Source organism: Muscardinus avellanarius (genome assembly GCF_963383645.1).
Source record: "Muscardinus avellanarius genome assembly, chromosome: 12".
In the NCBI taxonomy this organism is placed as follows: domain Eukaryota; kingdom Metazoa; phylum Chordata; class Mammalia; order Rodentia; family Gliridae; genus Muscardinus; species Muscardinus avellanarius.
The window spans coordinates 81,512,152-81,785,755 of NC_137798.1; the positions used below are offsets into that span (position 1 = coordinate 81,512,152).

At 46.5% G+C, this 273,604-nt stretch overlaps 10 protein-coding genes across 22 annotated transcripts; 4 read left to right on the forward strand and 6 right to left on the reverse strand.

Annotated features, from left to right (window-relative positions):
• Positions 1-5,222: 5,222 nt before the first annotated feature.
• On the forward strand, positions 5,223-34,821 carry TMEM63C (transmembrane protein 63C; the record flags this gene model as incomplete). The annotated part of the gene is made up of 22 exons (XM_080708190.1): positions 5,223-5,369; positions 5,834-5,913; positions 6,284-6,365; positions 9,151-9,188; positions 11,075-11,217; positions 11,688-11,736; positions 13,435-13,543; positions 15,552-15,625; positions 16,219-16,299; positions 16,403-16,526; positions 17,128-17,261; positions 18,826-18,948; positions 19,362-19,515; positions 20,650-20,756; positions 21,856-21,942; positions 22,458-22,523; positions 26,335-26,497; positions 26,730-26,835; positions 27,230-27,397; positions 29,294-29,403; positions 30,650-30,718; positions 34,621-34,821. 22 exons carry the CDS (start codon positions 5,223-5,225, stop codon positions 34,819-34,821), a joined length of 2,415 nt encoding a protein of 804 aa, XP_080564316.1.
• Positions 34,822-41,880: 7,059 nt separating this feature from the next.
• Positions 41,881-45,980, reverse strand: NGB (neuroglobin; the record flags this gene model as incomplete). 2 transcript variants are annotated; one of them, XM_080708319.1, is made up of 4 exons in its annotated part: positions 41,881-42,015; positions 43,278-43,397; positions 43,914-44,025; positions 45,892-45,980. In XM_080708319.1, the coding sequence occupies 4 exons, from the start codon at positions 45,978-45,980 to the stop codon at positions 41,881-41,883; spliced, it is 456 nt and encodes a 151-aa protein (XP_080564445.1). The 2 variants fall into 2 exon arrangements, with proteins under 2 accessions (XP_080564445.1, XP_080564444.1); XM_080708318.1 differs by having other exon boundaries at positions 43,266-43,397.
• Positions 45,981-52,010: 6,030 nt separating this feature from the next.
• Positions 52,011-95,172, reverse strand: POMT2 (protein O-mannosyltransferase 2; the record flags this gene model as incomplete). The annotated part of the gene is made up of 21 exons (XM_080707914.1): positions 52,011-52,116; positions 52,765-52,879; positions 53,063-53,203; positions 54,181-54,286; positions 54,375-54,434; positions 54,722-54,793; positions 60,621-60,697; positions 64,500-64,591; positions 65,930-66,081; positions 67,789-67,867; positions 71,169-71,238; positions 73,684-73,750; positions 75,888-75,997; positions 78,372-78,454; positions 79,130-79,236; positions 80,412-80,571; positions 82,312-82,420; positions 84,061-84,169; positions 86,485-86,589; positions 87,297-87,381; positions 94,730-95,172. The coding sequence occupies 21 exons, from the start codon at positions 95,170-95,172 to the stop codon at positions 52,011-52,013; spliced, it is 2,448 nt and encodes an 815-aa protein (XP_080564040.1).
• Positions 95,173-100,993: 5,821 nt separating this feature from the next.
• On the forward strand, positions 100,994-105,610 carry GSTZ1 (glutathione S-transferase zeta 1; the record flags this gene model as incomplete). The annotated part of the gene is made up of 6 exons (XM_080708191.1): positions 100,994-101,044; positions 101,392-101,517; positions 103,366-103,444; positions 103,982-104,034; positions 104,727-104,776; positions 105,484-105,610. 6 exons carry the CDS (start codon positions 100,994-100,996, stop codon positions 105,608-105,610), a joined length of 486 nt encoding a protein of 161 aa, XP_080564317.1.
• A 15,684-nt stretch (positions 105,611-121,294) lies between these two features.
• TMED8 (transmembrane p24 trafficking protein family member 8) lies at positions 121,295-156,026 on the reverse strand (the record flags this gene model as incomplete). Of its 2 annotated transcripts, none has more annotated exons than XM_080706778.1 (6): positions 121,295-121,512; positions 123,114-123,419; positions 123,642-123,768; positions 126,085-126,214; positions 134,082-134,145; positions 155,909-156,026. In XM_080706778.1, the coding sequence occupies 6 exons, from the start codon at positions 156,024-156,026 to the stop codon at positions 121,295-121,297; spliced, it is 963 nt and encodes a 320-aa protein (XP_080562904.1). The 2 variants fall into 2 exon arrangements, with proteins under 2 accessions (XP_080562904.1, XP_080562903.1); XM_080706777.1 differs by having other exon boundaries at positions 123,642-123,783.
• A 1,103-nt stretch (positions 156,027-157,129) lies between these two features.
• SAMD15 (sterile alpha motif domain containing 15) lies at positions 157,130-166,327 on the forward strand (the record flags this gene model as incomplete). Its single annotated transcript, XM_080707183.1, has 4 exons — positions 157,130-158,855; positions 158,940-159,064; positions 162,546-162,644; positions 166,091-166,327. 4 exons carry the CDS (start codon positions 157,130-157,132, stop codon positions 166,325-166,327), a joined length of 2,187 nt encoding a protein of 728 aa, XP_080563309.1.
• Positions 166,328-171,012: 4,685 nt separating this feature from the next.
• NOXRED1 (NADP dependent oxidoreductase domain containing 1) lies at positions 171,013-196,704 on the reverse strand (the record flags this gene model as incomplete). Its single annotated transcript, XM_080707184.1, has 6 exons — positions 196,520-196,704; positions 192,274-192,473; positions 190,092-190,272; positions 188,134-188,285; positions 185,931-186,153; positions 171,013-171,187 (listed from the first exon to the last, which is right to left on the reverse strand). The coding sequence occupies exons 1-6, from the start codon at positions 196,672-196,674 to the stop codon at positions 171,013-171,015; spliced, it is 1,086 nt and encodes a 361-aa protein (XP_080563310.1). The 5' UTR covers positions 196,675-196,704.
• Positions 196,705-203,677: 6,973 nt separating this feature from the next.
• VIPAS39 (VPS33B interacting protein, apical-basolateral polarity regulator, spe-39 homolog) lies at positions 203,678-239,723 on the reverse strand (the record flags this gene model as incomplete). Of its 11 annotated transcripts, none has more annotated exons than XM_080707534.1 (19): positions 203,678-203,698; positions 204,985-205,089; positions 205,328-205,417; positions 206,430-206,516; positions 211,191-211,280; positions 212,088-212,129; positions 213,540-213,674; positions 214,206-214,281; positions 216,899-216,972; positions 221,713-221,740; positions 223,175-223,277; positions 223,742-223,775; positions 224,243-224,302; positions 232,504-232,560; positions 234,265-234,329; positions 234,656-234,694; positions 235,997-236,143; positions 238,512-238,614; positions 239,631-239,723. In XM_080707534.1, the coding sequence occupies 19 exons, from the start codon at positions 239,721-239,723 to the stop codon at positions 203,678-203,680; spliced, it is 1,449 nt and encodes a 482-aa protein (XP_080563660.1). The 11 variants fall into 11 exon arrangements, with proteins under 11 accessions (XP_080563660.1, XP_080563657.1, XP_080563666.1 ...); XM_080707531.1 differs by having other exon boundaries at positions 224,243-224,335; XM_080707540.1 differs by lacking the exon at positions 235,997-236,143 and having other exon boundaries at positions 224,243-224,335.
• Positions 239,724-247,117: 7,394 nt separating this feature from the next.
• On the forward strand, positions 247,118-256,805 carry AHSA1 (activator of HSP90 ATPase activity 1; the record flags this gene model as incomplete). Its single annotated transcript, XM_080708257.1, has 9 exons — positions 247,118-247,197; positions 248,659-248,849; positions 250,636-250,718; positions 251,105-251,222; positions 252,265-252,353; positions 255,112-255,240; positions 256,096-256,197; positions 256,462-256,513; positions 256,633-256,805. 9 exons carry the CDS (start codon positions 247,118-247,120, stop codon positions 256,803-256,805), a joined length of 1,017 nt encoding a protein of 338 aa, XP_080564383.1.
• Positions 256,806-262,901: 6,096 nt separating this feature from the next.
• ISM2 (isthmin 2) lies at positions 262,902-269,537 on the reverse strand (the record flags this gene model as incomplete). Its single annotated transcript, XM_080707185.1, has 6 exons — positions 262,902-263,419; positions 264,551-264,628; positions 264,869-265,009; positions 266,340-266,709; positions 268,825-269,067; positions 269,466-269,537. 6 exons carry the CDS (start codon positions 269,535-269,537, stop codon positions 262,902-262,904), a joined length of 1,422 nt encoding a protein of 473 aa, XP_080563311.1.
• Positions 269,538-273,604: the final 4,067 nt, after the last annotated feature.

Here is a 273,604-nt window from a genome sequence, read left to right on the forward strand (position 1 = left end):
GCAGGTCTGAGGATGGTGCAGGGCGAGAGAAAGGCTGGGCGCTGCTCTGGGTTTCCACAGCAACAGTTTCCCTGTTACTGTCTCTGCCTGCCAGAGAGAGAGGGAGCCGAGGAGGGTGGGGAGATGGGAGAGGGTGAGGTCCTCCTCTCCCCTTTCCCTCCCTCACCTGCCCGGCAGGCCTGCAGCCAGATTGAGCTGAAAGCCTGCATCCTTCCTACCAGCTGGACAGAACCCCCCCACTCCCAGAGCACAGGCTGGAACTTTATAGCCAAGAGACCTCCCAGGCAGAACAGTAGCCTGGGCCAATAGCAATCCTCTCCCCTAATCTCAAAGGCTGTGAACTCCCAGCAGAGGACCTCACATTTGCGCTTTTAGGGTCTGCACAGGGCATGGCAAGAGCAGATATTCGATGAATTCTTGTTGGATACACGAGTGGGTGGATGAGTGGACAAACCAGTGATCTGTGCGACACTGTAGCCGCAACTGTTGCTTATGCACTTCCCCAAAAAGTTTTGTTCAGTGTCCCCTCTCTGGGTCTTCAGCAGCGTGCTGCCCTCTGCCCGCCCTTCCCTACCGCACGGTGCTAACTCCTGCACTTTCACAACTCAGCTTGGAGACCACTCATCAGAATTCAAAACGTTTGTGCTTCATGGCCGGGCGGGGTGGAGCACACTTGTAATCCCTGCGCTTGGGAGGCTGAGACAGGAGGGTCACACAGGTTTGAAGCCAACCTCAGCTACTCAGTGAGGCTCTCAGCAACTTAGCGAGACCCTGTTTCTAAATAAAAGTATAAAATAGGTCTGGGAGTATAGCCTGGAGGTAGAAAGCCCCTGGGTTCCACCCCCAGTACCACACACACACACACACACACACACACACACACACACACAAAGGGGGTTGTGCTTCAAGAGACACCATCAAGCCAGGCGTGGTGGCACACACCTGCAATCACAGTACCTGAGAGGCTGAGACAGGAAGGTCACGAGTTCCAGGCCAGCCTCTGCAACTTAGTGAGACCCTGCTCTCAAGTAAAAAATAAAAACAGTGCTGAGAGTATAGCTCAGAGGCAGAATACTCATAGGTTCAATCCCCAGTACAAAGACAAACAAACAAACAAACAAACAAACAAAAAAGACACCATCAAGAACATATGCAGCAGCTTGGGAGTAACAGTAACATCCACATCTGCCACAGGGCAGGCATCACCTGAGCTTAAGTTGTGGAAAGGGTCCCCAAAGGAGGAGGCTGCCAGACAGGGGCATCCTGCACTCCCGAGTCTTGTGGTCTGTCCACAGCATTTGTTCTTTTAGAGCAATCCAGCAGCTGAGTGGAGCCTCCAGGCCTGACTTGGTCCTTCCCTGGAGAACTGACTGCATCCTTCGAACACCAGCCGCCTTGGTGTGAGCTCCCTCCAGTGGCCACCAGAAGAACTGCAGCTTCCTGCCGTTGCTCTTAGAGCCGGAGAGAGCTCAGACACTTGCCTCCATCCACCCTGGAAGTGCCATTGTTATGCCCTGACACACTGGCAGAAGGTTCCTGTTAAAGTGTACTGTGCTCAATATAAACAAGAATATTCTTACATTCAACTGAACATGTTGAGTTAATTAGTGACCAAAGATAGAGACAGTCAACCCCTGTGCAGCCTAAGCAGAAAGAGAAAACAGAAAATCAGCAACTTAGAAAGATAGGCAGGAGACTCCCTGTTCTTGCTAGATGCTCACCTGGGGAATAGGGGTGGGAGAAGTTTTGGGGTTCTCTTTCCTTTTCCAGTACTAATCTCCTTACTCCTTTAACCCCTATTTTTGTCAGGGAGCCCAGGCTCCCAAGTCACCTCTCCATTCCCTCTATGTTCATGCCCTTCTCCATCCATCTTCCAGCCTTCCCCAGCAAAAGCCCATCGCACAGTGCCCCTGGACCTCCGCATCATCTTCTCATTTTCTAGGTATTTATGAGCTGCTTCCTGTGTCCTAGGCACTCTGCTACGTGATTGACAAATCTTAGCTCCCTGAACAACCCCGTGAAGTGGGTATCAGTGACTGCCACAGCCCCTGTTTCACAGATGAGTTAAGTGTGGCATGGAGTCTGTAAGACCCTGGCTCTAGGTTTCCTAGTGAGGAAGCATCAGAGCTGGGATTTTTTTTTTTTTTTTCCTGTGGTACTGGGGTGGAACCCAGAGGCTTTCTACCTCCGGGATATACTCCCAGACCTTTTTTATATTTTATTTGGAAACAGGGTCTCACTAAGTTGCTGAGAGCCTCACTAAGTAGCTGAGGCTGGCTTCGAACCTGTGCAATCTTCCTGTCTCAGCCTCCCAAGCGCTGGGATTACAAACGTGAGCCACCATGCCCGGCTCAGAGCTGGAATTTAGTGTAAAACCCATATCCTAAAGAAATGTCCCAGCTCGCCGGGCGTGGTGTCATGCGCTTGTAATTCCAATACTTGGGAGGCTGAGGCAGAAGGATTGCAGGTTTGCGGCCAGCTTCAGGTACTTGTCAGTGAGGCCGTCTGCAATTTAGTGAGACCCTGTTTCAAAATAAAGAATAAAAAATAGGGCTGGGGGCGTAGCTTAGAAGCAGAGGTAGAATACCCCTAGGTTCTCACTCCTCTGCAGTGTCCAGGCTCCTTGCCTATCTTCCCTCTAATGCATCTGTCTTAAACCGGTGGGTGTCAGCTGGACAGCTCACTTCCTTCTCTCTTACAGTCATTCATCACTCCACCTTGAGCCTCCCCCTCCCTCCATCCCTCCTTCATTATCTGCCCTTTGCCTCTGAGAGACATCTCTCCGCTGTGGATGTCCTCCTGCCTGCTCCCCATCTCCCTTGCATGTCCACCTGAACCCCTGACCCCACGCCTCTGTGTCTCCGCCCTGCTCTCCTGTCTTCCCTGTCCCATAGAATCCTTTACACCTCGCCTTCTCTCCTGTCTCCCATCCAGTCTAATCTTGTTGGTTCCATGTGCAAATTATCTCACCCCTTACCACCTCCAGGGCTTCCAGCCCAGTCAGGCTGCCATTGTCTCCTTCCTGGATCTTCCCACCTTCCTTCTGTTTCTCTCTGTTTCTTGGCCCCTCCCCAGGCCCTATTCTCAATCAAAGTGATCTCTTTAAAGCCTAGGTCACATCCGGGTGTGATGGCAAATGCTTGAAATCCCAGCGCTTGAGAGGCTGAGACAGGAGAATTGCACAGGTTCAAAACCAGCCTCAGCTACTTAGTGAGGCTCTCAGCAACTTAGTGAGACCCTGTTTCCAAATAAAATATAAATAAGTCTGGGAGGTTAGCCCTGAGGTAGAAAAGACCCTGGGTTCTACCCCAGTACTACAAAAATAAATAAATAAAACCTAAGTCCCTTCATGTTGAAACGGAGGGTTTTCCGAAGAAGGAACTCGATGTTTCCTTGGGGTTTTCCTAAGAAGGAACTCGACATTTCCTTACTGGGTTCTTGTCTACAATAAGCAAAGAATGACACCTGCAGACCTCAGGAAGGGGAGTAAAAGGTTTATTGGAAGCAGCAGGGAATGGGGGGAGGGTGGTTGAACACTCCCAAAGGGGCTGGAACTCTGTGTCCAGCAGCTGCCTTCAGGACAATACTTGAGAGTAGCCCAAGCCGAATTGCCTTCAGGTGCAGGCTGCTTTCTTCCAGAGTCCGCGTGATCTGCCAGAAGGGAATAGAGAAAAGTGGCCGAACACCCCAAAGGGGCGGTCGGAACTCTGGGGTTCAGTGACCCGAGTGTCGCCTGGGGCCAAATGCCTGTCAGTTGCAAACTACTTTCTCCCAGAGTCCACGCGATCTGCCAGAAAAGAGGTGCAGGTCACCCCTAGGGGCCTAGCCAGCCTTGATGTCCAGCAGAGGCCTTCAAGTCACTACTCGAGAGTTGCCTGAGCCACGTGCCCTCAGATGCACTCTGCCTTCTCTCAGGGCCAACACGAGAGAGAGAGAGAGAGAGAGAGAGAGAGAGAGAGAGAGAGAAGAGGAGAGGAGAGGAGAGGAGAGGAGAGGAGAGGAGAGGAGAGGGAGAGAACAGCTCCCCCAAAGGGGAGGGGTCCCGAGAGGGAAAGCCCTGATTGCTGATCCCCCCCAAGAGTCATTTCCCACTGCTTGCAAGTCCACTTTTGGTTAAGGTGACTTTTGGGAATTCTGGGAAGCAGCTCTCAGGATTTGCATAGGATATTTGCAAGTCCTTTGAAGGGTTTCCTTTCAGGAATTGATTAGTAAACAGATGGCTTTTTGAAGCTCTGGCCTTCTTATCTCTGAGCCTTTGGAATTTCAGGTATTTGTCACTTCTCAGGAAACTCAGGAAATTAACTTTTTTTCTACCGAGGCCTTTTCCCTATCTGCCTATTTCCTTTCTATCTCCTCAATGTCACTCCAGCCCTTCCTCATGGTCCTCTATTCCCCTGTCCAGACACAAGGCCTATTTGCCCCCCGCCCCCTGCCCTTAACACACTGGGCTGGCTCGCACACGGGGCCTTTGTCTCTGCACAGAGCACGCTTCCTCACACTGGAGTGATCACCAGTGAACCCCATCTGTAGGAGCATCCCTCAAATACAGCGGTTCTGTCTTCCAAACTGAACTTCTTCACTCTGGGCTCTGCCCTGCCCTATGCGATTTGTCAACATATATAAAAGAAATGCTTCACTGGGAAACCATAGAAAAACCCATCTGGATGTGCATTTTGTGGCTGTTTTTTAAAGAACGGTTGGAGTGGGTACAATAGAACTCTCCCAGGGAACCTGAGCTATTCTGTTGTCTGAGTTTGAGGAGCTGTTAAAGGCTAAGGCTGGTTCCCCCTTAAGAGGTAACTTTCTTGCCCTTCTGTGTGTATGTGTGTACTGAGGATTGAACCCAGGGACATTCTACCTCCAAGCTACATGCCGAGCCCTATTTTATTTTTTATCTGGACACAGGGTCTTGCTAGGCTGCTGAGCGCCTCGCTAAATTGCCAAGGCTGGCTGTTTGAACCTGCAATTCTCCTGTCTCAGCCTCCCAAGTCCTGGGATTATAGGCATGTGACACCATGCCCATCTACCTTCCTTCCTTTACAGAGCAGTCCCAAGTCTGGTGCTGGCCCCTGGACCTGATGTGCCCCGGGTCTGGCCTGGCCAGGACTCTCAGGGCTCATCCCTGCCCCCCTGCTCCCAGCATGCTCCTATGTCTTACAGAGTGAGGAGCAGACCTTGTGTGTGACCCGGACCACCCTGTGCTCCCCAGGCAGCCTTCCAGGATGTCGCAGCCAGAGGGCTTAAGTGCCGGGGGGAAGATACGCAACATAACCGTGGACGAGTGCTTCCAGTCCCGGAGCACCGTCCTCCAGGGGCAGCCCTTTGGGGGCATCCCCACCGTGCTGCTGCTCAACGTCGTCTTGTGGATAGTAAGTCCTGCTGAGGGGGCACACGGTCAGGTCCCAGGTGGGGTGGGCTGTTGAGCTGTCTCAAAGGACACAGCAGAAGCGCCAGTTGCCCAAATGGCCCCAGCCACAGTGATATGAACTACCCGGGCATCCCTTCTGCTTGGGGTGGCCCAGGTGGGAGGACCTCGGGGAAGGAGGAGTGGAGGACCAGGTAGAACTCGTAGGGTTCTCGTCTGGACGCCCTGGTCTTATTGCTCCCAACGTGCCGCCACCTCCTGCAGTCGACAAACTCTGGGCATCCGCTCTGCTTCAGGAGGCTGCTGGCATTAGGAATGCAGACTTGACAGGGACAGCTCCTCGCCATCTGGCAGAGCAGCGGCCCTGGGGACTTTGGGGACAGCGTCTCCCCATGGGAATGCAGGAGGCTTCCCGGGGAAAGGCACCCATGAATCCTCCCGCCCTGTGTTGCTTTTCCTGGTCTGTAGCTCGTCATCCTGCTGTATTCCTTCCTCCGGAAAGCCGCGTGGGACTACGGACGCCTGGCTCTGCTGATGCACAATGACAGGTGAGAAGGGTGTCAGGATGGGTGTGCCCCTCGCTCTTGGGAAGGAATGTTCTGCCCGCCCGGCCGCACGCTGCAGCAGGTGTCCTGTCCGCAGGTGGCAGCCCAGCCCCAGCTGTGGCCCCCACTCTGCCCCTCCCTGCAAGAAGGGGACTTGGAGGGTAGCCATCTCTGGGCACAAGGCCATGTTCTCCTCTGGTCTCAGAATTTCTGGATCCTGTGGCTGGACTCTCAAGGTGCATTGTGCACCTGGCAACAGAGGGGATGCTGTCTGTGCTCAGAGCTGCGTGTCTAGCAGAGGAGCCCGGGCATGACTGCTACTGAGACTTTTTCTCTCCTCTCCCCTCTCCCTGCCTCTCTTCCTGGCTGGCAGCCTGACCTCGCTGATCTATGGGGAGCAGAGTGAGAAGTCGTCCCCCTCAGAGATTTCCTTGGAGATGGAACGCAAGGATAAGGTAAGTGCTGGGAACGAATGGGCCCCTAGGATCCTGATTCTGGGCAGGTGGTCAGTGTGCGCAGGAGGGAGCCAGGCTGGCAGAGGCTCACAGTCAGCTTAGATCCCCCTCGGCCAGAAATTTGACAAAAGTCTTAGTTAATTACAATATGTTAGTGTGTGTGTATGTGTGGTGTTTTATTGGAGATTGAACCCAGGGACATTCTACCCCCAAGCTACCTCCCCACCCTCCCCTTTTTATTTTTTTGTCTTGACACAGGTTCACACTAAGTTCCTGAGTGCCTTCTATGTTGCTGAGGCTGGCCTCCAACTTATGATATGATCCTACTGTCTCAGCCTACAAGAGTGTGCCACCGCTGGGCGTGGTGGCGCACGCTTGTAATCCCTGCTCTTGGGAGGCAGAGACAGGAGGATCGTGCAGGTTTGAAGCCAGCCATGCTGGCTTAAGAGATCCTGTTTCAAAAAAAAATTTAAAAAGTATAAAATAGGTCTGGGAGTGTAGCCCAGAGGTAGGAGAGCTTCCAGGAAGCCCAGTACCACCAAAAAAAAAAAAAAAAAAAAAAAAAAAGTGTGCCTCTATGCCTGGCATCTTTTATTTATTTATTTATTTATTGGTGGTATTGGGCATGGAATTGGGAACTCAGGGGCTTTCTACCTCTGGGCGATACCTCCAGACCTATTTATATTTTATTTGGGGTCTCACTTAGTTGCTGAGAGCCTCACTAAGTAGCTGAGGCTGGCTTCGAACCTGTGCAATCCTCCCATTTCAGCCTCCCAAGTGCGGGGATTACAAACGTGCACCACCATGCCTGACTTCTGGCGTATTTTTTTTAAGTGAAATTTTCTTCTCAAACCTCTAACCCTTCCCACAATCCCAATCCTGCCTCCCCTACTCCCATACTTGGAGCTAAGGACTCACCTCCTCTTTCACATGGAGGATTCCATCCATCAGGCAGGGACTCCCTCATGGCCCCATGTTCGGCTTCCTTCTCTTTCCTGTGGAATGCCAGTTCTCCACTTGAGCTCCTCCATTCATTCGTTCAGCCAGTTACTGGGCAAGCCTGCTGTGTGCTAGTCCTGGCCTGGGAAGCAGGGACAGGGCTGTGAATGCCACAGGCCAGTTCCCGCCTTGTACCGCTTCCTTCCAGGCTGCAGACAACCAGACAGCTGCACGCAGGGTGACTCATGTGCAGGGAGGATGTGACAGCCATGGGAGGGAGCCGTGCCATGGTGGTGGCCAGGGATGGTCCTGGGCAGGTGACATGACCGTGGATCCGAAGGCAGCCGAGGGTACACCCTATGTCCCCTTGCACCCCTGCACTGCCAGTCTCCCTTGTCCACCACAACTGGCCAGGGCGCCCCGTGCCTTGCTGTCCCCATTTTCCCTCCTGTCCCCACTCCTCGTTCCCCTCACTCCACCAGAGCCCCCGGCCATCAGTGGTCGCCTGCCTCTGAATCCAGTGGCCTTTCCTCAGTTCTCATGGTACCTGATCTCTCAAACGTCTGACCCTGTAGCATGTAGACTGTCCATCCTTCTTCAACCGGCACTTCCAGCTGCCTCTGTGACATCAAACTCTGTGGGGTTTTCTTTGACTTCTCTGTCTCCTTTGCAGGCTCCTCCTCCTCCTAGAATCCCCCCCAGCTCATTCCAACCCCTCCCCCTCACTCTCTCCTGAGCAGTGACATCCGCACTCACAACCTCATTTGCCATCACTAAACCAATACCTCTGAATTTCTATCTCACTAATTCAGTCTCTGAGTTCCAGCCCTGCATCCAATGTCCTTTTGGAGCCATGGGCCCCAACTTGCCTTCATAGGCACCTTCCCATGGACCCTCTAGGATCCCCTCAACCTCTTTATAGCCCAGGCTGACTTTTCCCACCACCAGAAACTCCAGACAGCAAGTTGACAAGAAAAGCATCTTCAGTACGACAGGACTCTTACATGTAAAAGCAGAAACCCGGCTCAAACTTGGACAATTTGTGGCTCAAGTGTGGGGAAATTCAAGACTAGCGGCTTCTGCAGGCACAGCTAGACCAATGAAGCCCTGCACTGCCTGTGGGACTCCTCTCTGGTTTGTCCTCTGAGCTGGATTTATCCTCAGACGAGCTCTCTGCTCACCATCAAAGATGGCACCAAACCTCTGCAGGCTTCATGGAGGAGGAGGAGGAGGAGGAGGAGGGGGAGGAGGAGAACAGCTTCTCTCTCTCCCAACACTCATATCAATCCCAAGAGAAGTGGGGGGGTGGGGAGCAAGGGATTGAACCCAGAAACATTCTAGCTCTGAGCTACATCCCCAACCCTATTTTATTTTTTACCTAGAAAAAGGGTTTCCCTAGATTGATGTGCATTTCTACTTTCTGAGGCTATCCTTCTGTCTCAGCTTCCCAAGTACTGGGATGACAGGCATGCTCCACCACGCCCATCTCCCAGAGAGCTTTAATTTTCCCCATTTGGATCATGTTCCCATTAACGACCTGATCACCAGAGTCAAACCCCTCTTTGATGGACAGCCCACAGGACCACATTTGTCCTGGAGGGGCTTTTTATCAGAAGGAAGAGACCAGGGACAGACAGGAATCGGCAGGCATTCTTTCTGGAGTTCTCTCTGACGGCCAGTCCTGGATGACGGGGTGTCCGCTTACTTCAGGAGACATGTCCCTCAGCAGTCACCCCGATTCCACATGGAGCCTTGGGCTTTTTCCTGGAAGGAGGCCCTTCCCGGACACTGCAGTGGCGGCCTGGGTCCCCAGGGCTGTTTCTCACTTTCTCTTCTTTTTCTCCAGCGCTTCTACTCCTGGTTCTTCAACAGCATAACCATGAAGTAAGTACCTGTGCTCTGAACCCCTGTGACAGTGTTGCCTTGGGGTGGGAGGGTGGAGAGGAGAAGTCGCTCATGAGAATTAGCGGCCCCACTGCCGGGACGACAGGCCCGAGCTCGCCCCATCTCCTACCTCAGCCATTGCAAGGAAAGGGTGGTTTCTGGGGTTACGGCTGGTGAAAGGGAACGGACATGGCCTACGGCTTATGCCACCCCTGTCACAGCCCATGCATATAAAATGACTCTGTGAGCTCCACACCAGGAATAGAAATCCTTTCTGCGTGCTGTTTTCTTGATTTTTCTCTTTCTTTCTTTCTTCCTTTCTTTCTTTCTTCTTTCACAGTACTGGGGATGGAATACAGGGGCATTCTACCTCCGAGTGACACCCCCAGCCCTATTTTTATTCTTTATTGCAACAGGGTCTTCTCACTGAGGTACAAAGGGCCTCACTAAGTAGCTGAGGCTGTCCTCAAATGACAGTCTTGTCTCAGCCTCCCAGATGCTGGGATTACAAGCGTGCACCATCACGCCCGGCTGTTTTCTTGATTTCTGTGCACATCATTCATTGTACTTGTCAAGAAGAACAAACACATAAGGCAGAGGACAGACTTGCTCTCTGTTTCCATGGTGGAGAGGGACAGCCCATGCCCGCTGCAGCTTCCATATTTTTGCTACCTGGCCTTGGGTGCTTCATTACAGTAATCCTAACTTTATAAAGAAAAGAGGTCTATGTGGCCCACAGTTCTGGAGGTTCAAGGGTACAATGCTGGCTTTGATGAGGATGTCATGGTAAATGGTACACACAAAAGCAAAATTACATTGTAAGATAGGAATCCCTGAGTCCAGATCAGCCTCCCCCCCACTTGCTGTTCAATGCAGGGCCTCACACATGCTAAGCAAACACTCTGCCATGAAGCTATACCCCCAGCCCTAGGTTCAGACTTTTCTGAACAACTCACCCTTATAGAAACTAAGCTAGGGGCCCCATGGGAACTACCTTCTGATGGCAGTGCCTCCAAAGATAAGATGACCTCCCCTTAGGTCCCACCTCTTAAAGGTCCACTTAACATGGACCTGTTAACATGGCCACACTGGAGACCAGGTGTCCAACACATGAGCCCTTGGGAGACAAACCACGGCAGTACGTGTAAACATTTGGAGCTTGTCTCTTCAGGGACCAGGATCTGATGCACCCTCCAAGACTGTGCACCTGGCTATAGGTTCCTGGGTTTAGCAAGTTCATGACTGATAGTCAGGGGCACAGTGGCAAATTATCCAGTTCCTTGCATGGAGAACTGGGAAGAATGAGTCCACCCAAGCTGAGCACATCCTCAGGTGTAGGAGGAGAGGAGTTCGCAGAGATAGTCAGATGCTGACTTTCTGGATTTTCTCCACTGCCCACTGGGGTGTGTGTGTGTATTCTTGTGTCCATTTTACTTTTGATAGACATTTAAGGTGTTTCCAGATGTTGGACATGTAACAAATATTGTATCTATGATATTCTTACACATGTCTCTTGATGCACGTCATGAATTCTTGCTGGGTAAAACCTAGGCATGAAATTGCTAGGTCACAGAGTGTGCTATATTTGATTTCAGTAGATAAGGCCAACTGTTCTCCAGTGTGGCTGGCACAGTGTATATATCCAAGAGGGCAAGAGAGCTCCTACACCCTCTCAACACCTGGCACTGTCTACCCTTCTCACTTTGGCCAGCCTGGCACTGTGCAGTATTATCTTGTGGTTCTCAGGTCTTCCCTGAAGAAGAAGAAGGGCAGAGTTTCCAAAACAGTTGGGTTGGTCATCTTCCCTCACTTTCCTCCACCTCCCTCCCACTGAATCTCTGGCTACGTTGGCTCCTGAAGCACATTCTTGTCTGTGTCTCTTCCAGGAACCAGGATCTGATTAACAAATGTGGGGACGATGCGCGCATCTACGTCATGTTCCAGTACCACCTCATCATCTTTGTATTAATCCTCTGCATCCCTTCCTTGGGCATCATTTTGCCCATCAACTATACTGGAAATGTTCTGGGTAGGCAGGGCTCAGCAGGCCTGGAGCCATGAGACCTGAAAGGAAGCTTGGTAGGCTGGACAGGAGTTGGGCATTGGGGATTCAGACCCTCCTCTAGAAGGTAGTTGTCGATTGACCTTCCCAGGCCATATTTCAGTTCTTTCTCATGGAGGCTGGAGATGATCCTGTCTCTGATTGACCGAGGGCTTGGCGCAGAGCAGGCCCAGTTGGGTATGGAACCACGGGTTAACTCATGAGCCCACAGCACAGTGGCCTTGGAGGCCCTTTGGAGACATGTGGCCCACTGCAGAGGTCCCTGAACTCGACTACCTGGGAAGAGGATGTTTGGGTTGGAACCGGAAGGAAGAGCAGGATGTAGGAAGGCATCTCTAAATCCGGAGCTTTGGTTCAGCAACCTTGAGTTCTAGTGCCCCGCCCTCACTATCACAATGCCAGTCTCAAAGCTAATACTTTTTTTTTTTTCCTTTCAGACTGGAATAGCCACTTTGGCCGGACCACCATTGTCAATGTCTCCACAGAGTAGGTACCTGATCTTTTACCTCCTGTCCTACTGGCTGGGCATTGGTGGGCAGAGAAGGTCCAGTGTGTGGGCTTGTAATGTGGGTGTGCTGTGCTAGGGAGAGCGGCCTGGTTTCCCTGGGAAGCCAGGCCCTGAGTGGGATACCAGAAGTTGCATTCTCTTGCTGGGCCAGGGCTCTTGGTGATTCAGTGCCCCCCTCTGTCATGAGTAGAATGCAAATGAGCTGCTGCTGAGGACTGGAGAAAATGCCTCTAGGTACTTATATCCAGCTCCTAGGGGCAGAGACCCTGTGGCTAGGACAGGATTAAGATGTCCCCAGCCCAACCATGAATTCAAATCAGCCCTCCTATAATCAAATGAACCATGGACCTGCCAGTTCTCCCCCTCCAATCCCATAGTGGGACAGAGGAATCGTACAACAGGTACAAGCCCCAGCTCCACCATTCACTAGCTCTGGATCTGGGGTGCTGCGCCCTCCCCTGCTGAGCTCCAGTTCTTGTCCATGGAAGGGGTGTCTATTGGACATTATCTCTAAGACCCTCATCACAGTTTAAGAAACTGTGGGTTTCAACATCAGCCAACCTGATTGGAGGTCAAACTGTACTGAGTTCAGTGTGCCCTGCCAGTCCAGGCTGAGGCCCTCTCGGCATCTTGTCCAGGTTTGGCCGGCCTCCTGACAGCTGCAGAAGCAGTTCCTGCAGCTGTGGGTGGGTACCACACTCCTGCCCTCCCTGCCCTGCCCTTCTGCCCTGAACCCCACCAAATACCTCAGGGCAGCGGGCTTAGTACAAACTCTCCCATCGGCAAAACAGTGCAGCACCCTTTCCCATCCCACTGCAGCAGCCCCTTGCTGGGTGGCCCTGACCCAAGAAGAACCGCCAGCTTCTTCCCTAGGTACCAGCCCGACTCACACAAAGTGAATCCTAAAGAGAGCAGCAAAGAGCCTTGTTGTGCACGATCCATGCTAGTGGAGAGCTGGGGTATTCCCTCCAGCCCGTGGTCCTGGACCTCTGTAGAAACTGAGCAAAGGTGTCTAGCTGGGCGGGAGAGGCAGTCTGCAGGCCAGAGCTTGGGGCCGGGAGCAGAGATGTCTTGACGTGAGGCATCGTTGCTGCCTCCAGCCAGGCCACACAGGTGGGCCCTGCTTCTGGACAGTCATTCTGTCCTTGGGATGCCTTGGGACAGCATCTGGGAGCCACAGCAGAGATGGACAGCTGGCCCAGATGCCCCTGCCCTCCCAGCCCTGGGTGGGGGCTGAGTGAGTCTGCCTGGCCCTCCTGCCCTGTGTTCACATGTGACTTTGGGCCTCCTTCCGTTGGGCTGCGGGGCAGCATGGGGGAAAGCATTTAAGCAGGTCAGCGACTCTGGTTCTCCTCCAGGGTGTCCGGGTAGTCTCTTCCACACTGGCCCATTGCCCTCTGGGTAAAATGCAGGTGACTGCTGAACCACCTACAGGGCTTTGGGAGTCTGGGGGAAATGCTCATCCTGGATCTGGTGATAGTAAGCCCTCAATAAGTGTTTGCCCTCACTAGCCGGAGTCAGGCCCCCCGACCACCACTGCCACCCCCTTCAGGGGGTCTGGGAGTTGAGGCTTCAAGAGGGTAGTCTTGGAGGTCCAGGGACACTGGTGGCAGTGGGGCCTGGGGAGGCCCGGGGGGTGGGCTGCAGGGAGGCCGACCCCTGCTCTGCCTCTGCAGGAGTAGCTTCCTGTGGCTGCACAGCATCTTCGCCTTCCTGTATTTCCTCACCAACTTCCTTTCCATGGCTCACCACTGCTTGGGGTTTGTGCCCAAGAAGAACCAAAAGGTAAGTAGGTGAAGAGCGCCCTCTCCTGCTGGGCCAGCCACCCCCAGACTCAGAGAAGTCCCAGCTTGGCATGCCATGGGCAAGGTCCTTCCTGAGCAGGGGTAAGCTCCTCCTCCTCTTACCTGGTAGGCGGATGCTGCTCCTCTGTGCTCCCACCCCTCCTCCCACCCCTGCACAGCCATCCTGGTTGTGCCATAGAAACTGTTCGCACTGGGTGGTAAACCGCTGCTGCCCGTCCATCCCTCTCTTCTGTCTACTTCCCACCCTGCTCCTCCACTGCCTGGGCCATTTTCCAAGGCCCCTTAGACCTCCCGTCCACAAACTAAAACTACTTGGATCAGCAGGGGCCTCCGTGCCGAGTGCTCAGAGCCCCCGCTGCCCACTCTAGCCATGCCAGGACTCGCCCTCTGCAATCCCTCTGAGGTCATAGGCCCCTGTGCTGCCCCTGTTGTCTCTATTATCTTGGCCCCAGTGACCCCCTTCCCACCTCCCAGGCACCTCCTGAGACCAGGACTTTAGTAGCATTTATATATAAGGTGGTTTCAGGAAGGGCCAGTGGGGAGCAGGGGCCTAAGGGGCATGAGAAGGCAGCCTGTAGAGGTGAGTGTCCAGGAACAGCGCCCCAATGTGGGCACCTTGGCTCCACCCTCAGCCTGTCAAAGGTTCAGTGGTGTGTGGTCTGCGCTTCCCGGGCCATCCATCCTCAACAACTGACTCATTTTAACTTGCCACAGAATGTAGATCCACATCCTCCCAAAAGCTAGCCCAGTGCTTCAGCCTACCAGAAATGGAGGTGTCTGGACTCATGATCTGACTGGACTCGGCTACTTTAGCTTTTCTTATTGTTACCAGACATTTTTGCCAAGACCCTGTCTCTTGCAGTACAGTTTTCCAGACTGTCATCTTGAAGGTGGCAGCTTCGGAAGGCATTTCCCTCCCACACAATAAAGTAGGACGCTTAGGGGAGGCTTCCCCATCCTCTCCCCAGAGTCTTGCTTGTCAGTTTCTCCTTACTGTAACAAAATACCTGAGGTAGTCAGCTTCAAATTCCAGGTGTGGTGGCACACACTGTAATCACAGTACTTGGGAGGCTGAAACAGGAGGACTGCAGTTTGTAGCCAGCCTCAGCAACTTGTCAAGGTTCTCCACAATTTAGTGAGATCTTGTTTTAAAATAAAAGTAAAATAGGGCTGGAGGTGTAGTTCAGATGTAGAATGCTCCTGGGTTCAATCTCCAGTACTAAAACAAAGAACACAAACACACACATAGGGCTGGGAGTGAAGCTCGGAGATAGAATGCCCCTTTATGGTGGGAACAAGAAGCAGAGGAAGCTTCTCACCTTATGGCGGCTCAAACAAAAAGAGAGAAACAGGAGGGTCCAAGGTCCCATATCTACTGTGAGGACACAACCTCAGGAACCTGAGACCTCCACTAGGCCCCACCTCTTAAAAATTTCCACTACCTCTCAAAAGCACCAAGTTAAGGACTAAGCCTTTAACTCATGGGCCTTTGGGGGACGTTCCAGATCCAAACTATAGCACTTGCTCACTCCCCAACCCTCCCGCCCCATCTAATATTAAGGATTTCCCTGGTGACGTAGGGCTGGAATGGTGGGAATTACAGGGAGACCACAATTCCTGGTGGGGATGCACGAGCAGCACGTGGATATGAGCCGCTCTTTCCAATCACAGAGCTCTGGTCCTCTGCCTGGGCCTGTCTGCAGGCTTCTGGCTCCTTACCCCTTGACTTCAGCTGTCTGTGTCAGGGACCCAATAGCCGGGGCACAGAGATTGAGTGAGGCACAGCCTGCTGACCTCAGGGCTGCGTGGTTCAGCTGGGATGCCTAGGCTGGAGGAACCAGCACTTGCCCCCATAGCGGGGAGGCCCTGGGCATCAGGCAGCCTGGTGTGAGCAGAAGGCCTGCTCGCCAGGGGCTCTGGGCCCCCCAGAGACCAGACATCTGGAGTCCCTTTGCAAGCACAGTCCCCTCTCCATTCCCCCCACCCAGGTCACCAGGACACTAATGATCACCTATGTGCCCAAAGACATCCAAGACCCGGAGATCATTATCAAGCATTTCCAGTAAGTGGGGTGAATGGCTGAGGCTGCACCTGCTCCTCAGGTGGAGACGAGTTAGCACGGCATGCTGGGGCAAGGGACACCCCAGGGGCTGACACTCTCAGCGCAGGGTCAGCTTTTCAGAACAGGGTGGGCTGCTGGGGTTGGGGCAGGGTTTCTGAAGCCAGGGACTTCCTGCATGGCATGGGGTGAGGCAGAAGATGCTTTCTTTTATCCTGTGGCTTTAGCTATAGAGCGCAGAAGCCCCTTTACCATCTCTGTCTAGGGCATCTTGAGACCTCTTCCGGGACCCTTAGTTCCTGGTTCTAGGGACACTGTTCACTGTACTCATTCTCTCTCATGAGCAACTCTTTCCTGGGTCCCTGGTCATTGGAGCCCTGCCCCCAGCCATGTCCTGGTCCACCTAGGAAGGATGTGCTACAGGTCATATTCACCAGGGCTCAAACCCTAAAAGGAGTTTGGCGTTAGGGACAAGGATGGATTCTTTCATTCCCAGAGGTGGGAACCCCAGGCAGCTGAGCCACCTAGCCCTGTGGGTCAGCACGCTGGCCAGGGGGCCCCACAGGCCAGCTCAACATCTGTGTTTGTGACTACAGTGAGGCCTATCCGGGGTGCGTGGTGACCAGAGTCCACTTCTGCTATGACGTCAGGAACCTGATCGACTTGGATGACCAGAGGTCAGGCGATAGCCATGCCTGTCCAGACCTGGGGTGGGATGCAAGGGGAGGGTGGGACTCAGCTGGCCCCTGACCTCCTTCCCCCGCTGCTCACCGCTGGCAGGCGCCATGCCATGAGGGGCCGGCTCTACTACACGGCCAAGGCCAAGAAGACTGGAAAGGCGATGATCAGGATCCATCCCTGCTCCCGCCTCTGCTTCTGCAAGTGCTGGACCTGCTTCAAGGAGGTAACTGGCTGGAGCCCTGGGCTCCAGGCTCGTTCTTGGTCCACATCCTCCCGCCCTGGGCTCCCTCAGGTCTGCCCAGGGCTTCAGCATGAGCTCTGCCCTCCCTTTCCACCATGTTCTTCCTCCCTGTTGAGCTTCTAGAGGAGCTAAAATCTTTCTGGGGCCACTCTCAGGGCAACTTAGGGAGTCTTGCTCTGGTTCCCTTCCAACCTTGGACAGAAGGACCAGAGGGGACATGGCAGGCTGCAGTACTCTGCCAACCCTCAGGCTTCCAAAGAGCTATGGAGGGACCCAGTGAAGACAACAGGCTCTGCCTTATCCCCCAACCACAGTGGCTAGGGGCAGGGGTCTCAGGACTTGGACTCCTACTTCAGGCCAGGACTGGCCTCCAACTAGACCAGAAAGGAAGCACCTCTTCCCACGACAAAGCTACATTTCGGTTGCTCTCCGGGGTCTCCTGCCCCACCGTGCCTCACCGTCCCCAGATCTAAGGGCAGGGCGTGAATTGCAGAGCCAGCCTCTGGCCCTCTGAGGTGCTACATGGAGTGAGGCTTCCCGGGGTGCCTGCCTCCCCAGCTCTGAGGGCTGCCTCCTCCCCCAGGTAGACGCAGAGCAGTATTACAGTGAGCTGGAGGAGCAGCTAACGGATGAGTTCAATGCCGAGCTCAACCGTGTTCGGCTGAAGCGTCTCGACCTGATCTTTGTCACGTTCCAGGACTCCAGGATGGTGAACCGGTGAGTGCAGGGCTGCAGCTTGCACCCCCGCCACGCACAGCCCCAGGGTCCACCCATCCTCTCTTGCCCCCATTCCAGACCTCCCACTCCAGACCTTGAGAGGAGAGAGAGCCTCCCCTCAGCCGCATATTCTGACCTTCCCTCCTTCCCGCTCCTCACAGGCAGCCCCCGTCTTGCTTCTCAGAGCCTGGCCACATGCATTCCCCCAACTGCCAGAGTGGGTTCAGCCCATCTCCAGGGCAGTCCAGAGCCTGGGCTCCACCCTCCATGTGTCCTTGCTTCAGTACAGAGGTGGCCAGCCTAGCCTTTGACCTCTCACTTCCTCTTCCGGATCTTGCCAGGCGTGGTAACCACGTTGCCTTTGGCGTAGACACAGCACCCCTATCCTCACAAGTGAGCCTGGGAGGAGCCTGACTTGCCCTTTCTTTCCTACAGCAGACTGCAGGCCTCCCCTGGGTCACAGCCCTCCAGCCCCCTCTCTATTCTGTCTCACTTCCACAGGGAATGGGTTAGGTCTACTCTGGAACTCTCCAGAAGGATCCTCAGGACTGCGCTAAATCGATGGAAGCTTTAGAATCAGTTTCTGAAGAATCGTGGGGGCCCTCCTCCTCTGTCTGATTGGACTTCTTATCTGTCCAGTTTGTTACTGACAGATGCCCTGTCCACCTCCCAGAAGGTTCACAGGGGGATATATATATAATGTATATATATATATAGAGAGAGAGATACATTATATATACATTATATCTATCTCTCTATAGATATACATTATATATAGCTAGCCATACATTATAGATATAGATAGATACAGATATACATTATATCTATCTATATATATATATATACACACACATAATAAATAATATATAACATATAAATGGGGATATAACACACACACACGTAAAACCTCCAAAATGGTTAACAAGGGATATATATGCATATGTATATAATATTAGTTAATATTTATAGTAGATATATAATCGATTTTATGTGTATGTATTATATAAAGCAATACCTCCATAAGATAATACTGTTCATTTCCCAAGACATTACTACTAGTAGCCATATCAGAGGCTTAGCTACAGCAGAATATGAGTTAGATGGGCTCCAGCGCCCGTGCCCGTCCCTTTGGCTCTGTCTTGAAGCACCTTACTTTAGGAGCCTGTGCAATCCATGTTCTATTAGTCACCAGTGAGCACAGTGCCAGGCACACGGGACGAATTCAATAATCAGGAGCTATCGATAGCAAGATGAGGCTAAAATTAGCACCTTCCTAACAACCTCCAAGGAAGCCGGTGCTAGTGTGCTGCCACTGCTGATGAGGGGAAGGCGGGATTTCAGAACTGTGTTCTCCCTTCTCTTTCTGAACATCTAAGTCCTTCAGTGTCCTGCCCCTCCAGATGCTTTTTCTAAGGCCTACCCCTCAGGTCCTGGGGGACATATCCAAGGCCTCAATGTTCCTCAGCAAGTGGAGAGTCCCACAGTGGGACCCCAACATGCGACCCTTCTAAGCTCATTCTCCCACTTCATACCTCTGTCTCTTCCCTCTCTCCTGTCTCTACAGCATCCAGGAAGATTACAAGTATATCCAGTGTGGTGTGTACCCCCAGCAGTCCTCAGTGACCACCATCGTCAAATCCTACTACTGGAGAGTCACTAATGCCCCACACCCCAAGGACATTATCTGGTAAGCCTCCTCTGACCTTCCCATCTCCTCAGAGCTCCTCTGAGACTGAAGAAGGCAGCAGGTCAGGGCCTCCTGTCCCCACCTCATGGCCCAACAGAGACTCCGTGGGGACCAGGCCCAGCGCTGCGCAAATAAAGCTCCCGAGAGACTGTGCCATGCACCTCCTGACACCACAGTCTCTGCCTACCTACCTTCCCCAACCAACCCTTGGAGAAAATGTTTTTCCTGCAGAAAAGACTCATCCATTTTTTGCTCACCTGTGAGACATGCGCCAGGCGGTCACAAATGGCGTTGCCTCAGGGGAAGGCCGAGCAGCCCATTGCACGCAGGGGGCTGGATGAGACCAGGGCAGCCTGGGTCCACAGCTGGCACTCGGGGCCCTAAGTGCGCTTCCCTGCTCCATCCCTCCCCAGGAAGCACCTGTCCATCCGCCGCTTCAATTGGTGGGCCCGCTTTATCGCAATCAACACCTTCCTCTTCTTCCTCTTCTTCTTTCTCACCACGCCTGCCATCATCATCAACACCATCGACATGTACAACGTCACCCGCCCCATCGAGAAGCTGCAGGTGCCTCCTCTGCTCAGGCCAGGCCTGGGGGCCCCAGGGAGATCAAGGAGGAACTCAGGCGAGGATGGGCTGGAGGGCCCCTGGGATGGGGCCACAGAGCCTTTGCACTGCTGACACGGTGGAGTGGTGTCCATGGTGGGGCACTAAGTGGGATGAATGTGGGTGGCTGCCCATCCTGGGGACAGTGGCTGAGAGGAAAGGGCGAGTGGAGGACGGTAGGCAGGTCCTGGGGTGCATTATGGGACAAGTCGATGAGAGTTCCTTTAGATCGGGCTACGCCAGGCCAGTTGCGGCTACAGAGGGCATGGCCATTGTCAACAGCTCTAGCTTCTAGTGGGAAAAGCAGAGCCCTGTTCTCCTCAAGTTGTCTAGGGCTGAAAGTTCCCGGTAGGATTGAGAGTGAGGAAGGGTAAGGTCTGACCCGACACGTCCCTTGGAGAGAAGTAGGGCCTGCAGATCTGTCTCTGCCTCCCTGGCCGCCAGATGCCTGCGCTACCCTGGGAGCCCACAGCCTTGCGGGAGCCACCTGGGACTTGGGGCTTGGGGACACCTCCTGCTGACAGGGCAGATCCAAGGAGGCGTGGGCCCAGCTCCAAATCCCAGGGCTCCATGTTGTTCTAAGGAGCTAGGAAGCTGCTTCTTCCATATTGACCCTCCCACCCCTGCATACACACACACACACACACACACACACACACACACACACACACACAAGTTGTGCTGGGAGCCTCTGCCCTCCCCTCTACTCACAAACATCCCAGTAAAGTCCGTGTTGTCCCCTAAGCCCTGAGACATGAGTGACAACAGCTGATTTGGGCCTTAAGGCAAAGTCACTAGGGAAAGCTCAGGCTGCCCCTCCACTGACCTCATCACAGAAGACCTGGCCTCCTGGAGACTCCCTGGGCCTTGGAGTTCAGCCTCCGCCCGCCCCCTCCCACCAAGGGCTCCTGCCTAGGAAGGCAGCCGAGAAGGGCCAGCCCCACATGGTAGCCGTAAAGAAAGCTGACCTGCCCTGGGACTGAGCCAGATGGACGTGGCGAGGCAGGGGGTGAGGGAGAAGCCAGGGGGCTTGCAAGGGCAAGGGGCTTCTTGCACTGATGTCTCTCCTGCCCTTCTCCCTTCCTGCCCATACAGAGCCCAATTGTGACCCAGTTCTTCCCCTCCTTGCTGCTCTGGGCCTTCACAGTGATACTGCCTCTGATAGTCTACTTCTCTGCCTTTCTCGAGGCCCACTGGACCAGGTGAGCTGGCGTCTCCTCTCCTGCCCCAGCTCCTTTCCCCAGCCTCTTCACTCCACCAGCCTGGGGCTTTCCCTTCCCTTCTGGCCTAAGGATTAGAACTGATATGGGATGGTTTTGATACCTGAAACCATCCCAAAAGAACAATAGGTGTTTTCTTTTTGTCTCTGGGCCTCTGGGCTTGGGGATGCTGATAGGACCACCATCTAAGGGACATGGAGCCAAAAACCAAGCCCTCCTTGGGCTGCTTCCTCAGCTTCCAGGCAGAAAGCACAGGAGTAAGCACCTTGCTCACTGGCCACGAGGGTGAGCAGCTATGGACTTAGCAGAGGGGACTAGGAACAGCAATCTGACTAGGGACACATTTGACCCACACGGCACCAACATTGTAAACTGCCAGGGGATTTTCCATTTATTAGCCCCGTTACTTCTGTGGTGGTAGCTAATTGGGCAGAAAGTATTTGTCATATCCTGGGTGAGTGGCACTGCTTTGGCCCAAAGGCTACAAAGGATCTCAAAAGTTATTTCCTGCACCAAAAATTCACACCATTCTGCCGGGCAGTAGGGATTGTCCTAGCAGAGAGTCTTCCTGGCTTTTCCTCTCACCAAGAATGAGACTAATATTGACTGTTGGAATTCTTCAGGGATTCTGAGTATTACTGGTAATGTCTCTTTGATAAGAGATGTCACAAGCCGGGCATGGTGGGGCACGCTTGTAATCCCAGCATTTGGGAGGCTGAGACGGGAGGATTGCAGTTTGTGGACAGCCTCAGCTACTTAGTGAGGCCCTTTGCAACTCAGTGAGACCTTGTTTCAAAATAAAGAATAAAAAATAGGGCCGGGGAGGATATAGCTTAGAGGTAGAATGCCTCTGGGTTCAACCCCCAGTTCTAAAAAAAAAAAAAAAAAGAGGAGATGTCACATATATAGCATGTGTACCCTCTCTGCCTCCCCCACCCTATGCCCAAGGCAGACATTGGCATGCACTACTGGGCCAGTTTCCCAGCCCAGAGAACACAGGCAGGCACATCTCCTACCTAGACCTTTAGTTGTTCCTATGTCACACACGCACTGATGAACATCTCTCTTTGTCTCCTCCCAGATCCAGTCAGAATCTGATCATAGTGCACAAGTGCTACATCTTCCTGGTGTTCATGGTGGTCATCCTGCCCTCTATGGGACTGACCAGGTACCTCACTCCCAGCTACCCCTCCTTTCTCAGCCAGGCTCACCCTGGAGTTGAAACCTCCTCTTTCAGATCCCCTAGGCCTACCTGTGGTTGCTGCAAATCCATTCCTCAAATGACAGTCCCGTGCCTGTCATGGGCATAGCTTGAGCCAGGTATCATACAAACTCTAATGTGTCAGCCACGAGCTCTGCCCTAGCTGGGGAGACACGGCGTGCCTGCCAGCTGACTGACAGCCGCGGGGGAAGAACACGGCCAACGAGTGGTAGAAATTCACAAGAGCCCTGTGGGAGCGATGCCTGGCGAAGGTTTGCTGGAGCAAACCAAGCTAGAAGGCCAAAGGGTTAGAGGCACAATTGCCCAACCCTAAGAAGGAAGAGGGCAGTGTGACCTGGCCAGCTAGAACCAAGGGGACCGGGCAAGGGGAGATGGAAGGAGGGAAGGCAGACAAGGAGATGAACGCCAGCCTTGCCTTGTAGACTCTCTAACTAAAGGGCCGGCCTTGTTCTTGCTTCTAGTTTGGATGTCTTTTTCCGGTGGCTCTTTGACATCTACTATCTAGAGCAGGCGACCATCAGGTTCCAGTGAGTACTCCCCTGTGTACATGGGGCTTCTGTGTGTTCACACTGGGGTTAGATATATGGACCTTTCCCTGCATCCCGACACCTGCACTGCTCACAGGGCTGTAGGCGGATGCACGGGGACACTCTTATGGGCAGCATCGTGACTTCTGTGTGCTGGCACCCTTTGGCAATCTCGTAAAGTGCAGGGATCCCTTCTTGGAATGATGCTTTTGAAATCGTTGTGGATTTACAGGAAGTTACTAAAAAATAGTGCAGGGGAGGAAGTCCCATGTGCCTGTCATTTTGCCTGACAAAACAAGAAAAAAAACAAGAGATTAGCTTGATAGGATGGTTATATCCCTGTAATCCCAGTATTTGGGTGGCTGAGCAGGAGGATTGAAGGTTCTCAGCCAGCTTCAGCAATTTAGCTCGAATCTAAGCAATCTAGCAAGATCCTACCTCAAAATAAAAAATAAAATAGGGATGGGAAACCAGGCATGGTGCCGCATGCTTGTAATTCCAGCATTCGTGAGGTGGAGACCGGAGGATGGCGGTTCGCAGACAATCTCTGCTACTTAGCGAGACCTTTCACAACTCAGTGAGACCCTCTTTTAAAATAAAAAAGACTAAAAAGTAGGGTTGGGGGTGTAACTCAGAGGATCAATGCCCCTGGGTTCCATCCCCAGTACCGCAAAAAAAAAAAAAAAAAAAAAAAGGGCTGGGAGTGTAGTTCAGAGGTAGAATACCCTAAAAAGTAGGGTTGGGGGTGTAACTCAGAGGATCGATGCCCCTGGGTTCCATCCCCAGTGCCACAAAAAAAAAAAAAAAAAAAAAAAATAGGGCTGGGAGTGTAGTTCAGAGGTAGAATACCCTTGGGTTCAATCTCTAGTACCACCAGAGAAGGGGTAGGGAGAGGGAGAGGGAGGGGGGGAGGGAGGGGGGGTGGGAGGGGGAGAGAGAGAGAGAGAAAGAGAGAGAGAGAGAAAATGGCCAGATGTAGTGGCTCACACCTGTAATCTTCGTGCTTGGGAGGCTGAGATGGGGGGATCGCAGGTTCAAGGCCAGTGTCAGCAACTTAGCAAGATCCTCAATAATTTAGTGAGAATGAATGAAACATTTCAAAATGAAAATATAATATAGGCTGAGGGTATAGCTCAGAGTTAGAATGCCCCTGGGTTCAATCCCCAATATCTAAAACAAACAAACAAACAAAACCCTCAAAAAATAAGAAATTGATATTGGTATAATCCACAGAGCGTATTCATATTTCTCTACTTTTACATGTGCTCTGAAGAATGTCTTTAAGTGCACAAAATACATAGATTATAAAGAAAACCAGTAATACTGAAATACAGGTATCAAAATATTTTAAAAATCAAGTGTCTGGCAGTCTTTATTAAAACATCAGTAACAGGATAATGCGTTTTAAGTATGGGCAAGTTAAAGTTACATTTTATTGTTTTAAGGACATCAGTGTGAAAACCATTATGACTTAAATAAGAACATTAAATTAGCAGGGTGTGGGGCATCTTTGACAGGGCAACATGAAGATCATCCAGCCAGTTTTGGGGTGTGTGTGTGTTTACAAATGTTGAAAAAATCAAATTTTCAAGATATGTTGAAAATGACATGTTACTTCCATAGCTTGCTCTATTAGGCAAGGACTAGAAGTCTCCAAGGTTTCCGCACTTTAATTATCATTGTAATAAAATTTGTCCCCCTAAGATGCATGGTCTCATCTTTGGCTAGGCCCATATCCTCCTCACAATTTACTGTATGAGAAAGAAAAGGTTTGAGAGTTCACGATTCAACACTGATTCCATCAAGAAAGAATAGCTTTGGCCGGGCGTGGTGGCACACGCTTGTAATCCCAGCATTCGGGAGGCTGAGACCAGAGGATCGCGGTTCGCGGACAGCCTCAGCTACTTAGTGAGGCCCTCTGCAACTCAGTGAGACCCAGTTTCAAAATAAAGAATGATAAAATAGGGCAGCGGGTGTAGCTCGGAGGTCGAATGCCCCTGGGTTCCCCCAAGACCTGCAAAAAAAGAAAGAAAGAAAGAAAGAAAGAAAGAAAGAAAGAAAGAAAGAAAGAAAGAAAGAAAGAAAGGAAGAAAGGAAGAAAGAAAGAAAGAAAAGCTTTTGAAGGAGTTCTGAAATGTGTCCAGGAGTTCGCAGTTATCTCTTCAAGGAAGCTGGAAGTTAACACAGTTGTATAAACAGGGGCACTGGGAAGAGACAAGAGTGTGTAGATTACTAAAATTTAAAATATCTTAATGACTATAGTTCAGAACAGTTGGATTTATTTGCAATTCATATATTTTGTGCATTAAAGACATCACTCAAACTGGGCGTGGTGGCACACACTTGTATTCCCAGTACCTGGGAGACTGAGACAGGAGGATTGCAGGTTTTTGTGTTTTTTGTTTGTTTGTTTTTTGTTTTTTGTTTTTTGTTTGGTGGTACTGGGGATGGAAACCAGGGGCCTTCTACCTCGGGCTACACTCCCAGACATATTTTATATTTTATTTGGAAACAGGGTCTCTTAAGCCAGTTGAGGCTGGCTTCGAACCTGCGCGATCCTCCTGTCTCAGCCTCCCGAGTGCGGGGATTACAAGCGTGCGCCACCACACCCGGCTTAGGATCGCAGGTTTGAGGACAGTTTCAGCAAGTACCGAGACTCTCATCAACCTAGTGAAACCTTGTTTCCAAATAAAAATAAAATAGGGCTGGAGGTGTAGCTCAGAGTTAGAATGCCCCTGGGTTCCACCCCTAGTACCACAAAGAAAAAAAAAAAAAAGATATCATTCAGAGAAGGGCAGTTTGACTCCCAGTTGAAGCTGGCTAGCTATACGGAAGAATGTAAAGCATGTATAATTTAGCAGCATGTCTAATAGCTTCCATCATTCCGAAATGGTGATGAGGACCATTAAAATGGTGATGGACACAAATGCTACTGGAAGATGTCAGCCATGACTGCAGAGAGATATCAGCTGGTGGCCAAATCACAGGGACGGTAACATGTCTGTGATTTGTTGCCCATATTCTTTTTTTTTTTTTTTTTTTTGGTACTGAGGATGGAACCCAGGGGCATTCTACCTCCAAGCTACACTCCCAGCCCTATTTTTTATTCTTTATTTTGAAATAGGGTCTCACTGAGTTGCAAAGGGCCTAAGTAGCTGAGGCTGTCTGCGAATCGTGATCCTCTTGTCTCAGTCTCCCGAATGCTGGGATTACAAGTGTGCGCCACCACGCCCGGCTGTTGCCCACATTCTTAATAGGAGGAAATGCTAAATTTCCATCAGATATTAGTGACAATAAAGACATATTTTTGTCTGAGGTCAGGGCTTCCCAGAATTCAGAATCTGTAGGCCCAGGCCAGAACCCCAATCCCTGTTTTAGAACAAGACAGTGCACATACCTCCTAAAACACCCACACTACACCCATACGCTGCTTGTGGACTTACATGGGATTGAGGAGACACACATCTACACAAGCACACACGGTGTCAAGCTTCGCTAGATAACAAGGATACCTTCTGAAGGTCGTTAAGTGATTTCAGGTTGTGCAAACATCATATGTGTACTTGTGCAAACTGAGATGGTGATGCCCTCGCTAGGGGATACAATCTACAGGATGCCCCTACTGTCATCCGTACGGCCCATTATTGACCAAAATGTCATTATGCAGGGCATGATTTATTCTCCTTGTCTGTGTCTGCCCACCCCCTTTGCCGTTTCTCTCTCTCTCCTCTTCTCCTCTTCTCCCTCCCAACATCTCTCCCTTTTTTCTCTCCCCTGGTGTGTGGCCATCTTCTGCCACCTCCCCTCCCAGGTGTGTGTTCCTGCCAGACAACGGTGCCTTCTTCGTCAACTATGTGATCACGGCAGCCCTGCTCGGCACGGGCATGGAGCTGTTGCGCCTGGGCTCGCTCTTCATGTACAGCACCCGCCTCTTCTTTTCCAGATCAGAGCCAGAAAGAGTCCACATCAGAAAGGTGAGGGCTGGCCCATCCTGGAGCCAGCTTCTCTTGGTAGGGGAAGGCAGGGAGGGGGCCTGCTGGGAGCACCAAGGACCAAAGGTGGAGGCCTGAGGCTGCTTCTTGGCCTCCGGGCTTGGAAGGGAGGCTGCCTGCAGGCCTGAGTTACCAGGCAGCTCCCCGGAGGAGCCCCAGAAGCATCTGAGCCCAGAGGGCCAGGCCACCTCAGTGATCTCAGCTTCTGCCCCAGAACCAGGCCGTGGACTTCCAGTACGGGCGGGAGTATGCGTGGATGCTGAACGTCTTCAGCGTGGTGATGGCCTACAGCATCACTTGTCCTATCATTGTCCCTTTCGGTGAGTCATCTCTGAGGCATACGCAGGGCTGCACACCCTCTGACGAGGAGGAGGACTGGCGCACCAGGGGGCCTGGGACTGCCTATGGTGGGGAGGTGTCAGGGAGGGCCAGGACAGGGGCTGATGTCAAATGACTGCTTCGTGACCTAGAATGTTTATTGAATGGGGGCATAAGTAACTTACTCTTAATCAAGTGGGCAGAGTCGGTTGTGGGGCTCAAAGGAAGCTGCTGCCCCCAGAGGTCAGCGCCACGGGGCTCTCACAGCCTGTCCTTGGCTCTTGCTACTGTGACAGCCCCGAATCTGGCTTCTCTGGACTGTGGGGGACCTTGGGGCAGCACGGGTCTTGACTGTCAAAGGAGCCACTGAATGTGCCTCTGTCTCCCGGCCCCCAGGGCTGCTCTACCTGTGCATGAAGCACCTCACTGACCGCTATAACATGTACTACTCCTTTGCACCCACCAAACTCAACGAGCAGATCCACATGGCTGCGGTCTACCAGGCCATCTTCGCGCCGCTCCTATGTCTCTTCTGGATGCTCTTCTTTTCCATTCTGCGAGTAGGTGGGTATCAGGCCTGCCCGGCCACCAAGCCTCCACCTCCCCCACCATTCTGTGAGTCCCTCCACACCAGCTCCATTAGAAAACAGTCAAGGGCGACAAGACTCTGCTCATCTGCCACGGCCGAGTCCACCAACTTCTCTGGGTCACATGTATTAGAGTTGTGTAGAGCTCTGAGATGAAGGGAAGGTCCAAAATGTATGGATTTTTATTAGGGCAAGAAGTATCATGTCCCTTAAGCTAAATGGAGGCTGACAGGGAATAGGATATTAGCTATTGGGGGACTCTGTTCCCATGACATTTCCTCTGGGATCCTATAAGATGCCTGGTTTTATGGGTTGGGCAGAAACCTGGAAGAGGAATCAGATTCGGCAATGATAGCCAGCTACCCTTACCCTTTGGTTACACAAAGCTGCCCTCTGTGCCCAGAGACACTGTCATGGAAGCCCCCACCACTTTCTCCCCTTTGAGTCACATGCCACTAGGCCACCACCATCACCACTGCCCATCCTGCAGGCCACTTGGCTTCAGCCTTCTCAGAGGGATGGAGAAGGGAGAGGCAGTGCTTCCTTCACTCACTGTCACAGTGGCCTCTGTAAGCTGTCGGCATTCAGCCACTTGTGGGATGGCTTGGCCATTTGTTGTCACCCCGGTTTCTATCCTGACAGCCGTTCCTTGCCATGAAGCAGACAATTTTTCATGCCTTTTTCTAAGGACAAGGTCTCCATAGTTATTATCAAAAAATAGAAAAGAATATAAAGACCAAAACTTAAGTTACCCATAATATCATCCAGAGCCTGATGTCTCTTGCCCTAGAACAAAATAAGCAGGAGCGAACTGGGGTACTGTCACATCACAAAACCGTGACTGTCCACATTACAAACTCCATTCCTGTGTCCTGAGTTTCCCCCTGAACATTATTACATTCTGAGCAGTTTCCTACATTATTAAGAGCCTGTTTGAAGCCAGGCATGGTGGTGCACGCCTATAATCCCAGTACTCAGGAGGTTGAAACAGGAGGATCACAGGTTAGAGGCTGGCTTGGACAGCTTAGTAAAACCCTATTTCAAAATAAAAATAAAGCCGGGCGTGGTGGCGCACGCTTGTAATCCCCGCACTTGGGAGGCAGAGACAGGAGGATCGCACTGGTTCGAAGCCAGCATCGCTGGCTTAAGAGACCCTGTTTCCAAAAATAAAAAAATAAAATAGGTCTGGGAGTGTAGCCTGGAGGTAGAAGGGTTTCCAGAAACCCAAGTACCACCAAACACACACACACAAAAATAAATAAATAAATAAATAAATAAATAAATAAATAAATAAATAAAATAAAAATAAAATGGGCTGTGGATGTAGCTCAGAGGGAGAGCACACTTGGGTTCCACCCCAAGTGTCACATCAGACACACACACACACACACACACACACACACACACACACCAAATATTCCCACATATAACCTAAGTGACTTCTGAATTTGGGATTGCTATAACACAAGTAACAGCATGCCCACTTTGCTCATGCAGGGAGAGTTGGGGCAGGAATGGTAACTCAAAGATATTCCCAGGGACTATGGTAAGAGAGGTAACTCTCACATCAAAAAAGACATGTTTAATGGGCAATGCTGTGGATACCCAAGTCAATTGAATTTTTTTTCATGGAATCCAAAGATGCCCAATTCTAATTTGGCCAAATAGAACACAGGAATGATGTCATCATGTCAGGCTCATAGATCCCTGTTGTTCTTGAAGGGGAATTGGAAAAGGATCTGTCTGTCCCAAGCTTGCAGCCCCTATGAAGGTACTGAGCTGGCTCTCAGACATCTGCCAACCATCTCAGCCAGCAGCCCTCTGGCTCCAGTGCTTGGACCCTTCACCCATGGCCTTCTCTTCTTCTTGGCAGGTACCCTCCACAGCATCACCATCTTTTCCATGTCCACCCTTATTCTTTCCTTGATAATTGCCTTTTCTGGCATTTTTCTTGGGAAGATCCGGAAGGTCAATGAGTACGAGGTGAGTTGCCAGCCTGTCCTTCCTCTGGTTCCCCCCGGGCCTGGGGACACAGCTCCGGGACACCCTTCTAGCCCAGACCCCAGAGCACCACAGGACAAGAGGGTCTGGCCTTTCCCTTGGACCGTGGGGTGTCCAGGATGAGAGCATACACCACGCACTAGCTCAGGCTGGCCCCTGCCAGGAGACACTGCCTCTCCTTGCTGCCCTCAGACACCATGCGCAGCCCCTCCTGCCACGAGTCCAGGCCACTGCAAGGCTGGAGGTCCTAGAGAGAATGAAGCAGAGGGAGGGCCATCATCTCTTCACCTTGTAGAATCCCAGGCTAGGGGACTGGAGGCCGTCTGCTTGGAGGTGGCCCCCATGATTCCTTTGGCTCTCTGGTCCAGTGTAATCGTTAGGCCACGTAGGAGAAGGGAGCCAACCCATGCCCTCTCAGAGCCCTGCCGGCAACTGCACCGACGTCAGCATTTCCCAGAATGGATGTCTGCACTGGGGAATTGGAATGATTTCCAGTGGACCAAAGCATAACTTTTTATTTTTTATGGTTACATATCTATTTTTTCTATTTATTTCCTGCTTGGGGTAACAGGGTTTTTTGTTTGTTTGTTTGTTTGTTTAAACAGTGAATTATTTTCTTTTAAAATAAATGTAATATAAAGAAAAGAAAGTTGATTGTAATTGCTGACACCCTGCTGAGTGGGCAAAGGAAGTCTCTCGGGGCATTTCTTGCTTCTGTGTCTGGCGCTGGGGCTCCGGACATGGCCCTCTGCCTGGCCCTCCTGCTCTGTGCCTGGCTGGTGCACCATGCTAGCGAAGGGCCAGAGTGAATGACATTCCCCCACCCCTGCCATCTTCCTAACACAAGGGTGCCCACCCTAATACAAGAATCTCCTTGTCCAAGTGTCACTTGAGAGAAAGAGGGTGGCAGGGAATCCAGACAAAATCAGTTTAGGACTCTCCGAGTCCTGGGAGAAGGGACATCCTGGGACGAAAGAAGACAGGGGTCAAAGCAGGCCCAGCTTTGGACCCCAGTTCCAATTCTGCCTGCTTTCCCCTCCGTGGTCCTTGGGCAGAGAACATCCCAGAAGGGACTCCTAGCATCCCAGCTCTCTGCCTGTCCCTCTGAGCTTCTACATCTGGGCTGAAGGTCTGGCAAGAGGCCTGGGTGTGGGCTCCAGGCTTCTCTGGGTGTGGGGGGAGGGGACTAAAAGAAGCTCCCATCCTGTGTTCTCTCTCCCTGCTGCAGTCCCAGGAGGAGACCCAGACAGTGTTCGACATGGAGCCCAGCAGCACGTCCTCCACGCCCACCTCCCTCGTGAGTCTCTGCCTTTCTCCCTGGGAACAAGCCAGGAGGGTGGGACCTGCAGGGGTGGCCTACTTCCATGATGTTGTTGGGGGCACATGCATTTAGTGCCTACCCCCAGGTAGCGGGGAGGAGCTGGGACCCCCTGGGCTGCCTCCTCTGACACAGCAGGACTCGGCCCAGGTCGAATTGCTGCCGTGGCCCTGGCTAAAGGACAGGCAGAAGAGAAGAACCACTGCTTACTTGGAAACCTCTAGAAGGCACCCAAAGAGGAGGCAGTCAGAGAGGAGGCCCTCAGAGAGGAAGTTGCTCTCAGATACCACTTTCGTGTAGACCCAAAGCATGCTGGGGCTCGCCCGAGGCTGCCTCCAGAGCCAGAGCTGCAGGGAGCTATTGCAGATGCATCAAATGGTAAGGCAGGGGCAGCACACAAAGAGCCCAGGCTAGACTCAGAGTCCGACACCGCGGGCTGGGGGTGAGCTTCCGTGCCCACGTGGCTCTGCTGATGAGCGACTTCGCCCTCATCCCGATGCAAGTGCATGCGCAGAGCCACCAAGCCAGGCGCTGAGCTGGGTACCAGATCTTCTGTGCTCTGAGCCTCAGCGGAGCCTCAGCTGACCTGGGCACTCAGGGGAAGCTCCCGAAAGGAGGCAACATCTCATGTAACTCCAGGAATGGAAGGAGGGGTTGTCAGGTGTCGGTGCGGGAAAAGCATCGGAGGAAGAGGAGCAGCCTGTACAAAGGCCGGAAGTGAAAGTCTGGAGTGTGTAGGGAAATCGGAGACAGTTTTCTGCACGGTGGACAAGCAGAGTGCGCCTGCAGTCAGGGGCCTTGGAAGACAAGGCTATCTTTAGTGGTGGGCAGAGCTGGTTAAAAGGGTGTAGACAGAAGCAAAGATAGACAACTGGCGGAGGCTGCACCCACCCACATGCACCACACAGAGGTATCAGAACCAGACCAAGTGTCACCGGGGGAAAGGGGAGGAGGGCAAAGACTTTAAAGCAGGGAAGTCTCTCACGGAGCGCTTCCACGCTATTAGAAGTGAGTTACCGAAATCCCAGGCACCTCATGCTTTGCAGGTTTGTCTTGATCTTTTGATAAACCCACACAGTAAGAGATACTCAAATGGTCAGTTTTGTGTGTGAGTGTGTGTGGTGTCAGCAATCAAACCCAGGGCCTCCCACATGGTAGGCAAATGTTCTACCAGAGCCCAGCCTCACTTAATTTAGACCCCAGGGCACTAAGCAAGTAAGTCGCAGAACAAAGTTTGAAGCAGGTCAGTCTGACTATAAAGCCTGTGATTAAAAAGAGAGAGAGAGCAGAGCCGGGTGTGGTGGTGGCCACCTGTAATCCCAGTACTTGGGACACTAAAACAGGAGAATCACAGGTTCAAAACCGGCCTTGGACTTAGCGAGGTCCTCTGCAACTTAGAAATAAGAAAAAAAAATTGGGGTGATGATATGACTTGGAGGTAGAATGTTTCTGGGTTACATCCCCAGTACCCCCACAATCCCCCCTAAAAAGTGATCAGGCATGGTGGGGCAAGCCTATAATCCCAGCACATAGGAGGCTGAGACCGGGGCATTGCAGGTTTGAGGCGAGATTGCAGAAACTTCACAAGGCACTGTTTCAAAATAAAAAATGTAAAACTCATGCTGGGAGTGTAACTCAGATTGCCCCTGGGTTCAATATCCAGTACCCCCCTCCCATACACACAGATTTTTAAATTTAATTTTTTTGTGTGGTACTGGGGTTCCTGGAAACTCTTCTACCTCCAGGCTACACTCCCAGACCTATTTTTATATTTTTATTTGGAAATAGGGTCTCTTAAGCCCGTGAGGCTGGCTTCAAACCTGCGCGATCCTCCTGTCTCCACCTCCCAAGCGCGGGGATTACAAGCGTGCGCCACCACGCCCGGCTACATTTAATTTTTAAATAAGTGAGTCAGGGATTCACTTTGATGCCCAGGCTGTTCAATTCCAGGCTCAAGCGAATTTCTGCCTTAGCCTGCCAAGTACCTAGGACTACAGGCCTGCTCCCAGCTTAGACTCTTTCTAATTTTTCGTTAGAACAGTGGGAGTATATGAACATTGTAGATAATTATGGGATTAGAAACAGGTAAACAAAAATAAGGAAATAAAAAGTTCATAATCCCACCATCCAGAGATAATCACTGATACTCTGGTGTATATTCTTCCATATATATATGGAATATATATATATGATGTTTGTATCTCTTCCAGATAATTATGCTTGTGTGTATATATATATATATATATATATATATATATGTATAACTACATAATTTTTGCTAAAATTAACACTCTACATATGGTTTTATAGCCTGCATTTTAACTATTTTGCCACACATAAGTTTTTATCTCTTTGAATACCCGACCCACATTAAAATTGCCCTAGTTATTCCAGAAATATTTCCAGCTTGTCCATACCAACACTCAATCCAGTACCTGTGCTGAAGTCACCCGGCACCTGTGCATCTGTTTGTTGTGTCCCTTTTATTTTAGCACAGTCCCTTTTGTTGGAGAGACTAAGTCAGTAGTCCTGCAGAATGCCCCTCCTCTGGACTTTCTAGCTCTAGCTTCAGGATGTCTTGTGGCAGGTTCCACTCTCTCCTACATTCTCTGAATCAGAAGCTCAATCCGGAGGCTTGACGGCTCGGGTTCAGCATGGGGGCTAGAAAGAGTTCCCGGGAGTGCTGCGCCTCCCGCCAGGGACATCCTGACTGTTCCTGTTGATGATGCTAACGGGACCCCGTGCCTTCAGGGATGATGGCTGGGGTTTCCCTTGACTCCTTTCCCGTTTTCTTCTTTCTGGCCAGCCAAAAGGTCATTATCTATGGGGTCATAGGAAATTTTTCCATCATCAACTGGAGCTGTTTGGTCTCACTGTGGATAGGTTTAATTCTATCCCATAATTACCTATTTTCCAAGTAATGAGCTGCTTGAAGGACGACAAATTGCTCTTTTCCAGTACTTCCTCTGCTTTTCTCTCCTTTCTTTTTTTTCTTCTTTTCCTTTTTTTTTTTTTTTTTTTTTTTTTGGTCCTGGGCATTGAACCTAGGAGTATTCTACCTCCAAGCTCTACCTCCCAGCCCTTTTTATTTTTTATTTTGAAGCAGGGTCTTTCTAGGCTGCTGAGAGGCTGGGTATGTTGCTAAGGATGGCCTCCAACCTGCCACCCAAGTACTGCCTTAGCCTGCCAAGTACCTAGGACTACAGGCCTGCTCCCAGCTTAGACTCTTTCTAATTTTTCGTTAGAACAGTGGGAGTATATGAACATTGTAGATAATTATGGGATTAGAAACAGGTAAACAAAAAATAAGTACTGGGATTACAGACTTGTGCTACCATGCACAGCTCTTCCTGAATTTTTTTAGTCTATTCCCCTCTCAGGCATTCCTGGGACCGGTCCTGGATTTGACAGGTCACGTGACCAAAGTCTCAGCTCACATTTTTAGTTTGAAGTCCTGATGCACAGGCCAACCCAGGACACACCCCCAGGGAGTTCTGCATGTGACTCTGCTGCTTTCTAGAAAGTGCATTGGCCTTGGAAAGGAGATCCCAGCTCCAGAGGGCCCTGTGGCCATCTCCTCCAGTTCAGCCTGGTGGGGACCAAGAGTGAATGGAGCGTGTTCTGAAGAAACAGTGGGCCAGGAGTTAGGGCAACAGCCACTAAACTAGACCTGTGAGCTCGCAGATACTCAGTAAATGATCAGAGAGACTAGGTGGGAGTGAGAGGGGCTGGATGCAGGCTACTGGGGAAGAGGGAAGGACTCATGGCTTGGAGGAGGCAAAAGTGAGGGGGTAGGGCACGAGAAAAGAGGGTGTGTCCCCCCCACCCGGCCTTGCTCCCCATATAACCGCACCCCCATCTCCCCTCTCTGTCCCAAGCAGCTGTACGTGGCCACCGTGCTACAGGAGCCGGAGCTGAGCCTGACCCCAGCCTCCTCCCCAGCCCGGCACACCTATGGCACCATGAACAGCCAGCCAGAAGAGGGAGAAGAAGAGAGTGGCTTGAGGGGCTTTTCGAGGGAGCTGGACTCGGCCCAGTTCCAGGAAGGGCTGGAACTGGAGGGCCAGAGTCAGTACCACTGACCAGGACTCTAGCCAGGGGCCAGGGGAGACCTGGTGGGGGGGAGGCAGGTGGGCGGCCTGGCCTTCCCTGCTTCCTCCCGCAGACTTTGGGACACTCTGGATGGAGACACCTACTGCCCGGCCATGGCCACATGGAGACACTGTCCTAGAACAGAAAGTGTGGGGCAGTGTCCTGGGATCCTGAGAAGGACAGAGGAGGAGAACACTGTGTCTTGGGAGAAAGCAGGACACAGTCAGAATGCTGGGGGACCTTGCTGGAGTCAAGATGGAGAAGGCGTGAGTGAGGAAGGAGGCAGGAAGAAGCCCACTGAAGACTCTCGGGGTCTCCACCCCCGCTCCAGCTGCCCTTCAGGGGGCACCTGCTGCTGCACCCCCCAGGCCTCCTCTGTGTCTGAGGAGGCAAAGGTACAGGCTGCTGTGAGCTGAGCCTTATCACGACAGCACTGACCTGAGAACAGGCGACTGAGCCCCTTCTGCTTCCTCAGCTCCAGGAGCAGCATGGGGCAGGGGGGGTACCTTATTTTTCTCACAGGGGCACCTGGGACAAGGTCACCTGGGCTCATTAAACGAGGCCTATGTGTGTCATAACGAAGGAAACCACGGTTAGTTCTTGCTGGTTGCTGTGTGTTGGAGAGGGGCAGAGGCAGAATTCAAGAAGAGTCCTCTTCCTAAAACTTGGGGAGAAACCAGATGTACCCGCCCAAGCCCTGGGTTGAATGAGAAGGTCCCCAGAGCCAAGGAGGTGGCCATTAAGAGCTTCCCTGGCTTCCACCCATCCAAGTGCTGGGCCGTCCAGCTTGGCCAAGATGGGTAGCAGCTCAGGGTAAGAAACCCAGGCTTCAAAATCCCTGCCCTCCAAGTAGGACCCTTCCTCTCTTCTTAGGGCTGCCCTGCATCCTGCTCTGAAGGCCACACCCAAGTGGCCTCTGAACACTGCAGATGCTTCCAACAGCACTCCAGCCCTGTAGGGGTGGGTGGGGTGAGGGGTACATCCCCCGTGGAGAAGCCCACCCAGGGCTGCCTCCACCTGAGGCCCGGAAGAGCTGAATCATGAACTCTGTGGTGACCCTCAGCATCTCTGCCACAGCCGGGGGCCACCGGCCTCGGCCTGTTGGATCAGGCTGCCATCAGAACCACCTTGTGACCCCGCCAGGGCAGACAAGGAGAGCTGGGGCCTCAGTGAACCACGCAAGCCCAGGTGCATGGGGTCTGTGCACTTGGGGGTCTCTCATGCCCCAACTCCAGAGATCTGGTCCCACCCTGGTGGGGCAAACCTCCCATCACCTCAGCGTCTCAGGCACACTGCTGCCCTGAATGCCAGGCTCATCTCTGGTCCAACTCTGCCCACATCCCCAGCTTCAAGCTTCACCCAAGGTGAGAAACAGTTGCTTGAGGTAGGCAGGCAGTACCGAACTCCCGGGACTTGGCCCAAACTTTGGCATGCAGGATCTTTCCAGAGACTTTAGGTCAGTCGGGGAGGAGGCCATCTCCAAGTCCTTGTCCAGTCTGGAATAAAAGGAAAATTATACCCATCCAGGCCTTCCAGGGCCCCCCTCTGGAATTTCAGCAACCAAGGAGGAGAAGAACCTTTTTGTAGCAAAGGGTCAGGCATAGAGAGAGACTGCCTGAAGAAGGGGTGCCCAGCTCGGGGCTCTGCTCCCCCAGTGGGTCTTTGGCACAGAGAAGTGGCGCTGCCAGAAGCCGGCCCGGCCCCTCCTTCCAGGGCACTGCTCTCTGCACCGCCGCCCTGCTGCACGGTGGCCACTGGTCCTGCCGCTGGCCCTCCCCACCCTCCCCCTGCAGCCCAAGGAAGCTGCATGTGGACAAGGTCCTGCAGAAAGGTAGCGGGGGCATCAGTGGGTTCCCCCTCTGAACTAGGGTCAAGCACAGTCTGGTGTGAATGTTGGGAAAGTGCCAGACTCCCCTGGCTTCTCTGTTCCTCCGGGACAAGGTCTTGCCCGGCCAGCTGGGCCTTAGCCTCCTTCAGGTCCTCACAGGCCACCTCCAGACCCTCCCTCGCCCGTTGGCCTCTGCCTACCACCCTCGCCCTGCCCCACCCCAAATTCATCCCCTTGACTCTTTCTGGAGGAAGCTGCCTCCTGGGGGACCCAGTAGGGCCTAAGCCTCCCAGAGGGGCCCTCCCCAGGGCCTGGAGCTGCCCTACCCCTTCCTGGCTGTCCCTCAGCTGCCTCTGGAAGCAAAGTGCCTATCAGCAGCATTGCATCCTCGGGGGCCCTGGAGGGGCTGTGGGCTAGCCTTGGCCACCACCACTAAAGGAATGTGCCAGAATGCTGAACCTTCTTGTTATCAATGCTATGACTGTGCCTTGAATAAACGAGTCCCCCCAACTTCTGCCAGCCTGCGCCTGTGCATCTGGGCCAGCCCAGCACGTCTTCTCTACCCTTTGGATAACTTCTGAGGTCGCCGGGCCAGGGTGCCACGCCGCCTCACATGAGCGGGGGCTTTTGCTGCTGGGGCCAGAGCTGCCCTTTCTGCTTTCCCGTCACCACTGAGGCCTTGGCTGGCCCTGTCCCCTCACCAGAAGGTCTGGAGAGGCAGAAATGGCCTCTGCCTCCCTCTGTTGTGCAGTAGGAAGAACTTTCTGGCCCTTGAGCCCCCTGGGAAGCCATTAGAGCAGCCTGCCCCGGGCAGCAGAAAGCCCTGGATGAGTGCCAGGCCTGAGGCCTTCAGCAAGAGTGGCGGACGGGGCTCTGATCTGTGTCTCATGAGGAACAGGGAGATGGAGGAGAGGCTGAGCATGGCAGGACAGGAAATGCCTGTGACAAGAAGACTTCTCTACCTGGGGGTACCTGCCTCTCAGTTAGGTGGCTCAGTGCCAGCCCAACTTCTAGCCTGCTGAATGACCCAGGGCTGGTCACCTCACTCAAAGAGGAGTAGGAGCCGGGCGTGGTGACACACACTTGTAATCCCAATACTTGGGAGGCTGATGGGGGATCACCGGTTCACAGCCAGCCTCATCTACTTAGGCCCTCTGAAGCTTAGTGAGACCCTGCTTCAAAATAAATAAAAAGTAGGGCTGGGGGTGTAGCTCGGAGGTAGAATGTCCCTGGGTTCCATCCCCAGTACACACACACACACACACGCGCGCGCGCGCGCGCAAGTAGGAGGACATGAGGTCTGTGCTCTGCCCTATTACTAAAAAAACACACTGGACTGCGGGCAGGGGGCTCCTTCACTGCTCCCTGAGGGAACAGAGGATGACGATGTTGGAGCAGCTGTCTGGGGACGGTTCCCCTCACATGCTGAAGCGCTCGTACCCATCGGTGGGTGCTGGCTCAAAGGCCACCGCAGTGTGAGCCTGGGCTTGGAGCACAGCTCTTCCTCCTGTCCCTCTCCCCTCAGAAGCACTCCTCCAGGTCAAACCAGATGAAACTCACCAGGGCAGCTGAATTCTAGGGACAGAGGGCCTGCGCAGACTCCCTGGGCCAGGTGGGCTGGTGGCTGCTGCAGGAAAAGGACTGTCTTCTGGGGTTCATGCACTCTTGTGATAGCTGCCTCTTGGGGTCCCCTCCCAGGGGCCAGGGACAGGCCCTGAACCATCTCTTGGCTCAGCAGCCCTCTGAGGGGACTCAGCTCAGCAAAGAGAGACATGAAAAGACATAAAGAAGTCAAAGGAGGAGGCCTGGAGCCCATAGGTGGGGCCCTGTGAGGATAGACTTGCCGACTGCTCAGCAGGCCAGGAAGGCCCAGAGGCCCACGTGGTGGGTATTCCTGGCTGTGGGTGGGACAGGGAGCAGAGCAAGGAGGAAGTCTAATTGGAGGGAGGCTCAGGATGCCAGCCACTGTGCTGCGTCCATGAGGGCTTGGAAGCACCAGGAGGCCCACTGTGCTGAGCACTGAACAGGCCTGGGAGGACGCAGGAGTGCCCAGGCTGCCCAGAGTGGCCATGGAGAGCCCTGGCACAGCTCCCAGCCCCCCTCCCAAGGCCCCACACTGGAAGCAGCTCCGGTCTGGCCTAAGGAGCCTCCATACTGGGTCGCCTCCAGGTTTCTAGGTCTGCTCAGTGGAAGGCCCTGGGGGTTCAGGGAGCCTGGTTTATGTAAAGGAAATATAAGCTCCAGGCCTGCCCATCAGAGGCTGTCTTCTGAACATATGATGGTCCCTCGGTCTGGTCAAAGAGCAGCCCAGCATCGCTTAAGCCTCAGTGGCTGGGAGTTGGCTGGGAGTTGGTCCAAAATGGGCGTCTCCTGAGAGACTTCAACCACTCCCACCCCCGGGCCCAGGCCCTATCCTTGGGTAACCCAAAATTTCTGGGGTGGTGACCATCACCTCTGTTTCAGAAAGGTTCTGTGGCTTGTAACCTGTAGGGAGAGGAGAGCGGACAAGGAAAGCAAGGCCAGGCTTGGCGCACCTGCCCGCAGAGATCTCAGCGTCTCACCAACTCAGCTTTAAGTAGTGACCGGTGCCTCCTCGGACACCACCTCTGTCACAATGATCTGTCTTTGCAATAAGCACAACTATGACACACAAGGCCTCAGGGGCCCATCTGACCCACCTGGTCACCTCCAGGGACAGGGTGAAGAAACCCTCCTCTTCCCTCTCCTCCAAATACAAAACCCAAAGCGGCTCTCGACGCAACAGAAGCTCCCAAGAAGCTCCCAATTCAGGCAGGGACAAGGCTTTGAAGGACGAAGCCGGTGAGGACAGGCAGTGACTGGGGCGGGGGGGGGGGTCCATGGGGCGAGACGAGGCTGAGGGTCTGTGGGGACAGCACAGGCCACAAAGGGCAGCGAGGAGGCCAGCAGAGCAAGCACAAGGACGAGAGGAACGAGGGGGCTTGCAGGCCTGGGTTAGGACTCCAGTTTTACTCCAGTGATAGAGGAAGGGGCATGGCACTGGGGATGGAACTCAGGGGCATTCTACCTCTGAGCCACACCCCCAGCCCTTTTCATTTTTAATATTTTAATTACTTATTTTTGTGGTAATGGGGATTGAATCCTGGGGCATTCTACCTCTGAGCCACACCCCCAGCCCTATTTTTTTTTTTTTCTTCACTAAGCTGCTGAGGGCTTAAATTGCTGAGGCTGGCTTCAAACTCACAATCACCTGTCTCAGCCTCCCAAGTACTGGGTTTACAGGCATGTGCCACCATGCCTGGCTCATCTTAACCGTTTTGAAGTGTATAGTTCAGTGATATTAAGTGCATTTATTTATAATTTGCAACCACCATCTCCAGTCATCTCCATGACATTTCATCTAGTGAATCTGAGGCTCTGTACCCATTAAACCATAACTGGCTCAAGACATGGGCCAGAGGAGGGTGTCTGACCCTTACAAGGCCACATCACCCGTCACCTGAGTGGGGCTTACCCACTCGGGGCTTTAGGCCAGTCTGAGCTGTGATTAGTTCCCATGGTGACGAGGCTAATGTGTCCCTGGAGCCTACAAGGGCTGCAGAAAATGATTTCAGTGCTATGGCAGGATCAGTATTTCCAACATGTTGCTGAGCCAAAATCTGTGGTCACGCAGTCCTGCAGGCGACAGCTACAGTTGTGTGGGCTGAAGACCAAAGCCCAGGGCGAGGGCAGCCCCAGCAGCCATTCCTGGCCCAGCTCCAGGCCCACACAGAGACGCCAGAGCCCATGGGGGTTCACTGCAAGCCCCCTTGGGTGGTGGCCACTCAGTGCCCCCCTCCAGCTCCCAAACCCCTGACCACGGATGGCTTTGCACTGAGGCTTTGAGTGTGTGTGTGTGTGTGTGTGTGTGTGTGTGTGTGTGCGCGCGCACACGCACGCTCTGTAACTGACCAACCGAAATGCATAATGGCACAAACACAAAAGTTTATGTTGTAAAATTCCACATGGGTGATCCTGCTGAGCGGTGCCCTCTCCGGGCAGAGGTGCAGGGACTGGGCTGCTCCCACCCTGTGGCTGTCACCTCCAGCGTGTGGGCCCAGCAACACACCCACACATCCCGGGGCCAGCGCCACCCCGCCCTGCAGTGCTGCCCAGATGCGAGACAGGAGGGACAGGGCTGGGAGGCCTGCTGGCCATCCATAGCGCCATCCCCACCACTGCCGTCACCTCCCCGCTCTGATCTTGACCCGCTGGTGGCATCCTCCCTTCCGCCCTAAGCCCCTCTGCCCTGCGCTTCACCCAGCAGGAGTGAGGTGCGAGAAAAGACCAGTCTCTGAGTGGCAGACAGGCACACAGAACAGGTTTATTCCTGGTGAGTTTCTGAACCACAGCACAGAGCAAAGAGAAGGGCAGGTGGCCAGGGGCTGGGCAGGGGGTTCTTCCTGCAGCTCCCCCTTCTACCCACCTGCCCAGGTGAGTGCCCAGGGCAGGCATTCAATGTTAGGGAGCAGAAAGAAGGCGGAGTGGGATGGGGAGGAAGACGGGACTCCCGTCTCTCTGGCGTGGGTCGCCCCTCCACCCTGCCTTCCAAACCCCTCCTCACCCTGCTGGCTGCTGGGTTCCCCGGGAGCAATATCTGGGAGCTCTCACTAAAAGTGCTGAGAGAGGCCCCAAAGTTCTGCCAAGAGAAAATTGTTCTGTCCGGAGGCATCTGAAAGCGGAGCCCTGACACCAACCTCGGGTCCCACTCCCACTCCACTTCCTGGGATGCCCGCCCCTCCCACAAGGCTGAGCTGTGCTTTCTCTTCTACTGTGAAAAGCCCCCCCTCCCCAGGAGAGCATCACAGACCTGGGCAGCCAGCTCCTAATCTGCCTTGACCGGGGCTTACCCAGGAGGGTGGGCAGGCAGAAGATCCCGCGCTCTCAAAGTCCCCCTCCTGTCCCCATGCCGCCTCTGCCATCCAAACTCTGCTCCTCCTCATGAAGCTGGAGGGGGTGCCAGAGGGGTTAAAAGGCAGGCAGAGAAGAGGCTACAGGATGGGGAACCCAGCGCCCTCTCCTTCCTACTGAGGGAATAAACCACTTCTTCTGCACTGGGAGGGGGACTGAGACATAGCCTGATCCATCGCCTCTCCAGGATGGCCAAGGGGACAAGGACCAAGACGCAGGGAGCCTGGGCTACAGCAGACACGGACCAACAGATAGACACAGACAGCTGGGGGCCGCTGAGCGGGGTCGCCTCTTACTCTCCGTCCCAGCCCCGGCTCATGGCCTGCACCACCGCCCCGTAGAGCTGGCTCCAGGCGGCCCGCGTGGCCGGGGTGAAGGCAGCACCCAGACACTTCTCCAGCATGTAGAGCAGGGATTCGCCCACTGTCTGCGGAGGTAAGGGCCAGCTCGTCATCCTCGGGCAGGAACGCACTGGCCCATCCCGCAGGTGAGAAAGGAGGCTGCTGGGCCCTCCTCCTCTGCTGCAAAGGCTCAGGCTTCCTGAGCAGGGTCCTAGCCCAGTCCTTGGGTGCCCCACTGTGCCCTCCCTCCCCCTAAATATGAGACCTTACAGTGAGCACAGCATTTTACCCACTCTTAGCTCTGCAATCACCCCATGAGAGGGGCCAAGTGCTGCCTGGCCGAGTCATTGCCCCCGCGCCTCAGTTTCCTCCCTTGCAAGGCAGTAATCATGGAGAGTTGAGTCGAGGCTCTGGAGTCAGATAGACCTGAATTCAAATTCTGACCACCTACAAGCTGAGTAGCCTTGGGTGAGTTGCATAACCTCTCTGAGCCTCAGCCGCTTCATCCTTAAGGAGAAAAAGTAAAAGCTCCAAGTCCTGGGTTTGCTGGGATATTGTGGGGGGTCTATGAAACGTTCTTAGCATAGCATCTGCATACAGTAAGCTTTCAGTGATAATTATGCTCTCCTTTGTTATTAATCAAATTCAATGAGGTCTGCTCATTCCATAAACATTGCTAACTGTTGTCTAAGGACCAGGCACTGTGCTGGCGCTGGGATGGACCGATACTGCCCCTTCCACAGGGTGTCACTGTCTGGCAAGGTGGTTGTGCTCTGGGGCACAGCTGGAGGCTTCTGGCCCCAGGTAGGATGCTCTGTCATGGATGCCCAGCTGATCCACATGACTGGCTCTGGCCAATGGAACGCCAGCGAATAATGTGCACATGGGGGCTTGTCCTCTTGGATCAGCTGCCCTTCCCTGAAGCTCAGCTAGACTGCTGAATGATGAGAGGTCCCAGGCCACTGGGGACATCCCAGTCCCTGCTGAGCTCCTAGCTAGATACAACACATGGCTGACTCCAACCGCCCCCTTGAGCCCAGCCACGAGAAATCAGAAACCAGAGCTTCAAGCCAGTATGTTTTGGGGTGTTTCATACCCAGCAACTGAAAGCCCAGCAGATGAGCAAGTTTCAGAAGCTCCTGAATGTTTAGGATTCTAAAAGAAGCCAATTCAAGAAAAGAACTCAGAGGCTCAGAGAGGTCAAGCTGGCACCAGAGTCACACAGCAGGCACTAACAGAGGTAGACCCCAGTCCTGGTCATCTGAAGCAAGGGGCATGGGGGAGAGAACAGGAGGATGGGAAGGACCAGGAGAGAATGGCGGGCCCAGGTCAGAGCCCCAATACCCACCGAGAAGGAGCTGAGCTGCACACCCACAGCCCGGTGCTTCCTGCCCAGGCCGGCCAGGTACTCCTCCAGCGCGGACAGGTCCTCCACGTTGGTCACTGCAGTGTCGATCACGAGCATCACCTGCACAGTGGAGACAGCAGTAACAGGGCGACCCACCTGCACGCCACCACGGCCCAGAGCCCAGGGTCCAGCCAGAGGGAGGAGAGGCCCGCCAGACCTCTGTGGTCAGGATCAGGGGAGAACTGGCAGCCTGTGTCTGCATACAGCAGGTGCTCAGTGCATGGTGGTCCAACCCATGAAGGACGTCCTTTACCTCGGCGGGTCCTCAAAGCAGTGTTGTCTTCCTAGCATGAGGGGAAACTGAGGCCCTGTGAGAGCCACAAGCCTCTAAGAAAACCTCAGCCTGGTTGGCCTAGGTAGGTGGCCTCCGATGGCCAGGATTGTGCCAGCACAACTTTTGGGTGCCGGGGGACAGGCCGAGAGCATGGCGGGGGTGTAGGGAGCAGCGACCCCCGCATGGGGGAGCAGTGGGGTGGGGGTTGGAGCAAGCCTGGGCAGAAGTAATTGCCCCTCCTACTCTCCTGGAAGGTGCTTGGCTGGATCCCAGAGGCCACCATGGGCCTGCCTCCCCCTCACCTTCCTGATGTGGTCCAGGAACTCGGGGGAGGAGAGGCAGTCCTCTGGGCTGGAGAACTGGCGGCCATTGTACTGGAAGAGGGGCAGCAGGTTGGGTTCCAGGTCAAACAGTCTGTGGGGGTGAACACAGGTGTGAGCTGGCTGAGCCAGTGGGGAGGGGGGGCTGTCATTCTGGCTATAAACCACAGCAGACCCTCCCGCCAGGCCCTGCCAGCCTTGCAGGCCCCCCTCGGCCCTTCCCAGGCTCTGCGGGCATCCTCAAGGGGGCCACGGACCCTCCAGCCTCTTACAGTGCCTGGATACAGAAGCCCCTCCGTGAGTAGTTGAAGGGTGTGGTTTGGGACAGGAAGGGGTCCTCAGGTAGGAAACCTGGAGTTTCATTAGAGGGAAGAGAAAGCCCTCTTCTCTCTCTCTCCTGCTCTTGGGTCAGAAGCTTCCAGTCTCCACATGTTTGAAAAGGCTCTGATGAGTAGCTGTATTATCAAGAACAACTCACTGAGCCCTGGGTACTTTGCATGGGGTTAACTCAGAATTGTGTAGCCCTCACAATTTTAAGCAATGGAAACAAGCCCAGAGGCTAAGCAACCTGCCTAAGGTGGCACAGTTCGAAAGTAGTGGAGCCACAGTGGGTGCCAGAGGGAAAGTGAGCTTGGGGCAAGCCAGGAGGTACACCCGGCAGCTGTCAGCCTCATGCAGATCAGCTCACGTTTTGGTACAACTCTGCGACTCTGCTTTGTGTAGCTGTGTGAATTTATTCCCTTTTTCTCTTGGTGGGGAGAGAGCTACAAAAGGTCAGGAGTTTTGGAACCGGGTGTGGTGGCACATACTTGTAATCCAAGTACTTGGGAGGCTGAGCCAGGAGGATCACAGGTTCAAGGACAGCCTCAGCAAGTAATGAGGCTCTCATCAACCTAGTGAGACCCTGTTTCAAAATAAAAAATGAAACAGGGCTGAGTGTGTAGCTCAGAGGTAGAAAGTCCCCTGGGTTCAATCCTCAGTACCACAACCTCCCCCACCAAAAAAAAAAAAAAAAAAGAGGACATTTTGAGCCAAGGCATGATGGCACACACTTGTAATCCCAGTACTTGGGAGGCCGAGACAGGAGGATTGCAACTTAGAAGCCAGCCTCAGCAACTTAGCCCTCCGCAACTCAGTGAGACCCTGTTACAAAATAAAGAATAAAAATAGGACTAAGGGTGTAGCTCTGAGTTCGAATACTCAGGGGCTCAATCCCCAGTAAAACACACACACACACACACACACACACACACACACACACACACACTAGTTTGGTCTGGCCTACGGAGCTGAGGATCCTAAAAACCCAAGAGGTAGAAAGCAATGCCCTGTTGCTGACGGTAGAGGAGAGGGGTTGTGGAGACAGCCCCAAGGTGAGGCTGAAAAGTAGCCTTCCCTTCCCTTCCCTGGAGCTCCCATGAGACCCCTTACTCTCTTCCCCTGGTGACACTGGGCCTTTGTTATTCCTCCCCTGGTGGTTCTCAGGTCCTAACCTGGTTCTTTCCTGGGTTTATCTTTCTGTTGATTGTTGGAAGTACACCCTCTCGGGGCCCTGACTCAGTGGCCGCTGTCCACACAGGAGCGTAGGAGCCTGCCCTAGGGGCCAGGCACCTGGCAAGCTGGTCTGCTATGGGCAGCGGTGGGCACCCTGCAGCCCCCACCCAAAGAGCACTCAAGAAGCAGGGGTCGGTACAGCACGGGACCCATGTGGCACAGCGAGGGGCTGGCGTCACTAGATCCACGTGGAGGACTGCACCTGCCCCGGGCGAGCCCAGCCGGGAGCCAGGTGTGCCGCGCGGGTTCGCAAGACGCGCACGAGCAGAAGGGGATGCGCCACCGGTCCTCCTCCTGCGCACCTCCGGCAGGCTCCCCAGCGCCCCCACGCCCCACGCTGGCCGCTTTCCCCCCTCCCAGGAGGTATCCTTCGGTCCGCACCCCCGGGGCGCTCAGCATCCCTCACCTGGCGAACAGGATGGTGCCGTGCTCCAGCGGGCTGCGGCTTACCGCCCGCCAGCTCTGACGGATCAGCTCCGGCTCCGGGCGCTCCATGCTCTCCCCAGGACGCGGGACGCAGAGCTGGGACCCTGGGGCGCGGGTGCATCACCGCACGTGCTGCGCCATTCCCGGGCGGGCGGGGCCCAGCAGCCGCTCCCTGCCTGGCTGGAGCAGAGGGAAGATGCGGGCAGCCTGCGATAGGTGGAGGCACCCTCGCTGGTGCTGGCCCCGCGGGCGCTTCCGGGGACCCCGGCTGGACTGCTGCGCCCGGTGCCCCGCAGCTCGAGAGCCGCCCTTTAAAGCAACCGCGGCTCCCGCCCTCCTCCCGTCCAGCCAGGCGAAGCGCTCCCTCTGCCACCACCTTGGCCAGAGGTGACACGGAGGGATGGGAAATATCCATGTTTCAGAGTTTAACGGACTGTTAATCGCTCAGAAATCAGTGATATTACCATGCCCTCCTTAGGGTCAGGAGTGCCAAGAGGACTGTGTTGCATCTGATCACCTTAGGCAGGTGCTGCATGCCACACTGCCTGGAGGCTTTTAAGCTGATGCCTCTTGGGCACATGGTCTCTGCCCAAATTCTGCCGGATGGCTGTTTCCTGCTGCCCAACTTGGACCGGTTGGCACCAGGCCATCTACCTGCACAAAAGGCTGAGGCTGCGGGGTCCCTCTGCCCAAGCTCTGCGTCTGACGGTCCTGGCACACCTTGGAAGCCACTAGGGCTCTCAGTCTTGTGTCCAGACTACAGACATCTCCAGCCCAGCCTGGGTTTTTCTGAGACCCCATTTCTGGAAATCTGTGAGTTCTAGTTCCAATCTTAGCCTGTGCCACTAGTGTTGCACTACGTAGACACTGCATGATTAAAAATCATGACTTAATTTTTTTAAAAAAATAGAAGTCTAAAGCTGGGTGCAATGGCACACACTTGTAATCCCAGTCCTTGGGAGGCTGAGACAGGAGGATTGCAGGTTTGAGGTCAGCCTCAACTAGTAGTGAGACTGTCTCAAAATAAAAATAAAAAATAGGGCTAAGGGTGTAGCTAGGAGGTAGAATGACTCTGAATTCAATCCCCAGTACAAATAAAGAATAAATAAAATTCTAGGTGATAGTTTTATGCCTACCACCCAGGGTGCATAGAGGGCCACCTGTCAAAACTAGCATGAAAGGTCCTTTGGCCCCAGCCCAGGTCAAGTGGCCCAGGTTTTGGAGAGCAAACCCACTCCCATCCTTATTTTACCTTTCATTACTTTTGAGCCTCTGAGCAGCTCTCCTCAGTCCATCCACGTCTCTCTGGGCCTCAGCTATACCGTCAGGGGATTGAGTGACAAGACCTTAGCAGCTTCTCAGTCCATCTCTTTGGTATTCTTGGGTCATTTGTTATGGACAGGCGACATCTTGGGGTCAGCCCTGTGCTGGACCTAGAGTGCTGAGTTTGTTTGTTTGTTTTGTTGTTTTTTTAGTACTAGAGATTGAACCCAGGGGCATTCTACCTCCAAGCTACATCCCCAACCCTATTTTTTACTCTTTATTTTGAAACAGGGTCTCACTAAATTGCTGAGGGCCTCACTAGTTAGCCGAGGCTGGCTGCCAACCCTGTGATCCTCCTGTCTCAGCCTCCCAAGTACTGGGATTACAAGTGTGCACCACCATGCCCAGCTTGAGTCCTTGCCTTCGAAAACTCCTTCTGGCCCCAAATCAGGACTGGAGTCCTGATCCTAGCCAGGTCCCACGAAGTCATCTAGCTACTCTCCTTCCCAGCGTGGAGTTGGGGTCCTTTATTCCACTGTTCCCCATCTCCCCATACATCTGAGTCCTTGGGCTGGAGCAGAACAAGCCTTTGGTGCAGCCTGGAACAGCCTGTCTTGAAGTCTGAGAGATCTCCAAGCAAGAGCACAAAGAGACAGAGGCCAAAGGAAAAAGGGGACAAATTTCCAGTTAGATCCCATGGCCCCATACCCAGGTGTGGCAGGCTACACGTTTCCCTGGCGATCTCCACCTGCAGTGCTCAGAGGCCAGTGCCGTGCGGCCGCACTCGTAGGTCTAAGGCCCCCACTCTGTGCTACTCGGCTTGCGCTTTGTAGCAACAGAGCACCCTTCTTGTCTCCTTTCTCCTTTGGACATGGTGGTGACCTTAGTAAGTGGCGGGGTTGTCACTAAAACCCATGTTTTCCCTCTGCCTTCCCGAAGCCAGAGGAAGGCAAGAGGGAAGGCCTAAGTGTGCCTCAAAGCCTGCTCCCCTTGGAGGAAGGCCTGAGAGCCAGGCCTGGCCTACACAGTGAGGGTGGAAGACCGCAGCCAGTCCAGGCAGCGTCTGAAAGCACGGAGGGCTGGGGCGGTCTAGAGGCTGAGCTCTCCCACATTCGGCATCTGCCTCAGATGCATGCAGGTGTGGCCTGGATCAGGGAAAGCCTGTGTTCTCATCCACTACCCCTTCTCGGGGCACACCTTGAACCAGGAAGAATGGGTTCCTAACTGAGCTGTGGGTATATTATGCAGAACGTACATCAGGACAGAGACAAAGACATGACTGATTTCACTGGGCCTTTATGAGAATTAAATATCACATGCTGAGGCTTCATACACCAAGCTGTGCAGGCCTTGTCTGGTCTGTTTCTGGCCTGCCTGTCTTAGCATGTTCCGGCTCCTGAGGAGCTGCATGTTCCGGCTCCTGAGGAGCTGCATCTTCCCTCGATCCCAGCTTGCCGCCTGCTACTCTTGGCCCTAAGGGTGGCAGTTAGGCCTCCAACATCACGGTGCAGTGGTCCTCCCCTCTTTCCCCACCACTGCCCAGCACTCAGGTCAGCTCCCACCGTCATTCCTGATAACTGAGGGCCAGGTTGAGGCGAGGCCTCTGTTAAAAGAAAATGGCAAGATGCTACAATGGTGGGCCACTCAGCTGTCTCAGAAGCAGACAAACACTCCATTCTATACTGTCCAGGCAGGCTAGAGAAAAATACCAGGTCAGCTCCATACTTATTTTAGAATATGTAAATTGAAATAACCAATACTCAAGTAATTGTGTATAAGGGAAAGCCCAAATGCTAGGCTCACAGGCCCAGACAGAGCCTCTACTGGAATTAGAATGGCTTCAAACAGGAGACAGTGCAACAGTTCTTGACCTCGAAGAATTTTTTTTTTTTTTTTTTTGGTGGTGGTACTGGGGATGGAACCCAGAAACATTATACCTCATTTAAAAAAAATTTTTTTTATTTTGAAACAGGATCTCACTACTCGCTGAGGCTGTTCTCTAACCTGTGATCCTGTCTCTGCCTCTCAAGTACTGGGATTACAAGCATGTGCAACCACGCCCAGCTTCATTCTTCCTTTTTTTTTTTTGGCGGGTCTGGGGATGGAACCCAGGAGCATTTGACTTCCGAGCTACAGTCTCTGCCCTATTTCTTATTCTTTATTTTGAAACCGGGTCTCACTGAGTTGCAGAGGGCCTCACTAAGTAGCTGAGGCTTCCGAGAACCTCTGGTCTCAGCCTCCAGAATGCTGGGATTACAAGCGTGCACCACCATGCCCGGCAACTATTCTTCCCTTCTTAAGGAAGCCTTTCTAGGAGCCAGAGGGCAAGTTAGATTGAATTAAGTACAAGAACAACATGACATTCAAAACTAGAACTATTTATTAAAAAAGTAAACAGCCTCCAACTTTCTCTGGAAACCTTTATTGTCATCTTAAAATGTGGTTCAAGATGCTGGCTGGTGACAAACATCTTCCTCCACCAGCAGTTGTGAGGAACTGCAGAGCAGCACCATCTTCCAAATAGAACCCGTGAACTCAGAGCTGCACCACCCCCTGTGGCCTTGTCCAGAGGAGTGTCTGCCAGCTCAGGCATGGAGGGAAGAGTGGGCAGGACATCCTTTTTCTCCTATCCTTGGAAAGCAGTGGAAGAGGCCAAGGAAACTTCTCACTGTGGCTGAATTAGTAGGGAGGGGTGATGGGGAGGGGCTGGCCGTGTCCTCTCTCCCCTCACCTGCACTCAGAGGCTGCTTCCTCTGGCTCCTGCAGAGTTCTTCCTTCCCAACGATTCCTCTTGAGAGATGAGAAGACACAAGGGAAAACCAGCCACCCCTAGATGTCATCGGGGACCACTTTCTTTGCAAAAAGCCAACAGATTCCTTTACCCAAACCTCTGGGAGGGCCCACCAGAGATTAGCCACCTCCTGCTCAGGAGAAGCCAACTGCCACTGTGGAGAGGTGGGGCAGGGGGCAGAGCTTCTCCACTCCTGCTCTCCGTCCCTGCCAGAAATGCAATTATCAGCAGCCCAGACTCCTCACACAGGCCGTGCTTCCTGCTGGGGGAAGTCAAAAGGGCTGTAGCAGAGGGAGAGGGAGGTCACCGGGCCTGGGATCTAATTAGCCACCTTTTCATGTGGCCACATTTCCTCTATTAACATTAATGATGCTTGGTCTGAACGTCCAAGGGCCCAGAAGCTTCCTTCCCTGCCACTCAATAGGTAGCACAGCCTGTCCCTGAAACCAATTTCCAGTCTCCGTGGCAACCGCCTCCTGAAGATGCTTTATTGCTCTGACCCTGTCAGAGTTGTTGGAAGCAACTGTGGAAGGAAGATAAAGTGTGGCAGAGATTCATCATTAAACCCTGAAGCTTCAAAACCCTCAGAGACAAAATATTCTGTCCTGTACTGAGAGGAGGGAAGTGGGCCGAAAGGCTGGACTTAGGTTGGTTTGGTTCTTTCTGACCCAAAAGTTTTCTTAATACCTTTGGGGAAGGAAGTAGAAGGAGATGCTCTGAGCTCCTTGTTTGTGCTTCAAAGTGGTAGACAGCAGAAGCTGTCAGGTATTTCTAGAAGTTCTGGGTCTTTGGGGAAAAAGAGACTGGTGAGGCCATAAAAGAAAGGAAAGTCCCAGTGGAGTGAAAAGGGGGATGTCGGCAGGGGAAGGCTGAGAAGTGAAAACAAGATACACAGATAGGCCAGACCCACCCCGCATCCCACTGGGATCCCAGGCCTGTACCACAGGTCCCTGCTCTATCTCTCATCTGCCTCAGCTGTTAGAAGGGCTTTCCAAAGGCTGAGAATCTGGGAATGTATCCATCTAGGTCCTCGGAGGCAGAAGGGATGGTGAGGGAAAGGGTGGACACTAAGAAAAAGCCTCTGCTACACAGGGACTCCTCCTGCAAATCTAGCGTGACATTCAAAAAGAGGAACTGAGAGGTGGGCGTGGTGGCGCACGCTTGTAATCCCAGCGTTTGGGAGGCTGAGATTGGAGGATCGCGGTCCACGGACAGCCTCAGCTACTTAGTGAGGCCCTCTGCAACTTAGTGAGACCCTGTTTCAAAAATAAAGAATAAAAATAGGGCAGGGGTAGAGCTCGGAGGTTGAATGTCCCTGGGTTCCATCCCCAGACCCGCAAAAAAAAAAAAAAAAAAAAAAAGGAACTGAGGGCACTGAGGGCAGAACCGAGGACGAGCCTGGCAACTTCACCACCACCTCGCTCCCTGGAGCCCAGTGGCCTACGCACATGGCAAGCACGAGTCCAGCCACTCGAGGCCACAGAAGATACTTGGGGAAGCAGCGGGGAGCAGGCTCTCCAGCTCCCCTCAGCTGCATTCCTTTCTTTGTGGGTAGGAGGGTTAGGACAACTCTGAGATCCCGTCTTATGTGCACTTGGTGACACTCAAGGTCAGGTCACTCTTAGAGGCCAGAGACTTTCTTATAGATCTTACAGACCAAATCCAACGGGGGCGGGAGGAAAACAGAAAATATGACCGTAGCCCTCAACTATGTCTTAGTTTATGACACCTGGCGGTCCACAGCTGCATGGTCTGTATCCCACAGGGACTTGGATGAACGCTCACGCACACACTGACCCACCCTCCCTGTGGTATCCTCAGGAGCTGGCCCAAGAGATACTGTCCTCTGTAGTGATGCAGACAGGGCTGTGCCTCTCTCTAGGGTCTTGTTAAGTCCAGGATCGTGCCCAGAGTGGAGTCTGGTGGGATGCAGAATTCTCCAGGCTCTTCAGACAGCTCCCTGGCAGCCAGAAGGGTCTAGGAATGGCTCCCAGATGGCGAACCCAGGCAGTTCCTAGACCCAGGCCAGCGTCTTGACAGTGGCCTCAAAAGTCCCATGATTCCAGCCACCTTAGTCCTGCCATTGGGCTTTCAGGGTCCTGGGCTAGAGGACCAACCATCCCGTAAGCCAGAGGGTGGAAGAGGTAGAAGCTGTGAGAGAAGGAAAGAGAGGAAGTGAGCATCACAGGGCTACCCCTGGGAGCTGACTTTAGCCCCTCCTGCTGGAGCTCATCAGTCTCCACCGACAAGCCCCCTTCTCTCTCAGGACCACATCCATGTGGTCTGTGAGCTCAGTGGCAAGGAAAGAAGCTCTTTCCAAGAGGCCTAGGCGAGGAACCTGTCTGGGGGTCTGGCTGCAGGTTATATGCCCCAGGGGATCTGTGTGACTTGCCAGATGGTGGGAAAGGGAGGCCTTCCAAACTCCTGTCTCCTTCCAGCAATTTGGAGCTCCAGTACCCACATCCCCATTCCCACTCTTCCACCCTGTCCCTCACCCTGGCAATAGCTGTTCCAATAGAAAGCCACTGTGATTAAAAACGGGATGTCCTTCTAGCAATGGGGGGACCACTGACAAAGGAGAGAATGTAAAGAGTGAGCCCTGCTTCTCCTACCTGAATGCACATTGGGGGCACCTAGGGGGATGTGAGAACTGTAACCAACTGGGGCTCCTAGGCTCAAGCGAACCTCTGGGGATAGGCCAGCCACTGAAGCATCCTCAAAGCCCTTGGGATTCTCGAAGGTGTCAGAGGCTGATGCCCCAGAGAGCCCATGCTAGAGAGCCACGAAGGGGATGCGCACCTGTAGGCAGTTCCCAGGAGCAGGCTCAGGATTCCCACCGCATGTACACCCCGGGCCAGGAAAGAGGAAGCCAAGCCCCAGGCACAGAGCCGCAGGAGCGTGTCCCACAGAATGCCTGTGGAGAAAAGCCAGTGCCAGCTTCAGAGAGTGACTTCTGGGGACACAGCAGGGAGGAGCCCCCCAGGCCAGGAAGCCGAGATTCCCTCTCAGCACCACTGCCTCATAATAGCCTCTGCTTTCTTCCTCCCCCTCCACCTCCCCCTGACTTATCTCCCAAGGGCAGGTGGGCAGCACTGACCTGTCAACATGCTGGAGAAGAGCATGGCTGGGAAGTAGTGGTGGAAGTAGAGGATCCGACCCATCAAAAAGAATGGGAAGTAGTGGAGTATCCAGCCAAGCAGCATCTGACCACCTCCTCGCAGCAGGATCTTGGTTAGCCCTGGGCCCCAAGCAGCACAGCTCCAGTCAGAAGGCAGGGAAGGGAGAGAGCCTGGGTTCTAGTCTAGCTCTGCCCTTCCTTGCTGTGTGACCTTGAGAGTCACATCATCTCACTGGGCCTCCTTCCCTCATGTGGACCAACACAAGCAACCCAATGGCAGCTGGAAGAGAGGAGCAACTGGGTTTCAAGAGCCCTGGTCAGTACCTGGCCTGGTAAGGCCTTGGCACCCATGGCGGGGACCCATGAGCCAGCAAGGTGCCTGATGCCAGTGTCTGGGCAGGAGGCATCCTACCCCTAAGGAAACCACAGCCCCACACACCTACAGCCAGCTTCCCTCCCAGCCTCCACCTCCCAAATCTTCATTGTCACAGACCTCTGCAGCAGCGGACAAGCAGAGGCTGGGTCAGAGAGGAGGATGGAGGGGTGTGGGGGAGGTGTTTGGCTAAGGAGGTGCACAGGCACAAAGAGCCTGTCGGTGCCTCAGATGCCGCGGTCCATGCCTGGCAGCTAAAGTAACCAGAAATGCATCTGGGTGGGAACCCACTTCCATGCCCAAGAGGCACCTCCCTACTCCAGTGGAGGACAGGGCCATGAACAAGGACGGGCAGACAAGAACAGATGGGCAGCTCTGGCCACAGCACAGGAATAAATACGAGGGCTCTGAAGTGAGGCTGCCTGGGTTTAAAACCTCAGTCCTATCATTTACGAGCTACAAGTCCTGGAGCAAGTTCCTTTATCTTACTGTGCCTTGGTTTCCTGATCCACAGAACCAGAGTATAATACCTTACCCACGGGGTTTGTGGGAGGATGTAAAGTACCGAACATAGCAACAGATGTCTGGTAACTGTGGGCTTTAGAAACCAAAGAAGGGGCAGTGTGGGTGGCAAGGCAAGGGATGTCCATAGCAGGAAGGCCCTCCAGGGCACAGGCACCCCGCCAGCTGCTGGCTCAGGGGAGGGAGGGCCCAGGGCTCTGACCTTCCACCTCCGAGGGCAGCTGGGTGCCTCTCTGCATGGCGATGGCAGCGATGCTCCCTGAGAGGAGGTAGAGGGCAATGCTCACCAGATTCAGCCACCAGACCACCTGCATGGAGATGAAAGAGGATGAGAGGAAGCAGCAGTCTGCACAGGCAAGGGTGGGAGCACCTGAGCGGGGACACCGCAGCACTCACCGGGTTGCCGAGCAGGTAGACTCGGAAGTCCGTGTCGTTGACCCCTGAGAAGCGCAGGCCCTGTGGACCAAGGACATGCTGCTGTTCCAGGCCCCAGCTCACCCTAGCCACCCCCACTTGAGAAACAGGAAGACCCAACATCTTTCACAAACGCGCAGCCTAGACAGGGAGCTCAGAATGGGAAGGTAGACAGGGGGCCCTCTCTGGGAAGGTAGAATCAGCAGCCTGTCCCAGGTGAGGCCTCCCCGTCACCCCACCACATCCCCATCCTCCCAGCCGCCCCCCCCCCATCTCAAGGTCTCTTCTTGGCTTCATTTCCCAGAAGGAACTCCAGCCTGAGGCCCTACCTGATAGTTGATAGGCCAATGCCAGGGTTTGGATGTGAATTCATTGTCTTTGGGTTTTAGGCCATTGTTTCCCTGCAGGGAGGTGGCAAAGAAAAGCTAGTCAAGATGAAGATCTGGAAGTCTGGGAGAAACGGGAGGCTCAGGTGTGTCTGCTCTGCAGGCACATGTCAAGAACAGCCCACCCTCTCCTCTTGCACCCTTACAAGGGAATCAGATATTCACTCCCTGCAATGGTTCACCTGCTACAGTAACTGCCATACTATTCCCCAACAAGCAAGCCTCCACTTCCCATCACAGTTCAATCAAACGCTCTGTGCTTGAGAAAAAGGAGAGAAAGAGGAATACGCAACTTATTTCCGTTGGGCACAAAGTAATACTCCCACCTGCCAAACCAAGGTCTAAGTGTCAAGAGGGTGGGAGCAAAGGACATAAAATCAGAGCATTTCAGCTATTTATTCAATTTCAAAAGGAAAAGCAAAAACCAATAAAAAGTTAAAAAAAAAAAAGAAAAGCAGTCTTCTGAGGAATTGAAAAAGGTTATTTTAACCTAATGTTTCTCAACTTTTTTTTTTTACTGCTGCCCCCACCAGGAGCCTTTTTAGACTTTTTCCCTAAATATCCCCAATGACATTTTAATACCATAGCCATATTGTATATGTTTATGTACTATATAAATAAAAATATCCAATAATTTGTCTCACCATGACAAAATTGGGCCTTTGCTAAAACACAAGGATTAGGGTCAGGTCCCTGGACACTAACCACCAGCACTGGATTAGTCTCGTTATTAGCACAAGCTGGGAAGACATCCCTGGAAGGGGAAGTAGGTGCTGAGAGCAGGTCAGGGCTTCCCAGCCTTGCCAGTACTGTGAGCCAGATAAGAGCGTGTCACGGCGCTGTCCTCGCAGTGTAGGATGTTCTGCATCCCTGGGCTCTACTCACTGGATCCAAGTAGCACCCCTCCCCCACCCTTCAGTTATACCAGCCAAAAATTTCTTGGGACATTGCCAAATATTTACTGGTGGGTTTCTTTTTTTGCCCCCAAAAGATCCAAAAGATCTGTTTCAGTGAACTGCCACCTAGAGCCTTTAAGGGCTTAGAAACAGGCTCCAAGTCTCAAGCCTCCAGGTGGCTGGGTTGCTCCTGTAGGATCACAAGTGCCCCATGAGGTGTTGTACTCAAAGGGACCCTGCCGGTCTCTCTGAATCACTATGGCCAATTGGAAGGACAATGGCCTGAGAAATAAACCATTCTGGAACCCCAGAGCAGTTGCTGAGGGAAATCAATTCCTTTAAACCAGTCCAAACCCAAACTCAGGGACTGTAGCCAGAACTGTAACAAGCCAATGAAATCCAATTAGTACCTCACACATGAAAAAATCCAGCTCCTTTACTAAAGCAAGAGACAGAAGGAGGGGGCAATCTATAACCAACAGACACATACATGTTTATAAGTTGTTCTTTATGCTTAAGATCTGGATAGCTCATTCTGGCTAACCTCACCAGACAAGGAAGCCTTCTCTGCACAGGTTTCAGCTGGCAACAAACATATACACACACACATGCAATTTCTGCAGTCTGAGTTCACTATTTTAGTCTCTTCCCCTCCCTGACTCTACCTTGGATGAATAAGAGAGCTCCCTTATGTCCCTTTTCTTCACTGTCTCTATTTCTTAGAGAATGAAGGAATTACTAAAATTCTTTTTTTTTTTTTTTTTTTTATTTTATTTTATTTTTTTTTATTATTTATTTATTTTTATTGGTGCACTGTATTCATACATCATAGTAGGATACATACTTTTGTAGACATACATGCACACTTTTCCCAGTCAGCCCCCACCCAATCCCCACCCCATTCTCTCCCTATCCCTCCCTCCCATGCTTGGCTTAGTAGTTGACATCTAGTATTATGGCAATTTATCTAAAATTAAAAATGATAATCTCACATAACAGTTTCATTTGTCTGATACCAAGCTTTTGATGACTTAAAGATAACATTTCAATATTTCTTTTTGCTTTCTTTCTTACCAGAGAATATTTTTTTTCTATTTTTTAGGTGAAACTATCATATATTTATATATTTATTTTTCAGAAAAAAATCTATCCTAATATGGAATATGGACTCTAGGTACCCAAAACGATCTTGAAAAAGAACAAAGCTAGGAGATATATATTTTCTGATTTCAAACCATATAAAGCTACAATAATTGAAACAGTGTAGTACTATTCTAAAGGCAGATATATAAACCATGGAAGTTAAATAAAAGCCTAGAGCTAAATTCTTCCCTATATTGTCAAGTTATTTTTGACAAGGTTTCCACAAACATTTGGTGGTGGAAATATTAATCTTTTAACTAAATATTGTTAAAAAATAATAATTACATGGAAAAGAATAAAATTGGACCCTTACCTAATCCCATATACAAATATTAACTCAAAATAGATAATAGACCTAAATATAAATCTTAAGACTATAAACTTTTAGGAGAAAATCTGGGTCATAAAACCTCACAACATTGAAATTGGCAGTGATTTCTTGGTTATGATTTCAAAGGCACAGGCAACAGAGGAGTATACAAACTCCCTAAAAAAAAAAAAATTGTATATCCAAAGACAATGTACACAGAGTTAACAGTTACTAATAGAATGGGATAAAATATTTCCAAATGCTATATCTGAAGGTGTATTAATATTCCAACTAGGAATCCTAAAAATTAACAACAATAAAGGCAAACAATACCCTTTAGAGATAGGTAAAAGACTAACATAAATAATGAATCTCCACAGATAACCAATCTTAGTTGTTTGTTAGATGGAAAATCTTGTTTCTCTAGTTCTGGAGTGTGTTACCTATTTCTTCTTTGTAGTTAATCTCTTTGAGTATTTTCTCTAGTGCTGGTTTTGAAGACATAAATTCCTTCAGTTTCTGTTTGTCATGGAAGCTTCTTATTTCTCCTTCTAATTTGATAGAAAGTTTTGCTGGGTAGGAAATTTTTGGCTGGAAGTTGTTTTCTTTCAGAGTTTGGAATATGTTACTCCAAGCCCTTCTGGCTCTCATAACTTGGTTTGGGAAGTCTGGAGTGATTCTAATTGGTTTGTCTCTGAATGTCACTTGGCCCTTTGCTTTTGTTGCCTTTAAGATTCTCTGCTTGGCTTCCACATTGGTCATTTTGACAATTATGTGGCGTGGGGATCCTCTTCTCCGATCCTGTCTAAAGGGAGTTCTATAAGTTTCCTGGACCTGTGTATCGACCTCTTGCTCTATGTCTGGAAAATTTTCTGCTATTACTTCCTTGAAGAGATTGTTGATCCCTTTGGTTTCACTTTCTTTTCCCTCCTCTATTCCAATTATTCTTAGGTTAGCTCTCTTAAAATGGGCCCATATTTCTTCAATATCAGATTCCTGCTGTCGGATATTTTTTTCTAGATTAGAAACTATGCGTTCATTTTTGGATTGCTCATCTTCTAAGAGCGAGATTCTGTTCTCCATGTGTTCTAACCGGTTGTTTGTGCTTTGAATTGAGGCCTTTACTTCATTAATTGCATCCTTTATCTCTTTTTGGCTCTCTCTGAGTTCTTTTCGAAGCACCTCTATTATTTCTACAGTTATTTTCCTGATTTGATCTTCTAGAAATCTCTGATTTTCAGTTTTATCGGGTTCTGATGTTGTGGGGTTGTGGGCATTTATTGCTCCAGTATTATTCCTCTTTCCCATGATTTCGGATGTTTGTGCCTTCTCTGGGTTCTTCCCTTGGGTCACTATGACTTCACTTAAGGTGCTCTGGATCTCGAGTCAGTAGTATCTCAGACCCCACTACACCTTTACTGGGTTGTATCACAGAGTCTCCGACCCAGAGAGTCGATAGAGGCTGCTTTAGACTGTGGGGGGTGCCAGGTTGCACGTTCTCCTATGGTGTGATATCCCTGCCACCGCCCCTCCCCCACTGGGTCAAGTCCCAGGGAGTACAGTACTGGGATTTCTCCTCTGTGGCCCGCAATTTGACTCACTGTTCTTGAGTACGCAGATGTAGCTGTACTGGCCCCACTGGATTCGGTGCTGCTGCCGCCGGTGGCAATATGGCGCCGCTGCTACGCCCTCGGCTGTGGGGCTGGTGTTTTTCTTCTTGGTTTTGGTTTCCACTCTGAATCCCTGCAGCGTGTGCTGAGCTCGGCCACTGGGAACTTTAGATGCTCTCTGTGCGGAGAAATCCCGCCTGGCTGTTCCGCAGTGGCTCACCTCGGCTTGCTGTAGCCGTCCCGTGAATTCGCCGGCAATATGGCGCTGCTGCCGCCGCGTCTGCCGCGTCCTCGGGCGATAGGCCGGTTATCTCCTCTGTGGCTCTGTTCTCAGTCCGCTTTCTCTCTGGAGCCTGGTGATTTTTTGTTTCACTGGTGATGGTGTTTTCTGGCTATGAAAGGCGCTGATTTTGTTTTAATGGAGGTTTGTTGTTAGCGGGGCTCTTAAGCCCCGCTTTTCCTGGTCGCCATCTTCCCGGAAGTCCTCCTAAAATTCTTTAGATGTACTCATGCACCACTTATTTATTCTTAAGATTTTACCCAGACCCAGACTGATATTTAGACAGTCACGTATTCAAAAAAGGTATGTCACCAGGCCAGTGACAGCTATGAGCAGAGGAAGTGACCCGGAGATTGCTTAATGTCAACGCATCTCCTCCCAATGTGCAAAAATGACAAAATATAAATTTTAAAAGTTTAACTGCGTGAAATAAGTCAACTTTATTTACTGAGTATTGCTTACATATCACTTCCAGGAAAGTCTGCTTAACAGTGGCTTGCAGGAAGAAAATAACAATTACTACAGCTCCCTGCCACCCTGGGGGTAGCTGATGATCACTTATCTGATTTGAGATAGGATTTCTTCAATGTCATTCCTGTAGGACTTAGGTTTCCCATAAGCCAGAGAAAGGGAGTCTCCCACTGAACAGTAGAACTACAGAATTCTCCAATTCTCAAGAGAATTTTTTTTTTTTCCAGGTTTGAGGATGGAACCCAGGGGCATTTGACCTCTGAGATACACCCCCTGCCCTATTTTTTTTTTTTCTTTACTTTGAAACCAGGTCTCACTGAGTTGCAGAGGGCCTCACTAAGTAGCTGAGGCTGTCCGCGAACCATGATCCTCCGGTCTCAAACTCCCGAATGCTGGAATTACAAGCGTGCTCTACTATGCTCAGCTCTCAGGAGAAATTTAAGCTAAGGGATAGAATTTTTTTAATGTAATAGTTCCTCTTTCAAGCTCTCTTAAGCCTTTCACTTATAGCTGCTGTCAGCTACTAATGATAGAGCACAAACAATGAATCTCAGGAAATCTTAAGCAAGAATCAGCCACGCCCCCTAAATAGTTTCTGTTCAGGAATATGGTGGGGTTATAGCTGGAATTTTATGCAGCATATCAACGACACACTCAAATTAGCTCCTCATGCCAACTGATCCTAAGTTCATATGCTAGAATGAATTATCAATGTGTGATGATATTTAATCAAGAGCACTGTGACTTTCAGAGGCTCTGCCACTTTTAAAGATGTGAAAATCACTCTGAGGCAGAGTAAGTAACACTTACTCTGAAGGCCTACTAGCCTAGTTCTGAGGCCTGGATCTACCTTTTACACATAGCTGTGTGACCCTGGACAAGTCCCTAACCTCTCGTGCCTGGCATATAAGAGCTAAACAGGTGTTCCTTGGTATCATCAGCACCATCACCATCATCACCACCGTCATTTTGTGATAAGTGAAATACCTATGAAGCTCAAGTAAACCAGTAAGTGAAGTCTCAAAGTCCTCCACAAGGGGGCAGAGGATCTATTCAAAGACATTTGTGCTCCAAATTTGTGTCTGCCCAAAAGCTGTTAGAGAAGCCATGAAGTGAAAAGGAGTTACAGTACCCGGATCATGACCATGTGAGACTCCAGCAAGATCTCAGAAAAGCTGGGCTGCAGCACTTCTAGGCTGATGTTTGGCACTGGGGGGAAAAAATCCATGAGAAGGCTTTGTTACACATTCTCTCGTCAGACTGTTCATGGTACCCACATTCCCACCAGAGCCCAACAGCAATCTCCCCGACAGGTTGACAAGTAGATGACAATGATGAGGATCATTTACTCCATTAATCTGAGCACTTGTTAGGCTTTCTGAGACATACAAAGGAAATGGACAACAAGGCTTCTCCTGTGGTACTCATTCTTTATGGGGGCACTGGTTCAAATGCAGTCCTCCTGTTAGACACAAACAGTGTGAGGACAGACCAAGTTTGTCTCACACTCTACGCCAACGTATCCACAGGCCTCACGTGGTTCCTGGTGCACTCATGAGTTGTCCATTAAGTTAATTAGTTGATCTGACTACATTAGGTGGTAAAAATGAATGACAAGTATGGAGAAAAGGAGAAATCAAGTATGAGCTTGAAGTGGGGAGTTAAGGGAAACAGATGGTACATCCAAACTTAGTGAGCTAAAGTGACACTAAGGTAAAAGCAGAGTCTGAGAGCAGAGGTGTGAGCTGAGACCAGGGCCGTGGCCACGCCTTTTGTACAGGGGCTACTGGGTGGGGAGAGGCAGCGCCCTGCACAGGCCTGAAAGGAAGACCAGCCTGCTCCAGGCCTGGAGGGCACTGAGGCGACAGCCATGCAAGGACAGAAGAGCCCAAAGGGAGATGAGACACAGACCTGGAGGAGATCACTAGTCACTTCAGGGAGAGGAATTTAGGGAGGAGAGGGAGGAGAAGAAAAAGATGCTAAGAGTGTAGGTACAGACAGGTCTATGAAGATATTAGGTATAAAAAAAGGGCAGAAATAGCAGAAATAAGATGAAATGGTAGCAGACACTATGAAGATTTTCTTTTCTTTTTTAATAGAACTAGGGATTGGACCTAGGGGTATTCTACCTCTGAGCTAAACCCCCAGCCCTATTATTTGTTCTTTCTTTTTATTTTTTTATTGGTGCACTGTATTCATTTATCATAATGGGATAAAAAACTTGTGTAGACATACGTACACACATCGCCCAGTTAGCCCCTACCCCAAACCATTCCCTCCACCTCCCTCCTTCCCATGCTTGGCTTAGTGGTTGACATCTAATTTTATAGCAATTTATCCAAAATTAACAATGATAATCTCACATAACAGATTCAATTGTCTGATATCAAACTTTTGATCACTTAGAGATAACATTTCAGTATTTCTTTTTGCTTTCTTTCTTACCAAAGGAATTTTTTCTTTTTTTTAAGGTGAAACTATCATATATTTTTTTCCAGAAAAAATCTATCGTAACATCAAATATGAACTCTAAATACCCAAAACAATCTTGTAAAAGAACAAAGCTAGAAGATGTACATTTTCTGATTTCAAACCTTATAAAGCTACATTAATTGAAACAGTATAGCACTGCTATAAAGGCAGATATATAAACCAGTGGAGTAAAATAAAAAGCCTAGAAAAAAATTCTTCCATATATGGTCAGGTTATTTTTGACAAGGTTTCCAAGAACATTTGGTGAAGGAAATAATGATCCTTTCACTAAATATTGTTGAAAAATAATAATTACATGAAAAAGAATAAAGTTGGACCCTTACCTAACACCATATACAAATATTAATTCAAAATAGATAAAAGACCTAAATGTAAATCTTAAGACTATAAACTTTTAGAAGAAAACCTGGGTCATAACACTTCACAACATTGAAATTGGCAGTGATTTCTTGGATGTGATTTCAAAGGCACAGGCAACAGAATAAACAAACTTCCTAAAAAAATAAAAAAATATTGTACATCCAAAGACAATGTAAACAGAGTTAAAAGTTACTGATAGAATGGGGTAAAATATTTCCAAATGCTATATCTGAAGGTATATTAATATTCCAAACAGAAATCCTAAAAATCAGCAACAATAAAAGCAAACAATACAATTTAGAAATAGGTAAAAGACTAAAATAAATAATGAATCTCCAAAGATTTTAACCAATAAACACATGAATATATTCTTCTTTGCTTAGTTGTCTGCTGGATGGAAAATCTTGTTTCTCTGGTTCTGGTATGTATTACCTATTTCTTCTTTGTAGTTAATTTCTCTGAGTATTTTCTCTAGCGCTGGTTTTGAAGACATAAATTCCTTCAGTTTCTGTTTGTCATGGAAGCTTCTTACTTCCCCATCTAATTTGATAGATAGTTGTGCTGGGTAGGAAATTTTTGGCTGAAAGTTGTTTTCTTTCAGAGCTTGGAATATGTTACTCCAAGCCCTTCTGGCTTTCATGACTTGGTTTGGGAAGTCTGGAGTGATTCTAATTTGTTTGCCTCTGAATGTCACTTGGCCTTTTGTTTTTGTTGCCTTTAAGATTCTCTGCTTGGCTTCCACATTGGTCATTTTGACAATTATGTGGCATGGGGATCCTCTTCTCTGATCCTGTTTAAAGGGAGTTCTATACGTTTCCTGGACCTGTGTATCCATCTCTTGCTCTATGCTTGGAAAATTTTCTGCTATTATTTCTTTGAAGATTTGATTGATCCCTTTGGTTTCACCTTCTTTTCCCTCCTCTATTCCAATTATTCTTAGGTTAGCTCTCTTAAAATGGGCCCATATTTCTTCAATGTCAGATTCTTGCTGTCTGATTTTTTTTCTAAGTTATAAATTATGCGTTCATTTTTGGAGTAATCCTCTTCTAGGAGCAAGATTCTATTCTCCATGTGGTCTAATCGATTGTTTATACTTTGAATTGAGGCCTTTACCTCAATGATTGCATCCTTTATGTCTTTTAAACTCTCTCTAAATTCTTTTCGAAGGTCCTGTATTATTTCAACAGTTATATTCCTGATTTGATCTTCTGGAGATCTCTGAATTTCTGTGTTATCAGGTTCTGATAATATGGGGTTGTGGGCATTCGTTACTCTATTGTTGTTCCTCTTTCCCATGATTTCAGAAGTTTGTGCCTTCCCTGGATCACTACGATTTCACTTAGTGTGCTTTGTATCTTGAGTCTGTGGTAATCTCTGCCACCGCTACTCCTTCACTGGGTTGGACTGCAAAATCTCAGACCCAGGGAGATTATCAAAGTCCCTGGGCATGCAGTATAGGGATTTCTCCTTTAGGGGCTGCAATTTCACTCACAGTTATCGTGCGTGTTAATCAGGAGCTGTTGAGGGTGCGGTGATCTCGCTGTCACTGCTGGCAATATGGCGCCGCTGCCACACCCTCAGCTGTGAGGCTGGCATATTTCTTTTCTGGTTTTGAGCTCCGCTATGAGTCCCTGGAAGGCGTGATGAGCTTGACCACTGGGAGTTTTAGACGTTCTTTGCACTGAAAGAACTTCCTCTCTGGATCCTGGTGCTGTGAAGGAAGATGGTGCCGGCACGGCCCCGCTGCTGCATTGTGGGCTTGATTTCTGGTCACTGGTTGTTCTTCTAGTCTTTTTATTCTCTGTCCCTTATGTTTACATTTTTTATTTCTCTGCTGATGGCGTTTTCTGGCTATGAAAAGTGCTGATTTTGTGGCAATAGAGATTGAGTTTTAGCAGGGCTCGTAACACTGCTTTTCTCGGTTGTCATCTTCCCGGAAGTCCTTGTTCTTTATTTTGAAACAAGTTCTAAGCTGCAGAGGGCCTCACTAAGTAGCTGAGGCTGGCCATGAACCTGCGATCCTCCTGTTTCACCTTCCTAAATACTGGGATTATAAGCATGTGCCACCACGGCTGGCTTATGAAGATTTATTTTCTAAGGCACAGGTTTCTTACAAATGTTTCCCTTTGGAGCCAGGCTGGGAAGTGACCTTACTCACATTTGGGATTAATATGGTCCTCCACATTCCAGACAGAGTTGAGGGTTTCCTTTAGGTATGGAGTGCAAGTAACTTCCAACTGCTCCCAGCCCCTGTAGGAAAAAAAGTAGTCATAGATATCTCTTAGAAGACCTGAAATCCACCTGAGATTAGCACTGTCTACTGCTCTCAAATCTGCAGAGTCTGTCTGTCTGTCTGTCTCTCTCGGGTGGGTCAGGGGATGGAACCCAGGGGCATTCAACCTCCGAGCTACACCCCCTGCCCTATTTTTTATTCTTTATTTTGAAACACGGTCTCACTAAGTAGCTGAGGCTATCCGTGATCTGCGATCCTCTGGTCTCAGCCTCCCAAATGCTGAGATTATAAGATTATAAGCATGCACCACCACGCCCGGCTTTTTTTTTTTTTTTTTTTTTTTTGCAGTACTGAGGATGGAACCCAGGGGCATTCTATCTCTAAGCTACAACCTCAGCCCTATTTTTAATTTTTTAATTTTATTTTTATTTTTTATTTTTTGCTGGTACTGGGGGTGGAACCCAGAGGCTTTCTACTTCCAGGCTATACTCCCAGACCCATTTTATATTTTATTTGGAAACAGGGTCTCACTAATTTGCTGAGAGCCTCACTAAGTAGCTGAGGCTGGCTTTGAACCTGCGCGATCCTCCTGTCTCAGCCTCCCAAGTGCGGGGATTACAAGCGTGCGCCACCATGCCTGGCTTCAGCCCTATTTTTAGTTATTATTATTATTATTATTATTATTATTATTATTATTATTATTATTTTAGTGGCACTGGGGGTGGAACCCAGAGGCTTTCTACCTCCGGGTTATACTCCCAGACCTATTTTATATTTTATTTGGAAATAGGGTCTCACTAAGTTGCTAAAAGCTTCACTAAGTAGCTGAGGCTGGCTTCGAACCTGTGCAATCCTTCTGTCTCAGCCTCCCAAGCGCGGGGACCACCACGCCCGGCTAGTTCTTTATTTTTAAACAGTCTCAGTCTCACTAAGTAGCTGAGGCTGGCAGCAAACTGCGACCCTCCTGTCTCAGCCTCCCTAGTAATGGGATTACAAGTGTGCACCTCCATGCCTGGCAGTCCCTCCCTTTTTAAGCAAGTGACCACTGACTTCTTAACTTCCCATTTTATATTCTACAACTACCCTAGGAGTAGTCTTGTTGACATATATTCTTCCTACTTTACAAAATGGCACAGATCCAGGGAATTATTACCATAAGCCAGATGTAGAGATTTTCAACTATCAGAGCATATAAAACACCAAGGATACTTTGAAGCTCTGTGCTCCGTAATATACATAAAGGCCTTTTCTCCTTCCATCTACTACCAAGGATGAGCAAACATGGGGTAAACACTGACCACTGCAAAGCTGGAATACTGCAAGCTTGATTAGAATATCAGAAATTTGAGACTCACCATCTGGGCAGAACCTTTCCTGAGGAGCCCAGAACACAGCCTGTGACCAGATGGATGAGGCGAATTCGACTTCTCAGCACTTTGATCCGATTCCCAAATTTTCTGTTTACAACCTCAATCCGCCAGAAATCATTTGAATCCCCTGTCCCATTCTGCCACATAAACCAAGAAAAAAAACGCAAAGTAAGATGACTCTAGAGAAAAGGTGTCAGAAAGGAAAATGGCTTTTTTCTTTTTCTTCTCTGTGTGTGTGTGTGTGTGTGTGTGTGTGTGTGTGTGTGTGTGTTTACATTGAGAATTGAACCCAGGGTTGCTTTACCACTAAACTATATCCCTAGCCCTTTTTAAATCTGAAACAGGATCTTGCTAAGTTACCTTGTACTGGCCTCAAATCTGTGGTCCTCCAGTCTAAGCCTCCCAAGTACTGGAATTACAGGTGTGTACCACCATGCCTGGCACTGGCCACCCTTTCAAATTTTTGACCCTTACAAAGGTTAAAAATGAAATCAGTCTCAGTGGCTAAGGTGGGAAAGAGAAAAAGGAGACCATAAAAAGACCCCAAGTGATTGACACTGTCCCAGCATTCCTTACTATAACCAAAAAAATGAAGTATAACTCCTGGAACTAGAAGTCCAATTCTTCACTTCATAAGACTAGAGTTTAAGTGCTCAACAGATATTTTTGCCCTTAAATCAAATTCAAGTACCCTAAGCCAACAGAAGCAGATCTGGGCCATTTGTATCCATTATCTTGGCCATCTGGACACTGACTTATCTAAGCCAGAAATGTCTGGCCTGGACACTGCACCCTGGAAATTAAGACAGTTGTATCAAATTCTCCTCAAGAGATGCTCACCTCCCCCTCCCCTCCAAAAAAAAAAATATGAGAGTCTTGTGGGACGAGCAAATAGAAAAGAAAGATGGGAAGTCTACTTTAATGAATCCCGAATCTTTACTGAAGCACCAAAGAGCAGAAAAGAGGATGTAACTGAGTCACTCACAGTTGCCATTAGTTGTTTTGTCTTCAAATTACTCTCAGGCAGTGAGTATTCATAAAGCCTTTCCCCCCTAGTACCAGGGACTGGAACTAGGAGTACTTAAGCATTGAGCTATATCCCCAGCCATTTTTTTTTTTTTAATTTTGAAAGCTACCCAGGCTGGCCTCAAACCTATGATCCTCCTGTCTCAATCTCCCAAGTAGCTGAGATTACAGGCATGTGCCACCATACTCAGTACTCATAGAGCTTTTAGTCTATGAGTCCATCTCTCTAGGCAGTAAAATATTAAAGCTATGTAGACAATATCAGGAAAGAAATTATTAAAAATAAAGCCAAGAACCCAGGCATGGTGGTGCATGCTTGTAAACCCAGTACTTGGGAGGCCGAGACAGGAGAATTGCAGGTTTGCTGCCAGCCTCAGCAACTTAGTGAGACCCTGATTGTATATAAAAAATAAAAAATAGGGCTGGGGTTGTAGCGTGGAGGTAGAATGTCCCTGGGTTCAATCTCCAGTACCACTAAATAAATAAATAAATAAATAAATGAATAAAAACCAAGATTAACACCTGGGGCCATACTGCAAGCCTCTGGCTTCTAAGTCCAATGTCATCGTAAAAGACCCAAACAACATTCACAGCTGACATTATTAGGTATTGGAATAGGTCAGTGACGTGGTTACTATGTGAGGAGAGGGATGAAGACAAACTTCATAGGCTGCTTTTCTCATAGCGAACCTAGCCAAAAAGTTTTCAAATACTAATGTATAGCCTGCAATCTTTAGGAACTTTCCAGAATTCTGGGGAGGGCATGTCCTGTTCCCACAACTTTTTACATCCTGCTCACACCATAGCTGCTTACTTACTATGCCGTAGCCGGTGACCTGATAGTGTTTTCGGGTTAGGGGTGCCTCATGATAGTGACTATGCAAGTTCCGAGAAGTCCTAGGAGTTAGAAGAGAGAAGAGCCATTACCTTTAGAGAAGAGATGTGCAATGTTTTTTCCTTTACCAAGAATATTCAGTCATCTGTTAAGGTTAGAAAAATTAGCATCTGAGGCCGGGCGTGGTGGCGCACACTTGTAATCCCTGCGCTTGGGAGGCAGAGACAAGAGGATCGCATGGGTTCAAAGCCAGCCTAGCTAGCTTAAGAGACCCTGTTTCCAAATAAATATATATAAATAGGTCTGGGAGTGGAGCCCGGAGGTAGAAGGGTTTCCAGGAACCCCAGTACCACCAAAAGAAAAAAAAAAAGAAAGATTGATTAACATCTGAACTATTAGTTCCAACATATCAGAAACTGTTGCTTATTCACTCACAAGAAATATCCAGAAATCAGAGGAGAAAGAAGAGTTCGTAGTGAGAAGGACTACATGCCAAAAAAGGGGCTAACTTTCAGGCACATTTGGTAGCTTTCAAGTTAACCGCCCCATTCCCATTTACTCTTTCTATTCTCATCTCCATTTGTGTGTGTGTGTGTGTGTGTGTGTGTGTGTGTGGTTCTGGGGTTCCTGGAACCCCTTCTACCTCCAGGCTACACTCCCAGACCTATTTTATACTTTTTTTTTTAAATTTGGAAACAGGGTCTCTTAAGTCAGCACAGCTGGCTTAGAACCTGCGCAATCCTCCTGTCTCCGCCTCCCAAGCGCGGGGATTACAAGTGTGCGCCACCACACTTGGCCTCATCTCCATTTTTATAAAATAGGGATTTATGGGAAATGGGGGGGTGATTCAGCTTTTATTTATTTAGCTTATCATTACAACTCTTTTTTCATAATAAATGTTCATAAAATTTTTGGATATTTGCAAAATAAAATTTAATTACTATTTTTATAAAATGAAATTAATTTAATATCTAAAATCCAACTGACTAGAGAAAAACCACTGGTAAATGCTTTTGCATGCATATCGTGTGTGTGTGTGTGTGTGTGTGTATACACATATATAATATATATATAGTGATACTGGGGATTGAACCAGGGACATTCTACCTCCGCGCTACACCCCCAGCCCTATTTTTTATTTTTTATATACAAACAGGGTCTCACTAAGTTGCTGAGGCTTGCAACATAGATATATATATTCCTGCCTTTTTTTTTTTTTTTTTTTGGTACTGGGATTGAACCCAGGGACATTCTACCTTTGAGTTATATCCCCATCCTTTTTATTTTGAAACAGGGTCTCACTAAATTCCTGATAGTCTCACTAAATTGTTGAGGCTGACCAATAAATATGATCCTCCTGCCTCAGCCTCCCAACTACTAGGATTACAGGCATGTGCCACCATGCCTAGCTCTTGATTTTTTATTTTTGGCGGGTCTGGGGATGAAACCCATGGACATACGACCTCCGAGCTATACTCCCTGCCCTATTTTTTATTCTTTATTTTGAAACAGGGTCTCACTGAGTTGCAGAGGGCCTCACTAAGTAGCTGAGGCTGTCTGCAAACCGCGATCCTCCGATCTCAGTCTCCCGAATGCTGGGATTACAAGCGTGTGCCACCACACCCGGCTTATCCCTTGATTTTTTTTTTTTTTTTTTTTTTGTGTGTGTGGGGGGTACTGGGAGTGGAACTCAGGGGCTTTTCTACCTCTGGACTATCCTCCCATACCTAATTTATACTTTATTTGGCAACAGTGTCTCAGTAAGTTGCTGAGAGCCTCACTAAGTAGCTAAGGCTGGCTTCAAACCACCACCTGGCTCTTAGCTCTTGATTTTTTAAAAATATATTTATCTGAGCCAGGCATGGTGGTGCACACTTGTAATCCTAGCATTTGGGAGGCTGAGACAGGAGGATCGCAGTTCGTGGACAGCCTCAGCTACTTAGTGAGGCTCTTTGCAACTCAGTGAGACCCTGTTTCCAAATAAAAAAAAAAGGGGGGGGGACTGAGGGTGTAGCTCAGAGGGAGAATACCCCTGGGTTCCATCCCCAATACTTAAAAAAATATATTTATCTAATAATTCTAGTATATGAACTTTTTGGGGGGTGGTACTGGGGGGTAGGGTGCAGGGGCTTTCTACCTCCGAGCTATACTCCCAGACCTATTTTTTTATATTTACTTGGAAACAGGGTCTAAGTTGCTAAGATCCTTACTAAGTAGCCGAGCCTGGCTTCGAACCTGTGCAATCCTCCTGTCTCAATCTCCCAAGCGCAGGGATTACAAGCATGCGCCACCACACCTGGCTAGTATATGAAATTTTATAGGGCTACTTCTGCTGACTACTGTTTTTGCTTAGTCTTATGCATAGTACCCTATTTTACTAAGCAATTTTGTGTGTGTAATATTCATGATTGCTGAAAAACCATTTATGGGAATGGACTGCAATGTCATTTTCAAAGGGGGATTTACATTTGCTCTCAGCCAGGCACCTAGGAGACGTTACCAGTCTAAGAGTGTGTTCATTAATTTAAATTCATAGCTTGAAGATTTTGAGACCACCCAGGTGACATGAATAAGAGCTGTGATCCCATGTGAGGATCAACTGGCAGTTACTTCTCAGAAACTAGCCAACCGCCAACACTCTGCTTGGTACCTAAGTCACTTCCTGCAGGTAAGTGAACAGGGCAGATGCGCCCTTGTCCTATGCCTTTTGGGGTTTTACATTCTGAGAGAGGATCACTTAATAAATTTACCACTTTGGGTGAGCCCAGAACCTTGACTACAAAGCTCCTTCTCTCAAGAAGTAGTCAAAATAAAAGATCAAAACAAAAGACAAAAACATAAGATTGTGGGATCAAGGCAAAAGTAGCTTTAGTACCTCACTTATTTCTCTGGTCTCCCCTTCCCCTTTCACTTAGATTTTAAGTTAGTAATTGTTAATACACTGTTAGCTTTTTATGTTTTAAAAAAGTCTTGATATTCTCCCAGGATGTTTAGCCATTTCAGTGAGAACAATGGTGAAATAAACTAGGTACCATATTTTTAGAGACAGATACTTAAATTTTCTAAAAGCAGCCACTTTTTAAAACAAAAGCAGCTTTGGACAACTCAAACTTTATCTTTTTCTTCTCAGGAAAAGAGAAATTGAAAGGCACCCGTAAAGGTCAAAGCTCCCCACGGTCCAGATGGACAAAGGCTGGCCTGCCTATTTCGTCAACTTCATAACACGCTTCTCTGATTCTAGCACAGCAGCCTCCCAATACTACAGCCTCAGCCCAAACCAACTTCCGTGAGTTTTATTTCTTAAAAGAACTCCCTACCTTTGGTGTCCATCCCATTCACTATCCAAACAGCGAGCTCACTTACTCTTTGTGTTCTAGTCGAACGATGTCTCCATGCCTCACAAACTCCACTGGCAATGAAGGGTCTAGGGGATCTGCTGGGAAGAAACAAGCAGATACAGAAAACATCCACGCACAAGGCTGGAATCCACTGAGCGCCCACTAGGAAGCAGGTACAGCATCCTGCAGTGCATGCTACAGATGTGGAAGGAGTGCTATGGGACCAAAGAGTAAGGGCCCGCGTCACCTCAGAGGATTAGACAAGAGTGTCCTGAGGATAATGCTTTTAAATTTTTCTCCTGAGGAGAATTTTTTCAGTGAGTAAGTTGGAGAAAGGCATAAAGTACAGGGAAACAGACTCATGTGCTCAAGGGCAAATGGTTTCATATGGTTAAGGTGTACAGGCAAGAAAGGAATAGGAGCAGGTAATAATGTATGAACAAGTGGGACCAGACCACATATGTCATGCTAGGCAAAGTGGCCTTTATCTGACAGGCACTGAAGCTTAATCTGGGAGGCTAAATAACATGATTTTCCTTTTATAATAATATAGTCTCCCCAAAATTAATTCCATGCAAATCACCATTTGCCCAGCTCTCCTCAAAAATCAAATCTTGAGCCAGGCGTGGTGGTGCACGCCTTTAATCCCAGTACTTTGGAGGCTGAGACAGGAGGATCACAGGTTTGAGGCCAGTCTCAGCTACTTAATGAGGTCCTCCGCAACTCAGTAAGACCCTGTTTCAGAATTTAAAAAAAAAGGGGGGGGGGCTGGAGGTATAGCTCACGAATGTCCCTGGGTTCAATCCCCAGTACTGCAAAAAAAAAAAAAAAAAAAAAGCTAAATGTGAGATGAAGAAAATGATGAAAGAAAAGGACTGCTCCCGTGCTACCTGGAAGTCAGGACTGATCAGGATCTAGAAAGGCAATGACATGGAAAAGGAGCCGACAGTCATCAGACCAATACAAAATGCACCCTTGAAAATTTCTGTCCCCAACAGTGAGACATCAACATTCTATAAATAGATCAAGGTCAGGAAAGACACATTTGCCAGTGCAAATCAATGGCTCTCCAGAATGAGGGAACTCAACTGCACAGATGCACATTGCTGTGCTGCCTTTTGAGGTCTCTTAAAATTAATCAGCAAGCCGGGCATGGTGGTGCATGCTATAATCCCAGCCTTTGGGAGGCTGAGACAGGAGGACTGCAGCTTACAGACAGCCTCAGCTACTTAGTGAGGCCCTTTGCAATTCAGTGAGACCCCATTTCAAAATAAAGAATAAAAAATAGGGCAAGGCCTGTAGCTCGGAGGTAGAATGCCCCTGGATTCTATCCCCTGTACCACACACACACACACAAAAAGATTAATTAACAAGATGACAAATCAAGGAAGTTAACAAGAAGTTTCATTTTCTAGGGATTTGGGAAAAGGGCATTTACAGCCAGTGAGAACACAAAGTGTCTATAAAGTTTCTAGAAAATCCTTAGTTGCTTAGATGAGACACAACTAACTTAACTTAGAAGCCACAATGGAATAAGACACTTGGGATTTCCAAAGATTTGGTTTAAGCCCATATGACTTAGAAGTCAAAATGGCCTTCCAAACACAACCAATACTAGTATTATAAGGGTGTAAAAACAAACTCTGCTCAATGATCTCATACTATAATATATGCAAATAAACAGGATGTATGTCTTGTTTCTAGCCTAAAATCCTAAGAGGAAGTAGAGAAGAAAAGAGAAAGTAAATTTAGATGAGCAGCTGTCCACTTCCCCATAAAGGCTCTGGAGCATCTGGCTGGGGCAGGCTATAGCAGGTGGTGTTTACTGAGGAGTCACTAGCAACATAGGTTATCTGAGGTGAGAAAGGCCTCAGGAGGTGAGAGGAAGATGCTCTCATTATCAGCTGTAGCACAAGGCAGCCTGCAGTAGCTAGCTAGCTTCTGACTAAGAAAGGAAGACCCAGCTATAGGTCCTGCTCTGGTCCTAAACCCCAGGAAGCCCAACAGATGTATTTCAGAGCTACTTTGCCAAGACTAGTTAGGGGAAGATCATCAGGCTTCAAGTAGCGTCCCAGAACCAGCCTAGACAAGCCCAATCCCAGGGCTTGCAGGCCCTCCTATCTCCAAATGGCTGACATAGCTTAGGGAGGAGCCATGGCAGCACTCTATCTTATGAAGACCACATGCTGGGTTCTGCAAAATAATAGATTCCAGGTATCCTTGCTTAGGGCTACTAACCAGCCTCTGGGAGTATGCTCAGGCAACCTCTTACTAGATGAAGTCTAGTCTTGGCCCTGCTCTCTGGATTCAAAATGACAGTGCTAAAAGTGATATTAACCATCTTTCTCACTGCTTATCCCCTATGTTTATAACTGTGCTTAGAACACAACAGACACTCAAGAAATAACTGCTGAAAGGATAACTGGGATCAGCAAAGATGCTCAGGAAAGCCCTTCTCAGTGTCATTCTTCTAGAGACATGAGAAATGCTGAGCTCAGAGTGAGCAGTAACACAAGAAGCATCAGTTCTGACCACATTACCTGAGTTTGTATTATGTTTCTTGATAATCCACAAGTTGTTGTAGTCCTTGTGCAAATAGGTAGTGACCTGGATGGGTGCGGGGGACAAAGGGAGGGGATGGAGAGAGAATACCATCACTATCAACGCAGCTAGTCATGCACAATCCACAGCAAATCAATGCTACCTGATCCCCTTTGCGGATCCCCAGCCACCAGCCCAAGTGGCAACATTTCTTAGGCTCAAAAGCAGCACGCTCATGGAGATTCTTTCCTTCCTTTTAGATTTAGAATTTTCTGATTTGTCTCTTTATATATTTCACCATAAAGTCCAGCTTTCTAGAGGGAGAAACCATGACACCTTGTGTAACAGTCTCTAGCACAAAGAGTAGACAAAGAACATTTTAAAAAGTAATTAATACAATCCTTCAAATTTTCTTTTCTGTACTGGGGAAAGAACCCAGAGGCTTTCTACCTCTGAGCTAAACCCCCAGCCCTATGTTAGTTGGTTTTTTGTTTTTTAATTTTGAAACTGGGTTTCACTAGGTTGATGAGAGACTCACTACTTGCTGAGGCTATCCTTGAACCTGTGAGTCTCCTGTCTCAGTCTTCCAAGTACCAGGATTACAAACGTGTGCCACCATGCCCAGCCATACCTCAAAATTTTCTAAGTGAAACTTTCATGCTGTTACATTTTCTATAATGTGGCCAAATGAAACAAAAAGGCCTCCATAGACATCTCATCTTAAAGTTGTAACCCATGGCCATTTTATACATGCTGAGTGTGTGTGTGTGTGTGTGTGTGTGTGTGTGTGTGTGTGTGTGTGTCACTGGGGATTAAGCCCAGGGACATTCTACCTCCAAGCTACCTCCCCTGCCCTATTTAATTTTTATTTTGAAGAAGGGTCTCAATAGGTCCAATTAGTCTCTTTATTTGCTGAGGCTGTCCTTGAACCCGGATTGCCTCTTCTCTCAGCCTCCCAAGTACTGAGATTACAAGCGTGTGACACCATGTCCAGCTTACACACTGATTTTTTAAAATAAGTATCTGTGTGAACTCACTTGTATATATCTACAATGAGGAAATGAATCTAACAGCAAAAATCTGGAAACAGTAAGAATGTTTATTAATAGAGGCATAGTTAAGATGGCAAGGTTGGAGGAAATAGGTCACCAAGGTCATGCCCTTGGGGACTACATTTTATCCCCCCTGCTTCCTGAGCCATGTCCACCATGATGCTCTGCCTTGCCTCAGGCCCAAAATGATGGTGCCAGCTGACTCTGGACTGAAACCTTTGAAAGTACGAGCTCAAATAACCTTTTCCTCCTCTAGGCTGTGTCAGGTGTTTTGATCACAATGATGAAAGGCTGATTAACACTCACTCATTCACATGACACTCTTTCCAATTGTACTCATGCCTATCCCTCACGTGTGCTTTACATCTATTACCCCATAAACTGGGTATGGTGGCACACGCTTGTAATCTCAGTACTTGGGAGACTGAGATAGGAGGATTGCAGGTTTGAAGCCAGCCTCAGCAGTTTAGTGAGGCTCTCAATAACTTAGTGAGACACTGTTTCCAAATAAAACATAAAAAAAGGGGTGTGGGGTATAGCCCACAGGTAGAAGGCTCCTGGGTTTTATCCCTAGTACTACAAAAATAAAAATAAATACATTACACCATTTGATCCTCACAACAACCCTATAATAGAGGTACTATTTATTTTCTATAATTTAATGATAAATATACTGAAAGATTAAGAAATGTATCCAAAGTCACACTGTATAAAACCAGGTTCAAACCCAAGTAACCCAGTCTGGCTCACAAGTCTGTGTTCTTAAGAACTACACTTTACTCATTATCAGGCCCATGCTGGCACCTCATCCTTCCAGGATCCAGCAATCAAGTACCAAAGAGACGGGAGGAAGGATGCACTCTCAATTCTCTATAGAACGGGCTACCCCACACACATGCAGAGGGTGCCAGGAAAACTTCTCCCAGGAGGGGCACCTAGCTCAGTACCAGGTAGAGAGGAGTCAAATGAGCAGGGAGGAACACCTAAGCTGAAATATAAAGCTAGAGGAACAAAGAGCAGGGTGCAGGACTAGGAAGAATGTCTCAAGCAGAGGAAACATACAAGCAAAAGGCAAGCAGCAAGAAAGTGAAGGGTGTGCACGCCAGACAGTTCCGCACTGCTGCAGTGAAGCGTGTGAAAGGTTCACTGACCTGCTGCTGGCGGGCGCCAACGCCCTCGGGGTAGAGGTGCCTGTGTGAGTGCAGATAGCCGATGGCCATCCGGAGGTTCTTCACAGTGATCACAGAGCCATAGGCCAGGTCTAGGGGGAGAGAGGAGAGAGATGGTGCGTGGGCACAGGGCTAGAGGCCACCCAATGCCAAGGAGGGGCCTCCTCAGCCAAGGACTCACTCACTCTCTAAGAGACGCTTCTGGGCCCAGGACTGCTGAAGCAGGAGGCACAGCTGGCTTCTCACTCCAAGGAGACCAACTCAAGAACTGCTGGGTCCCCACCAGTATCACTGGTAGGTACCAACCAGTCTCCTCTTCCCCCACCTCATGAGCACTTCAGGAGAAGCTGTGTGTTAACAATGTCATTATCAAAGGCCTATTTGTAGTAGTAAAAGATTAGAAACAGCCCATCCTTCAGTGAAGTCTGAACATGTATTCAATGGAATAAAGAGGGAAGCATTTTATGTCCTTGTCTGGAATGTTCTCCAACATACAAAATTATGACTACTTATAAAATAGACTTTCGCCGGGCGTGGTGGCGCACGCTTGTAATCCCCGCGCTTGGGAGGCAGAGACAGGAGGATCACGCAGGTTCGAAGCCAGCCGCGCTGGCATAAGAGACCCTGTTTCAAAAAATATATATAAAAAATAGGTCTGGGAGTGTAGCCCGGAGGTAGAAGGGCTTCCAGGAACCCCAGTACCACCAAAAAAAAAAAAAATAGACTTTCACTCTCTATCCTTTTGTGCCTTTTGAACCTAGTATTATATGACTAACTGTTCAATAGTGCTTTGGTTTTCTTAATTTGAATTAAACAAAAACACCCAGAGTAAACTGCCTCCCCCAGAGCATCCCCTCCTCCTGCAGGCCTCGGTTACTGGCAAGTCTCTTTTCCTTATTCCTATTCTTCTTCTCAGTCTCTGTAATCTGGCTGCCTGCCACTTACCACTGCACTGAAACATATCACTCACTCTACCAGTGATGCCTTACTCCTATTCACTTAAGCCCACCAATGGCATGTATTAATTATACAGATGATCCAAAGGCAGAGGAGGCCTGACTATATAGGGGAAGATGGCTTCACATGCCAACAAGTACTGAACAATGGGCAAATGACCAGAAAAGGTGTGACAATGTGTGACCCAGAGCAGGCTAGGACAAATTCTTTCCCAGGGAACAAAAAGAGGACCACTTGAAATAAGAGATCATAACTAAGCTAGGCCTTTTAAATGATGGACATGAATTAGCTAAACTCCATAACTCTATTTTTCTAAGTTCTGATGCAGGCCAACATCTATACCCTTGTACATTGCTGACCTCCTTCACTTCCTAAGATGCTCTCTGTTCCCTCTTCTCAACTCAACACTCCACCACACAGACTGCTCCTCCGTAGCCTCCTTCCTTCATTCCTCTTCCTCTTGTATTCCCCAGTGACCTAATCTTGGCCCTGTTCTTTTCCTATTTCTAGTTTTCCTACAGATCACAGCCTCTGCCATAGTATCAACTACCACTGTACTTGGCTAGATTCCTCTTTTGGAAGTATCAGCCCCGAACCCACTTGCCCCACTGCACTGACTTCTGCTTGAAGCCAAGGATCTGTGGAACTAAGCATCTGCCCTTCCAAACCAACTTTTTCTCCTGCTTTCCCACTTTTCATTCTTTCCACAACCTTGGGGGGTCCACTGTGCTCCAGGCACTGTGCAGGGGCTAGAAAGTAAGATGAAGTCCACCCCCGTGGCTGCCACCACCATGTCCAGCTCATGTCCCTGCAAAAGCTTCCCAGAGGATGTCCAACCCTGCCCTTCCCTGGCCATCCCATACTCTCCCAGTGGTGCCACCTCCCTGCTGCAATCCTCTCGACCTTCCACCTGCTTAAAGACCTCCAGCAGGCCCCTGACACTCATCTAAACATTTCACACCTTCATAATCTTCATAATCTAAACTACCTTTTCAAACTTATATTTCAGTATCTTTCTGTAAGTGACCCACTTTATGTACCTCTGACTCCAACCACCCAGCAGCAGTGTCTCTCACCTTTAACCCCCAGCACTCTGTGCTCCCTTATGTACTCAAAACAGTCATACCCTGTGCAGATCCTCTGTTCCAGACTATCTCTGGAGGGAGAATACTTGCTAATGAGTGTGAATGAGGATGGGAGCTCAGAACACTGTGCTGGGAGCCGATGACTGTCCCTGGAGGGCCTTGCTCTGTCACTAGATCCTCTCTGACTGGCCTTCCCACAGCACAAACAAGTGCTCTTTAGGGTCAAAGCGCTTGCTGCTCAGGACATCCTCCTCTGCACTGTCCCACTCCATTCTCTTGAGTATTCTAACCAGAATACTGGGTCTTTCTCCCACTCTGCCATCTATAGGCTAAAATAACTCAAGCTACCAGATCTGTCTTTTCCAGTTCGACTCCCAAAATTACCCTCTGCCTTTCTACCTGCATAAAGGCTCAGAACACTCACGTTCAGGGATGGAAGCATTGTGAAGGTTGTTTCCTGAAAGTCGGGCCTGAAAGGCAGAACTGAAGAAACCATCGCCAGGACCACTGTGGGGGAGAGGAAAAGCACAGAGAGTCAAGTTAATGGAATGAAAACTGTGATTTCCAGGAGCCTTCAGTTGATCTAAAAGAAACAGAATGAGAGTGGGAGTATGGTATCACAAGACAGATGTGGGTGATGGAGTCGGAGAAATTAGGGTCCAAATTCCAACCCAACCACTTACTAGCTGGTGACTTGGGCAATACATCTAACCTTGTTTAGCTTCAGTTTCTCATTTATAAATTGGATATTAAAAAAACAACAAAAGAACTCACAAATAATTAAATGAGCTCATTTATACAAAATGACAAACACAGTTCCTGATACTTAGCAGTTACTCATTACCTGGGAGCTGCTGCTGCTGGTATTAGTTACCATTACCCTCACCTCTACTGCACTCCCTTACAGTGCTCATCCTTGCTAAGAACAAGGGACTCTAATTAGAGATAAGGGGCAGTTTGGCTATTAGGAAATTTTTCTCTTTTTTCAGGTCAGGGGGCTGGCCTTTCTGAGCCCTTCAAATATCCAAATGATAGAACAAAGGGGCAAAGAAACAGGAAAAACCCTGTCCTCTGTCCTTCCTCCACCATCCTAACCAAAGACCTGTGAAATCACATGGCCCTCCCCTGGGCTTAGGAGCCAGAGGAAGACCAGAAGTAAGACACTAGGAAGACTGTCCATACCTTTTATTCAGCACTGTAATATGAACAGCAAAAATGGCCATGTAGAGCCCCAGGGGCAGCACTATGAGGCACAGGATTCGAGCAGTCAGGTGTTTTCCCACAGTCACCTGAAAACAGAGGCCAGAATGGGTGGTGGGCTTTTGGGGCCCCATAATTTCTTATACCTTCTATGGCATTATATAGAAGTTGTTATGTATAAGTCATAATCATAAAGAAAGTCAAAAGAAAGAATATGTGGAAACCTTCCTTTCTATAGCTCCCCGCCCCCTAAACGCTGCAGGGGATAACGTGGGCCAGCTCTCTTCTGCCTCTCCAGGCCTTGCACCTGGAACCTGGGCTGTTACCATGCTACACACAAGTGCAGCCACTGCCCACCACTATCCAGTTATACTGAACTTTCCCAATCCTTCCTGTACTGTGCCAACCTTATCACATGCCCAAACACTCCCTGCCTTAACTCCAGGCCTCAGCTTCTTCCCAGAGGCCTTCCCAGAGCACCTGAGCCTTGGCCAGTGCCCTCTCTATGCTCTCACAGCACTTATTAGCTGAACTATCATGCCTGTTTACTTCTGTGCATGTGTGTGTGTCTGTCTGTCTGCTCCTCTCCCTCTGTCGCTTGCTCCATGGACTCCAGAGGGTGAGAATCATGTTTTATTCCTTTGATATTCCTAGTATCTCATACTTAATGGATGGTCTCTGTATCTTCTGAAGGAATGACTGTGTTGGGAGTTTGGTTCAGAGGTGATGGAGAGGCACTATGGCAAAGTAATATCTTGGACTCAGCCTAACCTAAGTACGAGTCCTAGATTTCTCTATTACTACTCCCTATATGACCCTGGAAAAGTTAACACCTCTCTAGGTATCAACTTCCTTACCTGTAAATCAGGGTAATAACTACCAACCTCATAGTATCACTATGAGGGGTAAATGAGATAATGAAGGTAAAGCATTTCACACTGTGCCTGGTACCAAATCAGCACTAACAAATAATATTATTATAAACCCTAGAAACCCTTACCAGCCTCCAAATATTAAGACCCTGGATGAGGGAAAAGAAATTATGGGTTAAAGCTATCCCACCCATTTTACCTACGGTCTCATGTAGTCAGTGTCTGCCACATATCTGACATGAGCCAAGCTGGACAGAACCCCCTAGCTGGGTGGTTTATGGAACATTTAAAAGACATAACAGAAACAAACAGCAGAGGTAGAGAAAGTCTACTGGTTCCTGATGAACAATACTGGAAAGCAAAGACATTTCTACTAGCACTTGGGTTCTCACCAATGAAAGACTGAGGTCTCCAAACAGGTGCCAAAGGTCTGAAATGGTGTTCAACCCCACTTGCAGGATGATAAAGAGGCCAACAAACTTGACCCCTAAAGCACCAGCAAGACTGATGCCAGTCAGGCTGAGCCAGGACCACCAGGGGGCAGAAAAAGGCCTGGAAACCAACAAGACACAGGGTTCAGTTTGGCAGCTAGAACCGAACTCAGAGAGCAAGAGCAGCAGCGGGACAGGCAGAGGTCCTGACTCAGAGAGGCTGTGGGGGGTCACAGCTCAGTTCTCAGAAGGAGGTGATCTGTGAAAACCCTGACACTTCAGGCAAGACGGTGAGAGAGCAAGCACAGTATTTTTCTGGGAGAGGGTCCATGGTATTCCTGGCTAAGTACAGGGTATAAGGTACATAGCAGGCTCCTTCCCACTAGTAACCAATAGAGGAGAAGTAAAAGGAAACCCAGAGAAGTCCACTAGACTCAGCTCTCTCTCTCCTTTGTATCATTTCTGGACCTGTTAACACCAGCATTTACTGAGTGCTTACTATGTGTCAGGCACATTCTAAGTACTGTACACATATGAACTCTTCTAATCTTCTCCATTATCCCATGAGGCAGTCTCTTATTACCCTTTTTTTATACACAAGGAAATCAAGGTATAGAGAGGTTAATACAACTAACAAGCAATGGAACCCAGGCAGTCAATCCAAGGTTAAAGCTCTTAACCATTTTTGCTATATTACCTAGTACGCTGCAAAATTTTCATATGATCTGGCTGCCTCCTCGGCCCAATACCTCTGTACCTCTGTACTCCAGCTCCTAACATAGTACCTGGCACACAGTATTAATTCAAGAAATGGTAGATGGAAGTGGAAGGGGTAAAAGCGGAAGACAACCCAAAGCCAGAGTGGGCTGCTAGTCACTGGCTTGGGTGTGATTAAGCATAATGCAGTTTAATAAGCTTGGCCACGGGTAAAACCACAATGACTTCTGAAAAGCCTGGGAGGTGCCAGCTTTTTGGTTTGAATAGAATGAGAATGAATGACATATTCTTTTTTTTTTTTTTTTTTTTTTGCGGGTCTGGGGATGGAACCCAGGGGCATTAGACCTCTGACCTACAGCCCCTGCTCTAATTTTTATTATTTATTTTGAAACCGGGTCTCATTGAGTTGCAGAGGGCCTCACTAAGTAGCTGAGGCTGTCCGCGAACCGCGATCCTCCAGTCTCAGCCTCCCGAATGCTGGGATTACAAGCGTGCGCCACCACGCCCAGCTGAATGACATATTCTGCTCCCTCAGAAGCAGAAAGATGATCTAGAAAGACTATTCTGGAAGCAGACCAGACCCTCCAGATCAGCATTAGAATGACCAAGGCCTCAAAGGACCCTCTTGTCTGGTAAAGACCATTCATCATTAGGCCAGAACTGGATGCACCTATTGAGGGAGGGAAACAAATGGTTCCTAGGCAGCATCTACCCTGGTGTCCTCCCTCTAGGATGGAGAATGTGAAGGATATACGGTCCCAGTTCTCTTAGCCAGCATTGATGCCGAGGGGCAGCTTATATGGTGTGCATAAAGTATCCAACTGGGACCTTTCCATAACATCCATAAACTCCTACCCAATTGCATCCCCACTGTAAACCTAATGATAATATTCTTAAGACAACTGACATTGTCCATCTTATATTAAGCAAAAATAAAGACATTTATAGAAAACAATTTGAACCCTATTTTTATTATCTATCTATAATGGATAATAAGTTAAAAAAAACAAACAAATGAAAAGTATGCTTGCCTTAAACTCAGCTTCAAGATAAGTCCTCTGTGCACCCAATCCAGCCCTGGCCATTATCAAACTTCAGGGCTAGCCAGTTTCTGACCCTCCCCTCCCAAGATTGCGTTTCTGACCTGTTGGCGCAGGAGTTGTACTTGACCATGCTCAGCATGGCAGCCATGATGAAGAACATCAGGATAGGGTCAAGGAGGATGTACTGGGACAGAGTGAGGCATCCTGTGTCTGAAAAACATGAGCTCACTAGTCAATGCAGACTTGAAAGAGGGCCTCCTGAAAACCAAACACTCCAGGAATAGGAAACAATTCCCCTTGTTTAATTGCATGTGAGCAATTGTACAGACAAGACTATATAGACACTGAGTCACCATGGGATCATCAGAGGGGTAGAAGGCCACAGCTCTACAGCCCAGTGATGAGAACAGTATTTGATACTGCCTCTGCCCCAAAGAAGGGTAGATAGGCCTTCAACCCCAAAGAAGATCATGCCATTCACTCAGAGCAGCAGCCCTAAGACAAGTGTCTTCCTCATTTCCACCATCAAAAAGAGAGGTCTGGCCAAGCGTGGTGGCACACACTTGTAATCCCCGCGCTTGAGAGGCAGAGACAGGATCGTGCAGGTTTGAAGCCAGCCGCGCTGACTTAAGAGACCCTGTTTCCAAAAACAAAATGTATAAAATAGGTCCGGGAGTATAGCCCGGAGGTAGAAGGGCTTCCAGGAACCCCAGTACCACAAAAAAAATAAAAAATAAAAAAAGAGGTCTGGCTGGGTGTGATGGTGCAGACCTATGATCCCAGTACTTGGAAGGCCGAGGCAGGAGGATCACAGGTTCGACGCCAGCCTCAGCAATTTAGTAAGGCCCTAAGCAGCTTAATGATACCTCATTTTAAAATAAAAAAAAAATAAAAGCTGGGCATGGTGGCACACACTTGTAATCTTAGTACTTGGGAGGCTGAGACAGAAGGATCATGCAGGTTTGAAGTCAGCCTCAGGTACTTAGTGAGGCTCTCAGCAACTTAGTGAGACCCTGTTTCCAAATAAACTATAAAAAAATAGGTCTGGGAGTATAGCCTGGAGGTAGAAAGCCCCTGGGTTCCATCTTCAGTACCACAAAAATATAATAAATAAATAAATTAATTAATTTAATTTAATAGGGCTGGGGGGGTGTATCTTAGAGGTTGAGTGTCCCCAATTCAACCCCTAGTGCCACAAAAAAGAGGGGGGGAGGTCCTGTCACCCTGCTTATGTAAGTACAACATCATACTGTGATTTTGCAATATATCCATCAAAACAAACCAATATATCTGTCAAAGCAATCCCCTAAAATATCCACCTAAATTGATATGGACTTCTTTAAATGTTAAGCTCCATGAGGTCATGAATTTACTTTCAGGAGAACAAGCCTAGCAACAAGATAAACTTCTACAATCAACTTTCATTTGTCCATGTAAGGACCCACAGAAAATACTTAAATTTCCTATTGCTCTCTCCTGCCACCCAGCTACTTCTGGGGCATCTGTCTTTGCATTTAGTTGTAATTAGCTTAGCAATGCAAATGAATCTGAATATTAACCTAAGAGAAGCAAAATTAAAATTGTAAGCCTCCTACAAACATACACAAGTGCAAGTTTATCTTTTTATCTATTCCAAATTCAAATGCAGATAATCTAAAGAGTATATCCCTTAGGATTAGCCATGCCAATTCTCAAAAAGCTTGCTACATAGAAATATTTACATATGTATTATTAGAGAATAAAATGAGACTGGCAATACCTTTTACCTGATCCTAAAGATCATTAAGATCTGAGCCCATAGATGAGATGTGTGATCCTCACAGTGAAACACACGAGATAAGGCGACTCACCAAAGGTGAGAAGAGCGGCAGTGAGCAGCGCTGCTGGGAGGGACCTGGACAGATCCAACACCGTGAGGTAGGCCAAGGGGGCCAGCCAGGAACCAAGGAACGCGCAGAACTGAGGAAGGAACAGAACATCAGGGACCAACTAATGCTTACGATGGAAAGCCCTGATGAAGGCATGACTCTATTGCCCTAAAATCATCTAGAATATCTATAAATAAGAAGGGGGTGGTAGTACAGTGAAAGGTCAAATCAAGCAATATATTTGTTTCCACAGGACAACAACATGTGCACTGGCATGAATCAGCAAAGATCAGCCAGAAGGGTGGGCAGGACTGCCTCATCACTGCTAGTTGTGACCTTGAGAGTCACATCACATCTCTCAAGGTCACATGTCTTGTCTCAGCCTCTCTATCTAATAGGAAAAATTAAGAGTTCCTATTTCACAAGTTTACTTTGAAGATTAAATGAGTTTTAGGTCTATTAACACACAGAAAGTACTAGACAAATGTTAAGAGTCTGCCATAAAACTGTGGGTACAAGCTGAGAAGGACCTCTGTAAAGGTATTTTAATATATATATATATATATATATATATATATATATTTTTTTTTTTTTTTTTTTTTTGGTGGTACTGGGGATAGAACCCTTCTACTTCCAGGCTACACTCCTAGACCTATTTTATATTTTTATTTGGAAACAGGGTCTCTTAAGCCAACAAGGCTGGCTTTGAACCTGCACAATCCTCCTGTCTCCGCCCCCCAAGCACAGGGATTATGCCCGGCTATTTCAGAGAATTCTTTTTTTTTATGACTTTAATCAGTTTGTGATTTTATTGACCCACGTATCTTCACAGTGGAGCAAACATTGATGATACATCTTAGCTGTCGCTTTCCTCTACTTAATAAGCATTCATCACAGATAGTCTTTGGCTTTCTGTAAAGATTCTTTTAAGCTGGATGCTTCTCTATTTCAGAGAATTCTAATGTTACTTCTGTAGTGTCTCTCCTGGTTCTTTTCTTTAATCATGCCAGAAATCACTTTTTGAAATATAGGATATATTTCAATTTTGGAAAAAAAGACTGCTCGACACTTCAGTATCTGGAGGATTGCTTGTTGTTGTTGTTTTTAATCACCAACTCTCTTTTATCCCCCTACCTGCCCATCAACAGAAAACAGACAAATATAGGAAAATGGGAAAATCTTGCATTTGTGTTCTCCCTTTTTATAAACAGCTGTATGGGTCTTATGTGAAGAATAAATGAGGCTGCTATATTCGGGCTTCCCAATATCCATAGCAAGTCCACAGTGAGTCAGGCCTGTATCCAATTATGTCTGCTAGGTGGTGTTCAAGAGTCATCGGGAAAAGAATCACTTAAGAATGAACTTGAGGGAAGGAACACTCCTTGTTTAATATGGCGTGGTATGGCCATGTAAATCCTCCAGCGATTAACCCAAATATGCACTTTTATCTAAAATGCTTTAGAGGGCCTCAAGAAGAGGGGCTTGTAAATGCAAACTGCTCTGAGATGCCAACAGAGTTGAGTGCTTAGGCTCAGCCATGTTCCATCAGGGCTGGGCTGGTGCTGGGAGTCAGGGCACAGAGGGACTGGAACAAACATGTAGCCTTCCTTGAAAGAAAGCTGGAAGGTGTCATGCCCCAAATCTTCATGGGTAAAGAAGGAAGAAGCTGGTGACATGGTGTGTGGATGCCAGAATCTTCTATTGCAGAGCTGTGGCTGCAGAGGAAGGACATGCCCCCTGCCAGCGCAGAGGCCAGGGAAGGGCTGCAGGAGACACCTCACTGCCTGGTCCAGACTGCTAGCCAACCTGAGCTTAGATGCCACATGCGGACAGGGCAACAGGTGACAGTGTGTGCTTGCTTCTATGTAATCACTATATTATTTGTGGCCTCCTGTCCCTTCTTCCCCACCTCAGTTTTGAATCTATCATGGAGAGTGGATCTAATCACTTCCCCTCTCCTCCTGAAAGTAGTAGCCCTGTATCTATACCTGCCACCACTTCAGGACTTCCAACTGTAACATTTCTTTTTTCTTTCTTTCTCTCTTTCTTCTTTCTCTCTTTCTTTCTTTCCTTCTTTCCTTCCTTCTTTCCTTTTTTTTTTTTTTTTTTTTTTTTTTTTTTTTTTTGCAGGTCTGGGAATGGAACCCAGGGGCATTCGACCTCCAAGCTATACCCCCTGCCCTATTTTTTTTTTTTTATTCTTTATTTTGAAACCGGGTCTCACTGAGTTGCAGAGGGCCTCACTAAGTAGCTGAGGCTGCGGTCTGCGAACCGCGGTCCTCCAGTCTCACCCTCCCGAATGCTGGGATTACAAGCTTGCACCCCCAAGCCTGGCTCAACTGTAACATTTCTGACTGAGTGTGGCCCCAGGGTTCAGTCAGTTTATATCAAGTCAGGAAAACTCACTCCTCTCATTCCCATGTAGCTGTGATGTTCATATCTGTCCCCAGGTTTCTGAAATAGAAAGGTGCCATCGTATCCACTCAGGTAGCCAGCAAGACCTATCAGCATCTGAGGAAAGAAGAACAGACAAAAAAAAAAAAAAAAAGAGAGAGAGAGAGAGAGAATGAGAGCTTTGGGAAAAGATTCCTCTGTCCCCTGAAGCTCCCTGCAGCTGCACCCAGACTTTGGCTTCCTTTGATAACTGCCCACAGAAGTAGTAGCTAATGGACATTTTCTCCTGCAGCTGCAGCAGAGTAAAGAACCTTTTGTCTGTATAGCTCATTGCTTGAAACAAATCCTCTCTTGTGTTATGGCAAGTTCTTGGAAATAGTGTGGACTAAACACTTAGGAAGAAAAAAAAAAACTCCCACAGTTTGAAGGGCAGAGCCAGTGAGGGGCTCTCACACTCAGCCTTCTTTCATCTGTTGTGAGATAAAACAGGACAGCTATTGGGGGAGGTTATGGGCAGATGCTGATTCCTGGGAACTTGGCCTATTGAAAGGAAACAAGATTCCAAGTCTCAAGAAGGAGGGAGAAAAGTGGCTAAGTAACTACACACTAGCAATAAGGAGAAGAAAGGAAATAAGACGTAGGCATTTCCCCAGGGAAAAGAGCTGGGACTGGATCTCTCTTCTTTAAAGGTCTTCTATGAAAGTAAATGGTCTGGAATGTCAGGGAATTCCTAAGTCCAAGAATAAAACCCCAAACCAGCACCTGACTCCAATCCTCAGGAGCCATCCTTCCAGATGAGAGATCTATTGTTTACCATGGCTCACCTTTCCCAGAGGTGGGTGCACATCGAAGAAAAAGGTGCGGTTGATATAGTAACTTCCCATTTTTCCGAAGTGAGTCTCATCCCAACTAAAGGAAAAACAGAATGCCTTAAGCATAGTTAAAATTATAGTTAAAACTAAATGCAAGCTGGGCATGGTGGCACACGCTTGTAATCCCAGCACTTGGGAGGCTGAGACAGGAGGATCGCACAGGTTTGAAGCCAGCCTCAGCTACTTAGTGAGGCTCTCAGCAACTTAGTAAGACCCTGTTTCCAAATAAAATATAAAATAGGTCTGAGAGTGTAGCCAGGGGGTAGAAAGGCCCTGGGTTCCACCCCCAGTACACAAAACAAAACAAACAAACAAAACCAAACTAAAGGCAATGAGTTTTAAGCAATTAGCAAGATTAAAAATTTTAAAAAAACTTTTTTTTTGTGGTGGTACTGAGGATGGAACTCTTCTGCCTCTGGGCTACACTCCCAGACGTATTTTTTAATATTTTATTTGGAAACAGGGTCTCTTAAGCCAGCGAGGCTGGCTTCGAACCTGTGTGATCCTCCTTTTCTCCGCCTCCCAAGCACGGAGATTACAAGTGTGTGCCACTATGCCTGGCCAAAAACCTTTGACACAAGTGATTTGAGGAAGCAGGGCATCAAGATGATTCTGAATCTTTGTTTAGATAAATGAGAAAGGTTAGCAAATATTTACCAACCAGTTAACAAAAATTTAAGTTAAATATATATATTTTGTATCTTGAGTTTATATTATTTTAAAAAGAAAAAAGGTTTCCTGTATAGCTTTATAGATAAGAATTTTCTTTTGATTCTGTTAACTAACTCTGAGATGATGTTTACTATTACAATATACATTACATGTACTACACTGTCTGACTATTGCTAGAGAGACATATCCCCCTCGAAAAGGGAAAAAAAAAAAAAAAGATAACCAAATCATTCAGAGTCTTGACATTTCTGTCTTATTTTCTTCCTGCACTCAAAAGGAGAGTTGCTTTCTAGTGACTGCTCATCCTCAGGTGAGCTTCCAAGAACAGTTCTGACCAACCTACCACTGTAAGGGGCAAAATGTGCTTTTCTCCATACTGCTAGGTACTCTGATTGGCCTTAGATAAGGACAGTGACATGGTGATGTCAAAGAGAGAAATAATCTCAGAGTAGGGTGACCAAACATATTTGCAGAAAGAAGAGATCGAGTCCTAGCTCTATCACTTATGAATGATGTGACATAACAAAACCTCTCCCTCTCTCCAGTCCTCTTTTCTCATCTACGCTGTGGAGACATACTGGAATTGCCATGCTTCCTTCCCAGTAGGGTATTAGGGCTCACTCAGGTAACACATGTGAAAAATCTCTATAGATTCTCAAGTGTCATATATGTCCCAAAATTTGTAATTAGTTGTGAAGTCCACTGAAAACATATTAACAAAGGGGCATGAGATTTTTACTTCAAAAGCTTGCCAAGTAAAATCAGCAATAACATTCACATTTCCTTTAGGCTTTTACTTTTTGTGCTAGAAGAGACAGTTTTGCATAATTCTCTTGTGCTCCTACAGGCCTTGCAGGGTATGCCAAGAATGCAAGGTCCTGACCCATCTGTACCAGGCCATTTTCACTGTTATTTTTGCAGCAAGCATCCCTAGGAGGAGTTGGTATCTCCCTGGGGCAGAGATCAGCCTGCTTACTGCTTGTGTAAAATAGCAAACTCCCCAAGCTTGGATGTTCCCCAGCTGCGATGCAGCCCGCTGCACCCTGATGTGCAAGCATTCACACCCACAGTGCCGCATGGAACTCTGGAGGAAAGAGGGGCTGATGCCAACACGCTGATGCTCATCCTGCTTGCTGTGCCAGTATCCATAAAACAATGACAGTTTAACTTCTGCATTTGTAAATAGGCTAAAAAAGAAGATCTCAGACCCCAAAAGTTTAGGGGACAAGCATAGGATGAGGAAAGACATAGTTTTCTGAAAGAAAAAGGATGAGGACCCACATGGGCTGAGTTAGGGATATGAGAAGATTCCCTAAAATGTGGTAGCAAATGTTCTTGCCCAAGTGGTAGTCAATGGGAGTAGTAAAAGTCCCCACTGCTGCACTTACCAAAGAAGCTAAAAGGAAAGAAGTAGGAATGGAATGGTTACCTGGATGCTGCCTGGGTTACTACTCACTCCAGTCTGAATTACAGGAAGAGAGATGTGATCGTGACAGTGAAGCAGCAAGTCTAGCAGCCCTAGTCAAAAATGGACGTGGCTGCTGAATCACAAAGTTTCCAAAGCTTCAATAGATGCAGCAATAAGGATCCTGCTATTCAATACAGAACTTCAACAAAAATGCCAATGCTGAAAATCCTTAGGTGAGCTGAGTACTCATACATACTGGCTTAGAACCACTCTCTCCCTTTATGTGTCCAGGTTCCTCTCTCCTTACCTCGCAGCTTCAAACAGTAAGATGATTAAAGGTGGGGCCAAGTTCTCCACATCTTCAAAAGGGACCAAAGGCCATACATACCAATCCTAGTATGCTGGGGAATTCCTGGGAGAAAAGGGACTCAAACGCAGGACTCTATTGTATTGGGGCCACATCTCCTCCCTATCCAGTCCCACAGGGGGCAGGTAGGATTTGTTAGGCACAGGGGTTACCAAAGGCACTAAGGACACAGAGAGTCATTATTAACAGGGTCTGTAGAGACTGAAAGTAAGAGGGCCTCTAAACCCAGGGGCTCACTAGACCCAAGGAAGGACCCTGGGAGAAAATGGTGCTAAGCCTAGTTAGAGGCTAGAGGAAGAATAACACTTCTTTACACCCCTGCATCCAGCACTCTCCAACTGGGAAATGGCATCATCTCTGGGGAGTGCCTGATGCAGGCCTATTAGATTCATGAGTTCAAGGGAAAAAGTGCTCAAATTCAACTGTCAGGATTTTAGCCAAGTTCCTAGTAGAGAAAGGAAGTCAAAGAGACCTATGGGTAGTATTCTTTGTGATACTTCAGCAACTTGGAATGCTATCAGCAACTTAGTAAGACCCTGTTTCAAAATAAAAAATAAAATAGGGCTTAGGGGTGTAGCTTGGAGGTAGAATGCCCCTGGAAGAGAAAGGGAAATAACAGCTTTAAGGACTTATAAGGTGCTGAAATATTATGACCAGGATAACAGCGCCACTTGCTGGACAAAGATAGCAACTACACCCCCTTTAAAAGGGCAGTTATTAACCTAATACTAACTTATCTTCATGGGTGTCTGAGCAGGACTCCTGGCTCAACATTCCCATCTTGGGGTGGGTTAATGTGGAATTTAAAGCTAATATGAGAAGGGTTCAACAAGTCTTGCTGCCATATGGAAATGATATATCCAAGAGGATAGCCAGCCTGGCCCTTGGAAGCATCTGGGCCTCCACGCCCTAGATAAAGGGACAGCCCCTTCTATGGGAGAAACTATTTCCCATCTACTTCCTGACACAGCCACTGGCTCAGTGGGTTCCTTGATTTACAGAGGCTCCTCAAAATGCTTGTGCCTGGTTTGCAGAGGATTAGGCTAAATTAAAAGCGGAATGATGGAGCCTGATGGAGCCGGGTGTGGTGGTGCACGCTTGTAATCCCCACGCTTGGGAAGCAGAGACAAGAGAATCACACAGGTTCGAAGCCAGCCTTGCTGGCTTAAGAGACCCTGTTTCCAAATAAAAAAGTTATAAAATGGGTCTGGGAGTGTAGCCCAGAGGAACCCCAGTACCACCAAAAAAAAAAAAAAAAAAAAAACGGATGATGTCCACTGGGCACCAAAAGCCATTCAGCTTCAATGGCAAGTCTCTTAGAAGACTCAATGCTGGGAGATTAAAGACACCTCTCCATGCAGTAGAAAACTGGGGAAACAAATCGCAGTTGACTGATGGAACAGTCTGGATCACTCATGTAGGTGCCCACAGTAAAGGCCAGGATACTGATAAAGACTACCTCCAACCAAGCTGCAGATCAAACCTGCACCATCCAGACTGCTGCCCTATTCACTTGGATTTCCCAAGGCATCAGGTGTGGAAACACATCTACCATCATGAACTGGGCAGAGTAAAGAAGCACAGATCTCTGGTGAGAAGCCACCCCACATACCACACTTCTGCCAAAGGTGGGCCTGCTTGCCTTGCAGCAAAGGAAGCCACAATGCATGGGCACTGACCCCGCCTGCTCCTCAAAGTGACTACACTGGGACTTTGTTCCCTTTTTGGAGTTATCACTGATACCTCACTGTTGCTGAAGCTTTTTCAAGTTACAGTGATATGGCCATTCCAGTCCAGTCATCTAACTCTGAATATTCCACTGTGGTCCCTGAAACTAAACTCTGTTATGTTTCCAGCCGGAACACCTTTTTGCAACAATGACCACTCAACAATAGGTGAATGGTGAAGGTATTTCATGGACAATCCACACTTCCTATCTTCCTCAGGCATCTAATATTATCAAATATTTTATAGTCTCCTCAAAAATCAATTCAAAAATATTTCTGACTCTACCTCCATCACCTCCTTCTGGTCTACCCAATATAAAGTAGTCTTATCCTCAGAAAGGTTCATCTCCTCTTGAGATTAGGAAAAGGTGTGGAGAGATATATAAATCTATTTTAAATAAAGTGAGATTTCTCTGGCCATGATTTGTCATCTTTCTCCTTAGAGAAACCCCAATTAAGCTGGGGAAGACAGGAAAGCGTCAAATTTAAATCCAGATAGGATTCAAACAATTCTATAGTTCAATCACCTGGGTTGTCTTATTGGTGAGGCATGGTCCTAGAGCATAAAAATGACCACTTTGTTAAGGACACCACTTTTCAAGTCTCCCTACAGTGGCCCACATATGTCAGGTAGAAAACATACTGGGAAGCCAGGAATGGTGGCACACACTGTAATCCCAGCATTTGGGAGGCTGAGACAGGAGGATTGCAGGCTCATGGCCAGCCTCAGATACTTAGTGAGGCAACTCCGCAACTTAGTGAGACCCTGTTTCAAAATAAAGAATAAAAAATAGGTTTGGGGGTAGGGCTTGGAGGTAGAATGCCCCTGAAAACATAATGGGAATCAAGCCTAGTGGCACATGCCTGTAATCCCACTATTAGGGAGGCTGAGACAGGAGGATCACAGGTTCAAGACCTGCCTCAACAATTAGCAAGGCCCTCAGCAACCCTGTTTCAAAAGAAAAAAGAAAATAGGGCTGGGGTGTATCTCAATGGCAAAATGCTCCTGGAATCAATATCCAGTACCACACACATGCATACACACTCATACACACACACCCACACACCCATAAGAGGACTCTGTCAATTTTCACCATGCTACAAAAATAGAAAAATTCATTTGGTATGGCCAGTGTTGAACTATTCTGATGTGTCTGATGGCATCAGTGCCAATTCCCAAATATGCACTTTCCTCATTCTTCCTCATGTACTAAGGGCCTTGGGCTATGCCTCATGCAATGATTGAGGCAGCAACTATTTGGCGACACTTCCTATGTAACTTAAACAATCAATATAATGAAGATCTAAATCAAATTTGATGGTGATCCGAGTATAATTTTAAAAAGTCCTGAACTGAGTGGCCTGTGCCCCTTCAGTTAATATGGTATGTATGTAAGGAAGAATGAGCTACAAAATGTCTTTCCACTGGGCATGGGAATTACGTCTTTTTTTCTATGGTGCTGGTGGGACACTGTAATTATTGGCAATGACACCAGTAATTAGAGATCAAGCTAAACTATGCACAGATCAGAATGGATAACAGACTAAACTTAGACTACATCCTAGATGTCTGAAATACAACTCAATAATAATAAGAACTTATTTGCAGATAGCTGAATCCAGGACTCTGGGATCATAGTTGAGATAAACACCAAAGTTTGGCCTCATCCTTAAGTAAAGGCTGTATGAGATAAATTGAACAGACTTGGTCCCTTCCTGTTAGCCATATTAGCCAATGGAGTTGTATATTCATGTCAAAATCTTCTAGAAGCCAAGACAGAGCTAGGTCTGACAACAAGGAGTAAGACAAGTCTGTCTTGGAAGAAGCAGTCTTTTATCTATGTCTACAGCATCCACAAGTATCTCAAGAATGCAAGCCCCTGCAGCCAGGTGTAGTGGCGTATGCTTGTAATCCCAGCATTCAGAAGGCTGGGACCAGAGGACCACAGTTTGTGGACAGCCTCAGCTACTTAGCAAGGCCCTTCGAAACTCAGTGAGACCCTGTTTCAAAATAAAAAGACTTAATAAAAATAGGGCTGGGGTGTAGCTCAGAGGTACAATGCCCCTGGGTTTTATCCCCAGTACCACAAAAAAAAAAAAAAAACAAAGAAAAGAAAAAAGAAAAAGAAAAAAAAAAAAGGAAGAATGCAAGGCCCTAAGGCCATTTCTCAGGGTTGTTTGCAGCAAGCAACCTTGAGAGATGATATATTTCCCTCCTGGACAAAGAGTGGGCTTGTTTACAGCTTGTGATAAAACAAGATTCCTCAAGCCTGTCATTCCTTTGCCTGGATGCAACCCACTGTGTGTGCAGCCACTCATTTGCGCCCACAGCATCATCCTGTGGGACTTGGGGAGCAAAGGAAACTAACTTCAACATACCAGCACTCATCCTTTGTCTCTAACCCAAGAGTGTCGCACCTTCTGTCAGCAAGTCATGAAACAATAACTTTTTGTGGTTGATTTATTAATTTCCAAGTAGGGCAACCCTGATAGTTTGCTTACTCCCACTGTGGTCGGTGAGTTCCACTTCTAACATCCTCTACATTAACATTCTCTGTTAATGTCCATACTTGTTAATCAGACAAATTAGCCATTTTCAGATTGTACAAAACTTCTTCAAGCTGGAGACAAGGTTACTTGGGAGAGTTAGCTAATGAAATCGGATCATGCCTGAAACCCAGCATTTCTATCATACAAAATAAAATTTTCAAGAAAACAACTCTCTTATTAACGGACAATCCCAGACCTGCTTCCTGGAATCTTCGTCTTCATCTCTGGACACCCAAAATGTACTGACTCTTTAGAATGAAAGTACCCAGTTGGGAATTTTCTCTCTAGGGATGCCTGAATATCCTGCAGATGAGCACTTGCGAAATTTGTACCAAGAATTTCCAGTATCTTTGGAAACTTCAAAGGACCTTTTAAGAGCCAAAGTTGGAGAACGAGGTCAAACAGTCCTGCATAACCTGGGGAGACGTGAGGACTGCGTCCTTGGATCCTAATAGGACCACTGTCTCCTACCAAGCAAACCCATTCCTCTTAGAAACTGCTCCTTGAGGGAGGTCGATCGCCTGAAACCTCAGTTTCTCCCCCACAGCCGACCCAGGTCCTTCAGTGAATCCCGCCCCCTCTATGTCCCCGGGCCAATCAGAGGGCGGCGTCCCTCCTCCCAGTTGCCATGGTGCCCACCAAGTTCCCTCCAGTCACTCACCAGATGTGCGGCGGCTGGTCCAAGCGGTGGAAGCGGGTGGCGAAGGACAGCAGCGTCACCAGGGCCAGCAGGGCCCACCGGCCGGCCGCCTCCCAGCGCCGCGAGCTCCGAGCAGGCCGTTTGGAGCTTCGCGCTGCAGCCTCGGCGGCCACGTCCCGGCCCGCAGACCTGGCAGCCTGGGGCCCACAGCGGCCCCGGCGGGCGCGCAGCTCGGACCCGGCCAGGCCTCCGCCCACGGCCGGCGGCATCCTCCCCCTCCGGAGAAAGGCCCTGCGGCCGGGAGGCCCGCCAGGTCTCACCAGCCACCCCGCCGCGGAGTCGCAGGGGGGCGGCTCGGGGTGCCCTGGGAAGTGTAGTTCCCGCCGCGGGCCGCGGCCGCGGGGCGGGGCGGGCAGCGTGGAGGCCGCCCTGGCCACCAGGAGGCGGCAGGAGGCGCAGAGCATAACGGGAGGCGGCGAGGACGCGGCGGAGGGGCTCAGGGAACTGCAAGTCCCGGCAGCGCCGGCGGGGGCGGGCCGGCGGGGCGGGGCCAGCCGCCAGCCGCCGAGTCCATGCCCGGCCGAGCTTCGCGTTACCGGCCGACGCCGAGGCCGGCCCCGAGCCTCAGCCGCCGGCGGGTCCCCGGCGCGAACTTTCTGGCCTGGCAGAGGGGTCACCGAAGTGCGAGATGCAAGCCGGGAAGGTCTGTGCCCCGCACAAGGGAAGAGGGTCGCTAGTTGGGAGCTGGGGCGGAGCCGTCGGCGCCCGCTCTGCCCCTCCCCCGTGGCTCCCACAACGACTCCCGGCGTGCTGTGCGCCGCGCCCGCTCCGCGCCTGCGCGTTGCTGCCGCGCCCGCTCCGCGCCTGCGCGCTGCTGCCGCGCCGTGGGTGGAGCGCGCCGAGGTGGAGCGTGCTGGGCAGGGTCAGTTTGCACGCCCCTTCGGTTTCCACTCTCCTGGCTACCTCGACCCCATCCCTCTCTGATTTTCCAAACGTTGGTCCCGGCTTCCTATTTCCGCACTGCCCTACCTGCTCCTCTCTCAACATGTCGGTCTTAACAATCAACGAATGGCTTTTCAAGGGATGTTTGCATTTTAAGAGTGCCTTAAAGGGAACAGTGACACTTCAAGCCATCACCATCACCTGGGGAACTTCCCAGGCTTAAACGTGCCCCACACCCTGTCTACCCTAGAGTCTTTGGCCTCTGGAGCCATGGGCTGAGAATCCACGTTTTATAAGCGGCCCCGATGAGGCTCGTGCACTCAAGAGTTTGACAGCCGTTGTTATAGCTCCTTAAGGTGACACCAAAGTGCTGTGTGCGTGTTATGTCGCTACATTCTGAACTACATTATGTTGTGAGACTACAGTGTACCAGTAAAAGTATATAAAAATGTTTTTAAAAGGTGGCGCCAAAGGTAGGGCATTGCATCATGCTAATTATTCCAAATGGGTTTTAGGAATATTTCCCCTAAAATGTGTTAAGAGACGCGTTAAAAGCTTTGGTTGGGGGCGAGGGTAAAGGCGGGGCGTGGTGGCGCACGTTTGTAATCTCAGCATTCGGGAGGTGAGACAGGAGGATCACAGTTTTCGGACAGCCTCAGCTATTTAGCAAGGCCCTTCGCAACTCAGTGAGACCCTATTTCAAAAAATAAAAAAGACTAAAAAATAGGATCGAGGGAGGTAGAATGCCTCTGGGTTCCATCCCCAGGACCCAAAACAAAACAAAAACAGTGGGGGTAAAGCTGGGTGTGGTAGCACATGCTTGTAATCCCAGTACTTGGGAGGCTGAAACAGGAGAATCATCAGGTTCAAAGCAGCCATACCTACTTAGTGAGGTTCTCGGTAATTCAGTGAGACCCTGTTTCCAAATAAAATATAAAATAGGTCTGGTAATGTAGCTCGGAGGAGAAAGCCCCTTGGTTCCATCCCAAGTACAAGGAAAAAAAAAAAAAAACAGAGTAGCTGGGCTTGGTGGTCCACACTTGTAATCCCAGCCTTTGGGAGGCTGAGACAGGAGAATCTCAGTCTGTGGGCAGCCTCAGCTATTTAGTGAGGCCCTTGACAACTCAGTGAGACCCTGTTTCAAAATAAGAATATAAAATAGGGCTGGGGGTGTGGCTCAGAGGTAGAATGGGGGTATAGCTCTGTAGTAGAGAGCTTGCCTACCATGATATATGGGCCCGGGTTTCAATCTCCAGCACCACAAAATAAATAAAAATAAAATTTGTCATAGTAATCGGAATGCATGTTTGAATTGGAAACAGAATTCCTCCAGATGTGCTGATGAAATGGAAATTCTACTTGGGCTTAAAATGTAGCTTACAAGAGCTATACTACCAGACCTATTTTATCCAGGATCATGCAGAGCTGGTTCTTACACCAGGTCTGGACCCCGGTTATGCCAGCTCCTGGCCCACTCTACCACACAAACTGCTGCCTCAAAGCCAGGCCACACTCTTTGCTCAGGACACCAACTTGGCTCCATCAGGAGTATAGAAACATCCCACAAATTGGAAAGAGATGCCCTTTCTGACCAGAGTCAAAGTCCACTGACGCCTGTCCAGTCCAGCTTCCCCATTGGCTTGTGAGACCCACCCCTCCAGCATTCCTCCCCCCTGACCTGCAGCTCTGTGAGAGGGAACATTCTTTGAACCGCACCATGACCCAGCGTGGCAAGGTAAGACAGGTACTTAAAGGTCCCTGCCCCTTGGGGGCCACTCAGAACTCAGGAACTTGTACCAGCATGAGCAAAAGATCCCAGGGCCTCTGACCCAGAGAGTTCTGAGTTGACCAGACCCAGGCCTAAGGAATGAGACCTAAGTGCTGGGAAGAACAGGTGGCTAGAGCCCATTGCCTGGGGCTGGCACCTCTTCTCCTGAAGCTGGAAGCACCATGCCTGGATTAACGTGCACCTTTCTTTTCTCTCCTCAGCCCATCCTATATTCCTATTTCCGAAGCTCCTGCTCATGGAGAGTTCGAATCGGTAAGAGCTAAGTGCCTGGGTGGATGGTGAGGGGTGGAGACCTGTCAAGTACAAAGCCAGCCTGGGACAGAACTGGTGCTCTCTCAGACAGGACTTCTCTCCCAGCAACAAGCATCCTGGTTTCCTGGATCCCCATCCCTGAAGGGCACTTGTGCCCAGGAAGTCCAACAAGATGACACTGGGGGTTGGAGGAGGGAGGTTGTTTTTCTTCTTGGAACTGCTGCCTCCTCTGTGCTATTCTCCAAAGCCTCTTAGCAACCGTACTTAAAGCAGGTTTATAAAATCCAGAAGTCCCTAGTAACCAGCAGGAAAACAGCTGGCCTCCCTCAGTTCTTATCTCATTTGATCTGGCAAAGTAAACAGAATTGGTCACTATGGACCAGGGAGCCCTTGAGGGAACAGAGCAAGGGCTCTCTGGCCAAGTCCTGATTTCACCCGTTTTGTTTTGCTGTTTTTTGTTTTTTGTTGTTGTTTTGATTTTGTGGTACTGGGGTTCCTGGAAACCCTTCTACCTCCAGACTACGCTCCCAGACCCATTTTTATATTTTTATTTGGAAACAGGGTCTCTTAAGCCAGCAAGGCTGGCTTCAAACCTGCGCGATCCTCCTGTCTCCACCTCCCAAGCGCAGGGATTACAAGTGTGCACCACCACGCCCGGCATTGATTTCACCCTTTTTTCCCTCAGCATAACATGGCCCTTGGTGAGGGCCCTAGTTATAGGGACGCCTCTGAGGAAGGGCCCCTGTGCCAGTGCATTTATGTACATGATTCTCTTCCAACCTCAAAGGCCTCTGGAAAGAAGGACTCTTAGCATCTCCATTGTACAGATGAGGAAACTGAGACACAGGTTAACTAACTTACCAAGCATCATGTAGCAACTAAGAGGCAGAATTAGAATTTGAACTGTGTTGTCTGACTCCACAGTCTGTGTTGTTTTGTGTGTGTTTGGTGCTAGGAATGGAACCCAGGACACTGAGCATGCTAAGCGCATGCTCTACCACTAGCAGCACGTCCAGCCTGTCCATGCTTTTAACTACAACACTATGTTGCCTGTCAGAAGGGAGACGGCTGCACAGAAGCTCATGAAGTTACTTGCCCAGCTGGACGATGTTAGGAATAGATTTTAGGGGAGCTGCAGACAATAATAATAATAAAGTAACTTAGCAAGGCAGTTTATTTCTGTGCAGAAGGGTGCAGCAAACGCACTGGATGGGCAGTCTGCTCAGCCCTTTATTCCCTTCCCACAAAGGCCACTAAGCTGTTTCCCATTGGCTGGAATATGGCTTTACAATATCATCTGGGTATATTTTACAAAAGGAGAAACAGGAAACCAGCACATCTGGGAGTAGAACCTATAGACAGGTGGACAAAGGTTACAAAATGGATGGATGCCTAGGCAGTAGTTACAAGATGGAAATCTTTGTAGCTTTGATGGAAAGATTGCTTTCCTTTCTTACAGTGAGGTGCATACTCCTCTAATCCCAGCGATTTGGGTGCTGAGGCAGAAGGACAACAATTTCAAGGCCAGCCTCAACAATTTAGGGAGACTATGTCTCAAACAGGCTGGAAGTGTAGCTTAGTGGTAGAGCACCTGGGTTCAGTTCCCCGTTCTGAAGGAAGGAAGAAAAAGAGAAAAAGAAAGAGAAGGGAAGGGAAGGAAGAAAAGGTACTTACTTGCCCAAAGCCACACAGCTATCAAATGAATGTGATAAAATTTGAACCCAAGCAGTCTGCCTTCAGAGCCTGGCCCTGACTGCAAAGCCATGGTCTATGACGCCCCCTCCCTGCCCCCTAGTCACTTCATTGGAGTTTGTGGAGTCAGTAAATAGTGTCACTTTTGAAACTTTCCTCCAAGACATGCCCCTCCCCTGGGCCCTAGAGCCTTTGCCCTATTGAGCCAGAAGCCAGAGTGCGCGTGCTCTCCCTGTAGAGCCTGCGTGCTTTGCCTCTCCCGCTTGGCCCCAACCATTTTCACTCCAGAGTGGAGCTGCCAAGAAAGCCTGGCATATCCCAAGCTGTCCTCCCAATGCCATCTTCTTCCCCTTATTCCTTTGCCCTTGCTGGAGACCAGCCATTACCATATTTTGATACCCAAGTGTGCATGTATGTACACACACATGGCATTTTTACCCCTACCTTGCTAGGGGATGAAAAGGAAACCTGGCTCCTGGAGTCGCTGCAAATGCTCCAAGACCAGCACAGAACCCAGTGCTCTCCTGGAATCTATAGTAAATAGCCCTGACAACAGAATGGATTGCAGAGATTCTTAGCTAAACAGAAATTGCGTCATCGGCCTGGGGGTGCTCTGCATGGTCCCCTGAGCATCTTCCCTTGGCCCCTAGATGCCTTACTGAAGGAAGATTGCGTCTCCACCAATATGTCCTGCTTCCCACTGTCTAAGGCCTCAGAGGAACAGAGGTGAATGCTGCTGTCCTCAGCAGCCCACGGTGCCAAAGTACTCGCCTTCATAACACCACTCAGGGGCATGAGGGCCCCGTGGGGGCCAGAGGGGAGGGCTCCAAGAGTTCAGGGGTGAGAGAGGTAGAACATCACATGCCTAGGATAGAATAGTGGGTGGTGACGAGGAAAGCCAGACAGAAGGGGACCGCTGCCATCCCTTGACTCTCCTCTCTGTGGTCTCTCCTAGCTCTGGCCTTGAAAGGCATTGACTATGAGACAGTGCCCATCAACCTCATAAAAGATGGGGGGCAACAGGTAAGGAGGCTGCCCTGGACCACAATGTGGGAATTGGACCTTGGAGAGATACCAGGTAGGGAGGTCTGCTCCCAAGACTTACACCTATGTCCCGTGGTCAGAATGGCTGGAGGATGCTACTGGCTCTCACATGGGACAATGTGGCAGGCTGTGCAGCAGTAGGAGTCATGGGTCTGGTCCAGGCTCCAGGCTCAGTACCGCAGCCCGGGCTCTCCAGTGCCTGACTGCATCAGGGTGTTGGCAAGTGGGTCCTTGCCCCATTCTGGGCCCCCAGGTTGGCTGGCTAAGGTAGGAGCTGCCTTGGTGGCCACAGAGTAAGATGCAGGGAAAATCATATGGCCAGGCCATCTAGTGAAGCCTGTAGCTTAGCAGCTGATGGTTTTGGGATGCTGCATGGATGCCCCAGGGCTTAGGAGCAGCCTGGGCTTAGGTGTTTGGACCTTCCCAGGGAAGGGAGGTATGCCTTGTTGGCAGAACTGCAGGTTCCCTGCTTGCTTCCTTCTGCTCTAGCCAACTTAGGTCAGGCCACCCAGCCAACCAGGGCCTTGTCTCCACAGTTCTCCGAGGAGTTCCAGGCACTGAATCCCATGAAGCAGGTGCCAGCCCTGAAGATTGATGGAGTCACCATTGGCCAGTCAGTGAGTGCAGAGCTTGGGGAGGCCCCCCAAGAGAGCAGTGCCCTGCATGAGAGCACCTGACTCTTCCTCCTCCCCTGTGCACGGCCAAAGAGCCTCACACATAGCAGGGGCTCAGTGAATACCTGTCAGAGGGAGGGAGGTTGTTTGGGAGGTGAGGAGAGAGTCAAGCATATGGGGAACCAAGCTCTGCAGAACAAAGTCCAAAAAGGTTTCACAGGGCGCCAGCTGCAGAGAGTGAAGGAAAGGAGGTGAGGGTGGTGGAACTGGAGGAGGAGGAGTTTGCTGCTGTGTCACCTCTGGTCCAGGGACCCATGCCCTCACCCTGCCTTACTGCCCCCTCTGGACAGCTGGCCATCATTGAGTACCTGGAAGAGACTCGGCCTTCTCCACGGCTCCTGCCTCAGGACCCAAAGAAGAGGGCCGCGGTGCGCATGATTTCTGACCTCATTGCTGCTGGCATCCAGCCCCTGCAGGTGAGGCGCCTGTACCCTGCGGCCTTGCCCACCTCTCACACTCATCCTGCACGTACTGACCGTGGCAAGCCCACAGTGAGGCACGCAGCGTGGCCAGGGTAGCAGGACAGAAAGGGACTCTTAGGGGCTTTGACCTAGACCCTGTGGCAGAAAGGAAAAAGAGGTTCCAGAAATCCTCCACTAACATGGGTCTCCATCTTCATTCCAAGAAGCCCTAGTTTTCCAAGGACATACCTAGAGTTGCTCAAGGTGGGGAAAGGGCCAGGGGAGCAGGGGAACAGCTGAGCAGGCTCTGGTCAGGCCTCTGGACTATGTCCCTCTCATCCATCCTGTATTATATACAGACACTCCTCATTTCATTGTTTGACTTTAATGTGCTGTACAGATACTGCGGGCTTTTACAAGGAGGTTTGTGGCAACCCTTCATTGAGCATTGGTGACATTTTTCCAGTGGCTCAGATGATAGCATCTTTAGCAATAAATTATTTTTAAATGAAGACACTTACATTGTTTTGTATACATAATGCTACTGCACACTTAATAGCTAACTTTATAGTGTGAACAACATTTTTCGAAGTACTGTGAAACAAAAAAATCCATATGACTTGCTTTATTGCCACATCACTTTATTGCAGTGATCTGGAGCCAAACCTGCAGTGTCTCTGAGGTGTGCCTGTATTGAGATTCTCTTAAGGTTTTTTTTTTTTTTTTAAGTTTCCACTGGTAAAACAGAAAAGTAAGTATTACTCATCTGTAAGTTTATCTGCTGAGCATAGTGGCACATGCCTGTAATCCCAGCTGCTCTGGGAGCTAAGGCAGGAAGATGGCAGGTTGGAGGCCAGCCAGGGCAACTTAGTGAAACCTGTCTCAAAAATATTTTTGTGTGTGTGGGTTTGAGGATGGAACCCAGGGGCATTTGACCTCCGAGCTACACTCCCTGCCCTATTTTTTATTCTTTATTTTGAAACCAGGTCTCACTGAGTTGGAAAGGGCCTCACTAAGTAGCTGAGGCTATCCACGAACTGCGATCCTCTGGTCTCAGCCTCCCGAATGCTGGGATTACAAGTGTGCACCATCATGCCTGGCTTCAAAAATCATTTTTTAAAGGTCTGAGGTGTAGTTCAGGGTTGTAGGGAGAGAGCACGTACCTAGCATGTACAAGGCCCTGAGAGTTGCCAGTAACACACACACACACACACACACACACACACACACACACACACACACACTTCATCTACTAACTACTGACTTTGTGAGGAAATACCTGAAATGTGGAGTGACTGCTGAGTGACACACCTAAGCAGAAGCAGAGCAGAGACCAAGCCCAGAACCGTGCCCCTGTGCCCCGCTCCTACCTCAGCCTCCTGTTTTAGCAAAGGAGAGTGCAGTGGCAGGCTTCCCATTTTACAGATGAGCAAACTGAAGCCCAGGGGTGCAAGGATGAAACCAGAGTGAAAATCTGAGGAAGCCAGGCCTACGTCCCTCCCCCAGCCCATTCCACTGTATCACATTCCCGTTCCCTACTTGAGGCCATGTAAGAGAGACACACTGGGCGTGAGGGAGAAGGGCCCCCAGTCACGGCCACACCAGCCTCAGCAATGGCAGTGTCCTGTGTCCCCCCTCTTGTCAGGGCCACGGGGGCAGCCTGAGAAGGTGGCTGCTGGCATGGTTGCCACCCTCCTTAACTTCAGGGCCCTGAGGGAGGAAGGGGCTCATGAGCCTGGGGCGGAGGTGGAATAGGTGAGCAGCCAGGGGCAGACAGGCACTGCGCTTCCCTGAGTGGGGCTGGCCGGGGGCAGACCCAGATGGGCTCCCAAAGCATTCACGGGGTTTTCTTGGGCTGCACAGAACCTGTCTGTCCTGAAGCAAGTGGGAAAGGAGAACCAGCTATCCTGGGCCCAGAATGTCATCGCCTTTGGCTTCAACGGTGAGACCCCTTTCCTGTGAGCTGTAACAAGGCGACCACTCAAAAGAAATGACCCTGGCACACGGGCCCTGGGCGTCTGAATGAGCCTTCAGCCTGCTTTGGTCTTGACCCTAGCATGGTGAGGGGAGGGCTGAGGAGGCCATGGGCTGGGCGGGTACCCAAGCTTGGCCTCAAGCTCCAGCACCTCCAGGTACCTCTTTCCAGAGGCCCGCAGCCCTTCAGAGCTGGATGATGGCCCAACCTCTGCTCCGTTGCCCTGCCTGTACCAGCCGAGTACCAAGACTGGCAGGGCACCACCAGCATGGGAGCTGCTGCCTTGGCCAGCTGCAGGATTTGTCCATTCTGGTGGGATGGAGGTTGGACTCAGTTGAGGAGTGCAGGGAACATCAGCCTGTCCCTGGCCATGCCCTCCTGTCCTGAACCCATGCCCTCGTCTGTCATTCAGCTGCCCATTTGGTAACTAGGGAGACCAGGGCTCCCAAAGGCCAGTGTCCCCTTTCTGTGCCGAGTGAGGTTATTCATGTGGTTTTCCCACAGCTCTGGAGCAGACCCTGCAAAGCACAGCGGGGAAGTACTGTGTAGGAGATGAGGTAAGTGTCCCCAGACCTGCCACAGCGGCCTGCCTCACCCAGACCTTGGGCTGTCACTGTCCCACTTAGAGTCAGCATTGCCTCCCCAGGGCAGGCAGCACTTAGAGCTCCCTGGGAGGTACCTCCTTGGGGCACAGGCCCCTCCTCTGGGCCAAGAGCTCTGTGAGGATCTCCTCTGCTCAGTCCTCCTAAGCTGCCTGCCCTGCACCTCAGAGAGGAGGAGGTGGGCCAGGCATCCATACAGGAGGACTCAATGATGTCTTCCTGCCCTCCCAGGCCTGAGGTGCCAGGATTCAGGTAGGTGCCCTGACTGCCTCCAGGTGAAGGCCCTAGACTTGTGCCCGCCCTGTTCCAGGGATCCTGGGGTGTCTTCTCCCTGCTGGAAGCTCTCACAAAGTGCCTGGCAGTAGCAGTTTAAATAGCACAGTGACATCCCCCAAGGCAATCGGGCCTGCTCTGGCCACCCACAGGGTTGGTTGTCAGGGCAACCGGAGCATGGTCTAGAAGAAGCTGCTGCTCTAGGGGACAAAGCCATGCAGGCCCAGAGAGACAAGCATGGTGGTGGTTAGGGATGGGTGGAAGGGCTGAGGCAGAGGGGAAGGTCAGGGGCCAGCAGCTGTACAATTGCAGTGGACACACCCAGCCTGGCCAGTGAGCCTGGGGTGATGCCAACCCTCCCGACTTTCTTCCAGGTGTCCATGGCTGATCTGTGCCTAGTGCCTCAGGTGGCTAATGCGGAGAGGTAAGAGGGCCCCGCTACTTCTTTCTGGTTCTGCCCAGTTGGGCCTCTCACTTCAGCTCCTGAGGTAGCATCGAACCCAGGCCTTTCCCCAGCTGGTCAGGGAGCCCACTGCTCCAGGCCGCACCTGCCACTTCAGAGAGACAGGGTGGGAGAAATCAATGCAACTACCCTTCCGTACGCACTTGCATGCTCCTCTGCAAGGAGGCAACTCACCTGAGATTCACCTTACCTGTGACCCCACAGGAGCACCTACCTTTCCATTGTCCCCAGACATGGTGTCTGCCTGGCAAGAGCTCTAACTCTGTTTCCCTCCACCCACCCTCAACAGGCAAGAGTGGGTACCTCTCTGCAGAGGGCGTCATGCTGGGCATTAAGGACATGAAGTGTGTGACCCAGTCCCTGCCCTGAGAAACTTGTGATACATAAATGCCTGGCACCAGCATTTACACGTAGTAGGTTTTCAAAGAGCCATTGGATAGGAACAGTAGGTAACAGAGATGCCAAACAGTAGCACACCAGACCCACCCGTCCCCAGAGGTGCTCCCTGCGAGCAAGAGTCCCCGGCACAGATCTGCTTTCTCGTCCTTCCCTGGCCAGCTCCAGTGGCCTCGTCCAGCTCTACCCTTCTGCTGCCCTTGCTGCCCACAGGCCAGTCTCCCTGTTCCCTGAAAGCTCTGGCTTGCTTACAAGGGGTCTCTCTGCCACAGGTTCCAGGTGGATCTCAGGCCCTACCCCACCATCAGCCGCATCAACAAGGCGCTGCTGGCCTTGGAGGCCTTCCAAGTGACTCACCCCTGCCGGCAGCCAGATACACCCGCTGAGCTAAGGGCCTAGATCGCAGACTCTGCCCCAGAGCAGGAAGAGGGGCAGAGGAGTAGCTGCCGGCTGAGCGCAATGGGCTTGGAATGAGCAGGTCTTAACTGGGGAGGCAGGAGATTTGGACCCCAGCCCTTAAACCTGAACTCTCGCCTGGGCTCTGCCTCCCCACTATGTTTCCTTCTACTTCAGCCCTCTCATCTGTCAAATGGCAGGAGGTGGGTGGGCAGAAATTTTACCTGCTATCTTATATCATGGGGCAGCCATGAAGACAAAATGAGAATGTGGATTCAAATGCTAGCAAGTTGCTGGGTGTAGAGGCACAGATTTGAGGCCAGTACCCAGTAGCTTAGCAAAACCCTATGGCAAAAATGAAAAGGGCTGGGTGTGGTGGTGCACCCTTGTAGTCCCAGTACTTGGGAGGCTGAGACAGGAGGATCATGAGTTCGAGGCCAGTCTTAACTACTTAGGCCGTCCTCAACTTAGTGAGACCCTGATCCTAAAGTAAAGAATAAAAAATAGGGCTGGGGGTGCAGCCCAGAGGTAGAATGTCCCTGGGTTCCATCCCTAGTACCACAGAAAAATAAAAATAATGACAAGGGCTGGGGTGTAGCTTGGTGGTTGAATGCCTCTGGGTTCAAGCCCCAGTATCTCTCTCACACAACATCCCCACATATAAACATTCACAAATTGCCAGCAAGTTTACCAAAGCACCATAAAGAAGCCTGGGTACCTCCTCCCATCCCCTTTTGAGCCTGACTCCAGAGAAGGCCAACTCTGGAATTTTGTTAAAACAGTGGGTTTCAGAAGATGAACACCCCCACCCCCCACAGCTGGAATCCCTGTGTCTGAACTCAGTAGGAGGAATCAGGCAGCCACTTGCCCGTGGTATGGCCAGCCTGGCCCTGAAAACCAAGGGCAAGGAAGAAAAATAAGCCCAAAAGCCTGCCTGAGAAAATCAGACTAGAGCCAAGGAGAGAAGAGGTTTAAGAAGCAGGAAAGCGCCTAGCGACTGAGTTCCCAGGGCCAGCAAAGGTGCCGTCATCTCGTGTTCCGCTCCAGCACGAGAAGCAAGTTGGCGCTCTCAGCCCAGGACCTCATTCAGGGGCAGCAGTCTCAGGACCAGTCCCAGGTTAGGCGCTTGAGCAAAGCCAGCCATGAATGGCCCTGGGGAGGGGAAGCAGGCTTTTCCACAGGCAGTGTGGACAGCTACTGACCACCTTGAGCTCAGGAGACCAGCCCAGTGACAGTCCCCTGTGGGCTGGCTGGCCCCCATGTTTGCCAGTGCTCAAGCAGAGTCAGGACAACCCTTGAGCAAGATGTAGGGAGATAGGGAGTGAAGCAAAGCAGCCTTCCATGACCAATGGCCGAGGTTAAACGGAGCTGAGGTCTATGGTGTGAGTCAAATGGGAGCCACCTTCTTGATTGCCTAGCTCCTCCTAATCCTCTCCAGCCCAGTCCCAGGACACAGTCCTCCCTCCCATCCTGGGCTTTGTAGCCTCTCCTCTCTTAGATGTACTTGGTTCCAAGCTCTAGAATAACTAACATGGTGCTCTTTTTTTCCCCCAAGGCAGGGTTGTCCCACGAAGCCAGAGAGAAGCAGAAGGAGGTAGATGAGATGGGGCCACAGTGAGGGAAACTATGGTGCCTCTTGTCCTGCCCTGCTGCCATCCAGACCCTTTTCCTAAGTTACTCCAGACCTGCCCAGTCAAGGCTCGCCTAGCTCCTCCTAATCTCAGCCCCACGCTAGGAACTGTCACCTCCTGACTTGGATGCCCGAAACTGAAGGTAACTAAAACTGGATTTTAAAAGGAAACATGAGGAAGCCGGGTGTGGTCGGGCACGCTTGTAATCCCAGCGTTCAGGAGGCTGAGACAGGAGGATTGCAGTTGGAGGACAGCCTCAGCTACTTAGTGGGGCCCTTTGCAACTCAGTGAGACCCTGCTTCAAAATAAAGAATAAAAAATAGGGCTGAGGAACAGCAGGCCTACCTCAGGCTGGGCTTGGCCAGGTGAGCAGTGCTGCCACGCCCCTAGGACTGAGGAGGCAGCAGGTTGAGCCCTTCACCAACAGGTACCCCTGGGAGCCCAGCTGATCCAAAGGACCTCTGGCACTGCTCAAGCTACCAGGTTCCCCCGCTGCCCTTCTCTTCCCAGGCTCATTTCGAGGCAACAGACGCTCAGGAGCCCTGAGAAACATGAGATCAAATACACATCTACCTAATTCAACCTGGGACCACTCCCCCTGCCCTGGATGATTCCAGAGTCACTGGTCTGAGGAGGGGGTGACCTGGGATTATTCCTAGAAGCAAAGCAATCTGGTGGCTGACCAACTCCACCTAGCAGCGGTCCTACCCTTCCCTCCAGTGTGCAGGGAGCCTCCCAGGTGCCTCCCACAAGTTGGGAGTTGAGATGTGTGCAGGTGTGACCAGCACTATGACAGACACGCCCCTGTTCTTACTTTGTCACCCCACTTACTCCTCAGAGCTTACTGACTGCTCAGTCTGGTGAATCTGTTGCCTGTGTCTTCCAGATGACTCTTAGGGGTCAACATATTTCAACTCGAATCTCCTCCCACATAGTATAAAAATATTAACCTGTTTATCCTGAAATCAGTGGCAAAAACTATGAATTTTAAGGTAATTTTTAAGGAAAATGGGTAAAGAGGTGATGCAGCCTCTATTATCAGCACTATAAAAATTATTCCTCATCTAATGCACAAAACTCATTTTACATATTTCCCCCATAGTCTGGGTCTCATTTCAACAGGAATTTTCTGATATGTGTCAAATGTAATGTGAAAATCAGTCCCAGATGGGAGATGGGTAACGAACAAATGTAGCTTTTCCTCCAAACTCAGCATGAAAGCACCAGAGATCCTTGAATTTCATGACATTTCAGTGAGCTCCCCTTCCCCTGCCCCCATATTAAGAAGTGTTCTCCAGAGAAACCAGGAATATATATGGGGGAGGTGTAAATTACATAGAATTTGTTCATGCGGTTATGGAAGCCAAGAAGTCTCATTCTGCCATCTAAAAGATGGAAACCTATGAAAACTGGGTGCAATTCAGTCCTCAAACCTGATAATCGGGTGAGTCAGTCGTGGGAATCTTAGTTCAAGGGCTGGAGGGGATGAGATGAGACGTCCCAGCTCCAGCAGTAAGGCAGGGGAAAGGAAGAATTCTTCCATCTTTTATTCTATTTAGACCCTCAATGGATTGGATAATTCCCACTGCCACTGGGGAGGGTAATCTCCTGAGTCCCCCCACTCGAATACCTAAGCTGTTCAGAAACATCCTCACAGACACATCCAAGATAATGTTTAATGTGGGTACCCTGTGGCCCAGTCAAACTGATACCTAAAAATAACCACACCCTCCTTTCTCATCTTGTTTTCTCCCAAACCCAGTCCCAGACTAACCTGTCCTTGACCACAAAAACAGAATTGTGTCTGAGCCACAGAAAGTCCAGGCTTCTTTGAGGTGACTTGCCAGGAAAGTGCTGGGTTCTTTGAGGAATCCCACCACCAATTATGTGCCCCACCTGTTGAAAATGACTAAACCTTTCTGGTTCTCAGCTAAACTGGCTTTAGGAGGGTGATAGTCTGCCACTTAATGATGTTTTTGCAAAGGAGATTTTTGCATATGAAAGCTAGAACCGAAGACATGGGAGCTCTGCACGCTGTAGCCAAACAAACTGGTCTAAGGGCCAGGGCTGGGAACCAACTTGCTCTCTCCACTCAGGAGCAAGGAGGGAGCTTTAGCAAGAACTCTTCTGTTAACTCTCCTGGGTTTCAGAGACAGGGGCTGTGAGGAAGTCAGGGAGTATTAGGGATGGAACTGGGAAGGCTACAGAAAGCAAGCCCAGGAAAGACACTGCTCAGGACCCTCTGAGAAGCTGGAGGAGGCAGCTGGTGAGTAGAGGTCCTGGTGTCACTGAATGGCCACAGCTCAAGAGGAACAATCTCTCTGGGTTGGCAGTTCTGAGTTAGAATGAGAATATTGTGTTTCTAGCCCCAAGGCTTCCACAGGAGTCCAGGTTATCATGGTCAGCTGCCCTGCTGTTAGGGAACTTGGAGAACTGAGATTTTGCTGGATTCAGCTCTACATCATAAGATACCCTCCTCCGGAGACCCAGGCCTGGCTGCATGAGAGAGGAACCCTCTTCTCTATTCCCAGAGGAACTGAGGTTTGCTATGAAGTTCCCTCTGTGAGTGCACAGTTCCCTTAAGCTCTTCCAGGACTGGACTCTTGACCCACCTTTTATCCCAAGACTAGCTCCAAAAATACAAGATTGAAAGATGTCCTTTCTGTACAACTGTTTCTGCCTCTCCCCTCCCTGAATGCCCATCTCCTCTCATCCTTCTTTAATTCCTCTTTTGGGGGCCCTACAAGATCATGAAGGAGCAAATATTTTTCTGCATTAGTAGACCTTTCTCTAGTGGTCAGGACAAAGGCTCCAAGGCTTAGCAATAATTAAGCTTCTCAAAAAGGCTTTTAAAAGAACCTTCTCTGTGACTCTTAGAAGTCTGACAGTAAATTCTTATTTTTAGGAGTTAGATGTGTCACCCAACTCAAGACTGTCTTTGGTCTGTTTGTGCCACTGTGACAAAGTATCTCTAACTGACTAATTTATAAAGAACAGAAATTTGTTTTCTCACAGTTTTGGAGGCTGGTAAGTCCAGGATCTAGGCAGCTGGTTCGGTGCCTGGTGAGACCTTGGTGTCTGCTTCCAAGATGGTGCCTTCAATACTGTATCTTCATATGGTGAAAGAGACAGAGGGGCAAGAAAAGACCCAACTAGTTCCATCTAGTTCCCTTTTTTTGTGGTGAGGATTGAAACCAGGGGCATTCTATCTCTGAGCTACACTCCCAGTCCTTTTTATTTTTTGTTTTTGAAACAGGGTCTCTTTCGTTGCTCAGGCTGTCCTCAAACCTGTGATCCTCCTATCTCTGCCTTCCCAATGCTGGGATTACAGGCTTGCACCACTAGCTCCTCTGGTTCCCTTTTATAAGGCACTAATTCCATTCATGAAGGTGGAGTCCTCACAGTCTAACCACCTCCTAAAGGATCCCTTCTCTTCATACTGTTGCATTAGGAATTAAGTTTCTACATGAATTTTGAAAGAGACAAAACCATTAAAACCATACTAATGGCCATCACCTTTTTAGGGATTAGGTCCTTCATTTCCAAATCAGTTGTCAGATCTGAGGGACAATCAGCAGACACCCGGTCCCAATATGCTAGAGGCCCAGGAGACCCCATGTGCCGTCCTTCCTGGGGGGGAATGACCACAGTGGATGAAGAACAGATATTGGAGTGGTCTGCTGTTGGTATGAGATGTGGATTATGGTATTAGTTCCAACCCTGTGAAGTATTAAGTCTAAACAAATACTTCAGAAGAGCCGGGCGTGGTGACGGATGCCTGTAATCCCAGTACTTGGGAGGTTAAGACAGGAGGACCACAGGTTTGTGACCAGGCTCAGCAACTTAGTGAGGCCCTTTGCAGCTTAGTGAGACCCTATTTCAAAGTAAAAGAATAAAATAGGGCTGGGGGGGGGTGTTCATAGCTCAAAAGTAGAATGCCCCTAGGTTCCAATGCCAGTACCACACACACAAAAAAAAAAGTTTCAGAAAGAGTAAAGCAGGAAGGAGGTGCTACCTGGAAATACTGGAGAACAAACCCCAAAGCATAAGATTTCTTCCTTCCTTCCTTCTTTCTTTCTTTCTTTTTCTTTTTTCTTTTCTTTTCTTTTCTTTTCTTTTCTTTCTTTCTGTGTGTTACTAGAGATTGAACCTAGAGATATTCTACCTCATATACGCTCAACCCTATTGTATTTATTTATTTATTTTGGTGGTATTGGGGTTCCTGGAAACCCTTCTACCTCCGGGCTACACTCCCAGACCTATTTCTTTATACTTTTTTATTTGGAAACAGGGTCTCTTAAACCAACACGGCTGGCTTAGAACCTGCACGATCCTCCTGTCTCCGCCTACGAAGCATAGGGATTACAAGCGTGTGCCACCACATCCGGCCCTATTGTATTTTTTCTTAATAGTGTCTCACTAAATTGCAGAAGGCCTCATAAGGTTGCTCAGGCTGACCCCTATCCTGTAATCTTCCTGTCTCAGCCACCCAAGTACTAGGATTACAGGCATGGTGCCACTGACCTACAAGATTTCTTTTTCCAAAAAATTTCGTAAATCCATTATGGGAAATGACAAAACTTATTAGATAAGCAAGTAGATGCACTCATTCTACTGGTTTCTCCCAACTTTTTTTTTTTTTTTTTTTTTTTTTTCTGGGAATGGAGTGCAGTGGCATTTGGGAGCCTGAGACAGGAGGATTACAGTTCACTGCCAGCCTCAGGTACTTAGTGAGGCCCTATGCAACTCAGTGACACCCTGTTTCAAAATAAAGAATAAAAAATAGGGCTGGGGTGTAGCTCAGAGGTAGAATGCCCCTGGGCTCCCTCCCCAGTGCCGCAACAAAACAAAACAAACAAACAACAAAACAAAAAAAACAGTGACACACTAATAGCCAGGCGTGGTGGCGCATACTTGTAATCCCGGCATTCAGGAGGCTGAGACCAGAGGATTGCAGTTCACGGACAGCCTCAGCTACTTAGTGAGGCCCTCCGCAATTTAGTGAGACTCTTGTTTCAAACTAAAGAATAAAAAAATAGGGCAGGGGATGTAGTTTAGAGGTTGAATGCCCTAGACCCACACATACACAAAAAGTAACACATGTCCAGTATACTAAAAAATGACTTATTAAAGATTCCCTAGCTACATGTAATGTTTCTGGGCTTTTTATTGTTTACTGTGGTGTAGTTTGGAGGGCAGATTATATTTACTTGGGCAGATTATATTTACTTAAGGCACAATTATTTCAGATCCCTTCTTATTTTTATTTATTTATTTATTTTTTGTGGTACTGGGTATGGAATCCAGGGGCATTCTATCTCCGAGCTACACCCCCAGCCCTATTTTTTAGTCTTCTTTATTTTGAAACAGGGTCTCACTGAATTGCGAAGGGCCTCGCTAAGTAGCTGAGGCTGTATGCGAACTGCCATCCTCTGGTCTCCACCCCCTGAATGCTGGGATTACAATGGTGCGCCACCACTTCTGGCTCAGATCCCTTCTTTTTACTTCAGCCTCTAAAATAAGTTGCTAGTAAGCCGGGCGTGGTGGCACACGCTTGTAAGCCCCACACTTGGGAGGCTGAGACAGGAGGATCTCGCAGGTTCAAAGCCAGCCTCAGCTACTTAGTGAGGCTCTCAGCAACTTAGTGAGACCCTGTTTCGAAATAAAATATAAAAAAGGTCTGGGAGTATAGCCCAGAGATAGAAAGCCTCTGGGTGCCACCCCCAGTACCACCAAAATAAATAAATAAATAAATAAATAAATAAATAAATAAATAAATATAAAATAAGTTGCTAGTGAAAGCAGAGAATGATCTAATCAGCTCAGGTTCATCTTAGAGTCACAGATAACACTGAACAAAATTACATACTTACATATATATATATATATGTGTGTGTGTGTGTGTGTGTGTGTGTGTGTGTAATTGATATAGGGAATTGACTCAAGGAGCATTCTACCTCTGAGTCACACCCCAACCCTATAAAAAATTATTTTGAAACAGAGTCTCAAGTTATTGAGAGTCCCACTAAGTCGCTAGGGCTGGCTTTGAACCTACAATCCTCCTGTCTCAGCTTCCCAAGTTCTGAGATTACAGGTATGTACCACCACACCTGGCTTTGAACAAAATATTTAAATAACACCCCTCCCTGTTCAGATGTGAGTACTTTTTATTCTTTAATGAACACCCAGAATGTGAAGAGGCAGTATTTTTAAAAAGATATCAAAAGCTGGGCGTGGTGGCAATGCTTGTAATCCTAGTGCTTGGGAGGCTGAGACAGGAGGATCGCACAGGTTCAAAGCCAGCCTCAGCTACTGAGTGAGGCTCTCAGCAACTTAGTGAGACCCTGTTTCCAAATAAAGTATAAAATGGGTCTGGGAATATAGCCCGGAGGTAGAAAAACCCCTGAGTTCTACCCCAGTACCACACACAATATATATATATATATATATATATATATATATATATATATATATATATATATATATGGTATGTATATATGTGTGTATATATATATATATCAAAGATATGTTGTAGTAATTTTTGCAAAATAAAAGTCTAAATATCACTCAAACTAGTTGATGATTGGCCTAGCATCCAAGGAACTAGTTCCAAATTTGAAAAGAACATTCATAGGAAGTGGAGCATCACTAGGTACCAAATACTGACATAAGACTCAGTGCTCTATAACTTTATCATTATTATTATTACTATTATTATTATTATTATTATTATTATTATTATTTTGGTGGTACTGGGGATTGAACCCAGGGGCATTCTACCTCTGAGTTACACCCTCAACTCTATTTTTTATTCTTTATTTTGAAATAGTGTCTCACTGAATTGCAAGGGGCCTCACTAAGTAGCTGAGGCTGTCCGCGAACTGCGATCCTCTGGTCTCAGCCTCCTGCATGCTGGGATCGCGAGCGTGCCCACCATGCCCGGCTCAATGCTCTGTTAATAATCATCATCATAAACCCAATTTTCCAAACTCTAGCTCCCAGTTCATAATGCTCTGCCATAAAGCTAAATGCAGATTAAAGATCTATTGTTGTTATTCTTGTTTTTTCTTAATTTTTGTAATCTTAGTCGATTACAGAAAACTTCACATGGGTTCACAGAACACTTTTCTTCTTAAGCCAAAGGGAGAAAGAAAAGACAGTTCAAAATGTAAATCAGGTTCATAAAGATATAACTCAAATGTTTCAGGTGCACAGTGGAAAAGTTTATTCATGACAGATTTCAAAACTTGAAAGAGAAGACAAAGAATGCACAAAAGCATCACAAAATTGTTACGTGATATAAAAACACAAGAAACGGAGCTAGAACCGTAGCTCAGGATCACCAGTGTATCACAGCAACACGTTCAGTGCCACGGGGTGATAAAATATGGTATTTTAAAAGAAAACCCACTCTGCAGGACGTAAGGATTAAGTAACAATTTAGTACAGAGTTCTTGAGGTGGAAATCACAGGAGATGTGGACAATGTTTCTCATGAGAGGGTGACATGTAAAACAAGTCAACTATAAATAAATGATTTATATTTTAAAGAAAAAAAGACAAAATGTGATATAGATTCCCTTCCAGACCCCCCTTGTAATGTCAGCCTTGGTGAGTGATGTGGAACAGCAAGGAAAGAATGTCTTCATGGTGGCTAAGTGCTTAAGAACTCACCAAGAGAATATGAGTGCTTTTCAATCAACTGACAGGTTCGAGTGCATGGCACCAACACAGGCCCTTCAGAAACAGAAGCTAAATGATGTGAAGTAGCAGTTTATGAAATCTTCAAGCACCTCCTTGTATCCCCATTATCCTCACCCAAAGTCTGCTTTCTTAGAATCCATCCTTTGATTTCTTAGAATCCTAAGAATGCATTTCTTAGAATGCATTTATACAAAGCATGTATAAATGCTTTTTTTTTTAATTACAAAGCACCCCAGAATTTCTTCCAGGAATTTCAAAACACTTCTCAGTATTACTAAGGAAAAAATGAGTACTTCAGAGTTGTGGGCCACAGGATTAATTTCTCTAGACTTTACAGAAGAAAAAAAAAACAGGGCTAAATGAAACTAACTCAGCTCAATTAAGTGAAAGCCAATTCACTTAAGGGACAATAATTTCAGAAAGGGACGTGAGAGGGTGTTTTAAATACAGAATTTCTTAGTGAAATGTACTGTTTAGGACAGAAAAGGAGGAATTGAGATAATGTATTCCAAATTATTCCTGGCCTGAACCTAAGAATCAACAGTGACAATAACGAGGAACACTACAGACTAGGCATTTCGACCCTGAGTGATAAAGAGAGTTCAGAAGAGAGCCCCTTAAACTGACAGAGATTTAAGGACTCTTTGGTAAGACTATATAACATTTTAACCCCAAATCTCAAAGTTGTGAAGAAACACAATTGGTTCTATATCAGAACTTTAGAAAATATATTTTGTCCCTGAAAGTCATTTCATATATATTATTTTATCCTCATATAAGCCAAAATTACCTGGTTAAAAATGATAGAAAACAATGAAATTTCATAAAGTGTGCCTATAACTAGATTTCTAGGGCACCTTTTCCTCGCGGCTTAGAACCATGACATCATTTGCAGTCCACATGCCTGGGGCCGAGAAGAAATCAAGGTACAAGTGATAGAAATCAGAGGATGAGTTCAAACCAGTGACCAGAACCACAGGCAGCTTCAAAGCCAGAGTCTTGTCTTCGGATTTCGTGTGTGAGGAATGACTGTTGAGCCATACTAACGGTTAGTACCTCCAGCTTGAGGCCATTAATTATGTTTATTAGCTTCGGGACAAGGGATTTAAGCAGCAGCTCTGTGTAGCCTTCTTGGTTCAAGCAGGAAGAATGCGACACTTTAGAGGGAACACCCATTCACACAATGCTCAGCGAAGTTTCTCTTTGGGTCACAGACTCTGCCCTAACCTCCTCACCTAAACGGCTGGGAGGTCATGTGGGAATGTCCCCAGATGCTGGGCGAGTGAGACAAAGCAAAGGGCTGCCACTGGCTGTCACCCGGCACACACAGAGCCAAAGCGATTCTTGTCTGCGGATCTCCTCCCATTCTGGAAAAGAGGCCACCAGGAATAAATGGTACTTGGGTCAAGACCTAGCTCGTGATTGTATTCTGATATCTATTCCCTACTTGCTCCCCAAAGAAGCATGAGTAATGGCTCCCTGAGCGCAAACACACATGGATACAATGACCTGCTCTCTCTGTCAAGTCGCCTAAGCAATCTGCCCCTTCCAACAGCAACAAAGCTCCCGACAGAAGCTTACATTCTCTTTTCAACCACCTAGACTTGGCAGGGATGGTTTTCCAACAGATCTGAGTTTCTAGGTATTCTACATTTTTGGCCATGTGGAAAGGAACTAGTCAAAGAGGTTGATATGGATTTTTTAAGGTCTAAAAGGGAGAAAAAATGTGAGTGGCTTGCTCTACTTACTGCTGTGTGTGCGCCCACCACACTCAGATCAAACATGCTGCTGCAGCCGGCCTAATGCATGGGTCATATAGGGGGCCGTGTATTACCCAAAGCTCTTCTGTAATGTTGATCAAAATTAATCTATTTCATTCCCTTCTTGACTATAATCAAAACCAGCTGTGGCTACACTACCACATCTGGAACTGACTCCTCTTGCCCTATTTCTAATTCCACTACCTTTTTCATGCCACTAGACACATGAGATCCCAAAGAATAGAGAAATTAAATCAATCAGGATTTGGACTCAGGTCAGGATTATAGGTAGAGGAGAAGACCTACTGAAAGATATTTCTAGTTGATCCTGTTGGAAAAAGAAGACAGCAAAGTGGGCCTGGGAATTTCACAGCAAGCACAAAAGAGAAGCAGTAAGGCTTCTGGCTTGAAGAACAATTCCAAATGGGCAGAATGCAAACTAAAGCATTCAGTGGAACTGGGACAGGAGCAAAGGTTCAGGATGTATTCAATGGCTGTGCTCACCCATCTCTGTTTTATTCTGTTCTCACCCCTTGTTATCAATTTCAAAAGAGGTTCTCAAAACACAAAATGGTTTAACATGTACCCCCCCACACTTTCCACTAAAACAAGTTTTTAATGTAAATATTAGGATCACTCAATTCTATACCTTAAAACTATAATCTCTGAGGTTAAAAGGCAACTTTTTTTGCAGAGAAATGGTCTTTAAAAATATAGAAACACAGACTTTAGAGTTTGGGTTTCACCTAATTCTCTCAAAGAGAGATGGGGTAACACTCATCAAAAACAGAATTTATATATTATAAATTTATATATTATAAATTTCACAATATCTAATCCCACTGATAAACAGAAGATGACAAGACTTTTTAATTTAGCTCTTCTATATCCATAGTATAATGGGACGATATACACTTTTTAAAGTCTATTTTGTTTTTCTAGATAACAGTTTAAAGTATTTTTAAAGTGCATAAATCAACTTATTAAGAAAAAATAAGAATAGTCTAATTTCAAGTTACTAACTACTTTCATGGTAAAGCTACAATGTTGTCTGAGGATTGAGTTTGGATTTCAGAGTCCTGAGGTGTCATAAAGCAACAGATTAAAGTCGGTAGAGAGCAACTCCACAATTACCTTCACACTAAAATGCCAGCTGGAGGAGAAAATGGCAGAGGCTGTAGCCTGAGGAAAGGGAAAATATAGCACGAGCTTTGAAAGATGGAGGCCAAGAGCCATTTTTGCAAAGAGCACATCCCAGGTAACGCATGTTGAATGAAACAAATATGTTAAAAACCAGGGACTTTCTACACAGAGGAGATGCTGTTGTCTTTGTAGGAAATACACCCTATACTCACAGTTTATAATTTAAAAATCTTTATGGTGTGTGTGTGTGTGTGTGTGTGTGTGTGTGTGTGTGTGTGTGTTTATACTTCTTTTTTCTGTTTGCTAAAAATTTTTCAAATAAAATATTAGGGAAAAATAACACTTTAAATATGCCGTTCTTTCCAAATGCTCCATCTCTTAACAAAGTAGCAAAACTAACACACTGAAGAACTGTAAGAACTCAGCTGCTCTGTGTAGAGAATTCTACTCTCTACCCTACTATGAAGTTCTTTATTTGAAACTGTTCATACTTATTTGTGCTCTAGAGAAAAGGGTGAGGGCGAAAGAAAATGATTTCCATTTCACAGTTTGGTTCTATAACGTGGACAGGGAGGGACTGAGGGAGTGGTTCTCTTTTAGAATTTGCTGGGCTATGAGTTCTCAGTAATTACCTGTGCTTCCGTGAATAATACTTTGCCCCTCAAGTTCAGTGACTTCAGAAATTTAATATGCAAATAGTGAATGCATTAAGCAGCGAAAATAACTTCCTTTAGCTATTTTGTGCTAATAAAACAATAAACCCTTGTTGAGGAAAAACCAGGAAGGGATGGGATAACAATGCCCAGGACTTCAAAAGGGACCAGACAATTACAGGCACATAGAGGTGATGGAACAAGTCCCTCGGGCTTCCCTGATGCCACAAAACTAGGATTCCAAAAAAGTAAGAAAAGAGAATCCCATGGCAAAAATAAAAAGTAAATTGTATGTCTTATCCCTGGGAGCTTGCTACATATGAGCTGACAGCTCCATTTTGAGAGAAAGTCAGAAGTTGATAAGAAATAGGAAAAAATAAGCAAGGCTATCAATGACTGGAAAACAGCTCAGTAGAAAATTATTTTACAAAGATTGTATTCAATTAGCTAAGGCATGATTCAACTTCAATGATGAAAGAGTGGTCAACTCAGCTATCCAATGGATGACACGCAGCAAGTTTGCGTTTCACCGCCCAATCAGTAAGACATTGTGTGTGTGTGTGTGTGTGTGTGTGTGTGTGTGTGTGTGTGTGTGTGTGGTGCTGGGGATTTAACCCAGGAGCATTCTGCCTCTGAGCTACACCACCCCCGGCCCAATTTTTATTCTTTATTTTAAAACAGGGTCTCGTTAACTTATGGAGTGCCTCACTAAGTAGCTGAGGCTGGAAGAGAACTGGGTCTTCCTGTCTAGGCCTCCCAAGTACTGGGATTACAAACGTGCGCCACCCATGCCTGGCTAGTAAACCGTTTGTTACATGGTGTGTAAATTTTGGCCAGTGTAATTCTTTACAAAACACATCTACAATGAAAAAATAATGGAGGTATGATGCAGCTCAGAGAGCAGGAATGCTGCAGCAATTCACAATACCCCCTCCTCCTGTGGGCTTTGCTCCTGGGGCAACAGAGAGAAGCAGGACGTGTGGCCCTTGTTCCTGGTGCTACTACAGATCTACCAGGAGGCGCCCTACTCTCCTGTGGGGAAGAGAGGCTGAGTGAACGTCAGCCACCGCATGAAGGAAGGAGCCAAAGAAAACAGCATGAAAAGGTGTCAGAGGAGGCGAAGGACTTTGAAATCCTGGACTCACAGTAACTGGCGAGTCGATTCCTCTGCATTCAGTCCCCAGCTAATGAGCCACAGGAGGAATCTGTCACTTGGGATTCCTCCCAGGGGTTGCTGGGCAGTACCTAAGCATGGGGACGCTGGACTCAGCCACCTCTAAAGGGGCAGACTTTTCCCAAAGCATCACAGGACTGGCCTGCAGAATGAATATGATCACCTCCCCAGTCCTCCTCAAGTCTCACCGTTAACGCTATAGAAGAGGTCATGACCTCAGTGGCTCAGAGCAGACGGGAAGCCTTCAAAGAAACAGATGGAAACTGTTTCAAAGGCAAAATGAAATGTGCTAAAAAATAAATAAATAAATAAGTCAGATCATCAAAATTCGAAGGGAATGGTGGACTTAACACAGGAATAAGAAACCAAGATGTACAGATGACCGTGAGGTTCTTCTCCTCGTCTGGTTCTTCTCCTGCCCGAGGCCTAGCACCTGTGCTCTGGCGGCCACTGGCTGAAGCACCAGCTGCGCTCTGGAGCCCTCCTGGGCCTCAGCAAGGCTATCACCAAGGAAGTGAAAGCTTTGGTTGGATAAGGAATGTGTACAATCAGCACGAGCAGCGAACTTTCATTATTACCTTTCCCAAAAGATTTCGAACATCAAAAACTTTAAGCCCTTGATACAAAAAACCTCCATCCAGAAACTCGGAAACCTGATTGGGTTTCATTGTATTTGGGTCCAAAACAAAATTTCTAAATAGCAGAGTAAAAAAAGTGGTGGGGAATCTGGAGTGTTGTTTTGTTTTAACCTTCTCTTTCCGATGATACTCCTCCTCCTTGGATTATTTTTTTATTAAAATTGATTAACACTAGACTTTCCTTAGGTGTGAGCTCTGAGGTCAATTCAGTACCTAATTTCCATCCTTTCTGCATCAGCTCAGTACCCTTGGTAAGAGAAAACTAGCTCTTGGAACAGGAAATGATGGAGGCCATTTTTCTTCCCAGAAGATCTTAAGTTATACCGATCATCACTTTAGACTACATCAGAATTCTTGCTGGATGGTAAAAACACAAGCGTAGGAAAGAGAAAAGAGAGGTCTAACCATCAGGAATAATAATACCCGTCCAAGGCAGTGAGTCTCCCAGCCTATGCTAGAGACCAAAAATACCCAGCAGGCAGAAATATGGCAGTGATAAAAGGCTGGACAGAGCTTCCTCCATCCAACATCGGGCTCCTTCATGGCCAATGTGCTTTTCCCTCTTCTGGCACCTCAAAAAGTAAAGAGGGCAGTCCCACAGAATGCACTGGCACTACAGGCTCTGGACAGGAGCGAGCAGCAATCTGACTGACACACCTTGCACCAACACAAGTTTGTTTTTAGAAATCAACTGCTTCCTTTTAGGCTTTGGCCTGATAAGTGCCTTCAGAGAGGGATTTTGCTGGAGTCTGAAGCAACAAGAGCGTGAATCAAGAACCACAGAACAGGAGCACTACACCACCACCTGCGGAAGCCATGAAGGGAGAAAGCTACGCGGGGTCGACAGTCAGGCATGCCAGGCAGGACCCGGGGCTCAAGAGCCTCACATACAACTTTCAGCCCTTGCTGAACCAAAACAAAGAGGCACCAGCTGGCAGCCTGCTGCAGCCAGCAAAGACAGCCCGCCCCCTGTCCCAGCGGTCCTTCAGCTCGTGTAGTAGATGTGGAAGTAGAGAGTCTTGTTGCGTAGCAGGGAGTAGGAGTTGTCAAACTTGAGCAGGTAGATGCCCTCACCAGGGTAGTCATGGCTGCCCGCCTGCACATCTCGGTGGCTGTCCCGCCGGTACACAGGCATGACTTCCCCGTAGCGACCCCGCAGGGAGCTCCTGGAGCCTCTCTCCACATCTCCCACTGGCACAGGTTCTGCAGGAGCAAAACAGCAGAGTGTTTGGATATGAGCTCAGAGACTGAATGCATCCTACCTGGAGGTAGGTAGATGGGCCAGGCAACCCCATGGCTTCCACTAGGGGGCGCTATTGCCCTCTTACAAGCATCTGGAATGTCCGTGATCTTTTGGTCATCACAGTGACTACTGGGGGATACTGGCGGTTAGTGCCCTATGGTCCAGAAGTACTAAAATCAGAATAGTATCTGCAACAAAGTGGTGCCTCAACCCAAATGCCAACAATGTCTCCACTGAAAAATAATGACAGCCTGATAAGCTCTAGAAGTGTCTGCACGTTTCTGAGGAGCAGAGATGTTTGGAAGGGAACATTTGGAAGTTCTTTCATTCAGTAGGTGAGAAGATTAGCTAACAGAAGTAAGAAATGCACATAAACATGCTGTACAGAGCGACCCTAAAACTTCCATTCGCTGGTCATGGTGATGTACATCTGTAATCCCAGTACTTAGGAGGCTGAAACAGGAGGATTATAAGTTTGAGACCTCAGCAACTTAGTGAGACCCTGTTTCAAAACAAAAACTAAAATAGGGCTGCAGGTATGGCTCAGAAGAATGCCCTGGGTTGAATCCCTAGCACTAAAATTAACAACAAAAAACTCAAAAAACAAAACAAAAAAAAAACTTCCAGCTATAAATAAGATATAATGTCTCCTCTTCCCTAATTATCTGTAGATCTCCTTTAAAAAGATGGAACTTAAAGGGTTGATTTTAAGATTGTATAAGAAAATTAAGAAAAAGGCTAAAGCTTTGAACCTACTCTTAGATTACCCTCCCCAAAATATGTCTCAAGGCCATCCTACAGATAACACTACAAAGAACAATTAGAATTAAGGATAGACCCCTTTATAACTGTTCTGCAGCTGGACATGGTGGTGTATACCTGTAATCCCAGTATCTGGGAGATTGAGACAGGAGGATCACAGGTTTGAAGCCAGCGTCAGCAACTTAGTAACAACCTGTTTCAAAATAAAAAAGGGCTGGTGGTATAGTTCAGAGGTAGAATGTCCCTCTGTTCAACCCCCAGTACCATAAATCAAACCAAACCAAAACAAAACAAAAAACTGTTTTGGAAATAAAGCAACAGAGAAACTGTTAATTAGCCAGCTAAGTCAGTTTAGAAGAGAAGAGAAGAGAAGAGAAGAGAAGAGAAGAGAAGAGAAGAGAAGAGAAGAGAAGAAGAGGTACATTTAGCAGATTGTAATCACTCAGTTTCCTTCTGGGACAAGAATAAATATTCCCAAACTGAGCCAGAAATGTAATAGAATCTAGAGAACCCTGATTCTACATACAGAAGCAGTGACTCCCTGTATCTGCCCCCAGGAAGAGGTTGGGGAAACAACCAGGTAGTGATATACAGGAAAGGACGCTCTCGTCTAGGGCATCGGTGCCAGCCCCACAGAGTTCTCTGAGCGTCTGACTCTGGCCTGCACCATGCAGCTTTAGCTTGCAAGGGCGGTTCCTCACTGTGGTGTTGCTGGATCTCGTCTCACCTGGATCCTAAGGAGCAGAAATTAGGTTGAGGCAGAGAAGAAAACTGCAAAGTATGTTAAAATTAAATTTACCTTCAATCTCCTCCCCCTCTTCCTCTTCTTCATCCTCGTCCTCGCTGGAATCGCTGACCTGCACAGTTATGTCTGTGCTGGTTACAGGGGTCCAGTCAAAATAAACGCCAAAGCCAATGTCATAGTCATCGGTGGCAAACTCCCAGCAGACTCGTTTCCCCTCCGGATGTGTAGGTACCCGGATGGTCACCACCTCACCCCGCTTCACCACCAGACGGCTGTTCTTTTCTTTGCCCAGCTTGCTTTTGAATTCCTTCACCTTGGCGAAGGTCCAGATGCACGGAGGAGCCATCAGCGGTGGAGAGACTGAAAGGACAGGCAGCTCACTATCAGAAACCGCAAGGGAAAGCTAGCACCCCGCACTTTGCCTAGGGAGGGCCACACAAAGGCGCTCTTCTACTGCCTTCTCTTACTGCCCTGCAGAAGTCAGTTTCTTTCCTTCATTTGCCTCGCCTTCTTTTGGAAATAAAAAAAAAAAAAAAAAAAAAAAAAACCAAAAGCCACTTTATGTACTTCCAAAGGTCTCACCTTTCCTATGGTCCCCTAGAAGATCTGCAGATTCCAAATCAGCTGAAAGGACATCGATGGCTCCTGTGTGCTCAGACTGGATCATAACGATGTCCCCAGACCTTTGTGGAACTTGGTACTTGGCCATCTGTGCAACAGAACTCCAGTTAGAGCACACGGTGGAAGAGCAGATTCAACTAGCCTCTTCCCAAGTGAGGCTGCCCCACCCTGCCCCAACTCGAAGCTAGTCTGCTTCTCAACGTGCTCTTCCAAGTACAAGTTGCTAATGAATCCTCTCCTTCTCTTTCTCTTTCCTCCTCCTCCTCCTCCTCCTCCTCCTCCTCCTCCTCCTCCTCCTCCTCCTTCTTCTCCCCCCCCCCATAGTGGTGGTATGGAGCATTGAACCCAGAACCACATGCATGCAAGCGCTCTACTACTTAGTGGTATCCCCAGCCCTCTTTAAACTTTATTTTGAAACAGAGGCTCACTAAGTTGCCCACCCTGGCCTTGAATTTGAGATCCTTCTGCTTTAGCCTCCCAATAAACTGGTGTAGCTGGGATTATAGGCATGTCCCACCATGCCTGGATAAATTCAGTTGTTTAAATGTCACCAAAATGTTCCCCACTTTAAAGATTCTTTTTGTTCTTCCCTTTTTCAACTTTATAAAAGTTGTAAAACTGTTTTTGCTCCAGACCTTTTGTACAACCCCCCCCCACACACACACCCACAAACACACTCTCGGCTTGCTACTGGCCTTTGTACGGGTCCTGCCTCAGCCCGCATTGCACTTCCCTGTGGATTCTCCCTTCAGGTCTCACACCTGAGGTTTAGCGCAACTCCCGCTCTGCCACACAGGTTACTTCTACATCGGGGCTACCCCTATATCCCTGCCAGTCCATTCACCAAAACACTGCAGAAAGAATCTGACTTCCAGTCTCATCTTTCTCTCTCTCTCTTTCTCCCCTCCTCCCTCCCTCTTTTCCTCCTTTCCTTCTTCCCTCTTCCTCTCTCTCACCCACACCTCAGGCTCTATCTTGTCTCCCTCTATATATCATTAACAGTGTTCTATAAATAATTACGACTCATCTTAGACCAGCCCCAGGATTCACATGTGAACAGTGCATCTGCTGCCAGATATCTGACCTGTGTGGAAGAATACAAATGGCACTCTATACTTAGCACCCTTGCTAACCCGTCCAGGAGCCTACAATCTCTACAGTGGGCTTCCCTTCAGGTCGCTCAGACTGTGTTCCTTGTTTCATGCTATTATGCCTGTATTTCCTGCACCTTCTCCAGGTGGTAGGCAACTCAGCAAGAAATCTATACCTCCTGCCCACCTGGGAGAGCTCATGGTGAGTCAGCGATACAGTTAGGAGGCCAGAACTGTATTTTTGAGGAGAAAATAAATCAAGTTTGTAATTCCTCCACGCTGTGTCCTCACCATATCCATTTCAGGAGAGCAAACGCTCTATTTCTCATCTCCACTGCTAAATGAATCAGATTTTGTCTAGTGTGCTTCAAGGAATCCTTCCTCTTCCAAAAGCCTGAACAACAGATTTAGTTTGCAACTTTTTCAGCTGCAGCCTGAGTGACATCTAGTAGCTCTTAGCCTCAGCTTCCTCATTTGTTAAGTGGACACAATGGTGTCCATCGCAGGAGGCTGTTCTCAGGAGTAAATGAAGTACTGCAGATAAAAATGCCTATGAACTATAAAACATTACAGTTATTATAATACTTGTATCTTTATTGACACAAGGACCAATTGTTAATATAATACAATTATTAACAATTATATACAAACATTATTATCTTTGCTAATAGTCATGCAAATAATCCCTACCTCCCATATCTCTGTAGCAAAATGACCAATTTATTAACACTTCTATAGAATCTTTACCATAAATACTGAGTAGATCTTCCATAAGAAAAGTGAGACTAAAACACAGTTCAGTGACTTAAGGCTCTTTACATCAAGAGGATTTTAGAGAATGGGTGAACATTCCTTCGTTGTTGTTTTTTTTATGGTACTGGGGATTGAGCCCAGGGGCATTCTACCTCTGAGCTACACCCCCAGACCTATTTTATTTTTATTTGAAAACAGAGAATCACTAGGTTGATGCAAGTCTCACTATTTGCTGAGGCTGTTTTTGAACCTGCAATCCTCCTTTCTCAGCCTCCCAAGGACTGGGATCACAAGTGTGCACCACCACACCTGGCTGTGAACATTCCTTCTAACACTTAGTTTTCGAATCAGTACCTACTTGGTGCTCATACAATGATGGGCCCTGTGGGATTTACAGATAATCATTTTCCAAATAATGAACATGAGATGCCCTAAAGGGAGCAGAGAGAGAATTCGGGGAGCCACTGTCACTCTCTAATCCCAACCCACTCGTTGCCTATCTAAACTCTGGTGCCACAAACTCCTCCTTTTCTAAGAGAGAGCCAGAATGTGCTCCCTACCTTGTTGCGGACCTGGGCCTGGTCTTCGGGCAGCAAATGGTGTTTCACCAAAGCTGGAGCCTCCGAGGCACCAGCTGCTTTCTGCAGCTCTTCAGTGGCATCCTGACTCACTGGAGACACCATCTGTGGCCTCTCAGAGGAAGAGAGCATGTCAGTGCAGGGGTTCTCTGAAAAGGCTCAATAGTCCTGGAGAAACTCTGAAAAAAAAAAACAACCAGCATTCAAAGGACCCCCACCTCGCCCCTCAGCCCCCCTGCGTTTAGGTCTACTGTTGCTTTAGCTGCCCGCAAAGCCAGGTCCCAGGCTGTGAGAAGCACGGTCAGCACAGAGCTCAGGCATCTCAGATGGACTCCGGGTCTGGGTTTCCACACTGTTACTATTTCTGTTACTTATTTTCATTGACAAAAATTATACTGGGCAATTTTAAGTATAAGATATATTATTGTCAACGATAGTCACCATGTTGTGCAAAGATCTCCAGAACTTATTCCCTCATGACTGAAACCCTGTCCCTTAGGCTAGCATGTTCCCATTCCACCCTTTGCCCCCAGCCCCTGGGAGCCACCATTCTACTCTCACTTTGATGAGTTTAATTTTTTCCCCTCATTCTGGGACACATGCCATTTGCTCCCCATGGAATTTCAACAAAACAAAACAAAACAAAAAACTAGACTTCCAGTTTGGTTTTACAGAGTCACTGGATGGAAGCAAGGAGAGGAACACTGCCTAAGTCTGAGAAGGAGCACCACAAAGCAGGTGCCGCGTGATGGGGCAGGTCCTGCTCCACAGTTCCTCCGGGGAAAGCCTTCCAGCGGTTCCACTTCATACCCACCCAGTTCACAGCTGGAGGCATCACTTCCCTTCCTTTTTAGCACACTAATCAACCATCCCAATGACTCTGACATAACCACATGAATAGTTGATTTTGAAGAGGCAAGGGAATGCTCCATGCTCACTTCTGTTGCCCTGATTTCAGAAAGACTAGAAAAGGAATTTAGTGCCGGGGGTTGTAGCGCAACACCCCAGACCTTTTGGAAATGTGTTGTCAATAAAAGGCAGTTACCTAAGTACGATCTGGGGACCCTCCCCACCCACTCTGGTCCTTAGGACCCTCTTGGGGGGATCTGTCAAGTCAAAACTTTTTCATAATAATAATAAATATTATTTCTCTTTTTGCACTCTCATTTTGTAAAAAGCAGGCAGTGGAATTTTTCAGAGACTATATGATGTGATATTGCAACCAAATTAACCTAGAAGCAAGGATGAGAATCAATTATTAGGGCAGACATTAAAGAGATTTACAATGTCTCTTTTCTCACAACATTTCCTTGGCTTTGAAAATTAGTTGTTTTTGAGAACATGTTATTTATGTTATAGGTAGTGAGTTTATTATTTTATTTATATATATATTTGTGTGTGAGAGAGAGAGAGACAGAGACAGAGAGAGAGAGAGAAAGAGAGAGAGAAAGTGTGTATGTTTGTGTGTATGATACTAGGGACTGAACCCAGGGGCATTCTGCCTCCGAGCTACACCCCCAGCCCTATTTTTTATTCTTTATTTTGAAACAGGGTCTCACTGAGTTGCAGAGGGCCTCACTAAGTAGCTGAGGCTGTCCGCGAACCCAGATCCTCCTGTCTCAGCCTCCTAAACGCTGGGATTACAAGTGTGCACCACATCACCCAGCTCATTTTTATTTTAAAACAGGATCTCACTAAATTGCAGATTGCCTCAAAAAGTAGCTGAGACTGGCCACAAACCTGCAATCCTCTTGTCTCCGCCTCCCAAGTACTCCCAAGTATGCACTAACATACCAAGGGAGTTTGTTTGTTTTTGTGGTACTGGGGATTGAATCCAGGGGCATCCTACCTCTAAACTATACCCCCATCCCTATTTTATTTATTATTTTAAAACAGAGTCTTGCTGAATTGCTGAAGGCATTGCTAAGTTGCTGAGTTTGGCCACACACCTACAATCCTCCTGTCTCAGCCTCCTAAATACTAGGATTATAGGCATATGCCACCAGATCTGGTTAAATTTATTGTTTATAAATAAATGAATAACTATATTTTAATTCTTCATCTTAATTTCAAATATATTAAACACAGACAGACACAACCTACATAAACAAAAATGCTGTGGGGTCCTCAGTAATTTTTTAAAAGTGTAAGCCAGGCATGGTGGTACACATTTGTAATCCCAGTACTTAGGAAGCTGAGATAGGAGGATCACAGATTCACGGCCAACTTCAGCTACTTAGTGAGTCCTTCTGCAACTCAGACCCTGTTTCAAAATAAAGAATAAAAAACAGGGCCTGAAGTGTAGCTTGGAGGTAGAATGTCCCTGAGTTCCATCCCCAGTACAAGTAAGTAAGTAAATAAATAAATAATGAAGAATTAAAAATAGAGACGGAAGCCAGGCGTGGTGGCGCACGCTTGTAATCCCCACACTTGGAAGGTAGAGACAGGAGGATCGCGCAGGTTTGAAACCAGCCATGCTGGCGTAAGAGACCCTGTTTCCAAAATAAAAAAATATAAAAATAGGTCTGGGAGTGTAGCCCAGAGGTAGAAGGGTTTCCAGGAACCCCAGTACCATCAAAGAGAGAGAGAGAGAGAGATGGGGATGTAGCTCAGGGGTAGAATATCCCTGGGTTCTATCTTAAGTACCACAAAAATATATAAATAAATAAAATAAAAGTGTAAACATTTGACAACTTGATTTAGGGCATCATATATATTCTCATTCATATTCATTCTCTCTCTTTTCTTCTGTCCTTTGTTTATACAATCTCTTCTTCAGATAAACAGAGCCATCTTTTAGATTGTCAGCCATTCCAACCTACCTCAGAACAATCCAGAAGTGAGAGCTATGCAAATCAGGCTTGCCAGGGTAAGCTGTAAGCAGTGTCGGCTGTCAGCTGATTTTAAAACTCTAAAGCCCAGACATTTCAGTCCATTTCTGCTCCTTGACACTGTGTACTATCTATGTCCTCTTCCAGAGACCAGCTTGATGTCAGAAACTAGGTCTGACTCCCTGTGTACACAGGCCATCCTGAACAAGCTCTCAGGCCCCTTTGCACCTGACCTTATCTCCTAGAAGCCCTGCTGGCACAGGTGTGCACAGCCAAGATGGCTCCTGAGTCTCTGGTCATTCTCAAATACCTCAAGCACTCTGGTTCAAGAGTCTTTGCACTTGCTGCAGCCTCTGCCTGCGACAGCCTTCCTCTAGCTGACTTAGGACTTCCCTCTCGCAGCCTTCTGCTAACTCACTTTCCAAGAGGCTTCCCAGACGTCCACGTACAGGAGGGCTGCGCCCTCCCTGGTCCCCCATCCTTTCTTCATGCCCGGGCCCTGCTTCAGTTTTTCTCACTGTACTAATTACTGCCTACCATAATATGCACCGTATTTTGTTGACTGCAAGACGCATGTTTCTTTTCAGATTTTAACACAACTGAAATATAGGGCATCTTAAAAACCGATGATGCTTTAAAACTGCTATGAGCCTGGACAGACATGGAGTCCCTCCACAGGGGATGTGCGCATGCTTCTGCCAGTGCTCAGGAACGCTACCAACCTGCACAACTTGAAACTCAGTGCCTGGGTCACACCGCACTGAACTAGCAGGGTGGATTCAGACAACCACCCACTGTGGCCAGTACTCTCAGGGAAGGTATTTTTTTGTCCCACTACACAGTGCCAAGTTTAGGACATTTATACTTCCCTTTTCTGTGGGGAGGAATTTCTGTCTCTGTTGAAGGTTTTGGATGCCCCAGCTCCACGTGGGGGCTTCCACTTGACTCTCTATCTGGAGAATTTTTTTTTTCCAGTACTGGGGATGGAATTCTGGGGCATTCTACCTCCAAGCTATATCCCCAGCCCTATTTTTTATTCTTTATTTTGAAATAGGGTCTCACTGACTTGCAAAGGGCCTCACAAAATAGCTGAGGCTGTCTGAGAACCGCGATCCTCCTGTCTCAGCTCCTAAATGCTGGGATTACAAGTATGCACCACCACGCCCGGCTTTGAAGGTTTTTTTTTCCCCTAATAGCACATTTTACAGGTGACATGGAAACTCAGATTCTATCAAGCATGCTATATACTTGTTTTCTGTCTGCCTCTCGTAATAGAATGTAAGCTCCATTTGAACAGTGATTTTGACTGTTTTATTCATTTTTGGCATTATCTGCACCTAGAAGAGTACCAGGTACACAATAGGAGCTCAGCAAATATCTACTGAATAAATAATGCATACCCCCAAAATATTTGTTGAGCAAATATGTAAATGTGTTAATTTTTGTTTAGGAACAAAAGAATTTTGGATTAGACTACCATGTATAATATTGGAAAGGGAAGACAACAACAAATAATCTGAATCATTAACCTTTTTTATGTAGCCTCTAAAATTAGTCTCAGCTGGATGTGGTGACATACGCATGTAATCCCCATATTTGGGAGGCTGAAACAGGAGGATCGCAGGTTCACGGCCAACCTCAGCAAACTTGTGAGGCCCTCCGCAACTTAGTAAGGCCCTGTTTCAAAATTTAAAAAAATAGGACTGGGGGTGTAGCTTGGAGGTAGAATGCCCCTGGGTTCAATCCCCAGTACCATAAAAATAATTAATTAATAAAAATACAAATTAAAAGATGAAATAGAGCTGAGGGTGTAGCTCAGAGGAAGAATGCCCCTGGCTTCAATCCCTAATGCTACAAATTAATTCATTGATTAATTTTAAAAACTGAGTCTCAAGCTGGGGGAGTGGTTCAGTGATAGAGGACTTGCCTAGCACGTGCAAGGCCCTGGATTTGATCCCTATCACGGTAAAAACAAAATAAAATTGAGTCTTTGCTTTTGTGCATGCTATTTTGAACAAATACGGTTCTACTTATAAAAGTATTTCAAATGGGCATGCAATAGCCACACAAATTTATGTTCCCATTAGCATTTCATGCTCTGGAGAATTAATGAGGAATATTTTGGGAAAGAGAAATTGCAATGCACTTGATGCCAGTGATAAGCCACATAAAAGAAAAAAACTGCATGTTGATTAAGCCTTTTGGTCTGTGCTAAACTGGAGCGGGGAGGCCAGCCCAGAGAGTGGGGCCAGCCTGGCCAGCTGCCCTAGAGAAGATGGAAGCTTGTGTCATTTCCATTTCAAATAGACACAAAACACAAGCACCAAGTTTCCGGCATCAGATTCAATGGATTATTTTTCCCTTCCCACTCAGAATTTTAGAGACAAGTCTTTAAATTTCCTTTTGTCTAAGACTGTTCTGTGAGCCTGGTATGGTGGTACACACTTGTAATCCCAGTATTTGGGAGGCTGAGACAGGGGGATCGCAGGTTCGTGGCCAGCCCCAGCTACTTAGTGAGGCCCTCTGCAACTGAGTGAGACCCTGTTTCAAAATAAAGAATAAAAAAATAGGGCTGGTGTGTAGTTCAGAGGTAGGATGTCCCTGGGTTCAATCCCCACTACTGCAAGCAAACAACATCAAGAACAACAAAAAAGAACGTTCTCTGTTCTTCCCTTTAAAAAATTTTTTACTTTTAGGAATATAAACCAATTTGTGCCCAAATCTATCCCTCAAAGAGCCTTCAAATCAAGATGAGCAGAAAAGGGCCCATGACAGGAAGATGGAAAGAAGTTCCCTGGGGACTTCATGAGAATGTGAATTGTCTCACATAACCATAGCCTTTAGAGGAGTGTTGTATATAATAACTTAGTAGCTCTAAGCACAGAACTCAAAACACATGTATCACTAGGCTGAGGATAAGCTCTTGATTAATTTCTTCATCTTAAAAATAAAAGCAGGTATACTTATTTCATTAAGGTGGTTATACAGATTAAATGAGGTAATACCTTTAACATCAAGTATAGTATTTAGCAGAGAAATATTCAATAAAAGTAGCTATTTTATTATTATTATAGATAAGCATTCAAAAAAGTATGGCTATTATATTATTGTCACCAACCATCTTGCAATTGTATTAATCAAGCTAATTATTTCACATGCAAAAGTAAGAAGAAAGAACTTCTAAACAGAACTCAAGAAGTGAGAGGTTATTTTTGTGTATGTGTGGTACTGGGAATTGAACCCATGGGCACTCTACCAATGAACTACGCACCCAGCCCTTTTTTTTTTTTTTTTTTTTTTTTTTTACTGTGAGACAGGGTCTTGCTAAATTGCCCAGTCTGGTTTCGAACTTGCAATTCTTCTGTCTCACTCTCCCAAGTAGAGAGGCTAAAGTATACAACCACACCTGGCTAAGAAGTAGACTGATTTTTTGTGTGTGTGTGGTACTGAAGATGGAACCCAGTGGCATTCTACCTCTGACCTACACATCCAGCCTGATTATTATTATTATCATCATCATCATCATCATCATTAGGGATTAAACCCAGAGGCATTATACCTCCAAGGTAGACTCCAGACTGATTATATATATATATATATATATATATATATATATATATTTTTTTTTTTTTTTTTTTTTTTTTTTTTTCCCCCCCCGGTACTGGGGATGGAAGCCAGGGGTAGTCTACCTGCAAGCTACACCTCAGCCTATTTTTTTCTTCTTTATTTTGAAACCGGGTCTCACTGAGTTGCAAAGGGCCTCACTAAGTAGCTGAGGCTGTCCACGAACTGTAATCCTCCTGTCTCAGCCTCCTAAATGCTGGGATTACAAGCGTGTGCCACCACGCTTGGCTCTGATTTAATTTTTATTTAGAAAAAGGGTCTCACTAGGTTGCTGAGAGCCTTGCTATGTTACCGAGGCTGGCTTTGAACCTGAGATTCTCCTGTCTCGGCCTTTCAAGTACTGGGAAACATGCATGTGCCACCATGCCCAGCTTATTCTCTTTATTCTGAAACAAGGTCTCACTAAATTGCAGAGGGCCTAAGTAGCTGAGGCTGGTGGCAAACTGTGGTCTTCCTGTTGTAGCCTCCAAGCACTAGGATCACAAGCACATGCTACCATGCCCAGCAGAAGTAGAAGATTTTGAAAATACCTTTTGTGGCCGGCATGGTGTCACACATTTGTAATCCCAATACTTGGAAGGCAGAAAAAGGAGGACCACAGGCTTGTGGTCAGCCTCAGCTACTTAGTGATGCCTTTCGTAACTTAGTGAGACCCAGTTTCAAAGAATCGAAAAATAGGGCTGGGATTGTAGCTTAGAGGTGAAATACCCCTGGGTTCAATCCCCATTACTGGGGGGGGGGGAAATCTTTTGTGGGGCATAGGTTCTACTGAGCACAGGAGGCTACAGAGCCTACTGAGCAATACTGTACCATGAACTCATCAGTTGGACTACAATTCACACTAGCTCTAGGTTCTCCAAAATACAGACTTGCGTCAATTGTTCCATTAATGTTCCATGGTTTCCTCTCATTCTAGGACTCGGAACAACTCTTCCTTTCTGCTATACACTCTAATAGCAATGATAGGAGGTGAAGACATGGGAAGAGACTGAAATTAAAAGTGACAACCTAAAGGTTATCATAATGGCTTAATCTGAAAAGTACATCATAAAAAACTTTCTTCAATTGTTTGGAATACATATAAACACGTACTTTTGGAAAGAGACACATATTCTCTTGCAAGTATGCCTCTTCTACTCAAATGTTTTAATGCTTTTTATGATCTCCAAAAGGTAAATGACAATATAACATTAGACCATCTGTTACAGGTTTATTCTCTGGAAATAAAAATTTATAACTTGAAATAGATTTGACACTGCCCCCAAACACATGGGTTGGGGGTGAGCTGGGGGTTGAACCCAGGGGTGTTCTACCTCAAACTATATCCCTGGCCCTTTTTATTTTGAAACAGGGTCTTGCTAAGTTACCATGCACTGGCCTTGAACCTGCACTCCCAAATATATGTAAGAGTTGATTATTTCAACTTGTTTAACCCATTGAAGTTGTTGGCTACTTTCAATTCCTTTATTCTCAGAAGATAAAACTTCTGAAAGCACTTTATCCAAAATAGCTGCTTGTCCCTACCTGTGGGGTGAAGAATGGGGTGCTGGATCAGCGGTGGCCTTGGTGTTTTCTAGATCTTCATTCTCTAGAAAATCATAGAAAGAAAGATGTCAATATTTTAAAGAAAACACAATCATAATTATCTTGCATCTTTAAAAAAATAGCAGTTCCAACCAAAACTTTATATTTTAGGCATAAACTTTATATTTTCAGAGACTCAGCACAAAATTACTCAAGTCATTCTATCTAAGTATTTTTACACAGTCACAACTCATTCATAAAAATATAAGTCCTTTTATGGAATAAGTCCACACAAAATTAATCCTAATTCAAAAATCATATATCTCATAAAGCAGACGTTTGTTAGGGAGAACACAGAAGGCAAATTGGGAGGTAAGATGAACTGAACTTAGCACTGAAGTGTAGTCACCTCTGCATTCAATTAAGTTCAGATCAGTATACCCAACGTCAGGGAAGGACTTTGGTAATCTAGGTGGTTTATCCATTCACTCATTTGCCATTGATTTACTGAATAGAGTGGTGCCCTCAAGGTACAGACAGGTGAAATGCAAAGGCAGGCCCTGCTCCCAAGCTCTGGCCAAGCCTACAGCTGGTGTTGCTTTTGCCATTTTGTAGGTAAAGAAACTAAGGGATAGAGAGACTGGGTTCCAACCCAGGAGGCTGTGCTCTAAACCTTCAGAGGCTACTTAGTTTTGTGCTTTACTTGTTTAGCCTTTTCATGAACACTCAAGGGAGCATCTGGTTCAATTTACTTAGATCGTCCCCTCTGGTTAAGACAGAAGGAAGCTGAAGCCCCAAGTCTACTTCCCAGGAGAGAATTAAAATTAATGAAATACATCTCAAATACTCAAAGTGTGGAAGTTTGGTAGCAGAATAGTGAAATGGCAGGCATATGCTTATGATCTAACCTTTTTTTTTTTTTTAGGCAGTACTGGGGATGGAACCCAGGAGGCATTCTACCTCTGAGCAACACCCCCAGCCCTATTTTTTATTCTTTATTTAGAAACAGGGTCTCACTGAGTTGAAAAGGGCCTAAGTAGCTGAGGCTGTCCATGAACCATGATCCTCCTGTCTCAGCCTCCTGAATGCTGGGATTACGAGTGTGGGCCACCACACCCAGCTTTGATCTAACCTCCTGTATGTGAATAAGATCTACTTTTCTTGTTTTCAATTCCATCTCCTAGGTAGAAAGACCTTGAACTAATGCCACCCTATTTTCCTCCCAACAGAGAAACTGAGTTTAAGACACTTGTCAGCTGTTCCCCAATACCTGGCACTCTCTAAAGAGACCCATTTTCCTCAGGGATAATGAGAATAAAAGTTCTCCCCTATGTTGACCTAAGTGATATCTGTTTCCTAATAAGCTGCTTCTTTGATCGCGCTTGTCCATAATACCCTTTCAAATACTGACACAGGGCCATGGCATACCACAGGGTCTTCTCCTAGGCTGGCCCTCTCCACGTCACACGGCCTCTGACAATGCAGGCCTTGCTTACCTGTCCCATTTAGTTTGCTCCAATCAAAACAAGCAGTGAAAACAAGCAGCTTTCCAGATGTGTTCTAATCCATGGAGAGTTTACCGCTAATAACCCCCCCACTAAGGACATAATATTTCTTGGCATAACACCCTATCCAGGCACTAGATTTTTAAACTGTAAACTTACCCTGATGGCCTAAATAAGTCAATGAAGATCTCTAGGGCTTTTAAAAATAAAAATTTCCCCAAGCTGGGCATGGTGGCGCACACTTGTAATTCCAGCATTCGGGAGGCTGAGACCGGAGGATCATGGTTCACTGACAGCCTCAGCTACTTAGTGAGGCCCTCTGCAACTTAGTGAAACCCTGTTTCAAAATAAAGAATAAAAAATAGGGCAGGAGATATAGCTCGGAAGTCAAATGCCTCTGGGTTCCATCACTAGACCCGCAAAAATAAATAAATAAACAAACAAACAAACAAACCGGGCATTTTGGGGCACGCTTGTAATCCCTGTGCTAGGGTGGCGGAGACAGGAGGATCGCGCAGGTTCGAAGCCAGCCACGCCGGTAAGAGACCCTGTTTCCAAATAAGAAAAAGTATAAAATAGGTCTGGGAGTATAGCCTGGAGGTAGAAGGGGTTCCTGGAAAAGTACAGAAAACTACTCTATCACAAACATCTACATACCCACCACTCGGGCCAAGAACACACATTCCTAACACTTCAGAAGGCACATTCATGACCTTCCCTATCATTACTCAATCCTTTCCTGCTTAAGGTAACCTTTATCCCAGTTATGAAAATCATTTCCTCACTCTTGGTTAGAGGTGGGTCACCAACTATGCATGCCCAAATAGTATCGTTTTTTTTCTGCTTATGTTCTGGATTCAAAAAAGGAGAAATAATACAAAATGTTTTCTTTAGAGCCAGGCTTATTTTACTCGGCATTATTCTCAGTTTAAAAGATTCATACATTTGTCGCAGGCAGGCTTAGTGACTTGCACTGCTGTGCATTGTTCCATGAGTACACCATAGTTGGCCAATCTACTGCTGATATTTGGGTGATGTTTAGTTAGGGGCTTTTATGAATTATGCTGCGATGAATCTTCTCATACATGTCTCTTGGCATTTATATGCATACATTTATGTTGGGAATAAATGCAGGAATGAAATGATTAAGGCATGGAAGTTTCAATTAAAGTTTGGTAGAAGTTGGACATGGTGGTATACATGCCTTTAATCCCAGTACTTGGGAGGCTGAGACAGGATTACAGGTACTCAGCCAGCCTCAGCAGCTTAATGAGGTCCTCCACAACTTAGTGAGAGCCTGTTTCAAAATAAAAAATAAGATAGGCCTGGAAGTGTAGTTCAGAGGCAGAATGGCCCTGGGTTCAATCTCTAGTACCACAAAAAAAAAAAAAAGTTTGGTAGATAATGTCAAACTTTTTTTTTTTTTTTTTTTTTTTGTGGTACTGGGGTTCCTGGAAGCCCTTCTACCTCTGGGCTACACTCCAAGACATATTTTATACTTTTTATTTGGAAACAGGATCTCTTAAGCCAGTGCAGCTGGCTTCAAACCTGCACGATCCTCCTGTCTCCACCTCCCAAGCGCGGGGATTACAAGCATGTGCCACCACGCCTGGCTTGCCAAACTATTTTCTGAAGAGGTTATATCAAATATACATTCCCACTAGCATTGAAAGATCATTTTCACTACTCTGTACTTTTTCTGATGCTTGATTATATTAATATTTAGGTCCTTTGGGTGGGTATATGCTCATTAGTTTATGTCTCAGTGATAACATTTTTTTGGCCATTCAGAAATATTTTGTTAAGCTGCGCGGTGGCAGCCGGAGTCGGCGCCCTCTGGACGTTTCAGGTACCTGGGCTCCTGCCGTGGGACCCTGCCTGTTCGTACTCGTGTCCTGTGCACACACCGTAGAACGACTGCGCCATGGGTCTGACATCCAATTCCAGCGTGCGAGGGCTTTATTTGATAGTCTGGGAACTTATTTCAAACCCTGTGAAGATGTGACTCAGGAAGTGCTGGGGAGCAGTCCAGCATGCTTATCCTGACCCTTGCTGAACGCCGTCCTGCAGCCCTCTCCATGCTGGGAGTAGACAACTCTCCTGAGGCTGAGACTAACCAGATTATACAGAACTTCCTTCTCTCCATCACTGCCTGGAGCTGGGGTAGTCGTTAAGCATTTGGGATTCTGAGGACTCCTTGAAAAACTGCACAAAAAGAATAAATAAATGGCCTTTGAATGGATTGCAGCAGTTACCATTGCTGCTGGAACAGCTGCAATTGGTTACCTAGCTTACAAAAGATTCTATGTTAAAGATCATCGCAGCAAAGCTATGGTAAATCTTCATATCCAGAAAGAGTACATGCTTTTGACATGGAGGATTTGGGAGATAAAGCGGTTTACTGCCGTTGCTGGAGGTCCAAAAAGTTCCCATTCTGTGATGGGGCCCACACAAAACACAATGAAGAGACTGGAGACAACGTGGGACCTCTAATCATCAAGAAAAAAGAAACTTAAATGGACAGTTTTAATGCTGCAAACCAATTTGTCATGAGGTTTACCTGATTGTTTAAGTAGAATGGCTACCACTACTGTCTAATTCACCTCCCCTGGGTTCTAGATGTGGTAAATTGCAAACTTCAGCTTTCACATTCATGGCATTTGCCTTACTTGTTGAAACATCGTGGTGCACATTTGTTTAAACAAAAAAAGAAAAAAGAAAAAAAAAAAGAAATATTTTGTTAAATGCCTGAGCCTCTTGCCCATTTTATTATCAGATTGTGTGTCTTTTTTTACTATTTATAGTTATTTTTATTGGTGTTTTGTGGTGCTGGGTATTTAACTCACGGCTTTGCACAGGCTAAGCAAGCTCTCTATCACTGATCTATACCCCAGTCCCTTATTTATAGGAGTTCTGGATACAAACTCTTTGTCATGTGTTATAATTATTTGCTTTTACTGTATGGTTTACATTTTTACTCTTTTAACAGTTTTCCTTGATGAACTAAAGTTCTTCTATATAGTCTAAATTTGTGGGCGCGCGCACGTGTGTGTGTGTGTGTGTGTGTGCGCGCGCGCGTGCGTGTGCGTGTTTTGTACTGGGGCTTGAATCCAGGAATTCTACCAAGCTACACCTCCAGATAGATAGATAGATATTGAGATACTAGAGATTGAACCCAGAGGCATTCTAACTCTGAGTTACATGCCAGCCTTATTTTTATTTTAATTAATTATTTATTTATTTATTTAATTTTTTTGGTGGTACTGGGATTCCTGGAAACCCTTCTACCTCTGGGCTACACTCCAAAACCTATTTTATATTTTTATTTGGAAACAGAGTCTCTTAAGCCAGCGCGGCTGGCTTCAAACCTGTGCGATCCTCCTGTCTCCGCCTCCCAAGCGCGGGGATTACAAGCCTGCACCACCACGCCCTGCTCTTATTTTTATTTTGAAACAGGGTCTCCCTAGGTTGATAAGTCTCACTACTTGCTGAGGCTATCCTCGAACCTGTGATCCTCCTGTTTCAGCCTCCCAGGGAGTAGGATTACAAGTATATGACATGACACCCAGCTATTTTTTTTTTATTTTGAAACAGGGTCTCACTAAGTTGCCACACAACTCAAACCCGCTATTCTCCTATCTCAGTCTCTCATGTGTGTGTATCTCAGTCTCTCAGAAGTGCACCACCATGACTAGTTAATATAATCTAAACACATCTTTTTCTTTTCTTTTGTGGTACTGCGGATGGAACCCAGGGCCATTCTATCTCCGAACTACACCCCTGGCCCTATTTTTTGTTCTTTATTTTGAAACAGGGTCTGAGTTGCAGAGAGCCTCACTAAGTAGCTGACGCTGTCTGCGAACCGTGATCCTCCTGTCTCAGCCTCCCGAATGCTGGGATTACAAGTGTGCGCCACCACGCCCGACTTCTGAACACAGCTTAATTAGTCTCTTTTTTCTTTTTCTTTATTAGTCTTTGTATATCCTGTTTGTCTTTCACTATATCTTCTCAGAGCGTACTATACAGGCATACCTCAGAGACAGTGCCGCTTCAATCCTAGTCCACTGAAACAGTGTGTATCCCAATAATTATTAGCACATCACACAAACTGTGGTTTTCCAATGCATATTAAAGTTAATTTCACATCACTCTAGAGTCTATTAAGTGTGTAATAACATTATTACACATCTTAATTTAAGAATTTTTTATAGAACCTGTAATCTCAGCTACTTAGGAGGTGGAACCAATGGGACCACAAGTTCAAGGCTAGTCTGGACAATTTTTTTTTTTTTTTTGAGAGTCTGGGATGGAACCCTGGGGCATTCGACCTCCGAGCTACACACCTGCCCTATTTTTTTTTTTTTTTATTCTTTATTTTGAAACCAGATCTCACTAAGTTGCAGAGGGCCTCACTAAGTAGCTGAGGCTGTCCGCAAACCACAATCCTTGGGTCTCAGCCTCCCAAATGCTGCAATTACAAGCGAGTGCCACCATGCCCAGCTCTAGGCTGGACAATTTTGTAAGACTCTGTCTCAATTTTTTTTTTTTTTGTGTGTGTGTGTGTGTGTGGTACTGGGGATGAAACCAAGGTGCATTCTACCTCTGAGTTGCACCCCCAGCCCTATTTTTTTATTCTTTCTTTTGAAACCGGGTCTCACTAAGTAGTTGAGGCTGTCTGCAAACCGCGAACCTCCTGTCTCAGCCTCCCAAATGCTGGGGTTACAGCATGTGCCACCACGCCCGGCTTAAATTTTTTAAAAAGACTAGGGATAAACCAGGAGTGGTGGCGCATGCTTGTAATCCCAGCATTCAGGAGGCTGAGACCAGAGGATCAAGGTTCACAAAGAGCCTCAGCTACTTAGGCAGGCCCTTCTCAACTCAGTGAGATCCTGTTTCAAAAAATAAAATGATTAAGCTGGGCATGGTGGTGCACGCTTGTAATCCCCGCACTTAGGAGGCTGAGACAGGAGGATCTCGCAGGTTCGAAGCCAGCCTCAGCTGGCTTAGGAGACTCTGTTTCCAAATAAAATATAAAATAGGTCTGGGAGTATAGCCTGGAGGTAGAAGGCCCCTGGGTTCCATCCCCAGTAACACCAAAAATAAATAAATAAATAAATAAATAAATAAATAAAATAAAAAGATTTTAAAAATAGGTCTGGGGGTGTAGCTCGGAGGTAGAATGCCTTTACGGTTCAATCCCCAGCAAAACACACACACACACACACACACACACACACACACACACAAACACACACAAACACAAAGGCTAGAATATTCACAGCCAGCCTCAGTTACTTAGGCCCTCAGCAATTTAGTGAGACTCTGTTTCAAAATAAAGACTACAAATGGGGCTGGGGATGTAGCTTGGAGATAGAATGCCCCTGGGTTCAATTTTCCGGTCACACACACACACACACACACACACACACACGCTATGGATATAGCTCTGGTTCTGTGGTAGAGCACTTTCCTACCATGCAAGACACTTTGGGTTCAATCTCTAGTACCACTCACACACACACAAAATGCTTTATGGCTAAAAACACTAAAGAACATCTGAGCCTTCAGGGAGTTGTAATCTTTTTGCTAGTGGAGGGTCTTGCTCAATGTCAGTGGCTGCTGACTGGCCAGGGTGGTGGTTGCTGAACGATGGGTTGGCTGTGGTAATAAAACAATGAGGTTTGCTGCATGAGTTGACTCTTCCTTACACAAAAGACTTCCCTTTAATAGGCAATACCGTTTGACAGTACTTCTACCCACAAAAGAACTTCTTTCAGATTTGTAGTCAATTCTTCAAGCCTTGTTGCTGCTTCACCAACGAAGTTCATCTAATACTCTAAGTTCCTTATGTCATCTCAACGGCGTCCACAGCATCTTCATCTGGAGTGGATTCCCTCTGAAGAAACTACTCTTTTCTCATTCACGAAAAGCAACTCCTCATCCACTCAGGTGTATCATTAGATTGCAGCAACTCAGTCACATCTTCAGGGCTCATTTCCAATTCCAGTTCTCCTGTTACTTTCTCCACTGAAGTCTTGAGACCCTCAAAGTCATCCATGGGGGAGCCGAGCGTGGTGGCGCACACTTGTAATCCCAGCACTTGGGAGGCTGAGACAGGAAGACAGCAATTCAAGGACAGCCTCAGCTACTTAGTGAGGCCTTTTGCAACTCAGTGATATCCTGTTTCAAAATAAAGAATAAAAATAGGTTTGGGGGGGCATAGGTCGGAGGTAGAATGCCCCTAGGTTCCATCCCCAGTACTGCAAAAAAAAAAAAAAAAGAAAGAAAGAAAAAAAATCAGCCGGGCGTGGTGGCGCACACTTGTAATCCCGGCGCTTGGGAGGCTGAGACAGGACGATCACACGGGTTCGTATAGCCTGGAGGTAGAAAGCCTCTGGGTTCCACCTCTAGTACCACCAAAAAAAAAAAAAAAAAAAAAAAATCATCCATGGGAGTTGGAATCAACTTCTTTGAAACTCCTACTGATGCTGATGCTGATATTTTTACCTCTTCTCATGAATCACAAATGTTCTTAATGACATCTAGAGTGATGAATCCCTTCCAGAATATTTTCCATTTACTTTGCCCAGAACCATCTGAAGAATCACTACCTACGGCACTATGTATTTCTTAAATACTAAGACAAGAGTTGAAATTACTCCTTGATTCCTGAACTATACAACGGATGTTGTGCTAGCAGACAGGAAAGTACATTCATCTCATTCTGCACCTCCGTCAGAGTTCTTGGATGACCAAGTACATTATTAATAAGCAGTAATATTTTGAAATGAATCTTCATTTGAACAGGTCTCAAGAGTGGGCTTAAAACACTGAGGAAACGTGTTGTAAACCAGGCTCTGTTGCTTCATTTAGAGGGGACAGACAGAGGAGGCTGTCCTAGGATTTGCAGGATGGTAAATGAGCAACTGGTTTCAACTTAAAGTCACCAGCTGCATTAACCCCCAGATAACATCTTCTTCTAATAGAAGGCTGTTCTGGACTGAAAAATCTGTAAATCTGTTTTTTGTTTTGCTTTTGTTTTGGGGGATTATGAACCAACTGAATTCTACCTCTGAGTTATACCTTCAGCCCTTTCTATGTTTTTGTTTCAAAACAGGTTCTCAATAGGTTGATGAGAATCTCACTATATTGCTCAAGTTGTCCTCGAATCTGCAATCCTCCTGTCTCAGCCTCCCAAGTACTGGGCTTACAGGTTTGTACCACTACACCCAGAGAGTCTACTATTCATTTGTAGATTAATTTTTGTGCCTATGTTAATAAATGATACTAAATTGTTATTTTCCTTTCATCTGGGATAATTTTGATTCTGTCTGAAGGATTTACTGTTTTGTTTTGTTTTTTGTTTTTTTGAGGTACTGGGAACGGAACCCAGGGACATTCTATCTCCAAGTTATACCCCCAGCCCTATTTTTTTTAATTCTTTATTTTGAAACAGGGTCTCACTAAGTAGCTAAGGCTGGCCGCAAACCTATGATCCTCCTATCTCATGCTTGTGGGTTACAAGCATGAGCCACCACACCTGGCTTGGATTTTATTTTGGGGGGGGTACTGAGGATGAAACTCAGGGTCCTTCTCCCTCCAGGTTACACTCCCAGACCTATTTTATATTTTATTTGGAAACAGGGTCTCACTAAGTTGCTAAAAAGCCTCACTAAGAGCTGAGCGTGGTGGTGCATGCTTGTAATCCCAGCATTCAAGAGGCTGAGACCAGAGGAGTGTGGTTCCCCAACAGCCTAATTTATTTAGTGAGGCCCTCCACAACTAGTAAGACCCTGTTTCAAAATAAAGAATAAAAAGGGCAAGGGGTGTAGCTCGGAGGTTGAATGCCCCTGGGTTCCATTCCCAGAGCCTCACTAAGTAGCTGAGGCTGGTTTCAAACCTGCGTGATCCTCCTGTCTCAGCCTCCCAAGCGCTGGGATTATAAATGTGCGCCACCACGCCTGGCTTTTTTTTTTTTTTTTTTTTTGTAGTGAATATTGAACCCAGGAACATTCTGCCTCTGAGCTACACTTCCATCCCCTTTTTTATTTCGAAACAGGCACTTGCTAAGATACTAAGACTGGCCTCAAACTTGTGATCATCCTATCTCAGCCTACCAAGTACTAGGATTTCAGGTATGCCCAGCCATGTCCAGCTTGGCTGGTCATTTTTATATATACCAGGAATTGTTCTTCCAAAATTATCTATAGAAGTTATGGTGCACACTTGTACTTTATTTGGAAACAGGGTCTTACTAAGTTGCTGAGAGCCTCACTAAGTACCTGAGGCTGGCTTCAAACCTGTGCAATCCTCCTGTCTCAGCCTCCCAAGTGCTGGGATTACAAGCGTGCACCACCACACCCAGCGATGGTGCACACTTGTAATCCCAGTATTTGGGAGGTTGAAACAGAAGAATCACAGGTTCAAAGCTAGCCTCGATAATTTATTTATTCTATTTATTTATCCCATTCTATTTATTTATTTATTTATTTATTTATTTATAGTACTGGGGATTAAACCTAGAGACATTCTACCTTTGAGCTATACCACCAGCCCAATTTTATTTCTTATTTGGAAACAAGGTCTCACTAGGTTGATAAGAGTCTTACTATTTGCTGAAGCTATTCCTGAACTTGAGATTCTCCTGTCTCAGTCTCCCAAGTATAGGGATTATAGGCATATGCCACCATGCCTGGCAGCCTTGGCAATTTAGCAAGGCTCTCAGCCACCTACCGAGATCCTGTTTCTAAATAAGAAATAAAATTGGACTGAGGTGCAGCTTGGAGGTAGAATGACTCTGGGTTCAATCTACAGTATCAAAAAACATCTGAGGCCTAGAATGATCCTTTAGAGAGGACATGCCTGCACACACCTGTGGGCACTACCACCCTGGGGTCACCTTTATCCAACTCATGAACTTGGATGTGTCTGCAGTTGAGCCACAGTCCCTGCAATGGCCTTGTACATCAGTTACCCGTGACTGTGACATTATACCTGAGATAATTTGTAAAATGAAGAGGCTTATTTTGGCTCACAGTTCTAGAGTTTCGAGGCCATATCTGTTGGCTCCATGGTTTGGGGTGAGACGGCACATCATGGCAGGATCATGTGTGGAAGCAAAACCATTCATCTCATGGCCAGGAAGCAGAAGGGAGAAAGTGGAAAGGATTGGGGTCCCACACTCCCCTTTGAGGGCATGAGCCCCCCTCCTTGTGACCCAAAGACCTCACTAGGCTCCACCTCTAAAGGTTCCACCACCTCCCAAAAGCACCACTCTGAAAAACAAGCCTTTAACACATGGATCTTTGAATATTTAAGATCCAAACTTTTAGGTCATGGCCTTTCATGGTCCTAAAGCAGAGAAAAGAGGCTTCGCTAGGTTCCCCACACTTCATGAGTACTCAACATTCACTTTTCACAGCCTTGCTACTTAGCCTCCTCACTCAGAAACCTAGCACACAGGCTCTCATCCTTGGGCCTCCACCTTTATACCTCACACAAGGACCACAGCCCAGAATCTCTTCATTCCCTTGCTATCTCACCAGCATCTTCAAGCAGGCACTTATAGTTCACCCATATTTTCTAATTGTTCCCAGTGAGAGAACTGGTTCCAATGACCTAGTCTGCCATCACGTTAAAAAGAAATCCAAGCTGAATGTGGTGGTGCACACTTGTAATCCCAGAACTTGGGAGGCTGAGACAGGAGGATCACAGGCTGGCAGCCAGCCTCAGCAACTTAGTGAAGCCTTCTGCAACTCAGTGAGATCCTGTTTCAAAATAAAAATAAAGGATAGGGTGTAGCTCAGAGGTAGAATGCCCCTGGGTTCAATCTCTAGTACGGAAGGAAGGAAGGCAGGCAGGCAGGCCGGCTGGCCATAATGCCTGTTTACCCTTTTCAATCTGAAGACAACTTAGTGAATAAAATGGAAACAAAACAGAAATGTAAAGAGTCTGCCTCTCCCTCTCCTCGATGACCAGTATGAGTTTATTTTCGTGCTTGTTCTCTTCCCCTTTGGCTTATCCTATCCCTCAGGTCACTATGAAGAATTCACGAAGGCTAGGTTTTTAGACAGAAATGAGAAGTTATGGGTTGGATCTGGAATGTTCCCCAGAGGCTTCTGGATTAAAAACAACGTGGCTGCGTTTAGAAATGGGTCCCTGGGGAAGTGAAGCATGAGGGTTCTGACCTCATCAGTGGATGCATTGTGAGGGCTTCATCATCTGAATGGACTTTTTGGGAAGCGGTGGGGAGTGTATGAGATGGACCTAGCAGAAGGCTGGGGGCATGCCCATGGGGAGGGTGTCCCTGGCTCCCTCCTCCATACCCTCGCCCCTGCCCCTTCCGAGTTGCCACGAGCTGAGCAGCACTCCTCACCCAGGCCCTGCCTCAATGTCCTGCCTCACGTCAGGCCCAAAGCCACGGGCCAGCCGACCAGGGACGGAACCTCGGAAACCACGGGCCGAAATAAATCTTTCCTCTGAGTTGTTTTTCTCAGGTATCTGAGACAGTGACAAAAAGCTCACACGTAAAATTAGCACAAAGATATTATAAGGAGCAGTAGATTTAAAGAAAAACATAGATTAACCCTAAGAATATTTATAACCTTCATTTCATTAAAAAAAAAAAAAATCTGAGCCAAGCGTGGTAGCGCACGCTTGTAATCCCAGCTTTCGGGAGGCTGAGACCTGGAGGATCGCGTTTTGCAGACAGCCTCAGCTACTTAGTGAGGTCCTTTGCAACTCAGTGAGACCCGGTTTCAAAGTAAAGAATAAAAAATAGGGCAGGGGGTGTAGCTCAGAGGTCGAATACCCCTGGGTTCCATCCCCAGACCTGAAGAAAAAAAAAAAATCTGAGAGAAAAAGACCCTTGAAAAGGTCAGCTCCCAGTGAGCAGAACAATAGACACACATAGAATGGCTCTAACTTAGGGTGTAAAAAGTGAAGAATCTCATGGCGGCCTTGTGAATGTGTTTATGTACTTATGTTTCTTTCTGAATAGGTAGTTTATTCCTGTTATTCAAAATTCAAAAAGCCTAAAAGTATAGCAAGAACTGCCTTCTATGTGTCTCTGTCTCCAAAAGCGATCAATGTTATTAGGATTTGTATGATGTTCCAGAGATATTGTATGCATATAAAAAAGTTACATGGCCGGGCGTGGTGGCACACGCTTGTAATCCCTGCACTTGGGAGACTGAGACAGGAGGATCCCACAGGTTCGAAGCCAGCCTCAGCTACTTAGTGAGGCTCTCAACAACTTAGTGAGACTCTGTTTCCAAATAAAATATAAAATAGGTCTGGGAGTGTAGCCCAGACGTAGAAAGCCTCTGGGTTCAAACCCCAGTACCACCAAAAATAAAAAATTAAAAAATTAAATAGTTACATGGATATTTGCATATGCACACATATATATGTACATATACAAACTTTTTCACATAACAATGAGCACATTAGATATATTATATGAACTTTATTGTTTCTGTTTATACCTGAGAACTCCTGTGTTTCATTGGGTGATAATCAATAACTTATTTATCCAGTTCTCTACTGACAGACATTCATGTTCTTTCTAATCTTTTACTATTACAAACAATGCTATAACAACCTGTGTCTATGTCATTAAATAGGAGTGTGCATAAACCTATAGCATAGGTTCCTGGAAGGAAGGAGTCAATAGAAAATATACTTTAATTTTGATAAACATTGATTAAAACAGCTGTCCATAACACCCATTTACAATCCCACCAGGATTGCATAAAAGTATTTCTTCACTTTTACCAAAGGAATGAGAGTTGGCAAAGCAACTTTTATATGTTAAGAGCTACACCCCAGCCTGTTTTTTTTTTTTTTTCCTTTGTTTTAAAACAGGGTCTCACTGAGTTGCAAAGGGCCTAAGTAGTAGCTGAGGCTGTCTGCGAACTGCGATCCTCTTGCCTCACCTTCCGGAATGCTGGGATTACGAATGTGCACCACCACGCTTGGCTAAGAGCCACTTCTTATAAGTGTGTGTGTTAAGTGTGTGTGTGTGTGTGTGTGTGTGTGTGTGTGTGCGCGCGCGCGCGTGAGTGCGCTAAGCTACATCCCCAACTTTTTTTTGGGGGGGGGTGGGACCCAGGGGCATTCTACCTACTGGGGATGGAACCCAGGGGTATTCTACCTCCGTGCTACACCCCCAGCCCATTTTTTTTATTCTTTATTTTGAAACAGGGTCTCACTGAATTGCAAAGGGCCTCACTAAGTAGCTGAGGCTTTCTGCAAACTGCGATCCTCCTGTCTCAGCCCCCCCAAATGCTAGGATCACAAGTGTGCACCACCACGCCCAGCTCCCAACCTTTTTTAAATTTTGTTTTGTTTTGTTTTGAAGGAGGATCGCGCAGGTTCGAAGCCAGCCTCAGCTACTTAGTGAGGCTCTCAGCAACTTAGTGAGATCCTGTTTCCAAATAAAATATAAAATAGGTCTGGGAGTATAGCCCAGAGGTAGAAAGCCTCTGCGTTCCACACCCAGTACCACCAAATAAATAAATAAATTATTATTTTTGTTTTGAAACAGGGCTAGGTTGCTGAGAGTCTCAATAAGTTGGTCTTAAACCTGCAGTCCTACAAGTACTAGGATTATAGATGTGTGCCACCATGCCTGACATTCTTACAGCATCCAAACAGCTTAATATATACAGGCAAAAAAAAAAACATGAAAAGAAGATATTGCTTTTTATTTTTCAGTTTGCAAAGATGCCGTAAATTATGTAAGAGCTACTGGTAAAAACAACTTGTAATTGGATTGAGGGAGGCAGGAAGTTAGAAAAAGAGAAGGAAAAACATAAGTTTATTTCCAGAAACATAAAGTGTGGGCGATGTAATCTTGTTTTGAGACTGAAAGCAATTTTAACCACAGCTTTTTAGGTTTTATGAAATTTAAACCACTACAAACTAGGAAAGATAAACTTTTCTAGTGTTCCTTTTAATATGTCGGCTAAATATAAGTCAATTATCTAAGTATTCCTAGAAGGGATAAGAGAAACCATGCCAGGTTTTCAAATTTTAGATGGTATATGAGAAAAATTTTTATTTTAATGGTTATATGTTTTGGTATGAGTAGAAAAAATTAACCCACCAAACTATTAATATCAATTTTTTTTTTACCTTAAACGGTTTTATTATTGCAAAGATGAAAGGATAGAATATAGCTTAGAGTAGAGCACTAGGCCATAACAGGTGACAGTGGGGTGACTTGAAGTCACCTAATATCAATATTTAGAATTAAATAAGCCAGGCGTGGTGGCGCACGCTTGTAATCCCCGCGCTTGGGAGGCAGAGACAGGAGGATCACGCAGGTTCAAAGCCAGCCGCGCGCTGGCTTAGGAGACCCTGTTTCCAAATAAGAATATAAAAATAGGTCTGAGAGTGTAGCCCAGAGGTAGAAGGGCTTCCAGGAAACCCAGTACCACAAAAAAAAAAAGAATTAAATAAAAATGTAAGCATCAATTTAAAGAAGAAAAGTAAAAAATAAATAACAAAAGAAAAAGTAGCCAAGTAATATCAAAATGGTGTTCTCTAATGTGAGACAATCATTAGTACAGTTCCTCACTAGCTAAAATCTTGGAAACAATAAACAGATAAGGAAAAATGGAAGAACAAAAATACTTTCCTTGGGCATAGTGGTGCACACCTGTAACCCCAATACTTGGGAGGCTGAGACAGAACAATCATAGGTTTAAGAACAGTCTCAGCAACATAGCGAGACTCTCAGTGACTTATTGAGACCCTGTTTCAAAACAAAATATAAAAAAGAGGACTGGGGGTGCAGCTCAGACACAGAATGGCCCTGGGTTCAATTCCCAGTACCACACACACAAAAAGAATAATACTTTATAATGAATGGCCTCTAAAGCAAAAGTGAAACAGAAAAAAGAAACTCTTTTAAAATAATGTATTTTATTTTAAGCCGGGTGTGGTGGCGCACACTTGTAATCCCAGCATTTGGGAGGCTGAGACTGGAGGATCGCGGTTCGCAGACAGCCTCAGCTAATTAGTGAGGCCCTTCACAACTCAGTGAGACCCTGTTTCAAAATAAAGAATAAAAAATTGGGCAGGGGGTGTAGCTCAGAGGTCAAATGCCTCTGGGTTCCATCCCCAGACCCACAAAAAAATAAAAATAAATAATGTATTTTATATTTGCCAATTTTTTTTGTGTGTGGTACTGGGGATGAAACTCAGAGGCATTCCACCTTCATGCTATACCCTCAACCCTACTGTTTCAGCTTCCTAAGTACTGGGATTACAGGTGTGCACCACCACGCCCCGCTACCTGCCAATTTTTTAATGTGAGTTTTCTTTTCATGTTGCCAGAGCGTGGTTTTAGACATTCTGATCATGCTACAGATTCAAGCTGAGTGTGTATTTTGCATTTTCTCTACAAAGAGAATTAAAAACCAGGTTTTTTCCAAAGCATTTGAATATCAGGTCAGAGTTCTTTAGAACAGGTCTCACAGGACTTCCCCTTCAAGAAACAGGCTGCAGAGAGATAATTAGCGTGATTCCAGTGCAGAGGAACCAAAAGCAGGCTCTGTGGTTAGACACAAGAGGCTTAAACAAAACAAATTGGCTGATTTTATGTTTCAACAAAATCCAGTGACCACGTGGCCCATTTTCTCCTCAGCTCTTCAGAGCAGGACAAGCTCCTGGGTGGTCATTCAGATTGCATAGCTTGGAGTGTCCTGTACGGACAGAATGATGACACAACCAATCAACTATCTTAATATTGTAAAAGTATAACCATTATATGAAGAAAGTATCCATAGGTAAACAAATTTCTAACAGTCTGACATAAAAATCACAAAAGCAAACTAACATAAAGGCTCTTTGGCATATTCTTCCACCTTTCTGCACCATTCAATGCGGTAGCCACCAAATTATAAATCCTACTCAATTTCACTTGAAAGAGCCACAGATATGGACATAACTACACTGCTCTTAGTCCTACATTAGAAGTAGGAACAAGCTTGCCTGACCCATTTCCAGTCCTCAACTTCTAAATCAGTTAATAACCCTTGGGGTCTTGTACATCAAACTAAGTTCTGGCTGATTTTAGGATCATAACACACTTTGCCCTTTGTTTTCCCTAAAGCTTTCTAGACTTAAAAAAATAATAATAATCTGCTCTTCCGTGATGCAAGGTGTATGCCTCAGAGAGTTTCAAGATACAAAAAAGTATTTCTCTCCCCTCTTGGGAAATGAAGAACCCAGGTGTCCCAAATTAAAAAAAAAACTATTTAAAACAATTACAGTTCATAAAACAATAAGAACATCGTGACTACTGCAGAGCTTAGTCTATAGAACATAAGACCTTTTCTTCCTTTTTGCCAAAACCTCAGCTAACAAAAGACCTTCCTCAAAGAACGCTTTTAGAAAGAAGTTATGGTTATTCCAAATAATGATGAATTTTTGCTTTAGAGGAAAAAGGTACATTGAAAAAAACCAAAACCCTTAGTTAAATAAGTGAATCTCCAATTTTTTATTGCTGTCCCTCCCCCACCCCAGGTGATAAAAACCTCTTTCAATTTCATTCCTATTTAAGCTAAATACAATATTGCCACGCGACCTTGAAAACCCTAGGTAAACTCCAACCAGGGATTTCTCAAAAGTAGCACTGACATCTGGAGCCAGATTCTAACTGCAGCGACTACCCTGTATGCTGCAGGATGTTGAGCAACGTCCCCTGCCTACGCTCTCCAGATGTAGTATCTGCCCCAGATGTGACAACCAACAATCTTCCCAGACACTGCCAGATGTCCCCGAGCGTTGTAAAATTGCTTCTGTTTGAGAACGACTGCTCTACCCATGGGTTATCTCAGCCCCAATTCCCCACGTCCATGAATGCTTCTTCAAATCTTTGTGTGGACACCTTTCACCATCCTTTCAAGCCAATTTTCACAGACCTCTAAGATTCAACATCAGGGCTCTAGGAGAAAAACAGGCAAGATAGTTTCCATCCCCACCTTCACAGACATTTCTTGAGGGATAAGTACATGAAGAACTAGAATAAAAGACATCCAATTATATCATATTTTGAATTGTTTATTTTTTTGTGATACTGGGGGGGGGTGGAACCCAGGGGCTTTTTTTACCTCTGGGCTACACCCCCAGCCCTATTTTTACAATTTATTTGGAGCTGGGCATGGTGGCCCACACTTATAATCCCAGCGCTTGGGAGGCTGAGACAGGAGGATTGTACAGGTTCGAAGCCAGCCTCAGCTACTTAGTGACTCTCAGCAACTTAGGGAGACCCTGCCTCCAATTAAAAATATTTATAACAAAAAAAAAAAAGAGGACTGGGAGTATAGCCCAGAGGTAGAAAAGCCCCTGGGTTCTGACCCCAATACCACAAAAAAATAAAAAAATAATAATTTATTTGGAAACAGTATCTCACAAGCATGCACCCGGCTTATTTTTTATTTCTCTTTATTTTTTTCTTTCTTTTTTTTTTTTTTTTTTTTTGGCGGTATTGGGGATGGAACCCAGAGGCATTCTACCTCCAAGCTCCACCCCTAGCCCTATTTTTTATTCTTTATTTTGAAACAAGATCTCACTGAGTTGCTAAGGGCCTAAGTAGCTGAGGCTGTCTTTGAACAGTGATCCTCCCATCTCAGCCTCCCAAAATGCTGGGATCACAAGCATGCACCACCACACCTGGTTTGAATTGTTTATTTTTTCAACTATGAAATTCTCATCTCACCAAAATGAAAATTCCTTGATAGCAATAATTATGGTTTTTCCTAGAGTACCAATATTTGATTAATGGACAATTAAAAGAAACAACTGTAAATTTCATCAGACCAAGGTGGCAATTTCATACACACAGTAAAAACACCAAACGCTACCTTGAACAAGTAAAATTACCCTCGCTCAGCTAAACTTCTATACAATGGGAAGAAAATGACTATTATATATAATTAAATCAAATAAACAGGTAATCCTTTTCTCACATTCTGGCACACCTTAAGCTTTCAATATATGCAAGCTGTCATTCGTGTGTGTGGGTGTGGGTGTTACTGGGGATGGAACCCAGGGGCATTCTACCTCTGAGCTACACCCCCAGCACTATTTTTATTCTTTATTTTGAAACAGAGTCTCACTGAACTTGCAAAGGGCCTTACTAAGTAGTAGCAGGGGCTGTCTTCGAACCACGATCCATCTGTCTCAGCCTCCCCAATGCAGGGATTACAAGCGTGCGCCACCACGCCCGGCTTCATTCCCATTATTTTACTACAAATTCTACCGCAAGAGGAAGAGCGTACCCTGGACTACAATGACAAATCCCTGCATCACATAAACAAAAATCAACTGTCGCTCTGCTTTCTAAGGACATGCAAACGTAAAATAATTAAAAGCATTTCTACCCGTGTTCTGAAAGAGTGAAAACAAAAGGAATCAATTATAAGTTAGGGGGAGGGGAAGGAACACACTCAAGATAAATCCACTATTATCTAGGCTATTCTTGGAGTATTTGAGGCTTTAGGTTCAATCCTCAACACTGAAAGAAATTAAAAATCAAAAAACTAAAATGCTTGGCTATGTTTGTCATAAACACTAGGACTTAAAGAACTTAAAACATATATAATTTGTAAGTATTGGCACACATGGGACAGGTATTTATGAGACATTTGTCTTTCATAAGTGCTTATTTGCTTAATCTTTTAGAAATTATGCATATAGCCTGTGTGGTAGTATCTTTTTCAACATGGTGGCTTTTCTACTTGTATCCTTAATCTCTCCCATCTCATAGTTACTTCACTCAAACACACACCGCAGTCCATTGTGGTGGCACGCACCTGCAATCTCAGAATTTGGTTGGCTGAGACAGGAGGATAAGAACTTAAAGGCCAGCCTTAACACTTGTTTCCAAGTACTTGGCAAGGTGAGACAGAAAGATTGCAGATTTGAGAACAGCCTCAGCAACATAACAAGATACTCAGCAACCTCATGAGACCCTGTTTCAAAATAAATAAAATTGGGCTGAGACTAGAGCTTGGAGGTAGAATGCCCCTGGGTTCCATTTCCAGTACCACCATGAAAAAAAAAAAAGAAATTATACTTATAATTTTTTTTGTAGTGCTAGGAATCAAACCAAGGGCTTCATATATGGTAGACAAGTGCTCTACCACTGAGTTAAGCCACTAGGCCTATTTAGAATTCCTATCACCATAATATTAAAATATGCCATTAATTTTTCATTTAATACAAAGCACAAAAAGTTCAAAATTTTAAAAAGGCAAATATTGTTGGATGCCTTAAATAAGAATGTAAAGTCATGGGAAAGAGTTGGTGTGTGTTGATGTGTGTGTGTGTGTGTGTGTGTACCTGGGATTAAACCCAGGGGCCTTCTACTCAAAGCTACACCCCCAGCCCTTTTTATTTTTTTATTTTCAAACAGGGTCTTCTTAAATTGCTGAGATCTGCCTAAATTCCTGAGGCTGGCCTTTAAGTTCTTATCCTCCTGTCTCAACCAACCAAATTCTGAGATTGCAGGTGCGTGCCACCACAATGGACTGCGGTGTGTGTTTGAGTGAAGTAACTATGAGATGGGAGAGATTAGGGATACAATTAGAAAAGCCGCCATGTTGAAAAAGATACATCCAGAGCTGGGCATAGTGCCACATGCTTGTAATCCCAGCATTTGGGAGGCTGAGAACGGTGGATTGGGGTTCACCATCAGTATCAGCTACTTAGCGAGGGCCTTCTTAACTCAGTGAGACCCTGTTTCAAAAAATAAAAATAAAAAGACTAAAAAATAGGGCTGGGGGTGTTACTTGAAGAAACAATGCCCCTGGGCATCCCCAGTACCTGAGAGGGGGGGGGAGAAGGGGGGGAGGGAGAGAGGGAGGGAGGGAGGGAGGGAGGGAGAGAGAGAGAGAGAGAGAGAGAGAGATATCCAGGAACACTTCCTCTGGTAGCACTGGGAGTTGCCTGAGCATAAACAGACCGTATTCTCATAATGGATAATAGAGTATTGTAGAAACCCCGGAGTGGTGGCGAAGGCTTGTAATCCCAGCGCTGGGGAGGCTGAGACAGGAGGATCGCATGGGTTCAAAGCCAACCTCAGCTACTTAGTGAGGCTCTCAGCAACTTAGTGAGACCTTGTTTCCAAATAAAGTATAAAAATAGGCCTGGGAGTATAGCCCAGAGGTAGAGGCCCCTGAGTTCCACCCTCAGTACCACCAAAAAATAAAATAGAGTATTGTGGGTACTGTGGGCTTCACAGCAAGTACCTTAGACACAGAGTCTCATCTAATCCTCTCAACAATCCTAGGAGGCAGGTCCTCGCAGTACCCACATCATACAGAAAGGAAACTTTGACAGTGATTTGCCCAAGATCACTTAGGTCAAGTGCGTAGTCATAACAACCCAGCCTACACAGTTGTGCCTCGGCTGCTCTACTTTATGGTGCCTACTTTAATTTGAGGCCTGGGAAATTATTTGCTACTCAGTGAGCCCAGTTCTTTTCACTTTACCCTTTTGTATGTCAATTAGCAACCTTTTAGTTGCATCCTGTGTGGTGATCTCGCAGGCTGAAAGGGAAAGGTAAAAGCGAGATAGAAGGTTCCTTTCGTCTTTGCACGCTGAAGTGATCCACACGGAAAAACTTGTTTGGGTAGAAATGACACTGTCCTGCACACGCAGAGTAAGAGTCTTGGAGGATGAGGGAGGTCGTCCAAATCCCTACTGCGGCCCTTTGCTTTGACTCCTGTTGTCATTTAAGACCTTCCTCTTTCCCGTCTGCTTTCATCTCTCCCTCTCGGGGAGATGGAGGGGATGGCGGAGAGGTGAGGGGGCCTATGAGGAGCGAGGCTAGGGCAAAGCGGGGTTCTGCCCAGAGGAAGGGGCCGCTGCCAGCCCGGGTGGGTGCAGGCGCGCGTGGCAAGGCTGGGGCAGGGGGCGCGCGTCGGGGTCGGGATCCAGAAGCAGGGGACCGCGAGGTGAGGGCGGCAGGGGCGACTGCCTAGGTGTGGTCGGCCAGCGGAGGTGCGAGTGTGGCCGAAAACTGAAGAGGCGCCAGGGGCTGAACCGCCCCGTCTCTACGGTCAGGGCTGAGCTGAAAAAGGAAGCGGGACAGGAACCAGGGCTTTTCGAAACGGGGTAGAAAATAACGTCGAGCGCACCCAAGACCCGGTGACAGCGGCGGCGGGGGCCGATCGCGCCCCAGGGGCTACCGAGGCGGGTCCGCTCCGCCGGGGACTCGCGGCAGAGCGCGGGCGGCAAGGGTTCGCGCCCAGGTGCGGGCCCCGAGGCCGGGCGGCACCCACCCGCCAGCACCCCGGCATTGCGTACCTGCCGCTGCCGCCTGGCTGCCCTCCACCGCCGGGCCGTCCCCGACGCCGCCCGCCGACCCTGGGCCGGCCGCGGGGCTCCAGAAACCCGGACCCTCCGCCGCCTGCCGGAGCGACATCTGCAGCCCGCGCCCCGAGAATCTCCGCCGCCGGCGGCTCGGGAAACAGCCGAAAGCCGAGCGGAGCCCGAGGAGAGCCGAGCGGAGCCCAGAGAGAGTCGAGCGGAGCCCGAGGAGAGCCGAGCGGAGCCCAGAGAGAGTCGAGCGGAGCCCGAGGAGAGCCGAGCGGAGCCCAGAGAGAGTCGAGCGGAGCCCGAGGAGAGCCGAGCGGAGCCCGAGGAGAGCCGAGCGGAGCCCAGAGAGAGTCGAGCGGAGCCCGAAGAGAGCCGAGCGGAGCCCAGAGAGAGTCGAGCGGAGCCCGAGGAGAGCCAAGCGGAGTCCAGAGAGCCGAGCTGAGCCCAGAGAGAGCCGAGCGAGCGGCCGAGGAGAGCCGAGAGGAGCCCAGAGAGCCGGGCGGAACCCAGAGAGAGCCGAGCGAGGGGCCGAGGAGAGCCGAGCGGAGCCCGAGGAGAGCCGGGCGGAGCCCAGAGAGCCGAGCGGAGCCCGAGGAGAGCCGAGCGGAGCCCAGAGAGAGTCGAGCGGAGCCCGAGGAGAGCCGAGCGGAGCCCAGAGAGAGTCGAGCGGAGCCCGAGGAGAGCCGAGCGGAGCCCAGAGAGAGTCGAGCGGAGCCCGAAGAGAGCCGAGCGGAGCCCAGAGAGAGTCGAGCGGAGCCCGAGGAGAGCCAAGCGGAGTCCAGAGAGCCGAGCTGAGCCCAGAGAGAGCCGAGCGAGCGGCCGAGGAGAGCCGAGAGGAGCCCAGAGAGCCGGGCGGAACCCAGAGAGAGCCGAGCGAGCGGCCGAGGAGAGCCGAGGGAAGCCCGAGGAGAGCCGGGCGGAGCCCAGAGAGCCGAGCGGAGCCCGAGGAGAGCCGAGCGGAGCCCGGGGCCGGAAGCCGCGGCTCGGCGGACTCGAGAGGAGCTAGTCGGCGCCCCGAGGTTGCCGATGCCGACACCTGCAGGGTGAGTGCGCGCGTTAGGTCTCCGATGTCTAAAGTCAGGGATTGGTAGAATCAACAAAATCTGTGGAAGATTCAGGAAGACAGTGCCGGAAATCGTAGTATCCATAGAGACGCTGTCGGAAGTTGAGGTTGCTAGGAGGCCCTGGGCGCATCCGCTGAGCTACGTAATGGCTGCTGTTCCAGAAGATTATGATTCCGGGCCCGATGAAGGTGAGAAGCCAGAGCTTGAGCGACATGAACTGCCTGAATTTGGCATATTGACTGAAGATGCCAAACCAGACACCACGGCAGAGGTAAGCCCGGAGCTACCCTCAGAGAATGACCTACAGCCACCGACAATGGAGACTGAGGAAAAGTACTTCAAAGAGGGGGAGCCCGAGAGTTTCAAACCAACCGGGGAGTCGGAGGAAGAAATTCCCGAGGAAACCGAAATAGATCTGTCCAGCCAGACAGGACCAGGGAGCCCTCGAATGCTGAAGTCGGAGACAGCGGGAGAAATGAGAGGAGAGTTTTACAAGGACTTGGAAGACCTAATGGATGAAAAGCGTGAGGAAACAGACCTAGGGTCATCAGAGGAGGCTAAACCATATGTTACAGAGGATGTACTCACAGAGTCAGCTAGGGAAACAGATATAGAGCTACCAACAGAAAACAAGTCTGAGATTCCAGGAGCCAAAATCAGTGAGACCAGAGCAGAGTTACTAGAAATGACTGAACAGGAGGCTCCAGAGGAATCACTAAGAAAGCAATATGAAGAAACAGGTCTACTTCCTCCAGAGCAGACCAGACTAGATTTTTCAAGTGAGAAACCAAGAAAATCTGTTGAAAAGATAGATCTAAAACCAGAAAAAATGACCAAACCAGAGATTCCAGAAGAGACCCAAAGAGAGTCAATTAAAGGGCAAAGGACAGAGCCACCTGAGCAGAATAAACAAGAGTTTCCAGACCAGATACCAAAAGAGTCAACTGAGGAAGCAGATCTGGACCCTCCAGAAGAAACTAAAGAGGTTCCAGAGAAGATGCAAAGAAAGTCAACTGAGGATATAGGGGCAGAACCATCTGAGCAGATTAAGCCAGAGTTTCCAGACCAGACACCAAGAAAGTCAAGTGAGGAGAAAGTTCCAGAACCAATGGAAGAGATAAAATCAGAGTTTCCTGAGGAAGAACCAAGAAAGCTAACTGATGATGAAACAAATTTAGAGCCATCAGAAAAGATCGCATCAGAATTTCCAAAGGAGACAAGAAGAGAGTCAAATGAGGAAAAGATATCAGAGACACCAGAAAAGGCAGGTCTCATACTACCACAAGAGATCAACCCATATGTCCAAGAGGAGACACAAAGAAAGCCAATTAAAGAGAAAGTTCTAGAGCCACTAGGGGATAATGAACCAACAGATCAAAAGGACAAGCAGAGGAAATCAAGCAAGGACGTAGGATTGGCACTACCGGAGAAGTCCAAATCAGAGGAAACACCAGGAGAATTGACTGTGGAGAAAGGTATAGAGCTGACAGAGCAGGCTAAGTCAGAGTATCCAAAGAAGGAATCCAGAAAATCAACTGAGGAAACAGGTCAAGTGTCGCCACAGATGACCCAGCCCGAAGTTCAAGAGAAGACACAAACAGAGCCAACTGATGAGAAAAATTTAGAGTTTCCAGATGAGTCCAAACCAAAAGAGACACACACAGAATTTTCTGATGAAGACAGGACAGACTCAATCAAATCTATGTATTCTGTAGACAGGGATGAGCTAGCACACCCCAAATACCAAACAGAAAGAAAAACTTATGATTTTAGAAAAGACTATTCATATGGATCTGTCACACATAGTAACACAGAATCATTTACTACAGATTATGAGTTTTCTCAATCTCAAAACCTACGTCAGTTTAAAGGTATCAGTGGAGAATACGAAAACATAAATCTCTTACAGTCTCAGAAAGACAAAAGAAAGTCTTCTGATAAAAAAAAAAATACAGGTTTTTTCCAAGAAGATGAAGAATGCCAATCCCAAGAAAGCATTGAACTACAATTTGAGTTTCTTAAATGGAGCCCAGAGAAAGTTGCAGAATGGATTTGTCAGCTAGGTTTTCCTCAATACAAGGTATAGAAAAATAACACTTTTGAAAATCACATGCTGTCATCATAGCTCCTATTTTCCTCTACCATAACCTGAGCTCTTCTTCACTAGGAGTACAAGACCTAGTGAGGGAGGTAACTTGGGTTGTATGTGTGCATATATATGTTCTGGGAATCAAATCAGGGCCTTGCACATGCTAAGCACACACTGTAACATGGTTATACCCCACTCCAGCCTGTAACTTTGATTTTAATTTTTGCCTTGCCACTGATATATATTTGTATTTTGGGAGAAGAAGGGATGGTAACATTTATTTTTAAAAAGCCATTACAGTGATGTGTATCTATAGTTCTAGCACTTGGGAGTGTGAGGCAGGGAGATCATTTAAGTCCAGGTGTTCAAGGTCAGCTTGGACAACACAGCAAGATCCTAGCTCTAAAACAAACAAGCCAGGCCAGGTGTGGTGGTGCATGCTTGTAATCCAAATACTAGGGAGGCTGAGACAGGAGGACCTTAGGTTCAAAACCAGCCTCAGCAGCTTAGCAAGGCTGTCAGCAACTTAGACCCTGTTTCCAAGTAAAAAAAAATTAAATAGGGCTGGGGTGTAGCTTGAAGGTAGAATGCCCCTGGGTTCAATCCCCACCACCACCACACAATAAATAAATAAATAAATAAATAAATAAATAAATAAATAAAGCGGGATGCAGTGGTGCACACCTGTAATTCCTGTGAGTTGGGAGGCTGCTAGAGAATCACATGTTTGAGCCCAGTCTTGGCAACAGGTTAGTGAGATACTATCTCAATATAAAAGAGCTGGGGATATAGCTTAGAGATAGAGTGCCCCAAGGTTCAATCCCCAGTACAACAACAACATTAATAATAATTCTTGAATTTTTCTGTTTATCCCGATGATTCTCTTGATACTACCTGTATGTATAAGTGTAAGTGAGAAATGAACCCAGGAATATTCTTCCTTTGAGCTATACACCCATCCCTTTTTATTTACATTTTTATTTTATTTATACCTGTAATTGTCTAGTTTCAGCCTTCCAAGTACTGGGATTACAGATGTGCCAATCATGCTGGCTTACACTATCTGTTTAATAAAGCTATTTTAGGTTAATTGGCTAACTTACATTAATTCTCATGTCATAATGATACATATGACATTGTTAGGGTAGGCTCTTAGAATTAAGAGTAGAAGTTCAAGGTAAGAGATTTACCACTAAAACAACTTGGCAAAGTACCCAAGAATCTACCTTGGACAAAGACTATTTTAAAATATAGTTTCCTATGAAAATATACCTATAAAAATTTCTTTATCTTTATTCAAGAGAATCATTGGGATAAACAAAAATTCAAGACTTATTTTTAATGTTGTTGTACTGGGGATTGAACCTAGGGGCACTCTATCTCTAAGCTATATCCCCAGCTCTATTTTTATATTGAAACAATATCTCACTAACCTTGTTGCCAAGACTGGGCTCAAACTTGCGATTCTCCAGCAACTTTCTCTGGGCTTCATTTAAGAAACTCAAATTGTAGTTCAATGCTTTCTTGGGATTGGGACTCTTCATCTTTCTCTTGGAAAAAAAAAAAAAACTGTATTTTTTTTCATCAGAAGACTTTCTTTTGTCTGTCTGAGACTCTAAGAGATTTATGTTTTCGTATTCTCCACTGATAACCTTTAAACTGACTTAGGTTTTGAGAGCTACACTCCCAGCTCCATTTTTTTTTTTTTTAAACTGGGAATGGAACCCAGGGGCATTCTACCTCTGACCTACACCCCCCAGCCCTATTTTCTTATTCTTTATTTTGAAACAGGGTCTCACTGAGTTGCAAAAGGCCTAAGTAACTGAGCCACGATCTTCTCTCAGACTTCCAAATGCTGGGATTACAAGCATGTGCCACCATGCCCAGCCGCCAACTATGATTTTTTTTTTTTTTTTTTTTTTTTTTGGTGGTACTGGGGTTCCTGGAAGCCCTTCTACCTCTGGGCTATACTTCCAGACCTATTTTATATTTTTATTTGGAAACAGGGTCTCTTAAGCCAGCGAGGCTGGCTCCGAACCAGTGTGATCCTCCTGTCTCCGCCTCCCAAGCGCGGGGATTACAAGTGTGCTCCACCACGCCTGGCCCAACTATGATTTTAAGCTACGACAAACAACAAAAGATCTAAAACCTTGTGTATCTTCTAAACTTAAAAATGTAATTGAGAAAATCAGGCATGGTGGCGCACACTTGTAATCCCAGCATTTGGGAGGCTGAGACAGGAGAATTGAGGTTCAAGGATAGCCTCAGCTACTTAGTGAGGCCCTTGGCAATTCAGTGAGACCCTGTTTCAAAATAAAGAATAAAGGCCGGGCGTGGTGGCGCACGCTTGTAATCCCCGCGTTTGGGAGGTGGAGAAAGGAGGATCGTGCAGGTTTGAAGCCAGCTGCACTGGTTTAAGAGACCCTGTTTCCAAATAAAAATAAGAAAATAGGTCTGGGAGTGTAGCCCAGAGGTAGAAGGGCTTCCAGGAACCCTAGTACCACGAGAGAGAGAGAGAGAGAGAGAATGAATTAGGGCTTGGGGTAGAGCTTGGATGTAGAATGCCTTAAGGTTCCAACCCCAGTACCACACACACACACACACACACACACACACAAATGTAATTGAGACCAACTACTCCGGAGGCCAAGAGAGGGCTGCAAGTTTGATGTCATCCTGGGCAATTTAGAGAGACCCTGTTTCAAAATTAAATTAAAAAGCTAAGAATGTAGTTTAGTGGTGAAGCACTTGCCTAGCAGGCCTGAGGCCCTGAGTTAATCTCCAAAACTACACACACACACACACACACACACACACACACACACACAGAGGCACACTAAAGTAACACACATGAAGCAACATTGGTTGCAACATACAAAAAAGTTAAGAAGCAGTAATGAAATTTTGTCAAGAGTTTAGATGGAAAATATATGGTATTAGGTTATGGAATAAATTTAAATTTTTTTCTCAGTATAGAGCTGGAGACAAACATGATTTCTTTTCATCCTTCCTCTTCTTTTCCCTCCTTCCAACTGAAGTATCATCATCATCATCATCACTGTGGTACTGGGGAATGAGCCCAGGGGCATTCTACCTCTGAGCTGCATCTTTATTTTTATTTTTTATATTTTTATTTTTGTGGTACTGGAGATTGAACCCAGGAGTCTTTTATCTCGGAGCTATACCACCAGCCCTATTTTTAATTTATTATTTGCTGAGACTGGCTATGAACCTGTGATTCTCCTGTCTCAGCTTCCCAAGTCCTGGGATTACAGACGTCTACCACCATGCCTGGCTTTATTCTTATTTTAAGACAGGGTTTCACAAAGTTGCAGAGGATCTTGCTCAGTTGTTGAGGTTGGCCGTAAACTTGTGATCCACCTCTCAGCCTCCTACTGCTGGGGTTACAGGAGTGCGCCATCACACCCGGCTCAACTGCAGTATTTTTTAAGTGATGTTCTTGTGCTGACAGGAGTGTTTTACCAAAAACTTCATCAGTGGCCGAAAACTCATCCATGTAAACTGCTCAAACCTCCCTCAGATGGGGATAACAGATTTTGAGGACATGAAGGTGAGTTGTGTATGAAGTTCTCCTATGGAGCACTGTAACAGTGTTACTATGTCAGACCAACTTCCTTTCCTCCCAGCCCTATTTCCATCCCTACTGTCATCACACTCCCAGTCCTTCAGGCTCACAGTGATTGCTCCCTCCCTCTGGCCCCCCCACTTCCATCCTTACAAAGATCTCAGGGAGTGCCAGTCCCTCTTGTGGCACTTGTGAGTCTGGTTTTCTCCATTCCCACTCTTCAGACCTTTATGCCTCATACTTAGAACACTGTATAGTCGGGCGTGGTAGCGCACGCTTGTAATCCCCGCGCTTGGGAGGCTGAGACAGGAGGATCGCACAGGTTCAAAGCCAGCCTCAGCTACTGAGTGAGGCTCTCAGCAACTTAGTGAGACCCTGTTTCCAAATAAAATATAAAATAGGTCTGGGAGTATATAGCCAGGAGGTAGAAAAAAAGCCTCTGGTTTCCACCCCCAGTACCACAAAAAAAAAAAAGAACACCGTATAGCCGCCTGCTTTTAGCTTCTCTTTGTGGGCCCTTTGGATTCAAAGGTTTTGCTTTTAAGGCTCTCAATTTCCAAGTACTTGTATACTATTCGGAAACCTTCTTGGGATTCCCTCTGCTTATAAGATTGTCACAACCTCTTAATAAAAGATTCAGGACCCTCCACAAGTTTTCCCCAGACACTGTTCTTTCCCATACCACTCCTCTACACAAATTTTTTGCTGCTACCCACCAGGTCTAACTCACAGCCTCACAAACCTGTCTGGTGCAGGCCTCTTCTGTGTTTGCCCAGATTCCCTCACCCTGTAGTACTAACATGATCTTAATCATCCTTCAGGACCAATGCTTCATTCTTATCTCCCCAAGAGGTCCTTACCAACCTTATACCACAGCAACCCCTCTTCCCATGCTCTCAAAACACTTTTATCTCGACAGGTGTGGTGGTGCACACTTGTAATCCCTGCATTTGGGAGGCTGAGACAGGAGCATTGTGGTTCACTGCCAGCGTCAGCTACTTAGTGAGGCCCTTTGCAACTCAGTGAGACCTGTTTCAAAATAAAGAAAAAAAAAAATAGGGCTGGGGGTATAGCTCCCAGGTAGAATGCCCCTAGGTTCCATCCCCAGTACTGCAAAACAAAACAAAACAAAAGAAAAATTTTATCTCTCTGATACTCATGTAGCATATGTATTTTGCCTGCTCTGCTGCCTAACTTTGAAACAAGTTACATTAACCTCTCAGCCTCATCTCTCCAGCACCAACAGCCCATTATCACTCTTCTTTGCTTAAAAGTATGTTTCATTGTAATATTTTACAATTTGCAGAGCATCACATACAAAGCCCATTTGTAACTTTTCCTCTAGCATCCCCACCCCAACTTAACAGGGCTCACAGTATACCCATTCTCATACATGCTCTACCTGATTGGTTCCCAAGGTGTCTTCAGAATCAGGTGAGAGTTTTTGTTGTTGTTGTTCTTGTTCTGGTACTGGGGATTAAACCCAGGGCCATTCTACCTCCAAGCTACACCACCAACCCTGTTTTATTTTTTATTTTAAAACTGGGTCCTACTAAGATGCTGAGGCTGGCTGTGAACCTGCAGTCCTGTCTCAGCCTCTCAAGTATTGGTATTTTACAGTTGTAAGGCGCCACACCTGGCTGGGCCAATTCATTTTGTTCCCTTAACATTCTAATTGCAAAAATACAGTATCAGCTGGGCAGGTATGGTGATGCACTTGCAATTCCAGTACTTAGGAGACTGAGACTGGAGGATTTAGAGATTCACAGACAGTGGATAAATAAATAAATAAAATAAATAAAAGTAACAGGTTATCAGCATTTTAAGATATGGTACTTGATAGCTCTTGTGGGAAATTTTGCCTCCAAATCCGAAGCTGGAAAGTCATTGGAATAACATTGAAAAAGAATCATAGTAGCCAGGCATGGTGGTGCACGCTTGTAATCCCAGCATTTGGGAGGCTGAGACTGGAGGATTGCGGGTCGTGGACAGCTTCAGCTACTTAGTGAGGCCCTTTGCAACTTAGTGAGACCCTCTTTCAAAATAAAAGAATAAAAAATTGGGCAGGAGGTGTAGCTCGGAGGTCAAATGCCTCTGGGTTCCATCCCCAGACCTGCAGGAAAAAAAAAAAAAAGAATCATAGTATAAAGCTTTTTAGATTTTCAGTATGTGAATTAAATATGTGTACAAAGTGAAATGACTGTGAACTGATCCTTAATACAACCAATGAAATCTCAATGATGAAAAGGTAAATAAATAACAAAATAAGAAATAAGCTGGGCGTGGTGGCACATACTTGTAATTCCAGTACTTAGGAGGCTGAGGCAGGAGGATTGTAGGATTGAGTACATCCTCAGCAACTTAGGCCCTCTACAGCTTAGTGAGACCCTATTTAAAAATAAAAAGTACAGTAAGGCTGGGGTGTAGCTCAAAGGTAGAATGTCCCCAGATTCAATCCCCAGTACTACAAAAGAAAAACATTTTTTAAATGAATCCATCCATGACTATCTGATCCAAGAGTCTAGAATCATCTTTAATAAATGATATTTTTAAAGGAGAATTTTTTACCCCACTTAGATATAAAACAACAATGCACCAATAAAAAAAAAAATTTAGCCAGGCGTGGTGGTGCACACTTGTAATCTCAGCATTTGGGAGCCTGAGACAGGAGGATTGCAGTTTGCAGACAGCCTCAGCTACTTAGTGAGGCCTTTCGCATCTCAGACACTGTTTCAAAATCTGGAGGTAGAATGCTCCTGGGTTCCATCCCCAGTAACAGACACACACACACACAAAAAAAACTTTTTTTTTTTTTTTTTGGTGGTACTGGGGTTCCTGGAAACCCTTCTACCTCCGGGCTATGCTCCAGACCTATTTTATACTTTTTTAAAATTTGGAAACAGGGTCTCTTAAGCCAAAGAGAGAGACTGGCTTCGAACTAGCGCGATCCTCCTGTGTCCGCCTCCCAAGCGTGGGAATTAACAAGCATGCGCCACCATGCCTAGCAAAAAAAAGACTCTTTTTTTTTTTTTTTTTTTTTTTTAAGTGTAAGTTACATGATATTTAAGAACCTGGCTTTGGTCAGGCCTAGCCAGTAAGCTTATGAATGTTACTTTAGTATTTTATTTTCTCATTGAACTAATTTAAGGGGATAGTATTCAAGAGGCCTAGGAAAGCCAGGCATGTTCACTTGTAATCCTAGTACTTGGGAGGCTGAGACAGGGGGATCACAGGTTCGTGGCCAGCCTTAGCTACTTAGTAAGGCTCTCCACAACTTAGTGTTTTAAAATAAAGAATAAAATATAAGGCTAGGGAGTTTATCTAGGAGGTAGAATGGCACTGGTTTCAAAAAAAAAGAGGCTTAGAAAACTATGTAAAACTGATTTAGTTGTATTTTCACATTAGTCTCATTTAAAATATTTGCATTTCAGGTAATTTCTTGGCATACACGGAAGCTGCTGGGCATTGAAGAGCCGTTATTCAGTCGCAGCATCAGTCTTCCCTATAGGGACAACATGGGCCTATTTTTAGAGCGAAAAGGTCATACTGGGGTAAAGTCCGATTCCTTGACCTTCTCTGAATTTGTTAAAGAAGCGGGGTTACAGGATTATGCTCTACAAATAACTGCACCTGGAGAGAATGAGGCTGTGTATTGCACTGAACAGTAGAGGAGAGGCATTTCATTTAGCTTGAGAGATCAAGCTAAATTACTTGGGAGAAGAGGCATGATCTTTTTTGGTTTTTCTTTTTCCTTAAGGATAAGAGAACTGCTGGCTCTGTTCCTAGTTCTTCACTGATTCACACACTTTCTCTTTGTGTTTCAGTGTAGCCAAAGGGCTACATTGAAATAAAGGGGCTACATTTTATTTTTTAAAATAAAGATAGCAATTTTTATCTTCCTCGGTGATTGTAAGAACTCTTAATAAATTTTAATAATATACCTAACAGTAGGAACATGTTGGGGAAATAAAAATAAATATACAATCTCTGGATCAGATATCTTCTCTGCGCGCTCGCGCACACACACACACACACACACACATTTTAATTTTGAATAAGCATTAAACTGTGATACACATCAAGGGCAAGCTTCTAAAGAGATTAAAAACACAGCTGGGTGTGGTGGTGCACGCTTGTAATCCCCACGCTTGGGAGGCTGAGACAGGAGGATTGCACAGGTTCGAAGCCAGCCTCAGCTACTTAGGCTCTCAGCAACTTAGTGAGACCCTGTTTCCAAATAAAAATATAACATAGGTCTGGGAGTATAGCCTGGAGGTAGAAAGCCTCTGGGTTCCACTCCAGTACCACCAAAAAAAAAAAAAGAAGACAAAGAAATCTCACCCTTCAGGATAAGCAGGCAGATACAATCTATTATATACATATTATCTGTATACAAAACAAAACAAGACTTCTCATATCCTGATAACAAATAAGTTATTTCTTGGAACCAAACTCCTGGGCTAACCTCTCCCAGAGGAGACAGGGCATCATCTGCCTCAGTGTTCATGTTTCATAAAGATGGTTCCAAGGCCCTAAAGGGACTGTCCTGGCATATAAAACTGGCAAGAGGCTTATTCACCTCTCAAAAAGATTTATATAGCTGGGCATGTTGGCACATGCTTGTAATACCAGCACTTGGGTGGCTAAGATAGGAGGATTGCAGGTTCAAAGCCAACCTCAGAAACTTAGCAAGGCCCTCCACAACTTAGACCCTGTTTCAATGTGGTGGAGCACACTTGTAATCCCCGCGCTTGGAAGACAGAGACAGAAGGATCACGCAGGTTCATAGACAGCCTTGCTGGCTTAGGAGACTCTGTTTCCAAATAAAAGTATAAATAATAGGTCTGGGAGTGTAGCCCGGAGGTATAAGGGTTTCCAGGAACCCCAATACCACCAAAACCAAAACAAAACAAAAAATTAGGCTGAGGATGTAGCTCAGAGGTAGAATGCCCCTGGGTTCAATCCTCAATGCCACAAAAATTAAAAAAAAAAAAGGATTTACATGTATCTTCTAAACAAAGGCTTTGCATTTATGTTTTCTAAAGGAAATGTCTTAAGAAAAAGGAGGGAAGAGATTAGCTTTCCCTTTAGACATCAAAGAAAAACTTTTAAAGATTTTTTTAGATTTATGTATATTCTTTTTTTTTGTGTGTGTGTAGTACTGAAGGTGGAACCCAGAGGCTTTTCTACCTCCGGACTATACTCCCAGACCTATTTTATACTTTATTTGGAAACAGGGTCTCACTAAGTTGCTGAGAGCCTCACTCAGTAGCTGAGGCTGGCTCGAACCTGTGCGATCCTCCTGTCTCAGCCTCCCAAGCGCGGGGATTACAAGCGTGCGCCACCACAGCTGGCAGATTTATGTATATTCTTAGAACAACATGACTTAAGAAGTACCACCGACTATGAAATAGTGCTTAGGGTTAACTTTCAAGGCTCTATTACTTGGGATTTTCCATATACTTATAAAATGAAATTCAAGCTTGAGTCTGGACTTCACAAAAGAAATTATTAAGCCAGGCATAGTGGTACAGCCCTATAATTCCAGAATTTGAGAGGCTGAGACAGAAGTATTGCAGGTCCATAGCTGGCCTCAGCAACTTAGCAAGGCCTTCAACAACTTAGTAAGTCCTTATTTCTTTTTAATTTTTTTTATTTATTTTTTGTGGTACTGGGGGTTAAAGCCAGGAGCATTCTACTTTCAAGCTACACCCCAGCCCTATTTTATTCTTTCTTTCTTTATTTTTTTTTTTACTTCTTTATTTATTTTGTGGTACTAGAGATGGAACCCAGGGGCTTTCTACCTCTCGGCTATACTCCCAGACTATTTTTTTATATTTTATTTGGAAACAGGTTTTCAATAAGTTGTTGAGAGTCTCACTAAGTAGCTGAGGCTGTCTTCAAACCTGTGTGATCCTCCTGTCTCAGTCTCCCAAGTACTGGGATTACAAGCATGGACCACCACACTTGGCTTATTTTATTTTTTTATTTTGAAACAGAGTCTAAGTTGCAGAGGGACTCACAAGTTGTTGAGGCTGGCCATGAACTTGGAAAGGAAGAAAACAAGCAGAAAGATAAATTATTAAATGTGCCTTGTTGTTTGAATGACTTCAGTTCTTCTTTATATAGTTTTAACTGCTTTTTCTCTCTCTCTTTTTTTTTTTTTTTTTTTTTTGTACTCAGGATATTGAACTCAGAGGCATTCTACCTCCCAGCTACACCTCCAGTCCCAGTCCTTTTTTGTCTTTTGTTTTGGAAACAGGATCTTACTAGGTTGCTGAGAGTCTTACTACATTACTGAGATTGTCCTAGAACCTGCAATCTTTGGATCCTGGCCTCCAAAGTACTGAGATTACAGGTGTGGGCCACACCCCGTTCTGGTCTCACTTCTTAATCCTAAAAACCACTATAGGGCTAATGTCCAGAAGGGCAATGATGTACTTTGTCCAGTTTCCTATATGGGCAGTAAAAGGAATATTTATTTTTTTGTATTGAGAGGAAGAATAGTGGCTCATTAATATTTATACCAAGTATTAATATTTAATATGACACTAAACATATTGAAGTTTATTAGAAACTATTCTAGCACCATACCATTGTATTTGCTTGGCTGACGATTATGTAAAAATATGTGGTTATTAGAAGACCCTGATGCCATCAATGTGTAATGAATGATTTTGTTTAAAAGGCACTCTAGAAGCCGGGCGTGGTGTCACACGCTTGTTAATCCCAGCATTTGGGAGGCTGAGACTGGAGGATCACGGTTCACAGGCAGCCTTAGCTAATTAGTGAGGCCCTTCGCAACTCAGTGGGACCCTGTTTCAAAATAAAGAATAAAAAATTGGGCAGGGGGTGTAGCTCGGAGGTCAAATGCCTCTGGGTTCCATCCCAGACCCACAAAAATAAATAAATAAATAAATAAATAAATAAATAAATAAATAAGTAAATAAATAAATAAATGGCACTCTAGGCAAGATGTGGAGGTACATACCTTTAATCCCAGCTACTCCAAAGACTGAGGCAGGAGGATCACAAGTTTGAGATGAATCTGGACAATTTAGCAAGACTCTATCTCAAAAATAAAACAAAAAGTAAAAATAAAGAACTTGGGCAAGGTGGTGCACACTTGTAATCCCAGCATTCGGGAAGCTGAGACAGAAGAGTCCAAGTTCACGAACAGCCTCAGCTACTTAGTGAGGCCCTTTGGAACTCAGTGAGACCCTGCTTCAAAATAAAGATTAAACAAATAGGGCTGGGGGTGTAGCTCAAGGTAGAATGCTCCTGGGTTCCATCCCCAGTACCGCAAAAATAAATGAATGAAATAAAGAGAAATAAAGGAGAGAAAGAAAGAAAGAAAGAAGGAAAGAAAGAAAGAAAGGAAGGAAGGAAGGAAGAAAGAAAGAAAGAAAGAAAGAAAGAAAGAAAGAAAGAAAGAAAGAAAGAAAGAGTCTGGGAAGCTGGGCATGGTGGTGCGTGCTTGTGATCCAATAGTGAGAGGCTGAGACAGGAGGATTGCAGGTTTGTGGACAGCCTCAGCTACTTAGGCCCTGTTTCAAAATAAAAAAAAATAAAATGGGGCTGGGGGCGTAGATTGGAGGTAGAATGCCTCTAGGCTCAATCCCCAGTACTGCAAAAAGAAAGAAAGAAAGAAAGAAAGAAGGAAAGAAGGAAGGAAGGAAGGAAGGAAAGAAGGAAGGACAGACAAACAAACTGGGGGTGTAGCTCCGTGTTAGAGCATGCCTGGTACTTAACAAAAGAAAGGATATTTTGGTAAATTTCAAGTTGTTTATTGGTGTTGGGGATTCAATTTAGGGCATTGTTCTTCCACTAAGCTCATCACCAGCCCTAACAGTTACTTTTTGTAATGGTTTTATGGTTTAAATGGGAACAGCTTTCAATAGGGTAGAGCCAGAGCAGTCAGATATAAATGAAAGAAACGTGAAATTAGTCATAATTCAATTAAGATTGTTTATAAGACATTTACTTCTCATCCAAAATGGTAGGAAAATCAAGCTACATTGTTTGCCAGCTATATACTGCTACAGAAAAAGGAGCTTCAATATGTAATTGTCTAATAATGGCATTATAACTTCTTGAATTTAGAAGAGAAATAATTTGTGTTAACTGTTTTTCTGGGGAAACAATTTACATAAGTGTGCTAGATTGTGTAGTTTCATTTGATTGCTTCTGAAAGCTAGACACACCCAAGTACAATGATGTAGGACCTCTTGTTTTATTCTACATTTGAAAAAGCCTCCAGTAAAATCCTCAAACTCTCCTGTCAGCTGTGATAATCAGGGCATAACCACTGGACAGCAAGTCTGAAGGAAAACAATCATGATTCATGAGGCCCTTACAGGACTGAGGAGCCCAGGGAAAGCAGTCGCTGTTCTTTGGCTGGAGTGATGCCAAATGCATCGTAGTACAGGTAGGTAAGGTGTTCTTGGAGAGCAGAATCGGCTGAGTGCTGCTGGCTAAAGGGAGTTTCCCTGAGTTGCACAGCAGTCAGATCAAACCAGGGGAAAGGCCTAGGAAGAGAAAAAGCCTGTTATTTTTTTAATATCTTTTCAATACCTTTATGTGTGTATATGTGGGGGGGGGGTTTGACCCCCAGGACTATTCTACCTCTGAGCTACATCCACAGCCCTCTTTATTTTTTTGTTTTGAAACAGTATCTCACTTGGTTGCTGACAATCCCATTAAATTGCTAAGACTATCCTCAAAGCTGTGATTCTCCTGACTCAGCCTCCCAAGTACTTAGGTTGGGAGGGATGACCAGGAGGAAAAATAAGAACAAGGTAGTGAAAATACTCGGTGTTATAAAGTCATGGAGGATACATAGCAGTATACATATGTTATAACACACAGAATGTACAACACCAAGAATGAACCCTCAGCTGGCTATGGTGCCACACACCTGTAATCCCAGTATTTAGAAGGTTAAAGCAGGAGGATAGCAGGTTTGAAGCAGCCTCAGCAACTTAGGAAGACCCTCAACAACTCAGAAAGACTCTGTTTCACAATAAAATGGCTGGAGATAGACCAACCCTGGGTTTAATCTCCAGGACTACAAAAAAGGGGGGGGGGGGCGGGTGTGGTGGTGATCCCAACGTTTGGGAGACTGAGACAGGAAGATCATGGTTTGCAGACAGCCTCAGCTACTTAGTGAGGCCCTTTGCAATTCAGTGAGACCCTGTTTCAAAATAAATAATAAAAAAAAGAGGCAGGGGGTATAGCTCGGAGGTAGAATGCCCCTGAGTTCCATCCCTAGTTCCGCAAAAAAATAAAAAATAAAAAAATGTTATTTGAATTATGATCCAAACAAAATCTACGTAAACATTTTGGCAATATGACTCTGAGTATGTGTGTTGGTTGAACCCAGCTACATTCTATCACTGAGCCCTTTATTAATTTGAAACAGAATCTTGCTAAATTACTGTACCTATGAGATCCTCTCCTGTCTCAGCCTCCCAAGTACTAGGATTATAGGCATATACCACCCAGCTAAGTACTGGGGGGGGGGGATAGGCAGTACTGGGAATTGGACTCAGGGGTATTCTACCTCTGAGCTACACCCCGAGCTCTTTTTATTTTTTGTTTGGAAACAGGTCTCACTAGGTTGTTGAGAGTCTTGCTAAATTGCTGTTGCTGGGCTGGAACTTTGTGATTCTACTGTCTCAGTCTCCCCAGATACTGGGAATACAGGTGTGCACCATTATGCTCTACTCAACCAAGTCTTTTTATTTTCTTCAATTGGTGCATTGTAATCATACATCTCGTTGAAGTCCAGGATGATAGAGGCATACATACACACAGTACTCATTGAGCCCTCCCCTATTCCCCATCCCATTTCCTGCCCCTCCCCCTCAACTAAATCTTTTTTAAAGGGGTTGTCTCACCCCCCTTTTTATCTTTGTAGCTTATTTGTGAAGAAATTGGGTTGTTTGTGCTATATCAGTCCCTACATTCTAGCTTTTATTGATTATATCCCATAATGTTATTTAACACTTTTGTGTCCCTTGAATTCCACATAAAAAAGTTATTGAATCTAGGGTCTTGACAAATTTAGGTCTGATTTCTTAAATATAGAAAATAATTTAAATCTTTTTTTTTTTTGGGTGGTACTGGGGTTCCTGGAAACCCTTCTACCTCTGGGTTACACTCCCAGACCTATTTTTATATTATTTTTATTTGGAAACCGGCTCTCTTAGGCCAGTGTGGCTGACTTCGAACCTGCGCGATCCTCCTGTCTCCGCCTCCCAAGCGCGGGGATTACAAGCGTGTGCCACCACGCCCGGCCTGGATGGATTATTCTTGTCATATTAAAAAGATTTAAGCTGGGCTTAAAAGATTAAGCCTCCCAAGAACTGGGATTACAGGCATGTACCACCATGTTCAGCTATACATATTTATTTTTATCCAGAAACATTTGTCCCTTTTTGCAGTGTTAAGACTGACTGGTTAATCCAGCCTGATCCATTCATTATAAAGTTCCCCAACCAACTTTTCATATGCCACTCCTTCAGTAAAGAGAACTTTCAGCCAGGCGTGGTGGCGCACCTGCAATTCCAGCTAATCAGAAGGCCAAGACAGGAAGATCACAAGCGAGGCCAGCCTGGGCAACTCAATAAGACTTTGTGTCAGAAAGAAAACAAAAGAAAGAAAAGAAATAGAAAAAAAAAAAGCAAGAAAAAGGGGGGGAGGCTGGTGATGTAGCTCAGTGGTAGAGGACGTGCCTAGATGGGAAAGGTGCTGGTTGCAATCCCAAGTACTAAAAACAAAGAAGCTTTTCAACTGGGTAAAAAGTTCCAGAAGCTAAGAGCAAATACCTTTGTTACTTAACATTAAAAATATAGCCTATTCATTTTCAAGTTCTTTTGTCACTAAAAGTACTAACAGCAGTTATCTTTTGAAAATGGGATTTGAAGTAGGGGCAATTTAACTTTTTACTTGGTATATTACAATTGGCATATGCTTTTTTTTAATCACAAACATATATTTTTTAAAAGTTCACAAAAGCCACACGTGGTGTAGCATGCTTGTAATCCCAGTATATGGGATTATATTTCAATTGTTAGGGAAAGGATTAGTTGTTGTCTATATAAACAATGTTAAGACAACTGGCTTTTCAAAAATGATGAAAAGATACTAAAAATCTCAAATTGAAGATTTACATGCTAAAAATTAAATACTAGAGGAATATTAAGAATTTTCTTAAAGATGAGTATGGTGACATCTGTAATCCCAGGATTTGGGGGGCTGAGATAGGAAAATCGCATTTTTTTTTTTTTTTTTTTTTGCAGCTCTAGTGATGGAACCCAGGGGCATTCGACCTACGAGCTACACTACCTGACCACCTACCCTACTTTTTATTCTTTATTTTGAAACAGGGCCTCACTAAATTGTGAAGGGCATCACTAAGTAGCTGAGGCTGTCCGCAATCCTCCAGTCTCAGCCTCCCAAATGCTGGGATTACAAGTGTGTGCCACCAGGAGGGTCACATATCTGAGGCCAGTCTTAGCAATTCAGTGAGAGTCTGTTTCTTTTTCTTTTTTTCTTTTGCAGTACTAGATATTGAACCCAGGGGCATTCTACCTCCAAGCTACACCCCCAGCCCAACTTTTTATTTTTAAACAGAGTCTCACTAAGTTGCAGAGGCCCTTTACTAAGTAGCTGAGGCTAGCTGTGAACCTGTGAGCCTCCTGTCTTAGCCCCCAAGTACTGGGATTACAAGTGTGTGCCATCATGACCAGTTTGTGAGATCCTGTTTCAAACAAATAAATAAAAAATGAGTTGGGCCGGGCGTGGTGGCACACGCTTGTAATCCCACACACACACACACACACACACACACACACACACACACACACACACTGCTTGGGAGGCGGAGACAGGAGGATCGCTCAGGTTCCAAGACAGCCACGCTGGCTTAAGAGACCCTGTTTCCAAATAAAAAGTATAAAATAGGTCTGGGAGTGTAGCCCCGAGGTAGAAGGGTTTCCAGGAGCCCCAGTATCACCAAAACAAAAAAAAGTGTTGGTATGTATCTTAGAGGTAGAATGCCCCTGGTTCAATCCCCAGTACAAAAAAAAAAAAAAAAGTCTTGAGATCTTTTTAAGGATAACTTGAAAACCCTGAAGGCATAGTTTGTTTTGACTAGTTTTATTACAAAAATTTGAATATTTTAAGCAGCCAAAGATAAAAAAGAACAATAACAACAAGAAATATTTCCAGTACATATAACAAGGGGTTACTATTCTTACTAAAACTTCCCACAAAACAATAAGTAAATCAACACCAAAATATAAGCAAGTACATAAAACAAGAATGAAAGAGAACACAGAGCAACAAATTTAGAAGCTGGGAAAAAATGAAGAATTACACTGAGAAATTCTGTGTGACAAATGGGAATGGTAACTCCTAAGTCAGCAGCGGGAAGAACCCTCCCACTTAGGAAGAGCCCACCAAAGGCTCAGGAAGTGGGGGGACAAGGGCTTCTGCAAGTAGCGGTGAAAGGGAACCAAAAACAGGATAACTGGCTGGATATTCTGCCTTCAAACTGCACCCCCAGCTCTCGTGCTCGCTTGCTCTCTCTCTCTCTCTCTCTCTCTCTCTCTCTCTCTCTCTCTCTCTCTCTCGTGTGCATGTGTGCATGGTACTGAGATGGAACCTAGGGGCATTCTACCTCCAAGCTACACCCCTAGCCCAATTTTATTCTTTTGTGTGTGTGTGGGGGGGCACTGGAGATGGAACCCAGCGGCATTCTATCTCTGAGCTATACCCCCAGCCCTATTTTTTATTCTTTATTTGGAAACAGGGTCTCACTGAGTTGCAAAGGGCCTCACTAAGTAGTAGCTGAGGCTGTCGGTGAACCATGATCCTCCTGTCTCAGCCTCCTGAATGCTGGGATTACAAGCATGTGCCACCACACCGGGCCATTATTCTTTTATTTTGAAACAGGGTCTCATTAAGTTACTAAATTGTTGATGCTGGCCACAAACCTGAGATCCTCCAGTTTCAGCCTCCCAAGTACGGGGATTACAAACCTGCAACACCACACCCATCTTGAAAAAAATGCTGAAAAGAATAGAGACCAAGCAGAGCATGGCAGCACACGTTTGTAATCTCAGCAGTTGGGAGGCTGAGACAGGTGGATTGTGGTTCTCAGACAGCCTCAGCTACTTAGGCCCTTTGCTACTCAATGAGACCCTGTTTCAAAATAAAGAATAAAAAATAGGGCTGGGGGTGTAGCTCAGAGGTAAAATGCCCCTGGGTTCCATCCCCAGTACTGCAAAAAATAAAAATAAAGAACTCTTAGCTGGGAATGGCGGTGGTACAGGTTTGTAATCCCAGTACTTGGGAGGCTGAGGCAGGAGGATCTCAGGTTTGCAACCAGCCTTAGCATTTAGCAAAGGCCTCAGCAATATAGCAAGACTCTGTTTCAAAATAAAATAATAAAAAGCCGGGCATGTTGGCACATGCTTGTAATCCCAGTACTTGGGAAGCTGAGACAGGAGAATCACAGATTCAAGAACAGCATCAGCTACTTGTGAGGCCTTCTGCAACTCAGTGAGACCCTGTTTCAAAATAAAGAATAAAAAGTAGGACTGGGGGATGTAGCTTGGAGGTAGACTGCCCCTGGGTTCAATCCCTAGTCCTTCAAATACATACACACATACATACATACATACATACATACATACATACATAAAAAGGGCTGAGGATGTAGCTCAGAGAGGGAAAGGCCCCTGGTGCAATCCTCAGTATTAACACACACACACACACACACACACACACACACACACACACCCCTTAGTGCTGCACAATTAAGAGACTGTCCTATCCTTGACAGTCTTTTCTCTGTAAAGGGTTAAACAGAAGGTCTCTGGATATGAACTGTTGGGGGAAGAGATGTGCTAAAAACATGAAAAAAAGTGAGAAATTATGTACTAAATGATAACCCTCTACCCCACCCCCATGCACATACACAGAGCCTTCTTCCCAAGTCGGGTTCCAAAAAGTTGATTGTCAAGTATTATCTGTTATAGGCAGGAAGGTGGAAGAAGTCTTAACCACCAAAGAGAAAAGACTAAACATACCAGTACCCAGGATTTCACAAGGAAACCACTGACTAAATCTATAGTAAAGACCATAGGAACACAGTTTTCAAGAATTTTTTTTTTTTTTTTTTTTTTTTTTTGTGATACTGGGATGGAACCCAGGGGCCTTCTACCTCTGGGCTACAGCCCTGACCTATTTTATATTTTATTTGGAATCAGGGTCTCACTAAGTTACTGAGAGCCTCACTAAGTGGCTAAGGCTGGCTTCAAACCTGTGCCAGCCTCTTGTCTCCGCCTCCCAAGTACTGGGATTACAAGCATGTGTCACCACACCCAGCTTCCAATAATTTTTTAATAATAAGGATCTTCAATATGAGCAAACCATCAAGGTTCTTCATTTATTTAAAGGAAGCCTCTCAAATGATGACAGAGACCAAAACAATCATAAAACAGTTTGGATCCAGGCTTAGTGGCACACGCCTGTAATCCCAATACTTGGGAGACTGAAAAAGGAGGATTGCAGGTTCAAGGTTAGCCTCAGCTATTTAGAGAGGTCCTTCAAAACTTAGTGAGACTCTGTTTCAAAATAAAAAATAAAATAGGGCTGAGGGTGTGGCTCAGAGGTAAAATGTTCCTGGGTTCAGTCCCCTTCAAACTGCACCCCCAGCTCTCGTGCTCGCTTGCTCTCTCTCTCTCTCTCTCTCTCTCTCTCTCTCTCTCTCTCTCTCTCTCGTGTGCATGTGTGCATGGTACTGAGATGGAACCTAGGGGCATTCTACCTCCAAGCTACACCCCTAGCCCAATTTTATTCTTTTGTGTGTGGGGGGGGGGCACTGGAGATGGAACCCAGCGGCATTCTATCTCTGAGCTATACCCCCAGCCCTATTTTTTATTCTTTATTTGGAAACAGGGTCTCACTGAGTTGCAAAGGGCCTCACTAAGTAGTAGCTGAGGCTGTCGGTGAACCATGATCCTCCTGTCTCAGCCTCCTGAATGCTGGGATTACAAGCATGTGCCACCACACCGGGCCATTATTCTTTTATTTTGAAACAGGGTCTCATTAAGTTACTAAATTGTTGATGCTGGCCACAAACCTGAGATCCTCCAGTTTCAGCCTCCCAAGTACGGGGATTACAAACCTGCAACACCACACCCATCTTGAAAAAAATGCTGAAAAGAATAGAGACCAAGCAGAGCATGGCAGCACACGTTTGTAATCTCAGCAATTGGGAGGCTGAGACAGGTGGATTGTGGTTCTCAGACAGCCTCAGCTACTTAGGCCCTTTGCTACTCAATGAGACCCTGTTTCAAAATAAAGAATAAAAAATAGGGCTGGGGGTGTAGCTCAGAGGTAAAATGCCCCTGGGTTCCATCCCCAGTACTGCAAAAAATAAAAATAAAGAACTCTTAGCTGGGAATGGCGGTGGTACAGGTTTGTAATCCCAGTACTTGGGAGGCTGAGGCAGGAGGATCTCAGGTTTGCAACCAGCCTTAGCATTTAGCAAAGGCCTCAGCAATATAGCAAGACTCTGTTTCAAAATAAAATAATAAAAAGCCGGGCATGTTGGCACATGCTTGTAATCCCAGTACTTGGGAAGCTGAGACAGGAGAATCACAGATTCAAGAACAGCATCAGCTACTTGTGAGGCCTTCTGCAACTCAGTGAGACCCTGTTTCAAAATAAAGAATAAAAAGTAGGACTGGGGGATGTAGCTTGGAGGTAGACTGCCCCTGGGTTCAATCCCTAGTCCTTCAAATACATACACACATACATACATACATACATACATACATACATACATACATAAAAAGGGCTGAGGATGTAGCTCAGAGAGGGAAAGGCCCCTGGTGCAATCCTCAGTATTAACACACACACACACACACACACACACACACACACACACACCCCTTAGTGCTGCACAATTAAGAGACTGTCCTATCCTTGACAGTCTTTTCTCTGTAAAGGGTTAAACAGAAGGTCTCTGGATATGAACTGTTGGGGGAAGAGATGTGCTAAAAACATGAAAAAAAGTGAGAAATTATGTACTAAATGATAACCCTCTACCCCACCCCCATGCACATACACAGAGCCTTCTTCCCAAGTCGGGTTCCAAAAAGTTGATTGTCAAGTATTATCTGTTATAGGCAGGAAGGTGGAAGAAGTCTTAACCACCAAAGAGAAAAGACTAAACATACCAGTACCCAGGATTTCACAAGGAAACCACTGACTAAATCTATAGTAAAGACCATAGGAACACAGTTTTCAAGAATTTTTTTTTTTTTTTTTTTTTTTTTTTTGTGATACTGGGATGGAACCCAGGGGCCTTCTACCTCTGGGCTACAGCCCTGACCTATTTTATATTTTATTTGGAATCAGGGTCTCACTAAGTTACTGAGAGCCTCACTAAGTGGCTAAGGCTGGCTTCAAACCTGTGCCAGCCTCTTGTCTCCGCCTCCCAAGTACTGGGATTACAAGCATGTGTCACCACACCCAGCTTCCAATAATTTTTTAATAATAAGGATCTTCAATATGAGCAAACCATCAAGGTTCTTCATTTATTTAAAGGAAGCCTCTCAAATGATGACAGAGACCAAAACAATCATAAAACAGTTTGGATCCAGGCTTAGTGGCACACGCCTGTAATCCCAATACTTGGGAGACTGAAAAAGGAGGATTGCAGGTTCAAGGTTAGCCTCAGCTATTTAGAGAGGTCCTTCAAAACTTAGTGAGACTCTGTTTCAAAATAAAAAATAAAATAGGGCTGAGGGTGTGGCTCAGAGGTAAAATGTTCCTGGGTTCAGTCCCCTTCAAACTGCACCCCCAGCTCTCGTGCTCGCTTGCTCTCTCTCTCTCTCTCTCTCTCTCTCTCTCTCTCTCTCTCTCTCTCGTGTGCATGTGTGCATGGTACTGAGATGGAACCTAGGGGCATTCTACCTCCAAGCTACACCCCTAGCCCAATTTTATTCTTTTGTGTGTGGGGGGGGGGCACTGGAGATGGAACCCAGCGGCATTCTATCTCTGAGCTATACCCCCAGCCCTATTTTTTATTCTTTATTTGGAAACAGGGTCTCACTGAGTTGCAAAGGGCCTCACTAAGTAGTAGCTGAGGCTGTCGGTGAACCATGATCCTCCTGTCTCAGCCTCCTGAATGCTGGGATTACAAGCATGTGCCACCACACCGGGCCATTATTCTTTTATTTTGAAACAGGGTCTCATTAAGTTACTAAATTGTTGATGCTGGCCACAAACCTGAGATCCTCCAGTTTCAGCCTCCCAAGTACGGGGATTACAAACCTGCAACACCACACCCATCTTGAAAAAAATGCTGAAAAGAATAGAGACCAAGCAGAGCATGGCAGCACACGTTTGTAATCTCAGCAATTGGGAGGCTGAGACAGGTGGATTGTGGTTCTCAGACAGCCTCAGCTACTTAGGCCCTTTGCTACTCAATGAGACCCTGTTTCAAAATAAAGAATAAAAAATAGGGCTGGGGGTGTAGCTCAGAGGTAAAATGCCCCTGGGTTCCATCCCCAGTACTGCAAAAAATAAAAATAAAGAACTCTTAGCTGGGAATGGCGGTGGTACAGGTTTGTAATCCCAGTACTTGGGAGGCTGAGGCAGGAGGATCTCAGGTTTGCAACCAGCCTTAGCATTTAGCAAAGGCCTCAGCAATATAGCAAGACTCTGTTTCAAAATAAAATAATAAAAAGCCGGGCATGTTGGCACATGCTTGTAATCCCAGTACTTGGGAAGCTGAGACAGGAGAATCACAGATTCAAGAACAGCATCAGCTACTTGTGAGGCCTTCTGCAACTCAGTGAGACCCTGTTTCAAAATAAAGAATAAAAAGTAGGACTGGGGGATGTAGCTTGGAGGTAGACTGCCCCTGGGTTCAATCCCTAGTCCTTCAAATACATACACACATACATACATACATACATACATACATACATACATACATAAAAAGGGCTGAGGATGTAGCTCAGAGAGGGAAAGGCCCCTGGTGCAATCCTCAGTATTAACACACACACACACACACACACACACACACACACACACACCCCTTAGTGCTGCACAATTAAGAGACTGTCCTATCCTTGACAGTCTTTTCTCTGTAAAGGGTTAAACAGAAGGTCTCTGGATATGAACTGTTGGGGGAAGAGATGTGCTAAAAACATGAAAAAAAGTGAGAAATTATGTACTAAATGATAACCCTCTACCCCACCCCCATGCACATACACAGAGCCTTCTTCCCAAGTCGGGTTCCAAAAAGTTGATTGTCAAGTATTATCTGTTATAGGCAGGAAGGTGGAAGAAGTCTTAACCACCAAAGAGAAAAGACTAAACATACCAGTACCCAGGATTTCACAAGGAAACCACTGACTAAATCTATAGTAAAGACCATAGGAACACAGTTTTCAAGAATTTTTTTTTTTTTTTTTTTTTTTTTGTGATACTGGGATGGAACCCAGGGGCCTTCTACCTCTGGGCTACAGCCCTGACCTATTTTATATTTTATTTGGAATCAGGGTCTCACTAAGTTACTGAGAGCCTCACTAAGTGGCTAAGGCTGGCTTCAAACCTGTGCCAGCCTCTTGTCTCCGCCTCCCAAGTACTGGGATTACAAGCATGTGTCACCACACCCAGCTTCCAATAATTTTTTAATAATAAGGATCTTCAATATGAGCAAACCATCAAGGTTCTTCATTTATTTAAAGGAAGCCTCTCAAATGATGACAGAGACCAAAACAATCATAAAACAGTTTGGATCCAGGCTTAGTGGCACACGCCTGTAATCCCAATACTTGGGAGACTGAAAAAGGAGGATTGCAGGTTCAAGGTTAGCCTCAGCTATTTAGAGAGGTCCTTCAAAACTTAGTGAGACTCTGTTTCAAAATAAAAAATAAAATAGGGCTGTGGGTGTGGCTCAGAGGTAAAATGTTCCTGGGTTCAGTCCCCAACACCACAGGAAAAAAAGAAAACAACTTGGAAGAAATAGATTACTCAGAGGAAAAAAAAAACCAAAACAATAAATAGTATAATCTCAAAGGGATATGAGTATTGCATAATGAAATAAGATCAAGATACTACATGAAAAAAATTCAGAGGCTGGGCATGGTGGCGCACACCTGTAATCCTAGCGTTTGGGAGGCTCAGACCAGGGGATCATGGCTCATAATCAGCCTCAGCTACTTAGCAAGGCTCTTCGCAACTTAGACCCTGATTCAAAAGTAAAAATACTAAAAATAGGGCTGGAGTGTAGCTCGGAGATAGAATGCCCCTGGGTTCCATCTTCAGTACAAAAAAAAAAAAAATCAGAGAATATAAAAAACTTTGAAATTCAAAATAAGATAGAAAACACAAAAATATTATGCAATCAAAATTGTGACAGTTAAAACAAGATAGTAAAGGAAATCTCTTAGAAAGCTGAGAAATAAAACAAAGATACGAAGAATAGGAAAGATAAAATCAGAGGATCTATCTCAGAGATCCGACGTTTGATTTAAAATATTATAATAGCCGGGTATGGTGGCACATGCTTGTAATCCCCACGCTTGGGAGGCTGAGACAGGAGGATCGCGCAGGTTCGAAGCCAGCCTCAGCTACTTAGTGAGGCTCTCAGCAACTTAGTGAGACCCTGTTTCCAAATAAAATATAAAATGGGTCTGGGAGGATAGCTCGGAGGTAGAAAGCCTCTGGGTTCCACCCCCGGTACCACAAAAAAAAAAAAAAAAAAGATCAAAGGCTTTAAAAAATATAATAAGTCAGGCATGGTGGCACACTCTTGTAATCCCAGTATTTGGGAGGCTGAGACAGAAGGATCACAGGTTCAGCAACTTAGTGAGGTGCCCTACAAATTAGTGAGACCCTGTTTCAAAAAAATAGGACCGGGGGTGTAGCTCAGAGGTAGCATTACCCTGAGTTCAATCCCCAGCACCAAAAAAAAAAAAAAAAAAAAAAAGAATTCAGGCATCACGGCACACACCTATAATCCCAGTACTTGCAAGGCTGAGACAGGAGGATTGCAGGTTCAAGGCAAGCCTCAGCAAGATAGTGAGACTCTGTTCAAAATAAAAAATAAAGGCCGAGCATGGTGACGCACGCTTGTAATCCCCGCGCTTGGGAGGCAGAGACAGGAGGATCGCGCAGTTTCAAAGCTAGCCTTGCTGGCTTAAGAGACCCTGTTTCCAAATAAAATATAAAATAGGTCTGAGAGTGTAGCCCAGAGGTAGAAGAGTTTCCACGAACCTCAGTACTACCAAAAAAAAAAATAATAAAATAAACAATAAATAAATAAAAAGGGCATGGGGTGTAGCTCAGATGTTGAATGCCCTGGGTTCAATCCCCAGGACCACAGGGGGCAGGGATAGGAGAAACAGCAGGCATGTTTAGACGTGTTGAGTTGCCGTAGAGATAGGTCTGTGCTGATCAAGGCACAGTGCCAACAGACGCTATATGCTTTCTCTGCTAGAGCAGAGATGGCCACCTAAGTTCCCAGAGAAGAAAAGATGTCCAAGAACAAGTGTAGAATGGTAAGAATATAGGACCCTGGGTACAGCCCTGAAAACTCCCAGATTTGAATGAGACAGAGGAAGAGCTAGCAAAGGAGGCACCAGAGAGGAAGAAAATAAAGAGAATATGAGCCATCATGAAAGTCAAGAGCTTGCTTCAAGAAAGGTGGCGAGTTCAATAGTCAAGGAAGAAAAGGAGCTAAAGATGCCTAGTAACAATTGAACTGAATAGACATTTCTCAAAAGAGAAAATACAAATGGCCAAAAATATACAAAAACTTCAACATCATTAGAAATCAGGGAAATGCAAATCAAACACTGAGATTCCCTTTATCTCCAGTTAGAATGGCAATTATCAAAAATATAAACAGTAATAAATATTGGTAAGGATGTGGGGCAATAGGAACTTTTATTCATGGTCAGTGGGATTGAAAATTATTACAACCACTAAGAAAATCAGTATGGAAGTTCCTCAAAAGATTACGAATGGAAGCACTATATGAGCTAGCTATACCATTCTTTGGTATTTTTCCAGAAGAAAGTTAGAATACTCTAGTGATACATGCATATCCACGTTTATAGCAGCATAATTTACAATAGCCAAATTAAGGAACCAGCCTAGATGGCTGTCAACAGATTTATGGATGAAGAAAATGGTTTTTTTTTTTGTTTGTTTGTTTTGTTTTTTTTTATGGTACTAGGGTTGGAACCCAGAGGCTTTCCACCTCTGGCTAGACTCCCAGACCTATTTTATATTTAATTTGGAAACAGGGTCTCACAAAGTTGCCAAGAGCCTCACTAAGTAGCTGAGGCTCGCTTCGAACCTGTGTGATCCTCCTGTCTCAACCTCCCAAGTGCGGGGATTACAAGCGTGCACCACCAGGCCCAGCAGAAAATGCGTTTTATATACACAACGAAGGTTTTGCAGGGGTGTTTTTGTTTGGTTTTGGTTTTTGGTGCTGAGAATTGAACCCAGGGGCATTCTATCTCTGAACTACACCCCTAGCCATATTTTATTTTTTATTTTGAAACAAAGTCTCACTAAGTTGCTGAGACTGACCTGTGATCCTCCTGTCTCTGCCTCCCATATCCGTGAATTATAGGTGTGCACCACTATACCCAGCTAACAATGGAGTTTTACCCAGCCATAAAGAAGAACAAAATTGTGTTATTTGAGAGGGCGTGGTGGCACACGCTTGTAATCCCAGCATTCGGGAGGCTGAGACCGGAGGATCACGGTTCGCCAACAGCCTCATCTACTTAGTGAGGCCCTCTGCAACTCAGTGAGACCCGGTTTCAAAATAAAGAATAAAAAACAGGGCAGGGGTGTAGCTTGGAGGTCGAATGCCCCTGGGTTTCATCTCCAGACTCGTAAAAAACAAAACAACAAAAAAAAGTGTTATTTGCAAGAAAATGGGTAGAACTAGAGAATATCATACTAAGCAAGAAAGTCAAAGGTTCTACATTCTCTCTCATCTGTGGAAGCTACAGAGAAACTAAGGTGGGGAGAGAATTCAATGAAAGGAGAGAGACCAGTAGAATAGTGGGATGCAGGGGATTGGGAGAGGGACGTAGGGAGGGGTAAAAACGAGGCTAAGGAAGGGAACAGTTCAAATAATGTTCCAATATGAAGGTCCTCCTACCATTTCTTTTTTGTAGTAGAGATTGAATTCAGGGGCATTCTACCTCTTTAAAACTTTTGAAACAGAATCTCTGTAAATTGTTGAGAGTATCCCTACATTGCTGAAGGCTGGTCTCAGACCTGCGATCTTCCTGCCTCAGCCTCCCAAGTACTGGAATTACAGATGTGCCGCCACCATAGTCATCTTCACTATCTTTACTGATATGTACAGAACAAAGAAGAGATCAGGGCAGTTTATGAAGGGACATACGCAAAGTGATGTGTGCATACATGAATGTATTACTTTGAATTTCACTATGATGTATAATTACTATGCAAATATAAAACTATATTTAAAAAGTCAGGCATGATGGTACACATTGGTAATCCCCATATTTGGGAAGCTGAGACAGGAGGATTGCAGGCTCAAGGCCAGCCTCAGCAATTTAGTAAGACCCTATTTCCAAATAAGAAATAAAAGGGGGGGGGGTATGGCTCAAAAATAGTATGCCCTGAGTTCAACCCTTAGGAACACACACACACACTATAAGTGTCCAGTGAATCTAGTTTTATGGAAGTCATTGGTAACAAGAGCAATAATTGTTATATATTAGATTACCAAAGATGAAAAAAAGATTGGTTTTTAAAAAAAGTCTTACTACTAGGTTACTGAGTTTTGCTATGTTGAGACTGCCCTCATAGTGGGATTACAGGTGTGTGCCACCACACCCAGGTATTTTTTTTATCAGTTTTTTTTTTTTTTTTTGTGGTACTGGGGATAAAACCCAGAGGCATTCTACTTCCGAGCTACACCCCCAGCCCTATTTTTTATTCTCTATTTTGAAACAGGGTCTCACTGAGTTGCAAAGGACCTTACTAAGTAGCTGAGGCTGTCTGTGAACTGTGATCCTTCTGTCTCAGCCCCCCAAATGCTGGGATTACAAGAGTGCGCCACCACACCTGGCTTTTTTTTTTAAAATCAATTTTTAAAGAGAACACAAAAGGATAAAAAAAAAAGTGTCTCCTAATACATCGAGTGTAGGAGCAATTAGAATGGCCAGCCAGCTTCTATCTTACCTTTGCTTAACCAAGTTCTTGATATAGGACTTGCTGACAAAATCTTTTATTTGAAATTTTGGGCAAGATTTTTTATGTCTTTCACATTCTTTCAAGTGCACAGAGAGGAAGACTTGGTTCACAAGCCGTAAGGCTTGCGAGTGGGCAATGCCATTTGCCGTGCAGGTGTTCAGGGCCGCGTAGAGCATTCCCTCCAGCCACTTGCTGTTGAGGATTATCCCCCCTATACATTGATGAGAAAGTAACAGTTAGCTCCAACCCAAGATGAGTTGCCAGGAACTTAGGAAAAACCCCAAGTGATGATTAGAGCCAGATTTTTCCCACAACAGGATGATAATGTGGACCTTGAGATAAACAAGCACTCCTCCCTCCTGGGCCAAGAGCCCCAGCTGCCTTTCCTAATACATCCTGTGTTGGCCACTCCAGAGGAGGAGAGATACAAGGAGACCAGCGTAGACATTGCTGATGGTAAAAGTATCTCCACAATGGTCCACGCTTCTAAGGAAAAGGAAATGGGAAAAACTGGAAGCTTAGAACAGGGAAAAGCCACTGTAGTTTGAGGCATCGCATTCTTCTATTTAAGCTATTTTCTCTGGTTGTTTCCAGTTGATCGTTAAGGATTCAAGTAATCAGCTTTTTTGGCTCTTCCCGATAAAGGCTGCTTTTTTTTTAAACCACAAAATACTGTTGTAATAACAAGCCTAAATAACAAAGGATATATTTAATTTGTGCCCCCCACCACACCACACGCACAAGCTCACATGCGTGCATGCATACACACGCATACACACCTTAGGGATTTAATAAGATAGAAACAGATAGCTAGGCATGGTGGCGCATGCCTGTAATCCCAGTATTGGGACACTGAGACAGGAGGATTGCACGTCTGAGACCAGCTTCAGCAACCTAGGGAGACCCTGTTTGGAAACATAAATAAATACAGGGCTGAGGGTATAGCTTAGAGGTAGAATGCTCGGGCAGGGGGGAGAGGAGGGGGAGAGAGAGAGAGAGAAGAAGGAGAAGGAGGGGAGGGGAGGGGAGGGGGAGAGGAGAGGAGAGAGAGGGAGAAGAGAGAGAGAGAGAAGAGAGAAGAGACAGAAGAGAGACAAAAGAGACAAAAGAGAGAAGAGAGAGGGGCGGAGTGAAGGGAGGGAGGGAGGGAGGGAGGGAGAGGGAGAGAGAGAGAGAGAGAGAGAGAGAGAGAGAGAGAGAGAGAGAGAGGGAGAGAAAGTTAGTAAAGGGTCAAGGGGAAGGCAATTTTTAAATGAGAGCCAGGCACAGTGGTGTATACCCATAATCCCCACTACTTGGGAGACTGAAGTAGGAGGATCACAAGTAGGCTAGCCTGGGCAACTTAATGAGATCTTGTCTCAAAATAAAAAGTAAAAGCCGGGCATGGTGGTACATGCCTGTAATCCAAGTACTTGAAAGGATGAGACAGGAGGAGCGCAGGCTTGAGGCCAACCTCAGCAATTTAGCAAGACCCTGCTTTAAAATAAAAAAAAAAATAAATAAACAAACAAATAAATAAAGCTGGGTGTGGTGGAACACGCTTATAATCCCAACATTTGGGAGGCTGAGACTGGAGGATCACAGTTCATGGACAGCCTCAGCTACTTAGTGAGGCCCTTTGCAACTCAGTGAGACCCTGTTTTAATAAAGAATAAAAAATAGGGCTAGGGGTATAGCTTGGAGGTAGAATGCCCCTGGGTTCCACCCACAGTACTACAAAAATAAATAAATAAAATTAAATAAAATAAATAAAAAGTAATGGGGGATAACTCAGAGGAAAAATGCCCCTGGGTTCCATCCTCAGTACTACAAAATAAATAAATTAAATAAATAAAAAATAACCAGGCATGGTGGTGCACGCTTGTAATCCCAACATTTGGGAAGCAAAGACCTGAGGATCGCAGTTTGTGGACCGCCTGAGCTACCTGATGATGCCCTTTGCAACTCAGTGAGACTCTGAAAAATTAGGAAAACTAAAAAATAGGGCTAGGGATGTAGCTCGGAGGCACAATGGCTCTGGGTTCCATCCCCAGTACTGCAAAAAATAAATAAAATAAAAATAAAAATAAATAAAAAGGGTTGGGAGTATAACTCAGTAGTAGTAGGCACCCCTGGGGTCACACACACACACACACACACACACACACACACACACGTGCGCGCGCACACCAGAAATACCATGAACCATTACCAGTAGGACTGTAGGGACAGGTAGCCCGAATGATCACAGGATCTTGGAGAGCAGCTGCAATTTCCTTATTTGCCCCCCAGATCCTGTCAGGATCCTGGCCACATTGATACTGAGGTCGTAAGATATTGGTGTAGTTCAGTAGCAGTTTCAACCTAGAAGCCACCAAAACAGGGAATGTAGTGCCAGGACTGGAATAAGTAACTCCATAACCCAATACATTCACTTCCAACCCCAGCAAACAGACTCTTCTGCATAGCTCTGCTCAGAGGGAAGGATAGTCTCTGTCTGCACTGAGGGCACTAACCTACTAAACACATACTGAACATTATTGTGTGTCAGGTACCAGGCTGGACTCTACGAATGTGAAAGTCATATTTGAGTGAAGAGTCATGCGTTCTCTCCTATGTGGAAACTAGGGAGTAATCAAGCTACAAGAGGGATTTTCTTTTTTTTGGGTGCTGGGGATGGAACCCATGGGGTCTCGTGCCTGTGAACTACACCTCCAACCCTATTTTATTTTTGTATTTGGAAATGGGGTCTCAGTAAATTTTGGAGGGCCTCACTAAGTTCCTGAGGCCGATCTTGTGATCCTCCTGTTACAGCCTCCCAAACACTGGGAGTACAAGCATGGGCCACCACACTCAGCTAAAGAGGTACTTTATTTATTTATTTATTTATTTATTTATTTATTTATTTATTGGTGGTACTGGGGTGGAACCCAGAGGCTTTCTACCTCCGGGCTATTCTCCCATATCTATTTTATATTTTTATTTAGAAACAGGGTCTCACTAAGTTGCTGAGAGCCTCACTCAGTAGCTGAGGCTGGCTTCGAACCTGTGCTATCCTGTCTCAGCCTCCCAAGCATGGGGATTACAAGCGAGCACCACCATGCTCAGCCCTGAAGAGGTACTTTAGATAACAGGGAGAAACCCCAGTGGAGCAATAGAAGGGACATAGGAGAGGGGGAATTAATGAAGGAAACACTTTGATTGATGATATATTTATATGTATATATGTGAAATGATCAATGCCAAGCTTAATATGTATGGGAAGGGAAAGGTATAGGGAGGGAGTGGGGTGGGGTAAGCTCACCAAGTGCTATGTGTGTGTATGTCCCTGTCACTCTGAACTACATTATGATGTGAGACTACAATGCACCAAAAAGTGTGTGTGTGTGTGTGTGTGTGTGTGTGTGTGTGTGTGTGTGTTATACTGAGGATTGAATTCATGGGCATTCTACCTCTAAGCTATATTCCCAGCCCTTCATTTTATTTTATTTCTTGGAAACAAAGCCTCACTAAGTTGCTGAGGTTCTGAACCTGTGATCCTCCTGTCTCAGCCTCCCAAGTACCAGTATTACAAGCATGTATCACCACACCCAACTTAAAAAATACGTGTATTTTTGCTGGGTGTGGTGGCGCACGCTTGTAATCCCCGTGCTTGGGAGGCGGAGACAGGAGGTTCGCGTAGGTTCAAAGCCAGCCACACTAGCGTAGGAGACCCTGTTTCCAAATATAAAAAAAAGTATAAAATAGGTCTGGGAGTGTAGCCCGGAGGTAGAAGGGCTTCCAGGAACCCCAGTACCACCAGAAAAAAAAAAAAAAAATATATATATATATATATATATGTATTTTTTAAAAAGTAATATTTGACACATATTTTTAGTAACTTCTCATATGGCTGGCTGGTGGTTTCTCTTCTAATTGATGCAGAGAAATGGTATGCACCTTTGAGTAGTGAGGTGCAACGTGCCACGATGGTTCTAGACAAACAAAACATCCCACCCACAAGTGCTGCCTGTGGGACACGGGGGAAGACACAATTAGGACGGTCGCTGGGTCCTTCTGCCGAGCTACCCGCCCATTCTCTATTACTAGGACTGCCCAGCTCTGAGAGGGAAGCTGATTCAGAGAGGAGACCTCAATTCTGCCCGAACTGTTCTTATCCTAAGAAGATACCTGGGTAGTGAGATGGCAGTTACAAAGCTGTACACAATACAAGTCTTCTCCAGGCTGGATTGAATTTCTATGCAGATACTGGGCAGCTGAGATGGCAAGCAGCAGAGGAATACCACGTTGGCCCAACCCACCAGATTGAGATTATGGTAAAAGCACCGGACCCCCAGTTTCTGGAACTCAACTGAGAGAGATGAAGGCAGACAGAAAGAACACAGTGCAAAGGAGGTGACCTGAGCATCAACTCCGGGCAGAGGATGATCGTTACTCAATCTCGGTAAATCAACACAAGTCTGCCACACATAATCAGAGGACAGTCCTGTACAGCACCCTGGTCCATCACAAAAGCAGCTGATAAGACTACAGTTGCCCTTGAGGTGGTAACACAACTCATCTTTATTTTACTTTTAGACCAAATATTGAAGTTCTTTAAAAATTGTTAAGGAAAAAAAAATCACAAGTTGTCTGTTTCAGTTTACTAAAGGTCTGCTATGTGCCAGATAATGTATGATATGCTTTATATACATTGTTTAAGGTAATCCTTACAAGGGCCTTCTGAGGCAGGGCTAGTAGTACTCCCATGCTATATGACTTGTCTGAAGCTATACAGCTCCCTGGCTTGAGTCGGTGGGTAAGATTAGGAGAGTAGAAGAGTATAGAGCAGATGCTAGATGCTAGGAGGAGTCTGGAGAGATTTAAAAGTTTCTATAAGCTGGGCGTGGTTGGTGCGCCCTTGTTATCCCAGCATTTGGGAGGCTGAGATTGGAGGATTCTGGTTCAAGGACAGCCTCAGCTACTAGGGAGGCCCTTTGCAACTCAATGAGAGCCTGTTTCAAAATAAAGAATAAAAAAAATAGGGCTGGGGTGTAGCTTGGAGGTGGAATGCCCCTGGGTTCCATCCCAAGTACCACAAAAAAAAAAGTTTCTGTAAATTATACAGAAATTAATGTTACTAGAATATAAATGTAGAGAGATATGATAGCTTATATAGTTGCATAAAAACACTCAACTGGTGGTTAATCATTTGAATGTACTTATTTCAATATGTGTGTACGTGTTTTGTTTGGTTTTGGTTTTGGTTTTGTGGTACTGGGGCTGAATCCCAGGGGTATTCTACCTCCGAACTACACCCCCAGCCCTATTTTTAATTCTTTATTTTGAAACAGGGTCTCAGGAAGCTGCAGCAGGCTTCACTAAGTAACGGAGGCTGGCAGCGAACCCGCGATCCTCCTATCCTAGACTCCCAAGTACTGGGATTACAAGTGTGCTCCACCACATCTGGCTTCTGAAATATGGAGTTTTGAAAGTGAGAACTTAGAAGCCAGGCATGGTGGTACATGCCTGTAATCTCAGTAACTGGGAGACTGAGACAGGATTGCATGTCTGCAGCCAGCCTCAGTAATTTGGGAGGCTGAGACCAGAGGATCGCGGTTCACAAACAGCTTCAGCTCCTTAGCGAGGCCCTTCACAACTCAAGTAAGACCCTGTTTCAAAAATAAAAAGACTAAAAACTAGGGCTGGGAGTGCAGCTCAGAGGTATAATGCCTCTGGGTTCCATCCCCTGTACCATAAAAATAAATAAATAAAACAAAAATACTAAAAAAAATAGGCTGGGGGTGTTAACTCGGAAGTAGAATGCCCCTGGGTTTCATCCCTGGTACCACAAAAAAAAAAAAAAAAAAAAGAAAAGAAAAGAAAAGAAAAGAAAGAAAGAAAAGAAAAAGCAGGGCATGGTGGTGTACATTTGTAATCCCAGCATTGGGAGGTGGAGACCGGAGGATCAGTTTGTGGACAGCCTCAGCTACTTAGTGAGGCCCTTTGCAACTCAGTAAGACCTTGTTTCAAAAAAATTTTAAAAAGAAAGAAAGAAAAAATAGGTCTGGGGGTGTATCTCAGAGATAGAATGCCCCTGGGTTCCATCCCTGGTACTGCAAATAAAATAAAATAAATAAAAATAGGGCTAGGGGTATAGCTCAGAGGTAGAGTGCCCTGGGTTCAATCTCTAGTACTACATACAATAAAAAAGAGACAGAGAGAGAATTTAAAATGTGCCCTCACATCTGGTAGTGTGCTCACATTTGCACGTTGCCCATAGGATTCCTCTTTGAAGGAATCCTTTTATGATTCCTTTGTCAGAAGCCAAATGATACAACCAAGCCCCTTGTCTAAACACACTGTTTCTCACCCAGGACCTCTGGCCTCCGACTGGAGATCCGCAGGCTGCTGACAGGGATGGGGACGAGCTGCAGCAGCGAACGGGCCAGGTTCTTGCCCAGGTGGCCACATCCAATGATGCCCACCTTTAACTTCTCATCATCAGCAGTGGCCAAATCAGGTGGTCCCTCTGGGAGAGGTACAGAACTTGGATTCTCATCCAATAGTTCTCTAGAGAACAAACACGTACATAAATACATGGGACACTGTAGCTCTTTCTGTCAACCTCTAATGTTCATTGCTTTAATTTTCTCAGAAGCCTGGTAGCATCTTTAGTACTTCAGAGATGAGGCATTTCAGTTGTGTGCCAGTTGTCCAGCTTTAATAGAGAATTAAATGTTCCTCCTGAAGCCAGGCGTGGTGGTGCACACCTCTAATCCCAGTACTTGGGAGGCTGAGACAAGAGCATCACAGGTTCAAAGCCAGCCTCAACAACTTAGTGAAGCCCTCCACAACTCAGTGAGACTCTGTTTCCAAATAAAAAATAAAATGGGGCTGGAGGTATAGCTCAGAAGTAGAACATCCCTGAGTTCAATCCCAGGAACATGAACACACACACACACACACACACACACACACACACACACACACACAGTTTCTCCTGAACAAAATTTCCAGAAATCAAATCACATCCTCAAGGGGCCTTGGGAGTCAAAACTGGATTAAAATAATGAACATTTTTTGTTACATGTATTATGTATTTCCCTGCTTCCCTCTCCTCCTCCTCCTCCTCTTTCTATTCTTCTTTTTCTGTACTTGGGATTGAATACAGGGGCATTCTACATATGAGCTACAGCCCCAGCCCTTTTTTACTTTTTGTTCTAAAACAGGGTCTCACCAGGCGTGGTGGGGCATGCTTGTAATCCCAGCATTCAGGAGGCTGAGACAGGAGGATCACAGTTCTCGGATAGCCTCAGCTACTTAGTGAGGCCCCTTGCAACTCAGTGAGACCCTGTTTCAAAATAAAAAATAAAAAATTGGGCTGGGGGTGTAGCTCAAGGGTAGAATGCTCCTGGGTTTCATCCCCAGCACCACAAAAACTAAAACAACCAGGGTCTCAATAAGTTGCGGAGGCTGGCCTTGAACCTTCAACCCTCCTGTCTCAGCCTCCTGTATATGGGATTACAGGCATGTAACACAATGCCTGGCTTTTTTTCCTGCCTTCTTAAACATAAAAGTCTGAATATCTGCCAGGCGCAGTGGCGCACACTTGTAATCCCAGCATTTGGGAGGCTGCGACAGGAGGATTGCGGTTCACAGCCAGTCTCAGCTACTTAGTGAGGCCATTTGCAACTCAGTGAGACCATGTTTAAAATAAGGAATAAAAAAATAGGACTGGGGGTGTAGCTCAGAGGTAGAATGCTCCTAGGTCCAACCTCTATTACTGTCAAGGGCCTCTCTTAAGTATCTGAGGCTGGCCTTGAGCCTGCTATCCTGTCTCAGCCTTCCAAGTATGGGGATTACATGTGTGCACCACCACACCCCACTGAATTTTTTTTCATTTCAGTTATTGTTCTTTAGCTCAATAATTGGTTGTGTGTGTGTACATGTTTGTATGAATTGCTATTCTTTGTTTGTGTGCTATTTCCCTGGTTTCATTTAGTTGTTCATCGGTGTTTGTTAGGTAATTCATAGCTCTGTTTCTTTGGGGTTGGTTTCCAGAGATCTAGTTCTATTGATTGGGCCATACTTTAGTTTCTTCATCCACTTTGCTATGTGTTGCTAAGGTTTAGGAATTTAGAAAAACAGCCGCCTCTCCCAATGTTTCCAGACTGGTTTTGTACAAGGGAGGCCTTCACCCATCAGCTCAGCTGGAGACGCTGAGCCTTCAACAGCCTTTTCTGAGGAGGGAGTCTAGGCTTATGTTTGTCAATTCCCAGTTAGAGAGCTACTGATTTCTTTTGCAGGAAATTGTAACTCTTGCTCACCCTGGTGTCCTTCTGTGGTACTGCAGGATCTCTGCACCACAATAAGCCACTAGCTCTGCTCTCATCCAAATCTGGTTGGCTTCCTAACAGGCAACCCTGAAAAGCTGTGGTGTTGGACATACACTCCCCTTTTCTCTTTCTCTCTCATACCAAGTTGAACTGGCCTGGGGAAATGACTTCTTGGTGAAGAACCGTGACTTTTCTCCACCCTGTCAATGCAGTTGTTACTAGCTTTGCCCTTGTCTGGGGTACTGCAACTTCATAACTGGTGTCTGCAGTTCTCATATAGTTTTGGGGCCCTTTGTTTCTGTTTAGGCATCCCGAGACTGCTTCTTCCTCTGTCTTGCTGACATCACTCACAAAGCTGCTGATTTTCACTGCCTCTGGGATGAGCACAACCTGTCCTTCTATACATCTTTTTTTCTCTTTCTCTTCTTCCTTCCTTCCTTCTTCTTTCCTTTTTGCAGTACTGGGGATGGAACCCAGGAACATTCTACCTCTGAGCAATACTACCAGCCCTATTTTTTAGTGTTTTTATTTTTGAAACAGGATCTCACTGAGTTGTGAAGGGCCTTGCTAAGTAGCTGAGGCTGTCCTTGAACCACGATTCTCCTGTTTCAGCCTCCCAAATGCTGGGGTTACAAGTGTATATACCACACCTGGATACATTTACTCTTTCTAGTTTGCTGTTTCAGTTTTGTACAAACCTGTGAAACCAGACAACTTGGCTTTTAAAGAATGTTAGGATTTATAAAGTCAAATGGTTTATAAAAGGAAAACAGATCCAAGAAACTGAGAATGAAAGACTAAGGTTGAGACCCATAGATGGTCCTGGGTGTGTTTTTTTGGCCCAAGACTTAATTGGCTCTGTAAATATGTAAAGTATTACTTCTATTACTGTAGACCTTATATTTGTTCTGTATTTTTGTAAAACCTATGGTCTTTAAGCCTTAAGAGTTTCCATATAAACACTACAAACCATATTCTACTTAAGGCCTTGCTCCTGGTTTAAAAAGACAGCATTTTAAGCCAGGCGTGGTGGCCCACGCTTGTAATCTCAGTGCTTGGAGTGCTGAGAAAGAAGGATCTGGGTTCATAGCCAGCCTCAGCTACTTAGGAGGCCCTCCACAACTTAGTGAGATCCTCTTTCGAAAATAAAGAATAAGCCGCATACAGTTGTGCACACTTGTAATCCCAGCATTTGAGAGGCTGAGACAGGAGGATCGTGATTTGTAGACAGCTACTTAGCGAGGCCTTCTGTAACTCAGTGAGATCCTGTTTCAAAATAAAGAATAAAAATATAGGGCTGGGGTGTAGCTCAGAGGTAGAATGCCCCTGGGTTCTATCCCTAGTACTGCAAAATAAATAACTGGACAAAAAAAATTGGGCTGGGGGTGTATCTTGGAGGTACAATACCCCTAGGTTTAATCCCCAATACCACACACACACACACACACACACACACACACACACACACACAGCATTTTCTCTTAGTGCCTGATCCTTCCAAATCTAAGATGCCTCCTGAAGGTTCATATAGGGTTTCTCATCATCCATCTTAGGTACAAGCAGTACACGCACGCCCTCTTATCTACAGGCCAATCAGCAAACTCACTGAGTAGGCTCTCCTTGGGTATTACTATGATCAGTTCAGATCTGATACCACCATCTAGGAGTTAATCTAATTTCAGAAAAAAGTAAATTGAGTAGTTGACTTATGTTCTGGAGAGACATGAAGTTACAAAATCCAGGAGCATAATTCTATCTGGCTCACATATCTTCCTATTTAAGTATCTGAATAGGAGAAGTAGAGAGGTATCAGAAACCAGAACTAGACCATGAGCTTCTCTGCAAATCCATTTCCTGGTGCCAAGTGGATCATGTGAACACAGGGACTATAAAGTCCCAGGTGGCTTTCCTGTGATGGAGGTGTTCACCTTTGGGTCCACCCCCAAGGAAATAAATGACTCCATTTGCAGCAAATAGGCAAGGAATGACTAGTCGATAGCTACTGTGGACAAAAAGCTGGTAGCCCTGATAAGTGAACAAATGAATGAATATCATTAATTCAACTAATAAAAGGAAAACATCTTTAATCCATGCTTTATTATATAACCCTGGTATAAATTTTTCTGATCCTTTCAGACCAAGAGTGATTAACTATGGGCTGGAAAAGGAAAGAAGATAATTCCCTGAGAATTTATTTTCCAGTATAAAAAGTTTTAAGTTCCTTGGATTCTTGGCAGTGAGATTCCTATTTATCTTCCTGGACTTGAAGATCTGTCTTACCTCAATTTGCATAATAGTTTGCAGAAGAAGACTGCATGGGCACAGGCCTCGACTATCAGTCCCCGAGAGCGGCCCTGCAGATAGAGCCAGAAACGATCTTCCTCTGGAATCTCATATTCAAACTTCAGAGACTCAAGGTCCGCTAGCATGTCCATTTCCAAGCCACCATCTCCTGCAGTGACAGATACCAATCAATGGGGCTCCCTGCCCTGGAGGACCAGGGATCCATGTGGGAGGGCTTATGTGATAGTAGGTGTCCTAGGTCACAGTGCTTACGATGGGCTACAGCACCTCTCTCCTTCTAGATGTTGAACTTGGAGTTCACATCTCTGTTTGAGTGTGGATCTTGGAGGATTCCTAATCACTGGCTGCTCATGAATCCTACATTCATGAAAAACATGAGCAGAAACCCAACAGTCATGTTTCTCCACACAGGCTACAGGCACATATTTTTAGCAAATGAATTCATATTAGAAATGGATTTCAGGCCTTTCCACACCAGGCCCCAGAGAGGAGAACTCAGAACGGAGCTCAGAGCCACAGAGGAGATACGCCCGCCTCACGCCCGAGGACGCAGCAGCAGTGCCTTACTGCCGGCGGCAGCGGTGAGTTCACCAGGCGGATCTAGACCAACACACTCAACAGCCCACCAGGCTCCAGAGAGGAGCGGCGGACAACGAGCCGAGGTGAGCCCCTGCAGAACAGCCGGGCGGAATTCGGCAGATTTTTCGGCGCAGAGAGCATCTAAAGCTCCCAGTGGCTGGGCTCAGCACACTCTGCAGGGACTCAAAGCGGAGCTCAAAACCAGAGAAGAAATACACCAGCCTCACGGCTGAGGGTGTAGCAGCGGCGCCATATTGCCACCGGAGGCAGCAGCAGCGAATTCACTGAGTCCACTACAGCTCCATCAGCGCACTCAACAACCGTGAGTCAAATTGCGCCCCCTAGAGGAGAAATCCCAGTACTGCACTCCCAGGGACTTGACCCAGTGGGGGAGGGGCGGTGGCAGAGATAATATACCATAGGAGAATGCCTAACCTGGCACCCCCCCCATGGTCTAAAGCAGCCTCGATTGACTCCCTGGGTCTAAGACTGCGATACAACCCAGTAAAGGAGTAGTAGGGACTGAGATACCACAGACTCGAGATCCAGAGCACCTTAAGCGAAGTCATAGTGACCCAAGGGAAGAACCCAAAGAAGGCACAAACTTCCAAAATCATGGGAAAGAGGAATAACACTGGAGCAATGAATGCCCACAACCCCACAACATCAGAACCCGATAAAACAGAAAATCAGAGATTTCTAGAAGATCAAATCAGGAAAATAACTGTAGAAATAATAGAGGTGCTTCTAAAAGAATTCAGAGAGAGCCAAAAAGAGATAAAGGATGCAATTAATGAAGTAAAGGCCTCAATTCAAAGCATGAACAACCGATTAGACCACATGGAGAAGAGAATCTCGCTCTTAGAAGATGAGCATTCCAAAAATGAACGCATAGTTTCTAATCTAGAAAAAAATATCCAATAGCAGGAATCTGACATTGAAGAAATATGGGCCCATTTTAAGAGAGCTAACCTAAGAATAATTGGAATAGAGGAGGGAAAAGAAAGTGAAACCAAAGGGATCAACAATCTCTTCAAGGAAGTAATAGTAGAAAATTTTCCAAACATAGAGCAAGAGGTCGATACACAGGTCCAGGAAACTTATAGAACTCTCTTTAGACAGGATCAGAGAAGAGGATCCCCATGCCACATAATTGTCAAAATGACCAATGTGGAAGCCAAGCAGAGAATCTTAAAGGCAACAAAAACAAAGGGCCAAGTGACATTCAGAGGCAAACCAATTAGAATCACTCCAGACTTCCCAAACCAAGTCATGAGAGCCAGAAGGGCTTGGAGTAACATATTCCAAACTCTGAAAGAAAACAACTTCCAGCCAAAAACTTCCTACCCAGCAAAACTTTCTATCAAATTACATGGGGAAATAAGAAGCTTCCATGACAAACAGAAACTGAAGGAATTTATGTCTTCAAAACCAGCGCTAGAGAAAATACTCAAAGAGATTAACTACAAAGAAGAAATAGGTAACACACACCAGAACCAGAGAAACAAGATTTTCCACCCAACAGACAACTAAGATTGGTTTTCTGTGGAGATTCACTATTTACGTTAGTCTTCTACATATCTCTAAATTTTATTGTTTGCTTTTATTGTCGCTAATTTTTAGGAATTCTAGTTGGAATATTAATATACCTTCAGATAAAGCATTTGGAAATATTTTATCCCATTCTATCAGTAACTTTTAACTCTGCTTACATTATCTTTGGATATATTTTTTATTTTTTATTTTTTAGGGAGTTTGTTTACCCTTCTGTTGCCTGTGCCATTGAAATCATATCCAAGAAATCACTGTCAAATCAATGTTGTGAGGTTTTATGACCCAGATTTTCTTCTAAAAGTTTATAGTCTTAAGATTTATATTTAGGTCTTTTATCTATTTTGAGTTAATGTTTGTACATGGTGTTAGGTAAGGGTCCAATTTTATTCTTTTTCATGTAATTATTATTTTTCAACAATATTTAGTTAAAAGATTAGTATTTCCTTCACCAAATGTTCTTGGAAACCTTGTCAAAAATAACTTGACAACATATGGAAGAATTCATCTCTAGGCTTTTATTTAACTCCAATGGTTTATATAGAACAGTACTACACTGTTTGAATTATTGTAGCTTTATATGGTTTGAAATCAGAAAATATACATCTTCTAGCTTTGTTCTTTTTAGAGATTGTTTTGGGTATCTAGAGTCCATATTCCATATTAGGATAGATTTTTTTCTGAAAAATAAATAAATAAATGTATGATAGTTTCACCTAAAAAAAAAAGAAAAAATATTCTCTGGTAAGAAAGAAAACAAAAAGAAATAGTGAAATGTTATCTTTAAGTCATCAAAAGCTTGGTATCAGACAAATGAAACTGTTATGTAAGATTATCATTGTTAATTTTGGATAAATTGCTATAATACTAGATGTCAACCACTAAGCCAAACATGGGAAGAAGGGATGGGGAGGGAACCGGGTGGGGATCGGGTAGGGGCTAATTGGGCGATGTGTGCATGTATGTCTACAAATTTTTTTTCACCCCATTATGATGTATGAATACAGTGCACCAATAAAAAAATCTTTAAAAATGGATTTCAGAAGCCAGGTATGGTGGTGCACCCTTGTAATCCCAGCACTTGGGAGGCTGAGACAGGAGGATCACACAGGTTCAAAGCCAGCCTCAGCTACTTAGTGAGGCTTTTAGCAACTTAGTGAGACTCTGTTCCCAAATAAAGTATAAAAAAGGTCTGGGAGTATAGCCTAGAGGTAGAAAAGCCCCTGGGTTCCACCTCCAGTACCACAAAAAAAAAAAAAAGAAAAAAAAAAGGAAAAAAGAAATAAAAATGGAGCCAGGCATGGTGGCACATGCTTGAAATCCCAGCATTTGGGAGGCTGAGACAGGAGGGTTGTGTAAGTTCAAAGCCAGCTTTAGCTACTTAGGCCCTTTTCAATTCAGTGAGATCCTGTTTCAAAATCAAGAATAAAAAAATAGGTCTAGGGGTGTAACTTGGAGGTAGAATGCCCCTAGGTTCCATCCCCAGTACCTCAAAAAAAAAAAAAAAAAAAAAAAAGAACCAAACAAACAAAGTAGGGCTGGGGATGTAGCTCAGAGGTAGAACACCCCTAGGTTCAATTCTTGGTACCAATAACAAATTAAAGAAAGAGAGAGAGGGAGGGAGGCAGGCAGACTGGGGTAGCTACTAGGTGTGGTGGAACACACCTGTAATCTTAGTACTTGGAAGGCTAAGACAGAGGATGGAAGGTTCAAGGCCAGCCTCATCAATTTAGCAAGACCCTTAGCAACTTCGTAAGACCGTTTCAAAATAAAATAAGAGCCAGGCATGATGACATATACCTGTAATCCCAGTATTTGGGAAGCTGAGACAGGAGGACCACAGATTTGTGGCCAACCTGAGCAACTTAGTGATACTCTTTTTTAAAAATAAAAAATAAAATAAGGCTAGGAGTATAACTCAGAGACAAAATGTCCCTGTGTTCTATCCCAAGTACCATAAAAAGAGTTGGGAGTATCCCTCAGAAGTAGAATGCCCCTGGGTTCAATCCTTATTACCAAAAAAAGGGGTAGGGGTATAGCTTAGAGGTAAAATGCTTCAGGGTTCAATCCCTAGTTTAAAAAAAAAAAAACAAGGAGCAGGGCATGGTGGGTGGTGGCACAAGCCTGTAATCCCAGTACTTGGGGGGCTGAGGTAGGAGGATAATAGGTTTAAGGGCTGCCTAAGCAAGTAGTAGACTCTCAATCTAGTGAAACCCTGTTCCAAAGTAAAAATATCGGGTTGGGGTTGTAGGTTGGAGGTAGAATGCCCTGGGTTCCATCCCTAGTATCACACAGGAAAAGAAAATACATCGTCTTCCTTTTTACTAAACTCCATGCTCCCCACAGGGTAAAAAAGAGCCCAAACTAAACATCAATAGTCCCTTATGTAGGGCAGGGTGCACCTAGATTTTAGGGAAGAAACCTGGAGATGGATAAACACGTCTACATACATCTCTCACCAACCCAACTGAGATCAGCTCTATTCCTCAGCTTCTGGTCTAGGCAGGTAAGGACCACATTTCTAAGAATTACTCAAGAAAGCTGTCATTATGACTCCTTAGCTACCACATTACTTCAGTCTCTGAGTCTTAAAGGAGCCAACCCCAACTATAGGTTTTTCTGATCTGGACCTAAGAATTAAGTTCCTTAGTAGGGGAGCCTCTTTTTCCCAACAGAAAATGCTGACTTTCTAGTTTTTGTTTTTGAAGACTTGAATATCATAGAAACCTTAGCACTACTTGAGTTATTTTTCCAACCTTTTCTTTCTATGTTCAAGAAATCATTATCAGTTTTATAGTAATGATGATATTGAGATCAGTATTTAAAACTACCCAAGTCTTTAATCTTGTTAAATTTAAAATGTAAAGCCGGGCATGGTGGTGCACGCTTGTAATCCCAGCATTCGGGAGACTGAGACCGGAGGATTGCGGTTCGCAGCCAGCCTCAGCTACTTAGTGAGGCCCTTTGCAACTCAGTGAGACCCTGTTTCAAAATAAAGAATAAATTTAAAAAGTAAGATTTTTGAAGTGAAATTCACACAACAGAAAACTAGTCATTGTATTTAATTTTTGTGATACTGGGGACTAGACTCAGGTGCATTTCTACCTCTGAGCTACAACCCTGGCTTTTTTAACTTTTTGTTCTTAAACAGGGTCTCCCTAGGTTGCTGAGGGTCATATTAAATTAGTGAGGCTGATCCTTTCTCAGCCTCTCAAGTACTGGGATTACAGGTGTGCAGCACTATACCTGGCTTAATATTCACTGTGTGTGTGTGTGTGTGTGTGTATGTGTGTGTGTGTGTGATAGATTAGACAGAAAATGTATATATACTCATAGAGATTCTACTTCTCTGAATGAACTCTGATATAGTAATAAAGTTAAATTAATTTACCTAAATAATTTAAGTAAAATTAAATTAATAAAGTTACACCACTGTCTGAAGGTGAGGAGTAACTTTAGTACAGTCGAGTAAATTAAAGGTTACCTGAATTGCAGAGAGTATTACAAAACGAAGAGCAAAAAAGGAGTCCGACCCTTGTAATGCAGGGTGACCCGACACCGGGATGACTAACATTTTGGGCAGGATACTTCCTTGTGGGGGCAAGTCAGCAGCACCCCTTGCCTCTGCCCACTACATGCAAGTAGCACCCCGAAGTGTGGCAATGAACTGTCCTCTGACAGTCAAGTGTTTCCTACGGGGCAAGCGCCTCCCGCTGAGACCCGAGTTGCCTTTGAGCATGCTGCATGTCTGTACGCGCATCGGCTCTTCTCCTTCCGCCACTTCACTCACTCCAGACACAGGAGTGTGGAATTCTACAAGGTCATCGATACTCACACCCTCATTTGGTAGGTGAAGATGAGTCCAGAGGCAATGGCACTCACCCAGCACCACACAGCTAGTCTGTGGCAGAGCTGGGAAAAGAAGCTACGTGTTCCGGCTCCTGGCTTAATGTTCTCGTTGACCACATGACCCTGCTTTGCCACAAGCACCGTTCCTCTAAGACCCAACATGTGTTGACAGGCTTCTCAGTGTGGACACAGGTGAGCAATTATTTCACCATTCTGCTCAAACAACCAGGCAGGGAAGAGAAGGCACCAAGGATGAAAGACCTTTATTGGGATCTAGGCATGTCAGGTAAGCCCAGGGCAGTCAGAGAAGATAGGATGATATTGGTACAGGGCAGAAAATAGCACTATAGAATGTCCTCTCAACTTAACTGAAAATAAAACTTCCATCTAAACATCCTAACGAATATGGCCAAGGTTAGCCCAGGTGAAACTTCTGGTGAAGTAATGAGATCTTTGCCTAAAGGGAGAACTCTCCAGCACTGCTGAACTGGAGCCCATAGAAGGTCGTGGGTCTGGGATAGAAGCAGAGGAAAAGGTAAAGGGGGTGTCTCATCACCCAGAGCAGCTCATCTCTGTGCACGCGAGAGGGGAATTCTAAATTTGGGGACAAAGAGTAGACTGGGCAGCAGCAGGACAATGTCTTTCGCCACTGAGGGCTCTGTGTCTGGTCTGAGCGTGCTTCCAGTGGGCCCTGAGCAGTGCCAGCACCTTCCTGAGGCCCTCGGAAGGTCACCACTGTGCTTCTGTTCTCACTTCCTTCCGAGCAGAACTGCCAACGTCTGGCACTAGGTCCTGGATCATCATCAGCTAGACAAATGCAGCAGCTGCCCTGTGACACCTGTACTTCTTGGCCTAGGAGACTTCCTTTCAGAGCAATTGCTTTTCTCAAACCAAGAGCGATCTTATCCAACATGGGCGCCCACCTTCGCATGAGCACCAGGTGGAGAGTGCCTTCCTCATGAGTCAACGCGTAAGACTGTCCCTTGGACAGATCAGCCTGCAGCTATCTGAGGCGCTGGTTTCTGTCCTGAGACGGGCAGGCACTGCTTGTCGATGATGGGCCAATGTGCCGTGAAGCTGTTAACTCTCCAAAGAGCTCCACTTTCATAGGCAGGAAGGAAGAAAGGAGGCAGGTTTCAGGGTAGCTAATACAAGTTAATTCTTCCATCGAATTTGCTGTCGAAAGAACAAACAATGAAGGTGTGTGATCAGTTTCACTTATCCCTACAGAGAGGTACAGACTGGAATGCAATAATCAAAGCTCACTGGCAGAATGTGTAAGAAAACAGATGACAAGGACTGAATAGAGGAGGGGTTGAGTTTTTTTAATATGTAAGGGAGTTCATTTACTCAGAAATGTATTAAGCATTTTCTCTGCATTTACAGAACCCCTGACTGAAGGCATTTATTCTGCTTCTTTCCTTCTGAAGACCAAGATTTGGTAGCTTTATCTGACCCTATCATAAGTGCCAAAATACCTAATAGGAAACTAAGCTTCATGTTAACAAAAAGTTTAGTAATTTCATACTGTGAGTGACAATACAGCTGTACTACCCAAAAGCTAAACTCTATTCTACCCAAAAGGGAGGTCATATCCTTTTCCAGGAGACTATATAGTCTGCCAAGACAATTCTAAAGTGAAAACATGTCTTTGTAGTTCCAATTGTTATTTCCTGCTATCTGCTAGGTTTAACAACCATCAGAGAATCATAGCTAAGTCTCTACCTGAGAGTGCCAGATTAGCTTAATCTCATCTCATATCTCAGGCCTAATTTTCTTTCTTTCTTTCTTTCTTTTTTTTTTTTTTTGGTGTTACTAGGGATGGAACCCAGGGGCATTCTACCTCTGAGCAACACCCCCAGCCCTATTTTTATTCTTTATTTTGAAACAGGGTCTCACTGAGTTGCAAAGGGCCTCACTAAGTAGCTGAGGCTGTCCACAAACCGTGATTCTCCTGTCTCGAACCTCGATCCTCCTGTCTCAGCCTCCCAAATGCTGGAATTACAAGCATGCACAACCACTCCTGGCTCTTAATTTCTTTTTCTTTTCTTTTATTTGCATAACTGTGGAATGAACCCAGGAGCATTCTACCTCTGAGCTACACTCCCAGCCCCATTTTTTATTCTTTATTTTGAAACAGGGTCCCACTAAGTTACTGAGGGCCTCACTAAGTAGCTGAGGCTGGCTGCAAACCCACAATCCTCCTGTCCCAGCCTCTCATATACTGGGATTACGAGTGAGTGTGCTCTACCATGCCCAGCTCAGGCCTAATTTCTATCATTCAAAGCAGGAGTTCTGATATTTTGGCCCACAGGTGAGCCTTCCTTCCATGAAGCTCAGCCAACTGCAATCCTGCCCAGGTCTTGGGAATACAGCTGCTGCTACTCTGTGAACTGTTCGTCTCCTGGCTGAGTCACCTGGGAGCACTGGGGTATATGTGTAGGGGAAGTGTAGCTGCTCACCGAGCTGCTGAGAATGGCATCAATCTTCTCCTCCTCTGCAGATCCTTTATCAACCTTGCTCCTGTATGCTAACAACTGCTGACGATCCTTCAGGTCTCGACAGGTCTGTACACCAAAGCAAATAATAAAAAAAAAACCCAGTCAGCCTTCTTTCTCTATAAAGGGCTATTTCAGAGGACTGGGAAAATAATGAGAGTGCTGGCCTCCAAACTAACTCTCATCAGACTATTTTGTCCATTCACTCAAAAATAATGGAAGCATCTCAGGTTCTAGACAAAGAACACTGCAAACATCCACTCTCTACTGAGGATCTAACTCAGAGTTCTCATTTTTGGGGACTCACATCAATGACGACATCATGGCATTTAAACTTCGTGGCTAAGTTCAACTTTGTGTCCACATCTTCCACCAGATTGACGTACTCCTGTAATATCTGTGGGAAGAGGTCCTTCTGATTAATAATTCCCAGACCCATAAAACACAGAGCTCTCCAAGTAGAAAACAAAATGTCCTAAAGTAGGCAAAAGAGTTCAGTATCCAATACCAACGATTCCTGTCATCAACCACAGGACTAGTGCTGCAGTGGGAAACCAGGTGACACTAGGCAGTTCTTCCCTGATGCTTCAGAAAAGAAGGGAAGAGAGCATCCCCTTATCCTGGATCCAGATGCACATGGAAGTGAGGCGGCGCTCTAGAGGGGGCCACTGCCAGGCCCACTGCTCCAGAAGACCTTCCTCAGCAAGTTCTCCTTTTGAATCATTCGAATAGTTCATCAGGCTGGGCATGGTGCACACACTTGTAATCCCAGTACTTGGGAGGATGAGACAGGAGGATCACAGCTTGAGTACAGCTTCAGCAAGTACTGAGACTCTCATCAACCTAGTGACCTAGTGAGAGCCTGTTTTAAAATAAAAATAGGCTGGAGGGTATAGCTCGGAGGTAGCATGCCCCTGAGTTCAATCCCTACAAACTAAAAAAAAAAAAATAATAATAATAATAGTATATCAATTCTCCACATAGCTAAACACAGTAGATGTGCTCCTCAGAGATTAAAGTCTGGGGTTACTTCTAAGGGAAAGAGAATACTACATGGTCATTTTTTCCTCTTTAGCCCTGAGGATTGAACTTGGGGGCATTCTACCTCTGAGCTATACCTCCAACCCTATATTATTTTTTCAATTTTGAAACAGATTTTCACTAAGTGTCTGAGGCTTGCCTTGAACCTGCAATCCTTCTGTCTCAGCCTTCCAAGTGCTGGGATCACAGGTGTGAGCCACTACACCCAGGCACCTGGGTCTCCCTGGCTTTTTCTATCTCAAGGCCCAGTACAGTCACTTCCCCCCACTAAGGGAAAACCAGAACAGGCCAAGTTCCATCACTGGATAAGAGACTAAAAGTTAAGATTTTCTAGAGTCCCCATACCCAACTCTCTTTAGGAGTTATACCTGGACAGGGGCACTGTTCTTGTGCAAAATTTCCACAACTCTATGGAAGCCAATGGGTGCTCTCTTCTTGGTATAACCCAGCCAGTTCTGAAAAAGGAAGATGGGGTGGCAGTAAGTAGGCCAGACAGTCAACATACTCTGAGCTAGTCTCTGTGTTTTACAGTCAAACCAGAATAATGTGGTGAAAAGGTAGATAGAAAAGGGTGAGAGAGCTGGGTGTGGTGGTGCACGCTTGTAATTCCAGCATCCAGGAGGCTGAGACAGGAGGATCACAGTTCGAGGACAGCCTCAGCTACTTAGTGAGGTCCTTTGCAACTCAGTGAGACCCTGTTTCAAAATAAAGAATACAAAAATCAGGGCTGGGGTATAGCTCAGAGATCAAATACCCCTGGGTTCTGCCCCCAGTATCACCAAAATAAAAAGAAAAAAAGAAAAAAGAAAAGGGTGCAGGATAGAGAAATGGTAAGGAATACATTTTTCTGAAAAGTCAAGGGATTTAAGAGGGTAAAGGAGAATCAGAGGTATGGAATAAGTTTTTATGTCTATAAATACTACTGCAGGAAAAAATCTATAAAATACTACCAAATGAAGCAAATAATCAAAATATTTATAGTATAAATCTATCAGTATAGAGAAATCCTAACTTTTATATCTTCATATGTATATATAAATGTCTATTTGTAGATTCAGGAGGAAAGCTACTGATTGAACTTTTAATAATACTTGCTTTGATGAAGGAATTAAGCTAAGTGCTTAAAAAGAGAAACTATTTTATTTTTTAAAATTTTTATTATTTTTTATTCTTTAAATTTTATTTATTTATTTATTTATTTATTTATTTATTTATTTTCATTGTACTGGGGATGGAACCCTTCTTGGGCTACACTTCCAGACCTATTTTATATTTTTTTATTTGGAAACAGGGTCTCTTAAGCCAGCGAGGCTGGCTTCGAACCAGCGAGATCCTCCTGTCTCCGCCTCCCAAGCATGGGGATTACAAGCGTGTGCCACCACGCCTGGCCCTACTTTATTTATTTATTTTATGGTACTGAGGGGTGGAACCCAGGGTCTTTCTACCTGCAGGCTACACCCCAGCCCTATTTTATAATTTATTTAGAAACAGGGTCTAAGTTGCTGAGAGCCTCACTAAGTAGCTGAGGCTGGCTTCGAACCTATGCAATCCTCCTGTCTCAGTCTCCCAAGTGCTGGGATTACCAAGGGTGCACCACCACACCCAGTGAGAAACTACTTTAAAATCTTTTATTTTGTGAAGAGAATTAAACCTAGGGCTTTAAGCATGCTAGGCATTCATTCTACCACTGAACTACACTCCAGACCTCACTCCTTATATACTTTCATGAAGTGTTTGATGTTGACATAGGCATATTTTACTTGGGTAGTTAATGTAATCAATTAATTAACAAGGAGGAAACCAGAAAATTCCCAAACCTATAATGACAAAATTGGTATTTAAAATGCAAACAAAGCCGGGCGTGGTGGCGCACGCTTGTAATCCCCGCGCTTGGGAGGCAGAGACAGGAGGATCGCGCAGGTTCGAAGCCAGCCGCATGCGCTGGCTTAGGAGACCCTGTTTCCAAATTTAAAAAATGTAAAAATAGGTCTGGGAGTGTAGCCCGGAGGTAGAAGGGCTTCTAGGAACCCCAGTACCACCAAAATAAATAAATAAATAAATAAAATAAAATAAAAAATAAATAAAATAAAATGCAAACAAAGCCAGGCGTGGTGGCGCACGCTTGTAATCCCCACACTTGGGAGGCAGAGACAGGAGGATCGTGCTGGTTCGAAGCCAGCCTCGCTGGCTTAAGAGACCCTGTTAACAAATAAAAATATAAAATAGGTCTGGGAGTGCAGTCCAGAAGTAGAAGGGTTTCCAGGAACCCCAGTACCACCTAAAATAAATAAATAAATAAATAAATAAATAAATAAATAAATAAATAAATAAATAAATAAATAAATAAATAAAATGTAAACAAACTTGAGCCAGGCATGGTGCTTGTAATAAAAGTACTTTGGAAGCTGAGACAGAAGGATCACGGGTCCAAGGACAGCCTCAGCCCATGTAGTCAGATTCTCACCAACCTAGTAAGATGCTGTTTCAAAATAAATTTAAAAAACAGGGCTTGGGGTATACCTCGGACGTAGACTGCCCCTGGGTTCAATCTCTAGTACCACAATAAATAAATAAAACAAAATGTAGCCAGGTGTGGTGACACACGTTTGTAATCTCAGTACTTGGGAGGCTGAGATAGAAGGATTACAGATTTTTGGCCAGCCTCATCTTAAAATTTAGATGACCCTGTTTCAGAATAAAGAATGAAAAATAGGACGGTGTAGCTCAGAAGTAGAATGCCTCTGGGTTCAATCCCCAGTACTGCAAAACAAACATAATAATAATAATAATAATAACAAAATAAAATGTAAACATATTTATATAAAATCACAAAAAGACCCCAAATATCCAAAGAAATCCTGAGAAAGAAAAAAAAGTTGAAAGCATTACATCATGAAGACTTTAAATGATATTATAAAACTTTGGTAATCAAAATAGTATCTTTCTGGCATAAAAACAAAGAGACTAGTGGTCAGAAGATAGAGCCCAGAAATATATGGCCAACTAATTTCCAACAAGGGTACTAAGAGGATACAGTGAAGCCGGGCATGGTGGCGCACGCTTGTAATCTCCGCGCGTGGGAGGCAGAGACAGAAGGATCGCGTAGGTTCGAAGCCAGCCACGCGCGCTGGCTTAGGAGACCCTGTTTCCAAATTTAAAAAATGTAAAAATAGGTCCAAAGGTAGAAGGGCTTCCAGGAACCCCAGTACCACCAAAAAAAGAAAGAAAGAAAAAGAGGATACAATGAGAATAATAGATAATCCTTTCAAAACATGATGCTGGGAAAACTGGATTTCCACAGGCATAAGAATGAAACTGGACTGTTATTTTAACTATGAATAAAAATCAACTTAACATGGATAAAAGAAGCTGAGTGTAGTGGTACATGCTTGTAATCCCAGTACTTGGGAGGCTAGGACAGGAGGATCTCAGGTTCGCAGCCAGCCTAAGCTACTTAGTGAGACCCTATTTCAAAATAAAAGAATAAAATAAGGCTGGGGGTGTATCTTGGAGGTGCACTACCCCTGGGTTCTACCCCAAGTAGCACACACACAAAAAGTCAAATACATAGAAACAGAAATCAGGATAGAGAGAATAGAGAAATGTAGGCTAAATGGTACCAAGTTGCAATTATGTGGGATGAATAAATCTAAAGATCTAACGTATGGCATGAGGATTAGAGTTAACAATATTGTACTGTATACTGGAAATTTGCTAAGACTGATTTTAAGGGCTGTTTCCACACACAAAAGAAATGGGTGATTCTGTACTATGGAAGTGAATTGGATGTCTCTACTAATCGCTTTGTTGTAGATATCAAAACATCATGTGCAGCTGGGCGTGGTGGCACACACCTATAATCCCAGAGGAGCACAGGTTCCCGCCAGCCTCAGCTACTCGGTGATGTCCTCAGCAACCTAGTGAGACCCTGTTTCAAAATAAAGAATAAAAACAGGGCTCAATCTCCAGTACCCCCCCACATGTGCTATACCTTAAAAAGTCTAATCTAAAAAACATAAACTAGTAGAGACATTATAAGCAAATGCATTGAAAGGTTTTTTTTTTATGTGTGTGTGTGTGGTACTGGGGATTGAAACCAGAGGTCATTCTACCTCTAAGCTACCCGCCCAGACCCATTTTTATTCTTTATATTGAAACAGGGTCTCACTGAGTTGCAGAGGGCCTCATTAAGTAGCTGCGGCTGTCTGCAAACCTGCTATCCTCCTGTCTCAGCCTCCCAAGTACTGGGATTACAAGGCTGCATCACCACACCCAGCTCCAATGAAAGGATTTTGATTGGCTCCTAATACATAATACATAGATAAACAAACAAGCAAACAAAAACAGCTAAAAGAACTACTTCAAATAGACTGTATTTATTTATTTATTTATTTATTTATTTATTTATTATTATTTTTTTTTTTGGTGGTGCTGGGGGTGGAACCCAGAGGCTTTCTACCTCCGGGCTATACTCCCAGACCCATTTTATATTTTATTTGGAAACAGGGTCTCACTAAGTTGCCGAGAGCCTCACTAAGTAGCTGAGGTTGGCTTTGAACCTGCGCGATCCTCCTGTCTCAGCCTCCCAAGCGCGGGGATTACAAGTGTGCACCACCATGCCCGGCTTCAAATAGACTGTATTTATATGATTTATTTTATTTGTGATTTAAACATGGGGTATATGTACATGGCCAATATATCTGATACTATTATTAAATTAATGTTAAATTTCTGGAAAGCAATAATATGCTTATGGAGGATATAAATGCTTAAGTATTTAAGGGAGAGGCATCATGCAATTAACTTTTAAATGGTTCAGAAAAAAATGCATGTGTATAAAAAAGGAAGAGCTAATATGTCAAGAATGTTATTATGTTAGTGAAGTGGTAAGGAATTAGTAAAGACTATTAGTGATCGTCTACTGTTCTTTTTTTTTCTCCAGTTTTTAAAAATTTTTTTACTGGTGCATTGTAGTCATTCATCTACTATTCTTTCAAGTTTTTAGTTTTGAATTTGAGAAAATAAAAGGTTAGGGGGAATATAATAATCAGTAACAAGAACTTACAATTGAATGATGACCCTATTTCTCCTAAGGCCTTGGCAGCACAAAAAAGTTCCAAGACACCCACCTTTGTGGTGAAGAGGGCATCAACATCATGCCAGGCCCGAAGTTTGGCACGAGCAGCCAGGGCCGTCAGCACATACTGTTTGTCTGGAATCTAGAAACCAGAAACCAGGAAAAATTAAGAGGAAGTAGAAATGCAATGATGAAAATACAGAATTTTAGGAAAGACATGTATAAATATTCACTGGTATTAATTTTGCCCTTTAACATAAATATATTTCTCAGACTGTCAAAACCCCTTCACTCCTAAGCCTCGGCATTGCCTTACACCTTTCAGTTCAAGTCTTCTCTTTTTTTTTTGTTAATATTTATTTATATATATTTTTTTGCGGTACTGGGAATGGAACCCAGGGGCATTCTACCTCCGAGCTACACCCCCTGTGCTATTTTTTAGTCTTCATTCTGAAACAGAGTCTCACTGAGTTGCAGAGGCCTCACTAAGTAGCTGAGGCTGTCCGCGAACTGCGATCCTCCTGTCTCAGCCTCCCAAATGTTGGGGTTACAATCATACGCTACCACGCCCAGCTAAAATCTTCTCTTGATTCCTACAAACTCATTCCCTCTTATCTCTATGTGTGTGTGTTTGTGTGTGTTACTGAGGATTGAACCCAGGGGCATTCTACCTCTGAGCTACACCCAAGCCCTGTTTTATTTTTACTTTGAAACAAGGTCTCACTAGGTTGCTAAGAGTCTCACTACTTGCTAAGGCTGTCCTCAAAAATATGTGCTCTTGATATCTCTGCCTCCCAAGTACTGGGATTACACGTGTGCTCCACCACACCCTTTCCTTCTTATTTTAACCTTAAGTAGCAAAGAACTTACTGTACAGTGTTACCAAGCAACATTCACTGCATGTACTTACACTGATACTACTTTTATACAACATAACCAATGTCTTTACCTTAAATGTCTTCTTCAGGTTGATGGGACTGCTGAATGTTCCCTAGGATGACAACAGATGACAACAGAGAGAGAACGTTAGTGAGATCACCCAATCTCCCATTTTCTTTTCTACTACACAGACTTTCTACATCTCATTCTGTAATCATTTAATTCCAGGAGTTAATTTATAAGAAAAGTGCCATAATGGGATATTACCACAAACTAGCTTATCAGGAATTGGATTAATAAGGAGGTGCTTTATTAAACTTTCTACTAATTCAAAAAAAGGAAATAGCTCCACTTCTAATCACTAAATCCAATTTTTTTTTTTCAGGTGGGTACTGGGCATTGAACCCAGGAATGGTTTACCTCTGAGCCACATCCTCATTCCAATGTTTGTTTTTAAACAGGGTCTCATCAAGTTGCTGAGACTGGCCTTGAACCTGCAATCCTCCTGTCTCAGCCTCCCAAGTAATGGGATTATAAGCATGCACCACCATACCTGGAAAAAAACTTTTAATTTTTTGGTACTGAGATTGAACCCAAGGGCATTCTATTTCTTTTTTTTCTTTTTTTTTTTTTTTGGTGGTACTGGGGTTCCTGGAAGCCCTTCTACCTCCGGGCTACACTCCCAGACCTATTTTTACATTTTTATTTGGAAACAGGGTCTCCTAAGCCAGCGCACGGGGCTGGCTTCGAACCTGCGCCATCCTCCTGTCTCTGCCTCCCAAGTGCGGGGATTACAAGCGTGTGCCACCACGCCCAGCTCAGGGCATTCTATTTCTGAACCACACCCCCAGCCCTTTTTATTTTTAATTTTGAAACAGGGACTTTCCAAGTTGCTAAGGCTGGCCTCGAATCTGTGTTCCTTCTGTCTCAGCCTCCCAAGTACTGGCTTAAAATTAAAAAAATAAAAATAAAAAAGGTTTGACAGCTACCTAGTGTGCATCTTCTCTTCTCTACACTGTGCCCATCTGCTGGAAATAATGGACCTTTGAACAAGCCTGCTACAGAAGCCAGCACCAGACAGAATGTGCTATGCTGTATGCCAGCCCATCTGAAGCCGTGTGAACCCTTAAAAACCTTTTTTTCACCAGGTGTGGTGGCACACGCTTGTAAGCCCCGTGTTTGGGAGGTGGAGACAGGAGGATCGCGCAGGTTCGAAGCCAGCTGCGCTGGCTTAAGAGACCCTATTTCTAAATAAAAATATAAAAATGGGTCTGGGAGTGTAGCCCAGAGGTAGAAGGGCTTCCAGGAACCCCAGTACCACAAAAAAAAAAAAACCCAAAACAAAATAAAACCTTTATTTTCCTCTTGGCTCACCCTTGCAGAGGGCCAGGAAAACTTGCAGGTGGATTTCTGAGAACTATATGCTCTCATTTTAAACAAACATATCAAAATACTGCGCTTGAACTGTGTTGTTCTTGTGCAAGGGAGTTTGTAGGGTCCTTCTCTGACGTTCTGCCTGTACCTCAGCCTCCGTGTAGTGGTAGAAGCAGGAGTAGAAAAGCGTCGTCACCAGCGGCATATTGAGGATGGAGGCCTTGCGGGGATGCTTCCGGAAGATCTCAGTCTGTCCTGCTGATTCCAAATGTCGATCATTTGCCTGTGATGGAGTGAGGCAAGTGAAAAAAAGAACGATGACCATGCAGTGGAGCCAGGAAAAACATCTTTAATTCTTTAGTAGTTGTGTTTCCCACCCTAAGAATGAAGCAAAAAAGGGGGAAAAAATGCCTGGGATAGCCCAAGGGTCAAGGGCGTTAACATCCATAACATAACCATGGGTCTGAGTTGAGTGAAGAGACTGCAGACGTGGTGCTGCCACGGGAGAGTCGAGATGAAGAGGAAACATTTCCATGCCAAGCGCAGGTGAGAAGAAAAAGATGCCCAAGAACAGTTGAGGAAGGGGTGGCGATGCAGAGGGGAGGAATGAGGGGCTGTGACAGAGTGACGAGTATATGCAGAGCATGAGCCTCCCTGGGTGACTGCGCACGTCTGCCTCTCCCACTCTGTACCCCGTTGAGATGTATGACTACAATGCACCAACAAAAAATAAAAATAAAAGAAAGTCTCGTAGGTGCTGAAGAGCACTGGGCCTGGGCGCTGAAGCAGAAAACACAGAGATGAGGAATCTAACCTCAATAATGATCTGACGTTCCAGGAGCGTGTAATGGTCTTGTATGTGTGCAGAATCCTCTGCTGAAAATGGCAAACTGGTAGAGGGTCAGACGGTTAGTACCTCTTTCTCTACACTAAAAGGAAACAAACCCAACTAAACGAAATCATCACCGTGGCACAAGAGGCTCGTGGGGCTTCGCAAAGCTGATTTCAATTCACCTTTCTAGCATCCCTTAAAGGCAGAGAGAAAGCAGGAAACAGAACAGACCTTTGGCTTACATTTTTCTCTTTAATATTTTGCCAACTCAAGAGGATCCTTATGTCTAAAAAATACATGTTGTCACAAGGGATTCTGCTATGGGATCCAAGAACCCCTCAGTTTGGAAGTTGGTGTTGGTCAATGAGGCACAAAGCATTAAGTGAGCCTAGAACTGCCCACTGTGCACCTCCAGAGGAGCCCCACGCTCATGCCACTGCTTAACTCCACTGAAGGGGCACTCAAATTGGTTATGACATTTTCTTTTCTTTTCTTTTTCTTTTTTTTTTTTTTTGTAGGTCTGGAGATGGAATCCAGGGGCATTCACCTCCAAGCTACACCCCCTGCCCTATTTTTTTTTTTTTTATTCTGAAACAGTCTCACTAAATAGTGGAGGGCCTCACTAAGTAGCTGAGGCTGTCCGCGAACCTTGATCCTCCTGTCTCAGCCTCCCAAATGCTGGGATTACAAGCGGGCGCTACCACACCCGGTTTGTTATGACATTTTCTATGGCAGAGTAATAAAAGTTTAGCATGACAGTGGTTTGCAGATTGGGAAAGACCTACAAATGTCAAGAGTTCTACCTTAAAATTATGTGGGTTTTTATTTGTTTTTTGCAGTACTAGGGATGGAACCCAGGAGCATTCTACCCCTGAGCCATGCCCCCATCCCTATTTTTTATTCTTTATTTTGAAACAGGGTCTTGCTAAGTTGCAAAGGGCCTCATTAAGTAGCTGAGGCTGTCAGCGAACCGAGATCCTCCTGTCTCAGCCTCCCAAATGCTGAGATTACAAGCGTGCGCTACCACGCCTGCCTCAAAACTATGTTTTTATACCTGAAGAAGTTGAGGGTCCAGGCATGGTGGAACATGCCTATATTACCAGTACTTGGGAGGCTGAGACAGGAGGATCCCAAGTTTGAGGACAGCCTCATAGCCTTAGCAACTTAGTAAGACTGTTTCAAAACAAAAAATAAAAAGGGCTGAGGGTATAGCTCAGAGGTAAAATGACCCTGGGTTCAATCCCCAGTACCAAACAAACAAAAAGTAGTTCAGGGTTGAGGGATGGTATTCAACCTGAAAATTATATGACATATCAATGGGTAAGGCGAGGAATAAAAGGCAGATTTTAAACTCAGTCCATAGCTCTTTTAGAAAGTACTGCCTTTTCCCCTACTGTACTCACACCAAGAAGAATTCTGAAATCCAATTACACTATCCCAGATAAATGTGAGCCAGAGTAAGTTTTTATGAGGTAGAGGGAGACAGCAAAGGTTCCAGTTGCCAGGTGTGGTGGTGCACACTTGTAATCCCAGCATTTGGGAGGCTGAAACAGGAGGATCACGGTTCATGGACAGCCTCAGCTACTTAGTGAGGCCCTTTAGAACTCAGTACGACCAGTTTCAAAACAAAGAATAAAAAATAAGGCTGGGAGTATAGTTCGGAGGTAGAATGCCCCTGGGTTCCATCCCTAGTACTGCCAAAAAAAAAAAAAAAAAAAAAGGTTCCAGTTACCTCACTACTCTTACTTGTCTCTGCTTTTCCAGAGGCTATAAGATACAACTCAGTATTTGGGAACATTAAAATTCAGGATTCCACTGATACTAGAAAATTTCTAAGTGTGAAATCTGGAAATCAGGTCTGCTGAGGAACAACTGAAACAACTGTGAATACTAAAGACAGGGAAGTGAGGGCCACTGCCTGTGCACATATTTTTTTTTTTGGGGGGGGGCACAGGGGACTGAACCAAGGGGTGCTACCACTGAGCTACACTCCTAGCCCTTTTTATCTTGAGACAGGGCCTTACTAAGTGGCCAGGCTGGCCTAGAACCTGAACCTCTTGCCTCAGAGGCAAGAGGTGGGTACCACTGTGCCCAGCTCTGTACCTTGAAAGCTACAGTGAAATTTCAGCTGGTCAGAAGGAAGCACTTTCCAATGATGAGGGCTGAATGATCATTAAACAATAAAATGAACTATTTCCCAAAGCAGAGCACCCAATCACAGAGACAATATTTGAGTGAAAGCCTATACTAGACCAGGAATTCTTGGATTTGGGGGTTTTGAGAACCAGTAACACACACACACAAAAAAAAATGCATCGAGTCCATAAAAAACTGTGACCTTTTTATTACATAAGGTCATTTACTACCAAAAAAGAAGGGAGAAGTAGAAGCAAAATCCCAGAATAAAGACAGTCTATCAGATTAAATAAATTTAGCTTTAGGAAAAAAAAAAAAACTCTTTACATTGTCTTCATTTTTCTCACGTTACCACAAATCCATGAAAACTCTGCTGGACACTAGGATTTGGGAGCCACTGAATGGAATGACCTGCAGTGACGTCCATAGATTCTTTATTAAGCCTTCCCTTCCTTTCTGCGTATTCCACCCTCTTTAATTCTCTTCATTCCTTTGGGTAAAGGTATTTACACTTAAAACTACTTCTTTCCCATACTTACCCAATGCAGGTCTTAAGAAAATCTTTTCGTTTCTCAGGGTCTTGAATATTTAAATGTTCCCGATAATGAGATAGCTACAAAGAAACAGAGAAAAGCTTTGAGCCTTGATGTCTCCTTAAAAAACAGAAAAGTTCTGAGCCTGTCTCCTCAGAAGAGAAAGACAGCTGGGAAAGTGGACTTTCTATGCTTAAAAGAAATTATCAGCAGGGCGTGGTGGTGCAGGCCTGTAATCCCAGTACTTGGGAGGCTGAGACAGGTTTGCAGCTAGCCTCAGCAACTCATGGGGTCCTCAGCAACTTAGGGAAACCATGTTTCAAAAATAAAAAGAGCTGAGGGTGTCGCTGAGTGGTAGAAGGCCCCTGGGGTTCAATCCCCAGTACAAAAAAAATGTTTTCATTCTTAAAGATCCTCCTGGGTATAGATGGATGGTTATGTGTAAATTAAGCAATGGTGTGGAAGGCCGGGCGTGTTGGCGCACGCTTGTAATCCCCGCGCTTGGGAGGCAGAGACAGGAGGATCGCGCAGGTTCGAAGCCAGCCGTGCGCGCTGGCTTAGGAGACCCTGTTTCCAAATAAAAATGTAAAAATAGGTCTGGGAGTGTAGCCCGGAGGTAGAAGGGCTTCCAGGAACCCCAGTACCACCACAAAAAAAAAAAAAAAAAAAAAAGAAACGGTGTGGAATAAAACAATAGTTAAAAAAATCACTGGTAGGGTGTTTTTTTGTGTGGTACTGTGGGTGGAATTCAGGGGCTTTTCTACCTCTGGACTATACTCCCAGATAAATACATAAATAAATAAATAAATTAATTAATTAATTAAATAGATGAAGCTGGCCTTGAGACTGCAGGTCTATCTCAGCTTTGCAAGCACTGGAATTACAGACATGTACCACCATGCCCAGCTAAACAGAACATGCTATTCTAATGCACTGCTCATAGCTATTTATATTCACGTACCAAAGATTACATATGACTCTGAAGGAAAATCTCCTTACTGCTTTCTGTTTTGCAATTCTCACAGCCCCTGATGTAGGGTTGGGAATTAACCCACCGGTGGAGGACCTAGTGAGCGAGGCAGATAAAAACACGACCCTGGTGTATAAATGGGTACTTGTCATTACCAGAGTTACGTGACTCGATAGGTCGTGATGACTATCAAAGCCATGATCTTATATACAATTATTAAAAGCTTGCCAAGAATTGAAAAATAAACAGATCAACATGAAAATAAAAGATAAGCAGAAAAATAAACACACTAATATAAATACTGATATAATAAAATGGATTTAGGAAGGACAGTGTATCATCTTAGAGCCAAGAGAAGTATATAAAAGTATAAATGACAGCCGGGCGTGGTGGGCACGCTTGTAATCCCCGCGCTTGGGAGGTGGAGACAGGAGGATCGAACAGGTTCAAAGCCAGCCATGCTGGCTTAAGAGACCCTGTTTCCAAATAAAATATAAAATAGGTCTGGGAGTGTAGCCCGGAGGTAGAATGGTTTCCAGGAACCCCGGTACCATAAAAAAAAAAAAAAAGTGTAAGTGACATCCAGGCGTGGTGCAGCACAGCTTGTAATCTCAATACTTGGGAGGCTGAGACAGGAGGATCTCAGGTTCAAGGCCAGCCTCAGCAACTTGTGAAGATCTCTGCAACTTAGACAAACCCTGTTTTAAAATAAAGAATAGCCGGGCGTGGTGGTGCACGCTTGTAATCCTAGCGCTTAGGAGCTTGAGACAGGAGAATCACACAGGTTTGAAGCCAGCCTCAGCTACTTAGTGAGGCTCTTGGCAACTTTGTGAGACCCTGTTTCAAAAAAAAAAAAAAAAAAGGTCTGGGAGTATAGCCCGGAGGTAGAAAGCCTCTGGGTCCCACACCCAGTACCACCAAAGCCAGCCACACTGGCTTAAGAGACCCTGTTTCCAAATAAAAATATAAAATAGGTCTGGGAGTGCTGGGAGTGTAGCCCAGAGGTAGAACGGTTTCCAGGAACCCCAGTACCACACACACACACAAAAAAAAAAAATAATAAATAAATAAATAAATAAATAAGAGGCTGGAAAACTAATTTTATGTACAATAGTATGCATAATAAAAATTTTTTGGTGGTGCTGGTACTGGGTATTGAACCCAAAGACATTCTACCTCTGTGGTACCATCAGCCCTATTTTATTTATTTTTATTTTTTGTGGTACTGGGGACAAAACCCAAGGGCTTTGTACCTCCAGGCTATACTCCCAGACCTATTTCATATTTTATTTGGAAACAGGGTCTCACTAAGTTAAGATAAAGGATTTTTAAATTTTTCACATGTTTGAATTTTAAGAATAAGTTATTTTTAAAAAATATTACTGAGGCCGGGTGTGGTGGAGCATGCTTGTAATCCCAGCATTTGGGAGACTGAGACAGGAAGATCGCAGTTCATGGACAGCCTCAGCTACTCAGTGAGGCCCTTTGCAACTCAGTGAGACCCTGTTTCAAAATAAAGAATAAGAAAATAGGGCTGGGGGTGTAGCTCGGAGACAGAATGTCCCTGGGTTCCCTACCTAGTAATGGCAAAAAATAAATTAATTAATTAAAAAGTTACTGAAAAACATTTTCCTGAATTATACTCTGCTCTGCAAAAGAAAGTTAACAATATTATTAAATATGCCAGCTGAAGCTGGGAGTGGTGGCGTACACCTGTGATTCCAGTTCTTGGGAAGCTGAGATAGGAAGACTGCAATTTCAAGGTTGGCCACAGCAATTTAGCTGAGTTTTAAAAGAAAGGGCTGGTGGTACCCCAAAACTAAGTGCCAGCTGAATGTATAATATAGTGGTAAAGGACAGTGACAGTGCTGAGATTTCTATTCCTGCAAAATAATGGCAAATTAAAACCTGGCTCACTAAAATTTTACTAATACAATTAAGTTTTAGATAAAATTTCAGATTTGTTTTTGTATTCCAAGTTATGGCGCTCTCAGCTAAAATGTGTACTGGTAGTGCACACTTGTAATCCCAGCATTTGGGAGGCTGAGACAGGAGGATCACGGTTTGGGGACAGCCTCAGCTACTTAGTGAGACCCTGTTTCAAAATAAAGAATAAAAACATAGGGCTGGAAGTGTAGGTCAGGGTAGAATGCCTCTGGGTTCAATCCCCAGTACTATAAAATAAAATAAAATAAAATAAAATAAAATAAAATAAAATAAAATGTGTACTGGGTGCACCACCACCTGACCTACCTTCCTTTGTGACTTATATATGGTTTCTTAGCCTATTAGCCTTCAACATTTCCCTTAATCTTTGATGCCAAAATCTAAAAGCTCCTACAAATCAGGACTTGAAGACAACTAAAAAACAATTACAGGCTGGGTATGGTGATGCAAGTCTGGAATTCCAAGTACACAAGTCCCTGTTCCAAAATAAAAATAAAAAATAGAACTTGGATGCTCCTTGGTTCAATCTCTTACACACACACACACACACACACACACACACACACACACACACACACACCAATTGATTGGTCCTGTTTTCATTCACTTAAAAACATTTATCCATAAGCCTAACCAAAAGAAACAAAATACCAAGTAATGTATACATGTATATTTATATCGCTTTGAGTTTCACTATAATATATAATTATATTGTACCAATAAAAGAATTAAAAAAAAAAGAGGCCAGGCCTGGTGGCACATGCTTGTAACACCAGTACTTGGGAGGCTGAGACAGGAGGATCGCAGGTTCGTGGCCAGCCCCAGCTACTTAGTGAGGCCCTTTACAAATCAGTGAGACCCTGTTTCAAAATAAAGTATTAAAAAATAGGGCTGGGGGTGTAGCTTGGAGGTAGAATGCCCCTGGGTTCCATCCTGGTACCGCAAAAACAAAACAAAACAAACAAAAAAGAGGGGCATGGTGAACCACGCCTATAATACTAATACTTGGGAGGCTGAGACAGGACAATTGCTGTCAGACTCAGCAATTTTAGGAGACCCTATGCAACTTAGAAAGACCCTCTTCCAAAATAAAAAATAAGCTGGGCATGGTGGCACATGCTTTTAATCCCAGCGTTCTGGAGCCTGAGACCAGAAGATCACAGTTCGCAGACAGCGTCAACTACTCAGTGAGGCCCTCTGCAACTTAGTGAGGCCCTGTTTCAAAATAAATAAAAAATAGGGCAGGGGCTATAGCTCAGAGGTCGAATACCCCTGCATTCCATCCCCAGACCTGCAAAAAAATTAATAATAATAATAGATAAAAAATAAAAAATAAAAAACAAAAGCCAGGCATGGTGGCACACACTTGTAATACCAGTATTCAGGAGATTGAGACAGGAGGATTGCGGTTCACAGACAGCCCAGCTACTTAGTGAGGATAGCCTCAGCTACTTAGGTCCTTTGCAACCCAATGAGACCCTGTTTCAAAAATAAAGAATAAAAAATAAGCCAGGCATGTTGGTGAATGCTTGTAATCCCAGCATTTGGGAGGCTGAGACTGGAGGATTGGGGTTCAGGGACAGACTCAGCTATTTAGTGAGGCCCTCCACAACCTAGTGAGACCCTGTTTCAAAATAAAGAATAAAAATAGAGCTGGGGTTATAGCTTGGAGGTAGAATGCCCCTGGGTTCCATCCCCGGAACCAAAAAACAAACAAAAAAACCAAAAAAACCCAATATAACATTTGGATTAATTTTGTGGGTTTCCCAGATGTTCCTCTTATCTGGATATAAACAATACCAAAGGAAAGGAAATAGTTTAATCAGTCTGAGATCTTGGAAGCTGGGTTTTGGCTGAGATATCTGTTAAATAGGTTCCCAACTGAAACAAAGGCCACACTTACCGCAAGCTCTTCTGTTCTATCTAGGAACCTGGGAAGAAGCAGAAGGGAGCAGGGCATTTTTATCTATTAATGTGTGGCATATAACCTCATAAAATAAGGTGAATGCTCTATAAGTATACAAGCCCTTCTTGTAAACTCTACCTCCAGCAACCCTTTCAAAACATTTGCTGGTTCACACATAAGTGTTTCTCTGTTCTTTCTTGCTGTACAAAAGGTAAGGACGAGATGAATTGCAGGGCACCAACAGCTTAAACCGAACCTACTTTAGCCCAGAGTAACTTTATGTTTTGAAAAAATAAAGGATTCTTCTCTGTCAAAACAATCCTGGAAATAGATATTCTATACTATATTTTTCTTTATTCTTTTCATGTACAGAGTACAATGCATTTGGTCTCCTCGGAAGGTTTAGGTAAGACCTTAAAGCACAAGGATTTTTGTCTTCTACTTTCTCCTAACTAAGTAGACCACCAAAATGAATACCACTGCTTTGGCATGGAGGTGATACCTGATAAAACCTTGTTGGATAGGAAGGAAGGAGAATTACAGAACACAGCCTACCTCCATGAGTATGTCTTCTTTTGCAAACTCCTGGCTAACCATCTGTAATCCTGGCCCTAACCAGGCAACCTGCTTTCCCACTTTAGTCTTTAGGGTAGCTGTTCACTGTTCTGGAGTCACTGGGTGACCAGCTACCTCAGGATGCAAAACCTAAAGAGGGCTTCTAACCCTTTCCCTGACAATGAATGAAGAATAAAACACATATACATTCTAATCCAAGGACAAGAAATCAACCCCCTGAATGGAAGGAAAACACGACAGAAGGCTACTTCCCCACCCTCCTTCACCTCCAGCAGATAGTTTACTTCTCACCCATAAGAATCTTACCTAGCCTCATAGGTTCGACTCAAATGCTAATCACTTCCATGAGACTTTTCTTGGGTATCCTGACTGAAAATCTATTTCTTCTCTTCCACTGTATTTCTCACTGGCATCACTTGGGACCAAGTAATAAAACACCTTTAAGCTTAGGTCTTCTGTAAGAAAATGCTAAATGAATATTCATTAACACTACAGACTGCGCCTTACGCTAAGTGCTAATTCACACACTAACTCAGTCTTCACCACAACCCTGTGGGATAGGTATCTTCATCTCCATTTTACAGAGGTGAAACTGATGCTTGGAGAAGTCTGGTTATTTGCTCACTCTATAAACAAGTAGTAGAACTAGTATTCAACCCAGGTGTGTTTGACTGTAGAGCCTGGTTCTTAATCATCCAACTATATTATAATCACCTTATCATAGACTGTGGTATATTGTTAGTTATTTCAACACATTTCAATACCTTGTCTTCTAAGTGTTTTCAAAAATAAGACAGTGTCTTCTACTTCTTAGTACCTCCCCACAATCCTTCAAAAAAAAAAGTCTTTAATATGCTTGACAGAACAGAGGATCAGTTCTTACCTGAAGAGGTCTAAAAGCAGCTTTTGATCCCCTATTTCCTTAAGGAAGTGAATAAAATGTCTCAGGGCAACCTGTCGCACCTCCAGCTCTCGGAAAAGGATCTCTAGCAGGCAGGAAGAAATTAAGTAGAGAAAAGAAAAAAGCCTATTATTCAAGTGTGAAACGGGCCTATTCACAGTCTCAAATACTATATCCTCAAAGTCTAGCAAAAGCTAAGAATGGTTTACTCCTGTCTCAACCCCTATCAACAGCCTCTAAGGTCCAGACCAACTCAGGGCTATTAAGTCAGCTTTTCAGTTCTCATCAACACAAAGAGTAGGTACTCAGCATGGTTTCTTATCTCTTCAAACATACCCGTCTGTCCAATAATAGAGGAGGCTTTGTCATTAAGGTAGTCAGCACCCCAAAGAATGCCCTCAGAGATATGACAAGTGCTCTGAAGCCACAGCCTGCCAATTGTCTCTGAAACACACTTAATACTGGTGAATCTGGCATGAAAGCTACATGCTATGCTCTGGACAGGTAACATGCTCTGCCAAGGGAAGATTTCCTTCAAACCATGCTCACCTTTGCTCAGTGTCCTTTTCAAGAAGATCAGAACCTAGAGGGAAAGAGAAAAGAATGTGCAAACTTTTAAACACAAAGCCCTGTCCTCATCGCCCGATGAGGATGCACCCAGCAACTTGGGCATCTCTGCAGGCACTCAACGCAGGTCTCTCCATGGGATGGAAGGACACCTGGAACTGAGCGGTCTCTGGGAGTCCCGGGCTCATGCCCACACTGCTGAGAGACAACTCTCCTGGAGAGATTACTCTCACATCTGTCCTCCCTCAGATTGTTTTTCATAAGACAGAGTTGATTCTGGTTATGATCAAGAGCTCTACACACAATACATGTCCCATTAGCTGAGCTTTGCAGCATAGAATGCTGAGAATTCTGCATCCCCAGGAGAAATCCAGGATCATCACTTGACATTTAACCCCAAATGTTACTCTAGTTTGATTGAATTTTCAGAATTCAATGAAAGCAGCAACTAACGAATAACAGCAGAAACCCCCCACAGCTCACCGCAGTGATGACGTTTCCATCGTGCATGATTACTGCCTCTTCTAGGAGTTGTAGTTTGTCCTGTAAGGAGCGGAATCTTTCTAGTGAGCAGACCTAGTAGAATAAGAACACAATTATTACCCACCTGACTTTTGACAAAGGTGCCAAAAATGTACACTGGAGAAAAGACAGACTTTCAATACATGGTGTTGGGAAAATTGGCTACCCACTTGTAGAAGAATGGAATTAACCCCCAACTTCTCATCCTATACAAGAGTCAACTCAAGATATATCAAAAGTTGAGCACAGTGGCGCACAGTTATAATCCCAGTATGTGGGAAGCTGAAACAGGTGGATGGCACAGATTTGAAGCCACCTGAAGCTACTTAGTGAGGCTCGCAGTGACTTAGACCCTGTTTCCAAATAAAATATAAAATGGGTCTGGAAGTGTAGCCCAGAGGTAAAAGGCCTCTGGGTTCCATCCCCAGTACCACAAAAAATAAAAAAAATATGGATCAAGCTGGGCGTGGTGGTGCATGCTTGTAATCCCAGCTCTTGGGAGGCTGAGACAAGAGGATTGCACAGGTTCGAAGCCAGCCTCAGCTATTTAGTGAGGCTCTCAGAAACTTAGTAAGACCTTGTTTCCAAATAAAGTATAAAATAGGTCTGGGAGTATAGCCCAGAGATAGAAAGCCCCTGGGTTCCACCCCAGTACCACCCCCCACACACACACACACACACACAAAGATGGATCAGAGATCTGGAAATTAAATCAGAGAATTAGAAATTATTAGAGAAAGCCGGGCGTGGTGGTGCATGCTTGTAATCCCAGCATTCGGGAGGCTGAGATCTGGAGGATCGCAGTTCGCAGACAGCTACTTAGTGAGGCCCTCTGCAACTCAGTGAGACCCGGTTTCAAAATAAAGAATAAAAAATAGGGCAAGGGGGTGTAGCTCAGAGGTCAAATGCCCCTGGGTTCCATCCCCAGACCCGCACGCACACAAAAAAAATTAAAGAAGGGCATACCTCCAACCTCCAACATACAGGCACTGGTAGGAACTTCCTCAATAAGAACCCCCCCAAATGAGAAAATTAATTCAGAGGCTAAGACAGAAGGATCACAGTTTATAGACAGCCTCAGCTACTACTTAGTAAGGCCCTTTGCAACTCAGTGAGAGCCTGTTTCAAAATAAAGAATAAAAAATAGGGCTGGGGTGTCACTCAGAAGTAGAATGCCCCTGGGTTCCATCCCCAGTACTGCAAAAAAAAAAAAAAAAAAAAGTTTCTGTGCAACAAAAGAAACCATCAAGAGTCTAAGGAAGCTGGGCGTGGTGGCACACGCTTGTAATCCCAGCATTTGGGAGGCTGAGACAGGAGGATCAGAGTTCATGGCCAGCCTCAGCTACTTAGGCCCTCCAAAACCCAGTGAGACCCTGTTTCAAAATAAAGAATAAAAAATAGGGCTGGGGTGTCACTCAGAAGTAGAATGCCCCTGGGTTCCATCCCCAGTACTGCAAAAAAAAAAAAAAAAAAGTTTCTGTGCAACAAAAGAAACCATCAAGAGTCTAAGGAAGCTGGGCGTGGTGGCACACGCTTGTAATCCCAGCATTTGGGAGGCTGAGACAGGAGGATCAGAGTTCATGGCCAGCCTCAGCTACTTAGGCCCTCCACAACCCAGTGAGACCCTGTTTCAAAATAAAGAATAAAAAAATTGGGTAGGGGGTGAAGCTCAGAGGTCAAATGCTCCTGGGTTTCATTCCCAGACCCGGAATAGAGCCTACATAATGGGAGAAGATCTTTGCCAACCACTCATCTCATAGAGGACTAATATCTACAATATACAAAGAACTTAAAATAATTAACACTTGAGCTGGCTATAGTGGCACATGCTTGTAATCCCAGCATTTGGGAGGCTGAGACAGGAGGATTGTGGTTCTCAGCCAGCCTCATCTACTTAATGAGGCCCTTTGCAACTCCGTGAAACCCTGTTTCTTTCTTTCTCTTTCTGTCTTTCTTTCTTTCTTTCTGTTAAGTTGGGTCCTGCACTCATGTGACTTTGTGTCACATGACCTCTGCAGGGCAAGGGAGGGGCTGAAAACCCCGCGAGAATTGGGCATTCCCGCGAGTAAACCCCCATCTCGCGAGATGCATGCCTTTAAAAGGAGAGCCCGCGTCCTCAAGCTTCGGACAGGCGCGCCGGCCCCACGGTGCCTCGCCCTGATCCCCGGGAGAGCCGTGCCATTAAAACTTTACATGCCACGTGTACCGGACCTCTCTCGTGTTTTTCACACTCCGCCGTATGCACATTATTTTTATTTTACTCACATTTAATTTTTTATTTTACTTATCATTTGGTGCCGAACCGGGAGAACTCTTGGGTCCCTCCGCATTTTTTTTTCCTTTTTTTTTTTTTTTTTCTGTTTTCTCTTTTTATTTTTACTCTCTTTTTGAGCCCCGGACTCTCTGACCCGCCAGCAGCTCGACTGTGAGGTCCCACACCAGCGCTCCGCTTGCAGGCGTTGCTCCCACCACTGCCGCCGCTGCCGCCCCGTGCCTGCGTGGACTACCTCCTGCACGGGCCAGGACCTCTGCCTGCCGCTTGGACCTCCTAAAACCGCCGTTCCCGCCTGCCCACGCCGCCCGCCGCTGGAATGGGACCGCGCCGCCCGCAGACTGCGCCACGCCGTGTACCTATGTTTTCTCCGCGCCTGACGTTGCTTAGACCCGCCTGCCGGGGCCGCCTGCCTCCTCCATCTAGGTGGCCGCCACTCTGCTAAACAGCCCCCAGCCCGCCAAGTCCAGCCCGCGCTCCAGCTGGTTCCTCCACTCGGACTCGCGCCCTGGCGCCCTTCACCCTGTGCCTGCCCACCCCTGCTGCCTGAGCCTGGCCATTCCGGTAAGCAGCCACATGGAATTACTGGGGGGGTGGGGGGTCGCCAGCTTTGGCCCGCCATCTTGGACACGTGAAATCACTGGGGGGCCGCCATCTTGGCCCCACCATCTTTAACCCCTCCCACCTCATGGCCTCACTGGAGGCTTCGCCATCCTTAACCCCTCCCACCTCATGGCCTCACTGGAGGCCTCGCCATCCTTAACCCCTCCCACCTCATGGCCTCACTGGAGGCCTCTCCATCCTTAACCCCTCCCACCTCATGGCCTCACTGGAGGCCTCACAATCTTTAATCCCTCGCCCTTTCCACTCCTAACCAATCCTAGGAGTCGGCGGCCATCTTTCCGGCCCGAGCCAGGCAGCTTGGCACTTGCTCTGCCTGCCAACCACCTGCACGGGCCAGGACCTCTGCCTGCCGCTTGTACCTCCTAAAGCACCGTTCCAGCTTGGTTCTCCGGTCACCGCCGGGACCTCTGGCCGGTTTGCCCCACCCGCCCCGAGCCAGGCTCACTGGCGGTGCTCCTCGGGGCCCAGCCTCAGCGTCTGGCGTGTGCCTGGAAGCCATTTTGTCTCCACGCCGCGGGCCCGGCAAGCCATGCCGCCTGCGCACCCCCACTGATCCCACCTGCGCCAGCCGCCAGTGCCGTCCACACCAGCCACCGGCATCCACGCGCCCCGGCTCCACCACGCTCCCAGCAGCTTCTCAGCGCTTCTGTCGCAGCCAGCGCTGGCTGGCAACACTTCACTCCGGTAAACTGCCTCCTTCCCTTGGTTAGCGGGTTCCGGACTTGGGTCTCCCGGTCCACTGGGACCTAAAAATCCAAGCGCTTGGTGACCCATTGTCCCCCGGTCCACTGGGACCACGCTGCGGATGACCAGGTCATCCTCCGGTTTTGAGAAGGAATGAAGACGTTCTTCCCTATCTCTTAACCTCTGTTTCCGAACGATTGAGCAGGGAAATCGGGGACGCCCATTTCCTGTTCTTCGTTTCCGCCCGCGAACCAATTATGGGGAGTCGAACCTTTATACTAGCAGATGCCCTGAGAGCCTGTCTGCCTTGATACGAGTTGGGAAATAGGTTGCGGTGGCCCAGGAATAGTTAGGAACTTTTATAAGCGGTCTGGTATCCTTCCAAATGCTCTCCCCCATCAGCTTCCATTTATTTTCCCGCCAGCTGCCATTTTGTGATGGCGCGTAGTCACTGCCTGGTGATGTCACAGTCACCATCTTGGCCTGCGCCAGACTGCAATTTTGCTGGGTGGCCCGCTCGGGCGCGCCCTAGGTGCTGCGGGAAACGAAACACCGGGGCTGGGGCGACACCCTCTGCCCGTGGGGAGTCGGCGTTGCCATTCTTGCCGGACACCAGCCCCGGGACGCGCTCTTTGTGAGTATAGGTCCGTCACAGCTGACAGAACCTTAACATAGCATCTAAGTTTTAATTCCAGAGAGAAACAGGCGGAAATGGAGCATACACTCCGACTTTGCCAAAAAGCAGATCCCTGGTAGCTGCCCTTCGGCTGGCGGTGGCGGCTCAGCCCCCTGGAGCGCCACCTAGGTGTGGAGGACTGCAACAACAACTACTTCCAGGAGCCTGCCTGAAGTGGGGCGAAGCCACGCCCACCAATCAGACTGTGCCAGGCGTGTGGCCAGGAGGGCCACTGGAACAGTGCCCTAGGAAAACGTTGAGCCCCAGGTGCCTCAACACAGGGGGAGCACCTTTCCAGACCAGGCCCTGCCGCTGGCTCTACTCAGCCTGGCTGAAGACTGACGGCTCCTGGATCCCTCAACCTCCATCCTCTTTGCCAGCTCAGGCCCTTGCCTGTTCAAGCCTCCTCAAGCGCACATCACTAAGCTGTCCAGGGTAACCTCCAATTCGCACTGCAGCTATGCACCCACCTGCACCCCCTTCTGGGGGACTGAACTCCCGACTCCTCCCGGCCTGGGGCCCCTGACGACGCCCCTTGACAGCAGGAAGAAGCTAGAGGGTCCAATCGTCATCCATTATCCCTACCATCAAAAGGCCGGAATGTTAAGTTGGGTCCTGCACTCATGTGACTTTGTGTCACATGACCTCTGCAGGGCAAGGGAGGGGCTGAAAACCCCGCGAGAATTGGGCATTCCCGCGAGTAAACCCCCATCTCGCGAGATGCATGCCTTTAAAAGGAGAGCCCGCGTCCTCAAGCTTCGGACAGGCGCGCCGGCCCCACGGTGCCTCGCCCTGATCCCCGGGAGAGCCGTGCCATTAAAACTTTACATGCCACGTGTACCGGACCTCTCTCGTGTTTTTCACACTCCGCCGTACTCACTTATTTTTATTTTACTCGCATTTAATTTTTTATTTTACTTATCACTTTCTTTCTTTCTTTCTTTCTTTCTTTCTCTTTTCTTTTTCTTTTTTCTTTTCTTTTCTTTTTTTTTTTTTTTTTTGGTACTGGGGATGGAACCCAGGGGCATTTTACCTTCAAGCTACACCCCTAGCCCTATTTTTTATTCTTTATTTTGAAACAGGGTCTCACTAAGTTGTTGAGGGCCTCACTAAGTAGCTGAGACTGGCCATGAACCCTGATCCTCCTGTCTCAGCCTCCCAAATGCTGGGATTACAAGTGTGCGCATCACACCTGGCCGACCCTATTTCAAAATGAAGTCCCTTTTATCATTTTTTTTTTATTTTCATAGTTCATGTTTCTTGTGTCCTAGGGAAAAAATCTTAGCCTAACCCAATATCACAAAAATTTTCACCTGGGCATGGTGGTGTACTCTTGTAATCCCAGCATTTGGGAGGCTGAGACAGGAGGATCAGGGTTCTCGGCCAGCCTCAGCTACTACTTAGTGAGGCCCTTTGCAAATCAGTGAGACCCTGTTTCAAAATAAAGAATAAAATAGTAGGGCTGGAGATGTAGCTTGGAGGTAGAATGCCTCTGAGTTCCATTTCCAGTACTGGAAAAAAAAAATTCACCTATATTTTCTTGTAAAACTTTTACAGATTTAGCACTTACTTTCAGGTCTATGATCCATTAGTTACTATGATACTAATCTAGAGAGTCAATGCAATTTCAATAAAAGTCCCAACAGCTCTTTTGGAGGCACTGACAAGCTGATACTACAATCTATTTATTTATTTATTTATTTATTTTTGATGGTATGGGGGTTCCTGGAAGCCCTTCCACCTCCGGGGTACATTCCTAGACCTATTTTTTATATATTTTTATTTGGAAACAGGGTCTCTTAAGCCAGCATGGCTGGCTTCAAAACCTGCGCAATCCTCCTGTGTCCACCTCCCAAGTGCGGGGATTACAAGCATGTGCCACCACACCCGGCGTTACAATCTTTATAGAAATATAAAGAATTTGGCCAAAACCATTTTATTTACTTATTTATTTTATTTTATTTTTTGCGGGTCTGGGGATGGAACCCAGGGGCATTCTACCTCCAAGCTACACCCCCTGCCCTATTTTTTATTCTTTATTTTGAAACAGGGTCTCACTAAATTGCAGAGGGCCTCACTAAGTAGCTGAGGCTGTCCGCGAACCGTGATCCTCAGTCTCAGCTTCCCGAGTGCTGGGATTACAAGCGTGCGCCACCACGCCCAGCTTAGCCAAAACAATTTTAAAATCAAATATCAAGCCAAGTGTGGTGGAGCACACTTGTAATCCCTGCACTTGGGAGGCTGAGACAGGAGGATCAAGCAGGTTTGAAGCCAGTCTCAGCTGCTTAGTGAGACTTTCAACAACTTAGTAAGACCTTGTTTCCAAATAAAATATAAAATAGATATGGGAGTGTAGCCCGGAGGTAGAAAATCCCTGGGGCCCATCCCCAGTAACACACACACACACACACCCTAAAGTTGAAGGTTGAAAGCTTCAAAAAAAGTTGAAGTTACCTGATTATAACATTTATTATAAAGCTACAATAATCAGGACTGTTGGACTGGCATAAGCATAGACTAATCAATGAGCTAGAATAAAGAGTCCAAGACAGGTGTGGTGGCACACACCTATACAAGAGGATTATAGGTTTGAAAGCAGCTTCAGCAATGTAGACAGAATCTCAGCAACCTAGTGAGACCGACTTCAAGACAAAAATTTTAAAAAGGATTGGATGGAAGCATATGGAAGGTAGAATGCCCCCAAGTTCAATTCCCAGTATCATAAAAATATAAATAAATAAAGTCCAGGCCAGGCGTCATGGCGCACGCTTGTAATCTCAGCATTCAAGAGACTGAGACTAGAGGATCGCAGTTCACGGACAGCCTCAGCTACTTAGAGAGGTCCTTTACAACTTAGTGAGACCCTGTTTCAAAAATAAAAAGACTAAAAAATAGGGCTGGGGGTGTAGTTTAGAGGCAGAATGCCCCTGGGTTCCAACCTCAGTACCGCAAATAAATAAAGTCCAGAAGCAGACCTAGACCTACACTATATATGATTAATTGATTTTCAAAAAGAAACTAAGGTAAGCCAAGCATGGTGCACGCTTGTAATCCCAGCATTTGGGAGGCCGAGACTGGAGGATCGCAGTTCACGGACAGCCTCGGCTACTTAGTGAGGCCTCTGCAACTCAGTGAGACCCGGTTTCAAAATAAAGAATAAAAAACAGGCCGGGTGTGGTGGCGCACGCTTGTAATCCCCGTGCTTGGGAGGCAGAGACAGGAGGATCATGCAGGTTCGAAGCCAGCCTCACTGGCTTAAGAGAACCTGTATCCGAATAAAAATATAAAAATAGATCTACGAGTGTAGCCCGGAGGTAGAAGGGCCTCCAGGAACCCCAGGAACTCCAGGAACCAAAAAACAAAACAAACAAACAAGAGTAAAAAACAGGGCAGGGGGTGTGGCTTGGAGGTCAAATGCCCCGCATTCTATCCCCAGACCAGCGCCCCCAAAAAAGAAAAAGAAACTAAGGTAATTCAATAAGAAAATGAAAACTAGAAAATGACAGCCGAGGCTGTCCGCGAGTCGTGATCCTATGGTGTCTGCCTCCCGAATGCTGGGATTACAAGCGAACGCCACCAGGCCCGGCTCACCCTTTTATTCTGAAACAGGGTCCCACTAAGTTGCTGAGGGTCTTGCTAAGTTGCTGAGGCTGGCCTCCAACCTGCAATCCTCCTGTCTTAGCCTCCCAAGTGCTGGGATTACCGGCATGCACCACCCCACCCAGCTTACTCTCACTTTTCCCTCTCATCCACAACTATTTTCCCCCTATCCTGTCAAAGCAATATTAAATCCTGGAGAGTCAAAGATTTTGCAGTTAATTTTTAACCTTACTGGGTTTATTTTCCTCCTTAAAACCACTTCATTCAGCAAATGGGAACTGAAAAAAGGTCAAGATACCCTCCCTGTGGGAACAAGCTACACAGCTTCCCAAAGAATCCCACAAGCTTTCTGTCCCGCGGCCTCACCTTGCCCTTGCGGAGGCGGCGCACTGTGTCACTGGGGCTCCAGTCATTGCTGTAGTCCTGGAACAAGAGCAACACATCAATCCGGGAAGTCATGGAGGCAGCGCCTCGCTGCAGACTCAGCGTCTGGCCCCGCGGGGTAAATGTGAGTGGAAGGGGACTGATGAGACAAAATGAAGAACTGAGAAGGTCCCGTTTCGAGTTTCTAAAGGAACGAGAGCAGGGGCGCAGGCAGGAAGAGAGGGGTCGAAGAGGGCCGAGCCACCTGGCAACACAGAACCGCTGTGATTAGTCACATTTTGAGACCCTAATAATTAACACCTTTGGCCAAGAAAAGTAGAGAGACATTTTAAGACTTTTTTTGTCTCTTTGTAGTGCTGGGGATATTCATGGGCAGTTTACCTCTGAGCCACACCTCCAGCCCTGTTTTTTATTCTTTATTTTGAAACAGGGTCTCACGAAGTTGCAGAGGGCCCAAGTAGCTGAGGCTGGCCGCGAACTGCGATCCTCCAGACTCAGCCTCCCAAGTGCTGGGATTAAGCATGTGCCACCACGCCAGGTTTATTTGATATACTTTTCTTTTTTGATCGTAGGATATGGTTGATTTCAGCTGGGCATCGTGGTGACAGCTGTAATCCTAACACTTGGGAGGTTAAGACAGGAGGATCGCTGGTTTGAGGATGGCGCAGCCAGTGGTGAGACTCGTCAGCCTAGTGAGACCCCAGCTCTACTTCCAAGCTACAACTCCTTCCTCTTTATATCTATCTTGAAGCAGGGCCTTGCTGCGTTTTGAGGCTGTGGTCCTCCTGTCTCTGCTTCCCAATTATTGGGATTTTAGGTGTACCTAGCTCCTTTCCTTTTTTTTTTTTTTTTTTTTTTTTGGTGGTGCTGGGGGTGGAACCCGGGGGCTTTCTACCTCTGGGCTATACTCCCAGACCTATTTCATACTTTATTTGGAAACAGGGTCTCACTGAGTTGCTGAGAGCCTCACTAAGTAGCTGAGGCTGGCCTCGAACCTGTGTGATCCTCCTTTCTCAGCCTCCCAAGCGCGGGGATTACAAACGTGTGCCACCACGCCCGGCTTTCCTTTCTTGTTATTTTTTATTTTTTATTTATTTATTTACTTATTTATTTTTTGTGGGTCTGGGAATGGAACCCAGGGGCATTTGACCTCCGAGCTACACCCCTGCCCTATTTTTATTCTTTATTTTGAAACAGGGTCTCACTGAGTTGCAAAAGGCCTCACTAAGTAGCTGAGGCTGTCCGGGAACCACGATCCTCCAGGTCTCAGCCTCCCGAATGCTGGGATTACAAGCGTGTGCCACCACGCCCAGCTTTCCTTTCCTATTTTTAAATATCTTTAGAGGGCTTAGCATGTAGCTTCATGGGGATAGAGTGCTTGCCTACCATAAACTGGCCTTAGGTTCAGTCCCTAGCACCTCAGAAACACACAAAAAAAGATGTTTAGATACACAAATACCACTGTGTTACAATTTTCTAGTAATCAATACAGTAACATGCTGTTCAAATTTACACTAGTAGGAGCTACAGGCCATACCATAATGCCTCGGTGTGTAATAGGCTAACCATCTAGATCCGTGTAAGTACACCCTATGTTTGCCCAATGACAAAACTGCCTAACAAAGAATGTCTAAGAATGTATCCCTGTCATCAAGCAAAGAGTCTAGAAACTGACGCCAGATGACACATGAGAAGTACTTTACACTGTGTAAAGTGGCGCAGCGACACTGAGGTACAACTCACTCTGTGTTCCCCCTTGGGCCTCCCCAGCTCTGGAGCATAGCTTTTGGCAGGTGTGTCCGAGAGAGCTGAAAAAGAAGACAGCTGGTTCAGAAAGGCGGCACGAGTCTTGAGTCGTAATAGTTCCTTTCTTTGGTTTTCTTTTCATACACATTTTTTGAGACTTCTAGCCTCCCAAGGTATCTTTATGGCCAAAATGAGATCTCAGTTCTTCCCCAAGACAGCATCTCCAGACGTCACCTTACTTAGCATCAGAAAATTCCTCTAATAATGAGAGATTCAGAGGAAAGTTCATCTAGTCATCTAAGTATCACCTCTGCCCACGACTCCCCAGACTGTACCCCTGATCAATAACATTTCCTGCAGCAATCAAGAGGAGGAGTCTGATGCTTACCATCAGAAAGGGACTGGAAACTTCCAGGCCTAGTTCTACCTAAGAGGAAAGAACACAGAAAGGTCAACAAGATCAAGTCAGAGCCAGCTAGACTTGGTTAAGGATATAGTGTATGTAGAATCCTAGTCATATAATATAGGAACATAGAGCCTAAACAAGCTTTTCTTGACTTCAGAAATCTGAGGTAGAATTACCAAAAAGGTCAGGGAGAAAAAAAAATTTTAACTTTGGTAAAATATACAGAACAAGAAAATTTAATATTTTAACCAGTTTTGAACGTATAATTCATTAGTGTTAATTAACATTGCTGCACAACTGTTACTACTACTCATTTCTGAAACTTTCATCATTCCAAACTGAGACTCTGTCAGTTAATGTCAATAACTCCATTCCCCTCACTGCCAGCCCTTGATAACCATCATTCTATCTTTGGTCCTATGAATCTCCTTATTCTAGGTATTTCATATCAATGGAGCCATACAATTTTTGGTCCTTCATGACATTCTTATTATTTTAATTAGCATGTCTTTAAACTTCATCTATATTTTAGCATGTATCAGAATTTCATGCCTTTTTTTTTTTTTTTGGTGGTACTGGGGGTGGAACCCAGGGGCTTTTCTACCTCTGGGCTATACTCCCAGACATATTTTATAACTTATTTGGAAACAGGGTCTCACTAAGTTGCTGAGAGCCTAAGTAGCTGAGGCTGGCTTTGAACCAGCGCGATCCTCCTGTCTCCGCCTCCCAAGCGCGGGGATTAAAAGCGTGCACCACCATGCCTGGCTCAGAATTTCATGTCCTGTTAAGGCTGAATAGTATTCTACTATATTATCTGCATTTTGCTATTTTTCCCACAATGGATTTGTGGAAATTTCCAACTTTTGGCTATTGTGAATGCTGCTGCATTTAATAAACATCAGTATACAAATATCTGTTCAGACCCCACTTTCTTTTTAGTCTATACCTAGAAGTGAAACTCCTGGCTCCTGTGGTAATATTATGTTTAATTTTTTTGAGGAACTGCTGTACTACCTTTCATAGTGGCTAAATCATTATATATACCAAATGGCATGGCACAAGAGGCAAGGAGAAAATTTGAAATAGGCAAATTTCTTCAGTCCCTGTCATAAAATTAATGTTTCATTCATCATGATCTAGAAATCTAGTCCAATGCCTGTGAATTTCTCTCATTTCTCCCACTCCTAATACTCAGTTGCCAGCTCCAGTGATAATTCATTTTCTTTCAATAATCTTTTACTTCTAGAATAAATGAAAATTATAGCCTGAGTGCCTCTAAAAAAGGGAAAAGACTTCCCTATGCCTTTAGCCATCCCTCTTTACCTCTAAAGAAGCTGCTTAGGGAGTAGGTAGAAGTAGGTTTGGGTAGTTGTGCATAGGAGGAGAAGCTGTTTCGGCCCTTTAGCTGTTCACGGCCCTCATGGGTCGACCCGCTGTTACTGGCAGTTTCTTTGATCGACCATGAGATACCTGCAAGACAGAAAGAACTAAACCAGCACGTCCCATCCAAAACAAACCTTGGCATATGTTATGGTTTGGACAGAGGAGGATCCTCTGGGCTGGTGACTAGGTAATGGGCTCTAAAGTCACCAGCGGGTTAGTCCAGTGAGTAGCTCATAATTTGCTGGAAACTGTAGAAGGGTGAACTAGTGGGAGGAAGTCACTGGGGCATGCCCTGGAAGGGTATAACCCCCAGCCCCAATCTGTGTGTGTGTGTGTGTGTGTGTGTGTGTGTGTGTGTGTGTGTGTCTGTCTGTCTGTCTGTCTGTCTGTCTATCTGTCTGTCTGTCTGCTGCCTAGCTACTAGGAGCTGAGCAACTTTGCTCCACCACACCACTTGCCATGATGTCCTACTTCACCCAACTGACCACGAGCTGAAACCTCTGCATGTGACCAAAATAAATCTTTCCTCCTCTAAGTTGATTTTCTCAGGTGTTTGTTTCTCCTAGGAACAAAAAGCTGAGTAACACAACATCCAACATTTAACAAATTCTAAAAACTTGTCATTAGTGTCCTGGTCCTTTGGCCAGCAGGGAGCAGGGGAAACAGAATAAACCACACATATCAGCAGAGGAATGGGCCAAGACAGAAATACACACAGAAAGGAGATTAAAATGGCTTTCAAATGTATGGAAAGATCTATTTCATTCCTTTTTTTTTTTTTTTTTTTTGCGGTGTTGGGGATGAAACCCAGGGGCATTCTACCTCCGAGCTATACCCCCTGCCCTACTTTTTATTCTTTATTTTGAAACACGGTCTCACTGAGTTGCAAAGGGCCTAAGTAACTGAGGCTGGCCACACGTGAACTATGATCCTCCTTTCCCAGTCTCTCAAGTACTAGTATTACAAGCGTGTACCACCATGCCCGGCTTCTAGTTCATTCTTTTTTTTTTTTTGGTGGTACTTGGATGGAACCCACCCAGGGGCATTCTACCTCCAAGCTATACCCCCAAGCCCTATTCTCTTATTCTTTATTTTGAAGCAGGGTCTCAATGATTTGCAAAGGGCCTAAGTAGCTGAGGCTGTCCAAGAACCATGATCCTTCTATCTCAGCCTCCCAAATGCTGGGGTGGTTCATTCTTATTAACAGTATTACAAATTACAAGTACAAGAGCCAGACGTGGAGGTACATACTTGTAATCCCAGCATTTGAGAGGCTGAGACAGGAGGATCTGGGTTCACAGCCAGCCTCAGCTTCTTAGTGAAGCCCTTCAGAACTTAGACCCTGTTTCAAAATAAAGAATAAAAAATCAGGCTGGGGGTATACGTTGGAGGTAGAATGTCCCTGGGTTCCATTCCCAGTACTGCAAAAAAAAAAAAAAAAAGTATAAAGAAAGCTGGGCATGGTGGTGCACACTTGTAATCCCAGCATTTGGGAGGCTGAGACAGGAGGATCACGGTTCACACACAGCCTCAGCTACTTAGTGAGGCCCTTTGCAACTCAGTGAGAGCCTGTTTCAAAATAAAGAATAAAAAATTAGGCTGGATTTATAGCTCAGAGGTAGAATGCCCCTGGGTTCCATCCCCAGTACTGCAAACAAAAAAACAAAAAAAGAGATAGATTCTGCAAAAGTATTAAGTAGTATGTGACAGCTAGGCAGTAAGACTTGGTGGCTAAAGTAGTTCTGTTAATCACGTATGAGTATTTAAATTAATAGTTGCCAAATATGACTATATACTAGAATCACCTACAGTACTTTTTAAAAAATTGTGACCCTAGCCAGGCGTGGTGGCACACGCTTAATTCCCGCGCTTGGGAGGCTGAGACAGGAGGATCGCACAGGTTCGAAGCCAGCCTCAGCTACTTAGTGAGGCTCTCAGCAACTTAGTGAGACCCTGTTTCCAAATAAAATATAAAACAGAAAGTAGAAAGTAGAAAGCATCTGGGTCCAACCCCCATACTACCAAAAAAAAAAAAAAAAAAAAAAAATTGTGACCCTGGGGCTAAGGGTGTTGTTCTGATAAGGCATGAGATCCTGGGTTCAATCCCCAGTACCCTCTACAAATGACCCCTACCTAAGATGTCCAGAATCAGATTCTCTGGGGTAAAGCCTAGAAATTTGTCATTTTTAACAAGCACCCCAGTGAGTTTGAAATAGCGACACAAACCATTAGCCATAAGGGAACAGACCTAGATAGCCATATGGGATGGGAACTACAGCCATATTTCCCCAAAGTATCTTCTCCTGGGGCTAAACTTCCAGATGTATGTTCATCTGGAAGTATAACAGTCTAACCTCATTCCCTTCCCTGACTTCTCCTCCTGGCAATGAGGAGACAAGTGAGTGGACCCTTCCTTAGTGACAAGAACCCTGAAAAACAGTCCTCCTCTACTTACTTCCCACAGGTTCTCCACTCCAGCTGACTCGCTCTAGGTCATCGTCGTCATCATCATCCACGAAGTCCCGAAGGCTATTCACTGCCCGCTTGGATTCTTTTAGCTGCGGGGAGACATGAGGCAGGGTATTCAGGCAACCAGCACTTCCCACCTCACTTGCTGAGAACAAGAAAGCCAAGCAACTGAACCTGAAGATGGCCAGCAATTTCACCCTCTGCAATCTAAAGCCTAGCATCAGATATTTGTCAAGGAAAATAATTATGTTTTAGTGAACACTGTGGTCCAGTGGCAAAAGAGTGAAAGAATCACAGCCACTTTAGGATTCCATTCATATTCCTGGCATCATCTTGCTGTGTAAACCTGAGTGAGCCAAGTGTGGTGGCACACACCTGTAATCTCAGTACTTGGAAGACTGAGAAAGGAGGATCACAGTTTGAGGCCAGCCTCCGCTTATTCCCAGGGTGGGACTACTGAGGCATGGTGGAAGCTTGGGGAGGTGGGCCCAGGGGAAAGTCCTTAGGTCACTGGGAGCATGCCCTCAAAGGGGAGTCTGGGACTTCATCTCCATTCCCCTGTGCTTCATGGCCGGGAAGCAAGCGGCTAACACTGTGATGTGCTACCTCATCACACGTCCAAAGCAATAGAGCTAACTAATAATGCTTTGGAATCTCCAAAACTGTGAGTCAAAATAAATTTCTTTATTAGTTATCTCCTGTATTTTGTTATAGTGACAGAAAGTTGACAAACACAAAGGTCTTTTTTTTTTTCTGGTACTGGGGATGGAACCCAGGGGGCATTCTATCTCTGAGCTACACCCCCAGCCCTATTTTATATTCTTTATTTTGAAACAGGGTCTCACTAAATTGCAGAGCCTCACTAAGTAGCTGAGATTATCCGTGAACTTGGATCCTCCTTTCTCAGCCGCCCAAGTACTGGGATTACAAGTATGTGTCACCATACCTGGCTTCACCAAAGCCTTTTTGAAGATCTGATTCAAAACCTTTCTGAGCCTAAGAGAGACATGGTCGAAAGCTGGGTTACCCAGGATGCAAGGGGAGGGAATTTGAGTGGTATCACATACGTAGGTATGACTTTTGGCAATTGTTTGCAAAAACCTACCTGTGAAAGCTCATCATCTTCATCATCAAATGTGAAAGCCTTGAACTTGGAGCTGTTCCAGTACTCTTCCTCATCAACCTTTGTCCGATTCATCTGTGAGAAAACAGACACATGTACCTTTGTGGGTACCTCCCAGAAAAGCTCGAAAAGCTTCAGTTTACTTCATTACTAACTGTTCCAGAGGTGAGAGATATAAAAAAGAATCTGGAAGACGGGCGTGGTGGCGCACACTTGTAATCCCCACACTTGGGAGGCTGAGACAGGAGGATTGCACAGGTTCGAAGCCAGCCTCAGCTACTTAAGTTTAGTGAGGCTCTCAGCAACTTAGTGAGACCTTGTTTCCAAATAAAATATAAAATAGGTCTGGGAGTATAGCCTGGAGGTAGAAAGCCCCTGGGTTCCACCCCCAGTACCACTAATAATAATAATAATAATAATAATAATAATAATAAACTAAAATAGAATCTGGGCTCTCTAGGTGTGGGCCTAGGTTATGGTAACATGGCTAAATACACCAAGTACATTGGCATTGTCAGTAAATACAGGACTTGCTGTGATGCCTCCCTCCAGAAGATAGTGAAGGCAATTAAAATCAGACAGCATGCCAAGTACACTTGCTCCTACTGTAACAAAACCGGATGAAGAGCTGGGCTGTAGGGATCTGGCCCTGTGGTTCCTACATAAAAACTGTGGCTGGTGGTGCCTGGACCTACAACACAACTTCTGCCATCACAGTCTAGTCTGCCATCAGAAGGCTAAACGAAGCCAGGTGTGATGGCACACGCTTGTAATCCCAGTACTTGGGAGGCTGAGACAGGAGGATTGCAGTTTCGTAGCCAGTCTCAGCTACTTAGTGAGGCCCTTCACAACTTAGTGAGACCCTGTTTCAAAATAAAGAATAAAAACTAGGGCTGAGGACATAACTTGGAGATAGAATGCCCCCGAGTTTAATCCCCAGTATAGAGGGGGGAAAAAAAAAAGGCAGCTGAAGGAATTTTGACCAGTAGAAGTTCTACCATTTGAGACATCCCTAGCCTATAAAAAAAAAAATCAATCAGCCGGGTGTGGTGGCGCACGCTTGTAATCCCAGCATTCGGGGGGGGCTGAGACCTGGAGGATCGCAGTTCGCGGACAGCCTCAGCTACTTAGTGAGGCCCTCTGCAACTCAGTGAGACCCGGTTTCAAAATAAAGAATAAAAAATAGGGCAGGGGGTGTAGCTCGGAGGTCAAATGCCCCTGGGTTCCATCCCCAAACCCGCAAAAAAAAAAAAAAAAAAAAATCAATCAATTTATGTTAAAAAATCTAATAAAGCAAATATTGAACCTGTCATATAAATCAGGTGCTTGAAGCTGGGCATGGTAGTGCACACTTGTAATCTCAGTACTTAGGAGTAAGGAAGATCACAGGTTCGTGGCCAGCCTCACAACTTAGTGAAGCCTTTTGCAAGTTAGTGATTCCCTGTTCAAAATTATAAAAAGAGCCGGGCGTGGTGGTGCACGCTTGTAATCCCCGCGCTTGGGAGGCGGAGACAGGAGAATCACGCAGGTTCAAAGTCAGTCTCGCTGGCTTAAGAGACACTGTTTCCAAATAAAAATATAAAAATAGGTCTGGGAGTGTAGCCCGGAGGTAGAAGGATTTCCAGGAACCCCAGTACCACCAAAATAAATAAAAATTACAAAAAGAATAAAATAGGGCTGGGGGTGTATCTCAGAGGTAGAATACCCCTGGATTCCATCCCTAGTCCCATGTTTAAAAAAATATATCATTTTAAGCCGGGCGTGGTGGTGCATGCTTGTAATCTCAGCATTTGGGAGGCTGAGACAGGAGGATTGTGATTCACGGCCAGCCTCAGCCACTTAGTGAGGCCCCTTGGCATCTCCATGAGACCCTGTTTCAAAATAAAGATAAAAAATAGGGCTGGGGGTTTAGCGCAGAGGTTGAATGCTCCTGTTTTCTATCCCAGACCCAGAAAGAAAGAGAAAGAACGAACATGTCCTTTGGTTTCCAACTGATTAGATCATATTTCAGATTATCTAGTTACCCAGAAATATTCATTCTAGAATATCCACTTTGTTAAATGTACTCTCCCAAGTGTTACAAAGGATATAAAAAGTATAAGCATAGATATATATATATATTTAAAGGTAATAGTACAAAGCAGGCAAATGTTGTAAGAACTCATCACAACTTTGCTGAAGACACAAAGACGAATGAAACCACACATAAAACAGAAGAATTGTGCTGGTGTGGTAGTATGTATAATCCCAGTACGGGGGAGGGTGAGACGGGATGATCAGAGGTGTAAGGCCAGCCTCTGCAATTTAGTAAGACTCCTCAGTAACTTTAGTGAGACCAAGTTTCAAAATAAAAATAAAAAGGGCTTGGGGGTAGCTTGAAGGCAGAACGTTCCTGAGATCAATCCCTAGGACCAAAAAACAAAACAGGATAATTGCGCTCATGTACTCAATATATACCTAAGTGCCACATCTGAGGCACTATTATAGGCTTTGGGAATACCGTAGTGAATAAAACTGACAAGTATCTCACTCTCATGTATGCTTTTTAAATGCCTGGAAAAACAAAAACAAAGCAATTAAAAGAAGCAGAATTAGCTGGGTGCAGTGGCACAAACCCTATAATTCCAGTACTTGGAAGGCTAAAACAGGAGGACTGGAGGTTCGAGGCCAGCACATGGTAACTTAACAAGATCCTGTTTCAAAATATTTTGTGGTGCATACCTATAATCCCAGGACCTCGGAAGCTGAGAAAAGAGGAATGCAGGTTCAAAGACAGCCTTAACAATGTACTGAGATGCTCCGCAACTTAGCAAGACCTTGTTCTAAAACAATAAAAAGGGCTGGGGTGTAGCTCAGAGGTAGAATTCTACAATGCCCTTGGGTTCATCCCTGGTACCACAAAAAAAAAAAAAAAAAGAAAAAAAAAGAAAAAAAAGAAAGAAAGAAAGAAAGAAAGAACAGCGAGCTATCATGCCTATATTTTCAAATCGTGATTATTTTTTTATTCAGTACTGGGGATGGAACCCAGGGGCATCCTACCTCAGAGCTACACTCCCAGCCCTATTTTTTAGTCTTTACTTTGCAACAGGGTCTCACTGAGTTACAGAGGGCCTCATTAAGTGGCTGAGGCTGTCTGCAAAACGCAATCCTCCTGTCTCAGCCTCCCAAATGCTGGGATTACAAGTGTGCACCACCACACCTGGCTTCATGATTGCTTTGTTAACAACGTTGACAACAATTTAACAAAGAGAGCATGGCAATAAAAGAAATATAAAAAAAAATCAATCAAGGCCAGGCTAGGGACCCCAACTTCTACGGTACTAAAATTAATTCCAACAGCTACACAGGGTCACATGTTAAAGGATCAAATTGCTTTTCCTTCTATTTCAATAGCACCTTTCTCAATATGCTTTAGAGACGTTCCTCACTGTCCAGCATGGTGGTGCACTCCTATTACCCAGTACTTAGGAGCCTGAGACAGGAGGAGTGCAGGTTTGAGGCCAGTCTAGGCAACTTATTGAGACACTGTTTCAAATTTTAAAAAGTAAAAATAAAAGGGCTGGGGGTGTGTGGCTCAGAGGTAAACTGCCTTTGGGTTCAATACCTATTACCAAAAAGTAAATAAAAAAGAAACTCATCATCACATAGGAGTCGTTTTATGTAGTGATGCCAAAGATCTGGCCGGTCCTTTCCCATAGCAGACATCATTAATTGATCTCTACTTGTCTTGGAAGTGGCTTTTCTGTACTTAATTCTAGGGAGTCAAAACTCTAAAAAAGCCGGGCATGGTGGCGCATGCTTGTAATCCCTGCGTTTGGGAGGCTGAGACAGGAGGATTGCATGGGTTCGAAGCCAGCCTCAGCTACTTAGTGAGGCTTTCAGCAACTTAGTGAGACCCTGTTTCCAAATTAAAAAAAAAAAAAGGTCTGGGAGTATAGCCCGGAGGTAGAAAGCCTCTGGGTTCTACCCCCAGTACCACCAAAAAAACAAAAAAAACAAAAAAAAAAACCCCTCTAAAAAAATGATTAGGCACACACAATGAAACCATACTCAGCCTGGAGAAAATGATACCGTACAGAGTTGCAGTGAAGAATAAATAGAACTCAGAAAGCCTAATGTGCCTGGCAGAAAGCAAATACTAAACATTCTTCTTGGGTTTGTCTTACTGACAGCTTTCCGTCTGGGTCTCCTCATCTACAAAAATGGGCCAAACAAGCTGGGCATGGTGGTACATGCCTATAACCCTAGTACTTGGGAGGCTGGGATAGGAGATCACAGGCTTGAAGGTGGTCTCAGCCACTTAGGGAGACCCTGTCTCAAGATTTAAAAAAAAAAAAAAAAAAAAACTAAGCGTAGTGGCGCACTCTGGTAATCCCAGCATTTGGGAGATTGAGACAGGAAGATCTCTGTTCAAGGACAGCCTCAGCTATTTAGTGAGGCCCTTTGCAACTCAGTGAAGTCCTGTTTCAAAATAAAGAATAAAAAAATAGGGCCGGGCGTGGTGGCGCACGCTTGTAATCCCCGTGCTTGGGAGGCGGAGATAGGAGGATCGCGCAGGTTCGAAACCAGCCACGCTGGCGTAAGAGACCCTGTTTCAAAAATATAAAATAGGTCTGGGAGTGTAACCAAGAGGTAGAAGGGCTTCCATGAACCCCAGTACAACAACAACAAAAAAATAGGGCTAGGGGTGTAGCTTGGATGTAGAATGCCCCTGGGTTCCATCCCCAGTACTGCAAAAAAAAAAAAAAAAAAAAAAAATTTAAAAAGAGCCAGGAGCCAAGCATGGTAGCTCATGCCAGCACTTGGGAGGATGAGATAGAAGGATCGCAGGTTCAAGGACAGCCTCAGCAATTTAGTGAGGCCCTCTGCCACCTAGTGAGACCCTGTTTCAAAATTAAAATATAGGGATGGTGAGGTAGCTCAGAGGTAGAAAGCCCTTAGGTTCAATCTCTAGTAAAATACACATACACACACACACACAGAGGCTGGAGGTGTAGCACAGAGGTAGAATGCCGCTGGGTCCAATCCCCAGAACAACAACAAAAAACTGGTATAGCACATGTAAATGTGAGGACCTCAGTTCAATCCCCAGGAAGAGGTGAAGGGGGGAAGGACAATGGGCCTAACAGATGAAAAGTATCTGGCACCTAAGAGGGAATTAGTGACCCCTCATTAGCTTTTATTAATTACCATGATATCTTGGAAAAAGCTAGAAAAAGCTCAAGCATTCTTAAAGATTAAAAACGTAATGTTATTTTTCTTATGGTGTGTATGTGTTACTGGGGATTGTATCTAGGACCATCCTCAGCCCTATTTTATTTTGAAACAGATCTTGCTAGGGTGATAAGAGTCTTACTACTTGCTGAGGCTGCCCTCCAACCTGTGATCCTCCTCTGTCTCAGCCTCTCCTTGGGCCACCACACCTGGCCTAAAAACTTAATACAAAAATGTCAAAGGGCCGGGCATGGTGGCGCATGCTTGTAATCCCAGCATTTGGGAGGCTGAGACCGGGGGATCGAGGTTCACGGACAGCCTCAGCTACTTAGTGAGGCCCTCTGCAACTTAGTGAGACCCTGTCTCAAAATAAAGATTAAAAAAACCGGGCAGGGGTGTAGCTCAGAGGTCGAATGCCCCTGGGTTCCATCTCCAGACCCGTGAGGGGAAAAAAAAAAAGTCAAAGGTGTGTATAGAACTATCTCTGGTACATACACAATTTCATAAATCACTCTGTCATTCATTTGATCCTCAGAACAATACTGTAAAGTAGTCTGGCAGATTCTTTTTCCATTTTTTTGAAGAAAACAAGGCATAAAAGGATTAAATATCAAAGCAACTTTATTTTTTATTTTGAAACAGGGTCTCACTGAGTTGCAAAGGGCCTCACTAAGAAGCTGAGGCTGTACTCAAACCGCAATCCTGTCTCAGCCTCTCAAATGCTGGGATTACAAGCACGCACCACCACGCCCGGCCTAAATATAACTATTCTTAACTCTTGGAAAAACTAGCGTAAATCTTCACTATGGTAAATATCTATAAATAAGCTTAACGTGTGCATAACAAAAACAACACTATACCAGAGAATTTCTGAAATCTGTTTTCCACGCAATGACAGAAGATACCTGACAGCAATTTGCACTCCTAGTGCTAAATGAGAAGCCAGATTTCCGTGGAAAGTAAAGAGATAATAGTTTAATAGCTCTAGATGTCACAAAGCAGTTAGGTACAATTTTAAGCAATAAAATAGGTGCTTCAACATAACTTAAAGTACTTAGAGGCTTGTCCTTTTCATCGCCTGTAAACTGAGAGCTTACAAGGTAGGGTGATAGAACAGGAACATGATGTCGGAAAACAGAAGGATCAGGAAAACAAAACCAAACAAACACAACTAAGGTGCTCCCTGCCTCAGAACCCTCTAGAAACCAACAACTGAGAAGTCAGCCTCGGTTTCACGGTGAGATGGGCGAACTGACACCAGAGAAAGTGGACAGGATGACTCCACAGGCGGACATTCAGTAAACCACAATCTACCGCAGTCGCCAGAGCTCGCCGGCTCCCTTGGAGAGTAGATGCTCGCTCAGAACCAAATGTCAGGCTTTAAACTAAATGCTGGGGCTCACGGAAGCCCCGAGCCCGAGAACACTCCGGCACCCAAGGGTGGCCCCGACTAGAAGGGTCAGGGTGCAGGGATGCCTCGAGAAGAGGGGGAAAGGGTCAGGATGCGAAGAGGGTGGCCTCAGTGGTCAATGCGGCCCAAGGGGGTGGGACACCCTCACCTCTTCCTCACCGAGCCCTCCCTCTCAGGACAGCGCCAGCCTCTGCCGCGGGATCAGCCTTTCTAGTTGGGCTGGGCGGCGCAGAGAAAGGGCGGAAGGGGACCGGCGCGGGGAAGTTTCGGGTTAAGAAAGAAGCACGGCGTCCTGGAAGTTGTAGTTCCCGGCCCTCCGCGGCCAGGCGCCGCCCCGATGGGCGCGGGGCTTGTTGACTACCGCTCCCAGAAGCCCCTGCGCTCCGTGTTTCGTCACTTCCTTTGCTTTCTGCGCGACCTTCCGCGGCTAACCCCAGGGTCACCTGACGAGACTACAACTCCCATGAGGCTCAGCAGGGCCGGCTCGGGGCGTCAGGAGACAATGGGACGTGTCCTTTGTGTCCTTACGGGTGAGGACTAGGCGTGAGAGGGGCTGGGTTTCGTGCCCCTTAGGGGATAACCTGCGGGAGTCCTAAGGAACTCCAGAGCAGGCGGAACCTAATCCACTCGACCAGGCGGGGGCTGGGAACGGAAGTAGCCGGCGGAGTGGGGAGGAGCCGGAAGTCAAGGCGGGGAGGGGTTGGGGGTGGAGGGAAAAGCAAGCCAGGAGGTGCTGCGGCCGCTTCTAGTAGTTTCCAGGCGCTGCCGGGCGGCTGGGACCGAGCGGTCCTGAGGCTGTGGCTGCGGCTGCTTGGGAGCTGGTGGCGGCGCGATAGGAAAGCCGATGGCCAAGTGGGGTGAGGGCGACCCACGCTGGATCGTGGAGGAGCGGGCGGACGCCACCAACGTCAACAACTGGCACTGGTGAGGGCCAGCAAGGCAGGCCGCAGGAGCGCTGCGACCGGGCTGGGGCTTGGGGGTTCCTGGACCGTCGGCCCGGGCAGAGCTGGGGCCCGGGGAGCCCTGCTCCGAGATTGGGGTGGGTCCTCCCTGTGGCGGGGGTCCGTGGTCCCAGACCTCTCCACCCACCCCTCCCGGGCCACCGTATCTGTGTTTGGGACGAGGAGGTCGACGCGGACGGCTACGTTCTAGAGGCGGAATTTCAGACAGACGAGCACGTAACGCCCTAGTTGCTGCATCCCGCCTGAGTAGGGAAATGCACGTGGTCGGAGGAGTCAAAGAAACCCAAACGCCTCGGCTGTGTGCGGAGATGGCTGTGGAAGTCTCCAGGCCGGGGCGCTGTAATTCCTATTTTGTGGCTTACGGTGAAAATAGTCAGTTATAGGGGCTCCTTGCCTCAGCTCAGCTGGAGATTTGCAACGTGGTCAGCAGGTGCACGGAGCCCAGGGATGCTGAAGACGCCGCAGCCTCTCGCTCACCCGGAACTGTTGGTTGTGTTGTAATTCCAGGTTGCCGCGCAATCGTGGTTTTATAGCCTGACCGTTCTTTAATCTAGCCCTCCTTAATGAAATCCTCCCAAAGTAATGTGTCCTTATCTTTTAACTCTACCGAACTTTGTTCGTACTGTTTGCAGTTTTTACTCTGTTGCAGCTCTTTTTTTAAATAGTTAATAGGAAGACACAAAATGAGTTTTCCCTTATCTCACTCTGTCTCCTTCAAGAACACTGAGTTCTTGACCTAATTATTGTTGTTAGTTTTGAAATCCTGGGCATCACTGTTTTTCTGGTCATTTAAAGAGCCTAGAATGTGTAGGATATTTATAGCCCAGTCTAAATCTGACAGGTCAGAACTGTGTACTAATGAGGTCAGAGTTAGTGGTTTCTTCTTAACTGGGTCTTTTAGCTAATAAATGTGTTCCTTGGTCCAGTCTGTGCTTCGGACCTGGGCAGTGTGTACACTGTGTTCCTTTAGGGCAAATGGAGGTGCCAAAGAAACCCAAAGCATCAGGTATTCTGCGAAGATGCTGAGGACTTTTTTTTTTTTTTTTTTTTTTTGTATTTTTATCTTTTGGTGGTGGTACTGGAATTGAACCTAAGGGTGCTCTTTTCCTCTGAGCCACATTCCCAGTCCTTTTTATTTTTATTAGTGAGACAAGGTCTCACTAAATTGCTGAGACTAGCCTTGAACTTGCTTTCCTCCTGCTTCAGCCTCCCAAGTTGCTGGAATTACAGGCACCCACCACTTGTCATTGTTGATAATATATGACCCTTTGTCTTCCCGATCGAGTGGCATGTTGTGAGCATACTGGTATGAAACAGAGTCGTGTCTTGTTTTCAAACTATTCATCTGGCCACCTTTAACCTTGAGTTCTCTTGCATACAGCATTTGACTCCTGGTCCTTAGCTTTGATTTTTTTTTTTGCAGGACAGAGAGGGATGCTTCAAATTGGTCCACGGAAAAGCTAAAGACACTTTTCTTAGCAGTGCGGGTGCAAAATGAGGAAGGCAAGTGTGAGGTGACTGAAGTGAGTAAGCTTGATGGAGAGGCATCCATTAACAATCGAAAAGGCAAACTCATCTTCTTTTATGAATGGAACATAAAACTGAACTGGACAGGTAAGTATTAGCTGGACTGTCAGGGGAATGGTCACCACATGTCCATTGACCAGTTAAGGAGCTAGAGATAATAGGGTTGTGTTTTGTTTTGGGGGAGGGGAGTTTGGGTAGAAGGGCTTGAACCCAGGGGCGTTTTTTATTTGGAAACTTGGTTACCGAGCGCCTCACTAAGTTGCTGGGCTGGCTTTGAATCTGCAGTCCTCCTCTCTAAGCTTCCCAAGTACTGGGATTCCAGGCATAGGCCACCATGCCTGGCCTTAGTCCCTTTTTACAGATTCAGAAGTGGAAGCCCAGAGAGATGAAAGTAAATGTTGATTCATTTTGAAGCAGCCAGTTCTGTTATATTTCAACATAAGTTGAATTACACTATGGGAAATTCACTCAATAAAAGCCATCAAGTTCATAGGGAGCAGGGCCTTAGGAACACACTACCCAAAAATATCAGTGATACTTTGAGTTACTGAAGATTGAACCCAGGGGAATATTACCTCTGAGCTAGATCCCCAGCCTGGTTTTATTCTTTAGTTTGAAACAGGGCCTCACTAAACTGCGGAGGGCCTCACTAAGTAGCTGAGGCTGGCCGCGAACCTGTGATCCTCCTGTCTCAGCCTCCCAAGTACTGGAATTACAAGTGTGTGCCACCACGCCCAGCTCAATGAAACTTTTTTTGGTTTGTGTGTGGTACAGGGAATGAAACCCAGGGGCATTCTACCTCCAAGCTACACCCCCAGCCCTATTTTTTATTTTTGTTTTAAAACAGGGTCTCGCTAAGTTGCAAAGGGCCTCACTAAGTAGCTAAGACTCTCTGCGAATCCGGATCCTCCGGTCTCAGCCTCCCAAATGCTGGGATTATAAGTGTGCGCCATCACACCCAGCTATCAATGATACAATTTTTAAATTATAGGTACTAAAAAGTGGTAACACTATTTTACACATTAAATGATAAATTTAAAAAATGCTACAAAAAGATCTAAAGTCTCCCTATGATATTGGGCATCAGAGGATCTGTAGCTTGAGAGCTATTGTGAAGTGGTGGAGAGTATGTCATCTGAAATCAAAGAATGTTACAGCATCAGCACTGTGTGGTTGTGGCACATACATGGTAAAACCAGATCGTTGGCAGATGTTTGACCTCTGTGTTTTGTATTGCCCTACACCTTTCAGTTCAGCTGTATCTAGTTTTCTTTGTTCACCTAGTGTCACTTATGGATGAAATCTCATAGAAGCAAGTATGAAATTCTCATGATCAAATTTTTGCCTGCCTGAGCCAGGCATGATGCTGTACATTTGTAATCCTAGTACTTGGAAGGCTGAGACAGAATCACACAGGTTTGAAGCCAGCCTCAGCTACTTAGTGAGGCTCTCAGCAACTTAGTGAGGCTCTCTTTCCAATAAAATATAAAATAGGTCTGGGAGTAAAGCCCAGAGGTAGAAAGCTCCTGAGTTCCACCCCTAATACCAAAAAAAATTGTTCCCTGCCATATCGATCTCAATGGAATAAATTCAGGTTTTCAAACACGTTCGAGCAGAACTGTGCTGTTCTTTCTGATAGAAATCACACTAGTGCCCAAACTGTGCAGCTCTCAGTCCCGACTGTTTAGCATGGTCGCTCTCCAGTTATCTAGTGAGGAAAGACATCGGAGTGGGGTTGCGACTGCATCTGGCATGTGATGCCCTCAGAATAAAGAGGGTTGGTTTCACTGTCTAAAAGGAGCCCAAATGGTATAGTACTCTGGTAGAGACCTTTCTACAAAGGAGACTAAAGACATTGTAATGCTTTTGACAGGTACCTCTAAGTCAGGAGTACTATACAAGGGACACGTGGAGATACCCAATTTGTCTGATGAAAACAGCGTGGATGAAGTGGAGGTTTGTGCTTCCTAATTCTTCGTCTTCCCTACCCTCTTGTTCTCAGATGAGAAAAATGACCTATCATTCAAGAAGAATGGCCCATGTCTGGTCTAACCATTCAGAACCCCAATGTACAGATGATTCCTGGGAATTCGGTGTCATTGGAATCTTTCAGAGCAACTTGCACTGAAGTAATTTCATTGCTTTAGTTAGTGAAATGGGTTCTAACATAACCACCTTTGCCTTAACAGAGAGGATTTGAGAAGAAACACTAGTGGAGTCTGCAAATACCCCAACTCTAAACATTTCCTTTGGGAATGTCAGCACTTACCCTATTGCTCGGTACGCACATACCGTGGGTATCCCTCAAGTTACTTACCTTCTGCTTCTTGTTTTTCACTCAGATTAGTGTGAGCCTTGCCAAAGATGAGCCTGACACAAATCTCGTGGCCTTAATGAAAGAAGAAGGGGTGAAACTTCTAAGAGAAGCAATGGGAATTTACATCAGCACCCTCAAAACAGGTATCCCTGAGTAGCTGTACATGGCTTGGGGGGCAGTCTTTGCTTGTCAGACTCTGAGGGGCTTGACAGTCCTTCCTTTAGCAAATGGGTAAAGACTTGGGGGAGTGGGCTTATTTCTTGAAGTGAATCTCTTAAGTTCTGAGTAAGAGAAGGGTTTAGAGCTGCATTTTGGAATAGATTAGCCATTAAGCTCTTGATTTGTCACTAGTCCAGGTTGAGCTCTGCTGTGTGTATAAAATACACAAGGAATCTTGAAGACTTGGTACCAAAAAAAATATAAGGTATCTCAGTAATCTGATTTTGACAACATGTTAAAATGATAGTTTGGATACATTAAGTGTACTAGTAAGATTAACTTGATCTGTTTCATTAACGTTTTTAATGTTGCACTAGACAATTAAAACTCAATTTGAGTCTCACATTATATTTCCATTGGACAGCACAGACCTAAAGACTTGACATCCCCAGATTCATTATGGGAATATAGTCCTGGACTCTCTTTGATATGCATCCTCCATGGTTATTTAGATGGTTAGAATAGAGACCAGCTCAGCTTTTCCCTGGGATTTTATTTCTGCTAGTTATTCTGATCTTGGTGTTGAAGTACACATAGTAACCATCAAGGAGAACCGGCATAGATAGAAAGTAATACTGTTTTTATGGGAACCAGTGCTCTAGTGCTGTAATGAGTGGGGGGAAGAGACTAAGCATACTTCCAGAGGTACTGGGTGCTTACACAGGAAGTCATTGAAGTGTTGCTCCATTCCCTGGATACTTTGGTGGTAGACCTTATAAAAATTTAGCAATTTATGATACTTCCATTTGAGTCAAGTGTTTTTAAGACTTTTTAAGATAAACCCAGTGAACTGTGTTCTGCAGCACACACTCAGATACCTCTCTGGTAGTGACCTTTTTTTTTTTTTTTTTTTTTAATCACTACCTCATTTTGGGTTAAGACAGCTGAGTTTGTTGAGCTGTAGTAACACCTCTCATCTCAGCCTCTACAAAGTAATTCCCATGAGCTGGGTTTTTATCTTTTCAGAGTTCACCCAGGGCATGATCTTGCCGACAGTGAATGGAGAGTCAGTAGACCCGGCAGGGCAGCCAGCACTGAAAACTGAGGAGCGCAAGGTAAAATAGTATTCCCAGGCAATGGGGAGGCTGTTTGCAGAGGGAGTCTGCAATACGGAGTTGTCTACTTGTCTTTAACTTGGTTTTTATTCATTAATTGTGGAACCTGCCAGGTGTGGTGGTACATGCTTGTAATCCCAGTACTTGGGAGGCTGAGATAGGAGGATTGCAGGTTCGCAGCCAACTCCAGCAACCTCAGGAGGCCCTCTGCAACTTACTGAAACCCTGCTTCAAAATAAAAATCAGCCAGGCGTGGTGGCACACGCTTGTAATCCCAGCTTTTGGGAGGCTGAGACCAGAGGATCGCGGTTCGTGGACAGCCTCAGCTACTTAGTGAGGCCCTCTGCAACTTAGTGAGACTCTGTTTCAAAATAAAGAATAAAAAATAGGGCAGGGGGTGTAGCTCGGAGGTCAAATGCCCCTGGGTTCCATCCCCAAACCTGGGGAAAAAAAAAAAAAAGAATTTTTAAAAATAGTGCAGGGGATATAGCTTGGAGGTCAATGACCTGGGGTTCCATTCCCCAGACCCGCTAAAAATAAAAAGTTAAATAAAAATCAAGCTAAGCTGGGTGTGGTGGCGCATGCTTGTAATCCCAGCACTTGCGGGGCTGAGACAGGAAGATCGTGCAGGTTCGAAGCCAGCCTCAGATATTTAGTGAGGCTTACAGCAACTTAGACCCTGTTTCCAAATATAAAATTGGTCTGGGAGTGTAGACCGGTGGTAGAAAGCCCCTGGGTTCTAGCCAGGCATGATAGCGCACACTTGTAATCCCCGTGCTTGGGAGGCAGAGACAGGAGGATCACAGTTTCGAAGCCAGCCTCAGCAGCTTAGCCCTCAGCAACTTAGATCCTGTTTTCAAAATAATACTGGACTGGGGGGGGGGGGGTATCTCGGAGGTAGAAAGCCCCAGGCAAGTCCTCTTTACCAGCTAAGATCACATCAAGGATTAGCTCCCTAATGTCACCATCAGGAAATAGACCCCTCTCATGCCATTTGCAGAGTGAACAGATTATTTTATCTAGAGATGTAGAACTTGTGTGGTTCAAGTTCCTACCTGCCTTGGAATCGTGCTGTTCTTCTATTTGCACCGTGAGGACTATTCTGAAAGTAAGGAGCTGTGTGGTTTGGTGGTGGTACTAGGGATCAACCCTAGGATCTTGCGTGTACTAGGAAAGCACTCCGCTGCTGCGCTCACATCCCCAGCTCTGACTTCCAGCTACTTAAGCATCGAGTTTTTGTTTGAGAGGTGCCTGATGAAGCTGAGCACAGTGACTCACACCTGTAATCCCAGCTTCTCCCAGCCTAGGCAATTTAGTGAGACCCTGTCTCAAAACTAAAGAAGGGCTGAGGAAAGAGCTCAATGGCATATACTCTTGCCTAGCATGAGAGGCCCTGGGTTATATTCCCTAGTGCTGCAAAAAGGATAGAAAAAGGTACTGTAATAATTGGCTTGTCTTTAGGCTGATGGGATTTTTTATGGTACTGAGGATTCTTCGAACCCTATTTACTTATTTTGTGGTACTGAAAATTAAACCCAGGGACATTTTACCTTTGAGCTACACCCCAAGTCCTATTTTATTTTGATACAGTCTCACTACAAACCTTCAGTTCTCTTGCTCAGCCTCCCAAGTACTGGGATTACAAGAGTGCACCACCACAGCTGGCACTGAGGATTGAACCCGGGGGCATTCTACCTCTGAGCTACATCCCAATCCCATGGTTTTTTGTTGTTGTTGTTGTTTTTGGTTTTGGTTTTGGTTTGTTTGTTGTTTTTGCAATACTAGAAATTGAACCTAGGGACATTCTACCTCTGCGCTACACCCCCTGCCCTATTTTTTATTCTTCATTTTGAAACACAGTCTCACTGAGTTGCAGAGGGCCTCACTAAGAGGTTGAGGCTGTCCGCAAAATGCAAACCTCTGTCTCAGCCTCCCAAATACTGGGATTACAAGCATGCATCAACACGCCTGACGATTTTGTGTGTGTGTGTGTGTGTGTGTGTGTGTGTGTGTGTGTGTGGTGCTGGGGATAGAACCCAGGGGCCTTCTACCTTGGGGCTACACTCCCAGACCTATTTTATATTTTATTTAGAAACAGGGTCTCTTAAGCCAATGAGGCTGGCTTCGAACCTGTGTGATCTTCCTGTCTCCTCCCAAGCGCTGGGATTACAAGCATGCACCACCACACCCGGCTGTTTGTGTGTGTGTGTGGCGGGGGGGCGCTACTGGGGTTCCGGGAAAACCTTCCTCCAGGCTACATGCCCAGACTCATTTTTTTAAATATTTTTTAAAATTAGAAACAGGGTCTCTTAAGCCAGCAAGGCTGGCTTTGAACCAGTGCGATCCTCTTGTTTCCGCCTCCCAAGCCCGGGGATTACAAGTGTGGACCACCACGCCCAGCTTTTTTTTTTTTTTTTTTTTTTTTTAAATAAACAGGGCCAGCTAAGTTGCTGAGGGCCTCCCTATGGATCTGTAATCCATCTGCCTTAGCCTCCCAATTACTGGGATTACAAATTATACCACCTCTTAGTTGCTTTAAATCTGATGGGTTTGTAAGTGAACACCAGAGTTAGCCTCTTAGAGTGGTGATTTTCAATGTACATAAAAGATGTTTCTGGAAGTGTCTTCATTTACACAAATTTTCTTCAACTTTGAAGGTGAAAAATTATGTGAGAATTCCTAAGTCTGTTCCTGAAGCCATACTGACTGAGGTTTCACTGTTGTTCTAAACTGACCTTTTTCACTACCTCTTTCACAGGCAAAGTCTGCGCCTTCAAAAGCCCAGGCCAAACCTGTTGGTGTCAAAATCCCCACTTGTAAGATCACCCTTAGAGAAACTTTCCTGACATCACCAGAGGAGCTCTATAGAGTGTTTACTACCCAAGAGGTAAGTGTCCTTTAGGCCTCCTGCTGGCTCCATTATAAGAAGACATGGGTCGTGGTCGCGCTCCGTCAGCACACAGGGAGCTGCTGAGCTTGGGCCCGCGAGGCTTCCCTGATACAAGTAGAGACAAAGGAATAACATGTGTTCCACTCACCAAAGTATTTTTTACATTTTGTATTAGTTTTGAGTCTTGTAAGTGGGAACCACTGAATCCTTTTTTTTAGAAAAGTGAATGGGTGCCGGGCATGGTGGCACATGCCTGTAATCCTAGACAGGGAACACAGGTTCAAAGTCAGCCTCAGAAACTCAGGCTCTCATCAGCTTAGCAGATTCTTTTTCAAATTAAAATAAGATTGGGGTGCAGCTCAGAGGTAGAATGCCTCCAGGTACAATCTCAAGCACCACAAAAGAAAAATGGACAGCCAGGCATGGTGGTACACCTGTAATTCCAAAACTTGGGAAGCTGGAGACAGGAGGATTGCAGGTTCGCAGTCAGCCTCAGCAACTCAGTGAGGCTTGAATCAATTTAGTAAGTAAGGCCCTGTTTCCAAGGAAAAATAAAATGGGCTGGGGGTGTATCTCAGAGGTAGAAATCTCCTGGGTTCAGTCCCCAGCACCGCACGTGCACGATGTGAATGGGCCCAAAGTAATGGCATCCTGAATTCAGAAAGAATGACTGAAGTTAAAACTTGACCCAAAGTAGAAGAGAGTAGAGGGAGACCTGGGACCTGCTCTTTGGGCAGAGTGCCATCTTTGAAAATGAGGGTTGAGACATTCTGGTTTCAGCTGGCACCTGTTCCTGAATCCCCTTGAGAGCCATGCATCTACTCCCTGCCCCCGCCCTTTTTTTTTTTTTAGCTGGTTCAGGCCTTTACCCATGCTCCTGCAACGTTAGAAGCAGACAAAGGTGGGAAGTTCCAAATGGTGGATGGCAACGTCTCTGGGGAGTTTACTGATCTGGTGAGTACCTGCTGCCCCAGACCCAGTTTGTAACCTCTCTGGTCAAATGAGTCCTTCCTCAGCTCTGTAGGTAACACTTAAGGCTTTAATCTCTTTGGTTAATAAGGCCTTATTTTTCTCCAAAAAAGAATGCTGCAATTTGAATCCTCTTGCGAGTACTATAATTGCACAGAATATAAACTTCATATAGAAGGCAGATGGCTAACCCTAGCTAGGGGGGATATGTTGTAGTCTCTACTATAGACTGGACTCTGATTATTTTAGGTCCCTGAGAAACATATTTCGATGAAGTGGAGGTTTAAATCTTGGCCAGAAGGTAAGTAAGCATGTTTGTTTTTTTGCCAGTCATCCCCCAAATAGCTGCTTTTCTTCCTGATCTGAATCCCACATGGAAACCCTGAGTCGGAAACCTCTATCCCCTCTGCCTTCCCACAGGGCACTTTGCCACCATCACTTTGACCTTCATTGACAAGAATGGAGAGACGGAGCTGTGCATGGAAGGCCGAGGCATTCCTGCCCCTGAGGAAGAGAGGACGAGGCAGGGCTGGCAGCGGTACTACTTTGAGGGCATCAAACAGACCTTTGGCTATGGTGCACGCTTGTTTTAGGGCCAGCAGCGAGGGCTCCAGCCTGCCCAACACTTAAGTCCAGCCGTCTCCTGACTGGGGCTTATGGCTCACAGAATCGCACCATCCCAATAACTTGGGGTTGGGCCCCCTCCACGTATACCTTGGGTTTGTGCATGTTTTCTGCTGGGTGGGATCAGAGGGTGATTTCTCTTTTATGTGTACATACGCTAAATAAACATAATTTTAAAAGCATACTTGTCTAAACCTGTGTTGATTGGGTGGCTACCATTGGGTTCCAAAAAATAAATAAAATAAAAAAATAAAGATTTTACTTTATTTTTGTGGTACTGGGAATTGAGCCCCAGGGACATTCTACCCCGGAGTTACACCCCCAGTCCTATATTTTATTTATTTTGAAGCAGAATTTCACTAAGTTGCTGAAGCTGGTTGTGAACCTGTGATTGATCCTCCTGTCTCAGCCTACCAACTACTGGGATTTCAAGACTGCACCACCACACCCAGCTGAAGATTTTTAATTAAGAATGCCAGGTGTGGTGGTGCACACTTGTAATCCCAGTACTTGGGCAGCTGAGACAGAAGGATTGCAGGTTTGACAACAGCCTTAGCAAGTAGTGTGACTCTCATTACCTAGTGAGAACCCTATTTCAAAATAAAACAGCTGGCATGTAGCCTAGAGGTAGAATGCCTCTGGGTTCAATCCCCAGTAACACAAAAAAGAGATTTGAAGGCCCTAGCTCCCTTCTTTTGGGTAAGTAGGTAATCTAATAGCTACAGAGGGAACCTGCTTCTTACTACTAAACATTCCTGAGCCAGTCTCTTCTACTGTACTAACCGAGGATCTGCCTTTTTAGCAGCACAGGGGAGGATTGGTGCTCTGGAGTAAGCCATGCTGCTGTTGCTGGTGGAGGCGGTGTCCTGGGTTGTATTTGCCATAACCTCAACCTTTTTTGCATAGAAGACCATATAGGTGCTGGTTTGGAATGTAGAAAGACTGTTGGGCATGGTAGCACATGCTTGTAAGTAATCATAGTAGTTGGGAGGCTGAGGCAGGAAGGTCGCAGGTTTGAGAACAGGCTTAGCAATATAGTGAGGCTTTCAACCTAGTGAAACTGTTTCCAAGTAAGAAATACAATTGGCTTGGGGGTATAGCTTGAAGGTAGAATGCCTCTGGGTTTAATTCCCAGTCCTAGCCAAAAAAAATCCATAGAATGCCAACCTGTGTCAGTTTCTGTTAGTGGATTAGACAGTATACTGAGCAGTTACCTTGCATTTAATTGCCATAAAGCCCTGTGAAGTATTAACATTTATTCCACAAAAAATCTTGCCTTTTTTTGTATATAAATATGTTTGCTATAGGCAAAGGTCTGATTCTCAAAATAAGAGCCAAGACCCAACAGCTGACACTGAACAGAGTTGGGATCTGGGACGAGGGCTGTAATTGCAGAGTCTGCTCAAGTGTACAAACACTGTCTACAGCCTTTTGGGTTCGTGCCCACAGAAAAGCTGCTGCATCTCTAGTTTATTAGGTATCCCTCCTGCAGTAGAAAAATGAAGGCGTCAGTGTTCTTCCCAGGAAGAGGAAGAAAGTGTCCTTACTAGAAATTTTAAAATGCTTGGTACCATTAAACAAGTTCACTGGGCACTGACTGTGCCAAGTGCTGGGATTACGTTCTTGGGTTCAGGCTGCTGCGCTGCAGGGAGAAATAACTACCTGAACAGGGAGTTACTTTCCCAGACAAGCCTGCCCTGGCTTCCTGCGCCCCAGTGTGAGTCAGTGCCCTCTGAGTGAGACACCACCTCCTGTGGCTACAGCTATTCATCTATTTTTGCCCGTTTTATTAGGTGGCAATGAGGCCTGCAGGCTAATCCTACCTGACTTGGCCCAAACCTGTAGTTAGAGCAAGAAATCAAGAATCCTGGTCTGTCATCTAGACCCCCACCCCCAAGCCACCTTGGCTTGGTTAGATGAGTGCTGGAGTTAACGCATACCTAACTTTACATTTGCCTCCTAGGGCTCCAAAAGAAGGCATTTGAATAACTTAGACCCTAGCTTGAATCACTGGGCCTCTCCTAACAGAAACCTTTAGTAAAAAACTGGAACTCTTTAGTTTCTGACTGGAAAGTTACCAGTTCTAGAATATTTGAGAGAAAAATGGGAAGGGATTACGACACATTAGTAAACACCAAAGCACCGGGCCAAGAGCCTATCGCACGTCATGCTCAGTAACAGCTCCCGCACCAGTACTGACGGCCAGGCACTTCTTACCACCGCCATCTTACGCATTTCAGCTAGCCATCTGGGCCTAAATTGCAGTGATGCTGATAAAGGTAACACCAGGATTTGGTTGGAATGGTAAATGTTCCACTTTCTAACCAGCTGGATAGATATCCTTATCTGTAAAAACAGGTCTGATGATGTATGAAGAAGCACCGGCACCTGGTGGTGGTCAACAGATGGTGCCTGTTGACTTGGGACTCACAACCCGAGTGTTTTCCCTTAAACCAGAATGGATATTTCAAAATGCTAGTTGAGTATAAATTGTCAATCCTAAGTCAACAGTTCTCCAGACTTGAGAATCACCTGGGGGAACCTGTTAACTACAGAAAAGCAGACTCTATCACTACAGATTTGTAGTTGGGGTGGGACGTGGCCCAGGAACTTGCATTTCAATATCTCAAGTGATTCTGATATTGGGTGCATTTTGTGAAGCAGCCCAATATGTGAGGAAAGCCTTATTTTAACAGAGGAGACGAAGAAGCACGTCAGGGGCCTTTTTGTGGATAATGGAGCAAAAGATCTGAAATATCCAATCTTCCAGGCGGTCGGCAAGCTCAGTAGGCTCTGGTGGTTTTGGGTTATTGGGAATTTTTCATTTTTGTGGCACTGGGAATGGAAGCCAGGGGCTCACACATGCCGGGCAAACTATCACTGAGCTACACTCCAGTCCTTTTTTTTTTTTTTTTTTTTTTCGGGTCTGGGGATGGAAACCAGGGGCATTCGACCTCCAAGCTTCACCCCCTTCCCTAGTTTTTATTCTTTTTAATTTGAAACAGGATCTCACTAAATTGCAGAGGGCTCACTAAGTAGCTGATGTTGTCCAGGAACCGCGATGCTCCAGTCTCAGCCTCCCAAATGATGGGATTACAAGCGTGCGCCACCATGCCTGGCTATACTCCAGCCCTTTTAAAGTATTTATTTTGAGCCGGGCGTGGTGGTGCACGCTTGTAATCACAGCATTCGGGAGGCTGAGTCCGGAGGATCGCGGTTCGCGGGCAGCCTCAGCTACTTAGTGAGGCCTCTGCAACTCAGTGAGACCCGGTTTCAAAATAAAAAATAGGGCAGGGGGTGTAGCTTGGAGGTCAAATACCCCTGGGTTCTATCCCCAGACCCACAAATAAAATATTTATTTTGCCAAGGTCACACTAAATCGTTCAGGCTGGCCTTGAACTTGCCATCCTCCTACCTTAGCGTCCTGAGTAGCTGGGATTGCAGGCATGTGCCACCACACTTGGCTCAGATAGTGGTTTTATTTCTTTGGGCACTGGGGACTGAACCCAGGGGCACTCTGCCTCTGAGTCAATCCCCCAGATTTTTTAATGTGTGTGTATATATATACGTATATATATATTTTTTTCCCAGTATTGGGGATGGAACCCAGGGGCGTTCTACCTCCGAGCTACATCCCCAGCCCTATTTTTTATTCTTTATTTTGAAACAGGGCCCTCCGCAACTTAGACCCTGTTTAAAAATAAAGAATAAAAAATAGGGGCTAGAAGTATAGCTCGGAGGTAGAATGCCCCTCTCTGGGTTCCATCCCCAGACCTGCAAAAAAAAAAAAAAAAAAAAAAAAAGGCTGGGCGTGGTGGCACATGCTTGTAATCCCAGCATTCAGGAGGCAGAGACCAGAGGAACACAGTTTGAGGACAGCTTCAGCTACTTAGTGAGGTCCCTTGCAACTCAGTGAGACCCTGTTTCAAAAATAAAGAATAAAAAATTAAGGCTGGGGGCGGGGGCGCTGAGAGGTAGAATGCCCCTGGGTTCCATCCCCAGTACCGAAAAAAAAAAAAAAGGGAAGAAAAGCCAGGTGTGATGATGCCCACCTGTAATCCCAGTACTTGGAAGGCAAAAACAAGAGGATCACAGTTCAAAGCTAGCCTCAACAACTTAGACCCCGTTTCAAATAAGAAATAAAATCAGGCTGTGTGTATAACTTGGAGGTAGAATGCCTCTGTGTTCAAACCCCAGTACCACACACACACCAAAAACAAAAATAAAAAAATAGGTCTGGGGGTGTAGCTCGGAGGTAGGATGCCCCTGGGCTCCATCCCCAGTACCACCACCGATAAAAAGTACTAACAAAAAAATAAAACAAGCTGGCCACAGTGGAACACGTCTGTAGTCCCATCTGTCACAGCGAGACCCCATCTCAGAGAAAAAAGTTAATGCTTGGGCTAATCTTATTGAACTTGGCTCCCACCTGGTAGCCTTAGGGCCTGCCTTCTCTTACCCTCTAATATTCTACATGCACCAGAGTATTTTTAGACTATTGTCCACACTAATCAATCAACTTACTTCTTGGCAAGAGGGTAGCTGGAGACGTCTGGTTCTGAGCATCCCCAGGTGGTGGCTGCGGACATACCTCACTTTACTTCCTGACATATTTCTGTCCTTCCTCAGATGTCAGGGATGATGATGGAATACCTGGCAAGGGTACCAAGTGAGGCCGAGTACAGGTCCATCTCTCCTTTTAGGTGTGTGGTCCTCTGGGCAATGCTGGTGGGACCCCTCAAAGATAAGAACCTGGAAAAGTGGAATGACTTCCCCCAGGAATGAATGCAAACCACCAGCGTAACCAGACTGAGGTGTAAGGGAGCCGCCAACGTCAGCCAGCTCCTGGCCGGTCTCCCCCTGCAGTCCGTGTGAAGAGGGACACTGATGTGTGTAGTCTAACTCTGCTTGCCCAGCTGGCTCAGGAAGAGAAAAGGAGCTGGCTGCGGGTTGGGTAATTACAAACATAATGCATGTGAGCTTGGCTTGCCTGTAAGCAAAGGCTTTCTACTAGACCCTCAGCTCTGCCTGAGCCCCAAATACTTCCTCAGACAGAATTGGAAAATAAAGTGCTTTATTGCCAAGGATCCCAGAAAGCCTCCGGGCAGCCGTCCGGGCTAGCACTGAAGTCCCCTGCCTTTTAGAGGCTTTGTGAGCAGAGGCAGGTGAGACTTCAACGTTTCCACCCACGGAAGGCAAGGAGTCAGTCACTTACGTGCGTCTCTTCCAACTCTGTTCAGTGCAACTGTGACGTAGTGTCAGGAGCTTTAAACAGGCAACTGGTGGGAGTATTTACACCACAGAAACGGCCCAGATGTTACCAATCAGGGCTTTCCCCCCCCTGCCAAGTTTCTGGTTTCCAATCACTATAGTACAAGCCATCTTGAGTTCTGAGCCCGGCCCATGCCTGGCTGCCGTGCCAGCTCCCAGCCCCACACATTTCTATCATCTGGGTAGAACCCAGGGGGCTGAATGTAGGACCAGAACTGGGTAACCCATCCCCCCCAACCCACCTCTGCTACCTCAGCCTGTCCATCCACTCAGACCCCACCAAAGTGGTCCCCCAGAGAGGCAGCCGGGCACTAAGGACAGCCTTCCTGTGCAGCGTGGTGGGGGACAGGTGCGCCCCCCAGAGACCAGGAGGGCTGGGCGTCGGGCGTTGACTTCAGCCTGGCAGAGGGCAGCTGTTGGGTCAAGGAAAGGCCTGGCCCTTCCTACTGTCCCCCACGTGCCCTTCTGCGGTCAGCCATCGGGGTGGGGATCTGAGGGAATCACAGTAGGTCCTGGGACTCAGGATGTGTCTGAAGCACCCTGGCCCACCCCTCGCACAGAGCCAGGGCAGAAGAGCCCAGCTCCAAAGGAGCCACGAGGGGGCCCCACGGACACGTGTGCACACCCATCTCCACTGCATCCCAGGACACTGGGTCCTATAAACCCTTCAACCTTCTCCCCACTCCAGCAGGACACCTGTTGCCCTGACCTCCCTCCGGGGAAGGCCGAGGGCATGCAGCACCAGACTGGCTGTACAGCCCAGCGGCCCGGCCGCGCCCTGGTCTCTGCCCTCATCAGTACTCCTTGGCCTCCTGCAACTGGGCCAGATACTCCTCCTCGGGGGGGTTGTCGGCGCAGGCCCGGCCATTGTTGGGGGGCCGCACGGCGTGATAGCGGCTCCAGTCCCCCTTGCACAGGATCCAGGGCAGCGTGTCCACCTTGAAGTGCAGCTCGGGGGAGAAGTCGGTGCTGACCAGGTCTGGCGCCCCGGCACCCTTGCCGCGGGTCAGCAGGCGGCTGCCCTCGTCGTAGCAGCAGTGCTGGGCGGCCAGCGTGCTGCTCTCCCCCGACAGCAGGGAGCGCAGGCAGAAGCGGGCGGTGGGCTGGTACACGTCCAGGCGCTCACGTGGGCCGCTGGCGTCCCGCCACCGGAAGCTGCGGCCCTGGTGCTCGTCCTGCAGGCTCACGGCGCTGTACACGGCCTCCAGGGGGTACGCGCACGGGCAGCTGGGCAGGTCCCGCAGCACCTGGCTCACGTACTTGGCTAGGAAATCGCTCTTGCAGTTCAGCCACTTCTCACAGCTGTCCACATCTGCAGAGGGCAAGGTGGTGTGGGAGGCCGGCCACTCAGCGTGTGGGCCAGCCTCGAGGTGGGTTAGGGGCTGCTCAAGGGTCAGCATGGTGGAGAGAAGGTCCAGGTCCCATCTGGTACAGAGGTACGGCTTGGGGGGCAGGAAGGGCAGAGCGGAAGGACCCCAGCTAGATCTGGGCAGATAAGGCTACCCACAGCATCTAGACCTCTGAGTAAGAGGCTGTGGCCGGAATGAGCACTGCCCAGGGGCCACAGCAGAGGCCCGAGGCCCTCTGACAAAGCGTCATCTCTAGGTGCTGGATGGTGGGAAAGATCCTGGGATCGTGGGAAGGAGCTGGAGCAGGAGAGGACAGGGACAGCAGTTTTCCACTAACTGGTCAGGAACTGTTTCACAATTTTAACCACTGGGCCATTCTTTTTTTCTGTGTGTTAGGGTATTGGGGAGGAAACCCAGGGGCCTTCTATCTCTGGGCTACACCCCCAGCCCTATTTTATTTTTTATTTGGAAACAAGGTCTCACTAAGTTTCTGAGAACCTCACTAAGTAGTTGAGGCTAGCCTCGAACTTGCGAACCTCCTGTCTCAGCCTGCCAGGTACTAATGGGCCACTGGGCTGTTCTTGCTCTTCACTGCCTTCACTGGTCATTCTGCCCTCCAGACCTCCTGTGGCTCCTTCTAAGTCTGTGATGTTCTCCTCCACTCTCGCTCTCCTGGGAAGAACTTGGCCCCCTATTCTGGCCACACAGAACTGCCCCTTCCTCTTGGCTCCCAGACCGGTATTGTGCTCACACTGGTTAGGTGTGTTGGCCCAGGAGGCCCGAGCTCCTTGTGGGCAGGGACCAGGCCTTCTCCTAGGAATCTCCAGCCCCAGCACTTGCCAGATGCACCACAAGGTCCACCAAGTTTCCGCTGCGTGGACACAGCCTCATCAGTAAGGGGGGCTAGCAGCACTTGCCTTCCTTCCTTGTGGGGTGCAGGCAAGACCAAGAGACACAGACCTGGAGTGTGCTGGTGAAGGCATGGCCACTAGGGCTCCCTTGCTGGAAATACCCTCCTTCCACTGGAAGGCTCGCTCCCTGCCACGCAACAGTGCTTCACCCCCAGCCCCCAGGCAGGCCTAGCCCCCACTGACCTGGGCCGAGCATGTCCGTAGCATTGTGAGCCAGGGGCTGCCACCCCTCACTGGGGAAGGTGTCCTCGTCCTCAGCGCCTTTGGGAAAAGAGGAGGCCAAGCTGGTGGTGCCCCAGGGCACCTCTGTGCTCCTGATGGGGGAGACCAGCCCTTGCTAGGCTTTCGGTGCCCATGGCAGCTGGGACAGGACCACCATATTTGTGAGCTTTCTGCATTCCCTCTCCTGAGCCCACCCCTACATATACCCACACTCCCGCAGGATGACACCCAGAGCCTAAGGAACACCAGCCACTCCTACAAGGGCCTGGCTTGGCTCACCAGGACAGGGGGGCAGGTCGCAGACACGGGACTCGGTGGCGGTGCAGGCGTAGCCGCAGGGCCGAGTCCTCCGCTGGCTGCCGCTGCCGCAGCTGCCACTGCAGGGAGACCAGGGGCTCCACTCCTCCTGACGCTCATAGTCTGGGTCAAGGCAGGGAGCTGGGTGTGAGTGCGCACAGCCCACGGATACACGGCACAGATTAGTAAAAGACACCTTTTCCCAGCTGGACGCGGCCTGAGCCAGAGCTCCTAGCCCAGTATATGGAGCCTGAGCTGGATTTCAGCACCCATGGCTCCCTCAGCCCTTACCCTGGCGCAGTCAACAGCCTGTGCAAACATACCAGGTGACCCTAAGGGGGCAGCACACACTCTGGCCACTCACGGCCTTCTGATCACAGTCAGTGTGCCTCGGGCAAATCTAACATCTCTGAGAGAGAGCTTTTATGTCAATCAAAACCAAGGGTGACAATAATTCCCTGGCACTGGGGTTATTCAAGAATGTTCCTGTTGCCGGGCGTGGTGGCACACACTTGTGATCCCAGCACTACGGAGGCGGAGACAGGAGGATTGTGGTTAAGACCTCTGCAACTCGGTGAGACCCTGTTTCATAATAAAGAATAAAAAATAAGGGCTGGGGATGTAGCTCAGGGGTAGAATCCCCAGTAACTAAAAAAAAAAAAAAAAAAAAAAAAAAAAAAAGAGTACATGTTGCCCATGTTAGGGACTCAATCTTGATCGTAGGGAGTTCAAATGAGCCAGCAGTCCTCAGACTGAGCAGGGCCTGGGATCCGGGATCTGGGGTGGTGTCTATGGAAGCCCAAGCACTGGCATGACTGGCTCTCCCCTGGATTCCCAGCTGGCCAGAGCAGACTGGCACTAAGAGTAAATGAATGGGAGAAGAACTGAAAGCCATGACAAAACTGGGAAGAACCCATCATGACTGCCTGCCCGACTGCCTGCCTGCCTGCCTCCCTCCCTTCCTTCTTTCCTTCTGTGGTATTGGGAAATGAACACAGGGACTCTCTACCTCTAAGCTACACCCCCAGGCTCCCTTTCTTTTAGTGGTACAGAGGATTGAACTCAGAGCCATTCTACCTCTGAGCTATACCACCAGCCCTATTTTATGTTTTATTTTGAAACAGGGTCTCACTGAGTTGCAGAGGGCCTAAGTTGCTGAGGCTGGCTGCCAACCTGTGATCCTCCTGTCTCAGCCTCCCAAGTATTGAGATTACAATCGTGCGTCACCATGCCCTGCCCCTCAACCCTTTTTGAGTCTGGGTCTTGCTAAGATGCCAAAACTGGCCTTGAACTTGTGATCCTCCCTTCTCAGCCTCCCAAGTACTCGGATTACAGGCGTGCACCACTGTACAGGTCCTGAGTCCCTGGTCTCCCCAGCAACTCTCCTCACCCACATTTCCACCCAGGACCTAGAAAGGGAGCAGGCGGGGGATGCTGAGCTGGGGATGCTCACCGTAGCTGTCTGGCTCCTTGAAGGCCCAGTCCCTGGGGCCCAGCCAGCCCTGGTCCCAGCCATCTGTGGCCCCGCTGGACCAAGACTTCTCCTCGTCCTCATCTTCCTCATCGTTGCCCTCCTGGTCCTCGCCCTCACTGTACTCTGCAGGGTAATCCTCCTCTTCCTCCTCCAACTCTTCTTCCCCTGGGGCTCTGCCCTTGAGGCCAGTGCCCCCTTCCTCGCCCTCCAGGTAGCCCCAGAAAAGAGGCCAGAAGAGGTCCTTGGTGGGCAGCCAGCTAGGGGCACCCTGGGGCCAGCGATTGCTGGGCTCGGCCAGCAGGTCCATCTCCACCTCTGCCTGGGGGTCCTCCACCACCTCGATGGTCACCTGCAGGGAGACAGACCCCAGGGAGGAGGGCTCGGAACAGCACAGCAAGGAGGGGCAATGACAGGCCGGCTGGAGGCAAGAGGCCCAGCGCTACCTCCAGATCAGTTTTCGCCTCTGACCCTGGCCAGTCAGGGCACCGCTGTGCCTCACGGTCGCCCGGAGAATCCCAGAGCCCATGTACAGATGTGACCGCTGTGGGGTGAAGCAACCGTGGTGGTTCTAGCAGTGACAGGGCTGAGACCCACCAGTGTAAAAGAAGCTGGCTTTGATTTCTGGCTCCACTACTTGCAGGCTGCCTGGTCTCAGGGACCAAGAATGAAGCCTCCATTTCCTCAGGGTAGGGCTGGAGAACCAGAGCTGCCCAGGTCAAGTCCCCAGGCAGCCCTCGGGGGGCGCTCTCTCACCATGCACGCAGGAAACAACACCGGTTATGTGAAACGGAACTTCAGAAACACTTGAGTAAAATTTGGGAAGAGAAGAAAATGAAAACCACTGACACATAACCTTCTGTTTTTTTTTTTTTTTGTATGTTTGTGTATACATATATATACATAAACATTTTAATATATACGCATATTACATACATGCCTATATATGCACATACATATTACACACACACACATGCACACACAGAGAGAGAAACTTTAAAACAATTCTTTTTGGGAGCCGAGCGTGGTGGCGCACACTTATAATCCCAGCATTTGGGAGGCTGAGACAGGAGGATCGTGGTTCGCAGACAGCAGAAAATGTGTGTGTGTGTGTGTGTGTGTGTGTGTGTGTGTGTGTATGTGTGTGTGTTACTGGAGTTTGAACCTAGGGGCATTCTAACTTTGGGCTATACCTCCAGCCCTATTTTATTTTTTATTTTGGAATAGGGTCTTGATAAATTGCTAAGGCTGTCCTTGAACCTGCCACTCTCCTGTCTCAGCCTCCCAAGTACTGAGATTACAAGTGTGTGCCACCACTCTAGCTTAAAATAATTTTATTTATTTATTTATTTTTGTGGTACCGAGGGTGGAACCCAGGGGTAGTCTACCTCCGAGCTACACCTCCAGCCCTATGTTTTAGTCTTTATTTTGAAACAGGGTCTCATGAAGTTGTGGAGGGCCTAAGGAACAGAGGCTGTCCACGAATCCCGATCCTCTGGTCTCAGCCTCCTGAATGCTGGGATTACAAGTTTGCGCCACCACACCCGGCTAACAATTTTAAACTTATATTCTACACATTGGTGACTTTTCTCCTCTTCCTTCCCCTCCTTTCCTTTCCACCTCCTTCTCTTTCTTAAAGTACTTTGCAAAGTGCAGCTACTATTCAAACATATTACTCTCGTAGATTCAGGACAGACAGTGGTACATGTAACCAGAATTGTTCCCGTCCTGGAACACCCCTCTGGTGCAGTCCCCATGCTCCAGCCCACTCTGCACTTCAGGCGCCTGCAGTGAGGAGCCGGGACTGGGTGGGGATCAGACCGCTGGCCTTTCCCCGCCAGAATCCAGGAACACCCTGTAAGTGGCAACGCATTTCCCACTTACTCAGTCCTCATGAAAGCCCTGCCAAGTTGGTGCTGCTTGTCCCTAGCTGTGGTCCAGGGAACCCAAACCTTGTTCAGTGACTTCCTATTTCTCAACAATAGCCAAAAATAATGTTTGGTTGTGTGTTTTTTTCTTCTTCCCAGCACTGGGGATGAAACCCAGGCGCATTCTATCTCTGAGCTACACCTCCAGCCCTATTTTTTATTCTTTACTTGGAAACAGGGTCTCACTGAGTTGCAAAGGGCCTCACTAAGCAGTAGCTGAGGCTGTCTGGGAACTGCGATCCTCCGGTCTCAGCCTCCCAAATGCTGGGATTACAAGGGTGCGTCACCATGCCCGGCTAATGTTTTTAGAGCTCATTTTCACATAACCCCATGCATAAGATGGTGAGAGAGTCCGAGGGCCCAGAGACTTGCCCAAGGTCCATGACTAAAGAGTGGAGACGCGGACGCTCGTCCCCCCGCACAGGAGCACTTGTGGCGCGTGCCCTGTGTCCACACAGGAACCCCAAGGAAACTGAACGGGCCCAAGCTGCTTAGCCCACTCCTCTGGAGTGCACCCTGGGCCCTTACAGAGCACTCACCTGGATGTTGGGGTTTGGGGCACTCAGGTCTGTGTTGGCCAATCCTGGCAGCTTCTGCAGCTCCAGCAGCAAGGGCGTGTCCTCCAGGGTCCTGGGAGGGGCGGCCCTGGCTGGGGTCAGAGCTGCTGGCTCAGGGGGAGTCCAGCGCTTGTGCCGGCATGGCCCTGCCTGCAGGCCCATTCTGGGGAGCAGTGGTGCCTCCTTCTGTTCCCCAGGAGAGATGGTATCCCTGGAGGCTGAGACCTGGGGAGAGAAAAGTGGGTCCACATGGTGCTGGAAGAGGCTAGTGGAGGAGTCGGGAGCTCTGGGGTCTGGCTGTGAGATCCCTCCCCTGTGACATAAGCCTGTCTGGAGTGTGTATGTGGAGCACTGCCTGCTTTAATAACCCCAGCATGCCATGCCAGCAAGGTACTGGTCAGAAAGTGGACTGTGACCACACAGCCTGTGCCAACCAATGCTAATGTGGAACAGGAAATGAGGGTTGGCACAACCTGACCTCCTCGTTCTACAGATGAAGAAACTGAACAGTATCGAGCTGTTTAAGACCAAAGTGCTGTTTGTAGATCACCTGCCTGAAATCCCCACTGCCCCCGCCATGCCCTGGGCCCTCATAAGTCAGAGCGGGAATGGGTCCCCAGGACTGGGGTGGGTAGCAGGCCCAGGCCTTCCCTCAGCTGCTCCCGGCCTCCTGCCCTGCCCAATGCCGCCCACATGGCGTTGTATTCCCTGGAATCTCTGACCACAGTTTGTCCCTCCTCTTGCCCACTGGGGACCCGGCCCCTTTTCCTAGCCCAGGCTGCTTGCATGGCTCTCGGCCAGCCAGCTGGCCATGGGGCCCTCACCAAGACGTGCTCTCTTCAGCCCAGGAAGTGACAGGTGGGCACTGGGTGTCTCTAAGCCCTGCTCCAGTGCCCACATGAGCAGACAGTGGGACTCTGGAGGACTGAAGCCACCGTGTACCTTCAGGCTACAGCCACTGCCCGGGCTTCTACGGCAGGGCGGAAGAACCACCTGCAGGGCTCCCCATACGGATCTCAGGGCCCGCAGCGATGCCAGGTAGGATTCTCAACAGGAAATCACTTTGTGTGTGTGTGTGTGTGTGTGTGTGTGTGGAACTGGGGCTAGAACTCAGGGGCATTCTACCTCCGAGCTATACCCCAGCCCTTTTTATTTTGTTTTGAAATAGGGTCTCACTAGATTGCCAAGAGTCTTGCTTAGTTGCTGAGGCTATTGTCCAACCTGTGATCCTCCGGTCTCAGCCTCCCAAGTATGAGGGTTAGAGACATGTAGCACCACACCCAGAGAAGTCACTCATGTCACCCCCCAAACCCTCACAGGGGGGTGCTAGCTGTCCTTCCTGTCTTAGAGACAATGGCAACTAAAGCTCAGGGAAGGCAACTAACCTGCCCCAAAGTCACAGACATTTAATGGCAGAGCCAGCATTTGAACCAGGCAGTCTCAACCCGGGGCCTCTCTTCTTCCTCCTGCCCAGAGGACCAGAGAATAAGCAAAGGCCAAAGCCAAAAGCCAAAACCCCTGGCCATGGACGCCAGCCAGCCACCTGCACTGTTCTTCCTCTCTGGAGCTGCTCTGGGCAGCTGCCCCAGGGAGTTCCTGGGAGCGCAAGGGGAAAGGGGGAACATCCCATTTTAGAAGGTGCCAGAAGCTGGGTATGGTGGTGCATATCTTAAATCCCACTACTTGGGAGGCTGAGACAGGAGGGTCACAGGTTTGAGGACAGCCTCAGCAAGCAGTGAGACTCTCCATTAATGAAGTGAGACCCTGTTTCAAAATAAAAATAAAATAGGGCTGGTGGGGGTATAGCTCAGAGGTAGAGTGTCCCTGGGTTCAATACCCAGTATCACAAAAAGGTCGCCGAGACAAGGATACAAATGCAGGTGGTACCTTTGGAGACCACCGGGACATACCAGCAGGGTTAGGGGAAAGGACTGGGAAGGGGGGCAGGTTTGTTAAACTGGCAAATACAGTAGAGAGCTTAATCCCATCGGGTGCCTTGGAGCCTGGGTGGGGCCTGTGCCTCAGTTTTTCCACCAGAGGGGAGGGAGCTGGGGTGTCGATCCACTAACCCCATTAGTCACAAGGCCGCTGGGGTGGAGGACAGATTTGCCCTGCAGGCACATCAGGCTCTGAGCAGGCTCTGTGCTAGTGAAAGCCTTCAGGAAACTGGACAAGCTCGGCAAGAAGGCCCGGGGGCGTGTGGCCACCGCACCTGGAGCCCTGGCCTGCAGCCAGCTTGTGGGTACATCTCGGCCCCAGGGCTGGGCTGGGCTCTCTGTCTACATCTGCACTCACTGCTACTAGAAGGTAAGTTCTGTGCAGGCAGGACTGAGGCTGCTCTGCTCACTGTATCAGTGCCTGGGATGGAGCTCAATAAACAGATAAACTGCCGAGTAAACAAATGAACCAGCCACCTTGCAGGTAAGTGACGTCCTTAAGGTCACAGACACAGCCGGGGTGCACCTGCTCTCATCACCCACGTGTGACACACACACATGCTCAGACACCGGAGCCCACGGCCCTGCGAGACCACCCTCTGTATCTACAAGGCACTTCCGTGGCCTTGCGTGGCAGCTGGGCATGGTGGCAATAGGACAGGGTGGAGACCACGTGATCTGGGTTCCCATCAACTCCGGCGTTCACCAGCCAACGTCAGTAAACGAGGGCGCTCAGTCGGCCTCGGCCTCGGTTCTCTGTAAATTAGGGAGTCAGCGGTGCCTGTCTGAGAGCGTAGCCGAGTTAGACGCGGGCCGTGTATATGGAAGTGTACGTTACCTAGATGGTCTCAGATGGGAGAGGAGAGGTAAGGAGCAGCTCTCTGGCCTGGCCCTGTGTGAGTTCTCTACACATTATTCAGGTCCAAAGACACCCCTGTCAATACCACCGACACAGAATCTCTTGGCAGGTGTATTTTCATGCTCTGAGGTTCTGGTCTGTTTCAGAACAGCTGTCCTACCCACAAGACCACCTCCTCCCATCTGGGAAGGTCCTGGGTAGAGTTTCCTGCATGTGCAAATACAGAACTCCATTCTTTTGGGGGGTGTCACTGCATAGACAGAGATGATGTACACCCTGAGATGTATCTCGCCAGTTTCCAATCTCTCCCCCGCCCCCCCCCACGTCACTGAACAGCCCTGATCTGGGTGTTGCCAGTGAGCCCAACAGGGTCCTGATCCCTACACACCTTCCTGCACAGCCCAGGTCTGCCTCCCAACCTGTTTTTGGCCCCCTTGCAGTGCCCCAATTTGCCCTCCTCCATGCCTCTGGGATCCAGAACCTGTTCTGGATAATGGAATCCAGTCTCCAGGGACAGCAGCACCCCCTCCTGCAGCCCCAGCTGCTGAGGCCCTGGTGTCCACAGAGCCAGGCTGCTTACTCAGTCACCCCCACCTCCCAGAAGGCGCCAGAGTCTCCATGTGGACAGCAATCACCTCTACACAGAGGATGGGGCTGGATTTCCCTTGCCAGCTCCCCTCCTGCTTGGTATGTAGTATGCTAGCCCGTCCACCCTGGCACCCAGTGGGGACTCAAAGGTCCTTGCCATAGCAAGAGTAGCTGTGGCTGAGAAGCGCCCTGGCCAGCCCAGCCGGCTTTGTGGTACTGACACATGTGACCTGGGGGCTCCCGTGGACCTCGCTTTGGCTTATTTATTTGCCTGTACTGGGGATGGAACCCAGGGGCATTCTATTTCTGAGCTACATCCCTAGCCCTATTTTTTTTTTTTTTTTTTTTTTTGGTGGTACTGGGGTTCCTGGAAGCCCTTCTACCTCGGGGCTACACTCCCAGACCTATTTTTACATTTTCATTTTGGAAACAGGGTCTCCTAAGCCAGCGCGCGGCTGGCTTCGAACCTGCGCGATCCTCCTGTCTCCGCCTCCCAAGCGCGGGGATTACAAGCGTGCGCCACCACGCCCGGCAGCTAGCCCTATTTTTTATTATTTATTTTGAAACAGGGTCTCACTGAGTTATGGAGGGTCTCACTAAGTAGCTGAGGCTGGCCTTGAAACTCGATCCTCCTATCTCAGCCTCCCAAGTACTAGGATTACAAGTGTGCGCCCTGCTCGCTTTGACTTTAATGCTCTGCTGTTGCCAGTTTGAAATACTCACAGGTGGTGCACGCTTGTAATCCCAGCATTCGGGAGGCTGAGACGGGAGGATCGCGGTTCGTGGTCAGCCTCAGCTACTTAGTGAGGCCCTCCACAACTTAGTGAGACCCTGTTTCAAAATAAAGAGTAAAAAATAGAAAAATAGGGCAGAGGGTGGAGCTCGGTGGTCAAATGCCCCTTGGTTCCACCCCCAAACCCACACACACACAAAAAAAAAAGAAAAGAAATACTCACAGGTCTCACATTTTCATTCTGTAGCGGGACCCACAAGCCCTGTAGCAACCCAGCCGAGCACCCCATAACATCCCCTCACTGAATCCTCACAATAACCCTGTGGGCAGGTACTAGCACCCTCCTCATCTCAGAGTTGAGGCACCAGTATCAGAGAGGTGAAGAAACTTGCCTGGAGCCACATAGCTAGGGGATGGAGTGTGGGATTTGAGGAGCAGGTCTCCAGCAAGCTCTTTTTTTTTTTTTTTTTTTTTGGTGGTACTGGAGTTCCTGGAAACCCTTCTACCTCCGGGCTACACTCCCAGATCTATTTTATATTTTATTTGGAAACAGGGTCTCTTAAGCCAGCAAGGTTGGCTTCGAACCTACGCGATCCTCCTGTCTCCGTCTCCCAAGCACAGGGATTACAAGTGTGCGCCACCATG